A 259,055-nucleotide genomic window follows, 5' to 3' on the forward strand; every position below is an offset into this window, starting at 1 on the left:
AACAGGATATGGAAATTTCCAGGAGTGTTCAGAACATATATATTTTTTTATTTATCTTATATATCTTATGAGTAAATCCTGCTTGCGATGGGACTCAGCTGCCAAAGGACAAGCAAGAGAACCAACGGCTGAAAACACTTGTAAGATGAGTAATTCCCAGGCTACAGCAGTAATAGAACTGAGCTATGCCTCTTGTTCCTACCATTGCAAATGTAACACAAAAGGCAGTGGGAGACAGAGACAGCCTACTGCATGTATCTATCATAAGGCTTTCATTCATACCTTCACTATTTTGCCACTGCCCCAATTACCTAACACATTTATATGTTTATTGCAGCCAACCCATGTGTAAAGGAAAAGTATGGCATTGTGGCCAATTTAGTCTTTGACTTGAGTAATAGAAGGAGAGCCTTACCTGACTCTTGATGGGGAACAGCTGAAATAACAACTGAATGACTTGAATGACTTGAATTTTCATGCAGAAATCCTTCCAATCTGGGATTTCACAGCATTTCACCAATAAAAAATTGCATCCACTAATACTGCCACCAGGTCAGTAAATTGTTATGAAACACCTTTCACCAAAACAATAGGAAGAGATTTGTTCACACATAGGATGAAATTGGTTCTCTGGTGACAGAACATCTTGCCAATGCACCACTTATATTTAAGCCTTGCAATGAAAGCATTTAAGATCTAAATTAAAGACTAAAAGAGAAATATGACTTACTTTTCCTTTAGTTCTTTTAGTGAACTCTCCAAAGATTTGGATTTTATACTCCCAGATCCAGGTGATTTATCCCATTTGTTTTCCTCAATGTCGGCTTCTTCACCTTTTTCTTTGTGCTTTTCACTGGCCAGTTCATCTCCTTTTTCAGGCTTCTTGAGAAGCTAAGAGATATTTGTTTGTATTATGATGCAAAATTATTCTCCTCTATTGTACAGACATCTTAACAAGTACTAAATATATCGGTAACCAGCAAAGATTGGAGATACCTTATTTACATGCTAGGAATGTATCCTACAAAGTATGAAATTTAAAGTTATTTTAAAAGGGCAGATTACATTTGCTAAGGAGTCACAGGCATTCAACTGCACACTTTCAAATATGCTGAGAATACTGGAGAAAGCACTTACCTATTCTTCTCAGAGCACTTACCTACTCTTCTCTCCTGAGTTATAAATATAAAGACATTATTATGGTCTGTGGTTTCTTAGAAATCATGTAACAGAACTCAATGTCATTGCCCATAAATTAAGAAGAAGAACCTCTACAATATTACAAAGACGGTAGGATTAATACTTTACTCCTTGAATTGTTATTTATAAAGTGTGTGTCACATGAACTACTTGGGATAGACAGGCATGTAGAAGTAGGTGCTTAGTACATCCTGACACAAATACAGATGAGGAAAAACTTGTGATATTAGTAGAAAAAAAGTTATTACATTTTCACCTTGAAGATTAGGATTTTCAAGAATTCTGCTCCTTTCACAGCAACCTACACAGGGTTTCAGTAGCATATAGTATTAGAGGCATAATATTTATAGATTCTTTATAGAAGGACCAACTGTCTCAAATTATTACCCTAACATATCAATTCTAGACAAAACATCTCAGTCTTTCCATTCCACCATTTAATTTCTGAAACGAGCACAGGTTGCTCTTCTCCAATATTTAAAACTTCTACAATGTTTCTCTCAGGTAATACTTTCCTTTTCTTTCAGAGACAGAAATAGCTTTAGGGCCATATCACCACAGATATGTCATAAATACTGGGGCTTTTTGGACAAGCAATTTTAGGTAATATATTTTAAGGATTAAGTCCCTTTTGTTATGAACTTCTAGAGTATTTTTTTATGCCCAGGTATGAAAAACATGTAATTCAGCTTCAGAATTTACTATTTTTATACTTTTAGGTATAAAAGAAGAAAACTGTTTCCTAACAAGAAACAAGGAAAAATGTCCACAGTTCCGTGGCTTCTCACCACCACTAAATCTGAGTCAAGTCTGTGTATTCTTGCTTTATGATACAGATTCTTATACTCAATCTCCTCTTCTAAACAGCCTATAAAGCCTTTCCAATAACACAAAATTTGGTTCAGATGAACAGTTTTGTCTATGTCATCTTATACAAATAAGATGGTTTTATACAGTCTGACCTCATAGCACAAGATATACCCTCCTAAGTGATGTCACTAAAATGCATTCAGATTGTTGAAAGGCAGTGAACCTGAAATTAGCAAGACTTTGCTATAACTTGGCTAAAGCGTACAATTAAAATACATCAGTTCTGAGCATAAACATAAATGTGTCTCTGCGCAAATGGCCAAATAAAGATTTGCATGACAGAAAGTTGAAGCTATGCTTCACAGAAACACAGAATCACAGAATATTCTGAGTCAGAAGAGACTCACAAGCATCATCAAATACAAGTCTTAAGTGAATGGCCCACGTGGGGATCAAACCCACAATAGTATTCCAACAGGCTAGCACAGAACAATGTGGTTCTGTCAGGTAATGCTGGCATAGAATGCACCAGAGTTGTATGAAGCTATCTGAGTTACCTGCTGTAATTGCAACAGCACATCATGGTAGGTAAGGCCATCAGTCACACTGTCAAACAACACAATCAAAGCCCAACATTACTGTCCCATCCAGTCAACACTGGTTTGGTGTCCCCACACCGTGCTGTTGTACACTACATAAACACTGAGATACCAAAGAACTTCTAGATAACTTCAAAAGAAGAATAATTTTTTTTCACTGATCTCAGTTACCTTGATCCTTATTTCTTTTTCAGAAATCTTCTTTTGTTTCTCCACTTCTTTTCTTTTACGTCTTTCTTCTTCTCTGCGCTTCCTTTTCTCTTCCTCCCGCAAACGTTTCTTCTCCAACTCTCTCCGCCTTCGTTCTTCTCTTTTCTCTTCTCGTATCCTCTGAAGAGGTCAATAATTATTGATTGTAAATTGTCCAACAGAAAACCATATGAAATGTAAATGCGGAACTTCAGGCAAAAGTCTGAACGTACCTGCTTTTCTAATTTTCTATTTTTAATATATTCCAAAAGGGGTGTTGTTCTTCTAGCTAAAACACAAAAAATTTGTGATATAGTGTTCAACTCCTAAAATGTACTCATTTCTTCACTTTAGTATTAACCCCCTTTTTCTAGCTTTATCTGAAAGGGAGCTAAATCATTGATAAACCTATTTGTTTCATGTATTTTTGAAGGCATTCCCATCATTTTGCTTTAGAAACACTTCATTGCTTTTTTGCTTTTAGTGTTAGAAGCAACAGAAATATACTGAACAATTATTTGATGTTTAATTAAAGATCATATCCTTTCAGTTCAAGAGAATGACTTTTCTCTCTTGCTCATTGAATGGTTATTTCACCAAAAAATACGGAAATGTGTTCAAAATCTATTCCTACTTTTTACTTTTGTACATCAAACCCCAGCTATATTGTAGTTCATATACAGCTCACATTACTGTAATCTCACATAGCACTGTTCAATCCTGGTTTTCAAAGTACATCATGACGGAAACATTTTCAGTCTCATATAACATTTTCATTTACCTGACATTTAGTATTCATCTTTCCATGGGAAAACAGGAGGAATAAGAAATAACCAATTTGTCTCAGGTTACATAGCAAAGTATCAGCAGATCCAATAAAGCTCTGGCTTCCCAAATTGCTAATAAAAGGTTTTGTCTACTGGATCACAGAGGCATTCTTTTATTACAGAGCTCTGAAATCAAGTCACCTGTCTGAACCATCCCCAAATTCTACAAAAACTTGGAGAACATCATCAAATTCTTTATCAGGTTCCTTATCAAATTCTTTATTCATGACTGTCAGTACTGAACTCAGACTTCAATGCAGCCTGTACTTACAGCTGTGAGTAGTTACAACAAATTTTGTCAGTTTTAGATGTTCCAGAATAGAAAATGTTTACTACTTGAAATTGTTCTACAGTTATGTATCAGATTCTCCCTCAAACCACCGAAAAATATTTACTATCGAAATGCATGACAAAATTTGAAAGAAAAAAAATATTAAGTTTTCAACAAATTTGAAATGACATGCCCAAAATCTAGACAAAGTCGTATCTCAAAAACATTTAAATCTTTTTGCATTTCAAGTTGGATTATGCTGGGGGCAACTCATGCATAATGACAAAACTTGGTTACACAGTTATGAATGGGAAGGCTGATAGGATTCACTGTTTCTTTTTAGCAAATACCAGTGATAGGAATCAACAACCAATGAAGATTGTTGATTTGATATTTTCCTCCTTCTATTCCTATATTTTCCATGCCTCCCCATCCTCCTCACCTGTCCATCATTTTTAACAAGTTTTAGGTCCCCAGAGCCCCCTTCCAGTCCCTCAGATCTGAGTTTTGCCTCTCTCTCCTACTCCCTAAGTTCCCCTTCCTGAGCAGTGGCTGCCTCTGGGCACCTTTATTTGCTGAAAGAGATCACAAATTGTAACTGGAAGGTCTGGCAAAAGGATAAGCTGCATTGAGAGTTCAGAACTTGACCCCAGTCATGACTAAGACTGTAGTGCAAGAGGTTTAATGAGAAATTATAACTTGAAGTTCAAGGGAGACAGGCAGTGTGATGAGTACTACCAAAAGAATAAGGGAAAAAATGTTTATCAAACTTGAATCTTACCCATCTTATTTATGGTCTTACTGCAAATACAAACCTAAGAACATCTTCTTAAAATGTTTAAGAATCTTTAAAAGACAATAAACTACTAAATGAAGAGCTGTGTCAGCAAAACTTTACATTTTATCTTGCTGTCTAGAAACAAACAAACCAGAAAAAGAGCTTATCTTCATCTTGCTACAGAGAAAATCTCTTTCACATCTGTCTGTCACATGGACACTGATCAGCCAATGCATCTGGCATGATGATTAAAACATGTTGGTTCACAGTAATTTTACATGGAGAAATGCTGAGCATGCGAGGCTCAATTCTGCCACCAAAGTCTTGGGCACATCCTTCATTGACATCAGTACGAGTAACAGTGTTGAAACGCGACACACAGCTAAACCCTTATGTTATTTTGCTATAAATGTGCTACCTGCTGAAGAAATCTTTGGTTTTGTATTGACAGCAATGGCCACAGCTTTGAATGGCAGGAAAAATAAAGCAACTAGTTTGATTTACTCTGATTTAACAGAAGTGAAACACTAAAAGTCTTAATGTAAAGATGCCTTTAGTTAATATAGTTACTCAGAAATCTACAACTCTCAGGATTAATCATCTTATAAAATATTTTTAAGTTAATAAATCTTCTTGAAACCATAAACTGTTTGTAAATTGTGAACTTATTAAAATTTTTTTACTGCCTTTACTCTGCTGTCAAATACCATGGAAGATTTGGGGTAAATAAAAATTATTGGGTGACTTCCCCACCTAAAAGATCAACAAACGTTTTATTGGTAACAGAGTTATCTAAATGTCCACTTCCATTTTCTCTAAATATTTAGAGTTCCAAATCTCTTCAGTCAACTCTCAAACTGCAGTAACAAGTGAGAGGAAAGGGGAAATGGCCTCAAGATGCAGCTGAGCAGGTTTATATTGGATACTAAGAAAAATTTCTTCACAAAAGACTGTCCAGCACTGGAACAGGCTGCCCAGGGAAATGATGGAGTTGCTGTCCCTGGAGGTATTTAAAAGACATGAAGTTGTGGCATTTAGGGCCATAGTTTAGTGGTGGACTTGGCACTGTTAATGGTTGTACTTTATGTTCTTGAACAGCAAGTTTCCAACCTAAATGATTTTGTGATTCTAATTAAAAGAGGTGGCTACTTTTTCACTGTAAAGAACTAACAGCAAAGGTCAATTTTATTCTCTACTCAATTGTCACACCTAGGGAAAGACTAAGTGTTCTGCATATTATCACTTGAAGATACATCAAAATTCCATGTCATCCTGAAAACTGCATACTAGCACTGAAGATTTCAGTGCTCACCTTATTTAAAGTTCCCCCCAGGACTGTAGAAGTCATGCTGCATGCATACAGAAAACAAGGTGTTGCCTTACTTTCAGAGCTTTTCCAGAATCTTGACCGTGAGAACAGAGAGAGATCATTTCATGTTTCTTAATAAAAGCAGCTAATATGAGGGATCAATGGTTAAGTATTTAGCTATTTTGTATTTTAAAAATAAATCTTCCATCTACTAATACATCTAAAAGTATTCAGAATTATTAAGGGGCTATTTCTGAAGCCAGTGTGTGTGCATGCAAAAGTTCAAGTGAAGCCAAGTGATTTCATGCATAGAGACTTAAAGGCTTACTGCTACTACTTGCCTGTTAAACAAGTATTTAACTATGATTTTATAAATCTGTTGGACTGAACAGGTCAGTTCTTGCAGGTAATATCATAAAGATATAAAAATAAGACATTGAATATTCTCAATAATAAGAAAAATCAAGAAAACAGACCAATGAGTTCCCTTGTTTTGGCCTCAATCTCTCCCAAAAGAATCTCAGGATTGGCACAGATCTTCTCTTCATCAGCACAATAATTCTCTAAAAATTTCCTATATTCTGGATCTGTGAAGAAAAATTTTTGAATTGTGTTAACACTTTGCAATGCATAACAGAAAATTTCCACTGATGTCAAGAAAAGATGTTTACCATCTTCAATGCTCCCAGCTTTGGCATCTTTTTTTTTCAGTTTCTTTTTTGAAATCTTCTGGAATGGAGCAAACTCAACCACTGCAGGATATTCCAAACCTTAAAAGAAATCACTACTTAATTTTTTGAGGGGGAGAAACATTCCCTACCTTCAAGTGAGATTTTCAAAACAAACATGTGTTGGGAAGTCTTATGTGAAAACAAAAATAAATGTTTCTACAATTCACTTCTAAACTTCTAATGAAAAGTTACATGTAGAGGTATTTTAAACAACAGCAAAAAAATCTTTTATTTGGGTATGCTGACAAGACTGAAAATGAGGAGTATTGTTGCAAAATAAAATTCTTGCATTATTATTTATAGTTCCCTTTTAATTATTCACAGACATTGATTAGAAAAATCTATCACAAAATCTCAGTCTGACAAGTGATTAAGTACTATCGGGAAATCAATCTGAAACTGTTGAGTTGCTTTCCTAAGGCTTTGTTGCCTAAAAAATAATAAATGCTGTGTAATATGTAATAAAACAACAAAGCATCTCCTTTCAGAACCACAACTGTAAAACTCAGCACGCAGAATTGTGTGAAAGCTCTCTGTTTACGATGGACTGTGTAACTCCAGCCTGTGTTGGCTGGCAGGGATTCTCTGCTTTGAGTGGTGCCTTAAACATTGGCTGCTTCTTTGCACTGGAGTCAGAACTGTGTGTGAGTTTTGAATTTCACTTGGTCTCCACTTGCAGCAGGTTCAAGATTACATTTTTCTCAAGTCCACAAAAATCTTGTCTTCAGTCTGCCAGAACATTTGTTAGCCTTACTGAACCTGCTAATCCTTTTTTCAGTTTTAGACTCATAATGCAGTGCTGCCACAAGCCTCACCAGAAAGCAATTCTGATCAAACCTGGTGCTCTTTAACTGTACAAGTAATCATGTCAAACTGGCCAATTGTGCCCAAGCTCAGTTTTGCAGAGTATTCTGGCTTCAGTCCAGCACAATATTGAAGAATGCGCTGAATTTAGGCAAAGTCTTAGCAGAATCATAAAAATAACTTCTTTCTAATTTTTAATCTTAAAACACCAAGAATTTTAAATCTGGGAAATTCACACTGCTAGGAACGTATTGTTCTTCATCTCTACAAAAACCATCCAAATCTGAGGGATATTAGAAGCAAATAAAACCTCTCAGGTAGGAAATGCTGAAGAGAAATTCATGAGTTTGACAGCTTCTTTAGAGATCCATTTCTAGTAAGAGTGGGCGGGACTACTTTTCACAGGACCTCTGCAATACTGAGTGTAGAGAATAGAAAATGTCTGTACAAGAGAGACACAAATCTATGTCTATTTTACATAACCTGTGCAATTTTTTACAGAAGGTACGCTTGAATGAGGCAAGGAACTGCTCAAGTTCTGCTAACCACTTCTTGTTAATGGCAGTTTCATACTCCTGCAGGAGACCTGGATCCACACTTACATTACAGACTTTTTCTTTACTGTTGAGCAAACATTTGCAGACTGAACATTTTAAAACTGGCAATCAATTTTGCCATTCTTGTTCTCAGAACTCAGCTCAAGATGTCTGCAAAGGCCCTCAAAATTCAATCTCTACATGTCTTAAAAGTGGGCAACCAAAATGTTGAAAGTTTCACCTTGCTTTTTCTAAACAGGAGTAAGTGGCAGAACTTTATCTCATAAACACTGAAGATGTAAAAAACCATGCTCACAATGTATTCAGTTACTATTGTAATGAATTGTGAAGCTTGCATAAGGTAATTTTCTTAGTGTGATCTTGATAATGCATTGCCTAAAGTACAAGAATGCACATAAAGCATGCACACCACATAGACAAGCAAGACTGCATGGACAAATATATTTTGCACTTTATTACATTTTAAGTAAAATGTGAAGATAAATGTCAGCATATGTAATTAACTGCATAGTGAGGAAATAATGGCATAACTAGCAAAAAGGAAGCAAATTGATGCTCTAAAATGGTATATGCATATATACACATTTAATATCTTACAAATAGTCCAACCTTTATTATCAATGAAGACATAGCCATCAAAGCGATCTCTAAAAAGAAGGATGTCCTCAGGATTTCTAAAGTTAATGTATGCTCTTGAGTAGAGATGAGGATAAAGGCTGCAACAAGAAACAATTTTATTTTCTGTTACTTATTATTCTTTTCAGGGCTAGGGAAAACACAAAACCAGAAGGATCACATTGTACTTCTCACCTTTTTTGAGAAACTGCTACCTTAAGCAGCCTTTACATTTACATATCTAATTATATATGACAAAAACTAGCAGAATAAGAGTTCTGTATGCAGCTTTGAAATTTATTCTGAAATATTTCCAGTATTTATTCTGAACAAGTATTTCCAGTTTATTTTGTCCCACTAAATTGCAGAACATACATTTCCAATTGTGCAGGATCAAAACTTTAATATTTCCCAATTTAAGAGATATGAATAACAGCAGTGCTTTTGGGGAACTTCTTGGGCATACTAAGAAAAGTCTTGTGTCACTGAAACAGAAAAGGTTAAAAGACTGCAGTGAAGGGGCAGCTTCCAGGCTGTCACTGTATTTAAATAGATTTCTACCTTTAAGAAAGAATAAAAAACCTAATAGTTGGCAATATAATCCACTGAATTATACACAAATAAATAAACTCCATCAGACATCCATGAGTTATCAATGTACATGCAATGTCTAGTTGTGACCAACAGTTCTGTGAAAATCCAAAGCATTTCTAGCAAAAGAAATGGGTACTTAAAATAATTCTGATTCTTCGAGAATTTATTGGCATAGATCCCACTCCATGGGCAAATGTTTGATGTGCCCGATAAAAACCTCAGGGCCAGCACTCCACAACCACGATGAAACTGAGGTAATTTAATGAATTAGAACTCATCAGCTAAGTTATTGTGAGTTATGGCACCTACATGCTTTAAACTCCTACAACCATTATATATAGGTCAGTTTGTCTTAAACTGCCTTAATGATGACTACATATTACACCAGGTTTTTGAACAAATCTTAACACAAGCCCACAGCTTTAAAATATCTATGTTCATAATTCCATAGTCACCTATGGCCTGTCCTCAGACCAGCTCACGACTGGCACTAGCAGACAATAAACACACAGAGCTGCAATTGTATTGCAATCCCATAGCTCTTTCAAAATCAGATTTCACAATGAGTGAGAAAGAGCAAAACTATGGATTGGATCACTGGATCCATGCATGTGGCAGCTCAAGACAACACTGCTCCCAAGTAATTTTTTTCTCTTTAAAATATGCATCCATATGGATTCCACTTACAGTGTTAAGAGGAGACCATAAAGAGCAGTGCTCTCAACCAATAGTTCTGTACACTCACCAATTTTGTGTTTGACACTGTAGCCAAAAGAAATGTTAAAAAACCAAGCCAGCCTAGAGGGCTTTTTCCCTTTAGATGCTCTGCAAATACCAGCTATGAAATTCCTACAGCTTGAAGAGGATAAACTATTTCCAAGGAAGAGCCACATATATATATATAGAATGTCATATCTATCTATATATATATTTATCCATATATACCCAGTATATTTTGACATTCTAGGATTGGAACAGCACGGCATGAACTCTAAGTGAGTAACTGCAAAGATGCCTGCTAGGGCATGGCCAGGGCTGAAAGATGCTAGAGCATGGCTGTACAGTTACCACCAAGATGCAAAACAGATCTAAAATGACAGATTTTCTCTCAGCAATTTCAAAGAAGACAAAATGTAACACTTTTCATAATTACACAGCATTAAAAGATGTATTTTAAAATGTGTAAGTAAAGGACAGAATTTTATTGTGGCAATCTATAGCTGTACTGGAAGCAATGACTCTGTGCTACCTAATAGCTACAACAGCAGAATCATCTCAGATAACTGGGGCTCCCATGAAGAAGGAAACTTCCTCCTCTGTCATACCAACAGCACGATTCTTGTTTCATGTGCTTTGAGGTTTAAATTAAATGAGGCCTGACATTAGACTATGATTTACACTTGAAGTGCTAAATATTCATCAGACAAAACCAGGAATCTTGAAGGAACATTTTTCATTCCAGTTATTATTATCACATATTGAGGAACTGGGTTTTAGTCTCTAGTCTAAATAACTACTTCACTGTTCTTTCCACCTTCAGCTTTTGTAAAATACTAAAACTTTCTGTAGATTAAAGTCAGTTACTTGGACAAGGGTCTACTCCTACATTACTGTGGCACTTCTCTGCCTCAGAGCACAACAAGCAGCTTCATCCTACAGTCAGATTTTTTTCCTGTAGGAACTTAGAACCTTATGGTTGGACATGTTGTGAAACAGAATTGAAAATACAAAGGCTTGCTCCTTCCTTGTTGCCTTTAGCTGGCATATCAACGCCATCTCTTTGACCTGCTTTGGCAGCATAATCTTTTCCTGAAACGTAGTATTTTTCTAGCTTTTTCAGCTTAAACAGAGTGAGCATCTTTCAAAACTGAGGAACATTTGATATGGTTATTAAGCACTTATTAGTAAGAAAGAACTGAGTCTGTATAAACAGGACTCTGGAAAACAGATTTAGAATTTATGTTGCAAGCAAGGGATGTAGTGTTGTTACTATACATTATTCACATCTTCAAGAACTTCACACACATCAGCAGAAACGTGATATAAAAGCATGGTTGAGCACAGCAGGACATTGATGTGCAGCACAGTAACACAGCACTGTCTGTCCATTCATGATGCTATGTATCAGGGTAGAAGGTTGCAGAAACTGAGCTGTGACAATGCTTAGCAACTGATGGAGCCACTTCTGCAAGGGTTGATTCTCATATGCACATGAGTTAGCTATCAGAGTGCTTAGTGCACAAAACCCACCCAGTTCAGTGTTTCAAACCCTTGTCTTAGGCTTCTTATCCAGCAAAGCATGCAGTGTGCCTAAAAAAGTGAGTGAAATTAACATTCTAGGTGAGAAGCTAATTAAACCTAGCAAATTCAAAATCCTTAGCACTGGCTCGCATATATATCACTTTTACTCTAGGTTTCAGACACCTGACTTCCAGCAGCTACTCCCCACCCTGGATTATGTCTTTACCTATCCATTCAGGATGGACAAGCATGGACAAGCAGCAAAGAATGCACAGCTACAGGCATTCTGAGGCTAACAACCCCTCCTAGGAAGAAACACTTGCTTGACTTGTGTACTTTAGTATTTAGCAGTTACTGGCTAAAATACTCTTTACTCTTCAGGATTTTGTCTTCCAGCTGAGTCCTACTGAAGGGTCAGCGAACTCTGTGTGTCTGCTTTTTTTTGAAGTATCTACCACCACAGATCTAATTCAGGATCTGAAGCTCAGTTTATCATCAGAGAGCTGGTTCCATTTTGCCATATGTTTGCTGTCTATAATGCTGCTTTCCATACATATAATGTTTTGGACAGATGCACTGCACATGTCGACACTTGGAGCAATTTCTATGGAAATAACCCAGATGAGTCTGAGTGTACACATTTATTCATTCCAACAGTTTCTTTTTTTTCTGCTCTGCATTCAAGGGTATTCAATCATTCCGGGTACATTTATTTCTGTAACATTTAGTCTATCATCTCTTTATGTCCTTATTTTTCTAGCAACTTTAATAACAAACACATTCCAAATGTTTACTTCTTCTACACGGTATCTTTTAACACAATTGTGTAAAAAGATTGATATACAGGAATGCAATTTTAAATAGTTATTTACAGTCTAAACAGCAACATATAAACTATAATAAAAGCAGCAATCTCATCTTAGTAAAATACTTACCAGCTTATGACTCACGGTGGGCATTTATAAAATATATACTTACACGTATATAGAGCTCTGTATTTTGGAGAGTCAAATTAACTCCTTTACCCATTCATACAGGAATTGATAACTCATCATCGACAATGTCATGTAGAGCTAAAATCCCCTGGCCTTCACCCATGTCAACTTCTGTGGTCATTCATAATGGGCAGAACTGGCACAATTTCAAATAAACTTAGTTTTTCCTTTTTACAGCTATAAATAAGCAGTTTGCTTGGCAGAGAAAGCAGAAGGAGTTGGGTCAATCAAAGCCTGTCAATTATTTCACCCAGAAAATAATAGTGGTGGTTCCCTTGAAGCACTAAAGGCGCTGCCCCTTCAGTGCTGCAGTTTGTGGGTGCAAATCTACATCCTGCAGTGTTAATGCTGTTTACCTACAACAATCCTGAGCGCAACGTTGGGAAGAACTAATGGAGGGAAAAGGAGGAGTGCTCCTTGGAAGAGCTTTATCACTCTATGATCCATGGCACAGCACTGACTATTTGAACTGTTTTCATGCAAGCAAAGCTTGTGTTCAGATTCCTTCCTTTCATAACCTCACAATACTATCAAACAATTCCTAGCACTCACTGCCAGTCCAGGGAGATTACCCAAATCCTGAAGGGCCAGAAATCAGTCACTTGACTTGATTAGTCAAATCTTTAGAACAGGCTCAGAGACCTTTACAAACAGAGAAAAAGGAAAGAGTACCTGGAAAAAACAGTTAATATTTGAAGTCTGAGTGTAGAACAGTCTGTCAAGAAGGTAGAGTCACTATTATAATTTAAAAACAGTGTTTTGTTTGCATTTTGATGTCAATATGCAAGAGAAAAATGTAATGCAGTGAAACAGATGAATCTGAAAAATGAACAAAACACAAGTCACTTTCTGAAATTATTTTACTGAAATGGATGTAACTGAAAAACTGAAAATTACATTAATCACAGGAAATTTGAAAAAGTTTTATAGCTTGCCTATAATAGGATATTGTAAACTTCAGGATAACACTTATAAAGATATTATAAAGATTACAAAAAAAAAGAAAACTGGAGTTGATATGCATATCTTTGTTTGTTTTGTCCTCTAGGATGAATTATATTGGAAATAAAAATATAGAAATAGCTACAGTTGGACCTCTCTAGTGGTCTAGACCAACAGTGCCCTTACCAACAGCAACTAATAGAGAATGCCAAGAGAAAGTTTATTAAAATGGGGAAAATGTACAAATACTTCACCCAGTTCATAACTCCAAGTATCTGCAGCCTAGGGACTTTGTAATACCAAACTTGTACTTTGTGTTTAATAGGTTTTCATAGATAAATATTTGTCTAAATAAGTATTTGTCTGACTGCTGTTGACCCATTTCCAACATAATTTGTGGCACGAATTTCTGACAAGTTCTAAAATCTGAATGAGCTCATAGAAACTTCTGTGACGTAGGACATGGTTAAACTGAGCTGTTACAGCTCTTAAGGAAACTTGTCTGCTTCTGCATCAAAACAACTCTGTGCCCCTTTCCAACAAACAGATCTTCACAGAGGATTCTTCAAATCCTTCTCATTGGGTAACAAGACATTTCTTTTCAACTTCACGTGTTCTTGTTATCACTGAATTCTCTGGATTGCTTGCCACTATGCACATGGTACAGGATCTAGAAATAAGCTCTTCAGTGTAAGACAGAGAAAACATGCCCACCTTGTCCTGTAGCTTTTCCTGTTAGCTGGAATGACATGAAGACACATGCACAGAGTTTGATGAAATCTTGTGAACTGTCCATAACATGACAGACTATGGCAATACAATGGTTTAAACTCAAAAAGTGTTCTCTGCTGGATAAGACAAGACTGAGATTAACTTTGATTAAACTTTCTGAAAGTTTATTGTCTATTCCTGAGTGGGTAATGTAAAAAGATGACTCATAAAAAGATACACATGGCTATGTGCCAGCATTTGAACAAAGGGGACAAAAGAGGCAAGGTGATCTTGAGCCATTCAAAAGACAAATAGTCAGCCAAGCCAAAACTGCAGAACGGCAGTGAAATGCCCGTGTGAGCTGTGTTGTTTGCTGAAAGAAGCTGTAGCTGGACAAAGCTGGTAAAGACAAACTCATTCTGAAAGCATCCATTTTTTGTCTGAAAACACATTTTTTGAAAAGCAGAATGAGGAAAAAAAGGAGCAGGTACAAAACATTTCATGCTGAAAAATTCAAACTTTAATGGTTTTTTTAAGTAAGTTTAGATTTCTGAAGGCAGAAGAGAATAAGATTACAAAAATCAGTGTGAGAGAAAAACCAGTATCTTTCGTTGGTAACCTGCCATAGATCCAATTCAACAAGTGATCAGCAAGATTTTTGGGTAAACCAAATTTTATCACACAGGAGAGAAAATTTATATATGCAACTCTTGTCAGTGCCTTCTCTTTTCTAAACAGGCTGACTCCCTAAACAGTTATGCAAACTGTTTTTGAAAATTAAATTTGGAATTTTTTAACTGTTAATTTGCATTTGTGCATCTAAACAGTGAGAATTGACACTCTTCTTCAGAGAATTTTTGGTTTGCCTTTGGTATTTTCCCCTTACCAAACAGCTGGACAGAAGCCTTAAAGAGGCCCATTTGGAAACAGAGATGACAAAGTTCAGAAGAGCAATGTAAGGTACTACAAAGACTGACAATCAGAATAAATTCTCTTCTTTCCTCACTTCACATCCTTTGTGGTTTTAATAGAAAAGCTGAAGCACCTATGATTTTGTTGCTGCACTTATGTGCAACTACCTGGATCAGAAACTGTCATGATTTCTCTAAATAAACATTTATTTCTTCTTGATTGTGAGACTGACTCAGAGGGAATCCCTAACTTGAAATTTGGTCAGCAATAAAGAGCCAGGATCCCTCTGTAATCAGTGGAAAGAATCTCGAGCCAGTGGAGGGGTGATTCACCACACACTAAGATATGACAAGACGGATCTTCAGTTTTTCAGAACATGGAAAGATTGAGCACACATGGTGTTTTGTTTCTCTTCTGGAAACTGATTTATTCAAAAGGGAATTGCATTTTACCACTGTGATATGGAGTAGATTATATAACTATACCAGGAATTCTGATTTAATTTAAATTAACTAATATTTCTTTTTTACTTTTACATGAGACAAAAATGAATAAAACTAGATTATTTAAAAACTTTATGAAGCATGTAAAAACCCATGCAGGTAAACTAAGAAACTAAACTCAAATGGAACTCATGAAAACATTCTGTGATTGTTTGCCCCAGACTGAAACTTACAGCCAATTAAGCAGGCTGTTACAGTTTACCAATGAAGATTAAAAGAAACATCAGGGTTTCAAACTACATTATGACCTATTCATGTAAGAAAAAACTCCATTTAAAAATCTCCAGTGTAAACGAAAAGGGCAGGAATGCCATTGTCTCTGCATATGCAGCCAGGTTTCAAAAATATTTTAAGCAGTAGACTGAACTGTTAATGGACAATGACTCAAAACATTCCTGATTTGTGGAGACCCCAGGGTGCTTGGTTGAGATGGAGCAGGTGAACTTTTAGTTGTGTAATGGCTTAAACCGCTGATCTGATAAGGCACAGGGAGAATGATGGGCTGTGAGTGAGACAGGAGATGGATCCTATGCAGAGGATTGTGCCCCTTGTCATGCTAAGCTGTGCTCCCCCTCCTCCCCCCGGGAAATGCTGTGGAGTTCTTGTGTGACCTGGGCGTGTTTATCTCTGCTGATGTGACATAATGGGGCACAACTGACTCAACTGTGCTGGGCAGCTGTGTAGTCTTAGAAGGTGTCCCCTGATCCACATTTCTACATCAAGCTCCCACTGTGGAGGGGTGGGATTTATATAGAGATTTATATTCAGCTGAACCTAAGTGAATACAGACCCCAGAAATGGTGTGGTCTGCCATCTTCTCCCCACCACTTATTCAGGACTTCTCACCCCACTCCTCCTGCCAGATCTAGATCCAAGACTGCACAGCAACCAAGTCTTATTGCAGGTGATGATGAGATCCTCACACTCTTGTACTTTTTCTTTCTTTTGTGCTTCACACTTTCGTTTTCCTTCTTTCTCTTTCTTTCGTTCTCCTTGTGTGTCCTTGGGTGATGTTGCACTTTCATATTCCAATGCTTTCATCTGGTATTATTATCAATAATAACCACCAAAACAGCTCCATACCTGTTTTCCTTTGCAACCAAGTTGTTCTATACTAAACCCTACATTGTTTATTTACAAATACTGATCATTCAGTGTCATTTCACACTAACGTACCCCAAGGGATCTAGTAACAACAAACTCGGTTATCCCCATCTTCTGAGGCGGGCCATGACAGTAACTCAACAAAAATAATAAAAAGAGGAAAACGTGATTTGGAATGTCCCAAATACCTTGATTAGGTTTTCAGCACCTGAAAACCTGCAGAAACAGCCCATCCTCACCTGGGATCAGCAGTGCAAAACTCAAAATAATCATGGGCAGGTAGAGGATGCAGCTGTTCCTCCAGTTGCTCCTTGGTGAGACAAGGAGGAAGCCTTCGAATAACCACCTGCATATATAAAAAAGAAATGGAGATTTATATTTGACCTAAATACTGTAGAAACGGACGGCACAAATTCCCTCACTTTCTGCAATTGTTTTAAAACTGCAGGATAAGTGACATGTGCTGATGAACAGCCTGAGAACCACTACAACTTAATCATCAACCTAATAGATACTGATAACATAAAAATTTTAAAGTATCTCTAAAAATTATTTAAATTAGCTGGTTAATCTTGTTACAGCAGTATTTTAGTGTAAGAGGTCTTTGTGTCCAGTTGCTCCTGGCAGGGGTTTTTGAGGAGAGCCTCTGAGAGAATGCTGGGGGCTGCCCAGTGCTGAGTGCAGCCAGCTCCAATGGATCCACCCCAGGGCACAGCTGAGCCCCTTAAGACAGAGGTGACTCTGGGAAAGGCAGTTAAGAATGGACAGGAAAGGTAGCACAGCAGTGGGTGAGACAGAGGAGTAAGGGGGCAAAAAGTGTAAGACACAGCCCTGCAGACATAAAGGAGAGGAGAAGTAGGGGAGGAGGTGCTCCAAGTGTCAAAGCAGAGAGCCCCTTGAAGGAGATCATGAGGCACACTCTTACCCCATACGGCATGAAGGACCACAGTGGAGCAGACATCCACCTGCATCCCATGAGGGACCCCATTCCACAGCAAGTGGAGATGCCCTGAAGGGTCCTGCAGCCTGTGCAGAGGAGCCCACACTAAATCAGGTTTATCCTGAAGGCCTGCAGCCCAAGGAGACTCATGCTGCAGCAGATCATGAACAACTGCAGCATGCGAGAGGGACACTCCTGCTTCACTTGAAGGACTGCATCCCACTGTATTCCATGTCAGGTCCCACATGCCAGAGGAGGGAGTATGAGGAAGAAGGAGCAGCAGAGAGGAGCTGTTATGTCCTGTCTGCAAGCCCCATTCCTTATCCTTCTGTAGTGCTTCTGGGCAGAGGAGGTTGAGCCTGGGAAGGAAGAGGGGAGGTGGGAAGGTGTTTTAGTTGCAATCTTTTTTTGTCAACAGTCTTCTCTAACTTTTAATTAGCCATTAAGTAAATGAATTCTCTCCATGTTAGAACTATACTGTATGCTGGTTAGAGGGGGCCCACAAGGACCATTGGAATCCCACTCCTGGCCCTGCCCCAAGAATCACAGCATGTGCCTGAGAGCATGTGCCAAATGCTCCTTGAACTGTCAGGCTTGGCGCTAACGACTTTTCCTGGGAGGCTGTTCCAGTGCCCAACCATGCTCTGGGTGAAAAACCTTTTTCTACAGGCAACCTAAACCTCCCCAGACACAGCTTCGTGCCATTCCTTCGCATGCTGTCATTGGCAACCAGAGAGAAAGTATCAGTGCCTGCCCCTCCATATTCCTTTGTGAGAAAGCTGTAAGAAGCTGCTGTGAGGGCCTCCCTCAGCTGTGTCAGTCTTTCCTGTGATGACACTTTGTTTTTTCCATCACATTCCCTTATGACAAGACCCTTATTCCTGGGTCTTGCTAAGGGAAGAGTGCAAGAGCACCTGGCCAGAGGTCAGCCACCCAGAGTCAACCCACCACACCCACATACTAAACTGCCCAATAATAAAGGCCAGAAAACTGTGTAGAAACCTCTGTCTGAATGATGCCAGCATACAAAGCAGTAAAACGGTCATCAAGCTTCAGGCAGTCTGTTTTAAATTCTGAGTACTTAGATATCCGAATTTAACTTTACTGACCTCTGGGTTACAGTCATTTCCAGTGCTTCAGTTCCCAAATTAAAAAAAAACGGGAATAAATCAAATCTCACAGTACTGAAAGATTCACAGAACTGTCAGGGTTGGAAGGCATCTCTGGTCCAACCCCTCTGCCAAGGCAGGGTCACCTACAGCAGGTGCCACAGGAACATGTCCAGGTGCGTTCTCCGTGACATCCCTGGACAACCTGTTACAGTCTGCAAGTATTATCTGAAAGGTGCTCGAAAAAAGGAGGAGAGGGATGTGCTCTTGCCCTTGACAAAGGCTGATTTGCCACAGCAATAGCCAGCTTTGACTTCACAATTAAAGCTGAAATGATTTCCAGCACTGACGCTGGGGGTCTCCCCGTACTCCAGGGAATGAACACCCTTATTCTGCAGATGAAGAATGCGTTATAAGCACACGGACCTCCTGAGATCAGGCTCGGTCTGTCTGCTCACTGCAGCCTCCCTGCCATCCTCTCCCACCACCGGAGCCGCCCCCGCCCCGCTCCCCGCGCCGCGCTCGCGCCCCCTCACTTTGCTCAGCGCCGTTTTCTTCTCCTCCCGCTGTTTCCCCGGCGCCGGGTGAAGCGGCGGCGGCAGCGGGGACGGCGGGGAAAGCGGCGGTGGCGGCTTCGGCAGTGCGTCCGTGTCGCGGCGCGGCGCCTCCTGCGGCAGCGGGGTGTCCATGGGCCGCGCGTCGCGGCCGCCGCCCGGCCCTGGCCGCGGCTCCGGCGCCAGCCCTGCCTCCCGCTCCGAGCGCATGGAGCCGCCGCGCCCGCAGCCGGCCGGAAACCTCGCGAGAAGGGCCGCGGGGCGGGCGGGATCTCGCGAGGCTCGGCCCGCCGGCGCTGGCGGGGAGCGGCGGCTGCGCTGCCGTGCTCGATCCTGAGGGAGCTCCGCAGGGCTCGCACGGTGCTGGTGCGAGCAGACACAGAAACGTGCCCGTTTCCCTCCTCTCAGGCCTCGCCCTCCGCCCACGGGGGCCTCGTCACCACGAGCGCCTCGTAGGGCGGGAAGGGCACAGACACCGGCGGGGTGTGTTACTCAGTCTTTGGATGCAGGGTCTGAGGGGTAGCCGCATTCTGGGGAGAGAGCAGTGGGAAAAAAGGTTAAAAAGGCCATTAATCGTTACTTGTGTGATGCCAGGACTCTTATGCCTGCAGGGAGGTGCTGTGATCATTAAGCAGTGCCTGCACTTGGGCAATGCACGCCAGCCCCCAAAAACAGGCGAGAGCTCTTCCAAGCGGTGTCTCTGGGCCTTTTGTCGGGAACTGAGGTGACAGGACAAGGGAGAGTGGGTACAAACATAGAGGGGAAATGTAGGCTGGATGTTAGCAAGAGACTTACTGTGAGGATGGTTAGGCAATAAGTTGTTCAGGCAATAGGTGAGGAATAGGTTGTGCAGGGCAATTGTGGACACCCATTCCTGGCAGGGTTGGAAAGGGCCTTGAGTAACTTGGTAGGAAACTCTCTCTGCCCACGGCAGCAGGGTTGGGACTACAGGATCTTTAAAGTCCTTTCCAACCCACACCATTCTATGATTCCATGATTACTCTAAGTACTAACCCCTCAATCAGAGCAAGGCTTTTTATTTCTAGATTGCAATCAATGAATTTTGCAATATCTAGATCCAAAAAGTTGCTTGAGATTCCTGTGTGAATTGGAGTATCTTGGACAAAATGTCCTAGAATTGGTGGCAGAGATACAGCAAGCTCCAAAGTTGGGACATATTACACATTTAAGGACAGACTTGTCTGGAGCTAAGGAAACTAGACAGAAGGAGCAAAAATGCCTGCAATTTAATCAGAACATACAGGGTCATTGCAAATCTTCAGATCCTGCTGCATTGAATAGTTCTCAAACAGCTGTTCACAGCATGAAGGAAATACATAATCTGACGTGGAATAATAAAAGTAGGTGGCATTGGCTGAGAAAACAGAAATCACAGAATATTCTGAGCTGGAAGACACCCACAAGGACCATAGAGTCAACTCTCAAGTGAATGGCCCACATGGGGTTGAAGCTTGCAACACTGGCATTACTAGCACCAGGCTCTGATCAACTGAGCTAATATGTCATTCATTTTCAAATCTTTTAGGCAGCAGTACCTTTGAAGAAACTTCTGGAGCCATTTGCAGCATAAATATCTTGCGGGTTTTCATTTCTGTTCTGAAAACCTTTAAGGCAACAGTCAGATCTCCCCCCTCTAGGACAAAACTAATCCTTGGAAGAGGAAGATGAAGTTATGATACAGAGTAAAAATATATCTTCTGGAGGCATATTTATTGCCACTCAACCTGACAGTCCTGGATGCTTGCACTCAGCAGCCACAGTGAGGCAATGGCAATGGCTTGCAGCAGGAATCAAGAATCTGAGGTCAAGTCAGGCCAAAACTAATAAACAAAATCCTCATGAGGACTAGGACAATACTCAATTTAACTATAGCCAGGGTGAATGTCATAATAACCCAGAAAGGCATCAAGCACTATCTAGGAAGAGCAGGACTGGAGCCGGACAGGGGAGGTGCAGAAGACCAGGGCAAGCAGGTGCTACCAGTACAAAGGCAGGGATTTGGACAGAACAAGAACAGGTAAAACATAGAACAGAAGATAAATGAGCAGAGAAAAGCTTTCCTTGACAGTCCTGTCTGAGACCTACATCATGAACTATCTCACAAGCTCTAACCCAACTGTAGCTGCCTAAAAGGCTTGGAGCCAAGCCAAGCTGTATTAAGAATTCCTCTGATATCCAAAAGAGTCCTTCACAACCTAGGACACTCTGCATACATTTCATTCTAGGTAATTTTTAATACCAATAAACGAAGGTTAGCAACAGGCAGCCAAAAAACCTCCAACAGATACCTGCCAAGGCACCGTGTCACGATAGGCTGCCATTACAGCAGTGCCCATTCCCACTATTCCATCTGTTTCCGCCCACCCCAACCACTCTGCCCTGTTGATGACAAGTCACACAGCACTGGCTTGCTCTCCTCAAACCTGAGAATTGATCAGATCTAGAAAATATTTTAAAATGCTGTTCCAGTTCCCTGATTTCATTCACAATTCAACCACACAAGGATTTGTATTACCACCACCGAGGAAGTAGCACAGTAGATTCCTACAGGCAGGAATAATATAAACCAGTGTTGCCATCACAGCTGACACAGCATCAGATTGTAACTGGGGAGTGCAGGAAGAAAGATGCACTTTTATCAATACTGAAAACCATTTTGCCAATGAAAAAAAATTAGTAACAGAGGAAAACAATGCAAGATTTATATCCATGTCTGACAGTAGTCAAAAGGCCTGATTCTCTAGAAGACTGTTTTGCCACCTTCCATTTAGAAATTGCCGTGATGTCTTACTAGAAAACTAGATTTACATATGCTGGATTAAAAATAATGCTATAGAGAAAAAGGAGTTTGTCTCCTCAAGAATCCTTGAGAATCTATTTACAATATCCTTCTGTATGCCTTTGTGTCATATTATCCATGAGATTATCCATGAGTCTTGGTTACAACCATTCAGGATACATAAGCACAGATGTAAAAATAACTATCAAAAGATCCTTCAAAGGAAGAGACCAGAGCAGCTGTTGAGACACACTCATTATAGATTCTTCCAGAGTGTCCAGGAAATCTCCAAGAAGTCACCCGCACCACATCCCAATTACCAGGTTCCAAAAGAAAAGAAAGCCCTTGGTATGAACTGCTTTTGCCAGCCACACTGAAGAAGAGAGACCTGACTCTGCCCAGGCAATGCATATGCTTCCTAAATGATTAATTTTTTCAACACTCTGCTTTGATACTTTTTCACTTAAGACTCATGGCTCATACTGTGTTTTTCAGGAGAATGTGTAACTTTGGGTGAATTGTTTTAGAACTAGGAAGTAAAACATTTTTGTTCACCTTATTTTCTCATGTTTAAGAATATATGGGACTGGTACTGAATTCTGCACTCAATGTGAAGTTCAATCCATATTTTCTAACACATGGAAGGGAAATTTGAGCATCTTCAGTTCCGTTTGTGGAGCCACAGCACAATTCCCATCGTCACTGGGACAGAGTCAGATTTCTCTACACTACTGGGCTGGTCGTCATAGGAAAGCAATGGGATCATCTGGACCCAAGAGATTTCCACAGTGAGCACGTGTGCAATTGCTGATAAAATACAGACTCCTCCCCAGGCTTTTCCTCCCTTGACACCCTTGAATTCCAAAGTGCAGTTGTGTCTAAAACTTGAATTCATATTCAGTAATGCACAGACATGCAAAATAGCCAATACTCTGGATTCAAACTATGTATATGGTCTGCATCGGTGCAATGAGGTCTTCTTGATTCAGATGGGGATTCTTCAGAGTGCTATCAGGAAAGGAATATTTATAAAGTAGGAACTACAAAACTCCTGGTGTTAAGTACATAGTAGTTTGAATTCATATAAAAAATAGCAAATTCATGAAAGTACACCACCATAACAAAAATGCTAAAACAAACATACTACACTTAGACAAAATGAGCTCTCTACCAGTATTTATGGTCACGTACTATGGTCTGACATTGATGTTTCTAACATCATATCACTTTCATTCATTTCAATCTCAAATGTTTCTTCCAATGGGCGACTGGTATCTGTACTTTTCCTTTGATTTGATGTCTCTAATGTTACTATGCCACTTTCATCCAGAGTTTGTCTTTCTATGTCGAATTCTCTGAAATCCCACGGAGGTGAAATGATGTTCTTTAATGTCTTCACTGTGTGCACATCAAAGTCATAACATCTTAATTTGTCTTTGATCTCTGTTCCTAGGAAAACAGACAAACCATTAGTTTATATCAAGTGAGTGCTCCCAAAAATGTAATCTCAAAGAAACTATCATTCAGAAACTACTACAATTTTCTGCTTTCAGACCATCAAGGAGCTGCTGCTGCTTAATGACTGAAGCTGAATGAGTTGTTCTGAAAAAAATCCACCAGCCTACCTTCTGAAAAAAGCACAATACAAGAAGCACAACTCAGATTCAAAAGTCTGTTTTGAGAAGTAATTGCCAATTCCCTTCCCAATTCTCCAAGGGGCTTTTCCTCTTGTTTAAGTTACACACAGCTTGCTTTGCATTAATGCATATCACATGGCTGCATGGTTCTTCCAGATGTGTTAAATGACTACATATGGAGCAAGACAATACTGAGAAGAAACATCTGTTTCAATTATGTGACAAATCTGCAGGAAAAGCACTAGAGCACACAGATGGCTTTTACTTTTAAGGCTTCAGCCTCCTTAACATGCTTGACGGGACATCAACTGTGTTCACTACAGATAAATCACTAAGTTCAATGAAGCAGAGATCTATTAAAAAATACAGAAGATTTTTTGCGGAGAAAAAACTCTCATAGAAAATTTAAGCCTACAGCAGTATAATGTATTACTCTTATGAAGCACTTTTTCTACCATATATAAAGCTGTATTTTTGGAGTCCAAAGAACCTATCCCATCTCCACAGAAACAAGTTTTGACGTGGTGAAAATACCTTGCTCAACAACAACATTAGCATTAGTGCTCTGATCTCCTAACTCCATACCTCTGTTTAATTTTTCCCCCATTCCTTTGTGATCTAAGATGCCACAAATCAGTATTTTCTATAGAAGAAACCACTGACACCTTTAATGACAAAGTGCTTCTTTTCTTTATGCTGGTGAGAGTTTACTGTCATGAGGCTCACAAAAACCAGTGGTCATCTGCAATTGCTGCTAAGTTCTGATTCACTTAGCCATTAAAAAAACCAAACAAAAATCCCCAAACAAAAACATCCTCTACTCTGTGAGTTAATTAGGTAGTGGTCATTCCTTCTTGACATAAAAATAACAATCCTCTCAAAGGACTCAATGACTTTAAGAGACACCTAAGTTAGAGACTTACCAATATACGCTTCAGAATCACCAATGTACATTTCTATGCAGTGTCCAAGCATTGTGACTGAAAACGTGTCATCCCGCCTGAGACCAAGGGCCTATTAAAAAAAAAAACCACAGTAAAAAGTATTTAGCAGCAAAAAGAAAATTTACATCTTAAGTCTGCAATGGTTCAGTTTGTTGGTTTCTTGTTCCATGATGCTACCTGAGCATAGTCTATGTAAGCAAACGCTGTAAAAGCAAAACATTGTACAACGAAAATAACACCATCATATGAACTGTCTGAAGTAGTAAGCAAGTAAAGCACAAAAACAAAACCAGAAAAAAACATATATACAGACAGGAAATCATTCACATATCATGAGCTATAACATATGCTGCTGTTTACTTACTGTAAAATTTCTAGGTTGGAAGTATTTAAAATTATTTCAGGGGCATGAGAACCTTACATACATACAATGTAAATTGCAATTCGAAGTTTGCCAAAGAGGCCATTTTTTATCTAATCAATAAAATACAGAAGATTTAAGAAAAAAAACCAAATTAAGATTATAAAATAAACACTCATTTGGAGGCTGGAAAACCCCAAAGCAGAGTGAAACAGTAAACAACAGAATGCTTGAGCAGCCCACCAGGTGAAGCAGTTACGTACCGTGTGGAAGTAGTCAATGGCACTTTCAAAATTGCCCATGAGGCTGTGGATGTAGCCAATGGCAGAGTAAGTAGAAGCATTCTGAGGGATTAACACCAGAGCCTGGCGATGGTATTCCAGTGCTTCCTCATACTTCCTGTTAGGGTGAAGGACACCTTTTAGTAAGCCTCATGGTGAAAGGTGTTTTTACAGTAACCTGTGGGTATTTTCCTTAGCAAAGGAGAATACAATTGTGCCAGAACTTTAGAATTATTGCTTCACACTCTGAACATAATAATAGAATGTATAAAAGACTCATGGATATTGACAATTTTCTTGCTCAGTGTAATTGAGAAATCATTGTTCTCCTTATGTAGCAAAACAGCTGCCTACAGCTAGGTCCCATTTGGAGATCTTAGCTGTTTGAGATGGTAAATTGCTTTAGATGTTTAATGCATTGTAGCACTGGCTTTCTTTCTGCAGCTTTCATTTGCCTTCTGGAGAGAGAGAAGGAGCAGTATGAGACTAAAATCACACATGATTCAAACTGAGAAAAGCTTCCTGGGCTGAAATCTCACAACCCTTAAGTGCTGCATACACTGTACCTTTGTCATTTTGTGACAAGCTCTAACAGGAAAGGAGGTAACACTTATCCATGATATCTACCAAATACCAACCTTTGAAAATTATCTATTAATTACATTGATTATTGCATTTGTTATTTGGTAAAACAAGGACTAAATGTACACTACAACATTATTCTGAGAAATTAAATTGTCACATTTGACATCCTAGTTCCACATTGTTAAAAATAAAGGTAGGTATCATCTGTTCACAAGAAATTTTAACATCTAAAGTGATGATGAAATTATGCAATGAGCAATACATGAAGTTGTTAGAGGGCATCAAGTAACAATTGAGGCAGAAAAATTATGCAACTGTTTGCTTGCTGCACTAACCTTTGACATGACTTCAATTTCATTTTCACTCATAGTATTTACATGTCCAATTGACTGTACTTGAATATGCTGCTTTCAAATTTCAACCACATAACACTGGTGAATAGACATGAGTCCAGTAAGTTTTTCATAATAGCCATATTATGTATTACAGACACGACTAAATTAGTTATTACAGAGTTTTTTAAGATGTCAAAGCATATGTACAGTTGCCTAAATTCTCAATTTGATTTTCTTGGAAAACGGTTTACAAGGATGCAAAAATATTTTAGCTTTGATTTCTGAACCTGAGCAAACATTAGAAGTTGTACAAAGCATGATGTGAGCAGTTAGTAACTTACTGCAGAAATTCTAAAAGACAAAAGTAATTATAAACAAAACAAGTATTTGAAAAGACCCTGCAATTATACTCATGAACAGATTTCAGAAGCCTTTTGTTTGATCTTGGCACAAGGAGTAACTGTTATACATCCTTATTTCATAATGAAAATGAAGACTAATTGGCAATTTAAGCACAAAGCAATTACTACCAAAGCCAATGCAGAAGTACAGCTTTCATCTACCATAATCACATTCTCCTTAGCAGCTTTGAAACAAAAATTACAGTGTACACCAATTGAGCAATTAAAACCACTAAAATATTTTTTAAAAATTGCACTGATTGAACAAAAGAAAGCACTGGCTAAAGTCAGATTAAGGTAATTGATGAAAAAACATCTCTATGTTAAAACTGTTAAAGCTTTACATGTACTTTGCACTTTTTCTATTAATGGAATGGAAACATGAAATGAAATATTAAATAGTTTTGTTCTAAAAACATGAAGTAAGACTCCCTTATAGTGGGAGTGTTATAATGTGTTATAATGTGGCTGTGTTATAATGCCATTGAATATTTCACTTCAGTAAAAACAAGTAAGTGCTAATCCAAGCAATTAATTGGCACAAACGAACCTTTATGTTAATTAAATCAGTGGACATGTTTCAGTATATGAGGACTGGGACAGTGGAGAGCTAAAATTCACACCCATAGAAGCATCTAGAAGCCTACAACTAATTCCCTAATAAGAATCAATAGTTACAGAAAGGCTTTTACATTAGGTACTTTAAATTTTGTGTAATAAACAGGATATAAGAGGTGATTAATGTACTTATGTTCACAAGCTGATTTAGAGAATCTTGTTCTTACAGAGTAATTCTGTCACGTGATACACAATCTTGACATAAAGAAGAGAGAAAACAAATCTGTGCAGCATTATAGAGAAATGGAGCTCCAGTACTCTCTGCTTACTTGAGTTTTCTGCAGACATGTCCTAAGTTGTTCAATAAAGGCTCCCACTTATCAACTGTTACCTGCAAAATAATGCAACAACTCAAATAACTGCAGCTTCCTAGACTGTAAATAAATTTTGTCTACTTTAAAAAAAACAAAACCAACATACAAACAAAAAGGGAATTTTGTTTATGAACAAGAAAAATACCACAAGCATTTTAAACTCCTAACAAAACACACAAGCTCAAAACATGTATTCAATAACTCATTTTCTAATTTTTTCATTCCCCAAAGCCAATAATAATTCTTTAAAGGGTCAGTGATATTAAAACTTGATGCATACCAAACAAAACTTGTTTTCTACTTAACTAGAAAAAGTCATGTTAAGTCTCAGCCTAGGAGACCGAAGACAGTTTTAAAATAAAATTTATACTGTATTACTTTTATCTTAAAATAAGCACAACATGTTTTGTCACAAGCTATTACAATTTGCTGGAGTTTCACAAATTTATGATCTTGCTTCTTATTAGAATAAATACCTCATTTCCAATAGCTTTGATTTTTTCCAGTGCATCAAGGAACCACTTTTCTGCAGTTTTCCAGCTAAGGATTGAAGGGGTGGGGGGAAAAAAAGTAAATTAGTGTTTTCATTAGCAGTTTGAGAAAACTGTATTCAAGAAAGATTTCTATGACATTGTTTCATCATATGAGTGAAATTAGATATAAAACCCAGTAATTTACATTTGGCTATATTTTGCATTGTGGTCCTAATAGCTAACAAGACAAAACTAAAAAAAACAATCAGACTAAAACTAAAAATATTGACTAAACACTTCTTACATAGGTTAGTTTTTTTCTCCAGAATGTATTTGGAACCTTCTGAGCTGACAAAATGTTTTGCTGTACAAAATTTTATAGTATGTGTGGAGATAGGTGCCTTTTCAGGCATTAAACTACATAATGACAGGCACTGGAAGACAGCATCAGTCTCTGAATGTTCCTCAAACATTAAATTTTGTTCTTGTTCAATCTTAACAATGAACAATGTAGAAAGCAAGGATTTAAGGTGAACACCATCTAAACTATAACCGAAAGACACTATAGTTCAGTATAAGTACTTTAGTAGATATAGTGGCACATCACAATTCAGAATAATCCATGTTTAAGATAGTATTTGATCATATTTTGCAAGCTTACTCTCCATTTTGAAATGCTACCACTCCAACTTCATGCATAACAAAAGGATCTTCAGGTGCAATGCTTAGAGCTTGGCTGAAAAACCGTTCAGCCAACTTGGAGTTGTTGGTCAAACCATATTCCAGTCCAATGTAGAGCATCGGCAAATGACACCTGAAAACCGTAAAACAAAGTGCGTGTTTGTCTCTGTGGGCTTGTCAAGAATGGAGTCACAAACTACAAAGACATGCCAACTATTTGCATATGTTTATGTACATCCAAGTAAAAGCTGATATAAAAGGACTACTAACCTAAGGGAAAGTTTAAAAGAGTTTAAACGAGACTGTACTTCAATAGGTAATTGTAACCTGCTCTGTAATAACATGTATTTTCTCAGCACTTAATTTTAGTTCTGATAGTTTTTCCCCTAGTTTCATTCATACATTTAATTTACAAATAGAATATGGAAGAAGTAATCAATAAAAGAACTACATTTACCAGCAACCACAATCAAATACAATAGTTTTATATACAATATGACACGATTAGTTCATGACTCATTTTACAACCCCCTCCCACAGCATGAAAGAGCTATTCAAGCTCTTACTACACAGCAGCTGATGAGTTGGTATGATAGCCATGATTCACAGATTTCAGAAGATGTTCAGGTAGAACTCAGATTACCTATATATAAAACTTGACTTAAGAACTTATAAAATCAGAACAATAATCACTAATAATAGAGTTAAATGCAGATGGTTAAATTATTGGGGGTTTTTTTCCTCCCTTGGTCTCTACCAGACAATAGTTGCAAATGCATTGCTATTATGTAAAGGGATGTAAGTCAGTATTGCACACACGTATGGATTCATTGGACTCTTGGTGAGCAGGATGTTTGTACAGACCCTTTCATGAGCTGTGCAGCTGTGAAGTATGCAGCCATTGCCTGGTCATGCTCGCTCTCCACAGCAAACGAGTGTCCATATGCTATCCATGCAGGGCCGTAGGTTCGCTCCAGGGTAGTTGCTTTGCTAAAAACAACAGCAAGTCACAAGCAAACATATCTGAAATTAAATTTCATCTGCTTCAGATGACTACTTAGATAGCAATGCTGTGCCACACGGGTAGGTATCTATTCAGATAATTGTCTGTAACGACCAGTGGTAAACAAAGCTCATTTTAAAAGTTCAAACTATTTAGCACTTAAAAGTATCACACATTCTTGTGAACTGATTTTATTATTTCTGCTACTGTTCACAGACAGGAGGAATTATTTGATATTACTGAACATCATTATATAGCAGGTGAATTGAATAAAATACAAAAAGCATTAGTAGTGACTCAAAACTCATTGTAAAATTCTAGCTATACATTTTGAAATAAATATATTCTATCAAATCCAAGTTTAAGAAGTAGGATATGAAAATACCAAATGAACACTTAGGTTGAAATTTTGCCATCTAGCCTTGAAGATGAGCGTTTGTCACATCACAGTCCCTGCATCAGAGAAGTATACAAAGTATCACTCAAGTCTTGAGCTGAAAACTGCAACCTGAGCATCAAGACATCAACCTGGAGACTTTACAGAAAGGTGGACTTGACAGGAACATTAGAAAGCTGTGTAGATTATTTTCTAAATCTGAAGGCAAGGGCATTCATAACTAAACAGCTCATAACAAGTGTGCCTAGTCTTTTCTTAAAAGCTTCTGACATGCAGATAATACATGTTCCATAAGTATTCTTTCATATTGCTTCACTATTCTTAAAACCTGTTTTTTTCCTAACATATAATCCAAATTTTGTCTGTCACAAAACAAACTCATTATTTCTCATCACAGATCCTACAGAATGGTTTGTTCTCTGTCTTCTGAGACAAAACTTTACATATTCAAACATTTGTATCTTGCCTCCCATGACAGCAATGACAGATATCTGGGTATTTGACTGTGTCTTCAAGCTTCTTTTCTGGAAACCATTGTGTAGCCCACAGTTGTCCCTAGCCTTGTTAGCTTTACTCTGTCATTCCTCTCCAAGAAATGTAAGGATCTTGTTACTATTTCACTTTTAGCAGACCTCTTTTCCCTGTTGCCAGAACTACTCTGAATTTTGATGTTTGTTGTTTTTCTCTTCAACACATCTACAGATCCTTTCTTGCTGTCTAAGGATGCTTGTACATGTAAAGATATTTTTTATTTCAGCACCAAAACCAAATAGATCACTCAGGACAGCTGTTTGAAGAATTTCACAGTGTTACTTGTAAGGAATTTAAATATTTTACTCATAATAACCAGGCATTTAAAAACTCTAAATGAATAATCCATCTCTACATATTGTCTGTAAAGATCTCAGGAAAAATTAGTCTTGCAGGTTGATTTATGCCTTCTCAGCTTAAGCTTACAGCACCTGAACAAATGCTCTACTTCACAGCAAGGTCCTGCTCCCCAGTGCTGATATTCATTACACGTACAGAAGACCTACAGGAAACAGCATTGACCAAACCTCAAAAGCCCACTGTTGCTTGTGCACAGAAAGAACTGGACAGCCAAATGTCAGAATTTTTCATAGAACTCTTCCCTTTCAGATATGAAACCTGAGCCTGGGAGAATGCCAGAGTGTCCCTGAACTGAGGCCTGTAGGCTAACTACAGCTGGAGTTAGCTCAGCAGCATGAGCGACTGCAGGGACTACACCTGCCCAGAACAGGTAGGTGGCTGCCTGGAGAGATACCATGTAAGTCTTCCTCCTTTTTAAAGTATCTCTATGGATGAGGTCTAAACTGCTATACCAAGAAAAGGGTGGCAACAGAAATATTGAAGTCATAACCAGTTTATTGAGGCTTCTTTTTATGAGCTTACAAACAATCATGAACATTAAATGTTTACTTAGCAAGTGAGCAACAGATTCCCTAAGGAAAATAGAAAAAAAAAATTACCTGAGGTATCGTCTAGCATGTTCATTTTTGTGGCCAACCATGAGATAATAGCATCCTACTGCAAACCATGACACCTACACATTAAAATCAAAATAGAATATTATTAAATACATCAAAAGAGAGGAAGGCATAATAATTAGAGAATTTAGGAACATTTTCACTGAAATCACAGTCAGCTGTTCAAATTATTTGGTATTACAGACTAGCTAGAACTGCTGGCATGTACCTTTCTAACTGGGGCCTACTCATCCTCATGAAGAGAGCTAAGTGGAAAGCTTATGGCTGTCCTTAATTATTTAATGGTAGGGAATACAAGACAGAGCCAGATTCTTTTCAGAGGTGCAGTGATAGCACAGGAGGCAATGGGTAACAAGTTGCAACACAGTAAATTAAGGTCAAGTCAAGAAAAAACAAATTTTACTGTGAAAGTGATCAAACACTGGAAAAGGTTGCTCAGAGACATGTAGACATTTACTCCTGAAGCATTTGTTTTAAATTATTAATCAAAGTAAATAACTCACACTGAATACCTTTTACAGGTACTTAATTTTATAAAAAGAACCTTGGCATAAGGAAATTAAAGTGCAGAGAAAAAATAAAAGGAGTGAACCATTTGTACAAGCTTCATCCAGAAACAGATTTTGAATTCCGTAGCTCTCAAACTAATACACTACAATATTTATGTGTTTTCACCTAAAAAAGAAACTACTTGACAAAAACAACTTAGAACAACTTACAGGATTGTTTGGGTATAAGTCCACCAGTTTGTGAGAAAGATAGAAAAGCTCTACATAGTGGGAAGAAACAAGAAAAGAAAATTAAAACATGCTAAAACATTTACATGTTTCAAGTCTTTTAGCTTTCCATACAAAATATACAGAACATCTAACATTATTAATCCACAAGTGAACAAAATGTTTTCTTTTAGTGGTAATGCTTCAAACTGCCTCAAAATAGTTTCAGCTTTGCAATTAGCTAAAGAAAACCCAACCAAAACAACCCATAAGTCTTCACAGCACACAAATAAGCAGCTCTACTTCCCACCCTTTAAGAATTCTGCAACAACTTAGGTCATTAACATACATTAAAATAAATGCCAGTAGTATTACACTTGAATGTACCTTGTCAAGGTAAAACACTATTCAACTTCCTACATCTAAAAGGTATAACATACTGGCTAGATCCATTTCAAAGTAGAGTCCTGTGCATTAAAATGCTGAAAATAGGACAAAAGTAAATAAATTATTATATTATTTGGAGTAATTCCAAGTGATTAGTTTTCTAGTAAAAATAGTAATTCTAGTTACAGGAATAACTTACTACAGATTTTCTAATAATGGCAGCAGTAATCAGCTACAGGATGACAATTCTATTGCCTAGGCAATTGCAAAGGAAATAGCATTATGGCATGAAAAGTTTCTATTTCTTCAGAGCACCGTGCCCTTAAACCAATGAGATTGTCCTGGAGCACTTTGTATCAACTCTCAGCTCCAGAAAAAAAGTATTACAACTGGCTTACAAAATACTAACTTATGTACATAATGATTCTCAAGGCAGATTTAGAAGAAAAATCAGAGCACTGGCCCCATTTTCAGATGTACTTTACTGTAAAATAACTGGGAGGTACATTCACTAAAGAAGTACCAGTACACCTAATGACCTCTTTGAGTACATATAATGCACCATCATGAAAGACTGCACAGCATATGAGTTCCTTATTCTATTTTCCAATTGATTTTAAAGACATTCAAGCTGCTCACTTGATTTATATGCCATCTGGAATGAGAAAAAGCCACTCCGGCTCTAAGTAAGCTATTACTGTACTTCCAGTGAAGGTGTTGCATGATTATTACTTTGTTTGAAGTAAAGAGAGGCCTTCACAACAGCAAAGGCAAGGAGAGTCTAGAAGCTTTTCTGTCACAGAATAATCATGTCCACCTAAGCATACTGCTGCTGAAGAGCTCTTTCTAGTTTAATTTATTATATTTTACTGCTGAGCAAAAGAAGTACAGATACTGTACAAAGATCACCTGGAAACAGAAATCACAATGACAGGGATGAGGCAGTGTAGCTCAAGGGCCTCCTTGCTACACAGTCCAGTGGTTAAAAGACAGCAACGCTCATGACCATGAACTTTTTGCACATCTCCTTCCCTGTAACCCTCAATCCTGCTGTCAGCTCTGAAATTCCCTTCTTTACCAATTACCACTGTTTTCTTGAAACAGCAGGTAGGAGGAAAAATAGATGTAATTTTTCAAATGGTATATAAGGGGGTTTCTTGGCATCTTTAATTCTTTATTAAAATCGAGGCTTTACAGCCTTCTCTGGAGTTGTATGAAATGCTGTGTTCCTTACCATTTGCTTTGTTAAGCTCCACAAGCGTCCCTATATGTACAGGTAAACAATTTGCATGGAAAGGATCTTTTTCCATCACTCTAAAAAAAAATTTAAAAAACTGTAATGCACAGTTCAAAAACTTCAATGTGTTAAGAGCAAACTACTTGTATAGCATGCAATGTTCCAGTTAACTACCACTTTAAGCATTAGAAGACTATTTGTGACTAAAAGATAACTACTAACAGCACAATAAAGGCTCTCCTCAGACCACAAATATAACAGTTAATTTAGCTTAGCAAAAGAGGATAACAGAAAATTCTTTAAAGCTGAATACACAATTCAAAAATTCAGAATAACATGCCCTTTTGGTTTGCAGGTCACTTCAAATTTAATCAGCAGACAGCAAACAACAACATTTCTGTTCATCTTTTCCATACATTTGACAGCAACTTCCAAGCAATAGTCCTGAGCTTCCTGAGGCTAACACCAGGCAGTATGCCTTCGGAGTCACATTTAGCTCATAATAGCTGTAACATTTTGTTTCCTGTGGCATTCAGAAACACACCCCTGAGTCCCGACCTACAGTAGCTGAGAAGCAAACCATGGGAGAGTTCTGACCCCTCTGACCCTACTGAGCAGCAGTGCATGCCTGGGCTGCAACAACTGATACACGATACTCAGCCATCAAAACTAGAAATAATGTGCAAGCTTTTAAATTAATAACATCTTTGATTATTATCAATAAGATTGTAACTGTTAATTGGCCAGAGAAATCAAACTTGCTAATCTAACTTGCTAACTGATGCAAACCAGTTCATTCTGAAGGCCAAACAAGAAGTAGGCAGAGAGCACACAAAATGGAAGGCACCAGAATAAGGAAGAGGACGGATGAAGGGAAGTTCAGCACAGTGCTGATTAACCTGAGTTTTACCTTGGATACTTCTGACATGTATTATAAAAATACCATGTCTTGGCAAACACAAACTACACATTTTAAATACCTGAGATATATGTTACACATGACATGTATATTGCAATTCATACCAAATGGTTATGTATGTCAAACCCATTGAACAACAATATTTGCTGTAAGTCCAGGAATAATTATTACACACAAACATATGAGAAAAAAACCTGAAAGTTGCTTTGTACACTTACACTGAAGTAAGCTTATAACACATTTTGAAGTCACAGTTGTAATAATGCCTTTCTGCTAAGGATACTACCACATCCAGGTTTTCCTGAAGACCATCTACTGATTCAGGAATGAGCGTTTCACTGGGTTTATTATACTGAAAGACAAAAGAAACAACATTTGAAACAAAAATTAAACTAAAATCAGATGGTGTAAGTATTAATATTTTTAGTCCTAAAAGAATATTTAAGAAGCTTTAAAGTTCTTAGAATTTTTATTTTTTTAACTGAAACTCTATAAAACCTGCATTTGGTAAAATGCTTCTTTGAAATGTGCTTAAAAGCTCATTTAGAACACAAAAGATGCTTGCCACAGTCAATATGTTTCATGTAGGCTGTAGAAATTAAAACTGAGCAATATATTGGATATATATAATATATAAGGAGTATTTTTACTGCTCCTTATCACCTTATCTTTGGGTAAGAATAGTCTGGAACAACGTTGTTAAAGCCTAATATTTTCAGGTAACTGACATTTTGTCTACATTGTTAACATTATTTTTCCCCACCTAGAAGTTTCTCAATAAATAAATTTTCAAAAATATAAATCAGAATTTCAACTTGTCACCACACAGAAAACAATTAACAGAAAACTGTTACACTACTGCATAAAGTGAGATGTACTGCATCAAAAAATTTTAAAAATGACAAAGTTCATATTTATTTCAATGTTCAGAATAAATGGGATCCAAGAAATATTTACACCCAAAGTCAAGAGTTCCAATCAATTCTCCAGATTTTTGGGACTTACCTTTTTCAATTTATTCTCAAATAAAAAGTGAAGCAATTCCTGTTCTTCTTCCGTACATTGTCTATTAAGAGGTAGAGATTCAAGGAGTTCTTTTTCTATATGAATGAAAAAACATTGAAGTGGTCACACTACAGAAGAAACAGTAAGATCCAACATTTCAAGAACTTAGAGAGGCAAAGGATTTTATGATGGTCATTCCTACTGCAAGGACTGTAACAGCACAGATACACTGAAACAGATAATACTACTACTTTTGGAAATTAGGATTGATTAGTTATTCCTTCTACACTTTAAAATAAAATGTAATAAAGATGTAATAACACAGCATTATTTTTATTTACTCCATATTCAAATGTTATCACTTAGAATGCTCTACTAACTAGTACTAATAACTAAGCAAACCCCAGGGGGGTTCCGTTGGTTTAAAGCCTGTGAAATTGAGAACACAGGACAAAACTTAGTTTAGTCTGGGCAGAGCAGAAGAGCTTCAGGAGCTAACAAGCAGGACAGCTGGGTTACAGTGTTTCTTTCAACTCTTAGCACTTCAGGACTGAAAAATAAAAGTTCAGATTTGTGCAGATGGTAAACTTCACTGGTTTCATACATCTTCTATTCTTAACATTTTGAAGTCTTTTACTTGTTGTATTGCCTTAATTTTTATCTAGGAAAACACATCCTGAGAAAGCAGGTAAATTTTACTTGTATTTGAGAAATACTTCTCTGCAGACCTTCTTGTGCTGTCAGCATATGGTGTGATGTTAAAAGATCAAATGCTTCGAAGCAGTAAACATCAAGCTTCAAGGCCTCTTTGTAGCTGTAAGTTGCCAGGGTCCTATTATCCAAAGCATCATAGATCTTCCCTCGTAAAAGGCATATGGAGCTCTTGATCTGGCGGAAAAGCAGGACCGGAGGTCAAAGACTGAATCAGTGTTTGCAATTTACTTTGGAGCACTAATCAAATGTGCTCCCTGGAAAGTAAAAAGTATTTCATGTATGATAAAACCTAGTTTTCTAGTGCTGTCTTTAAATAAAAAATTGTTTCCACTATCTCAAAGAAAAAATCCAAAGAATGCTCTGTCAGGTTACCTACTCCCAAACAAACACATGCTCAAAATAAACAGGAGGACAGAGTTTCTTTTCTAATTCTGGCATACAACTCTCTGAGTTGTATGCCAGAGTTGTAAACTAATTATACTAAATTCCCTTCATATCCAACATAGAGAAATTGTCACTTTCAAAGGCAATGCACTTCTTTGCTGACCATTAAACCACATATTTGACCATTAAACCACCACAAGAATGACCACAGTAGAGATGAAAAAGGCCAAATCAATGGACTCAGTTGTTCTGAACAGAAAAATATATCCTTGTTTTCAATCCAAAACATAGATATTCCAAAAAAGAAAATAGTGAAAGCCCATAATTGCCAGTTGTGCTACAACGTTTATTAACTAATATGTTCTTTCCAAATTCCCTTGATGGGTATTCAGTTCAGTCAGAAGGCCAAAAAGTGTCAGCAAAAGCTAAAGTTAACACATTACCCAACTCTATCATCAGACAAAACAGTCCTTTAATGCCATTATACCAGCATTCAAAATCAGTTCACATCAGCCATGTAACCCACTTTGCTACTTCAGTCTCACAGGGAAAACGCTGTCTGTCAATCACCCACACAGTCATTTCAGCTCACGAATTTTAACTTGTACCTCTGAAACTAACAACTCTTCACAGACCCTTCAGCCTACACATTGTACCAACCTCTTTAAACTCCGTGTCTACACAGAATTTTTAAACTGAGCTTCAAAAATTTCAGCTTCACATAATTTTCACAAATGTGATCAAAGAATACCCCACTGAGAAAAACGCTTGAGTGATTATGAAGTATTTCATTAAAAATAACTGAATGAGAAAAAAACCTTGCTTCGTTATCTCAGAACCTGCAGCCCAATTGAAAGCAATGTTAGCATACATTATCAAGAAAGAGCTAAAAGACTGTAAAACCTAATGCTAGATCATGAAATTCCTGCAAAGTGTCTGCAAATAATTTATAAGAAGTTGTTGAAAAGCACTGTTTATTTTTGCATACTGAGTTATTTTCATACAGGTGAGCTAACCCACAAAGTGTGACTGAAAGAAGAACGATTCAGCATTTCTGAAAATTCTATTATCTGAAAAAGAAAGCTTTAATGCAAGTTTCAGATTCATAGAGCTGTGAAATCACAATCTGACTTCACAGGTTTTTTTCTACAAAAATATTTTTTAAAATAATGTCACTTACTGAGGACTGTGACATCTCCCAGTCCGTGGCAGAATCTTTCAACCCACTTTCATCCTTCAAGTACTTTTCAAAAAGTCGTTTGTTGATTGGCTCCTCCATATCAAGAATATCCAAGGCCTGTTGATGCTCTTTTGCAGCATACTAACCAAACATGTACATGTGAAAAACAAGGTTTTGAAAAATTTGTACCAATAAACACAGCATCATGTTTCAAAGGCATAGGTTATAACAACCAGTGTTTATCAGCAGGTTTTTCATGCATGCATTTTCTTATTTGGCCATTTGTCATTTTATAATTGCAGTTAGCTCTTTTACTGGTCATCTATAATATGCAAAAATGACAGAATTATAAAAATAGACAAAAATATTAAAATATACAAAAATTATAAAATAAAGCACATACAGAAAAATGTATTATTCAGCATTACACAGTCAGAGAAACAGGTATGGTTCTAAAAACAACACAGGTTTTAAAAAAAACCATCATCTTATTCTATAAGCAGCACATTATTCTATTTCAAATCCTGTATTTAATCTATCAATTGACTGTCTCTGAAAGCACTGCATTTTACCTTTTATGACACTTTATACAGAATTATAAAGCTGCTAACTATAGCTAGACAAGCATAAATTACATTTTCTCTGGTCAGATTACAACCAACCAAATAAAAGCATAAACATGAAGACACGAGACAAAAACGGTTCACATTCTTTGCCCACTAAATATTAGAGGAGTATTTCCTGGGAAAAAAGGTCAGTTGGATTTCTTCAGATTAGTGCCAGAATGGATACCCCAGTGACTCAACTGAAAGTTAAATGATAAATCAACTGGCAGAAAATTTAAACCTGTTGTTCCAAAGAACATATATCTACACTGCCTATCAGGTGCCTAATCTGTCCAAGATGTGTCTTTTATTTAGTTTAGTTTGCTTCCAATAGGGGTTAAAATGTGTACTCACATGACATCTAGCTGCAAGGTAGCGACAAGCCTCATACAACTGAAAGAGAAGTTTCATAGACATCAGTTATAAAGAGAGAACATGTTTGCTTACACTAGTGGAGTGTAAGCTCTTTTGCTCTTTTGCTTTTTTCAGTTTAAGGCTTCTTCACTCCCTTCCCCACCAAAAGTCCTTCCTGACCAAGGCTGTAACACTTTCTCCACTACTAAATTCTCAAAGGACACTTACGTGACTCTTGTCTTTACCACTCATTATCAGAGTGGAAGGAAAATTGAAACAACTACATCTGAAGTGACAATCCACCCTCCCATCCCTGCTGCATTACATCCTTGCATCCCTTCTCTTTTCAGTGACCCTATCTGGGCACAACGCTTTAAACCTGACTGATTGAACACAGGGCCTTATAAACTAAAAAATGCAGCTTTCTTAATTACTTTTCTTACAAACATAATCCTGTGATGGTGGAGAGGTCACTGTGGTTAGCAGCAGAGCCTTAGAAGAGGGGTAACAGTGGCATGTCTTTGACTAAAACAACTCACTTTATCCAGCTTCCGCGATCGGAGGGCGTGTGCTGCCCTGTGATACTGAGCTGTTAGGTAAAGACATTGGGCCAACCAGTAGATATCCTGTGGTTCCTCTAAAGTAAAAGAACAAATTATAAAACACTGCTTTACAATACAGCTTCAAACATTTTAATAAAAAATATTCACTTTTGCTTCACTAGAGAAGTATCTTCCCCCTATTTGAGCATCCTACTCAGTTACAATATTTTATTTATAGGTATGTATGAAGTACTCACAGTACCTATCAGTGAGAGATTAAATGAAAAGATAATCATAATTTAATTTTAGAGAGCTCAGATAGTGAATTGGACAGTGAATACAAAGAATGTCATAATAAAGGTGTGCTATGAGAAAGAGACAACGATACAGATTAAAAAAGCAGCAATTGCAGGTTATCCTGCTCTTGGACACAGGGTAGAAAAAAACAACCCATAAATGTCTCTCTCAATAAAAAGATCAGTGGGAACCTAACAACAGTGAAAGCAGTAAACTTCCATGGCTTGGAGTTGCAATTTCAGAGGTACAGCTTAGTACCCACTTCTCTTACTGGCAATCAAAGCCTTTGTGGGATCAAGTCCCTGGAATCACTTTAAGAAGTGTAAGTGCTGGTGGCCATGGACAGCATCAACTCCCTCCCAGTGTAAACCCACACTGCCCTTGTCACCCAGGGCAACCGAATCCTGTGGGAAACCACCACGGCCTCTTGTTGCTCTTGGGGTTTTTTGTTTCTTAAGGAAGGCGAACCTTAAGGTTTGTTCAAACATGAATTTTACCACAAAGTTCAAAAGGGAAGGAAGATGAGCTCTGCTCTATTTATGAAAATGACATTCCAAAGATCACAAAAATGCACATAAACCAAACTCAAAAGGTCAGCATTTGGTCAAACAGCACCAAACCCTCACCAAAACAGAACACTATCAGCAAGAAGTTAATGAAATACAATGTAAAAAGAAACCACTTACCATGAGAAAGTGAAGCTACTTTGTCAGCCCAAAACAGGGCACTTTGATACTGTTGCTGTAAAAGCATGACAGAAATAATTAGTGTTCCTTTGGGGTTAGCTTTTCTGGATAATTTTGAAATACATTGTACGTCAGTCACATTGAATATCTTGAGCATGTAGTTTCTAAAAAATGGCGATTCACATTTCAGATCTTCGTAACTTAAAAAAATAGTTTAAAAGGGCCAATACTGTAACCTCCAAGGGGTATCCAAAAGTAATTTGGAGTTGTTCATTTATCTTCAATAAAATGCAGGTATCTTTGACCAAAACTTATGTGCTGTGTAAGTATGGCAATAGGTCATTAGCTGAACTGCCATCACTGAAAAAGTCACAAGAATCCCCAACTCCAGTTAAAAAAATGAAACATTTTAGAAAAAAGAGAAGACTAGACATAAAAAGGACACCAAAATTACTTCAGGTAACTTCAGCAGCACCATCTCTGGTCAAGAAATGATCATTCTCTACTCAAGATGCTTCAACACCACATAAATCCATAGTGCCTGCATGCATTTCCCCTTATTCTTGGATTCTTGGGGTGGTAGCAACCAGAGATCAGACAGAAGCAGAATCTGCAGGTATATCCCACTAACCCAGCTACAGCTGCCACCGGATTTGGGGTGCCAAGCAAAATCTCACAGAATTGGCTGGGATTACCTCCTGGAAGATAATCAGGCATTCTTGCTGTTCCTTTTTATCCCACTCCATGCAATGATGCCTAATATGATTCCCAGGATGCGCTGGACACTTGACAAATACCCTGCCATTGCGAGGACTTGTAAGACTTTACAAGGGCATGTAGCAAGAGGACAAGGGAGAATGGATTAAAACTGAAAAAGAGAGTAGGTTTAGAATAGATGTTAGGAGGAAGTTCTTTGCTGTGAGGGTGTGAGGCACTGGAACAGGTTGCCTAGATAAGCTGTGGATGCCCCATCCCTAGAAGTGTCCAAGGCCAGGCTGACTGAGGCTCTGAGCAGCCTGGTCCATGGAAGGTGTCCCTGCCCCTGGCAGGGGGTTGGAACCAGATGGTCTTTATGGTGCCTTCCATCCCAAATCACTCTGTGATCATCTGAAGACTAAGAAAGCCCTGATGGCTTCTCTCCTCTCCTGCACCATTGCAGATGTGGAGTTTGTTCAGACCCTCAGAGACTGTTTCATGCTTTGGAGTACAGCTCTGGCAGTCTGTTCTGAAATGCACACGCTGATGGCATCCCAGTCCTCACAGAGCACTGCCCTGAGCAGTCTCTTCTATCATGTGTTCCTACATTTCCTGCTTGGTAGGGATTAATAATACCCAGCAAATTTGTCAAGAAAACAGCTTGGTTTCAATCTGCATTCCAAGGGGGGAAAAAAACCCACAAAACCCCACAAACCAACCCCATACACATTTAATAGCTGTCTACAAGAAAAGAGATTTAAATTATCTCAACACCACAAAAGAAAGGTATAATCCAGGCCTACAAGGCCTGCATGATTTCTGTGGAGCAGTTTACAGAACTATAGGATGACACAAAAAAGCAACTTCATGTTCTTCCTGATGCCCTTCCTCAGAAGTGCACAGCTATCTACACAGCTGTGTGACAAAGCAGCTTGGTGAAACAGTTTAACACAAATGAGAACAACAAACCAAACCAATCAAACCCAGCAAATTATCTTAGGTCCCTAATCAGCCTTTCAGACAGACTTGCTGGCCACACAGAGAAATGCCTTTGCTGATTTAAGGGGTGTGCTTTTCTCAGCAGTGATGCCTGCACCAAGTCTGAACTGGAAGGAGAGCAGAACAGTTTGATGCTACATTTAACCTAACTTATTTATGCGTTTTTCCTCTTGTGTCTTTTTTTTTCTTTTTTGCCCTGCAGTAACGTAATTGCTGAATCCATCAACAACTGAAAACAACCCTGCCCTCCTAAGGCACTGCAGTGTGATGGGCAGCTTAATCACCAGGTACACAATCACAGAATGGTCTGGGGAGGAAGAGACCTTAAAGATTGTCAAGTTCCAACCTGCCAGGGGCAGATACACCTTCTATTAGACCAGGCTGCTCAAAGCCTCATCCAGCCAGGCCTTGAACACTTCCAAGGATGGGGCATCCACAGCTTCTCAGGGCATCCTGTTTCAAGTTCCAAGTCACAGTGAAGAATTTCTTCCTAATATCTAATCTAAACCAACTTCTCTAAATTTGAATCCATTCCCCCTTGTAACGATCCCAGAATCATTAAAGTTGGAAAAGACATCCAAGCTAATCAAGTCCGACCTTTGCCAGAGCCCACCACACTCACTAAACCGTATCACCAAGTGCACTCCCAAGCAGGGTGACTCCACCACTGCCCTGGGAAGTCAGTTCCAATGCCTAATCATCATTTCAGCCAAGAGATTTTTTTTCTCATGTCCAACCTGAGCCTGCCCTGGTGCAATAGAGGTCGTCTTCCCTGCCTTAGGTAAGTACGGCCCAGCTTGCACACCCGAGGGCGGGATCCTGCAAATCCGCCTTGGCCGCACAGCAGCCCCACGGCGGCTCCCTGCCTCCTTCCCCACACGAGGGAGAAACCAGGAAAAGCCACCGGGAGGCCCCGGCTCCCGCCGGATACCGCACACACGGCGCTCCCGGCCCGCCGCGCCCCTCTCTGACCGCCGCTCCTTCCCCTTGCAGGGAAAACGGGCCATGGTTACAAAATTACGCCTCTCCGCCGCTGCAGAGGCCGGCACCGCTTCCCGCCCCGCCCCGGCCTCCCTCTTTGCGGGAGCCACGCCGAGCGCGGTTTTTCCTCGGGGCAGACTCGGGGGCCTGTCGCCCCTTCCCCAGCAGCCCCCGCTGGGCGCTCACCTGGTCGATGTAGTGGCGCACTCGCTTCCTGAGCCGCTCCAGGTTCATCCTCCGTCCCTCCCGCGCCGCCTCAATCCCGGAGCCGCCGAGGGACCGCGGGCCGCCCGCCGGTGCAGCGCCCAAACCCGCCCCCCGCCTTCTCTCCCTCCCTCCCGGAAACAGCGCCCCGAGCGCGGCGTTCCGGGAGCGCTGGGGCCGCCGGGGACATCCCCCCGCCCGGGGCCCTGCCTCCACACCCCCTGAATAAAAATGTCCTGGGACTTTTCTCTACAGTCCATACTGTCGAGAGAGAGGAGTTTGTGCTGCGGGGCTTCTTCACAGTTTCGAAGTGAAAGATTGTCCGTGGAATTTGGCCTGAGGGAATGGCCTGAGGCTGAGTCCAGGAAGGTTTAGGTTGGATATCACGAAAAGGTTCGTCACCCAGAGGGTGGCTGGAACAGGCTCCCCAGGGAAGCGGTGACAGCACCAAGGCTGACAGAGTTCAAGAAGCTCTTGGTCTGTGCTGTCAGGCACATGGAGTGGCTCTTGGGGATGGTGCTGTGCAGGGCCGGGGGTTGGACTCCATGATCCTTGTGGGTCCCTTCCAGCTCAGCATATTCTGTGATTCTGTGATCGTCTCTGCCAGGGCTCCCATAAAGATCTGCTGCCCTGAGAGCCCCCTTCCACTGCTGCTGCAGCCTTGAGGTGAAAATGTTCCCTCAGGAGTTTGCAGGGATGGTGGATGGTGTGTCAGGAGGTTTCCTATGAGTCCTGCATCTCCCAGGCAGGTTTGGTGTTGCACAGGTTAGGGAATCATCCACATGGACACTGCTGAAACATGTCAGCTTTCACTACTGAAACCCAAGTAATGTGAACCATTAGAATGCCTGATTTGAAGTAATTCAGATGTCAGCAATACATGTTGGACCAGATATGCACGGGACAAGAAGCAGAATCACCTGTGTTTGCTTCTATGGAGAAGGAAGACTTGTGTCAGGGTTACAGTATGGAGAAAGCCACAAAGGTGGCAGCTGGTCACAAGCAAACAGTCTCTGCTTGAGGAAAATGGATCCATGTGCCCTCTCTTTAATTATTTGCAGTAGCTGCACTTTGATGTAAAACTGATTTCAGTGATTTCCTCCAATTATTAGTTAGGTCAGCTTTTCACCTCACATGTCACCTTTGGGAGCCAATTCTTCTCTGGTGCCATTGAGTGTGTGTGCTGCAGATGGCAGATATCGGTGCCTGCTGTAAAGCATAAATTTATTCTGGTTTTTTGGTGTGGTTTTTTGTTGTTGTTGGGGTTTTTTTGTTTGTTTGTTGTTTTTTTTGGTTTTTTTACTCAACTGCATTTGTAGGTCTGCTACTTTTTCATATTTTTGTAACCAAAATCTTGGGGAAAGCAAAATCCATGTTCATCTTTCTATTAGATCACATAACAAAGAAACTAATCCATGTGATAGTGGTTTCTTTGGATCCAACAGTCCTACCTAGTAGACAGGGTATTATTGTATCCAGCTTCCCTAAAGATAACTTCTGGGTCTGCAGATATCTTCCATGGCAGGATGCAATCAAGCTTTTGTACCTACAATTCTCAAAAATTGTGGCTTGTAATGCGTACTACCATTTCACTCATTGCATTTGTTGGTTTAAAATTCTTTTTGAAATCAATGTGCAAATAACAGCATATGTATTCATCAGCTTGTTGGTATTTCTGTGTACAAGAGAAGATGTTTGAGTGAGATTTTGATAACATTTAGAAACTGCAGAGTGGTGGAGCCCGTGATTTTTCTGTCCTATGTGGCACATTTTCTTCTCAGACCAGGTGTAATAATAACTCACCAGAGATCAGTGGCTTCTGTTCAGTGTGAGACATCAGGGTAGCAGACTGCAGTAATTCAGATAGAACAAGATAAATTTAAAAATCACAGAATCACAGAATGGTTTGGGTTGGAAAGGACCTCCCAAGGTCATCAAGTTCTAATCCCCCTGCCAAGGACAGGGATACTTTCCACTAGAGCAGGTTGCTCAAAGCCCCATCCAATCCGAGCTTGAACATTTCCAGGAATGGAGCATCCACAATTTCTCTGGGCAACCTGTTCTGGTGCCTCACCACCCTCATCATAAAATGTTACTTCCTTATATCTAGTCTGAATCTACTCTCTTTTAATTGAAATATCTCAGTACAGAAACTGAGTTTGAAACTTCATGAAATGCAGAACAAAAAAATGAAATAAAATATGAAAATTAGGAGTTGATTCTAACCACTAAGATAGAAATCTTGGCTGATGAAAAAAAAAGATGCACAGGAAGTGTGGGGGTTGGAAGAGAAGAAAATGCTCTTGTTGGGGATGGGTGACAGTTAAGAACAGCCGTGGTCACCAGCAGCTGCCCTGAAGCACAGAGAGGAGCTGTCATCTGTGGGATCTTGGAGTGGTCCAGGGAACGCTCTGCAAACATGAGGAAACAGGTACAGAAATGCACATAGAGACTGTTATTTCTCTGTTAATATCTATCTAGTTCTTACATTGTCAAAGAAGAGTACACCATCTCATGTTGCTCCCTAACATGCGTTGCATGCTGCTTTTTCATGTTTTCCTGAAAATTTAGCTCATCTGAGTGAGCTGTTTCTGGGGCTGGAGCTCAGGGAATGGTTGCTTACGCTGTGCTGGAGGCTACAGCAGCACGGTTCGAGGGGATCTGCTCAGGTGGGCTCCAGTCCTGTTTCTTCAACAGGAAGCTGGTCTGACATCAGCTCTCATGAAGCAGCTGCTCATTCAAAGAAGGCAGCCTTATGGACAGACTCCATAGTTTTACTCCTTCAGCGGGAGTTTTGCAGGCTTGTGGGCAGATAGATGGGGCTGACACATCATGCTGTGAACAGCAAGATCCTTGTGAACTGGTGGCTGAGGCTTGAAAATTATTTTAGGTGTGAACAGGGGAAATTTTGAATGTTATGTAGTTTCAAATAATACATAACTTTCTCTTTCAGATTCAAAACCTGTAGAGAGCAAAACTAATGTAATGGTTAAGTGATGCTGATATACCTACTGCTTTGCTTAATAATACTTTTAACAGTGGTGAGGGTTTGGAGAGTCAGTTAAAACAAATTGATTTACAAATTTCACTCAAGTATCTTAAATCTTGAGAGGAAATGGAGGGCTCCATAGTCATAATAAGACTTTCTCACTTTGTGGAAGTTCCTATATTTTTATCTGCTTTTAGATATCTTTCTTTTTGTTCTAAAATACTTATAGACATGATATGTGCTGGTGCTATCACATAGCTTCTTTCTGCTGCTTTTAAATTACTGTTCCTGAGTCAGTTTGGTGCTTGCACATTTTATAGAATCACAGAACAATTCAGTTTGGAGAGGACTTTTAAGATCATCTAGTTCCAACCTCCCTACCGTAGGCAGTCACCTTCCACCAGACCAGGTAAACTTGATCAAGTAAAAGTGAGCGTGTCCGCTTTCAGTTTGTACATGAAAAAGTCTTCTTTGGTATTGGAAAGAGTCCTTGTTTCTGGCTTGATTACTGTAACTGAAGTGAGGCCTCTGAAACGGAGGTGTGTATTGAGGTGGGGGAAGTTCTCTCTGAAACAGCCCAGGAGCAGGCATCAGTATTTCTAAGAAGGCTTCAGAGACGCCCCCTAACTCAACTATTTTGTTCAGGTAAATGGAGAAAGTAACCGACCTTCTACTGCCCTCATTCTGAAGTTTTTCTTCTTCATCTCTGCATCCCAAAACCCATGTGGTCTCCTGTTTCCAATGTTGTATATAAGTACTGCAGACCTGCCAAGGGGCAGCCCTTGGCAATCCCCACTTTACAGAAGCAGTATATCTGAATTGCTTCCATGGGGTTTGACTCTCCCTCAGCTGCCTGCAGCATGGCTAAACTTGGAAAAAGGTACTATTTTCATTTTCAGTGGGTTTAAATAAGGTGATTTGGGAAATGGACTCAACTGAGGACACCTGTGGCATGCGTGGAAGGGGAGAAGGATGGAACAGAAAGCAGTTTGCTTTATCTTGTATCCTACTGGCATTCTTTAATTATCTTACAGAATTCTTGCCTTTTCATACAGAAATTGTGCCATCTCTTCTACTTCTAGGCTTATTAGCATGACATTTCTGTACCTGATATCCTATGATTTGGTTGCTCATGATGAACTGCACAAGCTGTCAAAAACACAATCTGCAGTTAAAGTGAGGTCTTTATTTAAATTTCCTCCCTCTTATTTTAGCTTGGCTTACACAACTGCTGTAAATCAGACCTATCTCTTCCAAACTTTCATGCATCTTTCATCCTGTTAGTCACTGTCAGGCAAGTTTGACAGGTCTCCAAAAGCAGAGTTAGTTTCTGCAAGTTTTGTGAAAGTCAGTGTCAAGGTTAGACAGACACGGACAGAGTAGTGCCCCTTTTCCCTCAAGGAAGGCTGGAGCTCCAACTAAGAAGTTACCTGCTCCATTTGGAGCATCCTCCAATGAGGATATGTGTGGCTCAGGATTGCAATTGGAGATTGTGTCAGAGGGCTTCAAGGACATGGGAGGACAGGGATAGAGTTACTATGGAGAAAGATAAACTGGGGCTTGGCAAAAAATTTGGGGCCATGTGAGTCAGTTGATTAAAAAAAAGCCTTTGTGGGTTTGCTGCTCATAGAACATTCTTTGTCCTGGAATTATTAAATGATGCAAACCTATTGCTGTAAAGCAAAGAATCTTGGTATTTATTCTCTGCAGCAGGTTTTTACTCATTGCAGTGGTGATGAGTGAATACCATTGATTGTATCAAAATGACCAAGATCACATTTGGCTTTGTTTTTTCCACGAGATAAATTTTAGAAGTGTGGCCTCTTTCATGCTGATTTCTCTCCTTCATGCCATACTATTCCATTTTAGCTAACAGAAGTGCCTAGGGTGAGTTTGAGGGTGCTTCATCTTTTTTGCTCAGGAATCAAAAAAAGAGAAATCTGTTTTAAGGAAATGAAGATAACACAATTTTCTTTTGCTTCTTCATGTTATTCACAATAAAACGTAACATCTTCAGGATAAATTTTAACACTGAAAAATAAATAAATATTTACATCACAAAAAGTGACTTTTATTACAAAGTTACATTAACTGACTACAGTTAGACTCCTCTATGTAAGTTTGAAGAAATTGTATGAGTATGTATTGAAGTAAACACACAGGTCTAAGAGTTATTTTCTGCTTCATCAAGATTTTCTTTACATCTTATTTTCCTTAGATTTCTGTTGAGAAGCCTTGTGGTATCTGTGTAGCCAGAGGTGGTGAGCTGAGCTGGATGTACCAGGAGGCAGATGAGGTTCTTGGGGCTTGCTTTACCATCAGTCTAGATTTTGTTATTTTCCTGGAAGTTTCTATTATCAGTGGTGCAATATCAATAATATGGCTGACCAAGCATATGTGTCTGCACTGGGGGGAGCTGACCAGCTCTGTTGTTTGTGTTAATTAGGTCTCTACTGATGAGAATGAGACCTTCAGCATCTGTCTCTTAGTTATTCAAATGTATATGTTGTAATGGAGTCTACCTTAGGACCTCAATGAATTTCTCCACATACAGGAGTATAGTTATATCTCAGTTTTATTATCTCAGTTGCTGTAGAGGGTTTGTGACATCCATTTGGGACTAGTGTGCTGCTGTGCCTGCTTGGTTAAGAGTTTGCTCTCTAGACTTTGAGACAGATAAGCAGTGACTTCTGTGATCACTTTGTTGCCTATAAGACTTAGCACATCTTGCAGGGGCTGCAGCTTGAGCAGCTCTACAGTCTGTGACTCATTTCCTTTAACTGTGAAGAGAACTGCTCACCACTGCACTTCATCACCAGCATGGACAAGGAAATCCTTGACATATTTCCTGATTAGCTGATGTGAAACCTAGTTTGTTGGCATTTCTTTTTAAAGAAATGTGGACTTTGTCCTGTTGCTAGGATGTAATATTTGAAATACTCATATACAGAGAACAACTCTTACTTTTTTCAGATCAGTGTACCAGAGAGATGCAGCTTTCTTATACCGAGATGTTACAGCTTGGCACTTGTATCCGTCAATTCCATAAAGAAATTTAATCAGTGGCTGCATTAGAAACAGTCTGTGTGAAACAGAAAATAGCTAAAATATGTATACTTTTGATTTCCTTGAGAAGCAGTTTTGTAGCATCTTTAGGATAGGCTTTGCTTGCATTTTTTTTCCATCCCCATGTTTATTGTTGTCTCTGTCATTACTCTCTAAAAGTCGTCTTCTATCTCCTATCACTGCTGTTGCAGCTATTTTTTAACTCCTGTCATTGTAGTTTTATCAGCATGCATGTCAGAGAAGCACTTTACCATTTCATGGAAGCTTTTAGCAAAAAAACCCCAAAAACAAAAAAACAAACCAAAACCAGAACATGTTCCCATGACAAGTAGACAAAATCTCTCATGCTATCTAGATATTAGATAGATCATGATGACTATTCTTGCAGGTGCTTTTGGTGTTTTGCATAATCGCATTTGCATTTTGACAGATTTGTGCTCATGGTGTGAATCCCCTCTTTATTTTACATCCCCAGACACTTGTGTTGTTTAGGACTGAGACTTGAGCATGCTTTTCCCCATGACTGACTATTAAGCCTGAGACTTGTTTAGGGGGGTCCTATGCACCCCCATTTTAAAACAGTATTGGCTTCTGCAGAAGTTCCTAATCTGAGGTTCCAGACTGGTTTTGGTTTCTTTGTTTTAGTGCCAGATTGCACATTCAAAAATCCTTTGATGTGACAAATAGTTGTGCATAATTCTGCACCTCACAAATAAATGGTATCGTCAGCGGTGTTCAGTGGGGCAATGTGGAATTGCATTTTATGGAAATGGTTTGCTCTGGCTCACCCCTGGAAAGTGTATGGTTTATCCCAAGTCTGTAATCTCCCTGCAGTATCGTGTATCTATAACTCTATTGGCTGGAGAATGTTACCGCGCCCATTTCGAAGCCCCCTGTTAAAGGGTGCAAGCAGAGAAGGCTTGCCCTCTTTCTGCCCTGGAGGCCTCCGGAGGCTCCGCTGCTCTCCCTTTCCCTCTCTCCCCTTCCCTCTCTCCCATTCCCTCTCTCCCCTTCCCTCTCTCCCCTTCCCTCTCTCCCCTTCCCTCTCTCCCCTTCCCTTTCTCCCCTTCCCTCTCTCCCCTTCCCTTCCCCCTCTCCCTCAGTGACCATGCTGCCTTCCCGGGGTAAGACTCCGAATAAACCCTCATCTCATCAGCACCCCACCAGCGTCTGGAGTCTCCTTGCCTGCCAGCACGGGAACACCCACGACCCTAGAGCCCGGGGGGCTCCCGGGGAACCCTCCCTGGGGACCCCCCTTAAATCTAAATTACAACAGGGCAATGCTAAACAGAGGCAATGGGCACAGCCTGAAACTCACGAGGGTCCATGTGATAATCAGAGAACACTTTTTCACTGTGACAGTAACCCAGCACTGGAACAGGCTGCCCAGGGAGATTGTGGAGTCTCCATCTCGGGAGGTATTCAAAAATCATCTGGACATGGGCCTGGGCAAACAGGTCCCAGTGGCCCTGCTTGAGCTGGGGGTTGGACCCCCTGGCCTACAGAGGTGCCTGCAAACCTCAACCACATTGAGAAGATTCTGTGAAATACTGTGTTCAAAGACACTAATTCTCACGTCTTCTTGTATAGCAGGCAGAAACACTTTTGACCCAGAAGAAGCTGTTCCTCTTTACTATCAAGGCAATTAGTTGTGAGAGCAGAACCTCGTGGTCCTCAGCATATGGATGGGGAGGGTAGCTCAGTGAATCTGAAGAACTCTTTACAACTGACTGGGATATATAAAAATATGTAAAAAATCTTTTCTGGAGGAGGAGAGGCCTAAAAAAACATTAACTAAATCTTGCAGTAAAGATTGCATAAGTGAAATGAATGAAGAGGTGCTGGACTATGTTTAAAAATAGAGTGTTTATGAAAGGATATTTCATTGCAAATTAATTTCCTTAGCTCAAATTGGCACTACCTTGCTTGTGCTAGTATGTGATAATAAAAATCACGATATTTTAGCAGATTTAAGTAGTCTATAAGAAGAGAAATACCTAATTTCTATTTTGTTCCCTTACAAAAGGGACGTTCTTCAGCACATTTTTATCTAGATGAAGTTGAAATTTCAAGACTTGGGTTTAAAAGCGGCTCTCCTGCCCTCTAGTGTTACTGTAGAAGTTTCGAATCAGCTGAATGCTTGTGTGTGAACACATTTCTGCTGTTTTTAGAAAACTGAAAACTTATTAATTGATTCTTATTCTAAGTGGAAAATGACTCTGGGCATTTTCAATAGTTACTGCAGAATTAAATCTCCTCTCCTCTCCTCTCCTCTCCTCTCCTCTCCTCTCCTCTCCTCTCCTCTCCTCTCCTCTCCTCTCCTCTCCTCTCCTCTCCTCTCCTCTCCTCTCCTCTCCTCTCCTCTCCTCTCCTCTCCTCTCCTCTCCTCTCCTCTCCTCTCCTCTCCTCTCCTCTCCTCTCCTCTCCTCTCCTCTCCTCTCCTCTCCTCTCCTCTCCTCTCCTCTCCTCTCCTCTCCTCTCCTCTCCTCTCCTCTCCTCTCCTCTCCTCTCCTCTCCTCTCCTCTCCTCTCCTCTCCTCTCCTCTCCTCTCCTCTCCTCCCTTCCCCTCCCCCTGCCTTTTTCTTCCATGCCTGAATTAATAAGGTGAGCCATGCCATCAAACTCACTGAACCTTGTTAAACCACCGTTAAATTCCATGGAATTTATTGAACCTTACCTCAATAAAACGTATTGCCGCCTCTCTGCTTTGACTGAGGTGCATTCCACTCATCCACAACAGAGGCTGAGCATTGATGCTGCCCTGCAGTATAAAGGCAGCTTCATTTTATTACGGGTTTTTTGATCTTTTTTTGCCCCCCAAAAAAGCGACAAGATGCTTCCAAACAACACTAGGGGTCACTGTTGAACGGGATTACAGTGAATCTTGGAGCAGTCAATTTATGTGCAAACTGAGCCCGTATTCCTTAAGCCGGTATGTTGACCATTCCAGGACTTGGCCATGGTTGATTTGTCTGGCTATTTTTTTCATCCAGAAAGAACATAAATAAATAGATACTAATGTTCACTGGGAGAGAGAATATCTTCGGATTTGTTGTCAGCAATCTTTATAGAAAGGTGGAACTTGTGTTTTGCCCTCCTCAGTGCTCATTTCTCACAGTGTGTGATGATCTTACAAGTAGTTTTAGGGGCTTTTTTGTTATGAGCAAACTGAGATAAATGGCTTTAGTCTAGATTCATGGAGCCAAACACCAACCACTCCACAGTACCTGAGGTGCCACTGAGTCACATTAGTCACAGGGGCTGAGGATCTCTTGCAGAATCAGTGTCCTTAGCTCCTGTTCAGCATGGCTAAGTAGACAGGGCTCCATTCCTTGGATATTTTATTTTTTATCAGCAGCTGATGAATTCTTCACACATACTGGAAATTTAAAAACTGTTTGAAAATAAATTTGAAAATTTTCTTGGTTTTTTAGCTTAATGAAAGACAAAGGTTAAATCAGTCTCAAGTCCTTGTCCTGAGCTGCATTCCTTGGTATAACAACCAAGAGCACCCCACCTGTCCTTCAAAGGCCAGAGAGATAAATATTCTCCTGATTTGCTAAGTTGCACTCTTCTACAGTTAGATGCAATTCACAGGAAAGTAATGAATTCCATAGAATAATCAGTCCTCCTAATATACACCCCCCAAAAAATATGGTAGGAACTGGAATGTTGCTTGTCAAGTTCAGGCTTAATATTTCATTTGTTCCTATTTGGTTCCTTACTAGATTCTATGCTTGCCTCAGGCAATAGCAACATGTTTCTTCGTGATGAAATGTGATCAGCTATTTGGATGTTAACTGTAAGAATGTAAGTGGCATTTCTATTGGTTTGGCAAGAGTATCAAGAAGGGGTTATTTTTCTCTAACTGCTGCCTTGATTGTTCCAGTCTCTAGATCAATGCACTCTTTTGGAAGCACAGCAAACTAGCCTCAGTGTGTTTTAGTGTTAAATGTTACAATTTTTTGCTAACTGACTCAGCTTTGGCATGTGTGATGCCTCCCTTTGGTTCTGGCAAAACCAACACCTGTTGACTTCTTGATTGTACAGCATTCAGCTGACCTCTTGGCATGTCCATATCTACCTAGACCTTGATCAAAACCTACCTGGAAATCTTATGGCCTTATGGCTGGAGGGAGAATGGGTGCACCCTGGAAGTGACTGAAGTGAGGTACCAGGTTCTGTCTCTCATAATCTACTTTGTCAAGTTTATCAGATTTCCTTTTCCAGTTGATGTAGGAGATTAAATTTGGCTTCAAAATGACCAGTAAGAAATTCCCCTGGGGGAGGAAATCTCTTGGCTGCTACAGATACAGTTTCTGCGTGCTGTTCTGTTTCCACTCCTCCTGCCTGGCAGCAGCAAGAAGGAAATGACTGAGGCTTAGAAAAGAGGATCTTACTTATCTTTATGTGACACTGGGAATATCACAACCTGGCACAAAGGTCTCTGAGGCAGGACCTGTTCTGTGTTCTGTGAATGCTGTGTTCTCTTGTGTTCATTGTTAGAAGGGAGACCCTGACCCGAAGCACCTCTGGCAGCATTTTCTACAGGCGGCATAAATTGCTTGGGCACCCAGGATGCAGACTCAGCTAACGTATTTGCTTATGTTTCTGCTCAACAGTGCAATAGAAACCTATTAATGTCAGAGTTATTGCACTTGGGATGTTGATTGTGGATGGGTATTAGGTCTCATGCATTTTCAGGGTAGTCCAGGCTGACTGCTCAAGGACATATATTTGCTCTAAACATGGTAACTCCAAGTGTACAAAATCCATCAGTTACCACATGAGAGTAGAACCTTTTGTACCTGTGAGAATGGTTTCATTGTACATACAGACCATTGTACATACATGTTGCTCTGCACAAGAGTTGTGGGTAGTGCTCACTGCATGTGTAAAGTTCTGGTTTAATGCCCAAAGCAGGAGGGGGAGAAGTGATTAAAGGGAATAGAGTTTGTAATCCTGTCTAAACACAAAACTGCACAGGGCAGCTTCTCTCTCTTCATGTCCAGTCTCTCAAATTTAGAAAGCCTTTGCTGTCTTAAGAATGAACTCAGTCCAGTGTCTGGGCTCTCAGTCCTACTGGGCTCAACTAAGTTGAGTTGTTTGGCCTTATGGAAACCGAGGATTTGAAAACCACTTTCTGGAACTTCATACATTTGCTACAGTCAGATTAATATGGGCACTCTCTGCAAGCAAGTCACAAGAAGCTGGACTTTAAAGGAGCTATGCATTTCACTTTCATGGGATAAAAAATCCCTTACTTGAATCTTAGCTGAAAAACTGTTCAGTGGAAAAGGACCTGAGGGTGCTGGTGACAGTGGCTGAACATGGGTCACTGTGTGCTCAGGTGCCCAAGAAGGCCAAGGGCATCCTGGCTGTATCAGCAATGGTGTGGCCAGCAGGAGCAGGGCAGGGATTGTCCCCCTATGCTCAGCACTGGTGAGGCCACACCTCAAATGCTGTGTTCAGTTCTGGGCCCCTCACTAAGTGAAAATTTCCACTGGTGTTGGAGAGTGTCCAGAGAAGAGCAAGGAAGCTGGTAAAGGGTCAGGAGCACAAATATGAGCAGCAGCTGAGGGTTAGCCTGGAGATGAGGAAGCTGAGGGAGTTACAACTGCCTGAAAGGAGGTTGTAGCCAGGTGGGAATTGGTTTCTTCTTCCAAGTAACAAGAAATAGGACAAAACAAAATGGACTCAAGTTGTGGGAAGGTTTAGATTGAATATTAGAAAACATTTCTTCATAGAAAGCATTGACAAACATTGAAACATGCTGCCCAGGGAAATGTTGGAGTCACCATCTCTGGAGGTTTTCAAAAGATGTGTAGATGTGGCACTTGGGGACATGGTTTAGTGGTAGACTTGGCAGTACAGTTGTGACTTGTAATTGGAATTGATTTTTGAGGTCCTTTCCACCCTAAATTATTTTCTGTATCTAGCTGAGAGATTTGCTCAATACATGTTCCAAGATTCACATGGAAAGATCTGCAAAGATCTCAGTCACTTTTGTGAACAATATGATGATATTAGTTATTTGCCAGTCTTTCTAAAGCCATTAAATACCTTTTCCAACTTGTGAACTGGTTATTGTTTTTTTCTGTAAAATACGTTTATTTCTTCAGCTGTATAATTGTGTCAAATTTTATTTTACGTTAAACAGAGTGCTTATTGGGGAGCAGCTTTGAAAGTACTATAAAATTCAAGTAAACAAAAAAATCCAGGCATTTTACTCAACAAAAAAGCATTTTTAGTGTGTATATATATATATACATATATATATATACATACACTGGAGCATTCATCCTTTAAGACTAAAACTTTAATCTTAAAAGTTTAGCCCAAAATACTTGGGAACAGTGATTTGAATGAAGCATTCTCCAGACCCCTAAGGCTGAAGAATAAATTCTGCAGCTGAAAAGATGATCCATGATCATGATGTACTCAGGAGTGTGGACTCCTCACAAGCTTTTGTTTAGATAAGGTAATGTGCAGTCCTTGCCCACTCTAATTGTTAATTACTCCTGTGCTGGTATGTTTTGCTCAATTTCTCCTGTGCAGCTGCTGCAAGCCTATGCCAGATGGCAACCTAGCTCTTCAAGCATAAGAAATAGAACTGAAAGGACTAAGAAGGATCAGATCCTGTGTAAGGCTCTGATCCTGTAGGCAGTCAGGGTTCTGTATATGAAGGGCTTGTAAATTCAAGCCCTTTGCATGCTTTACCCTAATACAGTTAACCTCCTCTTTGATTTTAGTGGCTTAAGCTCTTTGCCATTTACAAGTGTGGTCAGATAACAACACTTAAACTGGAGCAAACATCTTTATTTAAATTTGATTATCTAATTAAGATATAGAACCATACTTAGCCAACAAAAGAAGGCTTGTGGGTTTTTATTTACTTTCTGTCTGAAAATGCGGGAGTGCCTTTGTAAATGGGATATTTTATTTTGGCACATAATTTAAATTCCCAAGTTGGTGTCACTTTATCCCCCCACTTCCTGGTTGGTTTCATATGTAGGCCATGTATTTTGTATTGGGAATGTTCACTGCACAGAACATGGAGCCCAAACATGTCAAACTCTAATGTCTGTCTTTGGTATTGGAGGTAACATAGCACTCAAAATATTCTTTTTTTTATAAGAACTCTGAATTACAAAAAAGATTTTTAAAAACTGTATACATTTATTAACTCCATAGCAGAAAGTGTTTATCAGTCTGAGAAATTATAAACATAAAAATAAAATTGTGTTTAGAGTGTAGTGATTAGTTGCATCAGGATAATATGTTATATGATGGAAAAAATGTGCCAGGACATCTATGCCAACCTTGGTCTTTTTCTCAGAAAGGTCAGAGGATGAAAGTATGCCTTGTCAGGCAGCCAGAACTATTTTACAGCTGTTATTAGTTGCACTCAGCCTAGGGGAAATGGGGTCCTGCCTTCAGCTCACAAACTCAAAGCTTGAAACTAATTGTGCAAAACATTCAGACTGGATCTCTAAAGTACTTGAAATCAATCTTAATTCAAGTCCAGACTAGCTGTATGCACTTGCACCCATTTGCTGGAATTTTGTTTCTCTGATTTTTCCAGCAAATATGAATATTATTTTTTCCCTGCATCTGAAGATGTGCAAGCTTTTGCAAGTTCTCATGACTAGTGTTATAATGTGCTCTCTGTTTTATACCTTCTTTAGCTGATGTTTGCAAATGTTGCTTTGATTTTTCACAGTAAGACTCACTTCAGCTGCTGTCCTAGCACAGTCCAGTGGACAGAGCTGCCTCCATGCCCATCCTCATTGACAGTGAGTTTGAACCAGTCAGGTGTCTGTATCCCTGCTGTGTGTCTGCCAGCTCATGTGTCTGCCAATCTGTGTGTCTTTTCCTGTTGTTTAATCTCTCAGTCACGCTTTGTCTAGCCTGGGATGTAGATGTGACACTGAAATGCTTTAGCTGGTGACTGCTAGTTCATGTTCTAAAAGTGTGATACAGGATGTATCGGTACTGCAAAACACAGTTATGAAGTTGGAGCAGTAGCAAAGATGAAGTCATTTGCACTTTTCACACGAGAAGCTTGCTTTCAGGGCTGTGAGAACATATGCAGCAAAGGAGAGGCTGAACTGCTGCAAAAGAGACAGAAAATAGAAAAGCTGCAGGGACTGTGATTAGTGGGTAACCAGTATTTCCTGAGGGTTTACACCCTCTTTGCTTGTCTTTCCTCGCATGTTTTCACACGTCTTTATGTGAGTGTGGCCAGGCTACAGCTGCCCTCCGTTTGCTCTGTACCAGCTGGTCCAAAATCCGAGGTGTGTTGTCCTCTGTGAGATGCAAGCTATGCCTGGTTAAGGCTGTGTTTTCTTGCACTGTAACCTGTTAATTTGTATTCTGATTTGTGCTAAGCTTCAAACTAAGGAGCCTAAAAGTGCAATGAAACTTGTGCCATGCAGGCTGTTAAAAGAGCTCGCCCAGGTTTGCTGTGCATACTTCTGTTGCATGGAAGCCTGGCAGAGATGGTGAGACCAAATTAAACCAATTATCAATATTATGCTGTTCAGCAAATGCTTCTGTTTCTGATGGTGTTAATGAAGTGGCAGGAGCAATTTGAGGGCCGCAGTTCCTGCAATAAAGTGCTGGCAGTGCACAAATGAAGCAGCAAGCGGCCCCAGGAGGGACAGCTGGAGGATGGGGGCGGGAAGCAGAGGCAAGAAGTGATTGTCTGTCTCCTGAGAATGGGACCAATTTTCAGTGCAGCTATGCCAGCTGAGCTCTGGGGAGGCACCAGGGAATCCAGCTCAATGGGATTTAATTTGTGTGTATGTGTATAGATTATATATGACAGGCACGATTCCACATGCCTCCCAAATCATGGCACTGTACTTAAGCCCTTATACATAGATAATGCAGACGTGGGATAATCAAAGCAACCTTTGTCATGCTGAAAGCTGAAACTCCTGAGGGCAGAGTTTAATCAGTGTATTATTGGAACAAAAATTCCAGCCTTACTGTAGTGATTGTATTACTAGATGCCATATTTAATTCATGAAGAGAACTGAATTTTAAAATTGGAATGAGACTCAAAATTTGCTGGTTGATGCAGAATGTAAAATTAATTTTCTATTGGTCATGAGCAACAAAGAAATAGGTAAGAAAGAGCAAAAAATCTTTCTCATCTGTGGCTGAATTCCTTTTGTCAGGTTATTAACAGTCTCAAAAAATACTGAAAGAAAACACTGCAGAAAGGTAGCTGTGATTCACTACACAAGTTGCATTTCTGTTCACACCAAAGAAGGGTTTTCTTCTATTCCTTTAACTGTGCATGTAAATGTCAAGCTTCTACAGGCTTCTAATTTCAGCATTCCTTAAATATATAAGAAAATTATTACTTCCCTATGTTTTGTAATATTATCTCCTTTTGCTCTTCTTTTCAGACAAGGGAATTGCTAGGAGGTGGTAGTGTATCACTTCTACATATATATATACTATAACCGTTATCCTTGTGCTTGAGCTTGTGTGTTTTCCAACAGCTTTAGCAAGCTTTGCCTTAATTAAAGAAACAAAGAATCTGCTGATTCGAAAGAAAACATGACAATGAAATAAATCTGGGTTATATTTGGTTAATAAGGAAACAGAGGATGATGCCGGATGTGGAGGTGACCAGGATGTTCCATTTCAGCTTTCCTTCCTCATTTAACTGTTCTTTGGCTGCTCCAGCTAGAAATGATGTTTGAGGGCTGGAACAACAGCAGGCATGGGAATTTTTCATTACCTGCCCCTCTGACACAGTAGCACATCAACCATCACGTCTCCACCTTCCTTCCTGTATGTTCTTTGTTTCCCACCGTGGGGATGTTCTTTCTCCTGATGTGCCATATCTTCCCCCAGGTAGGGTTTAATAGTTACTGTTCACAAAGTCCCAGTAGAAATGAACTTATAAACTGGAGAGCTGTAACAGAACTTCAGGATGACAAATTACACAGTGCCTTCCTGCAGCCAAACAAACTCTGGTGCTTCCACACATTGTGGTCCATATGTTTGTTCAGACTTTGGCTTTTCAGCTGCAGAAGAGCAAAGGAATATCTGCACCTCTTGTTGCCAAGGAAGTGATATCCCCACATGATATTTCAGGCACCAACCTCTCACTGACTTGTGAACCTGGACCTTGAACTCTGTGGTTATCTGTGTCCAGTCTTATCTAAATGTGCTTGCATTTGTGGTAGTGGCTGAGAACTGTGGAATAACTGTTATACTCAAGAGAAGAGTTTAAATTTTTCTTATACATGAGCTGATTTACTTGGTGACCTAGTTGGCTTGTCTTGGAGTGCAAATAGTGAGACTGGTGTCAGGTGCAAATATGACCCCCTGATCAGTGTGACAGTAAACTTTATGCCAGATTTTCTCAACCTTGAGGTGAAGGTATCATTTCCATCCTTCACAGCAGGCTGTATGGTGGGATGAAACTATTTTAATACAGAAGGGACAGATCAAACCACAGATTTAAACAAACTATCATGCTGTCCTCTGTCCTGGTAACCTCTACTTGTTGCTGTGTGACACTGATGCTTTTTTTGCTCTTCTTTTGTGCTGATGTAGTTTTTCAGTCCATACAAGTTAAATCCTACATCCCTTCTTAAATAAACATTACAATTTATTTTTAGAAACACATTTAAAACATAGAGCAGCTGAGGTGACTTCAGGGAAGTTAGGATGGAGGCAAACGTAAGGGTTGGAAACAAAGATAATAGAATTAAGAACAAGGATCACAGAATCATAGCACCATAGGATGGTTTGGATTGAGAGGGACCCTAAAGATTGTCTAGTTCTAACCCCCCTGCTGAGGACACGGGCACCTTTCAATAGACCAGGTTGCTCTGAACTCCATCCAGCCTGGCTGTAAATACTTCCAGGGATGCAGTATCCAGAATTTCTCTCAGCAAGCTGTACCATTGCCTCACCAACCTCTCAGTAAAGAACTTTTTCCTGGTATCTAATCAAAAATATCCTCACTGTTACAGTTTTGTTACAACTTTTGTGGTATTGTTCTTTCTCTCTCTTATTTTTCATGTTCTTGGTGCCACATCAACTGAAAACTTCAAAGGAAGGTTTCTTAGCTTCATAAGAGGAAAGAAAAACTTGAAAACATGAACACTGTGTGTTCTGTAACTAGAAAGCAACTAAAAATAATCACAATTCATATTTCAGTTTCACAATTTTTAATGCAATTATACAAGTGCAACATCTTTAAAAGGCCTGACTCAGTTTTTTTTTAAATTGCAGGCAATATGGTTTCAACTCATTGTTCTTGCTTAAATTTGGGCCTGGAAATCCAGATGAATAATTTAACCTAAAATCATAAAAAACTCTGTTTAAAAAAATCCCCAAGAAATTGGGAATATTTAAGTAATATTCCTTTTATTGTGGTAAAAATGAAGAAGTAGTAAAATAAATATACTCATTCTTGGTGTTTGTCCAGTTTAAAGGGGTGTGTGTGTGAATACCAGATTAGTCATTCCTAACATGGACAAACCCTTATTGTGTCTATATTCATAGCTTTTCCATGGTAACCAACATGGATTATTGAGTTGCAAACATGTTACTGGATTTCATGTGTTTCTATAAACCCTTAGGAGAGCTATTTTGGTGTTAAACACTGCCAGGCAGTGAGTAAATGTTTTTCTACTTTACCAAAGGAATATGTGGCTTTACTTCTTCCTTCCTTCCTTGCTTAGTCTTAAATTCATCTTTAATGAACTGATTCAGCTAATTAACCCACTGGAAAACAATTCTCCTTTCAAAAAAAAAAATCAAACAACTTTTTCTCCTGCAGTTGACCTTGCTCAGGATTTCAAGAGCACAAGTATAAGACAAACAGAATGGAAGGGAGGCAGAAGGATTGGAGTTAAAGGGGAAGAGTGACCTCCTGTTTCCCATGGCAGTGAGCTGGTAGTTAATCTCAGTCCAGATGTCTTTAAAATGTCAAAATGAGTTAATCAGGGTTTTTAAAACTTTTTTTTAATGTAAGGCTATAATATCCACAGGAACTGCAGTGAAGATAAAGCTGCTAGCCTGGATTTACAACAGTGAAAATGAAAGAAGAACTTGACCCTGAGATTTATATTTCCTGTAACTCTTGACATTCTTTTTTATAAGTGGTACTTTAGTTCTCTTTTGTTTCAAGTATTTAATTTGTAATCATACCAGTGCTTCAGTAGCAGAGTGTTTAACTTTGGAGCCAGGGATTTGAAGAGAGTAAGATTTCTACTTAATTATAAGGGAAGTGGCATTTTGTCAAGTGTTTTAGGTTATTATTATCCCAAACTGAAGCTTTTAAAGAAGAGAAGGAAATAAGAAATTTTGGGGTTCAATGATTTAACTTGTTAAGAATAGCTGTCCCCTTACAGTGTGCCCTGATGATCCAGTCTAAAACCAAGTGAAGCAGGGGACCTCCAGGGTGTTTCAGTTCAGCCATAAGGTCACAGGACATTTTCATTATAAAATAGAATTGCTACAAAAGCCGAGTTGTCATCTTCCTTCTGATAGCAGAAGGAAGTTTCGGTTCATTAAATTACTTTCTGGCTCTTGTTTAAAGGGTTCATAATCTTTCTTACAGAAATGAGCTCCTGTTGAAGGAAACAGATGATATATGCTCGCCCAGTGTGATTGCTGTAACAGAGGTGCACAAGAGAAGTGGATTTTGTGTATCCTGGCACTTTCCCATCACGGCTGGTGGCTTGAGATGCCCTCCATCCAGCCATGGAGCTCTGTGGTTGACCATTGCACGGTGGTCACCCCCTCCACACGGGGTCTGGACATACCCAGTGCACTCTAGGATGTGTGTTGCTGCAGCACATTGGACCATCCCACCAGTCCCACAAGAACAATGAGTTGCTGGTCTGGGCAAACAAGAATCCTTTTCACTTCTTGACCCAGGTGCTTAGGTATGGTGAAGCTTCTCTCTCTGGTTTGCTGGGTTTGGGGATCCTGCCCTGGGAAACTGCCAATTTTTGAAGCCAGGAGTTTGCAGTTGTGTGGCAGTTACTGAAGAACTGTAAGGTATTGGTTATGGTAGGTAGTATTTCTACTCTTACTTCAGTACTAAAAAGTCATAGTCTCACATATTAGAGTTTCCTTCAGAAAACAACTTTTCATCATTAGCATTTCAAAGATTTTCTACCGATCCATGTTGCAAATGAGAAAGGAGAAAATACTTTAGAAGGTATATCCAAGTGCAGCCTCCAACACAGCTGCAGATGAAATTGTGTGTTCAATAAAGGAATAGCTGATACTGGTTTAAGTCTTGGTTTTGATTGTTAACTCTTCTGAGAGAATTACTGCTACCCTGCTTGGCTATGCTAAGACAATTACTGATTTTAATACGCATTTTCTTTTGAAGAAGTGCAATTAAAAATAAGTAATACAGAATATGTGCTTCAGAACAAAAGTGTCTGCCTCCTGGACCATAGATCAGTGGTGGTGTAACAGAGTGGTGGATTATAACATGCAGAGAGTTGATCAGTCGTGTGGTGTTCTTCTCCTTGTTTCTAGCTGCTAAATCCTATTAAAAGGGAAGCTTGAAACAAATTGTGTATATTTTTAGTATTTTCACTCTGTGAATGCAATTACTGTGACAGATATGAAAATTGCATGAAAACATGAGTAAAGAAGGAAGTGTTACTGCAGTGGGAGGGAATTGGTCTGCTAAGAACTCTCCCTCATTCGTGGCAAGTGGCTCAGGGGCTTCAGAGCCTCTGAAGATTTCCAAAACCCTCATTCTGAAGTATTTGCTGTCAGCCAACAGCAAATTACAAATTGCAAAATACGTCCTTGCTGCAGAGACCTTGGATATTTAGATGAAAATCGTTGTGTGGAAAAAAAGTCCAAATTGTAATCAGATCAATTAGTTATGCTGCAGTTACTGCTGGCTTATAGTCATTTTCCCAGTTAGGCTTTTTCTTTACTAGCTGTTATAATCTCAAAGGAATTTTGTTGGGAATTGTAAGGGAAATGGCTTTTATGTCATTTTGCTTCATGGTTTTTTCCCTATACTGAAGACATAGTGTCTTTAATATCTACACTCTTACAGAATATTTAACCCCTTAGTATCCTAAACTATATGAATCCTTCCACCTGATTGTCCAGCACACTCCAGCTAATTCTACAGTTCTGTTTACAAATTTTGCTAAGTTGAGCTGCATAGTTTAAAAGGATAGTACCCTCACAAGTCCATTTTTTTGATGATGCTGGAAGTTATCATCTGCATAAGAACAGCAGCATTTTAACTTAGACTACAGAAATCAAAATACCTTGATGCCTAGGGCTGCAATCACTAAATGGGCTTGTGATCCCTGTTCTGCTGGTTCACTATGCCAGGAAAGGACTGACTTTCAGAATAAGGGCAAAGCAGGAAGGCTAAGGACAGTAAAATTTCCAAATGCTGTCGTTATCCAAGAGGGAGTAAGATTTCTTCGCTGCTTCCTAAATTGCTTTCACAGGAGACTACTGGAATAATGCTATTTCTGGAACTCTGTCTTGTTCTAGCTGTTCTTTTGCTTTCCACAATTAACATGATCTCTTTCTTTTTCCTTCATCTTACTTTTCACACTTGCTTCAGCTGTTTTTTCTCTTTTTTCCCCATCTCATTTAGCTGTCTGTTTTTTAAATTGTTCTTCCAGACAGAAAAGAGAAATATAAAATAAAGAATCTGTCTCTGCCTTGATTTAATAACCTTATATGTCTTGTTTTCAGGATTATTCTCTTGGCACCAAAACTTGGTTAGCAAAGAAAGCTGACAAGTGTTTGCTGGTGATACAGCTGTCGTCCTCTTCCAGAGGAAAGAAAGGGAATTCTCCTTTTCTTTCATTCATCAGTACTGCCCGAGCCACCACAGTCAGAGCAATTTCCATCAGTCAGGCCAGTGGAAAGGCTGGTTCAGATAAATTCTTTCTTCAGTTTGGATTGGTAAAGAATGCCCTTATGTAAAAAAGATTCTCACTTTTTCCTGCTGTTAGAGCATACATATGACTAGTAAAAAAGTTTTCAATTGCAAAAGAGGGAGAGTAGAAAAATACTTGACAAGGAATTAGGCAGATTTTGATGAGCTACACCTTTGAAAATCCATTTACATGTCTTCAGAAAGTACTGACTTTGAAAATATTTATTTCAGTGAACTCAGGCAAGAGGTAATGGGTAAGGAAGTGAATATGGTGAACATGCAGATAGTATGAGCCACATCAGACTCAAATGACAGAGGACATACCTCAAAAATCAGGACACATGGCCACAGAGGCCTAGCAGTCTAAGGCAATAGGGAGGGGTAAAGGCAGAGCTGATGCCAGCTCCCTGCGTGATGGGCAGTGCTGCAGCTTCCCTCTGCTTTGTGTGGGAGGAAAGTTGGGAATTTCTGACTTAGAGGGCTCAAAGCCCACTAGATGGATATGGAAAAGCAAAAGACAATCTATTTTCTTTCTCTGGAAAAGCTTGCTAAAACCTCTTATAGAGGTTTTGTTGCTGATTTTCTTTACTTCTGTTACTGATGAAAATAAGAACCTGGTTACTTTGCCAGGGTAGTTTTTGGAGCCCTCAGTGCATGTGCCCTTCTGGTCACCTTAAATATTGTTGCAGTGGCTGTTTCTCTCAGGGAACTAGTAAGCAATTGCTTCTGGTTTTGTCAATGTTTTTTAGATTATTTCTGAGAGCGCCATTTCTCCATGGTGCACGGTCTGAGTGTACAAATTACAGCAGTTACAAATCGCCTAATAAAGTCTGAGGAGTGCCCTGGGATTCATTTGATAAGAGTGGCTGCATTAAGTGAAAGGCTGTTAATTGTGTGGCTGGCTGCCACGTGCAGTTAATCCCCAGCACAAAAGTGCAGCAAAATGTGCTCTCTGAGTAGTTCTGATCCAGAAATAACTGTGAAGGAAAGAACAGAAGCTCAGGGCTACCTTTTGGCTCTGTGATTTACACTGCTCACAAGGATATCTCACAATATTGGCCATGTATTCCTTAGCTTGTTGCCAATCCTCGTGCCATCATTGAACCTGATACTGAGGCTGGGACTTTGTAATTCTATCCAGAATGGCTCAGTTCTCCTGGTTCACTTTCCACAGCTCCTGCTTTCATTTTTCTTCAATTAAACTAGAGGGGAAAACCATATAAGTGGAATCAGACTTCTTAACACTTGTTTGTGTTCCCATGCTTGAGAATCCAGAATGTGAAGTATTTGTCAATCTTCTGTTAGGGGGAATTTTGCCTGAAATGTTATACCTCCCCTACAGTGACCTGCTCCTTCTTGATCTGCATTAACTGGCCCTTGTAGCCCAATCTTTTTGTCCTTCTTAAGAGGATAGACTTTGTTCAGTGTCTTCCAAACACACTTCCGCCTATATGGAATTTTGGGACATTTTACAAGAGGAACAATTCTATAGCTTTGTCTCAGATTAGTGCCAACCCTCTAGCCTTGGAATTGTAGTAGTGCAGTACTGTAGGTGAGGGCATGGCTGGTGTCTGAAATGCTTAATCGTTGATTTCTGTTACTTTGGCTTATAAGTTTCTCTTGTGTACAAATCTGATTTGAGAAGCATGAAGATAGTGGAGATAAGTCTGCTGCCTCAAATGCCTTGGAAACGTTCTGTGATTTCTTAGACTGCAATTTTCCAGGCAGGTGAGCTGACCTCACAACAGTCTCCTGCCGCCAAAAAGCAAAGGACGCGCATTTTTCCTTCCCCCACTCATCTCCCTGCAGCTCCCCCTGTGTAGTCTTCTCCATCCCTTGCAACAGTCCTGGAATTCATGACTTTGCAGAAAGTGGCAGAAAAAACATCCAGATTTGTTTGGTTTTGTTGTGTTAATTTTCTGCTGCTGTCACAAATTTAATTAGCTAATGGAGAGGTTTCGTGAAAACCAGAGTTGATCCAAAGAAAACAATGGGAGTTTGCCATTTGAATCATGAACAGAGTGAAGGAATAGAAAGGAGGAGTATGCTCTGCTCCTTCTGTACCTTGTGTAATCAGCTTCAGCAGTGGAATTAAGTAATTCTTTTTGATGCCTGCATAGATCTGGATATTATTCACTAGTGACAAGCCGTAAGTGTTTATGATATGGATTTGCATGGTGTGGCCATGACCAACTCTGCCTCAGGTAAAGGAACTGTGCAAGTGTCAGGCTATTTGTGACAGTGATGTGTAGTGAGTTCTACCTGGGTCATTTCAGCTGAGCAGCATTTGCTTTCTGGAGACACTTCAGGGCTGGGTAAATAGTCAGTCTATCAAGAAGTAGACTGGCTGCAAATGAGTCACAGGAGATTACAACCACCACCTGAACTATACAAACACTTCACTTTGAAAACCCATCCCTGTTGTTGACTGGTTTGCTGTACTCTGTTTGGGAGGTGAATTTCCTGCTTAATCAAAAATATTTAAGATGGTTCTCTCCGGTGATAAATCTTCAAGGCACATTTTGCTTGGTCTTGTTTGAGCAGTAAATTAGATTTTCACTTTTGCCTGCTTCCTGCTCCACTTTTTTTTTTTTAAATTTTATTTTTGCTCTGACTTTATTTCATCTCTCAGCTTTGGGTCTCCCTTTTTCTGATGGTGTCTGTAGGAACAATTGGCAAAGTCAGCAGCAATGACTCACCTAGCAGGACCAACAGCTTTGCTGAGACATAACAGGTTTGCTTCAATTTTTTTCCTAAAGTAGGGCAACGTTTCCCCCCCTCTATTTGTTTTTATTCTCTCAGTTATTAAAGTGAAAAACTAATTTAAAGCCATCTTCTCTTCAACAGTGTAGGAGGAAAATGACCTGGCATTAGATTTCATGTGACAGGACAAGAAAATGGCTTTCTGAAGTGTTGATTATACCTTGGGCTGCCTTTTAAATGTATCCTCACAGAGCAGTTTATACTTAGCTATGTTTATCACTGGGAAGGAAACTTGATAACTGCATAGAAATAGTGCAACTGATGTTACCTTTTGGCCTTGTAGTCATTTTTGTTGTAAATTTGTCCCTTTGTTGTCATGATGGAGGACATCTTCTCCAGCAGCAATCAGTTGTCTCTTTCAGTGGCAGAAAGTTGATCTTCCTCCAACTTCATATACAGGAGGGATAAAGAAATTATTGTTTTTATAAGGGCATAACAAGCAGAAGTGATGTATCATGGATACCCAGTGGGGTGTTCAAAACTGCTGTCCCCTTCTCTACACAGCATGCAACAGACGCTGATCAGGTAAAGCTCTGTGCTATTATTGAGAAAACATTTTTTTTCACCATTTTCATCGTGACACAGGGAGACAAAGCCCTTTGCAGTGCTGTGAATTGGACCCTGAAACACTCTCCTGCAGCCACAGCTGCAGTCTGCCTGATTAGTCAATGAACTTCATCAGTGTAAGCAGGATTTCTTTAAATAATTGTCAACACATTTTCCAGAATCATCGTCATAATTTTTGTCTCTAGCAGCCTTCATAGGCTCTTATCAAAAGCTAGGATTGTTATGGACACTGTACAAGCACATGATAGGATTTGTCCAGATTTTTGTGAAGTCAGAGGGATTCTCTCCATTATCTTTGACGGGCTTTGGATCAAATAGTAACTTTTCCATTGACTTCAGTGAGATTTGGATTAAGTCCAGTTGCAGGCCATTTTTGTCCTGGAGGGACTGCAGGCTGTTAAAAGTAGACAAGCAACAACTGGGTGTAATGAACAAGTGGAGAGAGATGTATGAGGAAGTACAAGCTAGTTTTTTTCATTGTTATCATGATTTTAAGCCTTTTAAAATTTGATTTTAAAATGGAAGAGATTAATAATCTCAATCTCTAAAGTTAACTGTGTCAACAGTGGATAAAAATGGACATATCCATGTCCATTTTTGGATTATTTCTAAATAATAATCTAAAAGTGGACGTGGAAGAGAGAGAATCTCTTTGGACATCCTGAGGCATTTTCTAATTTGTAAGAAGTGTTACCATGTTGTTTTTCAAAGAACACATACCCATTCTAGAGGTGTGTTTGTGGGGATTGGGAAGGAATGGGAGAGAGGTGAAGAGAAAAACTTATTTATACGATTATCTGAGGCCCAACAATCCCTGTTCTGGAAGGGCTGAAATGAGGATAACCAGAGAGAGTCTGGGCAGAAGAAAGCAGGAAAAGCACAATTTTCATAGCTGGACTTCAATATCTCGTCCTCAAAAGGCTCTTGGGATTGAATCGCTGAAGGAATAGTCTTGTCTTGAGCATACTAATTCAGTCTTCCTTTCTCATCCTTTGCTTCCCCATATTTGATTCTAGAAACTCCAAAGATATTTCAAGTCCTGTTCAAAAGAAAGGAAATCCTGCTCATCCAGATCTGACAGTTTTGAGGGGCTAATGTTACAGTAGCAGGTTTCTGGAGGAAATCTGGTGCATCTGCCTTGTTTGCTGGGCTTTGTAACCAAAGCAGGCCAGATGCTGGTCACACTGGAGTATAAAGGTATTAAAACTGGTGCAGTAAGTCATCCCATGATAAAATAACCCTGAGGAGGGTGATTATAAAGAGGAACTGGATACCAAAAGATTGCAAAAATTTTTTTCTCCCCTCCTTCTATAGGAGTATGGAAATCAGGAGGATGAGAAAGAACCAGTCTCACCTTGAAATATCAGGACCTGTAGTTCTAAGGAGCATGCCCAAGACTAGTGGGTTCCTGTCCGTGTTTTTGTTAACCTCTGTGTGTGTGGGGGGGTTATGCAGTGTTTCATTTTCAAAGGAACTTATGCAATTATTTTTACAGTAATGGGAAAAAAATTAACATCAGCAATTGAACCCACATCCTAATATAGCATGTGAATTTATGCATGAAGAAGAAATGAATTGTTTTGCTAGTGAAATGGTTTTAAGGTGCCTGGGGATTATTATATTACACAGTGAGATGATAAACAATTTTAAGGAAATTAATTCTGAAGTCCTTATATGGGTTATGCTCCCATTGCCTAGGAGGCACTGTGTTAGAAATTAAGTCTTTGACAGGGTTTAGCTGCATGTATTTTCTACTTTGTTAATGTTTGGGGTTTTTTTTGTTGTTGGGGTGGAGTTTTTGTGTTTTTTAAAAAATTATTGTTGTTTCCTTTTAGTGAGCAGAGATAATTAGCTAACAATTTATTTTCCACTCTCATCCTTTATTAAAGATTTGTCTCCTGGGAGCAGTAAGATTTGAAGGATAACTGCCAGTCAAGGCTACTCATTGTTATTTCTTGTGCTTTGAATACGTTAACATCCTATTATCCTGTTCTTTGCTCTGTACCTTGGTGATTGGGCTATTCTTGTTATTTGCAATGGTATTTTCTTGGCTATGCAGAAATACATCTTAGGAGCCTATTTGAACCCTTTAGCACTTGTTAATCTGAAACTCTCATTTCACCAATAATGATAAAGATAAAAGAAGTTATTTAATGTTGCTGGGAATGTGCTATTTGTAGATCCTGATAGTCCTGTTGTACCAATCACTTCACTGAGGGGAAAAAAAGGGCCCTGAAATTGTGACCATCTGCTAGGCTCTTTATTTCCTTTGAGAGGAGATGTGAAGGCCCAGTGAAATAGCCAATACTATACCTTCAGCTTGTAGCTATATAATGTTGAGGCACGTGTGTCCACTAATGGTTTTGCTGTCTGGATCTGCAACAGCAACAAAATGTTTATCCTCTCTCATTGGAAATATCCTTCCATATCATTATGGAAGATCTTTTAATTCCAGTGTTCTGTCTTGTTAGCCAGCAGTAACTCTATTAAACGCATGATTCATTGTATTGGCAAAGCCAGACTTGTCCAGGAGAGTAGTGGAAAATGAAAACGTTAAAGAAAATTGTTCTAAAATCTGCTGGAGGTGCAAAGTCGTCTTTATGATGGAAAAATGTAGAAAATGCATACAGTCTGGTTACAATTGTGTTGATGTTAAGATACAGAAATGACTGTCTAAGAGAAGGCAGGCATGTTTCATTAGGCATCCAGCAGAAATAAAAAGACTAGTGTAAGAAAGCACTAGGTACTCCTAAGATAAGTCAGGTGTCATATATTTAGGATGCTGCCAGAGTGGTAAGAATACTGGAAAAGGACTCCTTGTGTTGAAAGTATTCCCAGGTCTCTTCTTATTAGCATTTTGAAACCATCATTAAGAGCACATAGTACATCTAATAATTCAGATGGAGTTGGTAATTTAGTGGCATAATAATATTTATCTCCATCTGACTTGCACAGCCATGCAACATATGAGGAAGAAGAATAATCTGTGAGCTGTGTTGGACTAAACAAACCCCATGGAAGAAAAGCTAGTAATGGAGTAGAGCAAGAGATGATTAAGAGGAGAGACCACTTTCTCTTGGAGTGGGCTTCTGCAGGGAATGACTCTGGATCAGTTGAAACAATGAATTTTTTGTTGTGAAATACATCCTCCCTCTCTCATAATTTACACATGAACTGTTCCATGTCAGGCAGACTCAGTGATATGTAAAGAAGAGAGAAATAATTGCTATTTAAAAATAAGAGACTGACAACTAAAAGCAGCAATCACCAACACAAACCCCTCAGTGTTGGACATGACCAAAGCACTGCCTGAATGCAACAGAAGTCTTCCATGTCTCTTTCTGAAGCACCTTTGTGATGAGCCAAAGACCAGGCCTGAATCCCTGATAGCAGATTCGTCATACATACTACCAGAACACATTTCTTGCTTTTAGAACAGAGTGAATAATTTACAGCATTGACTGGGATAATGTTTAGCAGCTTCTAACTTTGTCTGAAATTTGCTTGAGCTGCTTGGCTTCCTGTGAAAACATTCAGCTGCTTTTTTTGTGGCAGTCATCTCAGAGGAGGTGGGATCCCAGAAGGAAACTGCTCTCAACTCCAACTGTTTTCGGGGGATGATGACAGGGCTCATCTGCATCCTTTCTAGAGCCCATCATGTTAAGTAGCTCACTTTTACTGGATAGCAAAATGAAATTTGGCAAACCTGTGAGAGTTTTGGCTTCTGCTGCTATCTCCTCTGATTATTCAGGTGCCTTTAATTATCATACTATTAGGTTATTTTAAAAATAACTTTAAGAAGACATGTAATTTGTAAAAGAGGGTTGTTCCTGTACCAGTCAGTACAAATCACCAGCGTGAAGAACAAAACATATTTATGCAATCTCTGATCTTAATTTATAGATATGCAAACTGTTTCAAACTTGAAACAATGAAAGGTGGGTTTAGAAACTGAATTTCTCCTGTACAATTCATATCAATATAATTTCATTTTCTGGGAATTGTTGTGAACAATTTTTGTCTCGTTCTTATATGCACAACTGTAAAAGGTTAACCCTGACATTTATAAGCCCACCCTTATCTCTGTTGCAGCACTTTACAGATGGTTTTGGAACCATTTCATTTTCAATTCTATGCAGAATGTTGCAGAGAGGAGATGTAATTTTTGATTTTTTTCCCTGTTCCTTTCTTCTGTTAAGAATATAGCAAAATTATTCAGACTGGATGCATTTGCTCTTGGGTTCATAAAAACATGCTGACATTTTTTGTACCTTTGCAGCATGGAGAAAATGATAACTTACTCCTAAACATTGCCATCTTTTCAGTGGTCTCCTCCAAGAAGTATATCTTATGTTTCTCAGGGTGATTTCTGTCTCTCTTGGTAGATCAAAGACCCAGGTCCCAGGGGGCTGTGTCATTCAGGACAACCTGAATGATTGCCCTGCTGCCCCCAGGCACCACGGCTCAGGCACCTCTGCTCTGGTAGCTGGTGTTCACTGCAACGAGCCTGTGTTTATGCCAGGAGCAGGCATGGTGAATTTTCTGGGAAACCAGCATGGGACTTTAGAAGTACCAGCATGACAACACAGGGGCACTTGAAAAGGCCACTCTTTGGTCACTGGGGACCTGGTTAATCACTGCAAACCCCATAATAAGAAACAAAATTCTGTAATTTCTAAGCCATCCTTCGCTCAACATGATAGTTATTCTATCTCTTCGCTTGCTCTCAGAAATTAATACTTGTTTTTAATCCAAGAGCAATTGAGTCATGGGAAATATTTTGTTCTCTATAAATACATTTCTTCACTATATATCATGGTGATCTCTAACCTCTACTCTTGGCCCCTCATGCATATATGAAGTACACTGCTCTGTATACTGAACAAAGGAGAGTTCTGTATGAACAGTGGATGCTGAGGGTATTTCAGCTACACTGATATCAGTTCCCTGCTTTAAAAGAGCCGCTGTTTAAATAGCCATGCTTATAAACATGGTAGTAGTTTCCTACTACTTTTTTCCATAGTGAGCCTCTTGAGGTTAATTCATACAGAAGGAAATTTATTTCAATATTGTCAATTCAGTTAGAAAAATATGTCAAGTTCAATTCTCTACCTCATCTTTAACATTTTTCCACCTGCAAGTCAAATTAGGGGAACAATGGAAGGAAGGAAGGAAGATATTTTTACACAGTTAATGAAGCAGACCCAGTCTGGAAATAATGAAGAACTATTTCTTCATATGAAAGCTAATTGTATGGTGATACAATCTTCCTAAGGTAGCAGTGGAGTTGAATCATCACTGAGGTTATTCACTGCTTACGGATTCTGAAGAAGGCACAGTCCTGCATTATTACTGATTTGGAGCAAATGACTAAGCAAATCTTTTTCACTTCTAAATTTGGTGAAAATCATTATGATACCCAAAATGGGCACAAAAGCTACACATCCATTTGCTGGAGATTCTAAAAACTTGTCTTTTCTACCTTGTTGCTCATCAGTAGCTTTCACAACACATTAAGAACCAAGAGAGAGATGCTGTAGTCCTTTGGGTACCCATATTCTTTAATGAAGACTTAAAGAACATGCTCTTTATCAAACAGTTGTACCCACCCTTTTCTTGAGTTCTTCATACTTTACTTTGTCCCACTTTAGCTGAAATAGTTATTGCCACATAGTAGAATTGACAGGTAGGCTTGATGCATCTTCCACAAAATAAAGCACCTCTGAAACTGGGCTCTTTAAAAAAAAAACTAAGTGTGAGTAACACCAGTCTGTCTTTTCTAAAGCAAAGCCCTGGAGAATTGTGGTATGCTTGTAGCCAGTCACGTGGGGGTTGTCATGGCATCAGTGCTCAGAAAAGGAAGGAATAGCTGGTGGTAGCATTTCAAACAATACAATGAAGAGAAAACAAGAACTGAATGTTATAGCAGAGAGTATTTTATTCATACATTAAGTAGATTACCAGTTATACTTAACAAACCAGCTCTACTTCTCACTGGTGAGGGAAAGACAGTGGTGTAAGCCCTTAAAAAGATTCATGGCAGGGGAATTGCAGCCAGGCAATCTTTAAGGTCCCTTCCAACTCAAACCAATCTATGATTCCACAAATAATTCATACAAATATGTAAAGGACTACATAAGGGACTACATTTACTGAGTCTTGAATCGCATGGCACACCTCAGTAACGCTCTGAGCAAATCCACAGTGTAGTCTTTTGCTCTGCAATACATTTATTTAAAACATTTATTTCATTGACTAAAAATGCACTTTTCAAAAGCCAAGGCAAATGTGTTCCTACTGAAATAGTTCTGGGGTTTAATAGCCTTTTCACCTTTCTTTATCTGCTTAATATCTGGCTGCTAAGAAAAACAGACAAACAACTTCCAAAAGCCATTTACCAAGCTGACTGCTGGTTCTCATCCGGGGTCAACTTGGCTTTCCTTCTTCTTAGGCAATATCTGGCAGAAAAGTGAAATGGGTAAAGATGTTTCCTCAGGCTCTATCAAAAGTAAAAACGATTCTTCTGCTCATTCAAGATCAGGTTGGTCTCCTCCGAAGACAACTTTGAGCTGACACAGACCATGTGAAGTTTCTGTCCTCATGTCATGGAGCACCCTGAAGCTGGGTCTGGCAGACTGCTAAAGAAGTTTGCTTTTGGTTCATGCATTTTCCTGATTTCCTAAGGAGAAGACTTGAATTACAACTTGCAGCTGCCATAGGTCTTTTAAAATAGGTAGATTAATGCACATTATATAAGAGTGCTGCAAAGAAGGGATGGAACCTTTGGCAGATAGTACCAAAATTCACTAATGAGAATTGGTCTGTTCAAGGATGAACCAGGGAATATTCCTTTTTACTACAAGGCTGTTTGTGCAGGTTGATCTTACACAATGTTTCATGTGGAGGCAGCAACACATCCATCACACAATTACCCAACACAGAATCAGGGCCAGTGCTCTTTTTAATACGTGTCTTGATTATCTTTTTCATTTCAGTGGTTGAAGTAAGGTTGATTATAGGCATTAGTGATTTTTATTACATTTGGTGTGAAATTGAGCTTAAACAGCAGACACAGACATATAATTAGAATCTTGATACCTACTAATTTTGAGCTGTAAGGCAAATACTCTTATTTTCAGACAAATGATGGAAGGAAATGAAGAGGTTTTTTTCCCACTGTTTGTGTTCTTAATTTCTTTTTAATATAAAAGAAAAATGTGGAGAATATCAGTCAAAATAATAAAGAGTACAGAATTTAAATGCATTTTTTCAAATACCTATGTAAAATTGAACTGTGCACATAACACAATTATATTTTGCTATTAAACAAACCAAAGTGGTTGGCAGGGCCTTGGCCTTGGTCTTTTAAATGCTATATGTTTAATGATTTGTTATGGACTGATCTGAAGAACATCATTATCTTTTTGCTGATTTTAATGAAGCCCTTAAAATATAAGAAAAACAAAGACTCTTAGATTGATAGAAACATGGCCCAATAGGAAATTGAAATCACTTGGCACAGGTTCCCAGCTGTTTCTCAATTAAATTCTGTGAAGGGAAGTGGTTTTAAACATTCTTCCTGGTTGCCTATTACCCTCAGAAACTATGCATGTATGCATGCTAAACAGGGTTCTGGGGGAAATTGGTATTACTGGGTTTTATTTTATTTTAACGTAAGGAAAGAAAAACTCAGCAGTTTCAATGGTTGTCTTCATGTTGAGTTACCTAAGGTCCAGCAGGTCTTTTCTACCAGAAGATGGTGATAGAAGACAGGGACAATAGGTCTTACCTCTAGTTCTAATTTCACTTCTAAACTTGAAGCTACAGCAGGAAATTCTTTAGAATGGTGTTCACTGTTCAGTCAAAGCAGTCTTCTGTAGCATCCTTAAAAAGCTGCAGACTGGACTTGTAATTTCTTAATGACAAAAGGTACTTGCTAAAGAACAGATGGGAAATTAGTAGATAATGAATGTAAGAATATTTTTAGTTTTGCAAAAAATGCATTTTTCACTATGTATTAAGACATAAATACATTTAGCTTTCACACGGAGCAGAGAGAATTGTGTTTTCTGCAGCATAAGAGCAAGTCATTTAATACCAGACTACTTCGTTAACCTGTTAATCTTGGAGTGTTCTCAGCTTCTCATTGGAGATCTCAGCATCCTATGGCTCTTAAAGGTTTCTGGGTTTGCTTTTTAATCTTGCTTTTGTTTTGGTCTGATTTTTAAGCAAACCTCTTCATAAAATATATAGGGCTGTAAGCTCTGCAGGTGGTATTGCTGCTAGGAATTTGATTCTTGAGTTACTTCCCACTGTGTTGCAAATTAGTGAGTCGCTGCCCTTTCCTCTCCCACCCCCTTTGCCAGCAGAAGAGTTTGGGCTGGCTCAGGAGCTGCTAGCTACAGGAGCTGCTCATGTTTACTGACTAGTTACTGAGCAAGTAAAAAAAATGCTTCTTATGCCACTGCACACCCCATAGAGATCATATGTTTGGAGGTGCTGCTCACCATGACCAGAAGTGCCTTTTTCATCTTTTTCACTGGCTGCGAACTTGTTATATTTACTAAGAAAATGCAAGATGGTGAATGTACATTTTCTAAGGCTTTAAAGCTTTTCTGTATGTATGAAGAGGAAAATATGTCCTGGTTTTTTGTTGTTGTTGACAGCTTTCCTAATGATTTTAAAGTTGTGGCAATTTCTTTGTGCTATGAAGTGTTTTACACTGAGTGACTTTGAACATATGCACAGACTGAATCACAGGATGGGAGCCACTTGTGGGTGTGCTTGAGGATCAAGCCCACTCATTCCCTTCATTCATTGCCTGTCCCTGGATGTGCGTTTAAGATGCTGAGAGAAGCCAAATTATTGTTTGGTCAGTTCAGTATGTTCCATGCTAGGACCCTGTGCTGTGACTCTGACCCTGCAAGCACCCCCTTATCAGATAACTCACGAGTACACGACCTGACTCAGTAGCTGAAGACTCTTATCTGTACTCAGGGGGATAAAAAAAGCAACTGGAAGCCATGCTGAGCATGAGTGCGAGCAAAGCCCCCCAGAGTGGCACAAGTGCTTGCAGTGCTGAGTGGTGCAGAGAGAGGGGACGTGAGGGCCACGGCTCCCACTGCAGTACAAAAGCAGATTGACCAGATGCTTCCTTTGGACTTGACCCCTTCTGGAAGCTTTGAGCAAGAATTAATTTTTGGCTGGGGAAAAAAAAGAGGTTGTTTCCCACTTATTGTCTGAGAAATTGAGAGAAGGGAAAGGGGGTGGGAAGAGAGGAAGAGGAAGGGAAAAACATTGTTATAATCACACAGAGTTCTGTTTATCTATACATATTTATATCTACCTGCCCAATTTAAATCTTTTGGACTATGTTTGCTAAAATACACAATTTCCTTGATCTCCAGAAAAATTGCCAAGAAGACTAGCAATGACAGGTAATATTCCTGAGTGGTTTTATTGTGGGAGGAGGACACAGAGGGAGAGGACAGGGCAGGACATGACTGTTGAGCAATTGACTGAGCTCCTGCTCTGAGGTCTGTTTGCTTGTGCAGCAGTCCTGAGCTTTCTGGGGAAGGCTGGTCGGGCTGTGTGGATGAATGAATGACACAGGTATTACAGAGGTAAGGCCAGAGCCCTATCCCCCTCCTTTGCCTGAGCAGGAGGTGCTTTCTGGGTGATAACCTCCCTGTCCTGCTGGTGGCCATGGAGAAGGCACTTGGGTGGGGCAGGCTCTTGCTGCTGAACAGCTGGTCTGCAGCCAGAGGCCAGCATGTCTGGGCACAGAGGGCTGCGTGGATTTTCCTGGCAGCCCCATATGCTCCCAGGTGAGGGTCTGTGTTCAGCCATCTGTCCCCCCGGGTACAAATGTCACTGCAGCAATGGTTGCAGTGAAGGTGTCAGACTTCTGTGCCTGCAGACGGGAGGGTGTTGCTGATTCTTTGGCTGGCAGGTTTTTTACTTCTGGGTATTTTCTTTATATCAGACCCTTGCCAAGCTTTACAGGACTAAATCAACCAACCTGTCGGCATGAGGCATAGCTAAATTTGTGACTGGGATGAGGCCCACTTACCAGCACAGGCAATGACCATGTTGCTGTAAGAGAGGTGTCAACCTCCTAAGAGCAGCACAGAAAAGGAAACTCAGGGGCCTGAAGCACAGCAACCTCCTAAAACAGACAAAGCAGGGTGAAGCAACAAAGGCTTTCGACTGAAAGCAAATGCAGACAGAAACATTGTTCTGGGTGCATGGGCTGTGGCCAGTGCTCTTGGAGGGAATGCTGTATGCTGCAGTGGCATGGTGCTGTTGCAGGCCTGGCCCTTCCCCTGCACAGAAGGCATGTGGCACTACACACCTGTGTTAATTCTTGCTAATGTGTGGCTCAATGTTTTAGATTTTTTTATATTGCTTTCAGGGCTGATATTAATTCTTACTACTATAAACAGCTGGTTGTTCTGTAGTGGCTAAAACAAGTCAGTGGAGAAAATGAGGAATTAATTAGAATTTCATTAGGTCCTGGAATGTGTATCCTTGTTTCTTTTTCCACCCCATCCCACAGACCTGGATAACCTTCAAAAATAATTTCATTTTTTATTCTCTTTCTTAGTTTTTTATTCTCCATCTTAATTTTTTATTCTCCTTTTTTGACCTCAGAAATAATTGAAAGGTATGCAGAGAAAGGCACTGTTTTCCTGAATGCAAGAACCATCTAAACACTAACTCTGGGCTGATGTTCTAAACCTGTTGGGCATGCAAAAATTGGTTGCTTAAGGGCCTGAATTTGATTTTGGTTAAAAAAAAAGGTCAAGAATCTCTAATATGGTGGCACCTGTCTCATTCTCCCTACTGCCTTGGGGAGCCCTGCCAATTGCAAAATCACACGAATACAATTAGTCCTGTCATCAGCCAGTGGGACACAATATGCCAGCCCCCTGACAAGAACTGCTAGTCTTACCTGTGTGTCCTGCTACTGTTCAGCCTGTTCTGCTCCAGGGAGAGAGGAAGGCCAGTCCTGCAGTGCTGCCTTTGGATTTACCCTCTGGCTTACTTGGATTACTCACTCTGGTTTGCTGGCACAGAGGAAGCAAGTTACAAGGTTCTGGCTCTGAAGAATACTGTGTACAAACACTTTCCTTTTTTGTGTGTGTGAGAGCAGATGTCTTGAATAGGCAGATTTTGTTGTCTTTGAGTGTTTTATGGGCCACTATAAAGCCAGAGTGGTCAATCTCTTTGAATGAGGCTTGAAGACAATGTGGGGATGGTGCAGGGCAACCTGCAATCATGCCATTTCCAGAAGAGTGGCAAGACAGCTATGGGATGGGATTAACTGGGTGCATTAGTTTCAGACTATATATCTTGCCTTCTGGCCAGACACAGGCAGATAATGTTATTCTCAATAGCAAATTAATTTCTGTTTGTTTAAACAAAGTCATGTTAAGGCTTCTCTGTGGACACTCACAAATATCCCTCTTTGGCAAATCAAACTTTCCCAGTGGGTGCAAGAGGAATAAGCTGCTGGGTACAAGGAATATGTTTTTGCTCTTTGACATTTCCACTTGTTCCGTGAGTGACCAAACCTTCCATCTCTGGAACTTAGTTGTATTATCACAGCTATTTCCAGCAGGTGGCAGATGATAATCATGCTCGTAACCCAATCTGGTTACAAATGATGTGTTTTCCAGGCTGTTTATTCAGATGTTGACTTAAATCTACACATTATCTAGGGGCTATAAATGTTTCCGAATGCAATAAACTAAGGTTGCGTAATTGGAGCCCATTAGTAGTTACCCATGATAATATGTAATTAAATACTTGGGTATCAAGTGTGGTTGATTTTTATTTTTGAATTCAGCTTTGATTTTTTTGATCTCCCAGATCAGAGAAATTACTTCTATTCCAAAAACCTTCAAATAACCATCTGGCTAATTGTGTTTCATGGTAAAAGATTATCTTTGCTCTTTAACTGTGGTGGATTAGATCTCCTCCATGTAGTCATGCCTGGATAATTAACTGATGCTTCAAAGAATTACGTGTTAAAATATAGTGAGAAATGGTGTTATATTGCCTTTCCTATGTAGCTGCTCACTGGCAGAGTTGCTCTGCCTGAGTGGTACTACTGACTGAAGGGGGTTCTTTTCAGATTAGCAGTCCTTAATGAGGACCAGATTTTGCTCCTTTTGCTCTTGTTAGTAGTCGCTCACACACATGAGTAATCCCAGTGTGTTCAATGGGAGCCATTCACCACAGAGAGAGGGCGGCATTTGCAAGTTGACCTTCCAGCGTTGGCTTCAATGGGGTGTTTGAGCAAATGGAAGGGCACAGGACCTGACCCATGCTAAATGCGTGACTATATGGAAAAGTCTGTGCAAGGCTTCCAGCAGCACGTGGGATAGCTGTGTGCCCCTGCCTGTGGTGAATGCTGCAAAGCTTCACAAGGTCAATGTAAACTTCAGAGCATCTGTCTTACAGGTCTTGCTTATAGCACAAAACCGGAATACATCTCAGAGGCAGAGAAGTGCTTGTTTTATTTGTGTTTTGGGGTGGCTGTTCATAATATAATCCCAATGGCTTTCCTCTGGGTGGCTATACAACCTCCTGGCATGGATAAGAGGGAGAAGACAGGGTAAAAGCTCTCCTAGCAGTCCCCTCGAAAGAGATACTAATGGTGCTGCCAAACTGAGGGGGGGTTGAAATTTTAAGGAGTAAGGATGGAGTTGGAGAATAAGGATGGAGTCTTATTTTGTCAAATTAATTCTCATAAAGAATAGAGAAGACTGCAGATGAGTTGATGACTTAAAAGCAAAGAAGATATGAAAATGGTGATTATGGCTGCCAATATGCAATGACTCATGACATATGGTTGTTTATATGCTTGTTTGCATAACCATATATTTATTATAAACAGACGTATTCAGTATTTTTAAAATAGTAGCAAGTCCTATTGGTGTTCAGTTTCTCTTTCTCAATATTATTTACTGTTTCACTTAGTTTCACAGAAGGTTAATGTGGAAGATATGAGAATAGATGCATACCTTTTAAACTGCAGGCAAATTCACCACATTTCATTCTTGTACATAATCACTGGGGTTATTAGTGTTTTGTTTTGGTTTTATTTTTGTTTTTCTGTAAGATCTTATTGCAGTTTTATTACATTATAGTCTTTTACGGAAGGATAAAGGGATTTGTTCCTTAATAGCAAAGCAAAGTTTATAGGGTCAAGTAAAGCAGATATGACCCAGAACACAATGCTTTTGCAAGTTTAACCAGAAAGTATTTCATGTTGGTAAACTCCATTGGAACTCTAAACGTTCTGTGCTTGCTGCTGAAATGACTTGGATTTTAACATAGATATATATTTTAGGAGAAAGCTAGACAGATTTTTAGAAGGGATGAACAAAAATTAAAAGAGAAAAACAAAAGTTAAAAACCATATACTATGAAAGTTAGTTGTATTGTCTTGGCTATTGTAACAACCAGTTCTTACTGGCCCCTTTTTCCTGTAATTAAAGCCATTTTTCTTTTCCCCCTTCTGGCCTCTTCCTGGCCCCGTGTTCAAGCAACAGGCAGCAAAAATGTGGGATTTTTTGAAAAGGCAACTAGTAAGAAAAACAGGTAGACATGATTTACTTTCCATACTCAGGGGTCACAGGGGAGATCTTTGCTTTCTTTAAGAGTAGTAACTGCAATGCATTCCCCAGTTTTCCTGATTCTGATGCATAGATGTATTTTTGTCCAGTGTGTGAGTGTACCATACATGCACATGTACTGGTACATACACAGAGTTCAGTAACAGCACCTCAGTAGTATCTGCTCTTTCCCATGCTTCTCCTTTAATTAGACTTTCTCACTTCTGCATTATTGTGAAATCTGTGCTTTCTTGTCACTGTTGCTGTTTTGCTAATCAAAGGTTTCTTCTTGTCATCGTTCTCTTTCTTTTCTTCTTTTATTTAATGTAATGGCCAGTGTTTTTCTGCCAGACTAATCATAAAAGCAGTTTCACTACTGTTTCATCATTCCTCTGTAGCTACATCAGATGTGAACTCTTAGCCTGGGGGGACACAGGTAATCACAGAGTCAGTCTTAATTTCCTACATGCATGGTATATTTCTGCCACGTCTCACTATGCATGGAGACCGAAGGAAGGACTGCAGCCTTTTCCTGACCAATTGATTGGATCTAGGACTTCAGGAGAAAAATACCCAGCTACTATCTTCCTGTGAGAAGTATCACTGCAAGGTCTGGATTTACCACTCAGACAGGGAATAGGATGTGGAAGCTCTAACAAAGACTTCTTTGCTTCTCCACTCACTTTAACCAGGCAAAAATGTTTATTGGGTCACCCTAGTCAGTGTAGTTGTCATATCATGCAGCATCTCCACATGGATAGTAGCTGCCTTTAGGCCTGGTACAGATATTATTAGTTAAAACTGTCTATGTTGTCGTAGAATTCAATTACAATATCTCAGTCATCAAATCATAGTCTTGCTTTTTATACCAGTGATATTTCCTTAGATTTGTCTTAAATATGTTATTCCTCCACATAAATATAGGTAGCAGCTCTGTGCTACCCTGGGGATAGAAGGTTCATATTTTGTTAGTTTCTTGCATAATGCAAAAGGAGATTAGAGAGCTTCTTATATTCTGTTTCCTCCCAAGAGAAAGCTATCATGTAGATCAAGAGAGGAAATGATTTCCTTGCTTGGCACAAATGAGTCACAGAAAATGACCTTCTTTGTAGTCTAATTTAGATTCAAGAATCCTCTGAAGAGCTGATAATATAAACCCATATGGCTTGGATGAAGAAAGTTGGGCTAGACATTGTCACTAACAGACTCATCCACATCTTAAAGAGCAGTATTTCACTTTGTCTAGATATTTGATCAGACTGCTGCAGCTGTACACCTCATCATGTTGCCTGCACATGTTATGTGTAATATGCACATACATATGTGGTGCTGCTGCTGAGGTTTCATTTCAGCAACAGAGAAATTGAAAAAGCAGCACTCACTCCTTTGGCTGTTTTTTATACTGTGTTAACATCTTTAAAAATACATATTCATGTGAATTTTGAAACAGTGCTCGCATTTACATTGTTGGACTGTGTAACATTTGGAGACAAGTTTATTACAGAGGAAGCAACAAGCTTTCAGCAGTATGTCAAGAAAACAAGATCCGACAGAAAATAAACTAGCACACTGATACACAAAAGCACTGACAAACAGCTGCAGCAGAAAAGATCTGGTGGGAAACCAGAAGCATAGCTGGACAGCACAGAGACCTGCAAGCAACCATTTGTAGATTTTTATGTAAAGAATATTAATTTATTCCATGGCAAAAAGTCTAAGAAGATGCCAGCTTTTTCCCCTATTTTTTCTTGCTATAAATTGGTTTTTATTTTCTAATTTTTTTTGTGTTTTGATGTTTTTAAATGTTGGTCTGTTCCAATAGTTGCTAATTGATTCTGTAGGCATCTTGGTAGTTTCTGTTATGTTTAAGTATCGTTCACCACATTTCACAGGAAAGGCTGGGTTTGTGCTTAAATTTTGCCATAGTTTTCTGGGACATATCTGTGCTTTTGGCAAAGCTAGGCCATCCTGAAAAATAGCCTGGAAGTGTGGCCATGGGCAGGTATGCATTCCTAAAGCTGCCCAGCATGCCAGTGTGCCCTCACCACACCTTTGGACTGAGATGCTTTCTGATCAGGTTGCTTATGATTGTGGGTAAAAGATTTCCAAGTGTTGTGGCTTATGGGCCTCTTGTTTGTCACAATATACAAATGTGAGTCATGATAGTTTTTTTTTTTTTACCCAACAGATGTGTTACACCACATACCCTGGTGAGAGCGGCGTTAGCACAGGAAGAGGTAGCAAGCAACACCTGAGGTTAGGGTGTGGGAGAAAACCAGCACCTTAGATTACAAGGTGAATTTATACTGGGTCAAATGACATTAGACTGAAGGTGGTGGGCTTTGACTGCAATTTTGGGTGCACATAAAGGGGTGGAGAATTTATGTATAGCTTGATTTTTGTGAACATACAATGGCTGTATTATAGGTATATATATTCTTTCATTTCCTAGGCATAAAGGATATAGGTATAAGTGCCATGACTCTCTGAAAAGAACACAATGGCAAATTGGGAAGGATAGTCTGTTCAGTATCTGCTGAGAACAACTCTTACAGCAGCAAGTGCTGGGAAGAGAATTGAAAAATTGATTTTTTTTGAAATGACTATTTTGGGGTCAACTTTCTGCAGATAAGAAAGGCTTCCAACAGGGAAACGAGGCCAGCTGAAATCTTTATGTAGCAAAGGCAAGCACGGAAGTAAAATATTTTATTCAAGATGTCCCTACTATTTAGAACATGGAATCAGGTTTCTCCCTGGTGCTGTTGAGAAAGGTTTATACAGATCCTAAGCACAGGATACATTTGCTTTTGCTTATAGCTAAACATTAGCTTATTATATAAGCATTACTTGCTTATAGCTGTAACTCTTTGTGCCTGTGTACAGGCATTGTGCGTAACTGTTCCTTACCATTTTTCTTCAGTGAGATAGCCCAGTGGCCCTTGTTTTTATTTTGTATCAATATGTTCAAGGAATGTGCATCTGTGGTGAAGGAGCAAAAGCAACTTTGTATATTCCTTTTTAGATTCTGAGCATGTACAGAGTGTTAAAACAGACATGTGTACCCCAAAATTGTCACATCCAGCATCTGAAAGGCAACATCAGGTTAGCTGGTCTAAGACAATGTCCTTAAAATGTGAGCTCTCTGATCAGCATTCTTGTAGTTTCTGTTCAGACTGTTGTGTTGCCTCTTCTTCAGCTGGAAGGTAAGACAAAAATAGGGGAATCAGAAGTATAGTGACTATCGAAATTTGGGTTATGGTGCAGAAAATGCTAAAGATTATTAGGGCAGGAAGCACTGAAGGTATCATGGAGGATGTGATGGACCAGCAGGCAGAGGAGCTGAACTGTTGCTGGGAGAGAGCTGAGGGCACTGTAAAGGGACGGCACATGGTGGAATGGGTATGGTGAGGTTACAGAGGACACTGAGCATATCACAGAGAGGAAGAAGGCATTAGGGCATGGATGTTGCTAAATGGAAGCCTGTACTTTATAAAATCTCTTTAGAGTCCTGTGCTTTAAAAGTGTTTTTATCAAATTACATGTGTCACTTGGCTATGCAGACAAGGAAGACAGAGTAAGTCAGGCAGCTCCTTAAGATAACTGCTTCCTTTTTTGGCTGTGAGCTTGCCAGCTTCCTTCAGTTAGGCCCATACCTGTGTGGGAAAACTGTGATGCTTTGGGCTTTCCTACAAGCTGACTTCCTCTCCTATTGTAGCTCCTTCCCAGCTTTTCATTTGCTCTTCCCTATTTCAATATCACTTTTTTTTTTTTTTTTTTTTTTTTTTTTTTTTTTTTTTTTGTAATAAAGGGCATTTATTATATGTTGTACCTTCCATGATTCAAGCAATGATGGATTGCCCAACTGTTTCCATCACGCTTGCATGCACCTCTTTGGTACAGACTTCATACTGTGTGTGACTGATTTGCCTTCTGATTTCTTGCTGTCCTTCATTACTAGCTTTTAAATATATGTATAGATTGTCCTCAGTGAGCTTGCCTTTCTCTCACTCCTGGAATTAGAGCTAGAACAGGAAAGTATTTAATTTTAAAAAATTTATTTATTTTTTAGGCTTGGGAAAGGGCTTGATGTTGTGCTTATCAGACATGCTGGACAATGATGTGCCTGGGCTGTTCTGCATAGGGATGTTCCAAGCCTCTTTACAGGGCTTGTGACTGCAGCAAAGTTAATTTGATTTTTTAGTTTTTGAAATAATGTAATCTGTAGACCTCCACTGAACTTTGTGCTCTGCTTTTGCCAGACCTTCAGGGAAGGCGTATTTCAGTTACTGACTTTACAAACCCCAAAGTTTGGCACTGAACACTGACACAGGTCCTATTTCTTGCTGTTTCATGTGTACTCGTGCAAGTCTGAGATCTGAATTCCCTGCTCTCCCTGTGCAATCAGGTAGAGCCAGCTTTGCCGCTGATCAAATGGAACCAGGAGACAGACTAGCCTGCTCCCAGCGCCCAAACGGGTTTGTTTATTTAACACGGGACTTCTTTTCCTCACTAATGAATGGCTTCCAACCCGGGGCATCACTAGAGCCCTCTCTTTATGGCTGTGTGGGAAAGAGGACTCGCACATCCCTCCCTCTCTCTCGCCATGACGCCAAGGCTGCTCCCGGTCCGGGCCGGCCCTGGAGCGGGCCCGCGGACTCAGCCCGCCCTCGCCGTGCCCGCGCTGCCCGCGCCGCCCGCTGGGGGTCCCGGCGGGCCGGGCTGAGGCGGGCCGGGCTGCGGGGGGCGGCCGCGCTCCAGCTGTTGCCGCGCCGCGCGCTGCCCCCGCGCCCCCCCGCGCCGGCGGGCAGCGGGCCAATGAGCGCCGCGGCCGCCGCCCCGCCGGCCAATGAGGGGGCGGCGGCGGGGCGGGCGCTGCGGGCCGGCGGGGGGAGAAGCGGGCGCTGCGCTCCGCTGGGCTGCGCGGCCGCTCGGAGCCTCGCTCGCTGCAGCCCGGTCGCGGTGCGTCCCGAGCCGTCCGGCCGCCCTCCCTGCTTCCTGTCTGGCGGAACATCTCGCCTGCGTCCTCCTGCCCGGTGCCCGCGCCTCCGCAGCGGCGGGGCTCCAGCACTGCTGAGCGTCAGGCGCAGCGGCGTCGGCAGCACCACCACCATGGCGGTGGAGGAAGAGGGGCTGCGGGTCTTCCAGAGCGTCAGGATTAAAATCGGTGAGTGCGCGGGGCACGGGGCCCCGCTGGAGCGGAGCGCGCCGCGGGGCCGAGCGCCCCTTCGCGCTGCTCCGCGTCCCGCCGGGAGAGCGCCGGGGGCGGGCGGTGCCCGGGGGCGCTCCGCGGGGGCTCTGCGGGGCTGTGCGGGCGGTCGGTCGGTGCCTGGGAGGCGGCCGGTGCCGCGGGACGGGCGGGCAGCGCGGTGCGTCCGGCAGGCGAGCGGCGCCGGCGAGAGTCCGGGCGGCGCAGGATATTCGGCCCATTTCGCGGCTTTTGTTGGTGGGGGTTTTTGGTTGGGTTTAGTTTTTTTCAGGGTGGCTGTTTTTCTTTTTCTCTTTTTCATTTTTTGTTGCTAAGATACGCTCTAAAAGTTTGAAGGCGGTCACCGAGTCTCGGCACTGTGTGTCACTGGCAGAGCTGCTGTGAAGCCGGCCCAGAAGTGGCTGTGTGCGGGAGCCGCTGTCTCAGCCCCTTCCCTCGGCGAGGGGGACAGGCAGGGGCTGCTGTGCTTTCCTCACTGCTTCCTCCGACTCGCGCTTTTGGCGATTCGCTCTTCTTGCTGTTGAGCGAGTTCCAAACCACATTATTAGAAAGTAAGCGACAGATGTCAGCGAGCGGATTAAACTCTCCCTGGTCGAGTTCTGAGTGTGCCGGCTGGGAGGGAAATCCCTCGTTTCCGTAAGACAATCAGTCCCACACGCGGAGGGAGCGGTTCTCCTCCCCGGGATGGGGCTCGGGGCTGCGAGCTGCGGGGGAGGTGGCGAGGTTCAGCCCGGGCGCGCAGCAGTGGGTACCGAGGGCTTGTGGCTTCCTAATAAAGCTCTTGGAAAAGCTCCCTTTGCGTTTCCTTTCGTTCGGAAGCAAATTTGCAGCCACCAATTGGCGTCTTAGATAAAACTGAAACGTGGGGTTACGTAGAAAATCTCATTATTGGATAGTGGCGTTAGCATTTCAGAGAGACCATTGCTGCTAGTGCAGTTTCCTCGTTAGTTGTCAACAGGTAGTTTATTGATAGCAATTTTTAAGAGTTAACATTTTATCATAAAATTAAAATTTATGTTGTTCATTTTTATGTTCTCCTATACATCCAGAAAAGAGGTTCAGTAAGACTAGAGGGTATGGTTGGAGATTTCTTCTCTGTCTCTTTTTCAAAGAGGGGAGGGGAAAATAAAAAAGATCTTTTCACGAAGGAGAAATCTGGGCATCATGTGAGTGATAATATTGCAAGTTGTTTCTATCTGGTGATTTTTAGTACCAGGGGTAAGAACACATCTCGAGTATAGGATGATGACTTGTGGTTAAGGTGTTCGTGTTCGGTTAGTTGGGTGGTGTTTTTTGGTTTTTTTTTTTTTTTTTTTTTTGAGAAGAAAACAGTGATGATCTTATATCTGAATGATTGAAGTCACAAGAGTGTGGGAATTTCTTTGAATTGTTGAAGAGATCGAAGACAGTAACAGCAGCAAAAGTCTTCAGATGAATCTCATTATGTCGAGGACTAAAGTTAATCCTGCTGCTGACTTCAGCTGTCGGAGCGGACCCCCTGTCAGAGCTGGATCACTGTAGCCCCGCAGCGAGGATCCCCGCTGTTTGCCAGCCGGGATGGCGAGAGGACGAGCGGCGGGCATGGCGGGAGCGGAGGTGTTTCCCGGAGGATGCTGCGGACAATGCCGGCGCTGCGCCGCGGAGCCGCCGCCGCCCGGCAGGGGGCGCGGCCGAGCGCTTCCGCCGGCCCGGGGGCCGCTCTCCGCCCGCCTTCAGCAGTCACACCGCACTCCGGGGCTGGCGGGCTCTTGGGGAGTTTGTCAGAGAAATAGGAAGAGGCAGGATTGCTTGGATGGGTCGAGGGAGTATTCTTAATCGTGCTAACCTCGTAAAGCCATCCCGATCTTCTAGAATTTGTATAGGGAAGCTTGTAGGCTCCCTGCAGAAAGTCCTGTGGCTGGATCTGAAGGGAGGTCACAGACTCACAGAGTTGTTAGGGTTGGAAGGGATCTCTGGATACCATCTACTGCAACCTCCCTGCCAAAGCAGGGTCACCTGGCATGGGTTATACAGGAAAGTGTCCAGGTGGGTTTTGAATGTCTCCAGAGAGGGAGACTCCATGACCTTTCTGGGCAGCCTGTTCCTGTGCTCTGCCACCCTCAATGTAAAGAAGTTCTTTGTCATGTTGAGGAACTTAGTGTGTTTCTATTTATGGCTGTTGCTCCTCATACTGTTGCTGGACACCACTGAAAAGATAGTGAACATTGGAGGGACATTACTTTCTCAGCTATTCCAGTTGTACATTTCTTTTAGCAGTTCCCATTCATGAGTATCTTGCAGTTTTCTCTCTTTTCTAGTGACAGAAGGCTTTGAATCTTCCAATGGGTTAAGAGAAAAGTTATTTGAGGGCAAAAAGATAAGTCATTTTCCGTGTTGATGTGCTTTGATTTATCATGCTGTGGAAATGGTCAGTTCTGTTCTTTGGGAGCTTGTTTCATAGCCAAGCTCTGACTGGTTTCTGGCTTTCAGATATTCTGTGTCTCCTTCTCTGTTGCACCTCTGCTGGCAAATCATGAATGGGGACACTGGTATACAGGAGTGCCTTAGAATAAATTGCATGAAATACAGGACTGATGCATCAGAGTGGACACTCGTGTTGACTCGGCTCTCTTAGTGGGGAGGTGGATGCAGTTGAGAGGCTTCTGGCTGTGCAAAACACCTGTAGCCTAGAGATGTTTGAATGCCCTAGTGTATTGTACTGCTATGGCTGGCTTGTCCTGTATTTCCAATAAGCTGCAGGTAAATGAAGGCATTTTCTTCTGCTCTTATAACTTGTTCTTTTGGGACTGATGGACTGCATAGAATCAGCCACATTTAGCTAGGTGGGTAATTACATCCTGGATCTCTTAAGTGCTTCTATGTTTTGAGGAGTGTTGTTTCTAGTCATGCTTGGATTTCGTTGAGCCATCTGTCTCCTTTTTTGAAAATGTTGAACCAGTTGAGCTTTGTAGGAAGCGGTGTGTTTGCCTCACTCAGTTGTACTGACAGCGGTGTGGCACCTCCTAAAGATGTCTCGTTGAGATGCTGAAGTTGTGGAGCAGCACTGTGAACTCTGTTGATGGGGGTACCAGTGTTAAGAGGAATTGTTACTGTGCTACCTCTTGTCCAGTTTCTTTTGTGGTTAGTTGAACTGAAAGAAGTTAATGCCTGGCAACTTCTGCTCATGTTGCAAGGAAGTAATGTACAGTAGAAAGAAAAAGTAGTACTTGTGTAAACGAATGTGCTGTTTAGATGTCTAGCTGAAATTGATTTATTTTGGCTTCCCATAACTGAAACTGTTGTGCTTGTGTCTTTTTTTTTTTCTTAATTGAAAATTATTTTTACCGGAATCCCTTATACATAAACAAAACAATGTGTCATGTAAGACTAAACAAACACTTCCTATAAGATTGCCACTTTGAGGAAGTGTGCAGTGCTGATATTTCCATGAGTCAGTGTTTCAGAACCTGAAAGGAAACAACATAAGGCTCTATGGCTGATGATTGGCTGGAAAAACTACAAAGAGAGTCCTTCTGCTTGACAACATGACTTGTTGTACTGTTAATATTTAATAAATATGCTGTACTTAATTGCTACTTTTTTCTCCTTAAATGGCATCAACTATTAAACTTTCAGTTGAAAAAATGAAAGCTCGTGTTTAGCATTTCTGCTGCTGAAAGCTGTATGCTTGGCTAGCAGAGAATCTGCTACCAGATTTTACTTTGTGAAATTGTTTATACTTGAAAAATCTAAAGAAACAGCTGATTTGTGAATTTTCACTTCAACAAGCTTTTCATGTCTTTGAAATCGAGTACTTAGAAGCATTAGGCTCTGCTCTAAAATAGTATTTTTTCTAGCAGTAGTAGAGCTTGTTATAGTTCTGTCTGATAGTTTGAAAGTAGTAACTGGGGCAGGAGGATTTTGCACACTGAGAGTTTACTGGGGCTGTAACAGAATGAGGAGGACCCTTTGCTCATCGTTCTGCTGACCTGACAGATAATAACAATCCACTTGTGCACTGTGGGCTCTTGTTGCAATTTAAGACATTTGTGAGCTTCTAAAGCTTTCCTTTATCATCTTTCAAAAGGGCCATTTTGTGGTTACCAGGTGTTGAGGTCTTAGTCTAAAATGTGGGATTTCCAGCAGCATAAGCTATCCTTTTAGCACTAAATGTGATCAGAATCATGAAGCAGTGAAATATTTGTGATAAAAGTTGCCTCCTACCTGATATAGGTTGGTACTTCACGCACAGCTTACCCTGTTCTAAACTCACCCCTTTTTCTAGGAACTGTAAGACTATTTTCTAGGAACTGTAAGACCTTGTTTAGATCCAGTTGACAAAATGAGGATGGTTGTTCTGTAGATGTGCCATCTCTTTGTTTTGTATTCTTAGTCTGCCTTCTTTACTAATTCATGCTGAGTTATGTGACTTAAGACACTGTGAAAGCAAAGCAGTTAAACTTTGTGAAACTGAGAGTCTTGGGTGAAGTCAGGCAGAGTATTTATTGAAGTGCTAGCTTACTGGTGTTTAAGCAGGTCAATTGCCAAGAGAAGGTATTTACAATCTTCCACCATTAAACTTGGTACAGAGTAAATGTTTGAGAGATGTCTCTGTCTCAGGCTAAGAAGAAACTTTTCTTGTCCCTGACAAATTTAAGATCTCCCTTAAGTCTAATAATACTAAAGTTGTTCAGGGAAATCCATTTTGTCTTGAGAAGATGTTCCTTTTAATGTCTGCTGGGATTTAGTGCCTTGTCTTAAGTGGTTACTTGTAGAAGTAATTACGACTAAATATGTTCATTGCATAAGACTGTAAAAGGATTTATTCCCATTTAAATGGGGCAAAAGGTTGTGGAATAGATATTTTTAGAATGAGAGAATTTTTCCCAGGTACCTTTCTCGCTCTCTCACTATATATAAATGTGTGTATATATCTGTTTATAAAAATTGGAAAATTATTATTTAGGAAGTGTGAAATGTTTCTTATAAAGACAACCATTTTTTTCCTGGTGTTTCTAAGTTAGAGGCCCAAGAAATAAAGAAAGAGAAGCTATTTGTATCTCACCCTGAATATATTTAAGACTTCTCAAGATCTTTTCTTCACATTAAAAAGTTAACAAGTACAGCTTAAATTGATGTTGCATAGGTAAAATAAAGTGGCAACTTAATGTTCCTACTGATTGATTGACTGTAGCAGTGCTAATTAAGGCTTGAGTCTCACAGACGACAGAAGGTGCAGAGTAAATTATGCAGATTTGTCACTGCTGGTTCAGTATTTGAAATTGCTAGATTGGATGTGGTTATGTTCTGACCAGCTTGTGTTCAGTGTGCTGAATGGAAAAGCTCTGGGACCAGTGCTGTTTCCAGAGTGCCATGGCTGTTTATGTTCTGTCAAGAGCAGCTGTGGCTGGAGCAAAAATGGAGACCATATTTTCTGCAAGTGAGAGGAGGAAACAGAGGTAGCAGTGAAAAATGCTGCAGTGAATGTGGTTTTGAAGAAATAGAAGATGCTTGTGTTTGAGGCTGCTAGCCTGATATGAAATTCCATAGCCTTAGTTTCTTCTAAGTAGAGAAGGATTCATATATGAGTGGAAGCCCATGTGTTTTAGGTTTTAGAGTGTATAGAGGTAAATTCACAGGAATGAATCTGTTAAACAGATCTGCTGAGGGCCTCTGATGTCAATTAGCAACTTGTTAGGTTTTTTGGTCTTCTAGAATTGGTACATTTGAAAAAACAGATATTTAATCTGTCTCATGAGAAGTAAGTATTTTCTTGTCTCTTCATGGAAGTGATTATCTAGTGGTCACTACCAAATGCTCTTACATAAGGACATATAAGTGCTGCATATCTTTCTCAGTTTTCCAGAAAATGCTTCTGATAACTTCATTGCCTTGAATTACTCTTCAGACTGAATAATGGTTTTTGTAATTTTTTTTTTTTTTTTTTACTATTTCACTGTAATTGGTTGAAACCAGATTTTTAGTTCTGAAATTGCTGGGTTAGTTAGCTGCCAGTTTTAGCTTCTCTTACTCTGTTTTTATGTGTCTGTTCTGCCTGATGCTGTTCCTTGTTTTGCATATCGCTTCGATTCTGTTTGATAGCTGCAGTCCAAAGCATGAAATCATGATATGCTCACCCAAATAGTACCTTGGTGCGGCTGAGAAGGCAGGTCTTGTCCTTTCCCTTCCCTGCTCATCTTGCTCCCATGAAGTGTTCTTTGCACACCTACTGTTGACTGATGCTCCTCTGCTTGTAGAAAAGAAAATCCAGTTCAATTTGCAAAGCAGAACCAAAGAATGCAACCTAATTTTCTTTTCAGGTTTAGTTTTCTTCCATTTCAGTGAGCTGTGCACCCAGTGGTTGTCAGAGGTGTTTCTGGACAAGTGTCCAAGAGCTTGACTGGGAGTGTGCACATGTGGGAAATGGGAGGGGACAGCAGGTGCGTCCCTTCCTTTCATGTGTGGGCACTGGCCTGGTCCATCCAGGTCACATCCATCATGACACTGCCTGACTCCTCCTATGCTCTTCAGTTCACTTGCTTCCTTTACTATAGGTTTTCTTGATGGTGCTGTGTTAGTTGCAGTGCACACCAGCTTGGTCAGCTGCTCCGGAGAACAAAAGTTAAAACTCCTGTGAGAACGGCAAGAGGATTATCTGACAAACTGATGTATCTGTATTTCTGACCTTCCACTTGGGAACCACTTGAATCTCACACTCAGTTCAGAAGCCTTAGCTGTGGATGAAAGCTTAGGTGTTTTAGTTGGTTTTAATTAATAATCACACATGCTGCCCCATTTCTCCATCACACACTTGTCTTTTAAAGCTGAGGCATCTAATGTTGATCATCATATTTATGCTTAACAGAACTCCCCTTTCTCTGCATCAAAGCAAGATTTCTACTTATGCAGTTATGTTGTCAAACACTGTTATCATATGAAGTCATTTGTTGTACTGATGCTCCTATTTAATGAGGACCTCATATAAACACTGGACAGTATCGTCTACACCAAGATTAGAAAATACAATTGAAAAACCTCATCAAAAATACCTTTGATAATATTAATCAGGTTAAAATTCCCTCTATCCTTTCTCAGTGACTGATCTCCATTACAGGAGTGTAAATTAGGAATAATTCTGTTAAACTGTACTTCTGTGAAAGTCAAACCAAGTCTTTGAGTATCTCATGTAGCATTTTTTTTTCTTGGAGGAGGTGGGGGCAGGAAAGGCTGAGGTAAAATCCACTTTGAGTTGTTAAGGAGTACTTAATACCTCTCATATTGCTACAATTCACTTTGCTAACGGATATGTTTGGAGAATAAATCTTGCAGCTAGCTCTTGTGAGAGGAAAAAGCCTAGAATAAAATCAGAGGCTTGTAGACTTGGCTGCATGCTGTAAAAGATGTAAATATCAGACGGTTGCATTGCTCATATTGATCTAACCAGCAAATGTTCAGCCAGATATGACAAAGAAAAATCAGCGTGTGTGTGCCAGTGGACTATTAATGCTTCTGGGGAGCAAGTCACCTAAGGCTTATAATAGTCAAAATACGCATTAGCAAGTCTTAATGATGTGCTTTTAAACTTTCTAGTACTGGAGGTTTATGTATTTTGTGGTTACACCAAGGAAAGGCTCAAGCTTGGAGTTAATAACAAGTTATATTTTATTGAACTGAAAGGCTGATTGTGTCTTGCCCATCCTGACCTTCTGATTTTACTGACATTTGCTAAACCTTATGAAGTGTTTGATCTTTAGCAGTGTCTGATTCTTCAATGTAGTGAACTGGTGACTGAATTTAGGATCCAAATAAAAGCTTTGTTTTGGAGTAAAAACAAAACAAATCTAACTTCCTTCCTCTCCCATCCTAACCTCTACCAAGGGGAAAGGAACTTCCCTGAAACTTCACATGTTGTTTTCCTCCTATAGAAGACTTTCTGGGTGAAAGTTTTGCAAAATGAGATGTAAAGCTTCAAAGTTATGAAGGACTGGAATATTTTTGCCGTGTTTTCCTTTCTCAAATTTTAATGGATCATTGCCAACTGTAAAACACTTCATATATTCAGTGGAAAGCTTGAGATCTTTGAGGTTTGTTTGGGGTTTTCCCCCTTCTGCCTGAAAGGGGAAAAACATGGTGTATCTGTATTTTTGAAGTCTGTTGAGGAAAGAACAGAAATGTTGAAGACTTCTGAGGCTTCTGATTAATGTTTCTGCTGTTCAGTTTTCATTCCAGACCTTTGAAGTGTTACAATTTTTTTTCTACTTCACTAGAGACTTGTGCATTTGCGTGTTATTACCTCTCAGGGAGCACTGGGGCAAAATGAGGATCCCTTCATTAGCCCAACAACTGAATCGTGCTGTTCCTGTTGCTGGGGTGTGACTGCATTGCCACTGATTGAAATGGGTTAGTGTGATGTGATGGTAACAGGGTTTCACTTCTTTAAGAGTGACTGGTAGGTTTGAACAGGTAGCATTTGATGCAGTGTTTAATTTGCATAAATATGAATGTACTTTTATAGGCTGCTAGTAGCTGAATGAACATTAGATGAAGTATCTCAATTCTTCCAAGTGTAACAAATGGATGAAAAATCTTGAAGCTGGGAACACCTGTTTCTGTGATGAGGGGAGCAGGGGGACACACGTATCTGTGTTTCATAAGATGCATGCTTAAGCTTTCTTTTCATATGTTACAGTGACTTTGAGAGGAAATACCCTTTTCTGTTTGTCTCTGAACTTGTTACTAAGAGATTTCAAAATCCGTTTAGAAGAAGTTTGCATTGAAAGGCCTGAGTTTGTGTTTCATAAAAGGGGAAGATGAAACACTGGAGATGTTGTGTTACACAGGGAGCAGAAGGGTGTTTGAACTTGTGAAGGAGTTGTATTTCCAGGATTTTTAATCTGGAGTGTGTTTTGTTTTTTTAATTTATAGATATAGGAATAAAAATTTTAAGTGACAGATAACTTCTTTTATAGCAATTTTAAATTCTGGCCAGTTCCAGTTGCATGCATGGAAGGCATATAGTATAAATCAACTTTACTGTTTTTTAAATTTTCCTTGCTTGGGAGTTTCATTCAACTGTAATATTCCAAGTATTGGAAAATGGACAACTTGAAATACTTAATTTACAGTTGTTGTTTTGTTATGACTGTTTATACAGATTTCTTATGTTTAAAAAAAACCAGCTCAAAAAACCAGGTGAACTGGTGGCTGAGTTTTAAACTCCTTAAAAATAGGAGGGAGGGGAAGAAGTTTATTTTTATTACTGTTTCCAATTCTTTCTAAAAATATTTCTATTTACAAATTGTTTACAGCTACTTACTTTTGTTCAAGAACTCTAGAAGAAAACAGTTAGCTAGTGGTAGCCTTTTACAAGGCTGTAGTTGATTCTTGCTTGTATTTCCCAGCTGGTGTTAGAGTACATCTGGAATCTATGAAATTCCTTTCTTTGTTCCTCATTTCCTGTTTCATTGAGTACTACAGTGCAACATTCTGAAAGCTGTTTCTCTTAGCATCTTCTGAGATGTGCATTTTAAACCAATTAGTGAGTTCTTAAAGGTAGTTATATGTACTTGTGTTTAACAGTGTAATTGAACAGTGAAATTGAACTGTGTTATGAAACTTCTCAGATGCTTTGTTGTCATATTTCAGTGAAAAATAGTTTCGTTGATTTATCTGGCTGTAGTTCAGCTTGTAGAATTGTAGGAAGGAGGGTGGTAGAAATAGAAGGAAAATCTGGTAGATAGTACAAAAGCTGCCTTTCTTAGTCTCTCCCTCCCTCTCTCCCTCCCTCCCCCTGCCCAGGAACAATCACCAGTTTGTAATGGAAAATTAGATCTATTTTGCAGAAGACACAGGGTGTGACATCCTACAGTTGCTTTTCAATTCTGGTTTGAAAGGCTGGTGACTGCTATAGAACACATGAGCACAACCTTGGAAAATTGAGCTCTGACACTGTGAGAGTTATGTGTGTCTAAAACAAAACCAATCCATCCTCTCCAAAACAGCCATGTTTAAGTTAGATTTGTTGGTTGGGATTGCTTTGTTGCAGGTAATTCATAGTAAAAAAAGAGGAGATGCAGTTGTCTAGCAGAATTGCTCTCATTTTTGCAGATAGTTGTTCTGTTCTTCCTGGAAAAAAAAAAGTGCTTTTATGAATACTTTACCTATCTGAGTGGCTGCCCCAAGTTTTCCAGTACAAATGCAAGTTCTTTGTAATCCAGTGGTTGGCTTGTCTGTTGTTGCCATTTGTGTGCTGGTTCTGAGATTGCACCTTTCTTTCTTTGTGCTGTCACTGATCATGAAAACTCTGTAGTGGTACAATATTTGTTGAAAAATTTCTTCACAAAGCACCTGCTCTCAAGATCAGACTTACATTCAAAGCATTGTTTTTACTCTTTATAGATGTGCTTGCTGTTTTCCCTTTCATTTTTGATTTGGGAGTATCTCTGAAATGGCAACATTTGCTGTCACGGAGAACTTAATATTGGGGAACTATTTCTCTTATTTTTAGCTGCTTTTAATACATTTTAGCAGAAATAAGCAAAGATTGCTGGCACTAAGACCTGTCACTCCTCTACAGATCTGATCAGTACAGTTTCTTGTCTTCCTTTGATTTTTTTTGCAAATATCCCTGACAACAGATATATAATTGATTACATGAAATAGGTTGTACATGGAGGTAGTTGCACATCATGTTTTTTCTACATATTATAAAGAGCTGAGGGAAGAGCTACTTGTTTCCCACAAGGTATGCAAAAATAGTGATATAATTGTGAAACTCCAGCAGTTGTGTGTCTTCCAGCATGTTTTATGGGTACAGAACCATTTTTGAGGTTCTCACATCTTCTGCATTTATATAAAAGTAACTGTGCTGCTCAGTGTGTCTGAGAATTTGGTAAATCCAGAAGCCATCTTGCTCTTTAGGTGATTATTGTTGCTTTTAGACTGTATTATGCCCTGTTTCAGGGATGCAGTAAAGGTCTTAGAAAACTTGCACCTGCTCTGCTCAAGTCAGAGGAGCTGTGCTCGTATAAAGTTTGTGCACTGTTGTAACTGTTAGTAAGGTCCTTGCCTTGATCTGTGCAAATTCTCAGTAGCCAAGACCAAGTGTGGCCCTAAGAGACTTCCTTTAGAGTACGTATCCCTGCAGCACTGGTTCATTGACCTATTAGTTCAGTTCCTCAAATGATAAGTTGCATTTTACCTCCAGGAACATAATGTTCAAGTTTTGAGTTTTGTGTAAAATATTCCCTGTAGTTAAGAGAGAGGACCCATCAGCTATTTCTGCAAATGTTCTGTGGCCACATTTACACTGTAGTCACATTTACAGTGTACATATTTCATGTTTAAGACTTTGGCTGATGTTGCATATTATTAAAATTTCAAATTGTTAAGATACCTGAAGAACCACATTTGTGCTCTATTAGCGTTTCCTGCCTTAAGTGCAGTGTAGGAGTTGACCAGCACTACTCTTCTGTAAATATTTGTCTTACCCTGTGTTTGTAGATTGTTCCACATAATTAATTTTGCTGCATGCTGAGGGCCAGCAGCTCTTGGATGGCTCTGCATGACCACTGTGAACACCAGAGTTCCCACTAACAGGAGCTCTAGGTAGTTGCTGCAGAAAAGGCTTAGATGCTTCAGAGATGCTCATGGCTTAGAAAGGAGATGGTGGTCAATGATCATAAATTCAGCCCTGTTCAAAGCTGGGGGAGCCCTTGGTGTCCCTTCCCTCTCCTACTGATGGGTAGAGCCAAGCTCTGTGGGGTGGTGCCCGCAATGGGCTTCAGGAGATTTGTGTTGCATGTTAGAGTTGGAAGGAACTAGATTTCAAGATAGTGTGCCTCTGCCTACTCACTGATGGCTTTTTGTTTTTTGGGCCTACTAAGCAAAATTTTCTGAGAGGGAGGAAAAAAGCTAGTTTTTATTCAGACCAGTACTCCTGCCTGTCTGTTTTTGAGTAGTGATTCTGTGATTTTTGACAGGGAATGAAAAGTGCCTGGGGGAATTTGGAATGTTGGAATAGAGCAAAATCATTTCAGTAAAAGTGAAACTCTAACAGGCTGATAGTGTTTTGACACCTGATTCTGTGACAGTATTCCAGAAAGTTGTGAGTTTGATAGTGGAAAATAAAAAGAGCTGAATTACTTTTAAAGCCAGCTTCAGTATTAAATGTAACCAGTCTCTGTAACAGTCTAGTGGAAAATGTGGGTAGTGGTGTTTCCTGATAACACCTGCAAATTATTGGTATGCTGGTGCCCTGCTTCTGGTAATGGGAATTGGTAATCTAGTCCTGGAAGTAGCTTGTACTGCATGCTCTTGAATATGGCCTTCACTTTCTTGTGGAGAGTGAGTATGTGGAATTTAAGGTTTATTTTTCTCCTGGTCCAGTGGAATCTTATTCAGGTTTAGTTTGGTGGCTGTTTGAACTATAACCAGAAGTACCAGATGCTTGTAAGGTGGGGTCTCTACTTCAGCAGTACCATATAAAAACATTGGGAAACATGTAGGAGCAAGTTCTGTGCTTAACAGACCCTGCACGGTGGCAGAATGAAATGGGGTCAGCCATGAATGTCTTATCCAGGAAGGGCTTAGGACCAAATAAGAGCTTACATGTCTGTGAATTAGTGCCAGGCTGCAGATACGCCAAAACTCCTCTGGCCTTGCATGGGGTTAACTCCGTGCTACAAAATGTGATCTGAAAAACCCACTACTTGTGTGGTGGGAAAACACTGGGTATGGGGCTAGGTCAGATTCCCTATTGCTCTCCTGAACTCTACAATATGAGATGTGGACAGGAGCTTCTGCCTACTTCCATCAGAGTATGGAGTCAGCAGCAGGGCAGGCCTTGTAGCTGTGCCTTAAAGACAGGAATTTGGTTCCCTTTGTACTTCTGGAGGAGGCAGTGATGGTGATTTATCTGTGCTTTTGTTGTAGGTATAACATTTAGTCTCTTCAGTGTCACAGTGAAAAGCTAACATATTTTGCAGCGTATGTATCTTCTAGGGTATCAGCCTGCAGGAGATAGAATTGGGATATTTCTCTTTGGGTAGGTTGGGTTTTGACAGAGGCAAAGCACAGTGCACTTTGATCTAGTGCAGGTATCATGTGCATTTATTTGATATTTTTTCTTCCCATTTTACCATTGTTTTGGATATGGATGCATGCTTTTTTTCTCCCTGACAGAGTGTTGCTTCTCTGACCTCTGTGGTGTACCTGAAACCAGCTGTGCTGCACTACTGAGCCTTCACAGCTGCAAGGGGAACTGGGTGTGGGAAGGATGAGCCATAGCTCAGCCAGTGTGCTACTTTTTTTTTTATTTTTTTTTTGCCTTGCATAGCTTTCTATTTGTTGAAGATAGTTTTCATTTGGGAACATGAGATTAGCACTAAAATAGGCCAGCATAGGATGAAGATGACGACAATATAAAGCCTCTAAACATGATTTTGAGCCAATGGGTTAGCTTTACTTTAATCAGGATTTAAAATTTTTTTTTAACAACCATTCAAGTAAAATCTTTGGAACAAAATAGCTTAATATCAAGAGTAAGTTCAAGTATTTCTTTTGAGGAATGAAGCATTTACTTGAATGTTGATGGGGATTCAATGTGAATTCTGTTGTAGGGCTGTGATTGAGAGCTTTCGGGGGGGGGGGGGGGGGGGAAGGGAAGGAGGTTGAGATTTCTGTAAATTAAAACTAACTGAAAAGGATGCTGCTCTACATCTTCTGTGGCACTAGTGATGCCTCTGAAAGGTCCTTAGTTACACCCAGGCTTCAGAATCATATCAGGAGTTACGGCTTAGCTGTAGCCAGTGTAATCACTGTGATACAAAATTGGCTTGTACTCTTGTAATAATCCAGATGGGGTGGTTCAGCCCCAAGCCTTCAAGATATAAGACAGTAAGTTTGACCTGGCCCACTTAATTCATTTTACAGGCTCCTCAGGTGTAATTTTAAAAGTTCCTTAATTGCCTAATTAGCTTTAATGATAAATGAGTTTTTATGCAAATCATTTGAAAGACAGCCTGATTTAGGAAAGTCACTGAAACACTTAGCTGCTATTCTGCCTGTAAAACAGCCTGGATATTTGTCTCATTGTGACATTATGACATCAGACATATGTCTTCATTCATGTTCTGGCAGCTGGAAGCAGTGTCTAAAAGGCTTGTATTGTTTACCCGTGTCTGCTAAGCACTGGTGAGCTTTCAGAGTCAAACCCTTGAAGCTGAGGGTTACCATCCTGAGGGTTGTTCATTGTAATCTTGACTCCCTTTGTGTACACAACATTCTTACCTTTACAGGATTATGGATTTACTTTTAAAAGAAAAACACTATACTGCTTTCAGCCCATGGGATGGGTGATACTTGTGTAAAGAATAATTATTTTATTATTATTAATTTATTATCATTGCCATCATCTGTATTTTATTCTTGCAGTGGAATACATGGTTTTCTGCCCATGTGTTTAGTTCAAAGCTTACTCTGGCGTTGTTGTTGAGCTCTTTTGCTGCATTCCTTACTGTACAGTGGTATCTTTAATCATCCAGCCTTTTGAAGGTGGAGTTGACTCTCCTAAGTAGGGAACAGGAGGGAAAAATGGTATTTACCAGTCATGGTTGCCAATTTCTGTCTAATTCTAAATTTTTCCGGAAGGCAATTTTGTTGAAGTGGCAAGGATCTTGGACCTGAATATTTATCCAGCCATTGTTATTACATTGTGGCAATCTTCTTTCTTTCTGCGTGCTTCATTTGTGATGTGCCTTCCCCTGCTGAGATGCAGAGTGCAGATGCCTCCCAGGCACTTCTCCCAGCTATATGAGAGATGGAATCAGCTGGCTTTGGCTAAGCAGTGCCCAGAGTGATGAGGGAGCCCTGCCAGGGGAAGGGACAGGGGAGGACAAGGAGGATTCTGTTTCTCTGCCTAGCCAAGTCTTGCTTCCTTCCTTTCAAGATCCTGTTCTTGTCAATCTGCACTTGGAGTCAAATGCCTTCTGTGTCTTCCTGACACGATAGGGCTTTTACAGTGAAAGTCTGCCTGGCATAACCAGTATGAGAGAAAATAAATGCAGTGCTAGAGCAAGTATTTCTTACGAGGATCAGAAAAGATACTGATTTCTATTCTCTGGGATTTTGATTGAATTATTTTAATGTCAGAAGCCAAGGGCTGCCTAATACTTCGTTTTGACACCTGGATGTTTGCTGGGCAAGATGACTTGTCTTGAGTTGATGTTGCCTGTTTTAGCTGAAACAGCTGAGGGATGTAGGAAGAGTTTAGCACAAAACAGCTTTAGTACTCTGTGTCTGAAGAACAGAAGCTAAAGAGGAAGCTATTATTAAGAAACTGGTACTAAATTGTTGCTTTCTCTTTTGCCTGTGTACCCATCCTCCCATGCTTGTTAAACTCTCCCTGCTGATCTGCAGTATTTAATACAGTTTTTGCCCTTCTGTAAGCTAACAGTAATGGAATTCTGAGCACTGCACTACCAAGGTCTCAGTCCTGGTGTAGAGCATTGTTTTGTGCAAGTAACTTCTGTTGTAGTTGCTTGGAGTCTAAACAATGTAGAGAAGTCTGCTATAGCCTTAGTAATTCATTTCATTTTGTATTCTAGCTGCTTACCTTTTTGAAAAGCTATTGTTCACTTATTTACAACATAACCTTTTGCTTAGCCTTGACAAGCGTTGCCCTGTTCTGAATAGCAATGGTTAAATACTCCACTGATCCCTGTGACCTTAGTAACAGAACTCCAGTGCCCTGCTGGTATAAGGGTGCGTTTTATTAATATTTAGAGCAGAACTGAATGAACAAAAGATTAAATTAATGTGAGGCTATCCTATTCCACTTGTCACGGAGCACAAAGTGGATTACTTGATAAAAAAAGGCAGGCTGGAAGCTGAGCATGACAACAAAGCAGGCAGGGCAGTGAGCTTGTCAGTGAGGTGGGGAATCATGTGGTAGCCAGACAAGGATAGAGCAGGTTCTTGATTTAGCCAGGGTCACCCAAGAGCCTGGTGACCACCAGAGGACTCTGTAGTGATGAGGAGGTCCAAGGTAACACGAGAATTGAAGTCATCAGGGTTGGTAAGGCAAATGGCCGGGTGCGGACAAACCTGCGGAGCTCGGACAAGGGCCAAGGGTCTGAGCTGGAATGCAGCCCTGAGGCGGGGCAGGGTGTCCGCTGAGGCCTCCTGCAGTGCTTTCCCCGGGGCTGCCTCCCCAGCAGCCTGCTCGGGGTTTGCACAGCTGCACTGTGTCACACGGGCCTGCAGCCAGCCCCGCAGACCCCCGAGGGCGCGGAGGCTCCGCTCAGCGCCCTGGCACCGCGCGTGTTCGGGTAAGAGCTTGTCTGGGCCGGCCTTAAATCACATAAACCTTCTGAAGTTCCTGATCCCGGGATAACCATGGTGTGAATCGTGAAGAGTGAAAAGAGGAAGCGGAGATGCAATAACAGAAAATAGGTCTGCGTGTTTTGTAACAGGACCGTGGCAATAAAACGCATCCTGTGTGTGAGGGGAGGCAGCCCCCGTTGTGATTGTTGCAGCCGCTGTGGCTCGCATTGGGTGGCGGCTGTTCCCACAGCCCCTTGTGGATAAGGGCGAGTGTGGGAGGCACCAGGTGTTAGGTAGCTCTTGCTACAGTGTTACAATGATTGCTAATCAGACTGTTGGGATGGATAGAAAATAAATTCTCTTGAAGTCTCTTTAACCTTTTGCAGCTGTGTTTTTGTGCCTTTATTCATCCATGTACTTTAACTAATACCTTGTTTTCATTCTATGACATTTTTAGCAATTTATTCTTCCGTCTGTCTGTGGTTTGAAAATGGTGTCTGATTTTTGTGAAGTTTCTGGTGTATGCTCTTACTTTTTTCCAGGCTGTGTGCAGTCTGCCCTTACATCATGTCTGCAGCATTCTGTTGATTAGCAGAAGAGACCTATTGGAATTCAGTGTTCCTTTGTTTCCTGCCTCTTTTCTTTCCCCCTTCCCCAGAAGGATTTTTTAGAGGCTTCTCTGTGTTATTTCTGTGGGAGCTGTGTTGAAGGAGTCTTTGCAGCAGAGGGTTGTGTAGAAATTAGCTTATGAACTCAATTGTGGTTCTCCCTGCAGACCTGTACTTGAGATGAAAGAATTGGTTCTGTTTGCATTCAAGTTTCCTGCTGCTTTGAAAGACAGTGGTGTGTCTCAGAACAGCAGTACTTGCAAAATGTGGTTCCTCATCTTCATCTTTGGTGCTGCCCTGTTAAAAGAATTACAAGTTATCACTGTTAATATTTTTTTCCCTTTCCTGAAAAGGCAGTGATAAGTCACGCGAAATATTTTGAATTGTAGTCTAAATGTGTATTATGGTAAATTCACATACTAGAGTACTATTAAATACATCTGAGTCTTGTTCTGCATAATCAAATTAGAGATTTTTATCTTCTCTTAAGATGCACATACAGTCTGCACTTCGTGGGTTTAGTAATTCCTTGCTGCATGACATGAAGCATTCCCATATGTTTAAGGGTATCTTGCTTGTATAAGAGTAGGGATATGACAGGCAATCAAGTTAAGCAAAGATTAAGGAGACAACAGTTGTAGGGCTGGGGGGAGGAAATTCACAACTGTTATGTAAAGACAGTGGTATAGGATCGGTATAGGATCTCCCAAAACAAAATAGCAGAGAGCACCCATGGGATGTGTTTAGTAAGTTATTCAATGTTTCTTTATAGCTTGGCTTGACTGTTAGTGCTGGAGTTTTGTGTGAGTTCTTTTATTTGAGTGCAGTGTTGATTCTGGCACCGTCTAAGTTAGATTAGGTGCTCCTTTGAGCTGAAGGGGTACAGCAGGGAGGTAGAAGTGTAGAGAAGTTGAAAGGAGGGCTTATCTGGTTAAGTGGCTTTTTCCTCCCTGCTGGGAAGACCACAGAGCTGTACTATCTATTCAGTAAACATCTTCCCCTGGCTGTTAGCTGTGCTGCTAATTTGCAGCTCTTAATGATAACAAGGGAGAGAACTTTATTTTAGATAATCCATTTGATACAGGCTGTTGTAAAGCATTTCAAATGGGGATCTGTCGAGGGGCAAAAGGATGAGGAAGGAAGCTTGTTAAGGAGGAAGGAAGCTTGTTAAATGGGTGTCCTTCTCATTCCTGCAAGCACACTGTAAGTGGTTAAAGCTCAATGATGTAATTTGATTCCTTGGCAGATTTATTTTAGGGGGTTATTTTGCAGTTATCCACTGTACCTGTTCCCATCTCCTTCCATTTAAATGTAGGCCTGACTGGCAGCATTTCTGACTTCTGATTCCTGAAGAAAATGAGGCAGGATTTATGTTAAGGATTTAGAGATTCAGTTCCTAATCTATAAGACAAATTTTCGATACATGTGTTTGTATCTACTTTGCCTTTACAGAAGGGAGAGAGCTAATGGAAGAGGTACACCTTGAACAGCTCTGGGTGTGGATCTGATAATGGGAAATGGCAGTCTGGGTGTCATTTACTTGAGTTTTGTGTTTCACTAGATGGTAACAGTTTGTTGGTTTGGTTTTTTTACCTCTGCAGTATGAATGTGTGTCAACTTTGGTTAGCCATGCCAACAGGAGTTAAACAACTTGTAATGGCAGACTGTGCTGGACAGAGGATATTATCCCGTGAATTTGAGAATGAAGCCTGTCAATGATAAATGCCAAGGCAAGAGTTAATTTAGTACCCAGTTTCCATAAATAGAGGAAGTTGATTCATACAGTCACAGCTAGAGAGTACATGAGTATGTCAGAGACTTCACTGTCTTGCTTGAGATCACAAATTTGCTGAATAATGTAGTGGGCAAGTTGCAAAATTCAGTCTTCTACCCTTAGAATGGAAGTCAGAAAGATAAAATAACATGGAAAGAAATGCTTTCTTTTTGCTGTAATTGTTATCTTTCACTAGTTGCTTCTTCAATACCAAACACTTCCATTATTCCAGACACTTCAGATGTATACATGATGTAGTAAAAGATTAGCAGCATGTGATATTTGATTATGCTTGTAGAAAGAGAATAGAGACTTCTTTCATCTCAGATAAAGCTGTATCAAAACCCAGCAGAATAAGTAGTCAGAAATGAAAGTAAGGTTTTTAAATGTTAGCTGAACAGAGAGAGTTTCAAAGTTAAAAATTACTTGCAAGTTGTGTAGGGTTTTCTATATCTCTGTAACACTTGCCTATACAATATAAAACCCATATAATGTAAAGCAGTTACCTAATTATTACACTGCACACAGTCATAACCTGCATAATATATACTGTATTTTATTAATATATGCTATATATTATTATGGAGAACAGTATTTCAGTGTGTATATATGCTTCACTGACCACAAGTGTTGCTCTTTTGAGGCACATTGGCTTCAAATTACAGCAATAAACATGATGGGTGGAAGAGTCACAGGGACTATAGCTTGGGTTGTGCTGTCAGTGATAGGGCTGAGTGTATCCAGAGCTGATTTTAGGACCACCTCTGTTTCTAAATGTGCTAACCATCTAGCACAATTTATGTTTGTTTTATGCTTGAAGTTTTGTTTTTTTAAGGGGGATGAATAGATATACATACACATAAGTTTTCTTTTGGACCAGTTTTGCTGTACTGTAAAGATGGTGTCTAGCTGCTCTGGTTATTTACTTCCTTGATTTTTAGAAATGTTAACAGAATAGGTAGTGGAGGCTCGTACCAGGCATGTTAATGGAGTAGGAGAATAGAAGCGAGTGTATTTCTTGGTGGATCTGCAGTGGAGTTTGGAAAGTTATCTGGATTGGCACAGACTACTTTGTTAGCTTTTAAAATTAATAAATTCTTCTGCCAGGGAAAAAAAGCTGCGCCTTTTCTCAGTATATACCAGACTTAAGTAGTCACTTCCAGGAGTCTGCCCTGAAAAATGAAGTGTTGTAGCATTGTTTGCTTCACTACTCTAAATTTGAGACTCGGAGGCATTAGTAGATCTTGAAATGGGAGCTGGTAGTTCAGGGGTCTGTTGCATACTGCATTTCAGTGCTAAGCATATTAGAAAAAAAAGATAACCACTTACCCTAAACTGTTTCCATAAAGTAGGCGGTCGGAAGCATAGCTTTCATTTCTGTTCAAAATTTTTCCTTTGGCTCTAAACTGGTCCTGTAGATGCATAACTGATTGAGGATTCATTGCTGTCTGTCCATAGATGCTGATGTTTCACTAGAAATTGGTTCAACATGCAGTAGCTCAATAATATATGTTCTCCTTCAATGTGTGTTTAAACTGTTACAGTGGTGTGTTTATAGTTCCTTAAATTCTACTCTTAAGCATATGGAATATGCATGAAATGCAGCTGATGGGCTGCAGTTGAGCCAGACTGACACAAATAAAATCCCCTCATTATGCTCACAGAGATAACTAGTATGTCTTTAAATATTTTCCTTGCTGTTTCCTACCCACGTGAATCTTGACTGAAATTGCTAATGATTATTAAAAAGCATACACCCCTGTTCTCCACACCTGTAATTGCACTGTCTTGATGCTTTGTAGGTGTCTTGATGTTGTCAGGCTTTGTAGGTGTTTGACAGAGGAGATAAACAATGTTCTCAGTGGTTTTGTAGGGAATCTACAACAACAGCTTTGTGTTCTACACAACATGCAGCTTTTCTGTGCAATTTGAAGTATTCTTTGTTCTGTCCTTCTTCTTGATATGTTAATTATGCTATATTGTACTGGCAAAATGACATTTGGCATCAATTTATTTTTACTATCCCATTTGGAGATGCATGAGTGGAAGACATCCTGTACAAGTGTCATGTTTTAGAGTTAATTTTTAAAATTATCTAGCTCTTGTTATGTTGCCATCTGTTTTCCACTAACTTGAAGAGGAAACAGCTGTTGTGAATAATCTCAAGGCAGTATTTTTAATAAAGTCTAATAGGTCTGCTTACCTTCAGTTTGCATGTGCATCACAGGGAATGACTGTGCTGGCTAAGAGGGGAAATGTGGTTTTGCAGTAGGAACTGTAATGAATTTGAGCAGTGATTCTGCTATGTTTCCTCCCTAGCTGGATTTGAATACAGCTGGAGAGATCAGTGTTAATGGGACACACTTCACTTGCTATGATGTGCATTTTCTTGTAGAGGGGCTGTTATTGTGCCCTTCTGCCCTCAGTGCAGGTTGGCAGGCAGCTGAGCTGGCTGAACCTGCTGATCCCATGTGAAGAGGAACTCATGGCCCCACCGTGCCATCTTCAGTGATGAGCCAGTGGGAGCTGTGGCTGTGCTTGACCTCAGGGAAAGCACTGGGGTGGAGAGCCAGTGACCTGGCCCCTTCAGCTGACAGGGATTAGAGGTAATATATACATCAGCTGGTGACACCATATTTTGGGGAAAATACTAAATTCTCTGATGGAGAATAAGTGTTTTAGGGTGTGGATGCACTTGAATAGTTTGTTACCTTGTGTGTTTCTTGACTGTATTTTAGACTTCATTTTGGTAAGGAGTGAGAAACGTCATGAAAGAGATGATGTACAGTAGAAGCTTCAATCACAGTGGTGATTCAGCTGAATAAAGGGAAGGATAAATTAAAATAGAGCAGTTGACTGTTAAAGAATGCCTTGAAGAAAAGTTCAGATTGGTTTATTTGAGCTCAAGCATTGGAGATAGCCAAGATTTGGTACTATTTTACATATATTGGCTTTCTTCACTTATTCCCCTTTGATGTTGATAGAAAAGCTTTGTTAGGTCTGTAAAACTTTGCAGTACTAATGGCTGTTTTTTCAAAGGGCTCAACAGTAAAGAGTGGAGAGGCTAACCAGCAGGCAGCATTAAGTGGTGGTCAGGTAATATAGAGTTGAATGGAGAATGATGATGAATTGAACAGGATCTTCCCATAAGTAGACCAGATTCTTTTTTTCAGAGACTTTGTTCCTTTTGCTGTAGTCTTTAGATCAATGGCATTATAGAGCAACACCAGCAAGAGTAGCCGTGAAAAGTGAGCCTGTAGCTCAAGTGCTTGAGATTGTAGCCTCAAATCTTCCAGGAGCTTACATCCCATAAACCTGTATGAAATATGTCCAGTGCCATGCAGTTGCCCAGGCCCTGTCCTGTTCACTCTCATTGCTACGCCATTTCTTGCAACATGGCAAAAGACTGTGGTGTGGATCCATCAGGATCCTCTACAGTGTCAGAGCTAATGGCTGCACAAGATCTGTTCTGAGCTGATGTGGTCTGTTCTGCCTGATGGGTTTGTATAGCATGTGAACGTGTGTTTTTGCACCACACAGGGGAAGATGGGCAGTGAGCAGTCAGCTGGCCTGTGATGGCTTCAAGTGGCTGTGAAGCTGTAGTGTTACTGAAACAGATGAGAACATTGCTGCTCCCTGCTTAAAAACCCCCTCATAACTCCTGTCTTCTGACACAGAATGAGTGTGTTGGAGTGCAGGAAATGACCGTGACTTGCAATTCAGTTTTGAAAATCAGTTGTACTTGCTTTTGAGCATTCCTATCAAATGTAGGCTATTAAACAGTGTTTGCTGTTTCTCTGGAGGAGTATCTTATGTATGCTAAGAACATATGAGTACAGAAATCTATCTGCCTTTCAAAGGAGAGAAGCTTTGATTGATAACTGTAAGAACTCCCAAGAAATATGCAAATAGCAGTGACCCAGAATATTGTTACCTATGCAGATGTTTCTTTTAAAGACTGATATTTTTGCCAACCTTTTAAGGCAGTTTCTTTGGTTGAATAGCAAACTTGCATTTGTTTTCCTGTTTTCAGGTATACTCATTGCCTCACTTCTGAATTTATAATGCACGTATATTAATTTCAGAACAACTTAGAGCTGGAAATAAGAAACAAGTAGTTTCTTTTGCAGAAACCCCCATGACTCAAAAATCTTCAGTTTAGGAAAGATCTGCTCTGACTGCGCGCCTTTGGAAATAATTAACATTCCTATTCACAAACGGTTCATCTTGGGAAGATGAGAAGAAAGTATCTTTCCTTGGATCCCTTAACTCCATAGCTGGCAGCAACATGGTTATGCTGTGATTATGGCCTGGTTATTTGAGATATAACAGTGTTGGAGTACGTAGAGGTGAACTTTGCCTCAGTGGGAATTTATGTTGGCTAAGTGGAACTTAGTTGAGCTTATGTCTGTGATACTCTGTGCTTCTGTTCTCTCCACTGGAGAGTTCCTCTGCCCTTCTGTTTTGGTATGGAGTACTTCAGCCAGCTTCCCATGAAGAGTGTCTTTCCTCTCAAAGTGATTTCTGTCACAAGGCATTTTTCTGCCAGGTTGCTTTGCAACAGTTATAGTATCTTTTTCATGCCTAAATTGGTGTTCTTCCCACAGTAAAGCCCTTGGGGGCCATTTTTTTTCTCTGTATGGATGTGATTGCACTGCTGGAAGTATATACTGCTAACAGTAAGATATTTCCTGTCACGCTTACTGGGAGCTGTTTGTCTTACCTGTTTGTTAAAAGGACCAGCTGCTTTGTCTAGTCCTGCTTTGCATCAGTAAATTCTGCTTTGTGTTTGATTCCCCCCTTGTGCTGTTCTGACAGCAGGCAGGAGGCTTTCCACACCAAGGTGTTGGTCTTGTCCTGCTGCACAGGAGAGCCCTGTGGTGTAAGGCAGGTGGGTCTGGCTGGGATGGCTTTGCTGGCCCTCAGATGCAGCTTCTGCAGTCTCTCATGCAGTTGCATTAGCAAATACTGTAATGCATTGCTCCCATGTGGTCTCAGCTGAGGTATCTGAAGTTGCATTTTGATTATGAAGTAGTGGAGAGGGACGGAGTTTGACCATGGAAGTTTGCTGTGTGACTTACTATGCACAATCACAGATGGAGTGTGCAGCAGAACCGGGATGGAATCCAGTTCTTCAACAAAAAGAGCCAGCTTCTTGCATGGGGATGGAAACTTCCTGCACAGAACAGCTCTGCTGCATGGTATTGCTTTGTAAAAATAAATGGACTACTTTTGAAACCACATGAAATGAGAAAGGGGTTAACTGAGGTTCAATGAATGACTTTCCATTCTTGGGTGATCTCTGCAAAGAAGCATTAGTTTGTTTTGGTAGCTGAATCTCTGGTGTGTTCATCCCTATCTCACAGCATTAAAAGTTATGACTGTCTATCTACTCTATGGAAGTTGTGTTCTACCCTAAAAGGTAAAAAAAGAGAATATTTTTATCCAACAAATAGTCTTTGGATGGGCATGTTTATTTATGTGCTTTAACTTTTGCAGCTGGTTATTGTAAATGTCTGTGAAGAACTTCTTACAGTCTGTGAAAGTGTGTGATATAATCCAGAAATCAGCTTCATTTTACACATGATTATCAGAAGCATTCCCTGACTCCAGTCTCCTGTTCTTTTGCAAGCTATGAATTTGCACAGGGGTTTGAGAAGATTATTTCAAGACAACTTGACGTGGCACTTGTATAGTTTTAGATACCTATTGGCACTGGCTGCATGTGATAGCACAGCTTCATGTGACCCTCAATAAATATGAAAGGATTTATTTGTTTCTATTTTTTGAGTTTGAGATAAAACTAGTACATGCTGTATCAGCAAGAAAAACATGATTTTCTCACTTCTGTTGGGCTCTGAAAAAGATGAACTATGAGTTGATGTGTGTGGGTAAATTATCACTTTTTGCCTTCTTGATGTGTTCTGTAAAGTGCTGATGACAGAGTTAACCAAGGTTTTGTGTATTTTGGGCTTTTGATGACTGAGTAGTTGCACCACATAACTGTGATTCAAAGCTGAGAGCTTAAATTTACTTAAATGTGTGTTGTCCTTTTTGGTGTTGGGCTGAGGAACAAGCTTGGTTTCAGTGCCTTCTCCACCTGTGTGTCATGAAAGCAAGCCACTGTCACCAACTAGCTGTGTTAGCTCAGACTGTGAAGTTGGATCTTGGTTTGATTTGGCAAAGTTTTCAGAATAAGACTTCTAAATTAAGATGAACACTGAATTTCAGTATGTCTTTTGTATTGCCTTATGTTTAGGAATGCTGTGCCTTTATACTTTCATCCTGTCAAATATCCTTTACCTGCCCTTTCCTTTTTAAAACCTAATTTTCCCTTACCATGTATGAATATTTGTGTAGGATTTTAAGCATTTAAGCATTTTAAGAAAGAGAATGTCTTCTTTGGTACAGCTCATTACTGCTGGGCCTCTGCTATTGAGGCAAAGTCAGAGTAGTTTTGTGCTGTGTTAGACAGAATTATGAAACTGAAGATGCATGTGACAATAAAACTTTGTGAATGTATTTTGGAGTGGTTGTCAGATATTCCTCTTGTGCATGTTTTTGAATTCCTTCACTTCTGCAGAGACAAATTATTTCTGCTTTTCCTCTAGTAGTAAGTATGCAAAGTATTTAACACTTCATGAGTACTTCACAATCAGTGTGAATTTACCCCATTTTCTCCAGCTGATATGACTAACTTGTAAACTGAAACCAGAAGACTGAAAGAAAACCAACATCAATTGAGTTTCATTATATTAACACTTTGCATAATTTAGAAAAGGAAATAGGTCACTTTCCATTTTTATTACCCACTTTATGCTTTGCATAAAAACACAACAGGATTGCAGACAGTTCATGAAGTTATGCATTTGTAAACACAAATTTTAATAATATGAATGTTTGTGGAAATTGCAGGGGAATATTGTAATTTTGGCTTAGACGTTTCTTCAGAATCTCAGCTGCTTATGTCACGTGATGTGTTTTTGGAGCACACAGCAACACAAACTTCTGAAGTCTGTAGTTTTGATCACTGCTTGCAAATAAATGACTGTATTCAGTTGCTTCCTTGTTTTTCTGTGGTGTTGTGCCTGTGTTATCCTCTGTGCTGAGGAGTGAAGAAGTAAATGTGTTTTCCCATAGTTATTGAAGTTGGGTGATCAAGCATTTGGTTCTCATCACATTGCCTGCACAATGAGTCATGCTTTCTTCGTTAGGTTTGTTCCTCAGGCGAGGATTCATGTGATGTTCCCCTTCTCTGGGCGATCAGATTAGTCACTGTTTGAAATCTTGTTTAAAAAATGAATTGCACCACAGGTTGTTGCCTGCTTGCCCGTTGTGTGCTCCCTGACTGCTCGCTGTTTGGGTTCAGCAGCATCATTATTTGGAAAAAATATATTATAGTCATGGTACCTGACATATTACTGGCATCCCATTGAAATTAGTGTACTAAATTCGGGACTGATAGTAACTAGCAAAGAACTGCCTATAAGGCAGGTGAATTTTAAATAATTCAATGTGCTGAAACATATCTCAAACTTGGCTTCTTTCTTTATGCGGTTAAGAACAAAATTTACATTGCAAATGTAGTAGTAGCTTGAACTTTGCGATTTATAAAAACAGTGATAATAACAAAAATTGTTAACATAGATGGTTTACTGTCATGGCACCTGAAGCAGACTTTAGTATTTGGGGCAGAAACTCTTCTTGCTGAACCCAGAAGTGTTTGATGGAGCTGAGATTTAATGGAGGTTTCAAACAACTTTAGGACAGTAGCAGTTCCCAGGCTCTACTGAGTAATATGCTGTTACGAAGGCTCTTGAAGTTCTTTATCTTGGTACTAGAAGATTTTAGGGGTGATGGTTCATTGTGGGAAGTAGCAGTTTGGAAGACAAACTACTGCAGCAAATGTGTGGTGGTCAGATCAGAGGTAGGAAGAGAGAGGGGAAAATATATACAGTGGGGTTGTAAACACATAACCCACATGTTGCTGTTAGCTAGCTAAGTTCTGTATCTAGTCAATGGACAACAAATTATGATTCAGAAAATGTGTTATGATCATGACCCAAATCCTTTTACACAGGAATTTTTCAACAGTAGATGTTAATGCAGGCACCTAAATTATGCAAAGTATTGCAACTTATGAATATCTCCAGGACCGATGTCTGGTTTGTGCCTTGAGAGCAAATTAGGGTTCTGACACAGTAAAGGATTGGAAGTTGCTGAAATAAATGGTTATAAACTCTGTCATAGTTTATAGATGAAAACCTGAATAGAAGGAAAAATGAATTAATGTTCTTCATTAGACCTTGATTCTGGTTCTTATGAACAGCTTCATTTTTCATATTGTAGGTTGTTAGTGTTTTGACAAGAAAATGCTTTGAAGTAGGCGAAGGTGCAGACCAGTGTGGGAGACAATGAGATTATATACAGAAATCCAAATAGTGGTGTTTTGGGTTTTTTTGTGAAGGTTTTTGTGGTGGTCTTGTTCTGTCTCCAGTTCTCAGATGATTCTCACAGGTATGAGACACTCAGAGTCATTACAAGTACTAGTTCACATTCATAGTTTTCCTTTCATTCTGTGTGAGGAAGATGTGTGTGGTGACTAAAGAGATATGTTAAAATTCAGCTTTGTATGAATTTTGTGGGTGTGGATGAGCAGCTCATAGGGAATACCCAGCTTCCAAAAAACATTACCAGATTTGAAAAATACTCAGCTTCTGGTGATTAACTGCAACCAAAATTTAGAGTTTTGCTCTTATTTCTGTGAGAATATCCATTGGAATAGAACAGTGATGCTGTGTTGCTTTGAAGTTTGTTTAATCCTGCTGCATTGGCTTCCCCTGGAAGACAACCCTGTATTTTGGCAGTTACTTTGTGCAGGGATGAGTATTTGGGGTCTTAAGTACTGTGAGATGAGGACCTGATCCTGTGACTGCAGATGAAGCAAGAACAAGTAAATGCTTAGCTATTTGTGCATGTGAACTTCATTTTCTTTAAAGAGTCTTCCCCCAGCCACCACCTGGGACACTGGGAGATCGGATGGGGGAATGCTTGTTTGTTTTTTTACAGTTTGTTTTCCTCAGTGCTGGTCAGTCAAGACCCTTATACTGCTCTAGATTTGTGGGCAGATCTTTACAGTTTGTTTTAAAAATAATTTCATACGCTCTTGGCTTCCAATTTGAAAGCTTTCCAAGGCTTAAGGCAGTGGTAGCTACAAGTGTAATTTCCTGCCTGAACTTAAGTCAGTTTGTCTTCATCTGTATTTTCAAAGTGAAAATTTTATTTCAACAAGGAGTCAGGAATCCTGTACTGATAAGATTTCTGAAAAAGCAGATACTGTTTAGTAAGCCTGCTGACATGATAAGTGGAGTGTTTAGGATCTTGGATGATGATGATGGTCGAGTTCTGTCAGTGTATGGATGTTCTGGAAGTAGCCACTTCTAGAAATTCTTGGGTCAGACTGTGTGGTGGCTGTAGGTAAGGCAGTCTGGCTTCAGAGCAGAGGCATGTTGTCCTCTTGCTTTCTGTGAAGAAATCCATGGGTTGTAGATCAGTTGCAGTGTATCCTTGCCTCTGCAGACTTCAGGAGTTTAGCTGCACAGCACTGCAAGCTGGCAAGGGATTGCTTTAATAGTCAAGCTCAAATGCTTTTAGGCACCTTAAAATGTTGGAGGGGGAGATGCTATTGGTTTTGCTTTATTAATGGAACTGCAAGCTAGCAACAAGAAAGCAGCATTATGTAAATTCTTGTGTATTATTGTCATGCATCTATGCAATACAGGCTATTCAACAGTGAAATAAAGTTTTAAAGTCATCTATAATCATATAAGACACCAACCATAGTAATGTCCAAGTGGAATTTATTTTTGTTTCACTCTACTGGAAAAAGCATTATTTAAAGGCCTGGTATCTAAAATAAAACAAGTACTGTGGATGGGTTTGATAATGTCCTAATTTGTGAGCTGAGTTTGTAACACAGCATTTGTCAGCCACCTTAGACTACAGCTAGAAAGGTATAATTTCCCTCTTTCATTCAAAACCCATTGATAATCATGCAGACTGAGAACAGGTTATGATCACACTTCTCTTAAAGGGTTTCCTTTTGTTTTTTTTCCTTAGTGCAGAGGATGCTTGTCATGTGTGAAGAAACACATGGGGAATATTTAAATGGGAAAAAAGAATTTGATCTCATTGTAGGAAAGTACCTATTTTCACTGCTCTTGAAGAAAGACTAAAGTAAAGCAAGTTGAGGAAATATGAAAACCTTTTTCTCTCCCTTATGATGATTAATTTTGTAATAGGAAGAGTGTTCTGAATGTGGAGTAAGACACTCTTTTCTCAATTAATTCCTAAATCTTAGATGGATTTCAAGATTACCTTGAAGTTTTGTGCTCAAAATTGCCCAGTTTCTCAATAGCCAAGTTTTATTTTGGTTTGAACACTGTGGAGCCAGAGGACCAAACTAACCTGATGTATACTTGATCCTGTGAGATTCTGCTTGGTGAAGATTTAGTTCTAAAGCAAGAGCCATTGTGGACAGCAGAATCATTAGAGGAAACTGTTACAGTTTCTTAACAGTATCAGTAAAGCTTTGGCTTTTCAGCAATTGTTAGTTTTGATTGGTAGTTTTTAAATCTAAGCAAAACACAGCCTTTGAATACTTGTTTCCACAGACGTTTCTTTTTGCTTATGCTGATGTTTTTGAGTACTGTCGTTCCTTAGCAATGATTAGGTTCCTTACTACAGAGCAACAACCTTAAATTATACTGAAGTACAGGGGCTCTCAAAAGGGAACACTTAAATTGTTGTTGGATTTTGTTGTTTGATGTTGTAAATCAATTGCTTGTATTTCCTGTGTCATACTGTTTTTCTAAAAATAGCTGAAGTTGCTTGATGTTTGCCCAGTGCAGCTCCATGATGGAATAGCCTGTTTAAATTTACTTCCTCTCAGCTACTCTGCCCCTCCTGCAGCCCAAATCTCTCCCTCATGGCCTCGCACAACAAATGTTCAGTGACTTAAACTTTGCTGAGAGAAGGTCTTTTATTAGCTTTGGGAAGCTGATTTTCTTTTTTAAAAAACAACTATCACCAAACCAAACAACTCCTCCTCACAAACACCCCATCTCGGAACAAAACTGAAAAACCTACCAAGAGCTGCACAACCCACAATCTAAACAAAGGCCACAATTCAGAGGTTCCAGAACAACCTGTAGCCAGTCCCTGCAGTACTGAAACTATAGGAAAAACCTCATAAGTCTCTATCAAATGCAGCTGGGAAGTTGCATGAGATGTCTTGATGCAAAGTACTGTCTTCAAAACACAAGCTGGGTGAAAAATGTCTGTGGAACTGAGTCTAACTTTGTGTCAACACAGAGAGTCTAGCTAGTTCATCAGTTTTTCTGCAGAAATATGAAAAAAAATCACATCAAAGCAATTTATAATACTAACCCCAGAATGCCACAGGAAAGCTGAATTCAAATGTAAAGTCCTTGAGAACACCTTTTTCCTGGCAATAGTCTACTTTAAAATAGTAGAATAACTTCAAAGTGTCCTTTTACACAGAATAGCTTCAGTTTTGTTAAAAAGCAGCTGGACTCTGTATTTTTTATTTTGTGGGATTAAGTTACTATTCTAAGGGGATCTGTAGAGAAACCTGATGCCTGCTGTTGACCACAATATTGGCAAGTAGCATGCAACCAGTTATTAAGGAGCTGAGGAGAATTATGCTTCTTTTCTTGTACAAGCTATATCTTAATTTTGCAAGCAGCTCTCATGAAACTTGCTTTATAGGCATCTTTCCTTTCAGCCCTGGGATTTGATTAACAGCTCTTGTGCTGTAAGCACTTAAATACTTAAGATCACGACAAGATCTTTTGAGCCTTCTCTCTGTTCATTCTTCGTACAAGAGAAGCAAGACTGTCAGCCTGCAGCTTCTCATTGCTCTCCAGTGAAATTACCCTCAGCTGCTTCTGTTACACCCAGAAAAAGCAAGATATGTGAACAGTTCATTGGACTTTCAGGGCTGCAAAAGGAGAACTGGAATGTCTGATCACATGTGTATAGGAGAAAGGGAATTTGGCTACTTGCTATTCTGAATGGTGGGCCTGAATCTGTTCACCCTGCCAGCTGTGGCTGCTCAGGCTTAGCAATTGTTACAGTGACAGAAAGGCTTGTTTGCTGTGGCTGAACAGGCTCCAGATCAGAGAAGGATCTTTATGAAGGCTCCTACCTCATATGGAATAAGTTTAATGATGTGAGGGGGAGAGGAGGTAGTATAGTAGTATGGCACTGGGTGTTCTGGTGAAGTGGATTGTGCAGATGGGATTTTAAGAGCTGCCAAATGTTCTATCACTAGACTGTGAATGGAGATATCAGCTGGTGCTGGTCTTCAGTTTCATGCCAAAAGATTTGGGGTTGATGCTCTTTCCGTGAAGCCGAGAGGGTTTCCACACGATCCTCTTGTGTAAAAAGTTGTGATTAATGTAGTGTGCTTTCCTTAATGGCTACTTGCTGAAGAAGTGCTGTGGTTCTGAGGCTGTGGTATCGAGCTCCTCAGGGGTTGTTGCTATTGCCTGGGTCTTCGGTACTGTTTTGCTGGGGAAGTGCCTTCCCTGATAATGTGATGACCATTTCACGTGGAAAGAGGCTGGCAGGCAAGGGCTTCTGGATTAAGAACAGGTCATCTAAAAATCTCATTTTCCATATCATCAAAATCTCTTCACAGATGGCTGTTTTTGACCTGGTTTAGAAATGTAATGCAATCTGTCTCTCCATGAGAGGAAAGCTGTGTGTATGTGTGTTTACATAAATGCCAGTGGTCAAGGCAAAAAGAGATTGTTGGACAGGTAGCATTGCTAGCCACCTCTATTTTCAAAGAAATACTTCTTTTAATATATCAGTTTCCTTTATTAAATATCAGACTTTCATATATTTTTTTTTATTTTCAGGCTGTGAGAATTAGACACAGAAGTTGAGGAAAAAGAACATTTTAGGTGCTTGGCATGTATTGCTTTGAAAGTATTTATTGTTTTTATTTTACTACAGAAGTACAAAAAAGCACTAAGCAACTTACATAGCTCCATAGTTGCATCCTGGGTACACTGGTTCTTGGAACTTCACTTTTAAAATTTATTTTATTTTGTTGCAATATTCTATTTGGACAGGAAAAAAATGAATTCAAACTCCGTTTTCTGAGAGGTACACACAGTATATCTACATATAGGAATTATATACAAGTGTAACCATCATTCTCCTTTCAAATATTACATTAATGTCATATGATTATCACATTAGCTATTCAGTAACAGAATTGGTTTCTAATGTGAATGGAAGTTTTTCAACTGTGACCATTTCAATGTCTGTTCAGTTTCAATTTAATGCATAGGCATGAAATTCTAGGTGTTTCTATGTGTTTTAATCAACATTGAGTGGTATTATACTTCTGTTTCAAGTAAAGTTAAGTATTAATTAGAAACTTGCTGTCATCTTGATATTTTACATACACGCTGAATTTTGTGCATGAGTAGCTTTTTAAGCATAAATTATGGTAATCGGAGGTCTGGGTGTACATACATTTTTCTTTTTCTGTTGTTACTTGATCTGTGAATGTTCAAGCAATAAGGTTTTTTCAGAAGGAAGAAAACTTGAAAGGGGAGGCTTGAGATAATTTTTCAAGATTTCCAGCATCTCTATTGAATGGGGAGCTTAAAGGAGAACAGGAGAAGCTTTTCATTCTTGACATACATTGCTGATGTTTTTGTTCTTGAAATGCTTCCCTGCAAGCTTCTTTGGGGAGTATTTTCCTGAATATAGCAGAAACAAAGTGGGTTGTTGTGGGTTTGGATACCATGCCCTTTTCAGATTTTAGTTATTTTGTTTCTGTACTTAAGTCTTTCAGCATTCTGCCTGAAGTCAAATGCTCTGGCATTTAAAGCTCATCTGATTTTATTAGGTTGGATTTTTTGGAGGTAGGTTTCTGTTTGTTTTGTTTTTTGAAACAGTTTGAGAAATGGTTCTCTCATACCATTGTGGTCAAATATGTTGCTGCTAGCAAACAGCAAGCTAAATTTGTTAATGCATTACAAAGTCTTCCTTAATGCATTCAGATTGGCAGATGTGTGCTGGTGACCCAATATTTGGCAGTACAAGAGCAGGAAATTTGTTGCAAAATTATATAATACATGGATATAATATGTGGCTGTCATGTAGTCTTAGCTTTTCAGAAAGTTGTATCTGGGAAAATATATTAGAAGGAAAGATAACACAATGGCAAGTATCAAAATTCAATTTAAAAATACTAGGTGCTTCAAAAAATTCAAGTGGCAAAATCTTAAGGAAGTGTATGTATATATGTTTATTCCTAGAAGCACTTTCAAAGTTTTTTTATTCTTACCATTTATGTTCCCAGTGCCCTTCCTTGCCATATGTGTAGGAGAGCCCTTTCTACTTGCTTTCCTTTTATTGTGTTTTAGCAGGGCAGGAATATGTAACATTGGAAAGAACAAGGAAGGTGAATACACGTTTGAGTTTTTTCTTCATCTTCTCCCAGCTTGTTGCATTCCCTGTGCCTGGCTCAAGCTAAGCTGTCTGTGCTGCCTTGGCAGTCTGGTTTTGAACTGTAGCCACCCTCTAGTAATTCTGTGAGGAGAATGGGGAGATGTCAAGCCAGTGACATATTCAGAATTGTATATGTTTATTTTTAAAGACTTGTCCAAAATACCTAATGTTAACTTTTCCGTAGCTGAAATCAGCTTTGCTAGGTTTAAGTACTTAGTGCTAAATTGAGTTCGGCACGCAGTTAAATTAGGACCCGTGTACATCAGAAGTGCGGGGACAGAGGGAAAAGCTATTGCAAACTTGAACAGATTATTCTGCTGCTGTGGCTCCAAATGGAAGCCTTATGCTCCAAAACAAAGTGCTTGTGTAACCTAAATTGTCAGGGTCTTAGACATCTTAAGAAACATTCCATTTCTTCTTAGTGGAAGTGGAAAACTGAAGGTTTTAAAGGCGAGTGTATTGAACTTTCATCTGCAAACCCTCTCCAAGTTCTCTAGTGTACAGGTACTTCACACATGAAGAGAGGAAGAAGAAAAAATGGGAGCTGACTTTTGAAAATGCAGTTGATGAAGATGCCTCTTCTGCACAGATAGGTTAAATGATTAAATTCTTGCCCAAAATAAATTATCTCATCAGCTCTGTTTTTTGTAGAAAATGAAAATTGTACATGACTGTGTCATATACTCAGGGCTTTTTTTTCATTTCGCTGGTAGCAAATAAAAAAAAGTACTGATCAAATTGTTCAGCTTCATTGTAGATGGCAAAACAGTGCCACAGAGGGGACCTTTTTGTCTTGGAGAAATCTAAAGAGCAACTGAAGCTCTAACAGAGCACGTTTGTTGACTTAAAATGTCTGGCTAGAGAGCTGAGTCTTTAGCTGTGCTTGAAAGCTTGATAAATTTTTCTTTCTCAACTGCACAGTGCTGGAGGAATCTAAACAGCCATTGGCTGCTGCCGGTGTTGGGAAGAAACCGTATTTTTTTTTTTTGTAAGCTACTCAAGTCAGTAACATGATTAATATATTGGGTTGGTCAATTAATCCCTTGTTCTAGCCTCAGCGGTTTTTCAGGGTCTTTTTCATTTTGAAGAAAGAAATTACTGTGAAATGTCTTCTCCCTCTATTTTCCCTCTGTGCACTTTCTAACATTGTGATGGTGGTGACCTTTAATTTGCTGTACAGACTGTGCAGGCAGCCATTTTCTAGGGATGCGAAATGGTGTCGTCCTTCACACTGCATTTAGGTTTCAGTATTGTGGGCTTTCCTGATGTAAGTCTTTTAAGAAAGAGGAGAACTGAGTTTTCAGAATGTGGTTCTTATAGAGTACTTGACATAACTATTACCTTTAAGTGCTTAAGGGAATATTGTGCACATTTAAAAAAATGGAAATCAAGATGAAAAATAGAGATTTGGTTTCATATGATATATTAATCTTGAAGTAGGAAGTGGAAGAGTGAAGAAAAAGGGAAGCTGTGTTACTGTTTTGGTTTGATTTTGAGCTTGAAAAGTTGTGTCTTTCTCTTGGAAGAACCATGAGAACAGCCTGCCAGCCCTTGAGGAAGACTTCCTTATCAGTCTGCTATTGAAACACTTCCTGTTGACACTGTCTCTTTGGGGAACCTTACCCAGTTATCCAGGAAAGAGGCTGGTCTCATGTGACTTTAATGGAGAAAAATTAATAGGAATTTGATTGCTTGGGGAGAGAAGACAGATTTGGAAGCCTCAGTCTGTGTGAGAGTAGCGCATTTGATTTGTAACATGCTTGAACTGAGACTAACAAGAATAAAACTTGGAGGTTTAGTATGGCAGGATAGACTTCAGTGCAGACTGAGCAAGCCATCAATAATCCTCAGTATATTTTTGTCTAGAATTGCTGCAGTTAAACTATTGCTAACATTCAGCTTAGTTTAACACCACATTGAGCGTGCCAACAGATGTTCCAGTCACACCTTCAGATTACAGTGGAGACAGCTTTTTTTAATGCAGTGTCTCACAACTCTGAAGGAAGTGGGAAGAATGCTATCAAATTGTATCAGCTGAGAGAACAAACTTATTTAGAAGAACTCTGAAGTGAGGCATTACTGTCTGAAGCAACAGTTTCAAGTCCCTTTTTTAGTGCCTCTATATATGCTCCATGGTTAGCTTTAGAAAACATGTACACATACAGTCACCCATATACAAGCCATTTGTGAGAAATGTGGTTGTGTGATGTTTCCAAGGGCATGCCACGGGTCAGTTAGCAAAAGTGTGTGAACAGTGTGCCAGAAGGAGATCATAGGCGGGAAGACATGGAGTCCTGTGTTGTTTTATGACTTTCCTGAGCTGAGGGTGCAGGTTGGCTCAGCATTTCCTTGCTATGCATCTTCAGTATTTACAGGCACGTTCATCAGATTGCTGTGGAACAAATCTGCCAAAAGGAAAAAATGTGCCTTTACTGAAGATAGAGTTGAAAAAGGCAAGGTGATTGTGTTAACAGCGTAAAGCTTTTTGGGTGCCTGAGACTGGGAGACAGTGTGTCTAGGAAAGTGTACTTAAGCTGAGCTGCAGAGATTGGATACAAACTTATATTTGTTACCGTCATTTAGAGTTTCCTTCTGTACTGGCAAACAGGCCTGCGTTCCCTTAGTCTGTGCAGTTTCAGTTTTATTCCTTATATTTTTACCAGGAGAGAATGATCTAGTACCCATGCTATGTGCTAATAATCTCTGACCACTGGATGAGTGACATAAATAAGACCATGAGCACTGCAGACTTAGATTTAGGTCTGAGTTTTGTCTTTAGAATTAAATCACTCATCCATGTAGTGATACATACTTTAGCAAAATGATGAGGGGCATTGTCCAGTTTCCTGTTGGAGAGTTTTGATTTTTATCAGTCAGCCAAGGAAATTTAATGCTCGGCTTTGGTTGGTAATGGATATGTAGAGGGGAAAACTGATTTTGTTCATGTTTTGTACACTTGGGTTTGGTGATCTCTTGCCCTGAGTTCCTCAGTCCTGTCCTTTTTGTTGTAGTTGTTAATTATATATACTTACTTCTTGCTGTAGTTTTGAAACAAGTGTTTCTTGTGAAGAATATTCATGACTTGCATGGTACCTTTGTGCAAGGGCCTTAGGCAGCTTCACAAGTGCTGATTATCCCATCAGAGTGCTTTGAAGTCCAGCTTGTGATCTAAGGCTGTTGCCTGTACCTAAAGTGACTGTTCTCCATCTCCACATCTGTGGTGAGTGGTGGAGCTGTGATCTGCACAGCTCATTTGCTGTGTTCTGGTAATGGCTTTAGGATAAAATTACTGGGCTATATTGAAAGGTTTGATTGCCATGTTGTGTGCTGTTCTTGGCATCTTAGAGGAACATTGATCAAAACCTAAACATTTTATGGAAGGAGATAGTCTGCATCCAAATACATGTGAATAAATTGGATGCAACAGACAGTTGACTTCTTAGCTGAGTTCTAAACCTGGTTACTGTCAGGACCTGCTGCATTGAAAAGAGGAGCAAGCTCCTGTTTCCAACAGGAAAACTGCTGCAAGGTTTAATAAAGACTTTGCATTTGAGAAGGAAAATATAATACTGACACTGCATTAGTTGACAGATGACTAATTTATGGATAATGTTTTAATACGTAATCTTTCGGTTTTGTTTTTCCTTTCTTGCCTTTAGGTGAAGCCAAAAATCTTCCTACATATCCGGGGCCAAACAAGATGAGGGATTGCTACTGTACTGTAAACCTGGACCAGGAGGAGGTTTTCAGGACCAAAATAGTGGAGAAGTCATTATGGTAACACATCCATATATAAATGTTCTGTTAACTCTTCCCATTCTCTGCTTACTAGGTTTGTTTAATATTCCAGAGATACTTTCTTGAGGGGAGGAGAGAGGATGAGTAGGATTTTTCTTCCGGTTTTAAAAACACTAGTTGTAAAAACAGTAATGTCGTGATACTGATCTGTTTTTATGGGAAAATGCCTTCACCAAGGCAACCCATGTTAATTATTTTCCTAACAATGTACCATCAGTGCTCCTTTCTTTCTGCAATATTTGTTTTGTACTTCCCTAAGCTTTTAAAGTCTCAATTTAGAAAAGGTGCACTGAACTCCATTTTGTATCTTTCTAGGCTTAGAATTTTGCATTGGTCTGGCTTCCCTAGGGAGTTAAGAATTTTATTTTTTTCCTGTCATGAGACTGTAACTGAAAGGAGAGGTTTGAACATAAGATGCATGTCTGATTATCCTGGACACTTCCTATGGGATTGCAGGGGCAAACGTAGAATGAAACAGAATGAGAAACATATAGCACAAGTTAAAATGCTTTCTTTTGGAAATCCTTAGACATCAAAAAACAAGGGGAACTAGTCTGGACATATATGTATATTCTGGTAAGCAAGGCTGTTTTTTTAGTGGAGTGGAAAGAAACAGCAAGGAACAATCAAGTTTATAACTTTTATCATAAGAGATAAAAGACTAGGAAAAGGGTGAGAGTAATCTGAGTAATGCATTAAGAATTTGCTGTTTGTCTTGTTATTGCAAATAATGTACTTCAGGAAATATTTCTAGACCTCACTCCCAACCACTCATGTGTCAAGTACCTGACACATTCAGGAATGTGAGTGGGATTTATTCCTGCAAGTCTCTTTAATTGTTCTTTCACATAAATTTTTGTCGTCTTTAGGCCTTCGTGTTTTTGAGCGATGATGCTAATGCTCTTTTATTTGTAGTATACAAACAAAAAATAAAAATTGGTCTGTATGCCTTCTTTCTCACCCCTGTAGCTGACATGTAGTGTCCTTAAACTTAATATCCCTGAATCAGTTGTTTCTTTAAAAGTTATTTTGTAAGTCATATATATTTTTGTTGTTGTTTTTGGGATTTTTGAGGGTTTTTTTTCTGGATGATTATTAGTGCTTCACAGGGAAATGGGAGATGAGAAGTGAGGATGTGTGAGAATAGTTGATGTCATTTCCTTGAATTAATCCAAGCATTTTTCTATAGAAAAAATAAACTCTTGGTAATAAAAATAAGCAACAAGTATAATTCCTTCAGTGGGAAAAGCTCCATCTTTCTTTAGACTGTGATATAAAGATGGAGCGGTACACTGGGGCTGTGCAAAACTGGAAGATTTCTAGTTTCCTGACAGGACTAAGTTGATTTTGTTAATTGAGGTTAATTCAGGGGAGAACTGAGCAATGATCAGAGATCTGGAAAATGTAACTGTGAGGAAAGGTTAAAATATTGGAATTGCTTAGCCTGGAGGAGAGGGATGAGACTAGACATAAATATGTAAATAAAAAAATATAAACAGAATCAAAAAAAAATTCCAAACAGCCTCTCCCCCTACCTCCCCTGCTTCCCCCCCAAAAAAAAACTTGAAAGGGAGGGAACTGGTCTGTCTGTCCAGTGTGGATACTGCAAGTAATAATGAACTAAAATTGCAGTGGAGAGGGAAGTTGAGGTTAAGGTTAACTGTGAAGAAAAATCTGTTAAAGATTCTGAAGCACTGGAGTAGATTTTTTTGGTTTTTGTGTTTATTGCTGGTGTTTTTTTAATAGGTTCTATATGATCAGCCTCAACTAAATAATAGGGATCTTCAGCTTTGAAACAGTGGTGGGACCTGATGACCTCTCAAAATCCCATTATGGACCTCTTTTCTTTGATCTAAGGCTTGACTAGAGATGGTTTCTTTCGTCATTCTTTCTTCTCCTAGTGAATTCCTGTCTTCAGTGACAGCCTGCCTTCTCCCTATGTGGGCTTCTGTTTTCAAATACTATTTTTGGAAAACTTGCTGCTTTACAGTCTCTGAATATCCACTTATAGACATTGATATCAACTCAGTTTTGCATTTAGCCATATAGGTGTTTCCCTGTCTTTGTTTTTCTGGACCATAATAGAAAATCAGATAAAAATCCCAAAGACATAAGTGGTAATCTTGGGATGTCTTCCCAATCTGTGTGTAGGAATTGCTCTTACTTCATGAGGCACACTCAAACAGCTGCTTTATCTTTGACTGTGTTTACATCTTTTAAAACAAATGTGTACGTAGACTTCCAGAAGATGTTTTTCAAATGATACCATACCCTACTGCAGTCACCTATTGTTTCTTGTAGGACTCTGGGGTGAGCTGAGGAGCCAGTCATGCTGTTCCATTCTTTATTGCTTGTGTACAGATTGATTTAACCCATTGAGTGAGTTACTGGGCAGGTGAGGCTTATGTGCCCTATGGGCCATGTAATTTCTATGCAGCAGAGAATTAATCATGGATTTTGTTGGTGCCTTTTTCGTAGATATTGCTGAGGTGATACACCATGTTTGTGAACAGGGATGTGAAGCTGGGCCAATGCTTGACTAAATTAATTGAGTCCTGCCTGAAACTCTGCGTGGCTGGCATTGGAGTGGGTGACACAGCTTGACACGGCTTCCCCTACAGTTTGAAGGGGAGAGCACTGGCTCTGATCTGTTCATACCTGCTTTCTACTTCCTGTCACTTCATGTCTGACATGAGACTGGCTTGCTATAAAGTTTTAGGAATTGCTTATATTTTTACTAATGCTGATAACTGCCTCATCTTCCAATAAGCTCAAAAAAAATTTTTATGTAGTCTATAGAAAACAAGATGCTTTATGTGAAAATCTGAGTTATGAGGTCTTTCAAATTCAGCCCTAGCACTACTGATTCTGGAATGATGTCTTCTTGTTCAGATTTATCCTGGAGAAGCCCATCTTTTGCACCATTTCTGAATGGTTTTTTTCTTCACCTGCATGAAAAGGCTTGTAACTGATACAATGTCTTGTGTAGTTGGGAATTAATTCCGCCCCCCTGGCCTCCCTTTTTTTTCTCAGTTCATCTTCTTTAGGCTTCTATTAGGCATTGCATAAATGTATATTTTTCCATGCAGGCCTACTCCTGGTGTAAAGCTTAAACAGAACTGGCAGATGGAAAATAGGAAACAGTTATCTCTCCTTCCCAGAGGGACTTGGATGAATGTCCAATTCTGGCTTGCTTGGAATATCTGTTATAGAACCTTCAGGCTCTGACTCATCATCTCCTGTTTTATGCTGGGACAGTGTAAGAAGTTGCCTCCCTGAGCTTTGTCCTAATCTTCTGCAAGATACTTTCTTTTTTTATTAGACTGTGGCAGAGGCATGAGAAGACAGCTGAGAGCAGTAACCTTTTAAGTCAACAAGGCATGAATCATTCAGAACTCAAAAGAATTGAACCAGCACATCCTGTTGTCCAGTCAAGTGCCCTTACCAGTGCTCTGAAGAGAGTGTCTATGAGCTTGAGGCCCTTAATCTAAATTTATGTCTCAGAAACTGAGAGGAGCCAGCATGGTGAATCTTACCTCCTCTGTTCAGCAGTCAGGTGGGGCTCATAAATTACAATATGGAACTTCAATCATTCCTGCCATCCAGCCTTTTGGCTGCTGTTAAACTGGATGGTGGGCACTGCTGCCTTGTGCTGGAAGATTTTGAGGGCTGCTGAGATAAACTTAGTAGTGTCTGACTGGAACAAGTCAAAGGTTGGTTACCACTGGGGCAGGCTTCCTACAAAACCACAGAGCAACATGAAAGTGCTGCTTATATGAGTAGTTCAGAATCATCCCACTTCTCTGGGCATCTTTGGGCAAGAATACTGAATGCGTGAATTGGTCAGACTGAGAAATCCAGGTTCTCAAGGAGAGAATCTTGAACTCTTCAAGCAGCACTGTTTTTGTAAACTTGGCACAGGCTTTTACTAAATTCTGAGAAGGTCACATGCAAGTCATAAGATATGAGGGAGAGGTCAGTTAGAGCCAGGATTTAATATGCTTCTCTGTTTTGTATTTGTCATTCAATATTTATATTACCGTCATCTACAAAGACACTGAATAGATTTGGATCCATTCCATATAACCTAGCAAATATGGACGGGAAGGGACTCATGTATTTTAAGTCCTAAGAACGTGTTAGAAAGACTGTGTTTTTTTTAAAATGCAGAGATCTACAATTTTTCTCTAGTTCTGAGCTGCAAGTAAACAGCCTGACAAGAATTTTGCCTATTAATTCCCTTTGCTCAATAAACTACTTATTTTCCCCCATTAGTAGCTTTCCTCACTTCAGGCTCCACCATCCAGGAGTGTTTCCTAGCTACAAATATTTCCCAAGGATGAACTTTCTTGGATTGTGTTGGTGTTAAGACTGACTTTGCCTTTGCAGTTTGCTTCAAATGTGCCCATTCACTTAAAGGGCAGTGTCAGCTGCAACAGGAAATCAAGGCAGCTTCTCAAATCATAGGTGAAGAATGGAAGGAATGTGACATCTCTAAATTTGTTTCAAGGATATGAATAAAGGCAAAATCTGTCGTACGCTAAGAATCAAATGTCTGACAGTGTGTGCTTTGGAGAGGTGAGCCAAGCATCTTGAGTCTGTGATTATTTAGTTCACCACTATTTCACTGAGGAATTTTTCACGTGCTAAACATAGTGATCAAAGCCTGAATGAAACAGCAAATTAAGCCATAGACACTTAGGCACTTTCCCCACTTATCAGGTAACAAATTCAACCAGTAGCTCTCAGAACTTTGAGTTATTTTATGCCATATTTATGTTATTTTCTGATTCTAGGTTTGCTTAAGTCCTTTTTCCCCGTGTGTTTAGAGTCTGTGGCTGCATAGCTAAACCTCTCATGTTCTGATAACATCTTGGATGCAGGCCACTTCTCAAATTTTAAACACAAAGTTGTTTCCCTTAGTTGGAGCATTGCCCAAATTAGCTGTTGGATCTGAGTTAGCTCCATTAGCTGTTTCTGCATTCTTACACTGCCAGCTCACCTCCTGGAAATAACAACTTTCCCCAGCCCAGAGTCCTTAAGCAGAGAGGCCTTGAGGTGGATATTGCAGTGTGTTCTGCAGCTTCACTCCTGCATGTTCCCAGGGTCTGCTGTCTTCTGCATGTGACAGCACCTAATTGTGGCTTGAATTCCTAATGACAATAGACTTCAGTTCTGAAACACCTCAGGCCTCCAAGGGAAAGGCTTAAGATTGATAGGGGTACAACTTCAGCCTGGTTAGGGATATTATTGAAGCCAAGCACTGAATGGCTGTGCAGGGAAGTAATATAGCTGGGAAGAGTGCCAGTAAGGGAAGCAAGACTTAATGGAAGGAGGAGAATGAAGTGAGCCTTGAGACCCAAGGCAGGGTTTATGAATGAGAGCGTTTATCTATATGAAAAGCCACCATGTGAGTAACAATTGTTGGTGTTGTAGGCTGCTCTGAGTGATTAAAAAAAAAGTAAATGCAGCTGTAATGTGACTTGTGCTGTTTGTGTGTGTCGTCTTACAGAATATTTTGGGAGGTGACCAGGGGCCAAACGGCTGCTGCTTCAATTTATCATAATCCTTGTAAGCCTCATTGAGCCAAACCAGCAACTGTCAAGTGAGGTTGATAACTATAGCTCATGTGTCTGTCTGTCTCTTCTGAGCACAGGATTGAGAAAATGCACACTGCTTTATTTTTTTCTCTGTGTAGTAGGGCTGGTTATGGGTGTAACAGAGCATTGTTCATCTGAGTGTCTCTGCACAGTGACAGGAGAAAAAATTCACTTAGGCTCAGTGAGTGTCTGATAGACTGCAGCCAGCACTCTCAACAGTGGACATAAGTGATATGTTTGGATTTATATGTTGCCTCCTGTCCTGTTGCGTGTCCTGTGCCAAATCTGTGCTTCAAATATAATGTTAGTGTTTTTTAATAAATTGTGTCAGAAAGCTACTGTGACATCTGCCGACTATGGCTTTTACAGAGCCTGTCTTACTTGCCTGTTGTCTTCTAGTTTTGTGTCTAGTAGGAGACTGAAGTACATTCAGATTTTATTTGGCTTGCTATATTAGCTGTGAATAAACCTTCTCTCTTCTACTCCACTCCCTTTACATATGCTGCAAAGCATAGCGTAAGAAGTATTAGCCAAGGAGTAGAAAAAGCTTAGTAGTAGAAACAAACAAGTGTGCTCCTTTGTACAGGCTGATTTTGCTTCCTGCTCACATGGTGATGTGAACTCTGGTGTTCAGTTCATGCAGCGAGATGAATTCAGTATTTCTAAACCTTTTTAAATAGTCAGAGGATGTGGAGTTGTCTGTGGCATGTTAATAGTCCTTACTTTTAATCACAATAGCAGTTAAAAAAATCCATAAACAAAGAATTCTGGTTTGAGGGGTTTCATTATTATTCATCGTGCAACTCTTTCACTTCATCCACTGAAGTACTGGTGCCAAAAGAAAAACAAAACTCCTTTAGCGAATCCTAAGTATTGAGAAACAAGCATGAGATTTTGTAACACAGCCTGAAACTAAAGAAATGTTTTTACACTAACATTTGTTTTATGAAATCTCTTCCTCTCCGTTAATATTATTTGTGATGATATCAGTAGATATATGAAGCTATGAAATAAAGTTGCAAGTGTGCTTCTGGAATTTAGTAAAATGTAACTGTGAACAATTTTTGAACCCTTTTTAGAGGGTTTATTGTGTTTGAAGTAAGGATTCTCTTCCTTATTTGCTTTCATTCCACTTGATCTGCACAGTAATTTTTGTTCCTCTTCTCCTTCCCTGTCTCCTCCTGAAAATATCCACTGCCAAAACATGCATTAGAAGACATTCAAAAATAGATACCTTGAAATGGGGAGGGCTGGACAGCTGTAAGTAAGTGAAACAATACCTAGAGGGATCTCTTAGGTTTTTTTCCTTGGTATTCCTGCTCTCATGCCGTGAACATCCAGAACGAGCAAGTTTTTGGTGAGGGAAGAGTATGCCTGAAGATTCAAATCCGTCGCACTGTTTATGCATCTATCTGACTTTCATTTTTTGCGTGTCTCTCTTCTGTGCTGAGAGCTGTGGGAGCATACCAGGGAGGGTGTCCTGAGGAGAGATTGACCATGGTACGTGTTGGTGTTAAAGGCTGTACAAAAGCCGTGCAGTAGGAGAGCCCTGTGCTTCCTGAGGAGAAAGGACTGCTAAGGTTGGGCTTCCCTCTTTTGGGACATACTAAGGTGATGTGAAAAAGAAATGAGAAGGGGGTGTGAAGCGAGAGTATGTGAATTAGAAGGCTAATCAGGCCCTTGTGAGCCTGAAAGCTTGGAGCAAGGATTTAAAAATTGATACAGATCTTTCTCCATTTCTAACCCCATCAGGAAAAGAGAGATGCAACTTAAGAACAAGCCCAGTTTCATAAGTAAGGACTAGATTATACTTGCACTGATACTCTTCTTGTTGCTGTGATAGCAAAACTAAAACTAAGTTAGTAGAGCTGTTCTAAACTTAGTAGTCCTTATTGAAGAAGCTGGGTTTGAAAATGCAGTTATGTTCACTTTGGAAGGAGATGATATGCATTTTCAGGGGAGATCCACTGTTTCTGGCCTTGCAAGTTCCTGTTCTCAATAGTTACATCCCAGTAATTTAGTAACTTAGTTTGAAGTCCAGAAGAAACTGAAATAATGATGGCACTGGTCTTGGCCATGCCCTTCCCTTGTAATCATATTCATGTGCAGTCTGTGCTGCCAGGGGTGGGGAGGAGGCCCTCACTGTTACTCCTTCCCTTTGAATGATTAAAATTTCTCCTGAGTCGAGGGCTGATTCATCTACAAGGAAAGTTCAACTCAAAACCTGTAAGTTGAATGTGAACTCACTTGGTTCTTGAAAGATTTCTGAGTTTTTGGCTGGGCTGGTTCCAGTATTTGTTTTGGAGGATGTTGTCAGACTCCTGAGGGCTGGGTAGGCAGATGTTGCTGCTTTTTATTAATTGCTCTGTCAAAATAAAAGTCTTCACTGAATGCCTATCAGACAAATTGTGGCTTTTTGGAGTGAGGAGATGCTGGAGGAGGGATTTAGCTGTTCTTTTGGAAAAACCATTCTGGAGCCCTGGGGTTCTTGCTCAAGATAAGTTAGCTTGGGAAATAAATCATGGGATTTGACTGCTGCGACCTCTTGTTCTTCAGGTCTTGGTGGGAGACAAAGCGAGTACTGTTCTGAAGAGATACATGGAGAAAAAGCACACATTTAAGTGGAAGCTGGAAGTATTTGTGTGGTTGCATTTGATTCCTTCAGAAAGAAGTTACTGTTTCTGCAGAGCTACACAAGATTGGGTTGGGAACATACTGGATTTATCTTGATGTGTATTCTTATGGTTGAGACTTTGCTGGCTAATTATCCAGTGCAGAGGGAGTGTGCTTGTGTGGGAAATTTGCTTGCTTAAATTAAGAACCATTGCACCCCAGGGGTATTACCTGAGTGATGAGAGGTTGTCAATCTGCAAGGGGTTCAAGATCTCAGAGGGGAGAAGCCAAGAGCAGAACAAAGCTTCTCTTCTGTTGGTGGTGGCTCAGACTGCACTGTGCAGACTAATAAACTTTGTGCCACTAGTAGTGACCAGATAAGGTCCCTGCATGGCTAAGTCAGCCTTCACAGAATTAATATTTTCTTCTGTTAATTAGTCTCTTTCTGATTCTGTGCACTGGGCTATGTACCTCCTGTTGTTCATGCTGCTATTCTGACTCTTGTTTGTTTTGTGGTGAGATCTTAGTTGACTTCTGCCTCTCTTCAACACTGTGGCAAACGTTAATAGGGGGCTTGCCAAGGGTTCCAGTTGTCTCTTCCCTGCTCCCCCAAAATCATTAAATTATGCTCAATATAAGTCACTTGTATTTATATTGTATTTAGACTTGCAGTACATGGAAGCTTCCCTCATATTTTTGATAGAGGATCAGATATATAATCCACAGTTCATTAAGTATCGTTTCATTCTAAGGTCATTCGTGAATAAATTCATCTGTCATGTTCTTCCAGCAGGAAGGACAATTTTATGGCTGAATGAAGTATTAAAGCTCAGAACGATGAAAGTGTTTTGCATGTATAATGCACTGGATATTTGGGCAATATTAATGCATTTGTTTGGCCCCTAGGGTTAAGCCTGCATATGAAAACTTGCACCAAATGATGTGGCACAGAGTGAGGCCCTCAGGGCTGCCAGCAGAAGCATTGCTGCTGGGACAGTCATGTAGCTCCCTGTTTGGTAGAAGCTGCTTCTAACAATGAACTAAGGTATTTTGTGCCTGAGGTGGTGGCTGTGAAATTCTTGCTTCCAAATAAAACCTCTCAGAGCAGAATGGGTAAAGAGGATGTAACAAGGAGTGCTGAATTGGGTGGGGCAGTTGGGACAGTCAAACCAGCTGCCATTTCCAGCTGTCAGGTTCTCCCCTGCCTTCACAGTAGGGATGACTGAGTGGGCCTCGCTTTGGTGATCGTCACTTCTGGATGGATGCCTTTATTTCAAGGAAAGGGAAACCATTTCAGTGGTGGAAGTTTAACCTGTGGGTGCGCCTTGGGCTTTGTTGTTCATCCAACGTGTTCTTCCGTGTGGTTAATGGAGTAGTGACTTAAGTAACGTTCTTGGTGAATGCTGACTGATGTCTCTGGATTTCATGAAATTAATGTGGCGTTTTCCCTTCAAACACAGACTGATTAGCTAATTTGCAATGCTTTTGTGTTTGAAGGGAGACTTGTCAGCTAGCTCTTGAGGAAACATGGTAATTCTGAGGGTGCATATTTTTCCTATAGGCAGAAATACAAGCAAAAACATGTGGTGGCATAAAACATCCCTGAAAGAAGCGAGGGAATGACTTTTCAGAATTTTTAAATTCTGAAAAATTTAAAAGTTAATCCAGGGAATTGTTAATAACTTTTGCATATCTAAGTTTCTAATATAAAAAAGAAAATCAATAGTGATTTAAGCTAAAGCACAGTTCTGTCTCATTTTTGAGCTCAACCAAGGCAATAAAGAAGTCTGTGTTAAAGAGGGGAAGAAAAAATTTGCTGGCTTTTGGCCTGTTGGAATTAGATTTATTTTTAAGTCTACATCTGCAGTGCCTGCTGTATTTGTCCATGTGACTTGAATTGCATCCACTCATTTAGACCTACTGAAGCATGAGTGACTTGGAATGAAAGGTCTGTATAAAATGGTAGACCTGTCAATGAATAAATAATGTTGATATATGCTTATAGTTCCTAGGAGTAAATCCTTAACCATGTAATTCGATAGAAACGGAAGGGATTGCCGTCAGGTGTCTGAGATTTTTTTTCCCATTTAAATTGGTAGGATCCAAAGAAAACCCCTTAAGTCCCTAAAGAGCTTATCATGCTGAGATAGTACTTTCTTCTTTCTTTTAAATGTGGTCTTACTGTAAAAAAAAAAAAAAGAAATCTATACAGTTCCACTATGCAAAAATAAATATTCAGTGCTCTGAGCTAACAAGCATGGTGCCAGCTCCGAGGCTTAGTTACTATCAGTTGACTGAATCTGATTTTAAATAAGAAACTTTGTAGGGGATGAGCAAAGACGCCATGGCTGTAGGCATTTTATTTTAAGTATACTAAATGCTTAAAAAAAAAAAGCTGTGAACCATACTGTCTTCTTCTCATTCTGTTTATGTATGCTTTTGTGTTCTCTATCCTAATGCTCTACTGTAAGCATTCTGTGGCAGCAGGGGCCTTCCTCTACCCTTCAAGGCACTGTATGTTAACAAATAATGTGATCCATTTTGTAAAGGGACACTTGTTTTGCAGATAGAAATATCTGTTCTTTTTTGTTCATTAAAAAATCTTGTTCTGTGGGCATTTAAGATATTTAGGAAGAGTCAAAATGGAGAACAGTGCTTGAAAAGTGCACATTCATTGGTGGGAAAGATCATCATAGTCCAGAGTGATGTTTTGGGTGTGAAATATAAACACACTGGCTTGTCCAGGATACCGACACTAATCTATTTTCCTTTTTCTTTCATGTGTGTATGTGTTTGTGTATGTTGTTTTTTTTGTTCACTCAGCCCCTTCTATGGAGAAGACTTTTACTGTGAAATTCCTCGGACCTTTCGCCATCTGTCATTTTATATTTTTGACAGAGATGTTTTTCGAAGGGATTCCATCATAGGTATGTGTTCATAAATTACTACTTTCCTTACAGCTTATTTCTCTTGGATTTTAACTTTTACGTTGTATGTAGTCTTATGAGTTGGGGGTCTTGATAGGACTGATGATGATAATGGTAAGTGCTGCTCAGTATTGTCCTTCTTTTTCAGTTGTCTAAAATGCCTTCAGTATTACATATTATATATAAAAAGTTGGGGAGATAAGCACTGTCTGTTCCGATAGTGAATGCAGATTGCAATTTAACAAGAACAGGCCATAAAACCCTGTTTAAATGTTGACAACCTCATTTGTTACTGCAAATGTTACTTTTCTTTTCCTAACTGCTAGGCCATTAGTCTTGCTGTTTTCCAGGGCCCTCACACTTGCCATCTTGCAGTATTGTTCAACTGTGCCTTAGCACAGGCAGAGGAATAGCTACTGGCCATAGGTAGCCCAAGTACAATGATGACAGAATTTTATCAGAGCAAGCTGTCAGCTACAGCATAGCTCTAAAAGACTTCCAGTGCCTGTTTGAGATTGACAGTATTCCTGCTTTTCCAGATGTTATTTGCTGTGCATTTCACCTGCAGCAAATTGTGTGACACTCCATTTATCTCTTTGGGGATGAAAACCTTGTAAAAGCTTAGTTGTTATTGAGGGGAACAGTTTCTAAGTCACCTGAACACTTCTTACTTTTTTTTTTTTTCAGTTATTCATCTCTTTTGAAATAAGTTGTGTGTGTCTACCATGGGTATAGCTAGCTTAGGTTGTACAGAGGAAGTTGTCAGATGTTGAACAACAGTTTGTAAGATGGTATAAAATTTATTATCTTAAACCATGGGGTGGTGGTGCAGATATTTTACGTGTATCTTTACATTACAGTAATTTGTCATGCAGTCACAAGCTTTTTCTTTAATTATTGTTTTACATACGAGCTGGGAAAGCAGGTCGTCATTCTCTTTGTCCATAAGTGAGCTCGTATGCGTATAGCATCCTGGGGAGGAGGGAGTCAGTTCCTGATTGATGAGTGAGGTTTTTGGAAAGCTTTTTTTTCTCTCTAATGTCTAGTTTCACTTGTACTTTGAAAGTAACACCTCCCTTCTTTCAGCTGGTGAGGTTTTCATTGCTGGAATTATCTGATCTCTTGTGTATCACTAGTTTTCAGCAGCTGCAGTGATCCGTCAATGGGCCAGGGTCTTTTCTTGCTCAGGGCTTTACTCTTTCTCTTGGAAAAACAGTCTCTTGAACCACTTAATACATGTCAGGCATGTGAAATTGCAGAGAGAGAAGTGAAAATATTTTTATTTTCTCTGTGTTTCCTAAGTTCATGTTTTAATAATTAAAATCTGATGTTGAAAGGGAATCATTCAGGAGCTGCTAGAGTAATCTTAAAGGTGCTGGAAGCAGTTTGTGAAGAGGACATGTAGAAAATACAGAGACTTTTGTTTGCATAGTTGAATGATTGGTCAAGTTTTCGTTTTTCACTCTCTTCAGGAGATGGCAATGTTAACTTTTGCATGTATTGCAGAATCCACAGGTAGGCAAGTTGGTGTGTTACTGTACTGATCTTATGATCATAGAAAGGCCTGGGTTGGAAGGGACCTTTAAAGGCCATTTAGTTTCAACACCCCTGGTTGAAACATGGTGGACACCTTCTACTAGACCAGGTTGCTCAGGGCTCCATCCAGCTTGGTATTGAACACTTCCAGGTATGGGGCACCCACAGCTTCTCTGGGCAACCTGTTCTAGTGCCTCATCACCCTCAGAGAAAAGAATTCATTTCTAATGTCTACTCTAAACCTACTCTTTGTTTAAGGCCATTCCCCCTTGTCCTATTACTACATGCCCTGTAAGAAGTCCCTCTCCAGCCTTCTTGTCAGCCCACTTCAGGCACTGGGAGGCTGCTATAAAATCTGCTTGGAGCCATGTCTTCTCCAGGCTGAGCAGCCTGTGTTCATAGGAGAGGTGCTCCAGCCCTCTGATCAGCTTAGGGACGCTCCTCTGGACTCCCTCCAGCAGTCCACATCCTTTTCGTGTTGGGGCCCCAGACCTGGACAAGGTACAGCAGCTGGGGTCTCGCAAGAGCAGAGTTAGAGGGTCAGAATCACCTCTCTGGCCCTGCTGGTCACACTGCTTTTGTTGCAGCCCTGGGATACACTTGACGTGGAAATTTGAGGTGCACACTGCAAGATTATGTTGACCTTCTTGTCCACCAACACTGCCAAGTCCTTTTCTTCAGGACTGCTCTGAATCTATTCTCTACCCAGCCTGTGTTTGAGTTTCTGATTGCCCTTATCAATGGCCTTGTACTCGGCCTCGTTAAACTTTGCAAAGCTCCCATGGTCCCACCTCTGCAACCCATCAATGTCCTCCTGGATGCCATTCCTTCTCTCCAGTGTGTCAACCAAGCCACATAGTGTGCTGTCACTGATGATGTAGCACTAGAAGTCAAAACTTTGGTGTTTCCTGTCTACATTGAGATTTTACAGTACATATTGTCTATTGTAGAATTTTTTCCTCTCTTCCTCCCTCTGTTCCCCTTTCCCTTTATTGCAGGCATATTTTGGAAAACATTTCAAAGGTATGGAAGTGTAATAAATAGCAATGGAGAAAAGAAAAAAATTCAAAAATTACTATCAGTTTGATACTACTCTCTAAGTTCTGCTTGTAGTAGGAAAGTTTTCTGGAAAGAGAACAGTGCTTTGGAGTAACTGCTTGTGGCTGTTTTCAGTAGTTCCTATTGAATGGCAGTCAGCAGCCACAAAGCTCAACAGTAGATTTATTTTTGAACAAGGGAACTCTCTAATTTGGTAAGTCTTATAACATTTAAAAGCAGTAGTTGCTGTATGTGTATCTTCAGCTCAGTTTTAAGACTTAAACCTTTTGAAGAGGTTTGAGCAAAAGGGTGGTCCAAGTAAAGCGAGAATGAGCTCTTTTCTACTGAATCACCAGTAATTCTGCAGTCAGGGGCCCTTTGTTTCCATTCCAAAGATCACTCGTAACATTGTTATCCTGAGAGACTTCTGTTGGAGAAAATGGGGTTTCTCATGCTCATCCAGCAATGAACTTTCTTAGAGGAGGGAGTTAGGAGGTTGTGCCTTCCACCCAGGAGAGACTGATTTTAAGTCCATATGTTATTGAACATATGAATTTACCTGTGTGCAATTTGCTAATGTTTGATATCTCTTTGCAATGTTTTTTTGGCTGATTTGAGACAGAGAATGGAGTGCATATGGGTCAAAATGGTGAGAATTTGCAAGTAGCTGTTTTTGAAGATGGTTGGTTAGCAGAATTCCTTTTGGTTGACTGTTAAATGGTTCCAGGAGTTTCTGTTGATGTTACAATACTGACTTCCAGGGTTACTGGAGCTCAGGCATGCTTTTATTCAAATATGAGGTGTAAGTTTGTGATGGTACATTCTTTAACTTCAGAAATGCAGCTCAGTGTATGACAGATGAGAATGGTTAAGATACCAAAAGCGGAAGATATGGGAGAGAGAATAGGAAAAACAAGAACCCCCTGAAACCTGACATAAACTTCCGAGAAAAGCCAAACAAACTCAAATTGGAACATTGTAGCGGATATGTTTTGGAACATACTGCAGTATTTTGGCATACAGGATGGGAGGATTGTGCAGATAAAGATATCTTTTGAGTTTGCATGTTTGCTTATTACATTTGCATTTTCTTAATCATAATTGCTAAGTCATCTGGGATTTTGTTAGTTTACAGACACAACTTTTGAACAGTTGTGTCTTAGAAGAATCTTGGATGCTGTTGAAATGCAAATACAATGAAGAAAATGCCAAGTTCAGTGGATCTGAAATTATTTTTCTCTTTTTTCAGATAAATTATAGCAAATTGTTACTGTGAAAGTAAATTAGTCTTAAGTTGTTTAATTGATACTGACTGTTACTGGATAGGGTTTATGTACTAATTTGTATAGTATGTTGAGATGCTTTGGGTAGGAAATGTACTACTGAAAGCAATGGTAAATGCAATTTAAAGTCACACTCGTTTCTGAATGATCAAATAGCAGTAGTAGGCCAATTTGCTGGAATATGTGTCTATAATATGTTGAATAGCTATTTCCATCTAATTATTACAATGAAGAAAACAGAGGTGATGAGACTAACTTAAAAATCTGTCAGTAGGTGCCCCTGCAGTATAATGGGAAAAAAAAAAAGTCTCTGGCTAGATGCAGCATAGAAGAAGGAATATATTAGGATAGTAATGCTGCTGTATCAGGCAAATGTTCTTTAATGATTGTTCTGATATTTTTCAGCTTTTTAGAGATGTTGAATGAGACATGCTGTGTCTGAAATAACAATAAACTGGGCTTCTCACACCTCAATAACTGAGCTAGATTTAGTGAAGAAAACCATGTTTGTGATATGCCCTGAGCTGGTATTCTTTCGTTGTGTGACGAGTAGCTCAGGCTGCCAGGCTGTGACCTTAAACATCAGATCAGTTCAAAAACAGGAAATATGCCACACCAAATCACTTAACACTTCGGTGTGAGGTTAGTTGATATCATCTGTCCTTCAGGTGACAAATACACAATGATTTATCATCTACTTAAGTCAGTTTGGTTTTTTTCACCTCAGCACTCCATTTGTTTTGGTAAGAGACACATAAAACTGACTTGCCAACATCTGTGCTAAGCAGGAGCTGAATAGAACAAAATGCTGCTGTACTGATGGGGATGGAATGGTGCTGAATAAAGCACAGATGGGAAATGTTAAAGCTTTTCAGTGAAGAAGCAGAAAGCCAGTGAGAGAAGACTAGTGTGTGGTTCTGTTAATTACATTTACAATAAATTAACTGCTCTAAGTCACCTTCATACAGGTTGTTAGGTGTGTTGTATGACAAATTGAGACTCTTGTGGCCATTGTATCCTGGCAGGTTGTAACTCTCTTCCTCTGTAATGCTGGATGAGGTGAGGCAAAGTAAAGCACTAAAACAAATTTGCCTTCAGAAGAAGTTAAATTTAGCTAATCTGGACAAAAGTAGATGAAACCAAATCACAGCTCTTGGAGACACAAAGTGAAAACACTTTAGAATTCAAAGTTGTTTGAAGCTTGAGTGTTTGAGTTACCTGTGCCTTTGTTAATGGCTACTTCCAAAGATGAGGAGGGATGTTTGGAGAGTTGCCACAATTTATTACCAAACATCCAAGCAAACCATCTACTGTTATTAGGTAACTGTTACCAAATGTAGCTGAAACATCAGCTTTTTTATTTCATTATTTAACTGGTTTAAAAGAAAAAAAAAATTGAAAAGAATCATCCCTGCTGAACTGTGCTTCTTGCTAGTTAAGTGCAGGAAAGATCTTCCAATGCAGCATGAAGCAGAGATCAAAATTTTAGTAGAAAATAGTGTTCCTTGGTTTCTTCTAGCCTGACCATGGCTTAGGCAGTTTACTGTCTCTAATGTCTGGTGGATGATGTGGAAGTCATGTATCTACTCAGTATGATATAGATATAACTACTAATGAAATAAAGGAAACAGATGACTCTTCCAGAATGACAAGTCTCAAAAAGATATAAACTAGAATTATCCTGGAAAGGTTCTCTGCAGCTATGTAGAAAGGCTAAAGTAAATACTCTCTGCATACAATAAGCTGTTAGGATGCACTCACAATATCTTTTAATCTGGTGGGTGGTCCCAAGAGCAAGAAAACAAAGTTGAGCTTTCAAAAAGTGGTATTTTTTTCTTCTTCATCCAAGAAGTACAGATGTAAACAAAACTACTGAGCATGAATTTCAACTGTCTTTTAATGCAGCCCTCCTCCTGACATGAGAACAAGTTTTAATATTGTCTGTATGTAGAATGAGGGAATGAATGAGGTGCTTGTTCAGTTCAGGCAGCATGCTCAGGGTTTTGGTGCCTGCTGTAAGGCAGACAGCGGTGACTGCAAGCCTGGAATTCAGGACTGCTCTCCCATTGCAAGCAGCTACAGGCTATACCTGTGGCTGAAATGTAGGGCCATTTTAAGGGCCTGGAGAGCAGCTGGCAGAGAGTTGATACCAGAGGTGTGGTTGAGGAGGGTTGTTTTTGTTTGGGGGTTTTGCTGTTTTTAACAGGAAGGGTGAGCAGAAATTTGTGTGTAAGACAGGTGACCAGCAAAACAACTCTGATGGAAGACAGTTCATGCAGTGCTGCAGCTTGTAACTTTTAAGAGTAGAAGCTACGTTTTGTCCACAGCCTACTTTTCTCTGCCTTATTACACAAGATAAATCCCACAAAGAGGAAAAATGGATTTAATAAGTGGTATTTTTAATATATTTGGACTAGTTTAAAAAACCCAAACAAATGAAATTAGGGTCATGAATATCACATACCTCAGTACTCTCTGTGGATGCACTAATGCTGTGCTGGAAGTGTTCTGCTATTATTGCCACTAAATTCTTACCCATTGTAGCAGATGGTCTAATAGTGCTCATGCTTCATGGTGCACTGCACAGGAGCTGTGAGGGAGCAATTGTGCTGCTTCTAAGGCTCTGAAGCCTTATGTTGCCCCTAATTCTCATCCTTATCTTTGTAATACTGAAATAGGGAGTTTGCTCGTTTTAGTCTTTTTCTGTGTTATGGGAGAGGTGAGTGAATTTGTGCTGTTCTTGAACAAGGCTGTCAGCGTTTCTGTACTTTCATTTCAAGACAAATAACCTTTTATACAGATAATTACAAAATTCTAGGTAGGCTGGAATAGCAGTGATGCTTCTTGTTTCAAGATAATTAGGATCTCACAGCCTAAAGTGTTGATTAAAATTGATTCTGATTTGTCCTTAGTTTTTCCAACTATTGAAAGGACTTTTTTTGTACACCTGCATATCAGTTATGTTAAATCAAGATAGTGATACAGTGTGTCTGTGCACTTAACATGCTAACATGAAGCAACGTCTGAAGTAGCTTTGAGACTTACTTATTGCCTAACACTGCTTTATATAGGAAGGAGACAAAGTCTCTGTTCAGAGCTGAGAGAACTCAATTAATTAGAATTTTGGGGCATTTTAATGTGTGACTCAGACCTGACCCTTTGTTATTAATTATCTGTACTGCAGTCATTGTTAATGAAGGATATTATATTAAAAATATTATATTATATTGTTTCAGCTCATTTAGTAGCAGTGTGTAAAATTCTGTTGGTTTCACTGTGTAGGTATTCCAAGATAAAGATAACCTAAAAAGAAGATACAAGAGCTCCTGAAATGTTCTGATTTTAGGCTTCTGTAAAATAACTTTTGGATCCAAACCTGTTGGATCATGTTTCAGGTAGGGTCTTGAGCCCTTTTAAAGTCACAAGCTCCTTTGCTATTGCTGCTGTGACTACCTTTTCAGTAAAGATGTCTTCTGCTAGTCTAGCATCTGTTGTAAATATCCACATATCTCATCTGCAAACTAGAAAATTATTCTTAAAAGGTGGAATGTAATTACTCAACCAATGTCTAACCCTTTTGTCACCAACAGGTAATGCAGACAGAAGATGGTTGTGTATGGATGGAGAATGCCTGAACCAAATTATCAATTTTGTTAGTCTTGGTATGGAGATATTGACCCTGACTTGACAAGCCTAGGCATGTTCAGGGACAAGTTAATGGGCTGCATTGAATTGATTTGTCAAAATGCCTGTAACCAGTGAGGGATGGGCACTGAGGGTGTGGTGCTTCCACCAGCACTTTCTCAGACAGTATAGCCAGAAATTCCTACCCTTCTCTGTTCAAAATCTGTCTCTGTGCCCAAATTACTGATGTCCTACCATTTTCTGTCTTGTAGCTATGTTAATGTGACTCTTAAGTGGGGAAGCTCTAAAACAGGTCAGTTGAAATGACCTTTGTGTTAAAAATGCCACCACCACCCACACATGACCCATGAAACTTATTTCTTGTTCTCTTCTCCTTGCACAGAATGTTTATTTTCATTGTTTGGGGTTTTTTAGATTTGCTTGATTTCCTCAACAGTTTCAGTATGCCCTGCTCAGAAGACAGGGGTGCATGGGTGAAGAACGTAGGAGGTTCTTATATCAGTTTGTACCAGGGATTCTAAAGCGGAGTTTTCAGTTTTAAAACCATCCAGGGCCTAGGTAGTAACTTTATTAATCTGTAAGCTGTCTCCTCAATAATAGGTATGTTGTTTTTTCCCTAAAAAAAAGTTCACAGAAGGAAGAGCTCAGCTGTGGCATGTTGCACCTTTGTTTTGAACGCAGAGCTTAGGATTTAAAAGTTCCAGTGAAGATCTGTTCAGTCTGAAGTGGGGAGTGGGAGGAGGGGGGCGGTCATAGGGAAAATGCTGCCATATGGGTGGAAAACACAGCAGTGTGTGAGGTTTTCCTGCCCTCCCCCGGTCTGAAGGTGTGGTCAGCATCAGGCTTCAGAAAGAAAGTAGTTCAGATGAGAAGAATGTTTTTACTTAGTCTTTGCTGAGAATTTAACTTCTAAAAATGTAACTTACACTGAGTTTTGAAATTACACTTTACATTGTTCAGCAAGCTTGGCTATTTCCTGCCTCTTCCCATACAGTGTCTAAAAGCTTAAACAGATGCAGACTTCGCAGCCTGGGGTCACTCCGAGGAAACCAGCAGGAGTGGCTGGGTGCCTCAGGTGCAAGATTTAGAGTTTCTTGATGCTGTTTGGAAGCCACCCAAGTCTTGAGAAATAGTGCAAGACAATGGGCTCGAGTTTGGGAGTGTGCTGAAGAACCACAAGAGGAAAACATCCTTTAAATAAGTGGTGGTAAATCTTTCTGACCTCTCGTGTCGGGTTTATCTTCAAGGAGAATTACAGGTTCTTATCGTGTAGTGTCAGGTCAAGTGACAGGTGCCAACAGCTTGTGATTATTGGCCTAGATTTAACCTAGTTCTGGTGCTGCTGGAAGTTGTTGGAGCCAGGTCAGACATAGGTCAGCCAGTGGCAGAGCAGTGACTGTGTAGAGCAGGGCAGAAACATGACCGTGCTCAGCACCTGCACTGTGTTTTATATGGGTCTGGTGATGAGGAGGAGGAATGTGAGCAGGATGAGCATATGTACATGGCTTGTGCAGGTAAAGAGTTATTAAAAAATTGTGAGGGAAGCTCCTCTGTGTGTATGCAGAGAGCTGTTTAATAGGGCAGATCAAACATTCAGCTTTATATATATATATATATCTTTGTGTATGTTTAGACTGGCCAAACTGTAGGCTGCCTTTTTACTCTCACCTTCTTTTTTTCCCTCGTAGATTTTTCTTTTTTGTGGATCATTTGGTATGCAATGAAAAGCCCTGGGTAATAGCCAGGCCAGTCAATAAGTTCCAGTCATTAATAAAAGCTGCTTGTGTGCAGAGCAAACAGTGCTGTTCAAACAGTTTCCTAATGAAAACAGTTGTATCACCACGTTAACTCCCTCGGAGCTGGAGGCACGTGCCACTGCCTGTGAACACCTTGTGCTGCAGTCATGTACTGACCTTGTGGCCAGACCCATCTGGGTTACACTGCCGTCCTTGATGCGGAGAGCAGAGGAACTCCCCACTGAAAGAGGGGGCAGTGATCACACCATTTACACTGTGTACAGATGCAGATATTGGGAAACCATCCTTGAGTGTTCTGCAAGGCGCTCCTTACATGGGAGGAGACTGTGAATGAGACTGATTGCAAGTGATGGTGTTTGGAAAGTGTGTGCAACGCTGCAGCTGAGTGGAGGATTTCTGCAAGAGATTAAAGGGTAGCATGAGGATAGCAGCCAGTGAAAGTAAACAATTTCAGGTCCAAAGCAATTAGTGGAAAGGCATGCATTGCAATGTATTCCTCAAAATGTTTTAGAGAAACTAGGTTCCCCACAAACCACCGCACTGTGGTTGGAGAATAAAAATAGACGATTTGAAAAAACAGAGTCATCATCCCATGGATTCTCAGTAGAATAACTTGGTGTCTTCTGTTCAGCACAGTTCAGATGTCTTATTTACCCTTCCTGCTGTATTATTTTGTAGGTATATGTAATTTAATTATTGCTTTTTTAAGAAGTTTGAGTGACTTGCTCTGTATATCCAGTAAAGAGACTCCCTTGTTAATCTCTATTTAAACGTTTGCTAGGAGATGGATCTGATTATCCCTACAGGCCAAGCAGCAAGAGGACAGAATGAACAAGACTTAGAAATAATGGGTCAGAAGTTCTGAAAGGGAAGCTAGAGCAGAAACCCTGGCAGATACTATGAGGGCAGTTGTGGAAGAATGTTAGGGTAGTTTAGGAACTGGGACTGGAAATCTGGAAACTGTCATCAGAAACAGCCAGAAGAATGCAGCTGCAGCATGGTATGGGGTGTAGCCCAGCAAATGGGAGGGCTGGGTGAAGCCATCCAGCTAATGGAAAAGGCCATAAATTGAGGGAATGCTGGTGTGTAATAACTTGCTGCTAGAATGTCTGTAAGCTTTTAGATTTCACAAGGGAGAGTGCTTTGTGTTTCCCACTTTTGTAGTCTTTGATCATGTGTTCTTCCTTTTTTTGTCTTTGCAAATGTGTTCTGTTAACATTTGCTTGGGTAATGTGCTACTGACATCTGGTCAAACTGCATGAGTTTAGGTAGCCTTGGTGATCTTTTTCCCACAAAACTGTATCCATTGATGAACTTTATCTAACAACATTTGGTTAAAGAAAGTCTGTGTTTTTATGACAAAGCAGTGGTTGCAAACTGTATGTGAGCAACTCCCTTTAGCAGCAAAAGTCCACCCAACCACATTGCCAAACCCCAGCTTCCTCGAGCCTTGTCAGTGTGTCTGCCCTGGATTCTTTCACTTCAAACATGCTGCTTGCTCAATGCTGGGGAGCCACCCAACCCAGAGCAGCTTTCTGGGGATCACGTGCTGCTCAGGCATGCCACGCTCAGCTCTGTGTATACAAAGAAAGACGTTTGGAAAAAGTTTCACTGCTCCTCAGAGAGTGCTTAAGGTACTGCCTGAGAGAGATTGGGCAGGACAGAAATTTCTGCATTGACCCTTCACATTCATGTGGGCTCTTTGCCCACCGAATGGAACTGAGTGCTGTTACTGTACCTACGAAAACAGCTAATTTGTTAGTGGTAAGATGGGTATAAAAACACGAGAGTTAAAACTCTTCCGTGTTTTGGGGTGGGTTTTTCTCTGCAGTCAGGGATAGCACTTGGGTGGCTCTGGTTTGCATAATGTGAAGTCTGAAAGATTTGAGTGGGAGAGAGAGAGATTGATAGGGCCCCAGAATGCAGATGTGGGAATCTGCTGTGACTTGACATCTCTAGTTGTTTCCTTTCTCTTACAAAACTATACAGTGAAATGTCTCATCCTGAAATATTGTTGGCAATAACATATGCATGGAACATTTAATTTGGGATTGTGACAGACATCAGCCACAAAAAAATCTCTGCAACAGTTTCTAAGCTTTTCTTCCCACAAGTTTAATTGCGTGTCGGAGAAGTAGTAATGACATTTTTGTTACTAGCATATTTACAAGCTTGTCCATAGCATCCGGTGCTTCACTCTGTTAGGACTTGAGGAATTTTCGAGTCATTCACAAAATGCAATGCAGAAAGATGTCTTGTCCTCATCAGTATTGTGCTCATCATTATGTGTTGTGTAAAGAAGTATTCCCCAAAAATATTTCCTTGCTCTAAATCCTTTCTTGACCAGGACAGACCCTAAATAGTTTTTTTAAAACTTGGTTTTGGTTGAAATATATCTTGGTAGAGCTAAAGCATGTCTTAAACTGTGCTTCTGGTTTGTTTTATTTCAGGAAAGGTAGCTATACAGAAAGAAGATCTGCAGAAGTATCATAACAGAGACACCTGGTTTCAACTCCAGCATGTTGATGCTGATTCAGAAGTACAGGTGAGATGGTTAAAAAAATATCCTGGCAAAGGAGTATTTGTAACAAGGCCATGGCAGTTTCATGGGTTTCAAACCCCTTGGACAGAGGTGTTGCTTGCCTACAAAAAGGAAGTGTTGCCCATTAGTATGGTTTGGGTTTCGATGATAAGTGTAGGGTGAATTACAAGTGTGCATAAAACACTGGGGGTCAGGATTCTGCCTACAGAAATAATTAAAACTATGTGAACTATCAGGTCACTGATACAAGGAGGGGTGTGTTTATCTCAAGTATCAAATAACTTCAGACCCTATAAATAACAGTTGATTCCTCAGGGAGTGGAGCCATCTTGAAAATAGTGTCTGCAGGTACTGCTTTAAATAATTATGTTGGCAGGTTGCCACAGGAATGGCAACAAGTACATCTTTAATGTGAAAAACATTCCTTGCCAGATCCCTAGGCACTTGTCCAGTCAATGGGAATGCTGATAACTGTATTACTTCAGCCCTAAATTACATTTACTGTTTGGTACTTTGCAAATTTTTGTACGCAGTGAGGCTCCTCTTTATGTACTTGACTTCTTTTGAAGCAGATTCTGTTACGGCATTAGGTCTAGTGAAAACAGTCATTATGACAAAGCAAGAAATCAAAATTATATAGCAGGATAATTTGCTAGTTACTTTTTTTTTCTCCTGTAAGTATATATATTACAGATCATTTTTGAACCACAATACTTGTTTAGGAGGAGACATGACTATCTGACCAGTGCAAAAGTCTCAGATAAACACAAGGGGAAATGCCTTAGATACTTCTGTATGGTGGGGTTGGACACAGTATCTTGGTTTTTCAGTCTGTGTGCAGGTCTGTACAGGTTGGAACTTTACAAGTTGGAAAATGACACTTAAAATGCACACACATTGCAACATACAGTGTGGTCATGTATGGTGAAGAATATGTGGAAATACATGCAAGATTAGGTTTTCTTTTTCTTTGGAGAGACAACTAATATACTGCCATGCATGTGATACAAATAAAGCCTCAGGAGAGCCTGTTCAGCCTGTGACATTCTCTTGTAAAATATTGATCCTCTTTAAAGCCACATTTCAGTGTCACTGGTGATGGAAAGGCTTTTAACAGGCTTTTAACTATGAGATCTGTTCTGTTCACCCTGGTGTCCCTGTCCTCTTACCTCAAAGCCTCTTGTGACAGTGCCTTTAGAACAATAGATTGAGTGTTTATTTCCTGTAGGATATGAAAACTTTCCCTTTGTAATTTATCAGTTGAAGAAATCCAATATTTAGATAAGCTTCTGCATTGTTTTGTTACAGTATTTGTACAGAGTGAGTTTGTGGAAGCCTTTTAGACCAGGGTGCTTTCTAAGTTGCAGGCAGCTCTAGCTTTTGGAGTGAAGAGGAACACAGGACTGCTGGAAGCATGTTCTCTGTGATTGTACAGTTTATCACTTATGCTGTTTGCATCCTTACTAGAACCCAACCATTATAAACTGTTTCTGGGCTCTGTGTTTATTACAGGTAGTGTAAATATGATTTACATGATACTATGATTTTATCCCTTTTTTTAAATGTTCCTTGGTCTTTATGTTGAGATGCAAGAGGGCTTGGTTTTCCAAAATAGTGGGAACAGATTTGTAAATATTTTGTATGAATTCTTATGCAAGTGAAGATAGCCAAATAAAATATTTTTGTGTTTATATCTTTTATGTTTGCTGTATCTCAGTTGTCTTTCTAAGCACTTTTTCATTTTGAAGGGAAAATAGAATACTTGTGTTAATGATGAGTATTTATACAATGTTACTCAGTTTTCCTCCAATTTTAAAGAAAATTTTTAAAGAAAGTTTAGGAAATTTTTAACAGTTCACATTTGTAGTGAATCATGCAAATACTAGTACAAAGGGAGTTTTAATGTGCCAACTATCAGTTTTATCATTCTAGCAGTTTTTCCATTGTAATTTAATGGATTAAACATTGAATTGTATGTCAGGAAACTCCTGCATCTTCTGCTTTTGTCAGCCAGTGGCTGTTGTACTATTTTCCATGTTGTAGATCACTTCATGGTTATTTAGTTATGCATCACAGCACTACTGAGGTAAGCTATTGTCACTCCCACACTTTGAATACAGTAAATGTCAGAAAGAATGTGACTTGCTTGGGGTTATGCAGTCGGACTGAGAAATTAAAAAAAAAAAAAGATCAGGTTTCTAATTATTTCTAATACATTAGGCTGTGATGTGAAGGAAACTGGATAAGAATGATAAACCTGTAAGGGATTTACCTTGACCCTGTGCAAAGTCTGAAAATACCCAGGTTTTAAGCAAAGCAGCCAGCAGTGTCAGAAACTGAAAACTACCTTAAAAACAATGGATTGTTCAAATATTAGTGATATTGGATGCTGTGTTTCTTGTGGCCCACTTCTGGGACACAGTGCCTCATTTTTCAGAACAGAAAGACTGTTTTGAAATCACAGATAATATCATTTGTGATGTAAGAACTGGTATTTTGAGCTATCTGAAGTTTAACAAGAAGAATTTAAAATTTTATTCAACATGGTTTGTACCTCATTGGTATGAGTTTCCTGTATACTTCAAAAAATCAGTATGTAAGTGTTAATGTTGTATAACTTTATCAGAGAGTGTTTCCAAGGTGTTTAGCTTGAGACTTTGAATCTGGTTTTATGGTTTTACAACACTGCCAATTCTTACTGTGTTGTAAAGGTGCTTTGTGTTGTCAGGAGTGAGATTATGGCTTCATAAATTTTATTGCAGATAAGGATGTTACTGACAGCAGGACTACCTTAATTGTCAGACTACACAGATATGAGTATTACTGTCAGATGCTTTAATGCCACCTCCATTTATTGCTTGACAGTAAGTAAAGGAGTCTGGCATGATTGCTCATGCTGAAGGAGAAATGAGGGCATTGTGTGTCTGGGCTGGGTGCTGCTCAGAGGCCTGTGGTCTCACCAGCATGTTGTGTTCAGGCTCACATGGAGCAGTGCAGGTGGGACTGTGCAGCTGCTCAGCCCACAGACGCAGAGCAGGCATTACAACCCACATGGCTTTTGTGGGTTTGGTTCACCGTTTGGTCTAGCAAACCTTCCCAGTGAGATAATCAGCATCATCAGGTGCATCTGACTTTTCCTTTGCCTGAGTCGGTGGAAGGCAGTAGCTGCCAGAGCACAGTGCTGTGTCACTCAGCAGTGGGCTGTAACTGCCCCTTGAAGCTGACAGGCTTTTACTCTGTTGGTACATCAATGCCCCCACATTTTACTGGCTGTTTTGCTCTCACTAGTTTGAAAATAACACATTTCATAGTCTGATGTGGGCCTGTCAATGGATAACCCTGCATGCTGTTGAGATATAGCTGCGTGATGAAACAGCAGTTGTGCTCCAGGTGCTTAAGTTTGAGCTGTTCTGTGGAGAACAAGTGATGAAACTGCAGCTTATATTTGTGTTTGGCATACAAATACGATATCTGAATATTTCCTTTTTAAATGTAGAATAAAATGTTAAATATGATCGGGAAGTTTTCTTATACAGACTACAGAGTGGAAGTTTACAGCAGCCATTAATGTTTAATTTATGGCTTAACTTTCCAGACTGAGAAAAATGTTCTAAAAGTATAAAGCTAAAACCAGGTGGGTTTGTGTGCATTTAGCTGAAGGAATTTTAAGTTTCCATCTTCTGATGGAGCCTGCCTCCTCTTCAGTACTGTCCCCAGAGTTCAATGCCCAGTGTCTGACAGTACATGAGCCTAAGTATTTTAGTGAGAAGTAGAACAGGAATTGAGCCGTTACTGAAGATGATTTAACTTTTGCATTGAAATAGATTATGAACAGTCAGGCATTATGAACTTCAGCTGGAGGGGAGGGGCTAGCAGCAGAAGAGACAACATTGTAAGTTGCTTGAGGTCAGTATGAACATGATGTTGCATACTTTATAGGGGACATGTTTCTTTTCTACTAGTCATTTGTCCTTCAGGATCTACTATTCTTATTGTCGTAGTTTTGAGGGTCTGGAAGCAAAAATTGCCATGCGATTTTGTGTGCCTCTGTTTTGATCCATGAATGTTTTCCTTGTTTCCACAGAAGGAAGTTTACCCAACAGTAACTGATTCAGATATTTGCCCAGGGCTGTAGATGACAGATGCTGTCAGTGGTCCATGTGTTCTCAGTGAAATTTAAGCCCAAGTGCACATGCAGTCTTTAAAAGGCCTTTCCTGGTTTTGAGTAGTTTTATCCTTAATTTTCTTTTCACATTGAGTTCATAGGTCAAGTCTGTTTAGTGAAGTTTGAGCTTTGCTGCCTAAATACCCTTTGTGTACATGTAATCAGTGAAGTGGTTAAAGATCCAGAGATATTCTGATTAATATCTGTAGACACCAGCATACTCCAAACCATCTTGTTTGCATATGCAAAAGTAGGGGAGACTGGCAGGGAGAGTTAGATTATTCTGACATGTTTTCCTGTGCAGGCTCTTGTTTTGAAAGTTCCCCTTTTCAAGTGTGCTTTGAGTTACTTCCTCTACCTCATTGACAAATGTGAAATAGTCATGTCCTCTTACAGCTGAGTTCTCAGTTTTAAATGACAGAACGCTTTTCCAAAGCCAGTTATGCTCAAGGTCTTAAATAAAGTCATTGTCAGGGCAAAAAAAGTCTGACAAAAACTTGAAAATTGCTCATTTCCCCTTCCTTCTCATAAGAACTTTGATGTGTCTGAGATATCTATTTGGCTATCAACTTAATAAAAATAAAAGGCATGTAAAGGGCAGATAACCAACACTGAGGAAGCAAATTGTCTCACATTTTAACCTTCTGTACTCAATGCTTTGTGCCAAAGATTTACTGATGTTAAGTACTTTCTTCAGACACCAAAAGCCTTTCCTCTTCCTTTCACCACATTAGCATTTTGTCTATGCAGCCTTTGGCTATTGTTGATTAAACATGCCTGTTCTCGAGCATGGACTGGCATCAGTGTCATGTGGTGTATTATACTTCATTAGTAGAAAACATTATTTATGGGTGTGTTTGGAGAGTACACCTAAAATCCTCTTGTCTTGCTGGACATAACTACTGACTCTGAAATGCTGCCTGTATGTTAGCTAGAAGAATTTAGCTAAGGCATGGTGTGGTCCTCAAAAAAAACCCATTTCCTTTTTGTCAGCACCTTCCCCTTTGATGCAGAATCTGTATCTCAAGTGTCAGTCTTTGTGAATGAAATCTTGGCCTTTGTGGGGTGGGAGTTTTGCCATGAGTTCATCAGAGCCAAGGTTTCATCAAAAGCTTTTTAATTAGTTATTCTTCATTCATTGTTGTGTGATGGAGAAGTTTATCCCAAATCTGTGGAGGAAGCTGGAAGTGTTACTTTGTTATTTTTGTTCACCTTGTTGAAATTTCCAAGGTCTCTCCCATGTCTGCTTGCTTCCTGTTTTTTATATATATCAATGCCCTTTGCATATGTGGAGCAAGTCGTGTTGAACTGTGATGGCTCTGTTGCTAATTGTTAATTAGAATATGTGTTTGAAGATACAAGATATAATTGTCTTTAGGAGCAGCTTTATAGGGCAGTTTCACTCCAGTAATTGATAGAATTACATTATCAATTGAATAATTAAGAGCATTGCATGCCCACTGTCCAACATTGATATTGCCTATCTTTGTGTGGGTAATTAAACACTTCTAACATAAAAAGGAGTCACTGATGCATTTTGTACAACCTACTGTAAGCATGGGTAAATGCAAATTGTAAAAAGAAGCAGCTGCTTCCAGGTTTGGTATCAGCTTTCTACCACACACAGGAAATAAATGGGTGCTACCCTCTATATTTTTAACAGTGGCACTTAAGCTTCTATCCTCGTGTTGTTTTGAAGAGAGGTGACATGTCTCTTTTGATAGGGTGGGGAGATTCTCAAGGCTAAGTGCCTACTGACAGAATTATTTGAGACAACTGAGCCATGCAATGGTAAATAATGTTTGTGGTAAGGGGAAAGAGCAGCTATTCACCAGATCCTGCTTTGTGGCAAGACTTCCTCCCTTTGTGAATGTGAGATCACAGTATTCAGACTTAACAGCACAAAGGGCTGAGACAGCCAATCAAGTTTTGGTCTATCACTCTTCAACAGTTTGACTGTAGCATGATGTGGTGAGGAGCACCTACTGCTGAACAATGAGTGTACATGGTTTTAAAATAACATATGTGGGGTTTGTATCTGCAGAACATAATTTGTCTGGGGAAATGAAACCCTTTCACTTACAACATCTACATCTTATATCCCATTGAACTATTTGAGAAAAAAACATGATTATTTTTAAGGATTGTGACCATATGGCTGTAGTCTTCCTTTAGAGAAACAGGAAGGTTAATGTTATGCCATGTGAGGTTGTTTGCCAGTTACTGAGCAGTTCTGACATGCCTGCGCATATGGGGAGCAAGCAGATATCAGTTCCGCTTTGCTTAGCATCTATGGATCCCTGCAGTGCTGAATGGAGTTGCTGCACTTTGCTCAGTGATCAGCTGGGTTTTGTTCCAGTTTCTCGTGAGCTGCACTCTGGTCCAGCAGGCAGGCTGTGATCTCTGGCATCATCCTTAGACCTTTCCCAGCCGCCTGCTGCCCTCTGCTAAAGGGAAGAGCAGCTGTTACAAGCAGCAAATGTAGACAGCAAACAAGCTCCTTCCTCCTCCTGCTTTCAAACCTACTGGTAGGCCTGACCTTACGTGAGGCTGCTGATAATACTGCAGGGCTAGATTTACCTAAAACAGTACCCTTGGCCTTTCCTCTCCCATTCCCTGAAGGGCAGCATTTTGTGAGCTCTTAGGGTTTGGCTCAGTTTTCTTGTTCACTTTTAGGTTTTACTGATGGCAGAAAGTGACTTCTCAGGAAGGTGGCTAAAAAGATTTCAGAGTAGACAGAATCTGCCCAATAACATCTGCTATATCCTGTAAAAAATTTGGAAAGACTGAGAAAGCAATGGCACAGGTTATTCCCTAATTTGGAATGGTTTCTGTGCAGCGCTGAGTTCTTCCAATGCTCATTTTTCCAGACAAATTGGAGCAAGAGAAAATAAAGCAACACATCAGTGTTATCACAGTCCTGAATTTGAGATTCCAAAAAAATACAGTGCTGGCATGAGTCAGTTATGAGCTGTGGTTCATGTCACCTGCTTAGCCTTGTCCTCCCCTACAGCTGTCTGTTACATCTCTTCCCTTCTCCATCTCCAGGGGCTGGGGTGAAACTGCTTGCAGTCACACTCTACTAGCAGGATAAAGAGTAAGGAGCCAAAAGTGGGTCTCAGTCCCTCTTTCCACACTACTGAGCAATGAGCAGAGTTATGTTTGGAAGAATGTCCCCATATGGCATAAATGTTTGGAAAAACTTTGATCCAGGTGCACTCCCACTAAGAGAAAATTCCCATCAAACTTGGGTCAGCTAGTGAGAAGTAGAAAGGTGGTTGACCACAAACCTCCTGTTCAGCAGGTTGAATAGTAAACAAATACCTTATTTAGGTGTTTTTGTGATATCAACTACTGTTTTTTGTAGAAGTGAATTATCATGCCGTGTGAGCCCTGGATGTTAAGACTGTTGATCTGATACTTAATATTCAAGCAAACTGTATTTTCTGGTTTTGTTTAAATCAGTGGTAAAGACTTGTTCTTTCCCTTTGATGTTTTTTAAAAATGAAAGATTTCTAAAAATTTGACAATAACAAAAAAGGATGGAGGCCTGGTTAATACCTGCTTTAAAATGATTTAGGAAATTTGGGTAGATTTGGCTCCTGTCTTGAACTTAGGCAGACAGTCTTCTGTGCACTTTCTAGAGCCTCAGATAGGCGTGGAAGTTCCTGGTATTCGTCAGTGCGTTTTCATAAATATTTCTCTGAAAAACCAGATTGCATCTGTTTTGAGCTTGACTGGATGTTGCATCTGAATCTACCGTCACTGGTTCATGTGGGATGTGTCAGATTCCAGGACAAAATGTGTGCACTTAACTGCACTCTGACACAGCTCCCAGAGGTGTCCTGGTGACCTTGCAAACACTGCCTCTGAGGCCTTGTTCAACATACTAAAACTGCTTTATGTCAGGATGGCAGAAGTTTGTCATAACAGTAACTTTAGGAAAATCTGTGGTTACACATTTTCTTTTCCTTCAAATTACTGTGGTTAAATTAAACCACAAATTTGCAACTGTTGGAAACATGACACAGTTAGGTAGGATTTGTGTGCTTTTATTTGCTTTATAACTGTTTTCTGGTGTTTCAATCCACAGTGACTCACAGCTGCATTCCAGGCAGAAAGGAGGTGGTTGGAGACAGGCTTTTCCTGTATCTACAAAACCAGGACTTTGAGTCTGCTTTTTCTTTTCTTTGCCAACTTGCAATCAGTTTCAGTGAAGTTTTCAGATAACGGAGTGTGTAGTAAAGATTCTATTTAACAGCATAATCCGTGTTTTCCTCAGTAAAGCCTTTCAAAAGTTTTTTGGTTTTTTTTTACTGATTTCCTTATGAATACTGTCTGCTTCCCTACAAGAAATTCAGTCATCCAATGGCTTCTTTAATCAATAATTGCAAACTGGAAGCTGACTGGCTCCCTTATGTGGTGTTAGGTGTGGTTAGGAAGGAGGTGCAACCTGTGAACCTGTCAGCCAGAGCTGACATGGAGGGTGGAAAAGGGTGGAAAAGTGTTCAGCAGTTGGATTGGCACTCCTTCTGCTTGTTCCTTGAAAAGAGCTCCTACCTTTCCAAAGGAGAAAGGTATTAGCTATGCTAATAACCATAGCTGCTTCTAGGAACACCCTGAAATATATTGTTAATGGAAATGTTTTGAGTGATTAATACATGCTACTTCAGGCTTGTCAAACCTCCAGATTTTTTCTCAGTTTTTTTTTTTGCTCTGCTAAAGGGAAAAAAGCATTATAGCCTGATAATAATGCAGGACTGAGCTGACTGGCTCCAAAGGAGGGATTCTCTCTGACCAGGATGAAGCCACTGTTTCAGCTTTGGGTAAAATGAAATTTTTTTCTGTTCTGTTGCATTTTATAATCTTTCCTGCTTGTAAACTCTGCATACCTACGACAGAAGACTCATGTTATTATTACAGTAGTTCTTTTAATAATAAAAATATAAACTTCTTTTTTACAAACTGTCAGTCAAAAATCATGGCAGATCTCTGTTTCTGTGGTACATTTAATCCATTAGAGGTTGACCTTCTTGTTGATTAGATTAACTTTTGATCTTACGATACTGATTTATTGCAGTTTTCTGTCTTCCTTTTGCAAAATGAATTATCTGGTATTTTGTAAACCAAACTAATGTCATTTCTCAGGAGTGAGTTTATTCAGATGATCCATTATGTTTTGCATAATGATATAATTGATTTGGGAAAAAGCATTTTGTTTATGTAAGAGTAACATTTTCTGTAAATTGAGCCTGAAAGCATGTTGCTGTAGCCTTATTTCAGGGTATTTGAGTTTTTAACTTGAAGTAAAACACTGAGGGTGTTTTAGGAATAGTTGTAGGCTGCTGGTCCCAGTGATCCCATGACCTCTGTTTTGCCGTAGGAAGCTTGGAGTCACTTCTTGAGCAGCTGACCATTTTCAAAGCTTTCACAAGAGAAAGATGAAAACTACAAGAAGAAAAATGGCTTTTAGCCCAGAAGAGGCAGCACTCTGTGCACACACATATGTGATTTTATGCTTAATGTAGCTAGGCAAATATGTGAAATACTGATTTCTAAAAATCTTTTTTTGACCTAATTTCTGAAACGAGCTTCCATTTTATTCAGTCTGTGTGAGATTGAGCCAATGGCCACTTCAGGTTTGCTCTCAGGCTCATATAAGTGCCTTGACACATTCTTTCCTGAGAAGGGCCAGTCTCACTTTTGTTTAAGACTAGCAGAAATATTTCTATAAAAACATTTGTGTACCTTGGTATTTTCCTACAAAGAGTATTTTCTCTGAAGTTGCTAGATCTCTATTCTTGTCTCTTAATTTCTTCAAAACTCGTATTAATGTTGATTTATGGTAGTTAGCAGAATATCAACAAAGATAGCAGTAGTGGGCTTTACAGGTTCAGAATACAAATTTATTCTCCAGAGACTAATGGTTTAGATCCTGTAATAGAATGTGCAGCCATTGGGGAGAGAGAACATGGAGGAATAAGGAAAATACAGCAAAACAAAAGCAATAATGCTGCTGTGCTTAAGCAGAGTTCTTAGCTGATTATGTGCCCAGCCCTTGTCATGTACAGCTGCAGTGGGCATTGCAGTGGTACCGAGTCCTTAAGAGCTAGGTGTAGAAGTGGCTTTATGCATTTGTGCAGAGAAGTCCTGCTCTTACGCATGAGGAGAGGCTTCAGTTTGGAAGCCAATGACATGTGCTGACTTTGGCACACACTGACAGGATGAAGGAGAATACCTGTGTCACTGAAACACGAATCAGGAGTGCAGATGAATGAAACATTTGCCTTTTGCATTGGTGGTGGTAGTTTCATTATTTTGTTTAAAATGATGCAAAAGACACACGGCAGAAACCTTGTTTGAAACGCACACAGTAATCTGGGTTCTTCCCTGGTCAAAATGCCAGCTGTGGTGCCTCTGCAACTTTATACAGCTTGAAGAGCTTGTCTTCAGTTGGAGAGGTTGCCTTCCTTCTTTTGTGAATGAACACCAGTATCGTGTGCCACGTGTACGTGAGGGGTCTGTGTTCCAGCCCTCACATAGGAAAAAGTGGTACTGACTCAGAATCCTGAAGGTATAAGTAGATAATAAAGGTCTGGGGAGTGAAAGCATGAAGTGTGCATTCAAGGTAGTGCAGAAAGAATGGTACTGAATAAGGGATATACACTAGGAAGGGGGAGAATGACTGTAGCAGTAAGAAACAGAATGCCTCATAGGTGCCTTCAGGACAAATATTCAGGCACTGAGTCCAGTGTTTGTGCTTCTTAATGTGAGAGGACCAGGGAATGACCTTGGACCAAACTTCTCTGTCCCTGCTCCTTAATTAGTGCTGCACTCCTTGCTGTGCTTTGGACTACCTTTACCAGCTTTTGTCCAGACAAATCTGCTGCAGGGAAAGGGAATCTTAGCAGCATAGGTGCAACTTGAGGCCAGGGTTTCATTTTCACTCTCCTCTGTTGCCCAGGACAGACATCCCCATAAAGCAGGAGGTTGTAGTAATTAGTAACAAGAGATAGGGAAGTCGTTGGCAAGAGTTTTGGTCCTGTGCAAAAAGAACAAAGGTTGAATCTGGGAGATCTTACAAAAGGGGTGGCAAAAGAATTTTGTGTGATTTGAGGTAAAGATGATATCCACATTAGAGTTGTGATGAATTACCTGGGTGGATTTTAGCATCCTTTAGTACAAAGGGTGGAGGGGAGAGTAATGAAAATGAAAGGTTCGACTTTGGCTGTGATAATTTACAGAAGATGGCTGGGCACTGCTGCCATGACAGATTTGGTCAATAACAAAATGTGTTTTGCATTACTGTATACACTGTAAAAGTGATACTGAGTTTTTGACAGTGGGAGTGACTATTCACATTTTGAAATATAATGGAATTAATCAGAGGAATGCAGTTGGCATTCATGTTTGCCTTTATTTTCTTAGCATATTGAGGGATAATACCTTGGCCCAAGTCATTATAACTGATGTGATGGTAAGGAGTTGAAGACTGTAACTATAGATGCTGTGAATGCTAGCAATATGATTAAACATTTTTATGTGTTTTTTTAATAACTGTTTGATATATTGATATGTGTCTTACAATTTATATTGCTTAATAGATTTTATTTTTATAATGTTTAAAACATGTAGGTGTTAATTTATAACACACTTCTGTGATGTCATTTTTAACTATAGTCTTGCGGATACTTGCTTCATATTTAAAACACTAATTACAACTTCAACACAACATTTCTGTGTCAGACTGGGGGCACTCCATATCCTTCAATTAGTACAACATACAGAGATAACATAATGGTGGGAATTATGCATCCAAATGTAGTTGAATGACTCCTAGTCTGGACCCTCTGGCAGTTGAAAGACCTGAGCTATACAGCTCTTATTTAATCTTTAGACTTCTCCTGGAATTGCTTGCACAAACTGGCTTTGGTTGAAGTTGGAAGGTTGTGACTGCCTATGCATAAAACTAACTTTTCCTGTGGTGTTTCTGGTGTGTTTCAGGGGAAGGTCCACCTGGAGCTGAGACTGAGTGAAGTCATCACAGACACTGGTGTTGTCTGCCATAAGCTCGCAACACGGTAGGACTTGAAATGTAGCTGTGAAGTTATGAGAAACACAATGATTGCAAACAGTGTGCAGTGCTTAATTTAAAAATAGTTGGAGCAATCAACACATTTATTTGGACATTGAATGTTCTTAATCAGAAATATCCTTGTGAATTTATAGGGTGTGAGATTTTTTTCATTTTCCTTCTCCTTCTCTCCACATCATCTATGTAATTTTCTTCCTAATAGTCTTAAATGTTAATAAATCCCTTATCCAGTTTAGTCATGGCATAAATACTAAAAAGACATCAAAGAGTAATATTAATGTCCTTCTAATTTGCATTAAGGATCTTAGCAGTTAATAAATTTGTAGCACAACTTGTGTGGTGAGAGAGTGTTACAGAGCTGACTTAAAACAAAAGTTTGCCATCATTTACTGAGGCAGCCTCAGAATCAGCCATTCAGTATCATTCAAGTTGAAACAGAGATGCCACAGGACTCAAATGGCACTAAAGATTTCACTGTCTCTGAGAAGGAGTCTGGAAGACCATTGCTCTCTGGCCACACCAAAGCTTTTCAGGTTACCTCAGCAGTAGTGGCAGAGCTGATTGGCTTCTGTGAGGAATGCTTTGTGTCCTCTAGCAGAAGAGCTGCCAAAATCGGACTGCTGGCATCATACACTTCTAGCTGTTTGGCAGTCATGTCAATATGATAAATGCTCTGCTAGGAAAGTTCTGACCAGCCTGATTTTCAGCCCAGTATTGAATATCATTTTGTTGCTGCCTTTGCTAAGGCTTTGTCCTGGTAACCTTTGCATCACAAATGCAGGTGACCCAATATGGGGACCTCCATCACTGTAGATATGAGGATGTGCTGGGGTAAGTGGTCCTGCCTGCCTGTGCATATCCCCTCTGGCCACGCAGGTCCTGGCAGAGCTCTGCAGCATGTACATTCAAACCCTTTCTCCCTGCAGTCTGCTGTGATGAGACAGAGCCAATATCAGGGGACAGTCTGCTGCAAGTTGCTGTGTGGGCTCTGAGCTCCAGGGAACTTGCTAACCAGGGCACAGTGCTGCTGGAACACAGCTGTACCTCTCTGAGAAAAAAACCTGCCATGTCAGTATAGCTGTGCATCACCTGGAGTGCCCAGCCTTCCTCTAGCTGCTACCTGAGGACTCTCACTACGTGATTTACATTGTGCAATTTGAATATGACCAAGTGATGGTGGTCACACACATTTTGAGAAACCAGAGCTCCAGCCTGTATCTATCAAGTCCAAGGCTGGCATCTTTTGTTGAAGTGCTGTTTGTATTGCTATTGATCCTAATCCTTTGCAGGACAGGGGGAAATAGAAGGTGGGGAAAGGCAATTTCTTTGTCAGAGAGGGTGTATATGTGTAGGACTTACAGAACAGTGAGCTTGGACTCTCCTTGAAGCAAGCCTGGAGGATAGTGTGCTTAGAGAGGGAAAAGGAGCACGTTGTCCTGTTTACCACATTGAGGGTTTTTTTGCTTTGGCCTTTCTGAAAATGTGTACTGCACTCCTTAGATGTGTCACAGCCACAGAGCCTTCTATCCATATCCTTTGAACCCTAATTGTGGGTTGAGATCCTGTGATGTCTGCGACTCTGCAAACACAGATTAACTGAAATACCCTTCTGCTCTCATCTGTTTTGAATAGTCAGGTGGTGTACTGAAGGACCTTCAGAAGTGTTTGCCTCTATTTGTTTTACTCTGAGAGAATTTGCCATACCACAGCCAGCTGTCTTTTAAAGGTTTTGTCTTCAGTTAAGTGGGGCCTGGTAACATTACAGTACCAATGCATTTTTCAGTGAACTTCCTGAAAGGCTAGAGATAGATGTCTGGAAAGGTCCTTCTTAGTATGTAATATGTGCAGCTTCTTGCTTCATGAATAGCAGCAAGACAATGACTACTTTAACAGTGTGATTTTTCTGGCTTTCTGTTCATTTGGCCAGACAGCTTTTAAATACTTACAGAAATTTTTGCTTATTCAAAATTTTGCTTATATCTTTGATTTGAAGGCTATTTCATTAACTTTCTACAATGCAGAGAAATGTTTGTGAAGCAATCTATAACCATGATTTGCTAGGTATTGTTCAGTGTATTAGCTGCAATGTGTAGAAAAATCATGAGGTTTTAACCACCGAATTATAATGAGCCCAGGTGTCTTAGAAACAAAATTTGAGAATCGGAGCTCGAGCAAGCTTTTGTCTGCTGAAGCTGTCTTTTCTCATTGCCACCTTCTCTTCAGTATCTGATCTGGACACTCTGGCTTTGTCTAGTTTCCACATTTATTTGTTATTTGAGTGGTAAGTGACAGTAGAGCTTAGCAGTTCAAATAAGAAAATTGGGAAAGAAGAATATTTCTAGAGCATGTAGTTCTGTTGATGCATATTTTCATGTCAATGTGTCTTAGTTGTGAGAAAGAAGGGAATGATGAAGGGGAATGATGACATGGAGAGGGAGGAAAAAGCACTTCAGCATTTTCTTCATGCCATACTGCTTGCTTCAGGAAGGTCTACAGCAAACTGCAGCTCTTAACATTTTTCCACATGATCTGAAATCTCTTTTAGATTTGTTCATAGACATCTTGGTTCTAGTGCTTCAGCATGTAAGAAAGGAGTGTGGTAATTAAGCAATGCTCAGCTAAATGTCTGTGTAGCTGGAATTTGCCAGTGAGGAGAGCAGCAAAGGCAGGAGAGGCAGAACCTTTGTTAGAGGTAGATCATGAGTGAAAAGCAGAGACTAGGTGTTTTAGGGAAGTGCAGCTTCCAATTGAGTATTTATTGAAAATAAATTATTTTCTTGTGAATATCTTGTGGATGTTACAGTGAGCAAATAAGACAAGGCTGTAAAAATATGAGTGAGGATCTAGAATCACTTCATCTCAAAAACTGACTTGTTCTGATGAATCTAATGCTTGTTTTGTGAACTTCTTTGACTTTGTTTTTAAAAATACATATTTATGTTTTTTAAAATGAGGCATTTAGCTACAAAGATAAATAATACCCTGGAAATTACTTCATATATATAACTGGTTGAACAGTTCAGGTTCTCAGGGAGAACAAAAGCTGCATCCAGTGGGCAAGTGTTTAAAAATACCTTAGAGACACTTGCTTTTTTAAGCCCCAGAGTAGTGCTTGTTTTCAAAGACCACATATGTAGGTTAAATGAAGACTTGGCCCAATTTGGAAACTTTTTTACTTCTCCAGAAGATATGAGCTTACCCATAGGTCTTTATCAGTGTGCCCTCTGAGCCTGTTCACATTGCTGCCACCTCTGCATTCCAGAAAGCCTGGAAAGCAGCTGGGGCTGAGCCAGCCTGGAATCCTGTGGAGCATGCTGTGAACAGTCAGCTGGATGAATGGATGGAAAAAATCATCTGAATGGAAGGGCAAATTAAAATATTTAAGTGCTGAGCTCTTGAACATTAAGCAGTAGATTATTTAAAAATGCAAAAGGCAAGTGTGCTTTCTTAGCCCCTGAAGAGGAAGCAAAAAATTCAGTTCAAAAACTGTTACCTAATAGCTTCTCCTTAGGAAGCATTCAGTACTTTCATTTAGTCTTAAACCACTAAGCTGTTGTTCTTCATTGGAGGCCGTAGTCTCAGCCAGCTGCTACAGCACAATCTTCCGGACTGAATCCCTGCAAAAGAGATTAAAAGGAGAAGCATTAGTGGATTTAAAAGTTACATTGACAGTACAGATGTAGGCACCACGCTCTTACTGCTTGTGTCCTCCAGCAACTCCTTCTGTCATACTCTGTAAGAACCACAACTCTCACTTTGCATGTTCCTTCTGGGAAGAGTTTGCTACTTGTGGGATCCCGCTGTTGGAGCTGGTGCAAGGACCTGGTGGTCCTTGTGACTGGCCCCCATAAGTCTCCTGTATCCCAGTACAGGACTTGGGATGCAGGCTCTTGATGTGTATGTACCCACCATACAGAGAGAACAGAGCAGCTCACGCAGCCTGCTGACCACAGACCCTTGCACAAGTGTGTCAGATAAAAAACAAAGTGCATGGACTTTGTGGTTTGGTACCTTCCTGTAGTTGCATTTGTACGAAAGACTGTTGTGCCATATAGTGAGTCACCTTGAGTGCTGGGAAAAAGAAGGTCTTACTCAGTAGGTCTTGCTTCTCCCCTTTCTGTCTTTCACTTGCAAAAGATCTTGCACCTGTTCCTCCACACTTTTTACAGTTACAGCCTTTCTGGCCCTCTGCACAGTCAGCCACTGCTTGTTGTGGCTGTCAGCATCTGGCTTCACCTTCCACTGGCTGTGAAGTGAAGGCAGTCTCCTGTTTGTTACCTGCCAGAAATCTACCTCTAAGTTCATGAGCATTTTTAAGATAGGCCATGGGAAGAAATGGTCAAGAGTTTCCCATGCTTCTTGTGCTTGTGTCCATACACACCCCTTTGTGCTGACACACAGCTTCTGGAAGCTGCTTGAGCAATGTTGTATTTTATTTTTTTCCCCTCATGCTTTTTAAGCTGAAACAAGCCTTAATCCAGTATCTCCTAGAAAGTGCACTTTTCTTTTTCTGTAATGCAGAGGAAGGAAAATGACCAGGGAAAGATTCTCTTTCTGCAGCCATACTGGGTGGAAGTGTTTGAGCTAAGTCATGAACAGTGTGTGTCTAGCCATATTACATGAATATAGCTGAAAATTAATGGTATGTACTTCTCCCTAAATTTTTTTTTGTGAGTCACCACTTTCCATATACAGAAACTTTTCCTGCTTTATAACCAAAGTACTTGGAAAAGATCCCTAGACCTTTTGTAAACCTTTCCCCACCATTGTTAGAACAGTTTTTGGGCAACATATTTGTGTTTAGTACAGAAGGTGGCTCCCCAGAGGTTTCAAGGCCTCTAGGCTGTCCAGACAACTTTGTCTCATCTGTCAGAGCCACACAGGCAAGGAACAGCAGATACATGCATTTGTATTTATTTAATAAAGAGGAGGGCTCCTGTAGATAGCTTTGTAGGCTATCTGTAGGCTTTGCTGTGGTTAAGCTACTAGAGGCAACATTTAGAGGCAGTGTTCTGTATTTAGCAAGATGACATCTTGCAGCATGCCTGAAGGAACAGGCCACTGAACTCCTGTTGAAAGTCAGAGTGAGCTGGGAGCCTGGCTCCCTGATCATCCTTGGAGAATTCCAGCATGTGTATGTAATTAGTCACATTTAAGTGTCTGTATTTATTCAGTGTCCCCAGCTGCTCCTTCAAGTGTTGTCTTATGTCTTGTCTCTTAGTTTTAAAAAAGCTTGGAAACATCTGCTTTGGAGAGCTCACCCCTCCTCCCCTCTGCTTCTTTTATTCTCCCACCCAGTAAATCTATATAGCTAAATAACAACATGTGCTTCAGAGGGCACTGCTGTCTTTCACATGTAGTAACACAGTTTTCCAGTAAACCATTCATAAGTCTACAAATACATTATCAATGCTAAAATTTTATTTGGTAAGTGAAGCTTTTGTAGCTCTGGTATGGAAGATGTGGCTGCTCTGCATTAATTTATGAATTAAGTGCTGTGCAACTCTCTTGAGAGCTCTACAAGATGTGTTCCAACCATGTGGAACAAAGCTGAATGGGCAGTTTACAAGAGCAAGCAGGAAAGGAGACAATAAGTAGGTATGACATCCCTAAGAGAAACACTTCAGGGATTATTGAAAGAACAGTGACTGATCTGTGGGCTTTAAAAGCCTTCTGAAGAGGAAGAGGGGGCTAAGGAAGAAGGTTTCATTTGTTAGGTGTGGTTAAAGCAGAAGGTCTCTGCGTAGGGGTGGGAGTCACGGGACTTGGTGCTGGTTCCCTAGCCTTCCCTGCTGTGTGAATAGAGCACAGAGCGTGCAGTGAGCAGCATCTGACCTTCCTCTCTGATTGCTCACATTATAGATCCAAATTTCCTTGTCCATGAGCATTGCTGCTCACTGGTGGACAATCACTGCCCCAAATCAGATTGACTTTATCTAGCTATTTTAAAGTCTCTTATGCAATATGATGTTTCTAAGGTTAAGGTAAATGATGCTTCATTTTGAAAATTTCAGAGACTCAGCCTTTTTGTTTTGTTGTCACAACTCATGAAGGGCAAAGTGATACATATCAAGTCTGGTTGGAAGGGCTGAGATAATGGCCATTCCTGCTTTTGGATTAGCAGTCTGGATCCTAATCTAAAGCATAAGAGGAAAACATGATTCCATCTTGTCTAATGCAGGTTTGCTGTTTCCTCCTGTGCATTTGGAGGCACCTTGGAAAACCACAGGAGTGTAGCTGTCCTTCAGTCATGGAATATGCTTAAATGCATTTGTGTAAATATATAGGCATCATCTTTGAGACATCTGAGAATTTCCCTTTACTAGCTAGCTTGTTTCCTGCTTTCCTCATTTATATTGGTGTGGTTTATTTCCTAGTACATAACTATCTTAATCAAATACCAGGAATAGGTAAAGAATTTGTCTAAAGGATCTCTTGGATTAAACAGAAAGCTTGGAAATGCATTGCTGTATTTACCTATTGATGCCAAGGACCAGATTTTATTGACTTACTGTTGTGGTCCTCTCTGATGCTGTTACAAGCAGAAAGCAGGAGTGCAGGCAGAGTGACCAGTGAAGTTCTAGATGATACTTTTCTCTCCTGTTTTGTTGAGAGGGTTTTGTTTGTTTATTCTGAATTCAGGTTAATGCAGGAAACAGTTGGACTCATTAGCTTGATGAAATTTCTTTAATCTCTCATAGTAATCTGGTTTTCTTTAATAGGTGGTGGTAAAGTCTAGTCACTTGTCAGGGCTGTAGAGCAGGGTTTGTTCCTCTTTTGAGTGTGGTGTGCCATATACAGTATTTTCATTTTCCAGATTGGAGCTGGTGTTCTGCCAAAGTGTCAGCAGGAACCAGGGGGTCTTTCTTCATGGGGGCAGTGTTTTGTTGCTCTGTGAGGCAGTAGTGCTCAGTCTCAGGCTCTTGATGGTTATATTGGTGTGGTGCAGGGACGCACCTCCTCTTGAGTCTGGAGGTAGCCTGAGGCCAGAGCTGGCAGTGGCTGCTTTTCCTATGATGTTACAGCTCTCTGTGCTCTCTGCCTACATCCAGAACATGTCCATGAGCCACCCAGCCCTCTTGGCTTTGCTGCTTTCAGTATAGAGAAATACATTTGTGTTGCTTTAGAGAAGTTTCCATTCCACTGCAGAGACATGGAGCCAGCTTTGAACTCACTTCAGGGTCAAAATCATATTTTCCTGCCTAAAATATGACCCACATCAATTTGGGGAAAAAAAAAGGTATTGCTAACTACAAGAAGGCCAGTTTAACGTATGCATCAATGAGGTGAAATCTCACAGTATTTTGAAAAATTTCAACTGCTTGCTCCTGGGAAGGAATGCTAATGAAGGCATAAAGTGGTTTCGCAGCTTCATTTTGAATAAATTCATGCATCCATTAAATGTGTTACAATCTCCTTTCTCTGGAGAGCAAGCCCTGCATCAAGCTGTGCCTTTTCCTACAGGATTGCAGCTTGATCATGCTTTTAATCTTGTATGGGTTTCATAACAAACTGAGGGGGGGGGGGAATGTGCTCAGAGGTTAAATCTCATAGTATCTGGTACTTTTATCATGAAGTTTTGCAGTGCTGTGGGTTTTGGGAGTACAGAGGGGAAGAGATATGTATCTTTATAAGACTTTAACGTAGTGCATCAGTTTTTTTCTTCTTTCCTCCCAGCACTCTTAACACTGAGTGTACACTGCCTCTGCTGTGCTTCTCCATCCCCACCTTAGCCTCTGTTGACTATTTTGTAGCCCAAATCAAGTTTCAATTGTTCTCAATTAAACCTCTGATATATAGAAATACTGTCTTCTGCTACTGCTGTGTTTCCCACTAAATAAAGTTTGTTTCATGCTTCTTTGTTTTTGTATTCCGTGTTTCTTCAGTGCGTCTCTGTTCATGAAATTCTTTATGCAAATCACATACAAGTGTCATTTTATCTGTAATCCCAATCAACAGCAACTTCAATTAGACTCTCCTCCAGCAGAACATGCTTTGAAGTGCTCACCATTTTGAGATTGGATAGTCATCACATGACTCTCTGGAATGGGTATAAAACTTGGCTTGTAATTAAAGACTCCAATGTGAATTTTAAGCCATTCTGTTTCAGCTGTAAACACTGTTGAGTAAATAATGTGATTGTACTTCCTGTTTTACAAAGAGTAGATGCAGACTGGAATTATAAATGGAGGCAAATTATTCAAGCATAAATCCCTATGGTAAATTATTTCTAATTTTGCTTGAGGTCACAGTGTTAGGGTGCTCCCGGGACATTGGAGAGCATTCCTGTAGTATCCATGTTTGTGAAAGGTGCATGGATTTGGAGAACTGTGAATTGCTAGCACCTTCGGCAGGCTGTCAGTGCCCCAAATGTCTGCAGTTTTTACTTCACTGGTGTCCTTTAATGATGGAGGAGTTCAATTACACTTGAGGTAGGGCCCTAGAAAAACCAGCTAGCTGTCTTGCAATGCAACCTATATCAAAAGGTTCTTTGGAGTACATGGTATTTAGCAAGGGTGGACTTGTACCCTGTTTCTTTCTGAATGACTCTTGGGATTTCTACAGCTTCTGTGGCAGGCACCATCCAAAACCAATGCTGGGGAAGTTTTTAAAGGAGCAATGTGATGAGGCACAAATTATAAATCACAGTTGTCTCTGCAAACTTTTTATCTGTTGCTCCAAGAGCAACACTTGATAACATGATATTTAGGTAGCAGAATGGAACTGGGGACACACATCAAGGTAGGATAAAAATAGGGGAAGCTGGAGGGTAAAGAGGAAGTTGCAGGGCCTCAAGTGTTGAGGTTGGACAATTTTGTTTGTTTGTTTGTTTGTGGTTTTTTGGGTTTGGTTGTTTGGGGGTTTTTTTGGGTTTTTTTGGTTTGTTTTTTTCAGCTATAAGGATAGTAGAGACATGGTACACAATACCTAGGAAACACTTGTCATTAACTTCATTGTTCACAGAGGGGTTTGTTGAGAGGAAGTTATTGCAAAAAGTCATACAGTGGATGTGGCAATAATGAGAAAGTATCTCTTGCCCTACTCCATCTGGAATCATGTTCGTGCTTCTGGGTACATTATTGTACTGAGAATGCAACTGGTTATGTGCTATGACTGAGTACTTTCCAGAATCCACAGTGCTAACATCACCTAGTATCAACTTTGTCCGCCACATGTCTGTCTTGGTGTAAATGTTTGACTTTGATGCCATTTTTTGGAAATTTCAGTAAGAGTTGATTGTGAAAAATTTAACATATTTTGCCAATTATGTAATTGTAACATAAAAAGCACTTGTGAGTCAGATGAAAAATCTTACAATACCCATTTTTAATTTAGTAGAACTTTGAGGCCTGTCATTTTCACTGTCCCACTTCTTTTTGTCCTACAAGGTAGGTTGCTAGTTTCTCTAATCATTTTGTTCTCTTAAATACTAAGAGAAGAGGGAAATACTCTGGAAGAAACTGCAGTAAGCACAGAAATTGTTGAGGAATCTGTGCTTTTGGAGGCAGTAATGTCTACAATTAATTTTAAATTACTGTTAACCTCCTCCCAGGCTGATGGTTTTGTAATAATTTCATACAAGCTTCAAACAGAGGCAACAATTCAGCTAGACTGTGTACTACTGCAGATGTGTATGGTTTTACCCTTTTTGTTGTTTGACAGTCACTGCTGTATTGTCCAGTTTCATGCCCCACCAGCCCAAACATCATGTTTGTAAAAAGTGGCAGAGTGTGACAGATGTCTCTCACTATTTATGTGCTCTTCAGTCAGAAGCTGCTGAGGACTGCTGTGTGCAGCCCTTTCCTCCCTAGGAACATCTAGGGGTGCTTTCTTCTCTGCATAGCAATTATGTTTAGTAAAATTAGCATAACTGGAGTATCTTCTGAAATTTCTATCACTTATTCAAATTTTGTGGAAGACACCAACTGATTAAAAAAAAAAGTCAGCAGGAGATTGATTGACAAGTATAGACAGAATGCATTTTCTCCAAAGCTTCTACCTTTAGGAGACCAGGCTAAAAAGCATGCTATTAAACTCAGAAGTGTTCATGGCAGAGCTACAGGAAAAATAGAAGAGCTAGTAAATATGTCTTACAGTGATTCACTGCTGGATTTATGCAAGAAAAGCTTTGATGACATCAAAAGGGGGGGAGTGTTGATCTACTGGAGGGTAGGAGGGCTGTGCAGAGGGCCCTGGACAGGCTGGACCCATGGGCTGAATCCAATGATACAGGCTGCACCTTGAGTACTGTGCCCAGTTCTGAGCTCCTCAGGTTAGGAAGAGCCTTGAGGTGCTGGAGTGTGTCCAGAGGAGGGCAACAAAGCTGATAAAGGGTCTCTGGAGTGCATGTCCTGTGAGGTGTGGCCGAGGGAGCTGGGATTGTTTAGTCTGGAGAGGAAGAGACTCAGGGGGGTTCTCACTCTCTACAACCACCTGAAGGGAGGCTGTATCCAGGTGGGGGTTGGCCTCTTCTCCCAGCCAGCAAGTGACAGGACAATAGGACATTGCCTTAAGCTGTGCCAGGGAAGGATTAAGCAGGACATTAGGGAGAAATTATTCACAGAAAGGGTGATCTGGCATTGGAAAAGGCTGTCTAGGGAGGTGGTGAAGTCACCATCCCTTGAGGTGTTTAAGTAAAGATTGGGTGTGGCACTGAGTGCCATGGTCTGTTCACATGGTAGAGTTAGGTGATAAGTTTGACTTGGTGATGTGAGAGGTTTTTTTAAACGTAGCTGATTCTGTGAAATCTCGGTATGCACATGATTTAGAAAAAAGTCCTTCTGAGTGTATGGTTTCTTCTTCCTACTGTAAGTGATAACCAGTGTTTGGAAGCTTAAGACTAGTGGAAAAAAAGTAGTAATACCATCAGGGGTGCGGAGTTTGTTTCTTTCTGTGTTTGTTGGAGTTTGTTTGTATTTTCCCATCATCATTAATCAGCAATTTCATGTGGAACATAGTGGGGATATTTTAATAGTTTTGATTCCTTTGAGTTAAGCCTCAATTGGTCTTCAGAAATGTGCTCTCAAGATGAAGTAAGCATCATGAACTTGTTTGTATGAATTTATTAGGTGTAAGCTTTTATCACTGTCTCAAAAGAGGCCAGACTATGTGATCCTGAAGATCCCTTTTCATCCCAAACTATAAGGGTAAACATAACACCAGTATGAACTCTTTCTGCAATAACTGGAATTTTAAAACTGATGTGGGCTAATTACAGCTGGTTATACTAACATGCCTATCTGACTATGCCCTAATTTGCATCTTGTTTTTCCATAAGATGAAGTGACAAGCCACTAAAAACTTTATTAAAGAGCACTTTGCATTGCTTTTCATCTCCAGAGGCTTAGTCCTATACAAACAATGGTATAACCACTTCTTGGTAAGCACATTCTTCTTTGGATGGGATATCACAGGTTTTAGCTAAACCTATGACATGACTGACCTTTCAGAGAGAAAGTCAAATGGGACAGTGTGCCAGGGGAAATTGTTTACAATTTGTGTAATGCTTTGCTCCTGGTAGGGGCTGCCAGGTTTACCATTTGGATGTGCTTTTGCTGTGCAGGTAGTCGCAACTGGTGCTTTTTCCCATCAAACAGGTCAAAGGGATTTTGTCTTCCTTTAGAAGTCTGTGGCTTCCTCTCCAGGTACCTTCTGGGTTTTGCTCCATGATGACTCAGTAGCAGGCAGTCCTACTACTGAGTAGTAGGTCTTAAAAATTGTGGAGAGTCTTAAGAGTCTGGTGCTTTACAGTTACAGCATTGCAGAGGATGATGCTTTAGTCTGGAGGTTTCACTGCTAATGGAAGATTTTGTCTGCAGGACCTACTCGCTTTGGTGTTGCTAAAGAATGGCCACAAAACATCCTTGATGGAATTTCTGTATGACATTCACAATTTGATCCTTCAGGCACAGAACACTACTGCATGTCTCTGAAGGACCAGAGGAATGATTCAAATTGGGCAAGTCACCATCCTGTGACAGCTGCTTTTGAAATAAATGGTTTATGAATCCTGTTTGATCTCTCCTTTTGCCAAGTCAGGGACATTGATAAAGGCTTTTCAGTTCATTTCATAGGAAAGTGTATTACAAAATGTACCTTCTGATCCTTATGATGCTTGTGCTTCTTTGATGGGGCTTTGAGCAACTTGGCCTCGTGAAAGGCATCCTTGCCCATTGCAGGGGAGTTTGGAACTTTATGATCTTTTAGGTCCTTTCAACCCAAACTATTCTATGAATAGCTCTATATGCAAAAGTTTAAAAAATTTAGGCAAATGAAAGTTAACAAGCTTGATCTGTATGTTGCTATTTGGTTTACTAAAGAAGACTCTGTTGTTCTGCTTCCCACCTTTCACAGAGTTGGTGTATTTGATTTAAATTGAATGTTTCTGGTTTGGGTTGGGTTTCTTTTTTTTAAGTAAAGGGCAGTTTTTGAGGATACATTGCCTTGATTTCCATGTTAAATACTTTGTGCTTTTTGTTTTTTGCCTCCTGTGTTTAATTACTGCGTTGTCCATAATTACAATGAGATACATTGACATCTTTTTAGATATGTAAATCCTGACAGATCAAATTATTAATATTATTTTGTAAATTCTAGTTGGAGAGCATTTTGATGTTTACTGTGACACATTTTGTGCAGCTTTAGCCCAGTCCTCTTATCAAAACAAATTCAGTGTATCAGCATTACTTTGAAACTTAGTTGACACCATAGCTGCCATCAACTTAATTTGAATTCTTTAATGAAAGTACTGTGACATGTAGCAAAGATCACTGCCCTTTAATAACTATTGCTAATCAAGATCCCAGATTGTTTGATTATTCACATAAATGTAATCAAGAGTTGTTCTGAGTTGTTTCAAGTTGTTTTTTAAAGCATTAAAGTTTACCTACCTCACGTGTGCCAAGGCATTCTCATTACAGAAGATTGTAGCCTCTGTGAAGTGTTTGAAGACACCTTTTATTGCTTTCTAGTTCCACAAATAATTACTTCATTTCTTTATAAATTACAACCTATTTTTGTTTTGCTTTCATTTAGAAAGGTGTATTTATTACTATATCTAATTAAATATATGATATGAAAATCTATGTGTAAGAGTATTCAAGAATTTATTTAGCAGAGAAATCATTAGACTTGGATTGGGTAAGAATGAGAAGAAGCTGACTGGGTTTACATTTTGTTGGTGCTACAGCTTTGATTAAACCATCTCGTTCCCTTATGTTCCCTTCCTGTGTGCATCCCCCATCACCCAAAAGATGCTTCTCAGCATTCTCTTGGCCCAAGAGTTGTGGGTTGTTGGGCCCTGTGGTTCAAATGTGTCATGGCATGTGATTTAGAGGCTCTCTTCCTGTCCGCTGTACTTCATGTTCTCCCAGTTGTTCAAGGTGTTTGTCAGTTCAGGTCACTCAGCAGCATGCCTAAATTTTTATTTAAGATATTGCTGTCTGTGGCCAACCTGGGATAGCTGTTTAACATGACCATACTCAGCACTTGGGAGGAAACCCTTTCTCACCAGCTAGGTAGGAAAGCCCTAGGATGAGCTGCTTCTATTTGTCTCTTTTGTTTCTTACAGTTGAATACTTCCACTCTCACACACCCACTTATGTCTTTCTCTGCCTTAAATTCTTTAAAGCTTCTGCTTTTAACCTTTTCCTGATCTTTTACTTCATAATCAGATTCCTGCCAGTAGGCTGAAAAGCTTCTGGGTGATTTCTTGGTAACTTTTGCTCTGCCATGTATCACACTATCTTAGGGATAAATGTCAGTTATTCCAATAGCTTCTTTTTGTCTTCCTTCTTGTCACGTGAGTATCAAACATCTAACAGTTATAGATGCTTCTGGCCTCTGGTGGAGGGGAAAACTCAGGACATGTTCATGCAGCTTGTTTTGTTTGCTTATGTGCTCATGCACATGTGACATGCAAGCGCTGCCTGAAGGGAGAGATTGTGCTGTGCCCACAGCTCCTTCCTGGGAGCACATTAAACTTGGACTGGTCTCAAGTCAGAGATCACTGCAGCTTTCTTTCCATAATACCTATGTTTCCCATACAGAACACTGAGACCAATATACCTTTCCAAGCAAATAAAAATGACGTGGGAGATGTTTGTGTCATGGTCTGGCTCCATTATTTACCCATAACAGCCTTTCTACCTCTGACTCCCATGGTGCCTTTTGGTCTTTCTTTTCTTATCAGCCTGTACAGACAGGATCTCATTGCTTCCATTTAGGATTGCCACAGGCCACAGTCAGCTCAGCTAAAGCTGCTAGCTGGGCTCTCATCATTTGCTGTGTATTGTAATTGTTGCTGTTTTGTGCTTCACTCCTTTTGCATTTCTCACCATGCTGCATTAATATGATGCTTCTGCAACTGCCTTGATATGTTGACCCATTCCTTGGCTTCCTGCCATACTACATAAAATTCAAATTTCTTCACTTGCTCCTACAAGAATCAATATAGTACCATCATTGGGCACATTTATCCTTTCCTGATTGCACCTCTTCTTTTGTTTTGCTATTTCATTATAATTTTTATATACTACTTTGCTTTGCTTTAACCTTTATTTGCATCTTTTGTCTTCTCTGAATATCTTCTATCTCTAGAAATAACTTCTCCTTGCTTAGCCTTTCTCTTTTCTCTCCTGTTCTTGAGTTCTTGTTCCCTTTCAATAGTTGGGGTTGCCAGTCTGAGACTAAGGCAGAAGGAAATGATGATGTCAGTGCCAGGAATAGTCACTATATCAGTCTAGTTCAAGATTTCAGTGAGCTTGTGCCTCTTCCTAAAGCCTGAGAGCACTGTCATAGAGGATAATTTAATATTTTTTTTAATATTGACATAACTGAAGAGTTTTCTGAAGAAGCTTTTAGGAAGCCTGCAACTCTGCTGTAATTGGCTCATAAACTGGCTTAGCTACTAATGGATTAACTCCTTGTCCTGCGAGAACAGGATGGATGGCACATTTTTTAGTCTGCTCTCTTTAGTACAGAGTACAGATGGTACTCTGTAAATATGTGCTTTTAAAGGTCTTTCTAGAGTTGATATTGAAAAAGCAAATTGGATGTTTTGAGCTGTAGTATGGAGGACAGCTCCCATATCAATAGCAGAAAAAGGTGCTTTTAAACTTCTAAGAAATGTGTAGATGTTTGAGGACATGAGAAATTTTTGTAGTTTATTTGAAGTAATACTGGTTTTAGGGATGTATGTGTGTTGACAGTATTTCTTCCTTGTATTTAATTAAGTGGGGTTTTTTGCATTGGATGTAGTTTTACTGTAATATCTGTAAGAGGATTTGGTAGAATGGGGAAGTAGGGGCTGTGCTCATTAGCTTTCACTTGCTTTCTATACGTTATTTGTTGGCTTTGTATGAATATCTGTCCCTGTTTTGCTGTAAAATATCTTCAGCAAAATACCTGGGAAAGAAACTTTTGCTTGAGCTGAGACACTAGCAGTCAGGTCCTCTTCCTTTGCTCTCCCAGAAGGAAATCGCCATTGCCAGCCTTGTGTTAACAACAGCTGTGTATGTGTGTGACAGAAATTCTGTGCATACAGAGCTTTCCACTTAGGAGCAAAAGCTAATCTGCATGAGGCTGCAAAAACTGTTGTAGCTCAGCTTGGGAAGGAATCTGTTCAGGGTAACATGGATTTAAGAATATGTTTAAATTTGTTAGACTATGACAATTTTTAGCTGAGCTGGAAATGGGGAAGAAAAGGTAGTGCTTACATGGGGTTGCAGCTGTAATCTCAGTTTAAAGGTGTCTATTGTGCTTTTGCCATAGAGGCTTTTCCCCCCTATTCTAAAGGGGGAAAAAACCCAAAATAGTCGCCTGCACAGCTTATTCCTCTGATGGCCTTAAGGTCGATCAAAATGGGACTACTTTTGAGCATATTTTGTATATCAGTGTTTCAGAGTCAATGCCTCAAATGCTGTAAAAGTCTTTATTCTAAGGGAATACACAGTGAGTAAATGACTGGTTCAGATAAAGTGCCAGTGTGTTTGAATGGGGCAGGATTTCATTTAGTGCCATAGACCTTTCTGGCAGAATGAGTTGTCACATGAAGGGGGGAAAAGTAGCTCCAATAAACTGTTAATCCTCTCCAATGTTAAGGAGATGGTAAGTGTTTATTTTTGCTTTATAAGCCAGAACTTGTGTGTTCACCAAAATAAACTCAAAAGGAGGAGGATGTTATCTAGATAACGTAGGGTACTGCTGGAGTTCCTCAAGGAGAATGGTTTTCCTGGAGGGGCAGTGAGAGTGATGGGGGGCTAGACTGGAGAGCAGCAGTGTGGATGAGGATTGGATAAAGCCTCTGGTTTCAGGTTTTCTGGAGAGATGAAATAACATAATGGGAAAATGTCTTGAAAAATCATGATAATGAAGCAAGTATTGATGTATTTTGTTCAATAGGGCTGTGTCTACTTGGACATTGTTCTATGCTTTCCTTTCCCTGCTTCATTCTACCATGGTGGCATGGCCAGTGGTCACCAGACGCTGCGCAGTGCTGTAACATTTTGTGTCTGTGAGCGACATAACTTGAAGGTGAACCAGGGTACATCATTGCAGGCAATTCCCAGGATGTGAGAACTGCTATCAGAGGAAACTGGTCTATTCCCGGTACAAAACAACATTCAGGTGAGAAGAATAGTAGGAAATCTTGTTTTGGTACAAATAGATCACTTCCAAAAGTCAAGGAATTAAGGACCTTTGAAATGATCTTTTACTGGTGTTCACTCACTGGGAGTGGGCATCAACCTTTAGCTTCAGATGATTATCCAGAGGACAAGGACTTGATTCAATATGTGGGTTCCATATTCTTAGCCTCCTTATTCCCTGGGGACAGGGGCAAGTTAAACTCAGAGTAAAGATTGGTAAAGAAATTTTGAGAGGGTTGGGGCATAAGAATTGTGGTTTTTTTGATGATGAAGGTAGAGTGGAATTTAAAACCAGGATTGAGTAAACTGTAAAAATTTCTGTCTTATTCCAGAAGAAACTAGCTACTTGGTCAGACTCTCGACAAAAAAGGGTTGTGTGTTTATGTTAAATCCTCAGTGGACATCCACTAGATTACTTTGTAGAAGTGAAGGGGAAGTGCAAGGCTTGTCTGAAGGTGCACAGACAGATGTAGCATTTGGTCAGACTCAGCCCAACATGCTGACTCTGAGTCTGTCTAGGAGATGAAGAATTGTAAGAGCAGTCATACAGTGACACACTCTCCTGGCCTCCGAAAATTTATGATTCAGGGAATTTCTGAGCTATGCATAGCACCTTTCTGCTTATTAATGGTGAATGCATGTTGTCTGAATTACATTCAGACAAAGCCCCTCTGAAACATGTGAATATAACTGGTTTATTAAGGCTGTGATAAAGGGAATAAGAAGGAGTCCTGGTAATAATTCCTGCTTGCAGTGGAAGGTGTAAGTCAGTTAACTGCTCTGAGAGCAGCTACCATGTGCCCACCCAGCTGTGGGGCTGGCCAAGGTGTACATGAAAGTCTGTAATGCAAAGTTCCTCCTAAACCACTGGGAATGGGAAAACAGCTTAACTCGTCGTGCGAAGCTGCACCAAATGAAAAGAACATTCAGGAATGAACTGAACATTGCGAGGAAGGACACCACCTCCTTGCTGTCAGACTAGGCAAAAGGACTGGCCTGCTCCATTATGAAATTGAAGAGCAATAGCCTTATTTTATGCACCATGAGAAGCACAGTCATAAGGAGAGATTATTTAGAGGTGTTCTGTTACCCCTGGAAGACAAAGTACTCAGGATAGTACATCTGTTACAAGATGACTCTAGTCAGTAGAAAAGAAAAACTGGGAAGGAAAAAAAAAAGGGAGCAAGAGATCTAGAGAGAGTTAAGAAGCTAAGTCATATACCAGCTCTGGGAAATGTACTTTACAAAACAAGTACTTAGCATAAGCCAAAGATGCATTGTTTTGTTGACAGTTCTGACAAATGTACCACAAGTTTGCTTTTAAGTTGGTACTTGTCTGGTCAGGCTTACCTCACAAAGTACTGAGTGTTCAAGTAATCATTAGATCACTAGAGCAAGCAAGGAGGAAGTCTCTTGTATTTAAAATGATGAAGAGCAGAACTTGAGTATGGCCAAAAAAATGTGCATATAAGATGGAATGAAGCTTCAAGATAAAGAAATGAAAGAGAAGTGGAACAAGCAGCAGCTGGAAATGGAGAAATGGTAAGATAGATGAGCAAACTTGCTATGTATCTATACTGAGCTCAGAAACCAAGCAATTAAAATATATGGTACAGCAATAGAAAGCAATTGTGTTGAAAAAAATGATGTATTTATTTTCTCTTGAGGAATCACAGTGAGAAAACAGTCTGATTTGAGAGGGAGAATGGGAATGGTGTGTTGGTCTCTACCCCAGGCTGAAAGTGGGGGGAAACAACTGAGCCTGACTTGGTAGACTGGAGGTGATTTATTCTGGAAAAGCAGTAAATACACATCTGAGTTTTAAGAACAGCTTTGTCCCTTCTGGTTTCTCTCTTGTCTATTTTTGCCTTGCTTGTCCATTCTGGCACACAAGGAGGCTCATGACACATGGGCATCTTGAACTAATCACAAAGGCTGTAATTTCTAAACATTTTTTGCAGTTCCAGGGCAGAAGCATGGAATGCCTGTGGGCTTGGATCATTCTGATGTTCTCACCTGTCTTAAGCCTGGTTTTGAGTATGTTTGTGTAGGGGCTGTGTCAGGAATTAGAGCCTACAGTGCTTAGTTTGCAACCCAGAGGCAGAGGAAATGCCTGTACTATCAGATACGAGCTACTTAGTCTGTTGCAAAATCTCTTTATTTTTTTCCAAGACCTTCTGCTCGTGCCACCCTCTCAGCTTCTGTAGACACAAGGACATGCTTATGGTATGTTTATGTTTTTGAGGTTTTCTCTTACCCACTGGGAATTTTCCATAGCTTATTTACTCTTCTGAAGGTTTGGTCATGAACCACATTGAAAACTGAACTGCCTTGTTTCTTGAAACCTATTAATTTTATAAACCACAAGCAAAATACAGGGAGGCAACTGCATTGAGAGGTTTCTCATATGACCCAGCACTAACCTTGGTTCTGCCCAGCCAGGCAAGCTGTGAGGGATGGCTCACTCTGCCCAGCTGGGCTCCAGACAGCTAATGGTGGGAAATTACCAGTTGGGTAGACAAGATTCTGGCAGCCACCAGACATTTTTTGTTTTCCTCTGGGGTCTGATAAGTTGACTTGTAATTCTTGAATAATCTTGATTGTCTAGGCTTTTTTTCATTTTTCTAGTACATGTAAGTTAAGTTAATTCTGCAGATGACTACTCTAAGGGCATTTTATTTTTACTGGCTTTGCTCACTGCTTCCCACTATGCCCCCCTTTGCCAAGATCATACCTTTATTACACTTTTTTTTTTCCTTTTTCATCTAATCTAGATATGAACTGTCAGTCTAAATAACATGATGGCCATGTGACATAATTGAGATTCCATTTTATTGTCTCTGAGTAGCTGACATTTTGTTCTAGCTCTTTTCCTGCTTGCCAATTAAAGCCAGTATTTTGGTACCAGGCTGGGAGAGGGGAGCATTAATTGACTAAGCAACTCTTTCATGACTGAAGAAAATGACTGTAACAAAAGCAGCCCTAACATTACAGTATCCTGTAGCTAAGGAGTGTTCTAACATGAGTCAACCAGACTTGTGCATTGTTGAATTTTATTGCTTCTCCTCATATTGCTTTGTAAGAAACAAGAACCAGAATGAGTGTCTCTCCAAATACAGCCTTCCTTCCTCAAAATCCTAAGTCTTCAGTCTTATGCCTGATTTCTTCAACACTCTTAAACAATAACTGCTTTTAAATTACCTGAAAGGCTTGTGATGTCTGGTGGTGTCTGTTTCCTGTTTTCCCACATTTTGTTTCTTTCAAGGCTGTTTTTTTTTCTTATTCCAGCTGCACACAAAGAAGCATCTTACTCTTAAGTCATCATGACTGCACAAGAACATCTGTGTATTTTGTTTTGTTCTTTTCTTTTTTTCCTTTTGTTTTTGCTTTTCCCCCAGAGAGCAGAACAACTACCCTACTGTGTAAAAAGCCCCTCTAGTCTAGCCTAGTACTGATGCTCTCTGGTGAGTGATACTTCAAGTGGTATGATTGCTCCCTTCCTGATCACCAATTTGGGATTTCCTGAGCTGAAGGAGGCTTCTGGACCATTAAGCTTTAATAGCTGCCTACAAACCTATACTCCATGAGTTTTTGTAGTGCTGTTTTTAATCCACGTATTCTTTCAGCCTCCACAACAACCCACGACAATAAGTTTTGCTATTTCATTGTGTAGAAAAAGTACTTAATTTTGTTTATTTTTAAACTTTCTGTCTGGTAATTTCATTATGTGCCCCATAATTCTTATTTTGTGAGGAAATGTTCTTCACACCTTTCATGATTTTGTAAGCTGTTTGTGGATGGATAACTTCTGTTTTCTGAGCTGGAGAGTGCTGACCTGGGAGAGCTGTGAGTGGTTAGAAGCCATCTGTTGTTCTTCTCCATGTGTTCTGGAGAGCACACACAATTCAAATTGTAGGTGCTCAATGATGTGTATTGCTGTGTTCTCTCCAACCACCTGGTGATACTGCTTGCCTTTTTAACCATTGCTGATGATGGATGTGATGACAAAGGGCTACCCTCAAGAAAAACCTTAAATCTTCTATGTGGCAGTATTAGAATAGAGCCTGGACAATAGTCCATGTGTACAGTTAGGGTATACATATTCTTTGTTTGGATGTGTTGACATCCAAATTCATCATTCAAAATCATCTGTGATTTTTTTTTTTATTTTCTGTTTTGTTTGTGTAGTGATTTGCAAACTCTGTATGTCAAGTGTAGATTATGCTCTCTAGGGTCACTTTTTATTTTCCACATACTCTTGAAAGAGCTGCTTTTACTGAGACAGGAGTCATACTCTCTCTGGCCACATGCTCTAACTGTTTAAATTTCACATAGTTCTTCCTGTATGGATGAGAGCTTGGAATCTATTCATCAGCAGCAGAAAATTGGCTGACTGCTCTAGAGCCATTGAGTTACTATGTCTTTCTAAGGAACGTCCAGACTGCTTTAAGGACACACTGAAACACAGGAGTTTGGTTTGACACTGACACTTGGTGTACAATTGTTCTGTTAAATAAGAATGCATTCAAGCTACATCTGCCATCCTAAAAGAATAAACAGTAGTCCTGCTGTATCTCACTGGCAAAGTGTTTCTGCTGTGAATGTGCTCCTACTAGTGTAAAGACCACAGGAGGGAAAGTGGTCTGTCCTTCACTTGTAAGAAAATCAAGCTGCACCTGCCTCTCCATAAAAACTTTCTGCTGGTACTTACTGTGTTTTCCTTCTGCACTGACAGATGCTCTGTCAGAAGGCTGTAATGTACTTTCTGTTCACATTTGCCCTTTCTAAATTTAAGAAGTGGCATTTCGCTTAGAGTTTTGAGTATTTGTGCTATTACATGTTCAAAAAAAAGCTTATTCTACACTTTTTCTGTAAGGTAAGCTAAGTGAATTTGGAGTAGGATTTGATGGCTTGTAAACAGGCATCTGGTCTATTTATGAGGCCTCTGAGAGATGTGGAGCTGTCAAATTTGTGTTTCACGGATACCTCCTGCCTCTCTGGAGCAGCATCAGGGGATGGTGGAAGAAACTAAGTCATGTCCAATGGCACTGTATGCATTGCACTGAGGCAACCAAATTGTGTGTTTTGTGTGTTGCTGGATGTTGAGAGTTCCTGAAGCTGACACTGTGTATTTCCAGCTGGTGCTGGGATAGAATTTGTGCCTTGAATTTCACTGTTTGTGTTGTTGCACTCTGCGATATCAGATATTTGCTTAAACTAGGTGGCTAGGAGGCTTCTAAATTCTGTCTCTGTGGATGGTAAACTTGTAGTGAAATAATAGAAGTCCAGAAATAAAAGCAGCACGTGGCTTGTGAAATCCAGGCTTTTCCTAACTTTCTCTGTGGTTTTGATCCACCTGCATATCCAGAAAACAGAACATAGTTTTGTACTAGTGTTAGTGAATTAGCATGGAGGAGTTGACTAGGTTAGGGCTGTTCAATTGAGAAGTGTGTGAGTGAGTGCCTTATTAGGGGCTGTTTGTATTGGAAGACAGCTACCTAGGTTTCATTCTGAGGGCCATGGGTAGCACAGTTCAGCTATGAATGTAATTTGTATTTTCAGCTACCAGTGTGTGCTCCTTAGTGTGATCTTTAGTCTTGTTTTCCCTGTAGTTCTGTGTGAACCCATCTAGATTGTACCTTCTCTGGTACAAAAATGATTCCTCTGTTGATGCAGAATACCACTTCTTTTCCTCCCTTTAGGGAGAGTAAGTATTAATAGGCCTGTAGTTAATCTGTATTTAAAGTCTGCACTATAATGTTGCCAAATAACTTGCCTTGTGGATGAAATTGTGCAGCACTATCTGTTACTGAATTTTGCTCTATTGCTCATCCTAATATTCTTTTGCATTGAAGATACCATCACTGAGAACAGCATGTGATGTTATAGCACCCAGAATTTTGCATGCACCCATTCACCTTGCAATGAAAGTACTATTCACTTGCCCAAAGAGCTTCATGGTTTGTCTTTGCTGAAATTTTCCAGTTAAAATTGTGCAAATACATTAGCCCAGCAGGTTACCTGTTGGAAGCAGAACTTGTTGTAGGGGAGAGAGTGCTGGAAACTGGCTGGTCTGTCTTTGTTTCCAGCTGGTGCTGCATTCCTCAGTAGGTTTGAACTTCTGAAACGTGGAGCATTTTTTCACTTATTGGGGGTAGTTGTGTTGGGTTTTTTCTTTTTTTTTTTCTTTCTTCCTGGAAGAGATGTTGAAATGAGAGTGCAAAAGTGTGACTTTCCCACCATTGTGTGCAGTAAACCCCAATTTGTTCCATTTTGTCCCTCCTGTTACTACTTGAGTGCAGAGCTGCTGTGCATGGAGAAGGATGGCTGTGTCCTATTGTTTCCTGGTCTGTAATTAGCACAACTTTACAAATAAGCCCATGCCAAATTTTGCAGAAGCACCGAGGTCTTCATGAATGTTATTCTGAGAAATTACTTAACTGCTTCTGGGATCTGTCTGTGTGGGTTTTTTAATATTTCTGTTGCAGAATAAATTCTGGTTATGTATTTTGGTGAATAAGTTGTCACAGAATTTTAAAGTGCTGACAGCTCCCATCTTGACAGCAGCCTTCTACTTCATGAACCTTAAATTGCTATGCTTGCATAATAAGGATCCTTTGAGTTAAGGTTTTTCAATAATTTAACATTTTTGATCCTTACTGAAGTTAGTATTTAAGAACAAAATGTGTTCTCAAGTTCAGGTATAAATTAAATGTTTCTGCTTAATGACATTTCAATTTCCTAGCGTAAAGTGTTATGAAAAAAAACCCCTATAAAATGCTTCACTTTTATTTTTACTGCAGTCTCTTACTACTTAATTAATTTATTGGTCTTCCTTCTTTTCTAGAGTTTTGGAGTGCCAAGGGCTGCCCATTGTGAATGGACAATGTGATCCCTATGCCACGGTTACCTTAGCAGGACCCTCCAGGCAAGTATTGCACATTCAAGAGCTTCCATTTTACAAGGATGGTTTCTGTTCCCTTTGTCTACTAGAAATCCCCTTTCTCTGATGGACAGCTGGGAATATTTAGACACTGCTAGAATGTGTTAAGTGTTGGGGGTGGTTGTGTGTATGAGCTACTGAATTATGCTCGAGTAAGTAATTTGAGACTTGTTTCAGTTTTGATTTATGTAAAGATCTGAATAATCTCTAAATAATTTGAATATCCCAGAGTATATAATTTGTGGTTAGTCTTAATTTATGCATCTTCTCACCTCACAGTTGGAGGCCAGTTTTTGAGCAAATTCAGTGCCTGATTTTGGGCAGGGTGGAAGAGAAATGTGAATACATCAACATCTTGCCGAGTATGCACGTTTGCATGTGAATATTTAGAGTGTCTTCACTTTCAAGGTGTGACAAATTAATGTGTATGTCAAAAACCCTCAACGGATCAGTCCTGTAATTTGATATATGCAGACATAATAGCATGGATAAAATTTGAAATGAGGTTTTAGTGATGAGATTCTGCATAATTCTCTTCAGTTTAAATTTGGGATTCAATTTTCCCATCTGTTATAAAAATTTCCCGTGCTGTTGGATGTCACTGGTTTTTTTCTGCTTATGTAGTCATCTATGTCTGTGTCATTTTGGAAACAAACAGCTCTGCTGTAGCCTCAAAGAATCATACTTGGTAGCATAGGTTATTAATAACATTTTATAACAATTTATTGAAAATGCTTTAAATAAGGAGCATTGTTGACAAATATTTACCTTGCATGCAGAGTCTTTGAGCCTGTCTGTATTCTCCTTCTTTGTCTAGGTGTGTTGTACCTTTTCTTCATTAATGGACTTGTATATTTGACTTGTACTCTTTGTTTTAAGCCTGTAACTTGTTTCAAATGACTAGCTGGATGGTTATTATTGAAACTGTGAGGAGACTGATTGACTAACCCTTGAAAGTCCAAATTTACCTTTTGTCTGCTTCTCTATGCCTCCCAGTCTAGATAATGTGTGGCTATTGAGAATGTACTGCCTTCAGAATAAGGAGCATAACCTTATCCAATTCCTGTCTGGATTTTGAGGGGGGGAGAAGGCTTGCCCCCTATCTCCAGCAAGCAGCATGCAGCTTATTCCCATTCACTGCTTTGTAATTGCTCAATAATTGTGCTGCCTTAATCGCCTCCCGTTCTACATCCTGCTCCCAGTCCCCTCCCAGCTGGGTTTATCGGTAAAGAGGCTGATTGGCAAGTGTGACTGATGAGATGGGGTTGACAATCTGTCCTGTGTCCTGGAGGAGATTAGTCTCTCTTATCTCTCAGCTTCTCCTAGGAATAGTGGGATGTTCTAATCTGTACATCATTCTCCTCTCTGGATTTTCCAGTGCCTCTCATTTTAAAGTAGGAAAGCTGCTTTATTCAGCTGCAATTATGTAATGACAAGCATGAAAATTTCAACAGACATGCTGTTGTTTATTGTGTGATTTGTTCTTAGAGTCATCAGACTTCCTGACCAAAACTCTTTCTGTGCCTGTATTATCGATGGAAAAATATTGTAATATTGTATTCTGGGTGGACAGGCCCATTCCATTCACATGGGAGGTCTGGAGCAGCACTGGGAATTAGACCCAGCTTTAGTTGACCTCTGGGAAATACAGAGTTGTCCAGCAAATATAAGCAGTTACAAGCCATCTAAGCAGCTTTGGTGCATGAGAAAGGAATGATAGATTCTGGGATGAAATGATTAGTAGGTCAGTTTTCCACATGGCTGATGTGCCTCTCCATCTGCGTCTGTTCTATCTGTGCCTGCAGAGCTGTAGGGTAGGATTGGTGACATAGGACAGCACACAGCTTTTCTCTTGTAGGTAGTGAGAACAAATCAAGCATAGGTCCATAACATTTGGAAGCCATCAAACAGCTGTTGGCTGGCCTGAGAGAAATGCATTGGCTGGCTTGAGCCCAGCACCAAGCAGTCAATGTCTGTTCTCAAAGTCAGGCACAGGGGATGGCACACCCGTAGGGGATGAATGGGCAGTGCTGAGCTTGGTCAGGCCTGCTGAGGGCTGGGAGGAGGTCTGCCTCATCCTGCACCTACAGAACAGTAGACTTAGAGACTTCTGCTCAGCACTAGTCATAACAATTCATCACCATAGTTAACTGAGTGCTGCTGGTGCTGCAGGGAGAGAGATGCTAGTACAGCAATAAAAGTATTCTTACTGAAGAAACCATTCTGGATTTTTTGATTGTCACTGAAAAGCAGTGATTGATTTTTCAGACCAGAATTATAAAATATAAATCACAGAATAGCTGTGCTAGTCTTTGTCTCCTGTGTTTTTAGAGTGTTAGGAGTTTTTGAGTCATGTCAAGACTGAGACCATCCTCCAAATGTTGCTGCTCAGAGCTCCATTCTTGCCAGTTTGTACAGATAAAAGATTATGTCAAGCGAGTGATAGAATAAGGGTTCGAGGAATTGTGTTTAAAATAGGGTAACAAAATGTGATTAACACCACTTACGAGAAATAGGAATGCATTGAATCTCGCTCTTAAATGTGTGCAAGTGTCTGTGCCTTCTGTGCTGGAGCCACATGGCATTCCAGCTTTAGCTGATAAATCAAGTGGATGGCTATTTCCTCCTCATGGTTCTGTTCTAGGATCACACTTTTACTAATGTTGTTTCTTACCCGTTTTTTGTTTATTTTGTTTCCTTAATTCAGATCAGAAGCCAAAAAGACTAAAGTTAAAAAGAAGACCAACAATCCACATTTTGATGAAGTGTTTTATTTTGAGGTTGGTATTTCAAAGGAGCGTGTGATAAGCTGAAATACTATACTGCGGATAGTTGGCACAGCATCCTGCTCCGTGTTGTGCCAGCTGTCATCTTTGAAGACTGTTTCAAAGCAGGGTGCAGGGGAAAGAAGTGCCCGGGCTCAGACTGGCCGTCTGCTGAAGGAGCAGTGTCCTGCTTTCACCTCAGGTGCTCTGTAGGAAAACCTTCAAGTTGGGCACTTCTGAGCAATGGGCTTGACATTTAATCACAACTCACTCCACTAGAGTTTTGAATAAAGCACATTTAAAAATGAGTTTAAAAAGCCCGAGCAAACCACACACACAGAGAAATTATATTTTGTTCTTAATCTGTGTTTTTGTAGCTGCTCCACCCTGTCTTTCCCAGTCAATGAGAGGAAGGTTGTCTCTGTAGGAATACTGAAAACGGCAGAGGAAAAATACACTTAAACTGGTTGTTCTGGCTCTCTACCAGTCTGCTGCAATACCAGTGCCTTTTCTGCAAGTGGGTGAAACCGCTATAGCCTTATTTAATACAGCACATTTTCAACAAGTCCAGTGAAGATAAAATATAACTTATATGAAAGTCCTCATTTTGGTTCTTCCTGGCGAGAGTAGGTCTAATTGTGGTGTGTACATACATATATGTGCATGTGTTTATAATTTAGATGTCTCTTGAAACTTTTCATTTTGTCTTCTAAAATGTGTATCATTCTCTTTTTCTCTTGGATAGCATAGTCCTGGTCTATGCCTGACTGTTCTGTTTCAGTGGACACCTCAAGAAAGTATCTGTAATTATGGAGTTGATGAAAAAAAGCTAAAGTAGCACAGGGCAGTTGGCATAGATTGAAAAGCCCTTTCTGCTCATATGGCTTGCATCGTTCAGGTCACATTTGCATTAGAAATTGTTGCTGGCATAGGGATGGCACCTAGTGATGTGGTTTCTTGAATCCATTTCTGGTCCACAGCCTCATCAGGAGGGGGAGCTGGGAAGAGAGGAGCCATACAAGTGCTGTTACACTTTGCAAATTTGAAGTGCACATGTCATTCTTGACATTGCTGTCTTCCCTCTCCTGCAAACCACCATCTTTGTGTGGAAGCCAATAGTTGTACTGACCAATCTAAAGTTTGTCATACCAGCAGAAACAAGCTCTTGTTGATGTAATGTGTTTAGATACAAGGAATAGATTTAGCAAGTTCCTGACTGGTAGGGGCACTTTCTGTAGTGCCTGGAAGGGCTGGAAGCCATAAGGGTGGGCCAGCTACCCAAGGTGATCTTTGCTCTGCTAACCCAGCACATCTCATCCTCGGATATAGCTGCCCTGCTTGCAGTGAGCTTTGGTGCCTGCTTCCTGGCTCCATGAGACTCTGGAGTTGCTGCATGGGCACAGTTAGAGGGGCAGAGAACCCCTGAGACCGAGTGCTGAAGCTGCACTGGGGTGTCTGTGTGTTTACCCAGGGTGTCAGTCCCTCACCTGGCCCACAACTGTGCTCTTTGGCAGTGGAGTGAGAGTGATGCTATATGTAAATAAACTGAAATGGGCTTCCTTATTTTGGTATAGGCAGTTCTGAGGGAGGCTGTCAGGGAGAACTTTTTAATGAGAATATAATCTGGGAATTCAGATTGTAAGCCACAAAAGTGTCACCTGATTCCTTGGCCTTCTGTGATGCAGAAACAGCAAGTGTTTGGTATTTAAACACTGAACTTGGCAAGTGGTGCCACACTGGGAGAGGATGGAGAGAAACAAAGCATCTTCCAGCTGGAGTTGGGAGGGAAGGGGCTGGGGGCTTGCTTAGCTTGCCTTAATGTCAGACCTGAGTTATGTGCAAGTACCAGCAAAAGCAAAACCTGAACTCAAGCCCATGCCCCAGTTGTTCTGCTAACTCAGAGCAAAATGAATTCTGTATTGGTAAGAGCAGAGCTTGGGAAATGACTGAATCAGCCAGAGCTCTGAATATAAATATACCCTTAGTGCAGACAGAGCCATCATAGATTTATGTCATTTTGAGAGTAGTTAGTACACATCAGGCTAAACGTCTTCAAGCAACAAGGTTCAGTAGAACTGCTATGACTGGGAAATAAATTCACTAATGAGACGTGGGCAGACCTGTGGCTGGTGCATGCAAACAAAGTGCTCCAGTTCCTGTGGAGCTGAGAGATTCATGCTGTTGACTGCAGTGTGGCTTTCTGCTTCAAACAGCTTCATCAGGTTTTCTGCAGCCTGCTAGCACAGTGATTGTCCAAGCCTTCAAGGAAGAAGCTGATCTGTAAAATACAGTGAATGGGTGCTTTCCTTTCTACAACCAAAAAGTCACACAGATTTAATTTTCTAAATGAAAGAGAGCTTGTTGTTGGTTTGGGAAATAGAAGGGCTTATTTAAAGGGTGTGGTGAGTGAAACTTGCACCTGATAGTTAGGAGCCATTTTCACCACTGCTTCAGCTGCAGCGTGGTGTGGAGCTGTGTGTGCAGCTACAGAAAAATGGTCCTCTTACAGGAATTCAAGAGGGAAGTGCTGGGGACCTGCTGTTAAATTTGCATGTGCTGAAAAAAACCTGAGCAGCTGATAAATGGCTTGCCAGCTTTCCCAGATGGAAGGGACCAACATAGCAGAGTTGTGCCCCCTTTTTTTGTACAATGTTATGGGTCAGCTACTTTAGCACTGTGCACTGGGAGGTTCCTTATCTCCAGTTCCATACAGCCATCCCTTTTGGAATTCTACTCTTGGTATTGATGTGCATGCTAAGTAGTCATGTGGGTGAACAGAGAGATGTCACACATGCAGATTCCAGCAAAACTTCTGAGAAAGTGTTTACTTAGAAGGGACATGCCATAAGTTATGCCTGTGCTACAGCTTTTTGGAATAACTCCTGTGTTGCAGATAGTAAGAGACTTAAAATTTGCTTCCTTATTAAAAATTGCACCATTAGCTTCACAATGGTAGTAGAAACTGTCCTTTGCAGGTCTGTAGAATACTTTGCAGAAACAGTGAAGTGTTTGCAGAGCTAGGGTGAGGAAATTTGTGTGTAACTGCTGAAGTTGTAGACTATATTTAAATCCACTGTGCTCTTGGGCTTACCAGGTGCATTTGATTCCATTAGTCTGGAGCATTTGTTCTCCAGTGCTGCTAGTAGTATCTTTTAGTTTTTGTGTATCACTTGGAAAATGTTGCCTGCCTCTCACATACATGTATACAAAAGGTTGTTTTCTGGTTCCTCGCCACTTTAGGCAACTATATCATTATTGCCTCCCTTAATTGCTATTTGCATCTCATGTACAGGATAAAACCAAATAGTCAAGTTGACAATAAAAGCCAGTTTTTGTGGGTGGGGAGTATTAAGCCACAAGCATATTCAAACATACAGTAAAGTTCAGCTTCTGTGTGCAACCAAAGCTGAACCCACACATGATCATACACCCTTGTGTTTGATCCGTTCCCGCTGTGGTTTCAGCTGGGTGGAGTAGCCTTTTTCTGAAGTTTGACGCACTACGCAAAAATACAACCACCAAAGAGTTTTTGCAATCATGGTAGAAAACAAATTTTAAGAAATGTTTGTACAAAAACCTTTTATGCTCATTCTGTATAGTTCTTTCCTTTTTTCTTTGCCTGTGCTTTCTTGTTAATCAGTCTTGCAAATACGGTTGGTGAACTGTGCAGCTGCTTCTATTTTCTGATATGTATAACACAGGCTAGGGTCTCTTGCTCTGCTTGGTATTTGTACTGTTAAATTGACTTCCAGGATATCAGAACAGGAAGAATTTCCTAATTTTAATTGGATACACTGCAAAATGTTTTAAGGGTGGTTGTGGTTCTTCCCCCATGCTCTGCAGAGTGCCTCTGGACCTCTGCTGTAAGCTGTATTTAAAACACAAATATTAATTTTCTATCCCTAGATGGATTATGAAAGTGGTGCTCCTTTCAGTGATATTTTTCTGCTGTCAATGTAAACTTAAAGCACTGTAGTAATATTAAAGGTGGTCTTTCTCTGTGAAAAAAGTATGGGGTATCTGCTTACCTTGGAAATGATTGTGTAACCACTACTTTGTAGTCAGCATGTTTATTCACTTGCATGAATGTTTTCAGTATCAGGACTGAAGTCACTGCTGGTAGTAAAATACTGTGCCGTTCCAAAGCTTTGTAAAAGTTACATCAGAATGTTTTTGTATCAGATCAAGGTGCTAACACTTTCCTCCTTTTGATTAGGTTACAAGACCCAGTAGCTACAACAAGAAATCCCATTTTGACATTGAAGATGTAGATGAAGTGGACAAAATGGAGATTAGGTAATGTGAAATACATTGTTAGCACAAAATTGTCTTCCAGAGTTGTGTAACTTGGTAGTAGACTGTTTGCAAAGTGGCAAGCATGGTTTTTCTGTTGATAAATCAAGATGAGTTTTTGTCATGGTATCTGTATGTTTATTTACCTCCACTGTCCTGTAGATTCTATCTTGACTCTAGAATTCTATCTTGTACATTGGCTCTGATGCAGGAGAGATCCTTATTATTTTCCTCTGTTTGTCATGTGCACTGTGTGTATACTAATATGCAGTTGTCATTAAGCACAGCCTTTTATGTCTGGGCTCTCTTTTCCTCCCTTCTTCAATTTCCCAGGACAGCCCAGAGGCTCTGTGATGCCCTAAGTTACAGAGTATATTTTCTTTTATCACTTAATTTTAGCAACCGTAGAAGGTCCTTCCCTGAAAGGAGACTCTTGAACTCAGAGTTTTTCTGGGGCAGAGACAGTTTCTCTTCTCTTTTCCTTCCAACTTTAACCCTTTATTGCAAGATTTGGTATGATAAAAGTGAAATCAGTTGCCCAGGGAAAAAAAGCAATTCTGCTTTCAAAACCAAAACAATCGCACCCCACCTTGTGCCACCTTCTTAGTACTATTTTAAAACCTGCTGAGGCCAGTCAACAATGTCTGTGGGGACAGGTGAGTAATAAAGAGAGGCAAGAGAACAATAGGAGGTGCAAAACTTGAAAGTGTCACATGCATCTTACCATCACATACTATTGACACTTGGAGGCTTGGGCCAGCTGGTGATCTGTATGCACAGTAAATGAATACTGCTATTTCTGCATCAGGTGGTGAGAAATTCCCCTCTCCTTTATGTTAGTATTTGGAGGAAGAAAGGAAAGGGGAACAGTGCTTATTCCCAGCAAGCAAAACACATCTGTGTTCATGAATGGATTGAGGGCTGTTGTAATGTGACAGCTGCTGGTTCATGCAGCCTGTCAATGCAGTGTCACAGCACTACAGGAGCATTAATAGATCTGTGTTTGCCATGGCTCTGAGGCAGGAAAGGGAAACTGTTCACGTGGGAGAGAGGCAAGAGCTGTGCTCTTTACAGAGAACGTTTGCATCAGGCATTGCAGAGGTCGCTGCTTTGGGGGCAGCCCACAGCTGACTCCTGGGCCCAGGTGCAGTGCCCAGCTGCTTTGGTGGTGTTGGTGTTGCAGCACAGCAGGTGACCTCGTGCTAGCACTAGACTACATTGCTGCAAAGCTTTGCATTGTGCAGGCAGATATGAAGTAACATGCCCCATAGTCCATGGGATGTATGTGATGAACTGGGCAACTACACCATGTTCTCAGAAGGCCCAGTCTAGTCTTTATAACCATGATGCCCAGCCATTCACTGATTTTAAATGAAAGCTGGTAGATTTTTTTGATAGTTTTGATGCTAGACGTTGGTATACAGCAGTTACATACTGCTTAATAGTTCAATGATTCTTATTTTATACTACTGAACTAAATGAAATTATGCAGTTGTTTTACTTGCTAAGTATGTTTTCTGGACAAATGACTCATCTGCAGCAATAATGTATGTGGAGCTGAGCTTCAGAAAAATCTGTCAATCCTGAAAACCAATATATCACAGTGTGGTACAGATGAATAGTTTGAGAGTAGGCTTGCAAAATAATTTGGAAAAGATGAAACATTTAAATAACAGGCAAAAGCAGATAAAGTGTTAGTCTTGGTTGAGCAAATTCTCCTTAGAGCTTTTGTCCCCTCTGGGACAGTGTGTTTTTGTTTCCATCTTGGGTTCCCCTTCCACCCCCGCTCACTTCCTCCACTCTGTTTAGTGAGAGTCAGGTTGCCCCCAAGCCCTCTGGACAGATCATACAATTTATGGGTTTGGGGATGTTTTGGTTTTTTTTCTCTCCTGAGAAAAATACAATTCCGCAGGGTAAAGAGGAGACTTAGTCTCTCACGATTTCTCTCTAAAGCTATGAAAAGTTTTCTCTTTTTGAGTGGGTGTAGGAAGTTGTAGGCAGGGCATATCAACACTTGGGGACCAGATGTTCTGGTGAATTCATTGTTTCTCCTCCCCCTCTCTCCTGTTTGTTTCTTTCTGTGGCTACAATCTGACCAGTTTCAGAAGAATACTTGTCATAATTTTGCCTTTTAAAAATCTTGAGAAACAGTGATCTTTTGGACTCTGAGATCTGTGTATTAACATTTTAAATAAGTGCTATTTATTCTTTATACTCCAAGGGCACAAACAAATAACTTCAGAATTTACATGCCTGCTTTGCTTACTGTGTAGTGTGAGATCTACTTTGAGTTGTTAGTTCCTCTTGTGAAGATCCTTTGCACTGATTTTTTTCTGTAACTGTGGGAAAACCCTTCAGCTGTCTGTGTTTGAAAGTGTTATTGCCAATTGGCATCTCCAAAGAGTTTGGATAAACTAGAAACCGGTAGCCTGTAAATACTTGGTAAATTTTAAGTTTGACTGTGTAAATAGGCTTAAAGATTCCTCTCCTCTTGAAGCTGCTTTTAGCTGTCTGAACTGGTTAGCAAGATAATAACCCATCAAATATGGAGAAAGGAGAGAGGAGGTCAAATTTTCAAAGATGTCCTTTTCTTCTGGAGGGTTCTTGTCCTGCAGAAATACTGTCCAAATTATCAGAACCTGAAGAACCTTACCTAGCAGGCATGTAGTGTGAGCTCATGGAGTGTCTAGTGTATGACAGCTGATGCAGGAGATTGTGTTGAGATGCAACACTCAGAGGATTTAAAAGTAATATATTCTGTGCTTGCATAAGATAGGATAAACAGGACTTTAACAGGGCTATCAACATCTGTTCCTTGGCCAGTCTGCTGTGACTTGCTTGACACCAGGAGGATTGTGTAAATGTGTCCACAACTGGATGACTTTGCACCTTATCCAAGTTAAAGTTACTCTTCTAAAAATCGTCATTAGTTGAAAACCTGTATTTCTTTCCATGTACCATTCCCCCCTCCCCCCAAAAAGGCTTAGGGCACATTCAAGCTGTCACTTAGCTGCAAAATAGTCAGCTGATCTTGTTTTTTAATAAGAATAGCTCTTAGAGAAGACCTTACAATACATACAGAAACAAATACCCTGGAGTTTGAACCCTTTGCCTCAAGGTGGGTATGGTAGTGTTTACCTACATGCCGTGTTGGACACCAGTACTTCTGCTTTGAATCTCTGTGCAGTGGTTTTCCATCCAGATATTGAGGAACATATGAAAAGGAATCAAGGATCATCTACAGATAGATACCAGAACTTCCCAAATATGAGGGACCAAATGCCAGAATTTGTGTAAGCTTCAGCCACAAATTGTACCAAATGGTAGAACTATCCTATGGCTTTGAACATCTCTACAGAATTAGCTTAGGTGCCATAAGCATGTATGCTTACAGGAGTCTTCCTAGGAGCTAGAAACTGGGAAAAATTGTGTAGAACTAATTCTGTAAAGCTGCCACTTAACTGTTAGTAATCCCAAATTAGACAGGGACTGACAATATGTAGTCCTTAAATAACTTTGTGCTTTCTCCCCTGGTGTCCATTTTACCTGTATTTTTCCATTGTCTGGGATAGCCAGACAGCCATCTGAATCTTTATCAATGTGGACAGTGGAAACAGTACAGATGAGAAAAAGCATCTTAAATCTGAATGATATTTTTCAATAATGTTTTATGGAGGTGAATTGTAAGGCTCCAGGAATCTAAGGTAAGGTTATCTCTTTACTGTTTGGAAACCATTGCTGTACAGTTTCAAGTCTTTCTAACTCATAGATTTGAGGGGACAAACCCCAAAAAATTTGGAAAAAATGTTGTGATTTTTTAAAATTATTTTTTAAACTTCTTAGTAGTATTTTTAATTATTTATTTTTATTACAGAGTTGATCTTTGGAATGCCAGTAACTTGAAGTTTGGTGACGAGTTTCTAGGAGAACTGAGACTCCCATTGAAATTTCTCCGACAGTCTAGTTCTTACGAAGCATGGTATTTGACATTTTTCTTTTGGAAAATAAGTAGAAACATATGTCTGCTCTGAAGACTTTAGAGTAATTACTGCTATGTGATAAAGTTTAAATGGATTTAGTTTGTATCTTTTTTGTAAGCAAGCCAAAGTAATCTTAGCAAGTGTAAGACCAAGAAGTTTTGATAATGTGATTAGAGGTTTCAGTCTGCCTCTCTGTAGCATGTGGGAGTTTTAGTATGTTGTTTTTATATTATTTACTGCAGTTCATCAGCAGTGCCATGGTTTTAATGTGGGGGGTTTTAATCATATCTACATAAATCTTTATGTTCAGAACTTCCCATGTTGCAGTTGGGGCAAAACAGACTGGCAAACTTAATTTGAAAAATAATTAAGAAGTCTGATTCAGAACTCTCAAGAGTTTGATACATATATAAATGCTCTGTGTATATATACAGTTTCTCTATGCTTATGTATAGCCTGAGAAAAATCTTGTGTTTCAGCACCAAGTTTCTGTCCTATTTTTTGCATATCAGGTATTTTCTGCAGCCCAGAGATAATGGTAACAAGTCATTGAAACCTGATGACCTCGGTTCCTTAAGGCTAAATGTGGTTTACACTGAGGACCATGTTTTTTCCTCAGACTATTACAGTCCGCTGAGAGATGTCCTGCTGAAATCTGCAGATGTTGAGGTAATTTGCTTGTGTTGTTGTTTTTCACTTGCAGATCATCTTCTCAGGGGTCTCTGAATATTTGTCACAATCTTGCTGTAATTGCCAGAGAGGTCAGCTCTTCCTTTTCAGACCTCAGAGCCTTGTTAAGCTCTGCATATCCCTTCTGCTTGTTTTCAGTCCTTGCAGAGATCTTTATCTGCATTCTGTATGGTCGGTGAAGGCAGACCCAGGAACACAGTGGTTTTAGCAACAGTACATTTCCTGTGATTTTTTAAATTTTACATGTGAAAAGGCTAAGTAAGCTTCAGTTTGATCAATTGTTTTGATTTACTTTACAGGAACAGGTTTATTTGCGTAATTGAGAAAATCCCAAACCAAGAGCTAATCCTGAAACACGAGATTTGGGCCATGTGTGCCCTTATGTATACTTTTTACAGTTGTAATGGTGCTTTTGTTTTTTCAGTTAAATAACTGGGTTCTGTACTGACTGGTACACTTGAAATAGTGAAGGGTTAGAGTTCTTTGCCTTCACTTGCTTCCCAGGCAAGTGACATTTACCAAAAAGACAGCCATTAAAAATGTGGGGGATAAAAAGTGACTGTACTGTAATAGTTCTTAAATTGCTGCCCTCTTGTGAGCAGAGCTTACAGCCCACAAAAACAGGGTTGTAACATCCATCCACGTTGTATACAGACATTTGGGTAACTGGCCATCGCAACTGCTGTTAGGGGGTTCTGCATTAAGAAGCTAATGGGAATAAAAAGAAAGAATGGCTTTTTGGAAGGATTTCTCAAAGTTTTTATTTTCCACTGTTCAGCCTGTTTCAGCATCAGCTGCACATATTTTGGGTGAAGTTTGCAGAGAAAAACAGGAAGCGGCCATACCTCTGGTCAGGCTTTTCTTACACTATGGCAGAATTGTGCCTTTCATAAGTGCCATTGCGAATGCTGAAGTGAAGAGAACTCAGTAAGTACCAAAAAAACCCCAAAAAACCCCCATACCAAACCTGCTGTCAAAAATACCTAAGCTGCATTGGCTAGTGCTAGAATCCTCCACTCAGTTTCCAGAAATATGCAATTTCAGAAGAAAATGTTGGGATGATTCCTATTCTTCCTAGCTGAGTAGCGGAGTTCTTTGTAAATTCTTTAAATGCTCTCAAGATCTGGTTTGTTTGACCTTTAGGAGGAGTTCCCATCATTTTTTGTGAATATTACTTGCAAGACTGTTCTAACATGTGAGAGCAGAGATTTTTACTCAGTCTTAAGCATATATGGTAACTGAAATTCTACATTACCTTCAGTTGTTCATATGAATTCATTTCAGCTTTATTGTGTGCTGATAAATCATATAGTGCTCAGTAAGTGTTTGTTGAATTTGTTCAAATCAACAAGCAAGTTTCTTCCTAATGAATATTTAAGGCAAGCTGTGTGTCTAATCATCCCAGTCAGAGGGTGAAGGATTAAGGATGGGATTGAATTTGGCATGGGACAGCAGAAAAGGGAGTTGAGGTTTTTTGGCTGCTTTTTTTGAGTTCCTTGTTTGACTTACTGGTGGGCTGGTAGTTCAATAGTGTAATACCTAGTGTTCATACCAAGCAGATCCTAAAGAATATTTGTTGCCACAGTCCTTGTGCCTGTGTAGTCATGCTCTTGACTAACAGTAGAAGAGACAATTGGGAGCCGAGGGGAATGACAGATACTGACTGTAAACTTCCTTAGTACAAAATCAAGTCTGTGTGGGGTTGGCTCTTTCCAGAGTGTCTGAGGGATCAAGTATTTCCTGTAGGTAGGTGTAATTTTTCTGAGCTGCAGGTTGGCTGAAACAGCATGGTTGCTGCAGCATGAGGGAACTTTCTGATCCCTCTCAGTCATATTCCTATGATAAGGCAGCAAAGATGGTGTCTGTTTTCAGGGCTTTCTGGCATTTGGAAGAGGCAGTGAACTTACTTTTTTTTGTGAAATGAAATTAGGAATCTAGTAAAGTAATTGATCCTGTTACTCACTGCTTGTAAATGAGTACAACTATAGTAAGCTGTAAAAACCAGAAGATATCAGTGTGTACATGAGCAAGAAAATAACTTCAGATCCAGGTTTGATCTGCTGTCACTAAGCACAGGTTTTGATTGTACGAATTGTAGATGAGATAATTGGTTATGTACCTATTTGCATAAAGTAAATTGCTAAGCAGGGGGGTACAGGTACGGGATAGAGCAGCTGGCTGAAGCTTTATCAGTCAAGATGAGTTGTGTGCAAGAGATTTTTAGAAAAACCTGAGAGTCTGCCAGGTGCACTGTTCTGTCACAGAACAGTGCTCCAAGTCCCTTAGAAAATACAGCTGTGCCATTGGAGCCTGTGTTTTCTTCTTCCTCCCAGCTCACAAGTAGTTATTTTGTAGGTGCAAGTAGTAGGTCATGTGCAATGTCCACTGTAGCTGTGGGACTAAAATCACTGCCTCTTTCCCTTATTCAAATTAGCAGTGTTCAGTAGCATGTGAAAACAGATGTGTTTCCCACATTTGTGCTGTAGACCTCTTTGATTTGAGCCTGTGTCACTGTGTGTATTTGGATTGTGCACTGAGCTAATACAAGATCTGTAGTCCCTCTGGATTTTCCAAGGCTGCTGCTTTTCTTTTATACCCTGGAAGTGCTCTAAATGCTGCATGACTGTATTTTATGGCAGGCTGGTGTCAAAGGGAGGTTTTTCCTTGTGTGTTCAAACCCAGAATTCTGTCACCTTTCAGTGCTGCTTTTATTTCCCTGTATTACAGGGAAATAAATTACAGGAAATTACAGTTCATTACAAAGAGACTAAATTATGGAAAATTATTCACTTCCAGAGATCCAAACACCATTTTCAGAGGAAACTCGTTAACTTCCAAGTGCATTGATGAGACAATGAAACTGGCAGGGATGCATTATCTGCAAGTTACACTAAAGCCAATTATAGATGAGGTAAGAACAGATCAGACTGTTTGTTTGGTAAAATATCATTGTAAAGGCCTTCAAGGAACACATACTGTTTATTACTTCTCATTTTAAGAACAATTTTTAAGAATAATGCTTAATAGCTGTTAATAACTCGTTTTTGCATTACAATCCTGTGTCGCCCAATTCAGAAACAGTTGGATTGCATTAAAGGAAATGGGAAATTTCTATTTATTAAACTGCAATACTCTGTTTCATAAAAACTAGCATATATTGTTTCTTAGAAATTAATAAATAGTATATTTATTTACAATAGAAAGCTGTTGTGAAGCTGTAAGTAATGCATTTCATCCAGTGGGTATAAAGAGATACAGTTATTCTTAGATAAGTGTGCATGTGATGCACATATTGGAACAATGGTTTATTATCTATCCAGTCCAGAATGGTGGGTGTGGGTATTTTAGTGCTATAATTGGGCAATACTTTCAGACCACAGACTTCCTTTAAATGATTTGACAATTTCTTCAGCTGTTCTTGTCTTAATGTTTCATCAGAAAATGTCAAGTTTTAAAGAATATGAATATACTTTCAAAGTTGACTGTTTTGGAAAAACAGGACTTTTCTTGAACAGCCTTGCTTGAGAGAGTCTAAAGAACAGTTCTGCGTTTCAGTTGAAGGAAAGGGTAGAATGAATTAATGCTACATTTGGAAAAAAATAAAGATCACATATAATTTACCTTTGCTGTTAAAAGAAAAAATAATGTTTATAAAGATGGCTTTTGCCTTTCACCTCTCATATCAAAAGCTGACAGATTATCCTTTTTACAAAACTTTTTGTACTTGTAGATAAACTTTCATATCAATTGTTCACTATATTTTTTTTCTAGATCTGCCAGGTCCATAAGCCTTGTGAAATCGATCCTGTGAAATTAAAAGATGGTGAAAACCTGGAAAATAACAGGGTATGCATTAGATTTTGAAGACAGTCTCTGCTTATGCCATCAAGTTTAACTGAGGTTCTTAGAAGTTTGATCTTGCAAATAATTTTGTCATTCATTAGAATACACTGTAAGCTTTCTTGACACCACCCTTACAATTATTTCACAACAGCTTTTCATTATGCTATAAATACAATACCTGGAGAAAGTTAATGGCTTCTCCTGCTGCCCTCAGGACAAGGATAACTTAGCCTGTGGCTAACATGGAGAAGTCTCAGAGGAGAGTTCTCTCTCTTCAGCTGTAAGGAGGTTGTAGCAAGGTAGAGTTTGGCCTCTTCTCCAAGCGACAGGATGAGAGGAAAAGACCTCAAGTTGTGTCAGGAGAGACTTAAATTGCATATTGGAGGAAAATACCTTAAGGGTGGTCAGGCACTGGAATTGGCTGCCCAAGGAAGTGGTGGAATCAGCATCCCCAGAAATGTACCAGAGGCAGGTGAATGTGGCACGTGGGGCCATGGTTTAGTGATGGATTTTGCAGTGCTGGGTTAACTGTAGGGCTCAATGATCTGAGAGATCTTTCCCAGCCTTAATGAGTCTGGGATGATTCTTAATGAGTCTATGATTCTGCTGATGATACAGTGAACAGTGCTAGAAGAAGGAATGATTTGCCATACGGCTGTATCATTTAATGTTTCATTTGATAGGAATGATATTTTTACTCTTCTTGAATATGTGCGTTTCCCAAACAGTATAATTGAGTGAGAGTTTGTTTTTCAAGTGTATAATGTTGAAAGTGGGAATCTTCTAATGATGCTACTATGAATAAAACCAGGAATAGTACCACTTTCCACAGCAGAAAATTATACTAATTTTGTCATAATCTTTGCGTTTTTTCAGGAAAATCTGAGGCAATATGTTGATCGCATTTTTACTGTAATTACAAAATCTGGTGTAAGCTGCCCTACAGTGATGTGCGATATTTTCTTTTCACTGAGAGAATCAGCTGCCAAACGTTTTCAAGGTGAGTTTATATATATTGTTTTATTTTCCATAACTGATAGCTTTAAAATACAGGTGTAGTCTAGCAGTCTGCATGATCTCTGTTGGATTTAGTAATTGAGCAGCAGCTTATCCAAAATAATATTTGCAGTATGTTAATGCTGTTTTCTTATTAATTATTCATTCCACAAAGGAACATGATTTTTGATGATGATTGGAGTTTTTCCTTAAACATATTTCAAAGGAAAACAGCATTTAAAAAGATCACTATTATGATCTTCTATGGGTTCAGTATTTGCAATAAAAAAAGCATACTCAATTTTCAAATGTTCAGGATTTTGTAGTGGCTTATTCTGCAGATTCCATGCAGTAGAATTATTTTCTGCTTATATGTCAATCTGTAATAAAAGCCAGTCTAAAAATTTGAGTTACTGTTCTAGGAGCCCATGTGCTGTGAAGGTTTTCTGGTTGTCAAGAGACAGTTCTTTCCAGTCCCTCTTAGTTGTTTTGACTCTGTGAGAGTAAGTGGGCAATGTAAAACCAAAATTAAGCAAAACAACCAAGCTGTGTATTTTTGTGAAGGGAAACAGATTACAGCAGGGAAGTTTTAGAGAGAGTAACATGAGTTCATCTTTTGAACAGTCACTTTGGGCTAGGCAAGCTCAAGCAGAAAACCATTGACTGTGCTGTTGTGCTCTTTATTTTATGTTTAAATAAATAAGTAAAATGTATTTTCTGTAACTACCAGCTGGAATAGATACATTAGGAGTCTGTACAACACTTGTGCTCAGGGCTGTAAGTAGGCAACTGAGACTTGGCCTCTGAACGTTTCATAAACTATGTAAATTATTCATCGTACTTCAGTGCATATATGGAATAGCAGATGTCTGTGAAATTCCCTGTGTGGTGGAAAAGTGAATGGTGTTCTTGCAGCTTATGTTGTGAACCTGCTTATTTTTTAAAGAGGCTCTCATTGACATTTCCTTGGGTTAGGCTAGCTGATCTCTGGCTCCAAATCCTCTATCATCAGTTAATCCTGTAACTAGCAAATATATACATTATCCAGCACATGCTCGAGTTAGCTCTCTCAAGGCTCTGATATTTTCATAGGCTTTTCAGGAGGGATTATTGAAATGCTGAGTAGAGGTCTCTTTTTTTAATAGGTGACCTAGATGTAAGGTACACAGCTGTCAGCAGCTTTATTTTCCTGAGGTTCTTTGCTCCTGCCATTCTTTCTCCAAACCTCTTTCAGCTTACACCACACCATCCAGTAAGTACTGTATCAGTATTTTTCTAGCTGTGTTTATGGTTCTGTCTGTCTGTCGAGATTCTTTCTTTGGTTCTTTTAAAAGCCTTTATAGGAGAAGTACCTTTGTTAGTTCAAAGATCTATTATATCTGTCTTGGATATAAAGCATGTGTTGAATACTTTGTATGTGAAGAACTTGGGAGATACTGGAAGAAGAGTGAAATGTAAGGACAAACAAGGTAGATGGTCTAAGCTGCTGTGGAAAAAAAGGTCATTGCTTTGTTCTTGCTGCATCACATTAATGTTGGATTGATTGTCAGCCCTGTTGGAAATGTTTTGGATGTTAAACAATGTATATCAGGCTTCTAGTAGTTGCTCTTATTGGGAGTGGGGAGGATGTGGTCAGCCTTGTTTTTGTTTTGCAAGTATTGCTTTTGAATCTCTGAAGGTCAGTAGGGTAGCTATGGAGCATGATGGTTTTTAATATAAAAGCAACTTTTTTCCTGCAGTGTTTTATTAGGGGTCTTTTCTAATTTTTTGTTACTCTTCTGCGAGTGAAATAAGAAAAAAGAAGTATAATTTACCTTTCTCTGATGATTATTTTAAATAGCCAGTTCATATAACATTGTTCTCCTTCCTAGGATCCTCAGACTTCTCGAACTTTGACCCTTATCTCTAAAACCATTCAAACACTAGGCAGCTTATCAAAATCTAAATCTGTAAGTATGCTATTTTCATTTAATGGCTTAATTTAGGAAAGTGATTTTTTAAAATCTTATATCATTAATTGTAATTAAGCCTTTAAAATGCTTGAGTTGCACTAGACTCATGCAAAACTGGTTATGTTTGTTTTGATTATAAGCCTCTGATGTTTAGAGGAAAACGAAATCAGTCTTAATCTGAACTAGATTTCAATAAAGCAAATAGTGTGTCCAATCTAGAAGTCTGTTTCAGAGCTCTTCATTCCTTCCTTTGGAAGAAAGACAATGATCAGGAGAACCTGTGAAGTTCTCTGCTTATCTGTGATACATGATTAGCAGCTTTACAGGGCTTTATAGATTATTTCAGCATTTTAAAACTCAACTGAGAAAAGTCACCCAGTAAGGGGAAGGGCTCTGCTTTCCTTTTCATACCAGTTCAGTTTTCTGTCAGTGGTGAGATTAGTGCTGGATGCTCATATTCTGCATGTGTGATAGAAACAAGTGTGCCTAAGGTACTGCACTGCTGTAGCTGAGGTAATTTGGGTAATTTGAGATGGTTGGGGTCCTGTTAGGATTCACACAGGCAACTGTGGGGTGACTGTGTAGCTCAGTTATGAGTCACTCAAGAAGTAGGAGACAGTAGACTTTTTTTTCTTACACTTCTTGTCAGGAGGAAAATTTAAAGCCAAAGCAGAATTTTGAAGCATTTGAAGAATGCATTATTAACTGTAGTGAGTGAACATCTCAAGTGCATTCTGTTGCCTCTCTGAAATAAAAGTTTAGTATTACTGAATGTGTGCTGTATAAGAGGAAAGTAACACTCCACTTATTTTACTTCTGGCCAGAAAAAAATCCCTGTCTATCTGCAGTGGCTTTCCACCTGACCTACTGCTATTAACAAGAATAATTTCTGGATAAACTGTTTGGTGATACGCATGGTTTTTGTATTTCAGGCCAATTTCAAGGAGTCTTACATGGCTACGTTTTATGACTATTTCAATGAACAGAAATATGCAGATGCAGTAAAAAATGTAAGTAATGCATGTGAAGGTTCTAAAAATCCTGCTGTGCTGTTAAAGTTGAATCCTAGAAAGCCATTCATACTTTGGTAAACCATTAAGAGTGTTGAGAAAAGCATACTCCTGATAAATAATATTCAAGAAACTTTTATCAAATTACACACGTCAATAATACCATTTTTTTTCATATATTTCTAGTTAAAAATAGGTTGGATTAACAAGCTGCTGCTTAGAGCACTTGAGATGTGTGTGCTTTGTAGAATGCTGCAGATTTGTGATGAAAATTGCTTAGTCCAAAAAGAATTGAAAGAACCATATAACAAAGGAGAAGTGCAAGAAATATTGGGCATGTGCAGTTCTACTGTATAAGAGCATTTGTGCTGTTTTTAGGTTACAACCCAGAAAACCTCCAAATTCCTCAAGCTTCTGCCATGACCTTGTGTTTAACTACTTTTACAAATACTCTCGTTGCTCTGTGCTATGCAAATGTTTGAAAGGTTTTAATTTGGGTAGTGTGGGTCCTGTCCTTTTTACATCTGCTTTTTGTTCACCTTTTAGTTTCTAGATCTAATTTCATCTTCAGGAAGACGAGATCACAAGAGCATAGAGCAGCCTATATTGCTCAAAGAAGGGTAAGTATGCATGTGCAAAAAACCAGTCTGCTTGTGGCAACCATCTCTTTTTCTGCCACCCCTATTCCGTTCATGCAATCACAGAAGAATTCTTGTGTTGCAATTTCTGCACTCTGTGGTTGCTATAGCTGATTTGAACATATTTTCATTTGATCTAAACGTCTTAATATAAATGTGTTTTGAAATAAGTGGAGGAAAGAGAAGCCTGTAGAACTTAATTAGCTTAGCTAAGGCAAAATAAACGTAGATCAGCATTGTATTAAAATCAAGCTGGGGTCTTTTTCCTGAACTCTAGTGAATAAAAGCTGTAAAATTCCACTGAAGACAGATACTGAATAACTTAATGAGAGCAAAGCCTGCAAATGGAATTTGCTTTTGCTGCCCTATGAAATACATATGCTAACTATTGTCATGGCCATTTTGAGGAAAATTTGACATGCACTTGGAACAGTTTGTCATTTTAGTACCTTTCCTTTTTTGGGAAGTATGTTCCATATGCTAGTTTCAGATACCAGTTGTTGGCATTTTTTGTTACAAAACTGGGTTGTTAAGATCATCTAAGTGCACTGGAGAAACAGCTTCTTTGAGCTGAGAGGAAGAAAGTATTGTCAGAGGTCAGTAAGCTCAAATACTATTTGGAAGTAAGCCTTCATGGTCATTTTAAGTGATGCAAAAACTACATTTTCAGTGAAAATATGGCTACCTCTTCTGTTTAACCTTGACAGTTCACTTCTCTGATAAACTTCTGCCCTTAGAAACAGTTTAGTCTATTTGAATTCCATACATTTATCATCCTTTTAGTTTTCAAAATAAATTCATAGTTTATAACCATTATTTACCCTCTAACTGTAAAACATTTTTTCTGCCTCTGTCTTTCTTTTGCTCCTGTCTGATTTTTTTCTGTCTTTTCTTGCTCGGCCTGTGGCTGCTGTTGTAAGGACTCTTAAACTAACAGTAAAGAAAGTTGATGGTAATAGTTCATGCAGGTAAGATGGTAGAGGCAGTTGCTGCTTTGCTGTAGCTACTGGCTGACAGCATGTCCTTTGCAGCAGTAGATTTGTCTGACTTAACTTCGGGGAGGAAGTACTCTGTTTAACCATCCTGAAATGCCTGTGTAAACCCAGCAGAGAACATTTAGTTACCCATTTCTTGATGTTGACCTTTTATTTTATTTTCCGTAAAAAAAAAAACCTTCTGTAAATTGAGAATAAAGGATTTTGGTCTGTAGGCAGGACACCAAGAAGCACTGTATGGATCCTGAAGAACTTACTGGAAGGGATGAACAGACCATGTCTAGACGTTTTCTAGACACTTCTTAAGTAGTACTTATATAAATAATTCTCAAGGTTAAGAAGTGGCCTTCACTAGTCTATTTTTTTTTTACATTTTGCATTATTGCCATGTTTTGTTGTGGGGCTTTTCAAAGCCATTGATTTGATTCTTCTGCAGACTGAATGGCTGTTTAGTGGAGTTTCTATTTGCCTTTACAATATTTTTGTTTGGTGTTGTGTTTTTAATCTATCTATGCCTCTATTAAGAGTATCAAATGGAAAGCTATAGCATAAGTACTTTTGAATGAAAAGATTAGTCATGGGCACTTGGGTTTGTTGATATCAATCATGCCATCACTGCTTCACAGCTGCCTGGTTCATTCCAAAAGGAAGAGAGTGAAGAGGAGAACTTTTTTTTTTTTGTTGGTGAAAAGGGCATGTCAGTACTTCCAAGAAAAGCTAAGGCAGATCCAGACTCAGGTCTACCATAAGCATCTCCAACCACCTTGTACTGAAATGGGCTTAAATCTTGGACTTTTTCTCCCCTTGTGCTTCTATTTGCTCTGACTTCCCATACATTTTGCAATTGCTAGAAACAGAGAAGTTGACCTGATAACTTCTGTGACTTTGAATGCTAGTCACCTATCTCTGGAAAATAAAAGAACACTTTTCTCTTGGCTATGTCAACTATGAAGAATTTAATTAGAAATGAGCTCTTAGCTCTGCCATATGGAGTCTGCATTTTTCAAAGAGTGGAGGCTCTGTAGGAGTTTGCAGTTTTAAGTTGTCTTTAAGTGTTGGCATGAGAAGGACTAGAAGCTAACTTGAGGAGCAGTTTGTCCTGCCCCAAGGGTATCAGTTCTTTGAAATTTGCATTAACCTGGAATTATGAGGGCTACTGCCAGTGCGCTTGGTGATGACCTGAATCACATGGTGTTATTTAATATTTTTCAAGTATTCCAGGAATAAGGACCAAGACAGTAACTGTCTACTATTTTAAGAATGAGAAATGTGTAACTACAACCAGTTTAAAAAAAAAATCTTCTGCTCTAGACAGTCTTTGTCAGCTTTTGCCCACACAGCTTGAAATGAGCAGCAGGCACCACCCCAGCTGGTTACAAAATAGTTAAAGTCTGAAGGAACTTGGGTGTCTGTTTGAAAGAAAGGTCTTTAAGCAGACCTGTAGTTTGGTCAGAGGTATTGTAGTTACTTGTGACTGAAGGTACCAGAAGCAAGAAACAGTATTAGCTGTTGTAAGCATTTTAGCTCTGCTATTGAAAAATCTGAAACCAGGTCATTCACTGTTCTCTCTTGTGTGCTCTTTGTGCTGTATAGTGCCTTCCTACTTGATAAAAACTACTCTGTAGGAAGTAGTTTTTACCCACTCCATTGTACAGTTCTGTATCTGGCACAATAGTTAATGTGATGTGTAGAGTAGCTGTTACCAACTCTCTACTGCATATGCACACGCATTTTTATCTAACAAAAGTGATGCTGAGCAGTATGAAATCACCAAAGTCACATTGAGGCTTTTGGATTGATTTAGTGGTTAGGAAAGTGGTGGATGCATCACGGTTTTCCAGTAAACTAATTTCACAAGAAAATCATTCAAGTTTGAAATTAATTAAAACTGACAGCTCACTAAATGAACACTCCTAATCTGCTAAAAAAGGGGTGGAGGTGTTCTACCTTCCAGCCGTGAGATCACTTTGTTGCATTTCAACTGCAGTACCTATGTGCAATTGCAAATGAGACTGTGGAACATCCTGATTTTTGTTTCTAGAGCTTGAGAGTGATTAAAGCATGTAAGGGTATAATCCCTGTGCTCCAGAGGCTTTACACCTGCCTTTTAATTATTAAACATAGTCTAAACCTTTTGAGCTTTCTCACAGCTTAAAAAAAAAAGGAAAAAAAAAGCTTGTAGAGTCAACACTGGAGCGTAGCAGAGCAGTACTAACCATGTTCTGCCTTTTTTCTGCTGTACTTGGAAACATTTAGCTGGATTTGTAACTGCAGAAAGGACACAAACTGCAGCTCAGTTAACTAACTACAATTCAAGTTACTTGTCTTGCCCCTCATCTAGATCTGGAAAAAGGACAGACCTAACTAGTAGATGCACTAAACCTATCCAAATGGGACTCTTTTCCATGCCAAGAAAAGACCTCAGTAATTAGAAAGTACTCTGTGTCCCCTCCTACAGCTTTGCAAGTGCAGTGCCATATATCTGTATGTATATACGTATGTGTATAAATCTACATACATGAGCATGTATTGTAACAATTGATGCCCTGTTTACTAGGTTCATGATCAAGAGAGCACAAGGAAGAAAACGATTCGGTATGAAAAACTTCAAGAAGAGATGGTTTCGCCTGACAAACCATGAGTTTACCTATCAGAAAAGCAAAGGTAACAAAGATTTGCCAGTCTTGTTTTGAAACACTGGAGCAGAGACTAAACATAAGGATTGTGTGGGAGTGGAGATCTGTGTGAGATCTAGATCTGTAACTGTAGAAGACACAGTGCAGGCATGTCTGTCAGCCTGTATGTTCTTGCTCTTTTTTTAGTGTCTGTATTGACAGTTAGAGAAGCTTCTTGGATGGCAGTAAGTTATGTTAAGTTAGTGAAGTGTTTGATAATATTTGTCTAATATCAGTTATTAACATCATCTGTAGGTTTCACAGTTACTTAGATTGTCCTAGGAAACAAATCTTACAAACCTTAAGCTGGAATTTGGGTTTGTATTGAGCATGCTCAGATACATCTCAGCATGCACTCATAAATTCCTGTAGCATTGGCACAACTGGTTGCAGTAGACAGGGATTCATCTGCAATCATTGGACTTTCAAAATGTGTTCACCTAATGTTGCCTAATAGCAAGGATTTTGCTTTTTGTAAATTGTTCCTTTCTGTTCAGTAGTACAGAACAAATACCACTTCCTTCCATCATGTAAGTACATAGGGAGTAAGAAAGATAAGGAAGTATGTTCAGATCATGCCAGTCATTATTTCACACTCAGCTTTGAGACCTTGCATCACCACTAGTTCAGTTCAGCTGACAGGAATGATTTATTTCATTGTCACCTTTGCAGTAAATATACTGTGTCCTGCTGGAGTAATCAGTTTCTAGGAGTTTTGCTAGAATAAGGCAGTGCAGCTGAAAGCAGAAATGTACTTAAGATAATACTTAAGGACCATGCTAGCAAATCCCTGCTGAGTAAAAGATTTTTCCTCGTTTCTTATGCAGTCAAAATTATCTTCAAAGAAACTGAATCAGCCCTTAGAAAAAGGGCAAAAGGTGAAGATGAGTTGTGAGTAAGTGGTTCATTATCTCTGTGTCTGTGTGTTCTGCAGGTGATCACCCTCTGTGCAGCATTCCAATTGAAAACATTCTGGCAGTGGAAAGACTAGAGGAGGAATCCTTCAAAATGAAAAATGTAAGTAGGTCATCTTCATTAATGTATTTGTTAGGCTGCTCCAGATCCACCAGCCTAATCGCCTTTTTCCCTTTTGTAACCTGGATTGGATTTCTGTTGAAAGATGTACAACCACAGCTGCTTGTTCTCTATATAGTAGCAGGAGTTTCCAAAAGTACAGCCCATTCAGATTCTTAACAGCCCAGTCAGCAGCCTTTGGCTTTCGTGATCTGCAGCACACTCAGTTCTGAGGCTGCTGCTCAGCTGTCAGCTCTGTAAGGTCACACACAGGTAAGATGATCGAGTCCCTGCCCTTTCTGCCAGGGCGCTCTGGTGGGAAGGAACTCACTGCTTTTAATTGTGAAGGATCACAACTTCTTTATTGGCTACTGGATTTCTTTATTGGTTCGTGAAAGTACATAAATATATGATATATATTAATTTGTATATTTATATTTAATTTGGGGTAGGTTATGTACCAAAATAACTTCTGTGCTGTGCTAGTATGGTTTTGATTTTGCCACAGTAGGGAATAAAATACAGCTGTATTTCTCATGCATGGAACATTACTGCCAACTTCTGTATGTGTGAGAACAGACTTGATCAGTTTGGGTCATACACCTCTGCCTATAAAACTGAGTCCAGTCCCTTAAAAATTGTATTTAAAAGTAAACAAAAAAAAAGCTCAACTTTTTTCCCAGTTCTGAACACGCATCTACAACAGGCTTATTTATACGCATAAATGGTTGTGACTTCAATCTTTTCCTGCTTTTAAGTCTTTCCTGCCATCTGCAGTGCTTGTGAGCACCATGCAGGGCAGTGCTCAATCCTGCCTTGATATTAAGTTCCTCAAACAGCTCTTTGTTAAAAGTGAAATACAGTTCTAGGCTCTTCAGTATTTCCCAGTTTTAAGTATTATTTTGGTAGTCTCTCTCTCTCTCTGTTAAAACATGGAGTAAGTTTCAGTTCCACTTGCTTCTAGAACACATCTCAATTGTACTATAGTTTGCTCTGGTGTTTATAACACTACTACATAGGCAAAAACCAACCAAGCTGCAAAATAATTTTAGCTATCAGAAGGCAGCTGTAACATGTGACAAACTTGCTAACTGCAGTCTGCAAACTAACTTGGTTGAACTGAAAGCAGCCACACAGTTGAGATAAAACTCACTGTCAGTAGAGAGGAGAGAGCTATAATTCTGTAACTTATGCTAAGTCTACTGAGCTAGACTGAGTATCCAAAATATGTCTGTATTGTAAAGATTCTTTATTGGAAAAATATGTCTTTATTGTTAACATCAAAACCCCTGTGCTCTTTTGGTTGCTTAAATTCAGTATTACCTGGGAAATCAAGGTGACTACACCCATACCAGAAAGTAAGATTCAGTCTTTCCGTAGACAGTAGAAAATACTGTTACCACCTTCTTGTGCTGATATATTCCTATTTTTCTTGCCATACATAAATAGATTACTGCAGCAAGATCAGAATTCTCAGAACACCACAGCAGTTGTATTTGCAATGGATATTCCCTCGTGGGTGCTTGTGTGATAAAAATTCGCATTTTGTATAAATAGTCTCAGAGTATCTGTGCTTGGAATTGCACCAAGTGTGTCTTTCTCACTCATGTTAAATCTGCTGTCTGGCAGTAAGGCCAGTAGCCATCGTTGGTCTTAAGCACAGTGTGGCTTTAAGTGCTCTTTGGGTCTTCTGTGTTGTTTGGCAGCTGATGGTTTTGGTGGTGTAAAGGTCTTGCAGCCACTTGAAATTCTTGGCTTAGTTGTGGGCTCCTCAGTAACTGTTGCCATATATTGGATCACTTTGGTTGGTATCCCCTTACACAAAGCCATACTCCTTAAATCTGTTCCTTTATTGCAATGCAGGAGGCTCCATTTACCCCAGCAGGACATTAAAATTCTTCTCCTTTTAGCTCTGTGTTAGTAGAGGGTTGAACTGCACGCTCCTGTCTTCCTTTTTCTTCCTTCCATCCCTGTTTCCCAAACTCAAATTGCCGGTTATGTCCTGAAAAGTTTTATTGAAAGGACTCTTTGGTGTGTAGTTGGCACTGTTGGACTGATCACACCAAGCAGCTCCTTCACTGCCGTGGTGTAATGTGCCTTTCTAATAATTGTCTGATACCAATAGGGATACTAAATCCAGGGAAATGGTTGTTTGAGTCTTCCTTTTGCTATTTGGATGGATGCACATCTAAAAGTGTCACAAAAGAAGAAAGGACTGTGCTTGGTACTAGTCTGCAACATTCTCCAAACCAGCTAGGTGCAGAATTCCAGCCAATATTTCAGGTCTATGTAACAGACAAAGGCAAATTTCAATTTTGTTTGGTCTGGTTTGTTGTTATTGTTTGGTTTGTTTGTATGTTTTTGTTGGGCTTTTGTGTGTGTGTGCGCACACCTCTCTGGTTTTCTTTTTAAAGCAGGGAAAGGAAACCAGCTCTTTGGAAAATAGTACTCCATATGATATGGGCAGTGTAATGTCTAATGATTTCAATAATCAAATGAACAAGTAGAGGGGAGAAAATTTAGGCATACCTGAAAGAGAGAAGAAAATTAATTAAAATTAAGTATTTGCAGAAGCTAGAGCAAATAAAGGAAATTTACCTTTCCAAAGTTTGCAGCTAGGATCATTAAATTGAGCTTAGTAATCTTCAGTGCATGATCAGTGTAAACAAGCAATAAGGCTGTGCATCAAAAATTTCCTTCTTCAAGAGGAGGGAAAAAAATACCCTTTTGGACTGCAAGCTGTTTTGAACAGGCAGGAGAGCTTTAGTTTAGATTTTCAGTGCTCAAGCCGTAACACAGAATTCATGTGTAATTATTTAAACCACCTGATGTCAATCGAAGAGGAACAGTATTTCTGTGATCTTCTAATAGCAGCTTAGCTGGGTGCAGAAGCATGGAAGTTACTAAAAGGCAAGGGTCATGCTGAAACAGGTACTAAGAGGACTAGCAAAATGGCAGAATTAAAGCAAAGCTGTCACTAAGGCTGGATCCAAAGTCTAATTTTTCTCTTTTCTGCCTCCTGCTGATGACCCTTTCCTTTCAGGCCAGCACTGGGTTCCCCTGTCAGCCTTCCAAAACTTGGAGTTGCAGCATTACTAAAATTGGTTCCCCAAGGCTGACAACAGATCTTGAGACCCAAGCAGCAAGTTGATATTAGCTATTTGTAAATCATCCCCTACAGGAATGATATCTTACTCCTTGTACCAGGTGAAAGGTCTTGTTCTTTTAAGTGCACATTTGCTGCTTGGTTTTGTGTTGAAATGTATTTATTGGTCCATTCTTTTAGTATGCTGTATTTTTTCCTGCAATAAATCCTCACTCCGAGTCTAGTCTTAAATTCACTGACTCATTCTGGTGCTTTATTCTGTGGTTTATTTGCAGATGTTCCAGGTGATCCAGCCTGAAAGGAGAGTCCTGTATATCCAAGCAAATAACTGTGTGGAGGCCAAGGACTGGATTGATATCCTCACCAAAGTTAGCCAGTGCAACAAGAAGCGCCTCACCGTGTACCACCCCTCGGCCTACCTCAATGGGCACTGGCTTTGCTGTAAAGCCACTGCAGATAACACCCCTGGCTGCACGCCCTGCACAGGGTAAGGGTCTCAGTGTGCCACCCGTGCAGCCACGGCCACGGGCCTCTCTGCAGGGGGACTTGCAGGGGCACAGTTGGCCGGGATTTCCCAGGTGTGCAGGTGTTCAAAGGTCATCTGTTGGTGTTCCTGATTCTGCATGTCTTCATCACAATGTTGACTTTTTAGAGTTAGAGATGGTGATAGGAGTTGACTGTGGAGTTAAAAATACTTTGGTTTTGCTCATCTGTCGTTATGAAAATGTTTGAAATCTCCTCAATATTTTGTTTGTAAATTCCTGAAGCACTCATCTTCTGATAGAGTTAATTCTAAACTGATCCTTTCAGGGGGCTACTCATGCTCTCTCTTAAATGAAGCTGGATTGTCTGGTTTGGAGGAAGCAATTTTCATCTAAACTGAGAGAAGTAACAAGACTCTAGTGGTAGTTGGAATATAAGACCTGGGTACTTGGAAGTTCAGTGCTTTGGCTCCTCCCTCTGGTTGTAGCTGACTAATTCATGAAAATGTCTGGCTATGATACAGTCTTCTCTTTCAAGTCAGTAGAAGGATGCTGGATAAATAGAAGCATAAAGAAATTTAAACTTGTCTGCTTCTTTTGGGAAAAAGTGGAAGGTTTTGAGCTCTGTTACACACAATCTCTTGGCTTTCATGAGAACTCCCTTTTACTTTGTTTTCCTTGTTAAGTGCTTTATGTGCCATAATACACTGTTTAGCATATAACTTTATCTCTCTTCCTGATGCCTTACAGAGGCCTACCAGCAAATATACAACTGGATATAGATGGAGATAGAGAAACCGAACGCATCTACTCTCTTTTCAACCTGTATATGCCAAAATTGGAGAAAATGCAAGGTGAGGATTAAAGGTCATTGCGTCTCAAATTCACTTACTAAGGCAAAGGTACCTGTGAAAATTTGGATGGTCTGGCTCCACCAGCCTTGCAAATCACATCCTAGAACACAGTGGCCTTTGTTCCACTTGTTTCCCCTTCTGCTGTCTTGAGGCAGTTGTGTGTATTATTTTCGGTGCAGTCTCATGGTCTGTAAAAAGTTCTTTGCGTAATAACAGTTGTTTGAAATACGGTCTTAACCACATCATCCTAAAATAGCATAGGCACAGAGCGTTGCTTGGATGCTCTGAATTGACAAACCAGGGCCAGCACTGAACCAGAGGTTTACTGATCCTGACAAGAAGCACCAGCAAAGTTGAGGTTTCAGTGGAACACGGTTTTGTGTTACCAGAAGTCGTGTGCACGCACATTCCCTGATTGAGATCCTAAGAACAGCCTGGGTACAAAAGGTTTCTTCGGAAAGGCTTTCGGCATTACCCATCGAGGATGACCTGTGGATGCCTGTGAAATGTTGAAAAGTGGAGTTTTGGCTGGGAAACTTTCAGGAGCTGAGGGAAGCAGAGATGTGATGGAAAGGATAAAAGAAAGAAGAGACAGCAGAGGAAGTTGGTACTAGTAGGCCTGCCAAGAGAAGTATCCGGTGTACACAGTGCCAGACTTGAAATCCCAGTTTAGCACAGGGAGTGGCGGGGAAGCCTTCGCTCTGGCACTGATCTTTAAATAGGACTTTATTTTATAATATGAGATAAGCCAGTGGTGTCAAACACACGGACTGGAAAGCACTTTAATCTGTCCCTGGCTGCTGTGCAACTGCAAATTCAAGATCCTCACCACTTCCGAGCTGTCTGAACTGGTGCCCAGCTTTCCCCTGTTCCAAATCCTCGCTGCCAGAGCCGGCATCGAGTTTCGGTGTTGGGGAAAAGGACGCAGGTCTGGCACAGACAGTGCAGCAGGGGAAGGGAGTTTGAAAGCTGAGACTGGGACAGCAGTAAAGCTAGAAGGAGAAACTAAGTAAAATACTCTTTCCTCTTCTTTCCCCTTCCAATACACTCTGCTACAGTGCAGGAGTAGATCACATGGGAAATATGTTGTGGATGTTTGTGTGCAGTCAGTGTCCAGATATCTCAGTCAGGAAGGCTCCCTGGTAAGATCAGAAGGTACAGAAGTATGACTTGCCCCTTTGGATATGTCATAAAACAGGCAAACAGGCACCCAGGCAGTAGTCATGGCATATTCTGCTTATGCTTATTGTATGAATCTTTTAGGGGTGATGTGGTAAAACATGACTACTCCAGCCTGTAATGTTTTCAAATTCAGCCTGTACTTGCTGCCTGGGGATGGGACCTGTCCCAGCAAGTGAATACTTGACTTTGTGCAGGCCAACCCTACAGCACAGTGGCAGAGGCAGGCCCGTGTAAGAGTTTCCAAAATGTGTGTGTGGGGTACAGATAGTGGCATTTGAGATTAAAGCATTGCCTGTGCAGCAAAGGATGGCTTCCCACCACGCCAGGACCAGCTGCCAGGATTGCTGCCCTTTCTCTACAAGACCAGGAAGAGAGGATGGGCATGGGACAGCCCATGTGGCTCCCAACAGCGCAGCAAAAGGACTGGGACTTTGTGCTGTTGATGTCAGCCACAGTTCTGTGGTGGTCATACAGAAGCAAACCAAGAAACTGTATGAACCCCAGACTGACCTTTTTTAGTTTGCTTGTCTTGCTTTTTCCCCCCTGCCTGGTATCTATCCCTGTACTTTATTTTTTTTCTCCAGAGGCCTGTGGGAGCAAATCTGTGTATGATGGACCTGAAGAGGAGGAATATTCTACATTCATCATCGATGACCCTAAGGAGACATATAAAACACTAAAGCTGATTATTGAAGGTGTTGGAACTTTGGAGCAGGAGCACGCTCAGTATAAGAGGGATAAATTTAAGAAGACAAAGTATGGAAGCCAGTAAGTGCAATGGGTTGTACAAACAGGGGAACAGTCCTGGAAGATGGTATTTCCCTTCCCAGAGCTTATGCTCTGGCTTTTACAATATTTTGTCCAAAAAAGGTCCTGCAAATACATACAGAATAGTACTGTGACTTAGCATTTATATCACAATATTTTAAAGCACTGAAAGGAAATTTTTAATGCTTGTTTTTAATGCAGTTTCATTCATAAAATTTAAATGTGGGTTTGTTACACTGTTGATTTAAAATTTCGAACCCATGCTGGTGAGCTGAGCAGTTAACAGCAGAAGATACCTGTGTTTACCAGCTAATCTTGGAGAGCTGGTTGGTTTAAAAATGGAAAGAGTGGCTGTCACAGTCACATGGCTGTATTTGGTGTACACATAAAGCATTCTGCGTATGGCTGACAAAAAAGAGGATCAATTCAGTCAGTTCTAGCTCAAGTAAAATGCGTTATTACCATTACAGTTCCAACTTTGAAAGTCAAGTTTAGGGAAAATGTTCTCATGTGTTCCACTTCCTGTTCTGACATTTCCATGTCCTGACAGAAAGCTCCATGTATAATACTGGCTTTTCCTTTTCTTTTAGGGAACATCCCATTGGTGACAAGAGCTTCCAGACATACATCAGGCAACAGTCAGAGATCTCAGCACATTCCATATGAAGTGCAAAGGAAATCACAGGACAGTGCTGAAGGGTTCATTAGTGATGCTAAACAGCAAAACAAAAGGGAAGCCACACATGTAGCAAAATGTATGGATAAGTGTCAAGCTTACAAACTTTGAGACTTGGTAAACGTATTCTCTTTTCAAGAAACTGTTTTAATAGTTGCTATGCACTTTATTCATCTGGTTATTGACAGATGATAAAACCCTGCCTTCTAGGCAGTTGTCATGTGTATTTTTAAATTTGCTTTGGTTTCTTGGAATCTAGTGATCAGTTCAATGATCAAGGTGTGTGGACTTCATCTTGTCAACTCCCATGCAATTCCTTGTGTTTTGGAAACCAAGCATGCTGCTAATAAGCAGCGTTTTCTAGAATGGTTGTTTGTTACTGGTTTTTGTTCCTGATTAATGTATATTATGCCATACCCCCTGCGTGCTCTCTTAGGAAAAGCTTAGTAACACTTTACTTTTAATGCCTGCATTTAGAAAAGAAGCAGAGAAAAATCCCCCTGGCGTAATCATCCACATTGTAGCTTGTATTCTGAGCAGGCCAAGGAGCAGGCCTTTTGTTTTTACGGCAGTGTAATTTTTGCTAACTGTGCACAGTTTTTAATAGAAATTCAAATCTGAATGGTACTCTTGCTATTTGTGAGATACGAAGTCATTTCTCCAGGCACGTTCAGCAGACTTTGGATTTGAAGATACAATCTCAGCAGTACAGTAAAACTGACTCATAAATATGAGTAAGAAAGAAATGAACTCATTTCAAAGCTACGTGTCTCTCTTACACAGTCCAGTGAATGGTAATCTTTGAAACTCTGCCAAAGGCAAGGTAAGTTGATTTTGATGACCTCCTATCACCACAGTGAGAAGGACAAATAGAATATGAATCTGGCAGCTGAGACATGCTGATTCCCAGGCACAAAAGCCATCAAGATGGGTCTTCTCTGAAAGGATGTTTATGCACTGGAGTCCATGCTATCCTAGTACCACTTGCTTTTCTGGAAAATAGATTTCTACTTTTCCAAAAGTGTTTTTAAATACTTTTTAAAAGAGACTTGTTAAATGATATTTAGTATATTAACATGCATAAATGATAACTTGTTAATACTATGAGTGTAGCAAAAATGGAATGAGCTGTGTATCTCACTAATACCAACAAAAGGAGAGGAATAAAGATCTTCTAAATATTCAGTGCATATTTATGTATGCTGTTTAGTTGTACACCATAGTTTCTCTGTGTAAGGGTCTGATGTACAAACATCTAGCTTTGATGGCTTGGAAGCCTGCATGATGGACCTTAGGCCTCTGTGGGATAGAAGCTAGTACAGATTTTAAGCTGAGTTGGATCACAAAACATTGATCACTTTAATGTGAAGATGTCTGTGTCTTTGCTTCAAGAGTTAAAGAATAATTCTTAACCGTGTCCTCATTGCATCTGACATGATTTAAGATGGCTAAAGTACTTTGAATGCCTCTGTTTGTTAGTGATGTTCTTAGGAATTAAGTTTTGGTTTTGTTTGAATATATAGTAGACCACCTTCTAGTAGATGATAAATGATCTTTTATTCATCTTCACCCATCAGACTGGGGAAAGGGAAGTAATGAAGCATTGCAAGATGCATGTAGGACTCCAAGCTTTTAGCTGCCATGAACTGCAATTTTTAACATGTATTTGTAACTTAATATTGTTTATAAAATACTAATGCCCTGTAATGTGTGTTCTACTTGCCAATTAAAAGAAATGGTTTATTTCTGAAAACTGTGTCCACGTTTGGAGTCTTTTTAAATTCACAGTGGCTGCCAGCATGCCTCTAGGCATAGCATCTGCTCAGAGTGGGCCATGGATGAAGATCTTGTGAGTGTAACCTGCCAAATCCCATCCTTGCTCCTCCTCCCACCCCCACCCACCCCTTTTCTTGTCAGCATTGCACCCATGGGACTCTGCAGGGAACCAGACTGCACATCTGAGCCAGCCATAAACTGCCTTAGCAAAGGAAGCTTGCTCAGCTAGGTCAGCATCTTGAACTGGTTCCTTGTGTACTCAGCACAGTAACTGAGCCGAGACCACGCTGAAAGGACAGGAGGAATGAGCTGAGCCCACAGCACCCTGCATGCCTGTGGATTGCCTCATAGACCTATGGAACCATCACCCTTCTGATTAGGACCCATTCTGTGACAAAACCTTGGCTTGCTGAGGTCTGTGCTAGTCGTACTCCTGGAGCTTACCAGGCCTCTCTGGCTAATCATGTGCACAGAACTCTGGCTCTGAGATGTGTGACAAGCTGCACACACTGGTTTTCTCGGGCAGTGTTTCCAGGGAGGTTGGGCAGTGGCCCCCCAGGATGGAAAACTGCTGACCAGCATTCAGGGTGTGTTCACTGAGCTTATGTTGAAGGTGGCTCCCACTGCTGCAGTGGATGTCTCTGAGCAGAATCAGGCGTGTGCTTCCGAGAAGCTTCTGGGGAGGAGCTGCTGCAGCGTGCTGGAGCTGAGTGACAGTAGTGGTTTAACAGATAAACCACATCCAGGAACAAAAACCAAACTGATGGTGGAAGACACATCACCAGTGTCCTGGTGAAGATGAACTTAACCACAATTGTGTAAATGTGGGGTTTTGCTGAGGAACTGTAAGCCTTGTTTTGAAAACAAAACTTTACTTAAAATGAGATAGGAAACTGAGACCAGATTTGTAAGAAATGAGAAGAGTTAAATGCAAAATTACTGTAACACCATTTCCAGCTCTCTCTTTTTCACTCAGTCTCATCCAGTGTATACAATAATTTTCTTTTCCTGCTAATGTATCTCAGCTTATATCAATAGGAAATCTTTGAAATCTGCTTTTCTTACAGCACGATGTTGTGTGTTTGGTGAGGGGGTTGTGTTAAAACTGGACTTTCAGTCCTTGCTTAGCCTCTGTCTCCTGTCTGTCTGTAGCATATATATCTGATGCTATCTTCAGAAACACTCAGAAATCCTGCCCACAAGAGAAATAGCTTGACTGGGACATTTGGGACAACATCCTTTGTGTCTGGAATGAAGAAAATAGCAAAAATTTAAAAAGCGTAGGCATAAGCAAGCTCATCAGGTGAGTTTTCTTGTCTGCCCTGTCCAAGGCTGAAAAGCAACAAAATTATTTTTGATCAAAAACATAGAAGCTGGGCCATTGTCTTCTGGGACTCTACTCCCAAAGAAGTTCCCTGTGCCTGTTTTCTCCCTACTGAAGCAGTGTGCTAGGGCAGGACTGGTGTGCTGACAGGAGCCAGATGGGTAAGGCAGCTGGCTGTGTGAGACACCTGAACTTCTGTGTGATTCCCATCCTCTTTCTGCAGTACTCTGTGCTGTTCCACCTTTTTAAAGGTCTGTGTGAGAAGCTCACCTGGATAGCAGGAGAATGTGTGAACCCTGCCAGCCCTCATTATTTTTATGCCAGGAAATGGGTGCTGCAAGAGGAATGTGGTGTAGGCACTGACAGTGGGTGGTACTTGGAGATAAAGAACAGCATCTCTTCCCACGAGCCACCTTCTGTGGATGCGTTGCAGCCAGGCTAGCAGGGCTGACTGATGACAGCATTTCCTTCTGGATCTTGGGCTACTGTCGTTAAACAAATAAAATAAATCAATAATAAAATAAATTATTCCAAAGCTCAAGTGGGTACTGAGGAATGGAGGAAGTTTTAAGACAGAAGCACTGTATTCCTATACGGGTAAGATTCTGGATTTGATCTGTGAAAGAAAAAATTGCAAAGAGTCCCCACGAATCAGTTATTCTGGACTCCTAAAATATAACAGGATCCTTGGAGATTGATCTTGAAGATAGAAACCAGCTCTCCTAACTTGTGAACAAATTGCACATGCCTTTCCATTTCAATCCTTATTTTTCTTCTGCTACTCCCTTTGACCCACTCTGATTTACCTGAAAATTTAACATCATCGGGTTTACTGGTTTTGTGCAAACCTGTTACTTTGAACCACAAAGTTGCCTAGTGTTAGTAGGTTTGCCTGCAAAAATAATTTGGAAGTCTTGATTAAACAAAAAGCTCCCCAGCAGCCTGGGCTAGATGTAAAAAGGGTTGAAATGGTGAAAACAGAAATTGGCTTTTTACTAGTTTGAAAATATTGCTGTGCTGAATCTTAAGCAAAAGCACACCCTAGATGACATCAGTCGGGTTAATGTTGAGAGCAAATTCTCTCTACAAGTGTGGGGTCTGTGTGGTGTTTGACTTACCTTGATAAATTCATTAATCATCTTTAACCTCTGTCACAGTTGCACTGTTCTCTCCTAAAGCTGTCAGAGAGAAGTACACTTTTTATTGTTTACTTGAGGCCATAACAAAAGTACTACCTAGCTAGGACTCTTACAGGCAAAAGAGTTAAGTTTTGATAGAGATTGACAGCAGTGCACAGGATTGCCATCACGTACCAAAAGAATGAATTTGTAAATTTAACTAAGAAAAATACTTTGGATAAATACAGCCATTTATTTCTCTGAGGGTGGAAACTAAACCTGTAATCATCATGTTTGTGTAGAGAAATCTGATGATGGGAATAAAAGTGAATTTTATGAATTAAAGGTGAAGAAAGAAATACTTGATGAAAATACAAAAAAAGGGGCTACCCTGAAACGCCTTGTGTTTTGCTTTCTTTGGCAAGTTTTTGTGCATTTCAGCTCAGCTAGAATTCCTACTTCTCATTCTCTATAGAAGCTATATTTTTATAGGCTTCTATAGAAGCCTATGACTAGAGAGGATTGCAGCTGAGAAAAGCAACTTTAAAAATAGGCAGACTCATCTGTGGTGTCTGAAGATGCAAATGCTTTGCCTCCCGTGCACCAGAGCGGTGTGAGAACAACTCTGTGGTATGTCTCCTCTTGTGCTAAGGCCCCCTTAAAGAGATTCTGCTGCCTGCCCTGGCTCTGGTCCTGCATCCCATTAATAGCACTGATGAAACTGAATCAGTGAAATAATTGGGAGTTGTTAGGAGGAGATTTTGGGAAAACCTGGACCGCCTACCTAACCAGGTTCACAGCAGTCTCAGAAACACTTGGGTCAGCACAGCTGACGAGATGGGGACAAGCCACCCGGAGAACTTCACCACCAGAGAGGATGTGTGGAATCTGCTCCTGGCACCCTCCCCACCCTTTGCTGCCTCAAGCTGGCATGGTGGAGACTGTCAGAGGCACAAAGGCAGGCTAGTTTTCCTGCTAGATCTGGGCCTGAATCTCTTTTGTTTGAAAACTGATGTACTTTTTCATTTTGGAAAAGGCACCTTGGTATAATTTCTGTCAAAGATGCAGGAAGAGGGAGCAGTAAGCAAAAAGCCTTCATAGGGAGTAGTTTGCAGAGCCCTCAGAGGACTTAGCACTTGTCTCACCAATGAGTAGCTGGTGCCCAAACTATTTTGGCATCAGAGATGGCTGATGCTGTTGCTTTATTTGGACGTTATGACTACAGGAGAGGGGATGAAGATACTGGCAGGCCTGGGCAGATAGTATCAGTCTCATTAAGAGGAGAAAGGTATGGAAATCCTCATGGAGAGGCAGGACCCATCTCGCTGGGCTGGAAAAGGCCAAGTGCTCTGGTGTTTAAGGGCCTGCTCAGCTCTCAAGGTGGGACCTGACACAGTCAATGTAAAGGAACAGCCAGGAGTCCTGGGCTGCCTAAAGTAGAAAAATCAGAACTGGTTTTGCCCACTGGGCTCCCAAAGCTGAATGATGCTCTCTTAATAGAGCTGTCCAATGATTAATTTTCTCTGCATGCTTTTCCTGCCTGAGCAATTCCTGCTGTGAAGGAGAGCTGTGGTTTTCTGTGGTGTTCTTTCAGAGCTGAAAACCCTGTGAGCCATCGTGCAGCCATGTGTGCATGGACCCCTGCAGCTGCCTGGGGCTAACAAGGAGGAGAGTGGGGCACTTCCCTGGCTCCCTGCGTGTGGGTGCTGCAGGACAGGGCTGCTGGGGGTCTCTGCAGGCAAGGCTGGCACAACTTCTTTTGCCTTCCTTCTTCCCTTGGCCCTGCCCCTCCAAAACTACCCCAATTTCTTCTCCTCACCTGGTGCCTGGACAGAATAGATGGAGACAGACCCTGCATATCAGCATCTTCCTCTTGTCCCAAGTGCAGGCCCCGCCTGTTGCCCCTTCTGTTGTCTCAGATCTTGTGTTCACCATTGTCCTAGTCACTAATCACCAAAAGACTCCATGTGGAAGGGCCCTCTAGGGCACCCCTCATCCCACCTGCCCCTCAGATTAGGTCTTTTGACTGCTCCTAATTGTGCCTTTGTCTTTGAAACCGCACCGCTGTCTTCACTCAGACAAGGAGGTCACTTGGGCAGTGATACAATGCTGCAGTAGAGGACGAACAAAGCTGGTGAGCTCTCTGGGAAGCTTTATTCTTCCCTTACAAGAATCTCAGTGCTGCTTGGAGGTAATGGGATGCAAAGAGAAGAATTTCCATGCCACCATCCTTGCCAGTGAAATTTCATTCATCTCAGTATTTGTGTATGGCAGGGGCTGAGTGTTCAAAATCAGACATTAGGGGCTTTGAAATGGCATTAACCAGAAGTGAATTTTCTTTTGCAGGGGATGGGGAATGATGTTCTGCTGAATATGTTCATGCACAACTCTGACAGTGCTGTTAGAGTGTTACTTAACCAGGCAGTCTCAAATCTCTTGAGATATCCATGAGAAGCAAGATTTATTTAAACTAATTCAAAAGACGTCATAAGACAAAGAAAATAGGATGTGCCTCTCAGTTGCAGATGTCCACCATGTAGATGCTGACATTTCAATTAGTTACTCATCCTCTAATAGTCAGGGGAAAGAGAGAGGCCTCTCTTGAAGTGTGATTCACACCACTTTTTAGCATGTCTACTTTAGGATGAAATTAATCAAACCTTAAAATTTTTCAGTTCCATTCTGTGGACTGCAGAGAACCTGGCATGATCTCTCACGGTGCAGACACCTGAAGCTGTGAGCTGAGGCACAGCCGGGGTGACAGCAGGGAATCCCGGCTGCTGGGATGTGCGCTGGCACTCTGCTCACCCCCTTCGGGCAGCCAGCGATTTTCTCGCAAGCCCTGGATGTCCTCAGGGTTTTCCCTCCTGCCTTTGGTGCCACAGGACGGCTGAGGCCGCTAGGTGGGGGTGCAGGATCTCCGGCAGGATCCGCCCCGCAGCCCGGGGTGCTGCTCGGGGTGTGCTGCTCACAGGGCAGGGTTCGGGAGCGCTTTCCCGGGACTCCCCGCCGGCTCTGTGCCGGCCCGGGCGGGGTGTGAGCCCAGCGTGGGTTCCCGGTGACTCCCAGAACATGCTCTGAGGCTCCAGCTGGGTTGTTCTTCCTTTGCCTCCTGAGGTGGGACAGGCCCATTCCCTGTTGGCCAGGTGCGAGCTGGGGCTGCTCCAGCCGCTGGTGCACCAGGAAGCTGCCAGGAACCAGTGCCCCCTCCCAGACAAACTGGGGCTGGCAGAATCTGAGCAGGCTGGTTCAGCCTTTCATGGTGAGTCCACGGTGCTTTCAGTTGTGTCCTGGATGCCAGACGAAACAATATTCCTGCTTGGAAGAGGGCAGCCAGGTGAGAAAAGTGAACCCCTCCTGCTTCAGCAGAAGGACGGTGGCAATTCTCATGTGGTACCACTTAGTTCTAGAGCACCAAAGCAGCAATGAATTTCCTGGTCATTGCTTTTTTTTACTTTGCACTTCTTGTATTGCATGTGTGGGATATTGTTCTAATTTTTAACAATCTCTGCTCCCCTGATTTGCTGTTCTGCCCTCTTTTCCAAAGAGCGAAGGGAAATGTGTTTGACTGGGTGAGCTGTGCATCCTTATTTTTAAACTCACACAGGAAAATGACTGTGTATTTCAGTCTCCAGTGCCACTAGTGATTCCTCTGGTGAGGATCAGAGAGCTACAGGTGACTCTGTGGTCATTTCTGGGGAAAGAAAATCCCAAGGCCAGAGGCCCTTACAGCACTGATACAGTACATTCCCATCTACATTACCATCACATCCACATTGGCCCAAAGGATTTATGTTCTGAAAAAAGGAAATACTGATAAATAATGTGAATACTGGCATTCCTAAATTTGGAACTGGGTGTATCATCCTATTGTTTTTGCAGGCACTAGCAGAACAAGAATACTACTATATTTGATCAATCTTATGACTCCTGAATCTTCTTGTGAGACTTGTTTAGAGCTCCTCAGCTGACCAAGAACAACTCTGAAGAGCATCCTTAAGACACAGAAAGCATCCTTTGTGCCTTACTGTTTGTTTGCAGGGCTCAGGTGGGGTTACCAGCAGTGTGGAGTCCTTAGGAGGGAGTTGCTAGCAAACCACCTCTGCTTTTGTCCTGCTGTCCAGGCACCAGAGAAGCTGGGCTGCCTCCCAGGCTTGACAAAGCAGGAGAGAGAAGGAGCAGTGCTAAACAGGCACCCATGTCTTGGGAGCTGCTCAGACCTGGTCTGGGGAGGGATCTGGACCTCAGATGGACAGGGGAGAAATTTCCTCCACAGCTTTCTTTCATGTCCCCTTGTGAGCATCACACACTCAGACCTCTTCCCTGGCACACCTTAATCAAACCCTGATCCCCACAGCCCCTCCTGCTGTCACAGACCTCCCATGGCATGGAGGATGGCTGCTGGCAGGGAGGAGCAGACCCTGCTCCCCACGGGCTACCAGGCATCCCTGTGTGAGCCCAGGGAATTTGCCAGAGACGTGCCCAGCTGGCACTGGGGAGGTGGTACCGTGTGTCCATGGAGCACCTCTCCAGGGCACATCCTGGAAGAGGAAGCAGAAATCATGCTGGCTGTGTGGCTTTCTCCCAGTGTTCTGCAGAGATCAGCTGATCTCTGTTTGCTCTGTGTTTTTTCCCTGGGAGGCACATGACATGTGACCTGCAGATATCCCTTCTTCAGAAATGTTTGCCTGAGACTTGAGCCAAGGCTTGGACCTGGGAGCAGAGCACTTCTCAGCCAGCTCCTCCTCTGCAACACTCCTAAATGTCGGTGTTTTGTGCCCTGGGCAGACACGGGGGCAGGGCTGGCAGGCTGGTGGCCCAGGCTGCTTTCAGCTACATTTACCAGAGACTGGATATGTTGTGCACTGGTTAGCTGAGACGTCTGTCTCCAGATGCTGGAGTATCTCATTCTTGGCTGTGAGGGTTGACATGGACCAGCTGAGAAGCAGATGCTAATTAAAACAGAAAAACAGAGCTTCAGTCTGGTTTTCCATATGTTCAAGTCACCTTATAAAGAGGATTTACACCCATTATATGGTGCTGTGGTAGGTGCAGGGTGAGGCTGTGATCTCTTAATGCTTATTTCTGAAGGACTATGGTGAAGCCATGCTCCTTTTCCTTCAATGTGTGGTTTTGTGTTTAGGTGAGTATCTGCTCTCACCCCATTTGCTACTTAAATTCCTGCTGCTGGTCTGTCTCACACCCATTTTCTGTCGTCTAAATTTTACCTTTTTCTTTCACTGTGGTCATTGCTTTTGTAGCACAAAGCACGGTTTTGGTGGGAAGGGCTGGGGCTAAAGCACAAAATGAGGTTCATCTTGCACCAGTGAGGTGAGTTTGGCTCAGGCTGCTCTTCAGAGTGACACTGGCAAATACACAAGCCTATGAGAGAAGAAACCAGTGTTAGATACAACATTCCTTTCCCCTGCTGTTTGTTTCTCTTACAACAGGCACAGGTGAGATGACACTGGAAGATTTACACTCAGCAGAAAGTGAAAAGGCCAATTCCCAATGATAAGAGCTGTGTGCTACCATGTCCCCATGGCTGGGGAGGGCACTACTGGGCTAAAGCCTAGCAGAAACATTTTCCAGCACTGAGAAACTCTCTGATTTGCAACTGAAAGTGAAGAAGATGGAGAAAGAAGAGCAAATTCAGCTGTGAGAGACCTGCTGGAGGTCAAACCTCTGCCTTTGCTGCCCTCCAGGGCATGCTGGCTTCAAGGATGGATGAGAGATGTTGCATGCTCTAGGTAAACTTTTGCTTCAGACATTCAGCATAATGGCCTAGATAAACTACCTCTTCCAGGTGCAGGGAGAGCCACACAGCCAAAACCTCATTATCCAGATATACTTTAGTCTGCTTCATTATAGCTGGGCTGTCTGGCAGTCTAGCACTCACTAACAGAGAACTTCCCCCATCCCACTCAGTAGAGATCTGAAAACTGCTCTGGGAGATGTTTTTGATGCAGTGAGCGTATGAAACACTTATATCAGCCCAAGTCACAAACACTTTCTCTTGTTAAATGAGTTTTAAAAGCTTTACCCTCAGGGTTTTGAATTATCATCAAACAGAACAAGTCTTGAATTCAATTGTGAGGCTTTGGTGGATTATGCTTCACCCTGAGTAATGGCTCCAGCATCCCACTGTCTCCTCTCCCCTAAGACATTCTCTGCACTGGAGGTTTTTGGAGGCACAAAGGGATTGCACACGTATTCTCCTCACTCCATATAACAGATTCCACCTCACAGAGTCTCTGAGGGCTGCTGGTGGTGCTTCCCTGGTTGGGCCCTGGGCCAATCCCAAGCAGTGACTCCTGAGCATGATGTGCTTCTGCTGTGGTAGAGGAAAGGCAGAAATGGTCTTTCACTGCCTGTACAGCTCCTGACCCCAAGAAACAGCTTCTGCTGCAAGTCCAGGAGTCATGACTTCAAAGGCCCCTGATAAACTCTGGAGTCAGGCAAGGTAAGTCACGGGAGCTGCTCATTGTTCAGTTCCCTTGAAACAGAGGAGATGAGCATCCTGATCAGATTTCCATGATGAGAGGAAGGCCACCTGTGCAGTCTTAGATCCTTTCAAATCCTACCAAAACTAAGAGCTGGCATCTTAATTCTAAAAAGAAAGGAAAAAAAAAAGAAAAAAGAAAAACAAGAAAAAAGAAAAAAAAGAAAAAAAAAAAAGAAAAAAGAAAAAAAGAAATAAAAATAAAATTAAAAAAAAGACACCTCAAAGCCCTGCTAAGCACAGGACAGCAGTTCCCAAACTTCTCTGTTGCCTACTCCATTTCTTGCTGGGAGCCACTGGCCGTGGACAATGTGAGCTTGCATCTGTAAATTTCTGAGGTAGAAGGTGCAAAAATAGCCAGACTCCACTGCCACACTGTTAACCCAGATTCAGTGGAGCCAGATGCAGGAGGATTGCAGGGGGCTGTGGAGGTGCCCCTGCCACGTTCAGCAATGCTCTCTTGCTGTCACTGCTGTCTGTGCTCGGGACCCACCAACAGCACCACTGGAGCTGTGGCAGTGTCTCACCTGGAGGATTGCTTTCCAGAGAGATTTTCAGAGCATCAGCAGAAACTGAGTGTGAGCTTTCTGTCTGTCAGCTGGCCCTGCAGGGAGGGGGTCTGAAGACACCACGTCTGTTGGCTATTAGAATTATGAAAGACATGAGAAATCTGCCTTCCTGCAAAACCTCCCAGCAAACCCTCATGGTCAGGCTGCCAGAGGCTTGAAGAGTCTGAGCAGTGCTGATCCCTGAGGGAAGCCACTTGGTCTTCAGTGGGGCAGGGCTGTCTGCAGCACAGCTGCTGCAGCTCAGACTGAGGCATCCAAATAATATTCCAAGGTCACTATAGTTTTCCTTCCTGTAGGACTTGCCTCCATGTCAGCAGCCCTGTGGTGTTTGCTGGAACTACAGATAATTTTCCATCTTATGAAGCACAGGGTTTGCTGCAGCATGGTGGGTAGGCTGGGTAAAATCTCCCACTTACTCCATGTTTCTCTTGTAACATTTTCCCCTCTCTGCCCTGCCTCCATCAATGGGGCTGACATGTTTTCTTCCACGCTACCAGCATACATCTGCCAGCAACTTTCCATTGTCATGGAAAGTCCTGCTGTATTCCTCAAAAGCACAAAACTTTCTCCTGCTGCAACCAAATCAAACATTGCAAAAAAAAGGTTGTGTGTCAGATACATCATCAGCAAATATTGGGCAATTCTTGTATTGCCCCTGGCAATACAACTTATAGGGAAGTAAATATGATTGTATGTTAGCACAGTTAGCTTCCCTAGAAGCTCTGGAAAGCATAATTCCCTTTTCCTGAGGTGAATGCCATTTGGGACTGAAGAATTTTATCTGATGTTCATGCAACCTCCTTGAAAGGTTAAGGGTAGTGTTTCCTTGATTGCCATCGAGTGTGTCCCATCAACCATGCAGCTGCAGATGCAAAGAGCTTTTCATAAGATAACCTTTCTTTTTCTGTTCTTTTCCCTGAGATCATTTTTGCTGTAGGAAATATGTTTTTCAGAGCAATGGGCTTGCAGGGGGCCAGCAAAGCATCTCTGCAAGCTGGATTTTTTCATTCTGTTCTGACCAGTGGATTTTCTTGGCAAAGGTACATAAAAACAATGCAGAGAGCTGCCTTGGAGGAAAGAGGATGTCCTGCAGGCCATGATCTGATGTTTTCCAGACATTGTCTGGCGGCAAAGTGCACTCTTCTCCAATTTTTCAATGTCTTCAAGAGGTGGATAATATAATCAAATATAGGTGTCCAAGAATAGATTTGACTTGTCTGTTTCTATCTATCTTTTCATGTAAACAAAAACCACCACTGGAAGCTCAAACTGAGTTTGCCACTCAAACCTGTAAATATTTTTTGAGACTCCTACTTTGCAGTTTGCAGTCTGAGGCTGTCCAGCTCTCTCTGCTCATCCCTGGAGGCCTGTGTGGTGGGGCTGGCTGAGGACAGCCCTGGCCAGCTGAGACCCTGGCAGAGCCTGCACTCACCAGCACTCACCAGCACTCACCAGGGGCCCCGAGACATCTGGGGAAAGGACATGATATGAACACAGTCAGTGAAATGCTGATTTTCATGAAAGGAATTGGAAAGATCATAGAGGAAGGAAATGGCCAAGAGAGGCTGGCATGGCCTGACTCATCACTAAATTAGCACAGTGGTAAACCTAATCTCTTGAGATGGTCAAGGTAAAATTACTGGCAATTTATGCCTGAAGAAACACTGCTTGTAAATATTTTACAATACTTTGCAGTGTTTTTACAATACTGCTTGTAAAATTGAGGCAGGTTGGTTTTGGGTTTAGCCGTGAATAGCTCAACGGTGCTACCTCATGGCCAGAGAGAAAACTACTTCACCCTGCTATTTCTTTTTAAAATTTTAATTTATCCTGTAAGTGACAGACTTCCCACTGGAGTCTCTTACTGCTGGAAGAATCTTCCAGGTACATCCAAGTATTCAGCTGTATACATGGGATTTTTTTTATTTTGTTGGAGGCGGAGTGCAGACTTAAAAGTTGCAAGGTTCACAGAATACTTCTGTTGAATACAAATTTTCTGTTTGTCCTTCTCCCGTTACCTGACAGGGTTGAACCCATCTCAGAGAGGGAGCTCTTCGCACAGGAGCAGCTTCTGAACTCTGCTGCCCAGCTCCCTGCAGAGGAGGTCACAGTGGTGCAGTCACCACAGCTGGCTGGTATTGCAGCTGGCCCTTACAAACCCCATGCCCTATTTTGGGAAAGACAAAGTTAGGAACAAGCAAAAAAGGATCTGCTCAAGGCCTCTCAAAAAGTTGCCAATGGAAGCCTGATTCTTTGGGGCTTTTTGTTTTTTCCTTCACTGGATTTCTTCTTTTCAATACTAGCTGGAAAAAATCAAGCACCAAAGCATACTAGAAGGGACTCGTGATTCAGAAAATTGATCTGGCATGGGGACCTTGTTTCCAGCCCTGACAGAGTATTTCTATGCTGCTAAATGAAAGAGAACTTCAGACCCATCATGAGGCCACTGGGTGTTACCTGACCCGTGCTAGGCAGGTTTAAGCCACCCTGATTGCTTTCACACTGTATCACACCCTGGGTCTCTTCTGAACCACAGGTGCCACCTCTTGGACCCAAAGACAAGTTTGTGGTTTGTTGTCTCCTTTTGGTGCAAAGGGTAAGAAGCACCATGAGGCTTCACAGTGCAGCCTCCAGCATTTGCTTTATAGCCAGACCAAGGGTGGGAGGGAGTATGTCCCCAAATCAGTGCTTTTGTGAACTAACTCCAGTTGCTGCAGGAAGGCTGAAATCTCTGTCAGAGGGAGAGCAAAGCCTGCAGAGCTGAGCTCGATGTGGTTCTGCATTGCCTGAGGCCGGGCCCACAGCTCCTCAGGGACCAGCAGCACCTCTCCTTCATCAGATCAGCCACTGGGCCATGAAAGCTTCTCTGTGGCTAGCAGACAGTGATAGTTGTGCAGTTTGTGCACTAGAAATTAGTTCTGTTTGCCAAAAGCTACTTCAGTGGTTCTGAAAATGTTAGAGGTATATAGCAAAATGAGCTTCCTATACACCATATTGGGCCTGATAAGACGTGAGATTTTGGGGTCCCAGTGACAGAGACACATCAGGTGTTTGTAAGAGAAAAGGTCACCCTCTGGGGAAATTTGTGTTGGGTCTGCTGTAACTGGTGTCCTCCTCTGCTTCCCTGTGGAGATGCAGTGAACACCCCTTGTCAGCTGAACTGACCTGGAGTGCAACCCCATGAGGGACAGAGCCAAGATTCCACAACAAAACATTTGACAATCTTTATTTTGCATGAGGTTTTGTTTACCAGCAGACAGGAGCTGGATGGAGGAGCCACAGCTTTGTGTCAGCAGGGCCACCCATCCTTGGAACTGAGCTGGAGAACTGTCTCCTCAGATGGACTCTGAGTTTAATATTGGTCAGGCTTCAGTCTTATGTGACAAACACCCAGTACTTCACACCTTGCACTGGCACTAAGAGCACTCCATCTTCCTGAGCTCCCCTCCCAGCAGAGGCACAGGGCAGGAGATTGTATGGATGGGAACTGGTCTGCAGACAAGGCTCCAACCTGGTTGAAATTCATTGCTTTTGGCAATTGGTAAGGGAATGTTTTTGTTTGATCAGAGCTTCACAGTGTATCCTGAAAGCAGCAGTCAGCCCTAGAGATGCTTTCCCCAAGCTGAGGTCTGCTGGAGGAGCACCACTGGAAGGGAGGATCTGTGAGAGCTAAGGAAGCATCACCTACCTCTCAGCTGAACATGAATGAATGCTTGGTCAGCTGAGGAAGGCTCCTCCTCTCTGGTTTGGGACTTTGAAGAAGCATTCAGTGAGTTACAGGAAGATTTACACAATGTCCCAGCACGGTTGCTTCCTGGCTGTGGGGACACAGAGTTTCCAAGAATCCCCTGAGCTCATGTGAGAGGCACCAAGCTGCTGCCTGGCAGGAGAGGTGCTGGCTCTGCACATTCACTCAGCCTCTGAGATGGAGGAGCTCAGCCAAAGTACTTTTTTGGCACGTTTTTCTTTCAGAAAACATTGAGAAATAGAAATTAAAACCGGCAAGTTTGTCACTAGAAAACCCCATGGAAGAGGCTTCGTGTTGCTCCTGTGGGAGCTCTTGACTGACGTGTGGTGTAGAAAGTTCCAGTCTTTGGACAGGTTTAATGTTAGCTTGACTTCTTTTCTGTGGATGCAGAGAGACATGGTAATTGTACTGCTTTTGCATAAGTGCAAAATTCTGGCAGCCTCAGCTTAAGAAAATAAAACGTTGAAGATTAGGTTGCAAAATATGATCCAGTTGTTCTTGGTATTAAAAAAAACCCAAGATCCTCAAGTTGAGAACAGGCTTTTCCCTTTTCACCAATTTATCTGCTTTTATGTGCTTATAGCTGTCGAAACAATAGGGAGAACAAGGAATACTAAAGCTGATTAACTGTAGAAGTGAGTATAGGGCTGTTAGACAGTCCAGTATCACTGCACTTTGTCACAAATCTGAGTCCCCGAGGACCCCTGACTGAAGAATGCACACAGAGAGCATTTAGCATGATTCTGTGTGAAAGCCAGTTGTTTGGATATGCAAATAGCACTCTCTATCCCACTGTTTGCCAGTGGCATACCTATCCAGCTAACAGTCAAAACAAGCAAGATGTAGTCATCCATGTGAAAAAAAAAGCCCACAGGAGAAAACCACAGAGGATAAGCAGCCAGAAATACAAACCGTGTGTTGTCTGACTTCTAAACTATTGTCTGTGGCAGATTGGGTTCCCCACATTTATTTACTTCCACGAACCTGCCTTTTCTTAGTCTTCCAGGAACCCTTTATAAGCAGTCGTCCTCTGAGAACCACCACCCTCCAGAAAGGACCCACAGTGCAGAGTGACCTAGGCTGCAGGGCTGCAGAATAAGGGTTTTCCACCTGTGTGAGATAGAAATCCCATTTTCCAAGAATGTTCCTGTTTTAATACCTACCAATGACCTCCAAAAACAAAGAAACAAAAAATAAAAGAAAAGAATTTTAAAATATTTCTCCTGTTTACCTATGGAAATCAGAAGAATCTGGGGTCCTAGGTTTAGGGGCATGACAAGTGGAGCCAGGCTGCATGAGCGAGCTGAGTGAGTCCCCAGAGATTACAGATTGCTGCCATTATGTTCCCTGTCTCTGCTGTGATGAGTTTGTGTGTGATGCTGCCCTGGGATAGCCCTCAATGGATCCCACTTGCTCAGGCCCATGGTGCTGTGGGCATGTTTTCTCAGTCACAAAATGTGATGCTACATTGTGCTTGATCAGCAGGATTTTGCTGTTTTGGATAAGAATCAGTAGGTGACAGTTCTACTTTTCTCCTTTGAACTTTTACAGCAGCAAGACTTCCTTTCCAAGCAGCTGATGGTAGGACAACTCTCTGGAGAGCTACCCCCTGCAATCTGGCATGAGGAAAAAGAAAACCCTTCTGAGGACCTCCAGCTTGCTCTGCAGGAGCACCACATCAGCTGTGGTTGAAGCATGCTCCTGCTAGCATCAGATGTGTGTCTTTGGTTGAAAAATGTAACCAAAAGTGTGTACCCTATTTTCATCTGTTGAAACCCATTGGGAGATACTGTTCTTCTCTCCTGTTCCATCCATCCTACTCCTGCACCCATCCTCCTCCGAGGGACATCACCTGTGAATGGGCCATTTAAGGCCTCTCACATGACTGATAACGTCACCTCATTCCAGTGTGAGATGCTCCACCCAGTGGGAGGAGCCAAAGCCTTTCCACCAGCATAAAACCAGCAATCCCAAACACTAATGCAGCTGGTTTTCTACTGAATCCTCGGAGGAAGACCGGACCCATCTCACCAGCACTGGACCCTTTTTCCTACAGGACCATCTCTACTCCACAGAACAACATCTGTTATTCCGAGGGGACTTATCTGATTGCTTCCAACACCCTGACAACAGGGTGTCAGGTCATAGCTCTGACTCTGTCAGGGTTTTCTAGGACTTTTGTTTGTTTGTTTTTTGTACTACTGCATTTGTATTTTTTAAATTTTCCTAGTAAACAACTGTTATTCTTATTCCCATATTTTTGCCTGAAAGCTCCTAATTGCAAAATTGTAATAATTTAGAGGGAGGGTTTTTTTACATTCTCCATTCCATGGGAAACTCCAATTTCCCCTGACAGATACTTGTCTTTCCAAACCAAGACAATGTGACATGCTGTAGTGTGACTTTCTTACCCTGGCCACTGCACTTCACGTATCTGATGTTTTGGAGATGTTTCCCCAGCTTATGGCTCATGTCCTCTGTTCATTGTAGATATTAAAAATCAGAGCAAATTTCACAGCCTAACTCTCTGACACGCTGCCCTCCCATCACCAAACTCTGACATTAACTCCAAGCAGGGATAACACCTCAATGGAAAATGCAGCTTCAAACCAATTCCAAGAGCCTAATATGTTCCACACAGAGGAGCTTCCCACTAGAATATAGTTAGTGGTGACAGGAACAAAGACTCCACATTATCCACATCCCATGGACTCACTAAGCTGGTTTCCTTCAGGGTCACTGCAGGAAGCTGCAGTCCTGCCAGAGGGTCAGTGTTGAGCTTTTATCTGTGCAAGGTCCTCACAAAAATGGGCAGGTGGGAGTCCCCAGGATACCTGCATATTTTCATATGCACATCAACTATGAAAGGAACACTGAAAATTAGAGGATCATGTTTGACTGCAGCATGTGAATGCATTTGTATCTTCAGCAGTTGTCTTGAGAGAGGCCATTAATCCTCAGCAGATCTTACCAGGAGAAATTTCTCTACTGTGAAAAATTTTAGTCTTCAGGTCATGTTACCAGCTGCAATACTGAGCCAAATTCCCTCCATACCTGTGGATTGGCAGCTGCTGTGGACTGTGTCCCCTTCATTCATATGGCTTTTGGGTAATTTGGCAGATTTCAAGTTTGAACCCTTTTTAAAAAATACACAACATAGGTCATTTCCTCTGTGCTACAATAAAAAAGTGTCACTTAGGAAGTGTCCTTTCAAATCCATGTTTTTGATGTTACCATCAGTTTTGTTTCCCTTTTTGGTTTCATTTATACTTGCTACAGCATATTTTTATTGTGTCTGACAGAAACAGGCAGCACTCCAGATTAGGATGAGATGCTATTGGACAGCAGCCACTTTACCTGTGCAGCATTTCATTAGTGCCAGACATTGATAACCATCCTGCCTTGAAACACTTAGTTAATTATCAGATAAAACTCAAGGAATCAGCCTGAGTCACCTGTAGAAAGTGCTTTGTGACCGTGTGTCTCATGTACATGGCACCATCACTTGGTCCCTCTCAATGACCAGGTGAATTGGTGCCACATGGATGTAAAAAACGGAAAAAAAAGAAGTTTTAGTCAATATAAGGATTCTCCTCCTCCTGACATGAAAACTGGACCTGGTGCCTGTCCTGGCCTAGGCTGGAGAAAACCCAAAGTTGAGAGAAGCATCTCTACCCCACTGGTCCCGTGGCACACAACCATCTCTCTCCTTTTATCATCTCAGACTTGGTTTGTATTTAGATTTAGTTCAGCAAAAAATGATCTTTTGTCAGGAAAGGCTTTTCCCTCTGTCATACTGGTCACAAACCATCTCATCTGATTTGCCTGCATCTTGAGCAGAGAGTTAAGGCTGTGTGCAGGGTACTGCAGCAAGACACTGCTTGTAACTGTAGGAAAACAAGTTCATAGAGTGCTTTACGCTGCATATGTCAGCTGATTATTTTTGCAGAACACAATGTTATTTCCTCCTAAGGACTGAATCTGCTTTTCTTACTCTTTTCTTGTGTTATTTGTGCTTTGTTGCATTGTATCCTTGCTGCTCTTCAGCCTGTTCTCTTAGGATCATTGGGCCCCTCTTGACAAAGAAAGCAGGTTTGTGACAACAAACATTTATTTGCAACACCCTGATAAATGTGGTTTTCCAATATCTGCACTGGTCGTGGGAGGAGAGGAAAAACTAATACCTATGGGGTGAAATCATGGTTTGGTGGAAGGCAGTGGCGGCATTCCCACTGGCTTCGCTATGGCCAGAATTTCACAACAAAAGGGCTTGGGAATCCAAATACCTTCACTGCCTCCTCTAACTGCCTGCCTCGATGCTGAACCAGGAGCCCACAGAAACACCTCTCAGCTGCTGCCTCCCCAGAGTTTTATCACACAAGAGATAATTTAGGAACAGGGACTGCCCAGGCTCAGGAGCAGGCTCAGCCATCACCACAGCTGCAGGGTAGGGCTGACACCCACGGCCTCACTTCACACACCCATGCTCCTGCTCTGGCAGGTCCTCTGTGGGGACCCACCTGGAGAATCACCTTGAGCTGTGGGGTGCTTTGGCCCTTACAGCTGGAGCATGGCTTTAGCAGGCACATGAAGCTCAGGAGTGGCCACAGTACCTAATATGGGCCCACTTTGTCTCATCCTTTCTTTCCATGCTTTTTTCAGCAGATGTTTTCTTGAAGCAGCCTCCAAGAGCACTAAGACATGGTGATGTAAGTGGGGGCTTACGTGGCTGTCTCTGCTGGAGAGCGTGAGATTAAATACTGTAAGCCTTTGGCCAAGGCAAGCTACACTGTCCTCCGGGACTGATCCTGCCCTTGTTGAAGTAAAAGGGAACTTTGTCTGATTTTGCTGACTGTTGTGAATTATTGTCTGAAGTCAGGATTTCAGCTTTCATCCCCATGCTCTGAGGATGGCAAGATGGGTCACAAATCACCATTCAGGTCTTACTGTTGAGGACTCTGCCAGCCTGGACCTTGTCTACTCAATGAACGTGGAAAGCAGAGATTTGTGTATAACCATCTCACCCCACTGGCTCATATCAAAGTGGGAATAACATGGGAAAGAAGCTGCTCATAGGGAAGGTACCCAGCTGGTTTGTGATCAGAGTTTGGTGGTTTTCTCACCTTTGCTATTTTGCAGAAACAAAGCATAATGGCTTGGGTGTGCTTTGCACAGAAAATTGTCATAGAAAATGCCATGCATACATTTACTCATTCCCTTTGCTCTTGCTGAAAATTATCTCATCTGTGTTCCTTCAGCCTCGGATGCTGATGGGCCTGATCCAAAAACCTCAGTGGGATGATTCTATAGAATTTCATTTTGACAAAGGCTTCTAGCAAGCACATAACTTCCTTGGAAAGGCCCTGCAGCAATCCATCATTTTATCTGAGTGGGGTTATCCCACAGGGCACCCTGGGCTAGTGGCCCATGCTGGGCAGGACCTGAAAGCAGAGCTGTTCCTGAGACAGAACCTCCCATATAGTACTTCTGCTTGTGGATATTTAATTTATTTGCTCATGTTTTGGCACTGCTGCAGAAAATGTCCTGGCCTTTGAAACGTCAAGGTGTGTAGTGCACAAATAATAAATCAATAATCTAAGTTGAGACATGTCATGAGAGAGGCTTGTCTGCAGTTGCCTCCTGGCAATCTTTTATATTAATTTATTTTAACATCTCTGTCATTGCTCTTTACAGAGTCCAGAAAAATGCATGTTAACAGAGGAGATGCTGCCTTCAACAACTTCAAAATTCATGTTACCTGTGTGCTGGGAAAGCTTAGAATGAAAAGGCAAGTGCTAGCAGCAAATACCTGCTTTCCTTGCATCTGGCATTGCTTGGAAGCATTTTGTGGCTCAAACCTAAGGCCTAGAAGGCTGCCAGGAGAAAGATTACCCTCTGAGAGGATTATTTATGAGACTCACACTCTGGGGGAAGGGCATAGAGGAACATGATTTGAAATGACAAAGGCATCAGGCTGAGTTTTCCTTGACTGACCCCCAGCTCTTCTGTCTCTGGTCCACAAAGTCTCATGGAGCCCCTGCACCCCAGCAAGCCCAGTGGTGGTCCTTTCAGTGTGGCATGGGCAGCAGGAGACACACATGTGTGTGCTGTGTGCACGTCCTTCCACCCCAGCAGGACCTTCAGCTAGCACAGGTTTTGTCTCTGTGACAAGCCCTGCCTCTCGTGCTGCTGTGGCATCAGCCTCGCCTACCACATCGCTTCCCGGGCTCCTGGCAGCTGCTCTCAGCCCCATCCCAGCAGCAGGCACACCCTGGAACCGTGCCACCAAGCCCACACCTCCCAGCCATTTCCAGCTGGCAGCAGTGGCAGTGCTCACGGGAGGCATTGCTGCTCACCCACACAGCACTTTAGGGATGACAGTAATTTGACTTTGTTATTCTTGTAAATACAGCTGCTCACTGCTCAGGACCTCAGAAGCTGCTGCCCCGAATCTCAAGAGGAACCAGACATCAAGGGGAGTGGGTAACATACCAGTGAGGTGGGCTCCAACCCTGAATTGACATGGATAAAACCAGGTGGTTGCTGGATACCTCTTTCCTGGTAGATCAGTGCTCAAGGCAATTAAACAGGCACAGGTAAAAAAGGAGCAGGCATCCAGACCTAACAAAAGAGGGTATTTCTGACAGAAACAGAGCTCAGGCTCAGCAGATCCATTCTGATTTTCAGTTTCTGTGGTTACTGACAAAGTCTCTTTGCATGATCACATCAGGGCAAGCATGCAAACCTTTCCAGGAAGGGTTTCATGTGAAAAATTTCTGGCACCTGAAAGAGACAAGGCTGCTGGGGTTCAAGATCCCCTGGGATAGAAAGGTTTTTATATTTGGGTCTTCAAATCAAAATTGCTGCTTTCCACTCCACTTTGCAGTTCAGTCTGGCAGGAATCTACCAGATCTTAGGCTTTTCTAGCTGTGGAAGGAAAACCTCGAGCACAAAGAGCATTTGAGTACAAGATAGTTTCCAAAAGTCTCCTACAGGAGGATGAGCCAAATTGGAAAACTGTAGTCTTCTGTTGACCCTCACACAATCTCAGCACTGCTTGGGCCACAGCTTTTAATTTGTCCCATCTTACTTATTATTCCTGAAAAATAAAACTAAGCATTCTATGACAGTTTTAAAATAGCTCAAGTGTGACTCAAGTCCTGCAAAAATATGTAATTTTAAGCTTAGACAAAGTGCTTTATCCTTAATCTGCCCTGCAACATTCAAATCCACAAAACGAGGTGCTATTCACACCCCTCTTGATGGTGACTCACCATCCCTTAACCTCCCTGTGCTGGGCCCAGAAGCAGATCCAGGTTTCCATGGGTGGAGGCAGGGACCAGCATTTGGTGTCTGCAGTGTCTGTTTGCGGCCAAGGAGAAAGCATGAAGGGAGCAATTTGCACTTGCATCTCCATTTGAGGGATGCTGAGGGCAGTGAGGAGCAGGCAGCTTACTCAGAGGGGCAGGAGTGGCAGCAAGGCATGGATAAGGCATATTCCCCAGCCTTGTGCTGCCCACTGACATTTTACAGCAATGTTGAGCAGCCCTGCCCTGGTAAGGCTCTCCATGGACATGCACGGCTGTTGAGACGTGATTATTTTGTCTCAGTAGCTTTACTTTTCATCTCTCCTTTTCTCAGTCCCCTAGAAGGAACTGTGCTAATGTCTCTAATCACTTCCCTTTCCTTTTTTGATTGTAATTCTTTCTTTCCTCTTCCTCCTGAGCACAAACCCTCACTCTGCTGCAGCAGTGTTCAGTGCTGGCTCTTTGCTGCAGTTCATCACAGTGTCACAGAGCCCCTGAGAACCAGGTGCCAGCACCTCTTCTACAGATGTGGGGCCAGGTGTGTGGCTTGAGCACACCCTGGTGAGACTTCATGATGCACTTCTGTCATAACCTCTCTCTCTCTATAGAATCTATATGGTGACAAAAGGAGGCATCATAATGCCTCCCCTAGTCCCCAGCCATTCGAACACTTCTTTCTCACATCTCGTGCAACATGCCAGGACAGAGCTACATCTCTTGAAATGCCTCTGATAACCACAGCAGCTCCTTCCCCAGCACCCCACTCCCATGGATATCATGGGTGATGTGGTGGACACAGACATCAGGAGTAAATCTGGAGGTACTCAGGAATGCATGCATGACCTCTCTCCACAGCACCCCACCAAATCCCTTGGCTGCCTTAGACCAAGCCATTGCAGTTAGGGTGTAGTTATTTTGAACTGGGACCTCTTCATGGTGGAAGGTTGGGTGAAGTGCTTATTTCAGAAACAGAAACACATTTAATGAACTGTGACTCTTTTCCCTCCCAAGTGAGTATCACTGTCCAGAAGAGCTGTGAGCAGGGGAGCTGTAAACATCTCCCAAGCAGCCTGACACACGTCAGGCACAGCAACACAGAGACAATCACTGTGATGCTCTGGTTAGCAAACATGGATAATTATTCTCATATTTTTCCTTCAGGCATGGACAGCTCAGAGATTACCATAAAGACTCTGTTTTACAGTCTCCCTGAGGGGTAATTAGCAGCAATAAAAATATTTTTAAAATTGCTGGCTGGTTAATAGCGTGCACAGCACGGGAGAGCCCTGAGCATCAGCTAATGATGAGGCATGAGATGCCTCCAAACCAGTAAGCAGTCCAAAACAAAAGCCTCTGTTTTGCTTCTCCATCTTACAGCAGCAGCAATCTGGGACACACTGGGGAGGTGTTGTTTCAGGCAGGAAGCAACATAAACCCCAAATATTGTTTTTAACCATTATCCAAGTAAAAGAAAAAAATCTCTCATGTGGAAACAGAATTCAGAACTGTTCTCGTATGCAGGGGTGGCTGGAACCATCAGGAGGCATCATTTTGCATCTTCACTTGCTTCAGGAGATTTGCAGTGGGAAGAAGCTCAGTGTGATAGTGTTTTACTTGTGAAGCTCATGTCCTCTCCTGAACCCCTTAATTGCCTGTTTGTGTTCAAATTTCTAAGTGCTCCTGCTCACCTTAAAGGTTCCTTCAATGAGCCAGGAGGGAGAGGATTTAAAGGGCTGAGGTGGAGGACATGCCATGGGTTTACAGACTACAAAGCTCCCAGACAACCTACAGCTCCACACCTGTGCTGCTCAGGGCTCACTGCCTTCAGCCCTTGGGGACAGCAAGTTCTTCCTTCCAAACTGATCAAAAGAAGGAGCAAAAGAAAATTATGCAGCATGGACATGGGCTGTAAAGTAACCAGGGACCTGGGGATGCCAGAAATGAACATGCAAGAGTCAAGAAACAGAGCAAGTAGTGAACCCACCTGAGCTACAGGTGTGCCCTGCTCATTGCCCCTTCCTGTGATTTTGAGCCTTGCACCTGACAAAGAAGGCAGCTTTGAAATTGCTTTCCACATATTGCAGACTGGATGTTATCTCTGTCAGTCTGACAATGACTGTGCCATGCAAAGGTTTTGACGGATAGTAAAATAGAATGCTTTATTTTGAATGAGTTACACCATGACCTTCTCACTTTAATATTGTTTTAAAGTATAAAATGTTTAAAAGTAGCTACATTAGCAGTTGTACATGAACAATATGTTAGTATTGGTTATTTAGGGGTTTGTAGGCTGGTCAGTCATACATGCTCTGGAATCCAAGTCCATTTGAGGAAACACTGGAATATCATGTAATGTTGTGCTTAAAGACCTTTTGCTCTAAATACTCCTTTACTGTGATGTTCTTCACATCCATTAGTATCATACACAAATGAGAAAAATAATCAGAAGTTGCAGATTTTCTGAGATTAGAAAATATATGTCCATAAAATCATCATCAAAATTATCCTCCTTTCCCTAACAAGTATCTAATCGTAAAACTGACTTCTGGAATGGCTGAGAAGGGTATTGTGACTCTTTTAATAATTTAATATGTATAAAAACACAGTCTTGTGACCTTGCATTTTTTTCTTTATGAATAAAATCTTCATTTTAATTCCTGACATTAATTTTAAAAAGGGCACTTATTTTTAACCTAATCTATTAATAATACTCAATATTAAACTACCCCCAAAGACTGCAAAATTATAGAGGACTTTTTTTTCAGTACAGAATCAATGCCTAAATAATTTTCACATGAGTGTTCTGGATGAAAATTAATTTCTGCAAGGAAATTATTTAGAAAAATAGTGTAAGTTATTTGGCCTAAATTTCAAGATAGTATTCCTGGTCAAGTACTTTGAGAGCTTTAATGGGTTTCTGGTTGGCATTAAATGCAAAACATAAAATGCATTGTGAGTGGAAGTGGGTGGAAGCAGTTTTGATCAGATTGCAAGGTTGCCACCTTTCTTTGGCTCATTATTGGCAAGATTTATTTCTACAGAGACATTTATGGCAGCAGAGCAAATCTTGCTTTGCTGAGCTGACACCATGCTCTCTGGCTATAACAAACATATCCCACATGTTTGGGGTTGAAATGTTTCCAGCTCTACCCTTTCCTGGCACTGGAAGGTGCTGGCTCTGACACTGGGGAGGAAGAGCTTTCCTTTGGACCACCAAGACTGTGTCTGCCCCTCTCTTTTGCACAGCCACAGAGCCACAGAAGATGAAGGTTATGGGGTTATGTGACAAGGATATTTGGAATTTAAGGACCCTGAGGAGCCCTAAGCCACCAAGCAGCTTTGGACACTCAAAGAAGAGCATGGTCAGAGCTCTCCCTCCCTCCTCTCTGTCGCTCTCCAGCCAACCATGCACATACAGGGCTGATGTAGTGTGCAAGAGCACTTGGGAAATCAAACGTCTGTTTGATGAGGGATCAAAACATAATAAATGCAAGAAGTGTTGCCAGAAAGATCTGAGAACACCCTGCTAGCAACTACAAATCACCACCAAAGCTCTGCAATGGCTGCTATGTTCATACAGTGAGAAAGTAGTTTGTACTTGGCAATGTCAGAGCTTGGAAGCTATCAGATGGCAGCCTGTTTTTCCAAAGGGTTTTCTCATTGAGGGATGCAAGCCACTCTCATAAAGCTGCAGGCCAGCTCAAAGTCCTGGGAGCCAGATCCTAATTCCTCGTGATTGTAACATGAAAGAACAAAGGGCCATATCCTGCCATTGATACATTTTCAGGCCTTTTAATGGACACAGCTTAGAGACCCAGATATAGATCAACAGCAGGATATAGTCATAATGACCAAAACTGAGCTAAAAGAATGGTGTCTTCCTATTTCGAGACCAGATTTTTCTTTTAAACAAGCTGTCAAAGTATCTGTTGCGTCCCATTGAAGGAATGCTTGAATAGCAAATTCCAAACCTAACACTTCAGTAAATCTAGAAAATTTGTTATACCATACCACACAGAGAACTCTCTGCAGATCTTTCCAGTTCAACTTTTGCAGAGAGAATATCTTGGCTGAGACCACAACTGAAGTCGTTACCAATAAAATGAGCCACCTTAAAAGATGATGGGTGACAATGCTTCTCTGGAGCACTTGGTATCAGCCATGCCATGTCTCTCAGTTTATGCAGGACAACATTAGTGTGATGACCTTGTCTTGGAGCTAAATCTGCATACCAAGTTGCTGAATGTTTAATCTTTACAGTGTGTGCATTACTGCACAGTAAAAATTCCTCCCAAAACCAGACACAGAGGTTTCAGCTGAACAATATTTTTAGAAGTTAACTTATTCTTCTACTGGTGGTTATTAGTCCAAATAACTCATGACAGCCTAATTTCTCTTTAAACTTTTTCTCCCTCACAGTCAGAGGTAGCATTTCAAAATATTTGGAAGGGTGCTATTTGTTTTTCTTTCCAAAATCTCCACAAAGATGTTGCGGATAGCCGCAAGAGTGTCTTCCACATTCCTTTATGGTAGTACACAGGGGTATGATTTATTCAAACCCAGGGTACTTTAAACACGTGCCAAGCCAAAGCGCGCCGAGCCTCAGCACGGAGCCCTGGAGCATCCACCTAGACTGTTCACAAAGCTGGCTTCAGAAAGCAATCTCTGCACTGTCCAAGAGTAACAGGGTATGTGACAGTGCTGCTAAAATCCTAGGAGGTTAATGTGAACCAACCAGGCCATCTGGGGCTACTTAGCTGTTCTTGCTGTGTGATAACATAACTTGGCGTGAAGGGCTGGAGCCTCCTGCAAAATCAGACATGACAAAATACTCTGAGCTGAGTCAGAAACAATAATGGATCTTTTTGCTGCATATAAGCAGAAATCACTGACTTTTGCATGGCAGAGAGCAGGCTGACAAATAGGAGTGGCTGCTCAGTGATGCCTTTTGACTACTGACCACCTTGAGAAATGCTGAGAAATGGAGGGCTCCTTAGGATTTATTGCAGTGTAAATATTTATGGTGTTGACTTTTATGCTGGAAAATGAGGCCACATCTGCATCTAGAATGAGAGGGAGCTACTGAAGCAGCTGTAGCTCAGGATGGATTCCCAGGAGAAGCTGTAAACCATGAAGTCGCCCTGAGATGAAATACATAATATTGTAAATTTTCAGTCTTTTCCCTTTATTGAGGCTAAATGTGAATTAAGAGTCTTTCAGTGTTTGTCTTGTAGAGAAATAACGATTCCTCCTACTTGCTGAGATGACACAAACTCGATCCTGATGTGACACAGAGGAATGGAGGGTGGGAGCCCAGCTTCCACAGCTACAGATCAAGGGATGGACATCTGGGATGGGCTTTCCTGTACGAGCAGTGTGGATTAACAGGAGTATCAGCAGTGTTAGCAGGGATGGAACCATGCAGATGCACAACATGATACAGTCTCTGGTGCACGAGCTGATGGGGTGTGCCTGAGGGAATAAAGGTATCTGAGATTACACAATGAGGTAGCCTGGGGTAAAGCTGAACATGCTTTTTACTGGATGGCAAAAGGATAAATGTTGGGAACCTCAGAAGAAGGCACACTGGGGCTGGACCCTTGCACGTTCATCTGTGCGTAGCAGGCACCTACCACAAAGCAAACCTAAATTTCCCTTTAGGTACTGCTGCTCTAACACTTTGTGAATGCTCCCTGCAAACACTGCTCCAAAACTGCTGTTGTTTAAGGATAATTGTTGCAGTAGGTTTAAAAGTAGGTGAATTCAGGACAGCGTGTGACTACAGCGGAGAGCTGCTACTTAGAAGAGGTATAGAACCTGCCCCAGGCTCTCTGCAGTATGTTTCTCACAACTTGTGCAGCTTCCAGCCTCCCCTTCCCCCGGGGCTGGGGGTGATGCTCTGGTTTGGTAACATTTTTTACCCTTGATGACCCGCAGTGCACGACAGTGATGCCTCAGGCCATTTTGGGTTTGGTGGGTGTTTTGCAGCTGACATCCTTATGTTGCAAAGTCCCAAGCATGCAGAGGTTGAACTGTGTAAAACTTCAAGCAATGACCTCTGCTTTGTGACTTAGGAGTCCTTGGTAGTGCTGGAGGGGAAAAGAAGAGTGTGTGAGTCTCTGACTGCTGAGACAGATCTGCTTCTGTAGCCACAGTTTGCTTTTGAATCTGAAGAGTTACTGAGAAATTTAGCCAGCCTGGAAAGTTATAAAAAGAGGGAAGGAAGTCCCAGAAAATAACCCAAGCTGGTTCTGGGAGCAGAAGAGCCAACAAAATCTGTTTCCACATGTTTTTTTCTTTTGTGACTTATGACATCCTATTGCTATAACTCCAGGTACTATTCCAGCCTCTGCACTGCTTTTCTTTCACTTTATTTTAATGGCTATGCTTATTGCCTATCCCATGTACAGATGAATTCATAAATCATTATTGAAAAAAACCCATCAGAAAGCCTGAGATGAGGGAAAACAACTAGAGCTCTAAACCAGACTAAACTTGAACTCTAAAAGGAATATCACTGTCTTTCCCAAGACTCTCAGCCTCTTCCCAGTTCCTTCCCATGTCACCTGGAGCTGCTTGTGCCTGACACCACGCACACCTGGTGTCAGCAACATGGCTGGTAAGGGCAGAGCTCTCTGGTTTTATTCTCACAAAAGCAGGGTTTAGAGGATGGTTCTTCTCAGCTAAACTGACAAGGGCCATGCATCAGAGCCAAGGATCACTGAAGAACTCAGGTCCCAATTGTGCTGCTTAAGGCTCTCTAGGTCAGGCTCATGCTGCAGAGAGCTGTGCAGAGCAGTCCAGAGCACTGTTAAACATGAAGTGTGCAGGCAGTACAGGGCTCTAGCTGACCCCTGCCCTTTTTTCTTGAGTAGAACAGCTATGAAGATCCCAAAGTGAGACATTGAAACCAGAAGATCCAGTTGGAGAGTGGGAGGCAGAGGGAGGAGCAAGAGGTATTGGTGCCTATAGGGTTTTTACGACCACAGGAGTCTTCGTATCTGAGATCAGAGGTAAAAGCAAAATGAGATTTATCCACTGAAGTCTGAAAGTTTCTCTGTGTGTTTTATTTGTGTACATGTCTTTTTCTTCAAATGGAATTTGGACAGTGTTTTGCATTGAATGATTTCCAGAAAGTCTTGCTCTTCATCCTTGTGAAATTTTTAAGGAGATATTTGCCCAGGCTGTCCACATGAGTGTGTCTTGTAATGTTGATCCCTCAGAGAACAATCATGGATGAAATCGCAAAAAATGTTGAGCAACACTGTTTTCTGAATTAGGAGCTTGGAAATAACAAATATACTGGAATTTGGTTTCAGTCCATTCCCTTTTTTATTTGACCTCCTATCAAAAAGAAATAATATATTCTTCTGGAATAGGAGCTGTGTCAGCCAGTATATTGCTACATCTGTGAAATGCACAGGCTTACTTCAAAACAACAATTTCTTTTGGAAAGGAAATGGCACAGAATTTTTCTGAAGTCATTGCAACCATGCAATGAGAATTTTGTCTTTCTTTTTGACAGATCACTTTTTGACTGAAGCCCTTTCAGCATGCTCCCCTTTGACAGCTTTGTGGGTTACAGCACCCCAATCCTTCTGCTCCAGCAAAGCCAACCCTCTACCTCAGAGAACTTTTTTTCACAAGCCTCTTTAACCACTGAAAGCCCTGTATGCCCACCAGCACCCCCCTCGCCCTCATTGTGCTCACACAAGGACTGTGCTACCCACCAGTCCTGGGACCTTTGGGGTCACCAATCTTCCTCCCACCCACTCTGCCCACACTTGGAATCAGATCTGCTGCTGCTGCCACAGTGAACTCCAGAGCCTGTGTGGCCCATGGCCATAGAGAGACACTCTGGGGGCAGGAGAAGCTGCCCCTGCCTCCCTCTATCTCAGCTGCATCCTTTGTCTGCAGCTCCTGCAGGGAAAGGAAAGGAAAGGAAAGGAAAGGAAAGGAAAGGAAAGGAAAGGAAAGGAAAGGAAGGAAAGGAAAGGAAAGGAAAGGAAAGGAAAGAAAGGAAAGGGAAAAGGAAAGGAAAGGAAGGAAAAGGAAAGAAAGGAAAGAAAGGAAAGGAAAGGAAAGGAAAGGAAAGGAAAGGAAAGGAAAGGAAAAAGGAAAGGAAAGGAAAGGAAAGGAAAGGAAAGGAAAGGAAAGGAAAGGAAAGGAAAGGAAAGGAAAGGAAAGGAAAGGAAAGGAAAGGAAAGGAAAGGAAAGGAAAGGAAAGGAAAGGAAAGGAAAGGAAAGGAAAGGAAAGGAAAGGAAAGGAAAGGAAAGGAAAGGAAAGGCAGAGTTCCTATGGCTGCTGCACCTTCTCCTCACTGGCATCTTACGGCCTCCACAACCACATGAGCCTCCATTGCTGCACCTGCTAGCAGTGGTGAAGTCAACAACAATTCCCAGCTAGGACATCTTGACAACCTCACCATCTTCTCAGCCACCCTTCACCACAGCCTCACACACAGCAGATCTGCTTAAAACATCTCCTACTCTGCATCCCCCTTTTCCTACTGGCAGCACATCATCTTGGAGCTATGCTTCGTCCTCCCTTGCCTCTTGCCTCAGAGGATGCTTGCTCCCCCAAGTCAAACAGCAGGATGAGACAGATCACTGGGATGTTCAGACCATCACAGGAGGATTCCTTGCTTGTCTACAAGGACGTGCAGGCAGTCACTGCCAAGGTTTTTCAGGAATTGAGACAGAGGAGGCCTAGAAAGGAGGTGGGACGATTATGTCTACACAAGCAGTTGATCACGGTTTTTGACTTGCTGATTTTATGATTGTAGTCCTAAAGGCCAGTAGGACTCTGTGCTGGGGTTTGTAAAAGCTTATAGAGGCCATATTTATCCTACAGATTTTTTTTCCAGTTCTCAGTTTGCTTTTAAAGCATCATCAAATAACATATAATCTCTTGTGAACTCTCTCCCTTCTCCCATTTAAAACATGTTTTCTAAACAGCACAACCTGCCTCTTAGTGATTGAACTGGGAAAATGCTTGTTTTGCTAGTATTTATTCTTTTCTGTTGAATAGTGCAATAGAAATTCTGTCTGCATAAGGCAAGAATTCAACATAATTCTGAAAGACAACCTGAATATATAGCCAACGTGATCACAGACTCCTGGGTTCTTAGGGAAGGTAATTTCATCACCACTCTGATACTGAACAGGCAAAACCTGCCTACAGTTCTTTACAGGCTTATTTTGAAAATATTGACAGCTTCTTGAGAAATCTGTGTGTTCACAGGAGAAAATGGAGGTAAAATAACTGAGAGGAGAAGCACAAGCTTCTATTTGCACAATTTATCCATGCTAATCAGCCTCTTGATTTACCCAGCACATAGAAGCTGATGTAACTGCCTTGAAATCCACTATGGACATAATTGAAACCTGCTGCAAAACTGCTTTTCTAAACCGAGTGCTTACTCACTGTAACTGTGAAGTTTCAAAATTCTACCAGTGTATTCTATTGCTTGTCCTATATAGTAAATAGAATGCTGAAAAACTGGCTTTCTCCTCACGTTTGTTGGTTTTGTAATGATTCCAATAACTACCACATTACTCAATATCTCCTAATATGCTTACACAGACATCAAAATTAATGATAAATAGATGGATTTTGAGAAAAAAAAATACAGCAGCAATTACTCACAGATGTGTCTTTCCATGTTCAGCTGCATGCTTTTTTATTATTATCATCTATATGCTTTTTCCAAGCTATATGTTCCCAGAGAAACACACATTCCTTTAACTTGGAACCATGCAAGTGTAGCAAGTCACCTAATAGGAATATATGGGTCACGGTACTACATGACCTAACTCTGATTCAATGACTTGTGCTCTTTTTCAACTCCTTCATCTCCAATAGCTGCTGTTGAAGGAGCCAAAATGAATACAATTTGGAAGAACATAAGGAATGGTCTTTTTCATTATGTAAATATCTATTTTAGGCTCATTTTTAAAGATATTTCCATTTATTTTCAGAAGGAAAATGTTACATTTACTCAACTTTTGTCAACTGAAATGAATGGGCTGTATTCACTTGCTCCCAAAGGGTGTATTTGGAACTGCCATTAGTCCCATTAAAATCAGAACTAGGCTCGAAGTGACCTGCAGAATGGAGCATTGTGGTGTACAATAAAACTGCAGATGAGTCTTCGGGAGATGCTAAAGGCACAAACATTTCTCAGCAATGTACCAAACTTTGCTGCTTCCCCCAAACAATGAAAATTGTCTGAACAGAATTCCTGAGAGACTTCATAAGTTATCCTATATACAAAAGTAGATACAAACTTTCTATTCTTCCTTTGTAGGAAAGAGAGTGCTTAGAGTAATCTCAGACAGTCACTGTGGTCTCCTCTTGATATCGTTGACATTTCAGACTGGTTTTTTTTAAAATATGTCACAGTCAAGAGACAAAACACAAATGACCCACATAACTCCCAAATTTTAACCAAACAAGAATGTGTAAACCTAAACAGGGCTGATGAAAAATTCAATCAGTTCCATTTTTAATTGCAGGGAGCCAAAAGGTCCTTTGACTCAAAATAGGCTGCATAAGTTTGAATCCCACACATGGAACTAACCCTGCCCATGCTGGTATTGTTTGTGGTAGGAAGACCTTTATTTGATGCCAGAACCTTGTTCAGTGTATAGCTTTCCATGACTTTTTCCAAAGCCTTTCCACTCTAAGATGTTTCCATGCTACAGTACTCTTGGAGCAACAGAGAATATGGAAAAAAGGAAAAATGAGTGGATGTAAACAAACTTGAAGTCTTTCAAACCACTCTGCATCCCTTTTTCATTTTCCTCACTGCAGACCATGATTCTAATCTCAGCCCTCTGTACACTTCCCACAGATGAAGGAAACCATAGCAAAGACTGACCCAGTTTAGGCTTTCTGCTACCATTGCCTGGGCCACTGTCAGGGCAATGGGTGAAAGCAGTCAAACTGCTGGGCAGTGCTGGCTGAGCTAGCTGGCCTGGTCTGGAGAATTCCTGCAGATATGATAGCTGGATCCATAAAATAACCCATTGAAGCTGACTGTGCAGTGTCCAAGTACATTTGAAGCAGAGGATACTCCATGCCCCTCTCCTAGCTTCACTAGAGCTCTGAGCTGATGTTATGAACTAAAGCAACACTGTACCTGGCAGGTGAAGCATGGTATGTATGTGGGGATGAGCTGTTTCCATGTGGGAGCAGCTGCTCCATCTCCACAGAAATGGTGAATAGCTTCTCTGTTGGCTTGGTTGGCTTAGCTCTATCTCTTCTGCTCATACCCACAGAACTGTTGGTGTCCACAAGACTCAGTTTTAGATGGTACGTGGACATGTGGACATGTCTACAAGCACAGAAGAAAAGTGTCCATCTACTGTTTATCCTATCCTTTTGTCCTATTCAGACAAATCCTACCACAGCCTATTGCAAACCTCTAACCCCGTGAGGTTTGGAGCCTTTTATACTGCAGGGCCTTATTCTAGCTTAATTTCTAGAATTTAGTTAAAGAAAGAGAGCAAGAGACTTCTTAGTCTACGTTTTCCTGTCACTGAGTCATTATTTTTTAATGAGTTTTAAGAAATATAGCATTAGAGGTACCTTCTGCTGATTTCACCATACTCTCCCTATCTTATGTCATTCTTATGAAATAGGAGTATTTGTTGCCAATTTAAATTTCATTAGACTGCATCTAGATTCAAGATTTGTCTGGTTTCTTTCTTTTTGATTTTTAGTTTAGAGGATTATCTGGAGGAAAATGTCCAGGACTTGACTGAGAGGTTTAATTTTGCAAAGGCATTAATGTTCTCAACTCTTGTTTAGGGTCTGGATCTCACTAATGAATCTAGATGTTAGCTCCACATCACAAAAGAAGATAAGCAGTCTGCCCCAAATCAAGCTGTACAAATTATTTGCTAGCTTGTTTGGACTGGATTTAGTACAGAAAAGCCCACAAGATATTGCTCCACACCACTGTGAACAATGTAATGAAATCCAAATCCACCAGCTTCTGACAGACACTCAGTGCTGATTGATGTCATTCTGAATCAAGACTTTCAGCATCATGAATTAAAACTGTGGCTCTCTGAAAAAATGTATACATACTTAAATATGTATATTTATGTATGTATATGTTTATGGTATTCCCCTGGACTTACATATAGGCTACCAAGATACAGTCTTCAATATGTCACTATTTTTCTTTCTACATGTATAGATGCTTACACACACTTATCTTGCTGATTCTCAGCTCCAACTGAACTTAACTCAAGAAGCCACAGGTAAATTTGGAAGACACCCCAGGATGGGTGGCAGGGAATGAGACAACTCTACAGCTCTCTGTTCAGCCTTGAGGTTACTTGGGACCTTCTGCAAAGCATGTTTTTGCCATCAACACCTGTTTGTTGTACATAGGGGTTTAGCAAACACATTTTTTGCTGCTGTTCCAGTGGATTTCTTAGTTTATGAACCAAAATATGCCACTGGAACAGGCTGTGTCTCAGCCTTCACAATTTAACTGAAAAAGGTACAGGGAGGAGCTGTATTTTAGCATGTTAAAGTACATCTTTATGTGCAAAAAGGATCCAGTGACCTGCAGATTATCAGTGAGGAAATGATATCCACATTCACAGTTTACCCTCCAGTGGGAGGGGAGGCAGTGTGCTGAGGCAGCCTCACCTGAGCCAGACCTGAAGGTCAGCTGAGCTGCCATTGCTCCCTCACACAGAGATTTCACAACCCAGTCCTGGGTTCTGCACATTCAGCCAAAGCTCTGCTCCTCATCTTCCAGGTATGGAGATAATGGGATCTCCACACAAAACCCCTGCCACAGAAACATATTCTACCTCTTCATAATGGAAATCCCCTTGGTCCTTTATATGTTATCTTGGCTGTATAAAAATTTATCCTAACAGCTCTGCAGCAAAACTGCTATACTAAAGACTGGTTTATGGTGGTAAATAGCAACAGTTACTGTACCATATACTTTCCATTTGAATTTTTTCTGTAAGTTTTGATTTGCTCAGAGACTTCTGGTCTGGGATGAATTGGAATTACCTAAATATTTCACCTATGGGATTCAAGGTTAAAGGGATAACTACTTGTGAAACTGCATTACCTGGATAGACAATCCTTGTCACTCCTTGTTGCAGTGCAACTTCAGTCATTTACTTTGAAGGGGTAGGATCTCACTCACAGAAAGGAAGGTTTCTGGTTTCCTGTCCCTCCCTGTTGGGTGTGCAAAGCCATACAGATCCCAGTGGCCAACAATGATGGCTGATGGCAACCCCCACAAGGAAACTTTGAGGAGGCCTGTGGGCTCTTTTGATGAAATACTGATATTTATAACACAGATGTCTGCTGTCTCTTTTTAACCAATGTATGATGTATTCAGGGTGTGAATCACTTAATCCCAAACCAGACCCCTGAAGTAATGAATGAACCATGATGAACCAGATGAACCACACCATTACCAGTATCTGCATCCCTCTGCTTGTCATGAGGAAAGCCTGGAGTGAGCGGATCAGACACAAACATTGCTCCAGACACATCTAACAGCCTGCAAGAAGTTTGATTCCTCCTGCGCATTTCCCAGGCCATGAGATCTGGGTCACTCTGAGTCACAACCCCCAACCTTGCTCAGAGACCTCCTCCTTTGCACCGGGGCTCTGCGAGAGCTTTTGGCTGCTGGACAGCCACTTGCTCTGTGCTTCAGACTTCCTTCTCTGATGGAGACAATTCCAACATAGAAAGCAGTAGCTGGGCTCTTTGAGGAATGCTTAATTTTATCTCCTTCCCCCTCCACCCCTGCTTCCTGTCATGGTAAGCTAAAATAATTAAACACTTGGGGTTTGTTTGCATGCATTGTTTATTCATCCTTGCTCTTGCTTCTATGTTTAACAGAGGAAATAACTCTCTATGATAATATATCACTACATGCTGGTAACATCAGATAAGCTAAGCTGGACAAAAATGTTTTCCTTGGCAATTCTCCACTGTCTTTAATTTGGCCAGAGAACCCCCTTTACTTCTGGAATTGTGAAGGCCCCAGTTACACTTGACTGTAACACAAAGAGTTTCACAGGTTTTCTTGTTAAACTCCGTGTAGGACTAGGAGAACAATCCTGCCATTCCTTTCCCTGCAGTATAATTGAGTTGATAAGCATCAAGCCACACACATCAAAGCCCACAGTGAATGTCATTTGCATTTTTTCTCCCTTTACAGAAAAAAAAGCAATCTGCTTGTCAGCCCCCATCGGGAGCTGCACAGTGCTATATGGATGCATATTAAAAAGTGAACACAGGGAAGGAAGAAGGCAGTGCACTTGTGGATTTGGAGAGAGCCCTTTTGGGGTGGAGACAGCATTCCCAGGCACAGCAGGAGGAGCTGGTGAACATCAGAGGAGCCCCTCCATTGACCCACAGGGCGTGGTATGGGGACACTGCAGCAAGAGAGGGGGAGTCAAGGTCGAGGTTCAGGGATCATCCCATGGGAACAGCTTGTGCTGCAGCTCCTCTGTGGCTCCCATCAGTGGGTTTCAAGCAAAGGGGTCAGTCTGGAGATATCCAGGCACACAGAGAGAGGAGGATGGAGTGGGCTGTTGGAGGTTCTATGCCTCTGCCCCCCAAATATGTGTGTGCTGGTGCCTGGGGAGGTTCTGGGCCCAGATTTAATCACTCTTTTCATGGCACGCAGGATGCAGCCACAGCTCTGAGCTGAGACACCTGAAGCACTGCCAAGGGCAATCACCTTCAATGTGGGCAGGGTCTATACAGCTGTGTGGGATGTATGCACATGGGGCCACACAAACTCCTGTGTTCTGGGTTAACACATGTGCAGGATTCACACCAGTGGCACTGGCATATGGTTTTACTTTTATGTTTGGCACCTGACACAGAGTTTTAGCCTCATATACCCTTCTCTGCCTGAAGGTTAGAGTGTGGCACTGCCACAGGACAGCAGCAGGTACAGCATCTTTCCCCTTTATGTCCCACCATGAGCCCCTGGCCTTGCTGCAGACCCCACCACTGCACAGCAAGGGCAGCTCCTCTGCTCACGGTACATAACTCATTCAGCCCACGCACGGTGAGTCTACTGCTTCAGGATACTGCATGTGAGATTTAAGGGGCTTCACCCCCAAAATGTGCATTCCTGTGCATTTACTACGTTTACCCTAAGAGCTGGTGTCTGTGGAAGTGATGGGCATATTGAAGATTTCTAGTTTCAACAGAGCAGCAACTGCTGTGGAAAGATGAGCTTTGTTTCCAGGCAGCAAATGCACCAGGCATATAGTAAGTCACACTGTTGGAATCTTCCTTGCAGCATATGTAGAGATGAAAGCCTTAAATACATTGGATTATTTGTCGGGTTTTTTCCCATCCTTTTTTCTCTCCCTTAAGCCAAACATTTATGCAATAAAATATTTCTAGAACACAATATATAAACAATGGACACAATAAAAATAAGAACTAAGAAGGTCTAGTAAGAAAACAGCTGAACTTAATTTTATAGCCAGATAACAAATTTCTGTCCATTTTTGGGGGGATTTTTTTTCAGATATTAAGGTGTTTTTCTTGCTATAGGTTTGACTCAGGAGTATTTTGCTTAACACCATTTTCTTAACAGAATACTTGAATTTTTTTCTTAGTTAAAACAAATGTGTAATTTCTAGAACTTAGAATTTGGACTTCTGGTCAAATAACTTAGAAGCAAACTGTAATTTTGTGCCTTTTCCTGGTGCAGCTGGTGCCAAACCATAGATGAAAGCAAAGTGATTGTAGAAAAAGAGCAACAACTTGATAACTGGGTTTCCTTTGAAGAGTAATCTCTGAGTAAATCTAGAGAAGAATCTGCAGCAGAGGCCAGTATCCAGTGTTAGGATGTGTCTGTATACAATATACAGTCACTCTATATTGTGTATAATATAATGTACAAAAAATCATTAAAATTCTGAAGGAGGCTAATGTAGGAGACACTATATTGCCTCCTGAGTGTCCTCTCCATACACCACAGGTCCCTCCATCCTCTCCACTGCCTCACAGCATTGTCTATAAGAAGTGAGGGTGCACTCCTCAGGGACAAGGAGTTGGCACCGCAGGCTGAAGTTACCAGGCACCAGCCTGTGTCCTGCAGTGGGGGTGGATTTATTTGTTCCTTATACCAGTCTGTAGAAGGGATTGCTGCCCTTCCAGACCTGCTTTGCCCCATTTATTCTGTTAAAAGCAAAGTGCTGCTGAGTTTTTATTATGCACTGGACTGCCCCCACCAAAATGCAATGGTGCTGGACTGGGTCTTTTGGACCATTGTTTTTCTGGTTCCAGTCCTTAAGGTCCAAGAAGGGCTTTAATTATTGTGGTCTGAGTGTAATTCATTCAAGTTTTCTCAATGGCTTTTTTCATCTCTTCCTGTGGTAGAGCTTGCAGACCCAGCTGGCATCACTGATAGCAAAACTAAATTTCTTTTTGAAGAATCAGCACTTCATTTTTAAATTGCTGCTCTGACTCTGACACAAGCCACGATGAAGGAAAGATTTTCCCTCTCTCAACTTAAAATCAAACAGTAATTTTCTCCTTTTATTTGTACACTATTCTATTCCATGATTTTTTTCTCTATCTGCCATAGAAATTTTGAAATCAAGTCAAACAGCAAAAAGAAAAGATGGTATCGTAAATCATGGACATAACCCCCCCCACCTTGGACTTTAAAAAAGTCAATTCAAGCTCTTCCTGGGTTTACCTTTGAACTTCCCTGAGGCTTCTGCTTTCTAATCTGTAAACAGGAATAATACCTTCCTGTCTCAGAGGACTGCTGTAAGAATCCGAACTGGTTCGTATTTGTAGGATGTTGGGACATGGCAACACGTGCATGGATATGGAGGTACATACATGTGCATACTAGTATGCATCTATGGATGGGGGTACAGACCGGTTCTATCTTTGTGTGCTTCCTGTTTTTTGTTTTTGTGATATCCCTATCTTCCTAAAACATAAAAGATTTCTTGTAGAGAAGAGAATGGTGGTACGTTTACCTGAAAATCAGGTTGTACATGAATGGAACATATTTTCTTGACATAATGTTAGAAGGTTTTGGTATTTGAAAAAATTAACACAACACAGGCTCAAAACCAGCTGTCACTAGCAATGTATTGTGACATTACCATATCTTTCAAAGCAATCTGTAATGGAAAAGGGAAGTCATACTTCACCTAGATATCCCTCTCCCTCCCTAATTTTCCTGGTTAAAATAACATGTTTCTGAATGTCATGGTTGAACTCCAGCTCCACACAGTCACTCACTCACTCCTCCCTGGTGGGAGGGGAAAGAGAACCAGAAGGGTAAAAGTGAGAAACTCGTGGACTGAGACAAAGACAGTTTAACAGGGAAAGCAAAAGCCACACATGTGAGCAAAGCAGAACAAGGAGTTCATGCACCACTTCCCACAGGCAGGCAGGTATCCAGTCAACCCAGGAAAGTCAAGCAACATCACGAGTAATGGTGACTTGAGAAGGTAAGCACCATTAGTCCAAACATCCCCTCCTTCCTGTTTCCTCCCCCAGCTTTACACACTGGCCATGACACCATACAGTGTGGGATGTTCCCTCTGCTCACTTGGGGTCAGCTGTCCCAGCTGTGTCCCCTCCCAAGTCCTTGTGCACCCCCAGCCCCCTCGAGGCTGGGGTGGGGTGAGAGGCACAAAAGGCCTTGGCGCTGTGCAAGCCCTGCTCAGCAATGGCTAAAACATCCCGAGTTATCAGCACTCTTTTAGCCATAGCCCCATACTGGCAACTCTAAAGAAAACAAACTCCACCCCAGCCAAAACAGCACACTGACCTATGATTTTTTGAATTTAAACCAAAGCTGATATTTTCTTTCTGTTGCTTACAACCCTTCAAAAGAGCATAAGCAGGCCCCAAGACTGCCTTCCCTGCCAAAGCCCACATCAATGCCACCTTTTGTTCCCAGGACTTCAGAGGATGCCTCACCCCTCCTTTTCATTTGCTGCTTTGGGTTTTTGTAGGCATTCTCCTTCCCTCCAGCTTTTGAAGATGGAAACTTCACAGCAGGTTGCCCAACAACATATCAGGAAACTCCTTCCATCAATGATGACAGTCTTACAGTGGGATAACCCTCTGCCCTGGCCTGACCCACACGTCCATTTTTCTTTTTCTCCCACAGAGATTTTAACAGGCCTCATTCACATCTCAGTCCCTCTCTGTAAATGGGATAGCTAGAATTTCCCTTCCAGAAGAGAAAGCAGAACACCTGTTGTAGAATTGAATTCAGATGATTATGATTATGATTATGATTTTGATTATGATTATGATTATGACTAACAACAATAGGTAAATGTACACATTTCCATTTGGGTGAAGAAATCAGCACATCACAAATTGTATTTTCAATGCAAAAATTAAATATAAATGTTGATATTTATATACATATATTTGCATACACTTTCCAAAAAGTGACCTTTTGTTTTCTAGGTTATGTCTATGTCTTGCCTGCCCTGATAAAATACCTCTGCTATTACCTTTACCCCATCCTTTACACACACCAGAGGTTACAGCACTCTACTGACAAATCTTGTCAGAACAAGGAGCTGATCAATTAAAGATTACAGAAAGCTCTCTTTCCATTTTGCAACATGGACCTGCTAGAACTCTGCTGCAAAGACTCGTATCCTAAACAATTTAGAGATACCATAAAATTACTCCTATTTCGTTGCATTAAACCACAAATTATAAGCTAGATTTCTATTCTGGTATTGTTCAGTTCCTTCCAATGCAGTTTAACAGCTGGAAATGAGAAGGCGGCAGCTCCTTGTTACCAGGCAACTCTTCCCAACCACCAGCAGCCTGCCCCAGGGATCAGGGTTTGAGAGCTGCTCTGCAGTGACAGCTCCTCTGCCTTCTTCCAAGCCCAGACGGATGCGTGGAGGCTGCTTCAGAGCAGAGTTCCCTCCAAGAGCTGAAAGCATTGGCAAGAGCTATATCTCATTAAAACTCTGTTTTTGTCTCTCATTGTTACATTACATTGTGTTATACAGCTGGGAGTTTAACCACTGACTTCCAATAGGCCAATTGTTTTTTCAATGCACAGGTAATTTTTCAGTTATGGGGTTTATTTCTTTGAGTTAATGAGAATGATAAAGAATGCATCATGCTCTTCTGCTAAGAAGCCCTTTTCAAAGGCAGCAGTGGGTATCAGTACTCTCCTTCCTGCCTTGGAGTGACAGCTCCAACTCAAGTAATGTCTCAGCAATTCCACTTGACGTCTTAGTGTTTATTTCATTCCTAGTGAGGTTTTGTATAGTATAATGCATTGTATGGGCTTATATTTGTTCTTACTGTTTTGCTGTACTCTTCTTCTCCTCCTCCTATCACCCTTGAATTTATTTATATTTATTTTAGGTTTTATTCAAGCAACTAAAATCCCCTAGGACACAAGCACATATGGAACGCGTAGGGATAGAAGCCATGATGACCTCATAGTATATTGATATACCAAGCGCCTAATGAAACACAAATCCCATCCACCAGCAATGTTTATGAAACACCTCACATCACTCATAAGCCCATTCCTACTCAGAGTCTGGTTTGGGATTCAGGCTTGTTGAACTCCTGTCCTGGGTATAAGTCAGAACTGGGCTCAATCTGCTGACACTGCTGTGTTTTCTCTCAACTCTTTCCCGACAATTGCGCAGGTCACGATCATGTCTTCATCATCAGAGTGCCCCTTGTTTTAACTCAGCACACTTCCACTGGGTCAAGGACGTCAGAGAAAACAGAAGAAGAGACATAAGCATCCATGTTGGTGCAATGCTTCAAAGCAAGATTCACTTGTCCCAGCTGCAGAGCATCCAGCAGGAAAGCTGATGGCCCTGAAGAGAAATTGGTTCCTTGCAGGATATTTCTGGTCATTCATTTCAGCATATGGACATGGGCATGATTGGCACCTGTAGGAAAAGAAGCTTTTCTCCTTCTCCCTCCTGCATAATGCATCACTGTCAGAAAATAGGGTTTAGATGCCTTATTGAAGAGAGACATTAATTAGAGTGTCTTTTATGAAATTTCTTCTTGAGTAAATGACGTGTGAAAGATGAACAATGTTTCTTCTACATTTCTCTCCATGCATTCAGTTTCATTTTTTATCCAAGTCTTTGTTTCTCTCTCTAATCTACATTTGCTTATTGTTCTCTTTCATTTCATCATCACTAGAATTAAGCATATTTTGAAAGTTAACCCTTTTCTTCCTGAGTTAATATACGCTATTCACTTGTGCAGTATAAGAGCACCTTTTCTGTGATTGTTTTTACTAGAAAGTGTTTAATTTGAACACACCAGAGAAGAGGAATTTTGTGCCATTGACATTATTAAAGACCTCTGGATAAAATTTCACATTCTCACACAGAAATATTGGCCTGATCTAAACCAAGGCACACGTTTGTGTGGATCCATGAAGGACATATATTTGGAAGAGGATAAACTAGTTTTTCATATTTATCCCTGAATCTGAAAATAGCCTGAATCTAAGCATGGCTTCTAATTGTTTTAGTTGCAGTTTCATCCTTCTGACGTTCTTTTTCATCACCACTTTCATTCTACATCAATGTGTTCCTTTGCATAAGGTTTCACATACACATTACTAACATATTTCTGTGGAGCTGCATGACTATCCAGCATCGTGCTGAGTGCCTGGAAATGTTCTTAGAAGGCTTGCATCCCATTTTTTTTTACCTTACAACTTTCACTTCTCATCATCACGAATATGTTACAATTTTAATTTCTTTTGATTCACTTTACAGCCAGGCATTAAATGAAGCTGACGTGTTCAAAACCCTGTTGTTTTTAAAAGGGAAAGTGCAGGTTGTGCAAAAAGCTCCAGCTCATCTGCAACAGGGCACATTAGGAGAAGGTCCAGATGGATGTACCAAACAGGTTTCCCAAGCAGCAGGTATTGCATTGGTACCATCAAAGGTTGCTGTCTTGCAGTCTCAGTTCAGTTCCTGCCGATAACAAAAAGAAATCCTAAATTTTTAGTGTGGGAACCAATACTTTGTCTAATTAACAGAGGTCCACCTGGGCAAGCTACACACTCTGCTACAGGAGCTATTTCATCTTTGGGTGAAACAAAATTACAAATCCTCAGGTCTTCAAAATGACACTGTTTCAGTACAAAATTTTTGTGTGATTTTTCCATAGAGTCAGGGTTTGTGTGTGTGTGTGTGAGGAGAGTAGGATATTTGGGGCTCTACTTTTTTGATGTAAATTACCTGTCAGGGGCATTCTAGAGTTATTTTTAGTCTTTCTGCCCACAGTAGTTCCAGTTTGTGAGCTCCCTTCTTTGCCTTGTCATATTTAGGTGAAAATCAAGATATCTTTCAACCTCTACAAAATTTTAATGCAAAATGGCAACATAAGAAAATGCTAGAGAAAAATTTAGTGATGGTACAAGTGCTTAATCATCAAGCAAGAACCCTATTACAACTGAATTTAATATCCTCAGCTGGGTAACAGACAGGCAAAGGCAGGAGTGAGATAAAAGGGACTGGGCTTCCTCCACAATGCAGTTAATTTCACAATCTAATGCTTGGATCCCAGAGTTACAGAGGCTGTTTTAAAAATGGAGAAAAACAAAGCTATTATTTTTAAAGGGAGTAAGAAATAAAAAGCGCACTCAGCTATGGAAGATTCTCTTCTAGTTTCTCCTTCTCCTCAACATCATGTCATGATAAATACAACAGCCTCACTGGGCTCCCTGCCTCCAGCTGCTTAGTGATGACTCAGACTGCACAAAAACCAGACCCTCTGGTCCTGCATCCCCACCTCAACCCTTTGATGCCCTGCAGATGGATGAAACAGACCAGGAAATGTCTGTAGGCTGTGGCAGCAGCTCTGGGGCTGTTGGTTGGTGCCATTTAGTCTGAGAGTTCACCCATGGATGGCAGTGGCACGTTCTGCCCAGGAGTTTGCTCCTCGTCTTGCTTGCTACAGAGGGAGTGCCACTGTCCAGATAAGCAATTTGGTTTTGTTAGTGCCTAAAAAGCCATTTTCAGCCACCATTTTAGCCTTCAAAGAAAGGAAATCTCAGTCACATGCAATCAAGACAGGCACAGAGAAACAAGATGACGGTTCAGAACTTCCTTGTCCTTGAAACCTCCAGTTTATTTCCTGGCATCAGCATGTGAATTATAGTTGACAACTATGCAGCAAGTTCCAGATCTTAATGTGCTGAGTATATTTGGCATATGGCCAGCCTGTATTGCATTCAGGTCAAGGATCATGGAATCTTACTTTC

General features: G+C 40.7%; 4 protein-coding genes across 11 annotated transcripts in view; 1 reads left to right on the forward strand and 3 right to left on the reverse strand.

Moving 5' to 3' along the window:
• UPF3A (UPF3A regulator of nonsense mediated mRNA decay) overlaps positions 1 to 19,558 on the reverse strand; it is a 26,126-nt gene extending 6,568 nt beyond the window's left edge. Inside the window, exons 1-9 of one of the 7 annotated variants that reach the window (XM_063392711.1) lie at positions 19,278 to 19,416; positions 17,618 to 17,991; positions 16,932 to 17,038; positions 8,685 to 8,791; positions 6,655 to 6,753; positions 6,460 to 6,570; positions 3,032 to 3,087; positions 2,781 to 2,939; positions 731 to 891 (exon numbers count right to left, since the gene is read on the reverse strand). In XM_063392711.1, coding sequence (XP_063248781.1) covers positions 731 to 891; positions 2,781 to 2,939; positions 3,032 to 3,087; positions 6,460 to 6,570; positions 6,655 to 6,753; positions 8,685 to 8,791; positions 16,932 to 17,038; positions 17,618 to 17,680 — 863 coding nt within the window. In that variant the 5' untranslated portion in view covers positions 17,681 to 17,991; positions 19,278 to 19,416. Of the gene's footprint in view, positions 1 to 730; positions 892 to 2,780; positions 2,940 to 3,031; positions 3,088 to 6,459; positions 6,571 to 6,654; positions 6,754 to 8,684; positions 8,792 to 16,931; positions 17,039 to 17,617; positions 17,992 to 19,277 lie in introns of all 7 variants that reach the window. The other 6 variants (XM_063392707.1, XM_063392708.1, XM_063392706.1 and 3 more) reach the window with 6 other exon arrangements.
• A 2,777-nt stretch (positions 19,559 to 22,335) lies between these two features.
• CDC16 (cell division cycle 16) lies at positions 22,336 to 43,676 on the reverse strand. Of its 2 annotated transcripts, XM_063392704.1 has the most exons (19): positions 43,522 to 43,661; positions 41,355 to 41,457; positions 40,660 to 40,714; positions 39,674 to 39,771; positions 39,135 to 39,173; positions 38,176 to 38,316; positions 36,626 to 36,785; positions 35,898 to 35,992; positions 35,111 to 35,244; positions 33,971 to 34,050; positions 32,353 to 32,402; positions 31,616 to 31,689; positions 29,590 to 29,715; positions 28,706 to 28,858; positions 28,048 to 28,111; positions 27,527 to 27,588; positions 25,301 to 25,436; positions 24,656 to 24,746; positions 22,336 to 23,544 (listed from the first exon to the last, which is right to left on the reverse strand). In XM_063392704.1, the coding sequence occupies exons 2-19, from the start codon at positions 41,403 to 41,405 to the stop codon at positions 23,279 to 23,281; spliced, it is 1,875 nt and encodes a 624-aa protein (XP_063248774.1). In that variant the 5' UTR covers positions 41,406 to 41,457; positions 43,522 to 43,661; the 3' UTR covers positions 22,336 to 23,278. The 2 variants fall into 2 exon arrangements, with proteins under 2 accessions (XP_063248774.1, XP_063248775.1); XM_063392705.1 differs by lacking the exon at positions 41,355 to 41,457 and having other exon boundaries at positions 43,522 to 43,676.
• Positions 43,677 to 66,597: 22,921 nt separating this feature from the next.
• On the reverse strand, positions 66,598 to 86,580 carry CFAP97D2 (CFAP97 domain containing 2). The gene is given in 3 exon segments (XM_063393450.1): positions 66,598 to 67,664; positions 70,158 to 70,220; positions 86,410 to 86,580. Coding segments are annotated over 3 exon segments (357 nt in total). The 3' UTR covers positions 66,598 to 67,541.
• Positions 86,326 to 216,175, forward strand: RASA3 (RAS p21 protein activator 3). The gene is made up of 24 exons (XM_063392714.1): positions 86,326 to 86,633; positions 123,575 to 123,692; positions 134,750 to 134,853; positions 146,563 to 146,657; positions 158,824 to 158,900; positions 182,408 to 182,488; positions 185,211 to 185,283; positions 189,485 to 189,564; positions 193,436 to 193,540; positions 194,054 to 194,210; positions 195,010 to 195,158; positions 197,028 to 197,142; positions 198,003 to 198,077; positions 198,951 to 199,074; positions 200,216 to 200,322; positions 200,942 to 201,019; positions 201,955 to 202,032; positions 202,579 to 202,652; positions 206,223 to 206,329; positions 207,275 to 207,357; positions 210,736 to 210,947; positions 211,693 to 211,796; positions 213,563 to 213,746; positions 214,337 to 216,175. The coding sequence occupies exons 1-24, from the start codon at positions 86,579 to 86,581 to the stop codon at positions 214,410 to 214,412; spliced, it is 2,511 nt and encodes an 836-aa protein (XP_063248784.1). The 5' UTR covers positions 86,326 to 86,578; the 3' UTR covers positions 214,413 to 216,175.
• Positions 216,176 to 259,055: the final 42,880 nt, after the last annotated feature.

The sequence above is a fragment of the Prinia subflava genome, chromosome 3 (genome assembly GCF_021018805.1).
Source record: "Prinia subflava isolate CZ2003 ecotype Zambia chromosome 3, Cam_Psub_1.2, whole genome shotgun sequence".
In the NCBI taxonomy this organism is placed as follows: Eukaryota; Metazoa; Chordata; class Aves; order Passeriformes; family Cisticolidae; genus Prinia; species Prinia subflava.

Coding starts and splice junctions, on each gene's coding strand:
- RASA3 (XM_063392714.1), top strand. CDS start 86,579: ATGGCGGTGGAGGAAGAGGGGCTGCGGGTCTTCCAGAGCGTCAGGATT. Junction 134,854..146,562: donor TCGAAGGGATTCCATCATAG/GTATGTGTTCAT, acceptor GTTTTATTTCAG/GAAAGGTAGCTATACAGAAA. Junction 197,143..198,002: donor TAAAGCCAATTATAGATGAG/GTAAGAACAGAT, acceptor TTTTTTTTCTAG/ATCTGCCAGGTCCATAAGCC.
- CDC16 (XM_063392704.1), bottom strand. CDS start 41,405: ATGGAGTGGGATAAAAAGGAACAGCAAGAATGCCTGATTATCTTCCAG. Junction 40,715..41,354: donor GCCTGATTATCTTCCAGGAG/GTAATCCCAGCC, acceptor ATGCTTTTACAG/CAACAGTATCAAAGTGCCCT. Junction 28,112..28,705: donor GTAGCATTTCAAAATGGAGA/GTAAGCTTGCAA, acceptor TTCAATCCTTAG/CTGGAAAACTGCAGAAAAGT.